The sequence below is a fragment of the Adiantum capillus-veneris genome, chromosome 28, assembly GCF_014529385.1.
Source record: "Adiantum capillus-veneris isolate H3 chromosome 28, ASM1452938v2, whole genome shotgun sequence".
In the NCBI taxonomy this organism is placed as follows: domain Eukaryota; kingdom Viridiplantae; phylum Streptophyta; class Polypodiopsida; order Polypodiales; family Pteridaceae; genus Adiantum; species Adiantum capillus-veneris.
In genome coordinates, this window is record NC_140958.1 from 18004019 (window position 1) to 18250057 (window position 246039).

General features: G+C 42.8%; 6 protein-coding genes across 11 annotated transcripts; 4 read left to right on the forward strand and 2 right to left on the reverse strand.

Moving 5' to 3' along the window:
- The first annotated feature begins 28784 nt into the window (after positions 1-28784).
- LOC147420126 (uncharacterized) lies at positions 28785-31153 on the forward strand. Its single transcript, XM_086504415.1, has 3 exons — positions 28785-28925; positions 29512-30572; positions 30686-31153. Exons 2-3 carry the CDS (start codon positions 29647-29649, stop codon positions 30804-30806), a joined length of 1047 nt encoding a protein of 348 aa, XP_086360541.1. The 5' UTR covers positions 28785-28925; positions 29512-29646; the 3' UTR covers positions 30807-31153.
- A 19955-nt stretch (positions 31154-51108) lies between these two features.
- Positions 51109-51585, forward strand: LOC147420127 (uncharacterized). The gene has a single exon (XM_086504489.1). It carries the CDS (start codon positions 51109-51111, stop codon positions 51583-51585), a length of 477 nt encoding a protein of 158 aa, XP_086360615.1.
- A 40513-nt stretch (positions 51586-92098) lies between these two features.
- On the forward strand, positions 92099-165103 carry LOC147420128 (5'-3' exonuclease family protein). 4 transcript variants are annotated; one of them, XM_086504388.1, is made up of 17 exons: positions 92099-92311; positions 92383-92499; positions 108935-108993; positions 109095-109154; positions 109250-109303; positions 109474-109522; positions 109605-109652; positions 109734-109799; positions 142114-142164; positions 142313-142432; positions 142545-142629; positions 163622-163703; positions 163823-163937; positions 164029-164085; positions 164167-164213; positions 164305-164374; positions 164444-165103. In XM_086504388.1, exons 1-17 carry the CDS (start codon positions 92300-92302, stop codon positions 164516-164518), a joined length of 1167 nt encoding a protein of 388 aa, XP_086360514.1. In that variant the 5' UTR covers positions 92099-92299; the 3' UTR covers positions 164519-165103. The 4 variants fall into 4 exon arrangements, with proteins under 4 accessions (XP_086360514.1, XP_086360515.1, XP_086360516.1 ...); XM_086504389.1 differs by having other exon boundaries at positions 92102-92311; positions 164447-165103; XM_086504390.1 differs by lacking the exon at positions 92099-92311 and adding an exon at positions 93204-93495.
- Positions 159319-160035, reverse strand: LOC147420129 (uncharacterized). Its single transcript, XM_086504748.1, has one exon. The coding sequence runs from the start codon at positions 160033-160035 to the stop codon at positions 159319-159321; it is 717 nt and encodes a 238-aa protein (XP_086360874.1).
- Positions 165104-181461: 16358 nt separating the features above from the next.
- LOC147420130 (plant/protein (DUF1995)) lies at positions 181462-182654 on the forward strand. The gene has a single exon (XM_086504210.1). The coding sequence runs from the start codon at positions 181489-181491 to the stop codon at positions 182488-182490; it is 1002 nt and encodes a 333-aa protein (XP_086360336.1). The 5' UTR covers positions 181462-181488; the 3' UTR covers positions 182491-182654.
- A 1231-nt stretch (positions 182655-183885) lies between these two features.
- On the reverse strand, positions 183886-214450 carry LOC147420131 (putative transcription factor PosF21). Of its 3 annotated transcripts, none has more exons than XM_086503940.1 (4): positions 213022-214450; positions 212750-212882; positions 212552-212636; positions 183886-184895 (listed from the first exon to the last, which is right to left on the reverse strand). In XM_086503940.1, the coding sequence occupies exons 1-4, from the start codon at positions 213885-213887 to the stop codon at positions 184804-184806; spliced, it is 1176 nt and encodes a 391-aa protein (XP_086360066.1). In that variant the 5' UTR covers positions 213888-214450; the 3' UTR covers positions 183886-184803. The 3 variants fall into 3 exon arrangements, with proteins under 3 accessions (XP_086360066.1, XP_086360065.1, XP_086360068.1); XM_086503939.1 differs by lacking the exon at positions 183886-184895 and adding an exon at positions 185094-185790 and having other exon boundaries at positions 213022-214449; XM_086503942.1 differs by lacking the exon at positions 183886-184895 and adding an exon at positions 211637-212315.
- Between the last annotated feature and the right edge of the window lie 31589 nt (positions 214451-246039).

A 246039-nucleotide genomic window follows, 5' to 3' on the forward strand; every position in this document is an offset into this window, starting at 1 on the left:
CCTGTGCTAATCAAGCTCTTTGTAATTGCGGGAACATGTCTCACATTCTTCAGCGTAAAAGAAGAGCCATTCTAAAACTTCAATTGAACATCTCCAACACCTAAGATCTTACATGTTTGCCCATTGCCTAGCCGAACATGATCTTTAGTGGTTACATCAGAGGTAAACCACTCCTTGTTTGGAGACACATGAAGTGATCCCCCCGAGTCTATAATCTAGTCACTCAGTGCATTTCCATCAGATGCTGTAAGAAGAGCTGAGTCCATTGTATTCTTCAAGAAGTAGATGTCTCCTAACACTAGACTGTCGTCCTCTGCAACAGTGTTTGTCACATTTATTTCTTGAATCTTCAATGAGAACTTGTTCTTCTCACCATGGTCTTCAGCTTTCTCTTTGCCTTTTTCTGCTTTCCATTCTCTGCAGTCTCTTTTCATGTGACCCTTCTTGCCACAATGGTAGTAATAGCCGTTTTTCGGCTTTCCATAATTGCCATAGTAAGCTACCTCACCCTATCAAATCACTCAAACACTGTGGCTATGCCTACCATTTCACTGCACATAGGCGTGTGTGAGTTAGGGGACTTTTCCCATATCTTCTTAAAAACCCTTAATTAGCTAGTCACTGGGCTAGTTGAGCCAATATATATATATATATATATATATATATATATATATATATATATATATATATATATATATATATATATATATATATATATATATATATATAAGTATATTATGGCCCATTTGTGTGTAAATATTTCATTGTATATAGGGCCTAAATAAAAGGATTTTTCATAATATTTTGGTATTTATTTAAATATTTCTACCTATAGTGTGTTATTTATGCTATGTACATTGACTTACCATTACCATATTTTTTCTTACCATTTTGCATACTCTTTATTCCATATAAAAATAATTTCATACAAGCTTCTCTTATTTTTGGTGTAACTCCATCCCAACAAAAATCCAAAAAAACTAGTTTTATTTATGTGTATATTTTTTCACTATTGTGATTTTTCCTTCCTACATCTATTCTCTTTTACTCTCATAAATTAGAACACCAAAAATATTCATCTTTTTATGATAGACTTATAATGAGAGAGATTTATTTTGACCCCTTTATATTTTTTCCACCTATATTATTTATATTTGACATGTACATATTTTTTTAGACCCCTCAATATTTGATTTTCTTAGTTGTACTATTCACTTATATCATGATCTCAACAATATCTTCAATTATAGACCTACCAAATAAGGTCAAGGGTATGTGGCATGCATGCATGCACCATGGGGAGCTCACTCTTGGAGGTATTCAAAAGAGTCATCCAAAGAAGGACCTCACAAGGACCTTGTGCAGTGGAAAAAACAGTCGGTTTTGCTGATTTTTTAAAGATCACATGCTCCCCAAATTTGAAAAGGTGATACAATCAAAAGTTGTAGCTCGTGAGTTGAACTTTCACCTCAAAGTTTTTCATATTTTTTTGAGCCACGAGCTGTGAGCTATGATTTTATTCGTGGACCCCAGTTTGCGCATGCTATGCAGCCACACTCCCTCTTCCACTTTATCATTTTCCTCTTTCACACACACTCCTTCCTCTCCTTCCCACTCCCAAACCTGCAACTCCCATGTCCTAATTCACCCTCTTCACCATTGCCACATCTCTCACACCTCCATAGCCTTCATCCTCCATTTCTACACCCTATGTGTCCCCCTTTCTCTCTACATATATGTCCATATTACCATACTCTATTCATCTTTGTAAAGAACTTCAAAAACACAGCAAAAATCCAAGGTTAACCTCTGCAAATGAAGGCTTTATCATGAATTTTCCAAGGTTTGAAGATAACATAGCTTCATCGACACGCGCTACTTCGCCATGCTGACCGCTTCTTCTACCGGTGCTGTAAAGAGGTGAATGTCAACTTCTCCAAAGCTTCAACCTCTCTTTACAAGCTCATCCCTTCTCTAACTTTTCTCATCATATATCTCACCATTTGGTGAATGATTTTGTAAATATTTTTTAGTGATAATTACTAACTACTAACCACTAACCTTATTGTAAAATGCACCCTCTACTAGAGTAGGCACTCCCAAATTATTCACTCAATCCTCTCTCCTTTCATCCTCAATAATTATCTTCCCTTGAGCCCACATCCATGTGACTCAAAGGACAAGAGAGACCCACCCTCATGAAAGAAAATAAAAATATGCATAATCTTTTATTCCTCCAAATAAACTTGATTAGGCATAATCCTAATCAGGGCTTCTAAAACCTATAAATAGAGCCCTTCTCTCCCTTATAAATTATCACATGATCACACTACACCACACCATTCTCAACACATAACACACCACTCTTCAAGCCTAGTTGTGTAGAGTGTGTGCATCGTGAGTGCTCTATTCCATCACTACACATAGGTGCATGGAGAAGCTTGAAGTTAGTTATGCCATGTAGAGAAGTGGAGTGTATGCCATACTCTTCACCACACTTGTAGCCTACTCTTGTGCATAAACAAGATTTATAGTTTTGGGTGCAATTGTATACTGCAACTACGACTCTTCTCTCCAAATTGACTTGATAAGTTGGCTCATCAGGTGGTTGAAGGTATATTGTCCTTGAAGTTTGTTGTGCCATTTCATGCTTGGTGGTTTGAGGGCTTGTTGAAGTGTTTGCCTAAAAGGTAAATTGTAAGAGGGTGCTTGGTGAGAGGGCTCCCGTGACCCTAAGACAATTTGTGTATTGGCAACAAGGTCAAGTTTTGTGTTGTCTCTCTATCAATCTTTGTGTGCATCTAGTCTTTAAGGCTAAGACTGAGTTGCTCAAGGTTATTTGTGCTCTTTTCCTCTCTTTGGCGTGGTGAATGTTTGTGTTTGGTGTGTGTGGCTATCTTGCATTCCCCTCTCTTTGTGCGTTTGAGTACAAGGAGATATCAGGTTGTCGTGCTGTGACACGTACATAGTGGGAACGCATCCTACAAGAGTTATCTTGTAATTATTTAGATACATAATTATCTTCCCTATAATGTAAATATGCATAATTAAGTATAATAATAAGCCTTCTATCTCATCCTATTATTTTTCTCAAGGGTAACCTATTCTTACTTTACCATCAGAAAATACTATGGGAAAAGCATCAATAGCTCCGTCTCTTTAACTTGGGGCAAAAAGAATTGATTCTTTATTTCTACTATCTCATTATCATCTCACACCCTAGCTAGATCCTATATCTAGGGTAATCTCCAATATATATATATTCTATGTATTTTTCATATTTTTCTTATATTTCTTTTTAAATAGCTATTAGGAGGTAATCAAATCCTAGTGGGACATTAAGTGGCATGATTTCAAAGATACACTTATTTTAATGCATTATTGCAAGCATGATTACAAAACTTTGTCAAGGAGCAATTTCATGCTTTCATATGGCATGAGGTGTCCTTTGGAATTAAATGAAAGTCTAGGCTAAGGGGACCACAGGAAGACTTTTGCTGCCAGAAATGGACCCTATTTTGATGAATTTTTTACACAACTTTCCAATCCGAATTTGAAAATGATTTTAAAATGAAAATCGTAGCTAATGAGCTGAAGTTTCTGCCCATAGTTTTACTTTTTTATTTGGAGCCACGGTTGAGGAGATATGATCAAAATACTGGACCCCAATCTGCCCACATCATGCAGGGACAGCTCGTTTCCAACTTTTCCAATTCCTATTCACACTGGCTCCTCTCTCTTTTTGTGTAAACCCTTGGGGGTTCCCTTCACCTATAAAACGAGACCTCTTATTCCTTGAAAAGGGACTTAAGCATTCAAGCCATTCATGAGAGAAATTCTTGAGAGAGTGAGTAGTAATGCCTTCAATTGTACTTAGCCATTAACATAAGCCTAAGCCTACACTTTCTCCTAGTAGAAGACTAGCCATTCTTGCAACAAGCTAACCTTGGAAGATCAACTCTAATCAAAGAAGGTCTTGCACTTGATGTATCAATCAAAGTGGAATTATCCACTACTCTTCTCTCTCCATCAATAATGGTGCCGAAGGGTTTGTCAAGTAAGATGTGTTCTACATTGATGTTTTTTTGATTTCTTGTTGTTTTCATTTTCATCTCTAATCCAAAATATATATATATATATATATATGTATCTAATCTCATCTCCTTAACCAAACCTATCTCTCTCACTCTTAGTAATTCATCCTCTCTACAAATTTTAGGTTCTCTTTGCTACAGGTACATCTCTCCCCGCAGTATCCTTATTGCCTACGGGCAAGAATAGGGCTTGGGAGGGAAAATTCTCATCTCTTCACTTCTCTCATATCTACATTTCTCACATACTATCCTAGATGAATAACCCACATGATGATCATTTCTATCGCTTTCACTCTGTACAATCTATTAGAATTAACGTATGGCTTAGCCGTAAAATACACTTTCAACAACGTATAGTGTTTTTCTTTGGCCTAGAAAGGCTCAATGAAATACTTCTATCACCGGACCCCATTATACTACCTCTCATAGACTATAACTTTTCTTTTGACGTAAGCGTAGTTATCTTGCTATGAACCAAGAGGTTTTGTACACACAATCAATCCCAATCACTAGACAAAATATATATATTATGGTAAGCACAAAACTACAATTCCAAAGAACAATTCGTAGCCTATTTGGTTAGCCAAGATTGAATGCCATTAACTCATCTATTAACCCTTTCATACTACCCATGATACGATATGACCATAGCCTTGATGTTTTCATCTTTGTGTTCTTTTGACATTCTCTTTTGTGTTCTTTCTATGTGTGTGTGAGTGCAAGAGAGAAAGAGTGGGGCTTCTTTGATTGCACTGCTTTCCAAATCCTAGTCTTCATGGCATCTATGGTTTAACTCCTTCGTATAGTTTTTGTTGAGTTCTCTCACAAACTCTCACAGCCATAAGCCCGGTGCTTTCCCGGCAAGACCGCAAATTTCTCGACATATTTTTGGTGAACCCGACGCGAACAAGCCAGGGTGAGAGTACATAAAGATGGTTAGCAAAGTGGAGCAGCTATATGCTGAAATGAAAGAGCTTGAAGACAGATGCAAATGGCTTGAAGAAGAAGACCAGATTCAAAAAGCGATTGAAAGCGCTATGCAATCCGTATATAATGAGCTTAATATATTCGAAGGCTATGATCCAGAAGGATATCTTGAGTGCTATGTGACAAAGATGAGGCTTCAAGCAATTCCAGAAGCTCGGATGATTGCAGCATTTGTTGAACTTGTGAGTGATGATTTCAAGCACCAAGTTCAAGACTATGCAAGTGTATATGCAAGCAATTGGGGTGAGTTTTCTACAGTTATAACACAGGTATGCTTGGAACATCAAGACCAAGAGATGGAGCAGAGTGGAAGTGGATGTGACCAGCTAGAGTTGGTGTCTCCTGTAAGCCATGCAAGTGTCAACACATCCATACAGGCTAATTTAGAAGCAGTAATAGATGCATATCTTTTGCAAGATGCAAATTTATTGTATGTAGATTAAGCAGACATAGTGGAAGCTATTTATGCACGTTTGGGTGTTGTAACCTTTGTATCTCAAGATAATGACTCTCATGATGCTATCCAAGCGCTTGAAATGGCTCAAAGAGACTTAGAGGATGATGCAAACTCGTCGACTATGATAGATGATTTGGACGCTCCTTTTGATTCGTTTGAAGATGCACATGAGTGTATATACAAGGATGAGGATGCTATGGTTTTGACAGAGGATGTGAAGGGAAAACAGGTGGAAGACGGCTATATTAGTGATGTGCTACAATCTACTTTTGAGCAGATCCAGGAACTTTTACCAAGTTTAGAAGAGACGGATGCCTATGCTGAAGACATATACCAGGATGAAGAAGTCATTATCAATGCTTTCCTATGCGAGTTTGATGCATGTGGAACTACCCAAATGGATATGCCTAGCTGCAAAAGTGCTAATTTAGAGGGGGTGACTGAAAATATCTTCCTTTGTGAGTATAGCTCTACTAGTAGCATTGCGGATTGTGAAGTACCTCAGCTAGACGAGGTGGAAGAAGAGGAGTGCATTGACAGGGTAATATGTATGTCTTGTATATATGGGGTAGCAGATGTGATGCAAATGACTCATGAAATTGTGCCTTATTTAGAGCTAGATGCAGCAAGCTTTCACAATTCCATGGTAGAGGAAGGAATGACAGATGTAGATTCTCTGCATGAGGATTGGGGTTCTGCGGATGAAGCTATGAATCTTCAAGATTCACAAATCAAAGATAGAGAAGTGTTTGGTTATGCTATACAGGTTGAAGTGACATCAGAGGATAGAGTAGAAGAGCAAGAAACCTCTTGGGATATGGTCTGTGATTGGGGTGATATTTCTTAACTGTGTGAAGATGCAAATAAAGATGCTTGCCATAAAGTGCCTACTATACAGGGTTGCCTGCAGGTATGCAAACAATATCTGAGGCATAAAAGGGATTTAGGTCTTGTGTCACAGGGTATAAATTGCAAGCAGGTTTGTGAGCATCTATCTGCTATGGATAGGAAGGGTATACATGGTGATTCCTTGAAGCAAGAAGAGGATGCTAGCTCTATGCTGACACCAGAGTCATGTAATGAAGAAGGGTTCTCCCTAGATGAGTGGAGACATGATTCAGTTGAAGATAATTTAGCGATGAGTCAAAAAGGAAGAAGGGGTGAAGATATTGTGTCAGAGACTAACTCCAAGGAGGTTTTTGAGCAGTCGGTTACAAGTGACCGGGAGCATACCTACCAGGATGATTTGGAAAGGGAATTAGACACCATATTTGAGAAGTATGCAAAGTTTTATGCTATAAAGCTGGAGAGGTATTTGGTAAAAGGTGAGAGAATTGATGAGAGGTTTACCATGCACATTTCTGAGGTTTCTCTCGATGTTGAGAAAGGCTATCTAGAGGATTCTTTTGAGAATGAAGATGCAGATTCAGAATTCTATGCGAAAGAGGTACATATGGATTTACAGGTTGGTCAGAAGGTTGAAGTGCAGTTTCAAAAATCTTTCAAGTATATTACAGGAAGCCTGGAAGTGTTTTTTGAAGAGGAGGATGAGGAACTTATGTCTCTACGTCATGAAGATTTTGCGCATAATGGAGATTTGTTACAGATGTTTTGGAGACAGATGTATATAACAATTCCTTCTGATCCAAGAGCAATTAAAAGATGCGGAGAATCTCAATGCTTAGTACAATACAAGTTTTTGAGTTACCCATATGATCCTGGAGGAGGTCATGGGATGACAGGGGATACAATTGCTTTCACAAGTTACCATGAGGTTGGCACATGCCGGAGGATGTGCAGGTTTAGAGGGGGTGGATGTCGTGCTGTGACACGTACATAGTGGGAACGCATCCTACAAGAGTTATCTTGTAATTTTCTAGATACATAATTATCTTTTGTATAATGTACATATCCATATTTAAGTATAATAATAAGCCTTCTATCTCATCCTATTATTTTTCTCAAGGGTAACCTATTCTTACTTTACCATCAGAAAATACTATGGGAAAAGCATCAATAGCTCCGCCTCTTTAACTTGGGACAAAAAGCATTGATTCTTTATTTCTACTATCTCATTATCATCTCACACCCTAGCTAGATCCTATATCTAGGGTAAACTCCAATATATATATATATATATTCTATGTATTTTTCATATTTTTCTTATATTTCTTTTTAAATAGCTACTAGGAGGGAATCAAATCCTAGTGGGACACTAGGTGGCATGATTTCAAAGATACACTTATTTTAATGCATTATTGCAAGCATGATTACAAAACTTTGTCAAGGAGCAATGTCATGCTTTCATATGGCATGAGGTGTCCTTTGGAATTAAATAAAATTCTAGGCTAAGGGGACCACGGGAAGACTTTTGCTGCCAGAAATGGACCCTATTTTGATGATTTTTTTTACACAACGTTCCAATCTGAATTTGAAAATGATTTTAAAATGAAAATCGTAGCTAATGAGCTGAAGTTTCTGCCCATAGTTTTACTTTTTTATTTGGAGCCACGATTGAGGAGATATGATCAAAATACTGGACCCCAATCTGCCCACATCATGCAGGGACAGCTCGTTTCCAACTTTTCCAATTCCTATTCACACTGGCTCCTCTCTTCTTGTGTAAACCCTTGGGGGTTCCCTTCACCTATAAAACGAGACCTCTTATTCCTTGAAAAGGGACTTAAGCATTCAAGCCATTCATGAGAGAAATTCTTGAGAGAGTGAGTAGTAATGCCTAATTGTACTTAGCCATTAACATAAGCCTAAGCCTACACTTTCTCCTAGTAGAAGACTAGCCATTCTTGCAACAAGCTAACCTTGGAAGATCAACTCTAATCAAAGAAGGTCTTGCACTTGATGTATCAATCAAAGTGGAATTATCCACTACTCTTCTCTCTCCATCAATAATGGTGCCGAAGGGTTTGTCAAGTAAGATGTGTTCTACATTGATGTTTTTTTGATTTCTTGTTGTTTTCATTTTCATCTCTAATCCAATATATATATATATATATATATATATATATATATATATATATATATATATATATATATATGTATCTAATCTCATCTCCTTAACCAAACCTATCTCTCTCACTCTTAGTAATTCATCCTCTCTACAAATTTTAGGTTCTCTTTGCTACAGGTACATCTCTCCCCGCAGTATCCTTATAGCCTACGGGCAAGAATAGGGCTTGGGAGGGAAAATTCTCATCTCTTCACTTCTCTCATATCTACATTTCTCACATACTATCTTAGATGAATAACCCACATGATGATCATTTCTATCGCTTTCACTCTGTACAATCTATTAGAATTAACGTATGGCTTAGCCATAAAATACACTTTCAACAACGTATAGTGTTTTTCTTTGGCCTAGAAAGGCTCAATGAAATACTTCTATCACCGGACCCCATTATACTACCTCTCATAGACTATAACTTTTCTTTTGACGTAAGCGTAGTTATCTTGCTATGAACCAAGAGGTTTTGTACACACAATTAATCCCAATCACTAGACAAAATATATATATTATGGTAAGCACAAAACTATAATTCCAAAGAACAATTCGTAGCCTATTTGGTTAGCCAAGATTGAATGCAATTAACTCATCTATTAACCCTTTCATACTACCCATGATACGATATGACCATAGCCTTGATGTTTTCATCTTTGTGTTCTTTTGACATTCTCTTTTGTGTTCTTTCTATGTGTGTGTGAGTGCAAAAGAGAAAGAGTGGGGCTTCTTTGATTGCACTGCTTTCCAAATCCTAGTCTTCATGGCATCTATGGTTTAACTCCTTCGTATAGTTTTTTTTGAGTTCTCTCACAAACTCTCACAGCCATAAGCCTGGTGCTTTCCCGGCAAGACCGCAAATTTCTCGACAACGTGTGTCCTAGTTCGCATCTACGACTAGGTGGTGTCCCTTTTCTTGTTTGGTTTCTGGCTGTGGGTTGTTGTTGTCTCTGATTGTGCTTGCCCCAGCCCCAATTGAGCAGCACGGGAGCCTCGAAGTGTGTTTAGAGGCCGCTCTTCTTGTTGCCCGCCCCGAACCGCCTCAAATTGGTGCCCCCATTGAGGAACGGCTTGTGTATTTTTTTGAAGGCTCAACCTTTAGCATAATCAAGTAGCTTGCATGAATCACGAGAATTTGTATGATCCCTTCATTCCCATTGCAAGGCAAAAGGTACACAGAATTGTTAGTACTAAGTTGCAATTTCAACGTGTAATTCGTAGAATTTTAGGTCCTCTTAGGTTGGCAAAGATAAACACATCAGTAAATCCTTTTATTTTGCCTCTCATTAGGTACGACCTTAGTTTGGACGTCTATATTTTTGTTTTGTTTTAAGAATTAGGTCATACATAGACCATGGATAATGGCCCAAGAATAGAGGTTTTCCCCTTTCATTTCACTCCACACATTAGAATAAACATTGCAATTAGTAGAAAAATCCATTTTCAACAACGTATGGTGTTCATGTTTGGTGCCCAAAGAGTAGGAGAAATTCTCGCATCACCAAACAGTGTTATCCTGCCTCTTATTGATTATCATAGGTCATTTGATGTGAATATTTTTATTTTGTTGTAGAATAGATTGCAATTTAGAAAACATTATTGTGTAAATTTTTTAAGAAAGAAAAACAAAAACGGTTTGTCACTTTGAAACCGATTCAATGGAGGCCCAACGCCAAATGTCCGGATATGCTCTTTTCTTTGGAGAGCCTGGAGAGGATGCAGAATTATTTTTAGCAAATTTCAAGATGTCTTGTCGTATCAAGAGGATAGTAACTGATCAAGAACGTGTAGAGATGTTTGAGGTGGTCCTTAAGAAAGATGCTAGCACTTGGTTTGACTCTTTGCCTGAGGAAGTTAAAGGGAATTACACAGAAGTTGTGAATCATTTCAAGAGATACTTCTTTGATCCCCAAAACACTCAAAAGCTATGGCAAGACATTGTTTCTCATAAGCAAAAAGACTTAGATGACTACTACGTGTACAAGCAAGAGTTTCTACGTCTTTGGGCTGTATGGGTGAGAAATGTTGCTAACCCTGGTGATGGTGCAGATTTCCTAAAGAAGGAGAGGTTCATAGCCGGACTCTTTCCTGACCTTAAGATAAAAGTTGAGGCGGGTGCACCTGCTACCTTTGATGCAGCTGAAACTAGGGCTGTTGAGAAATATAGGAAACTCAAGTGCCTAAGGGGAGAGGTTCCAATAGAAGGTCTTAGACCCAAAGGTAAGTCACAAGCATCAACATCTAGGGAGCTTCCTGAGGTAACGGCGGAAGTGATTGAGAAGTTAAATGAATCTTTAAGCAGCCTGTCAATTCACCTTGCACAAGCTGTAGGTCCAAAAGGACAAGCAAGGAAGTCTGAAGAGCGAGATCCATGACCTAGCAGAGTCTTACAATGTTGGAATTGCGGAGAGTCTGGACATGGGATGTATAATTGTCCTTGGCCCCGTGGGGAGCCAGGGAGACCTAACTTGAATTACCCAGTGATGAATGCAGGAGAAGGAACTAGTCAGCAACCACGGCTTCTACAAAGGCCAAATGGAGCAAGACCACCTCCACAAGGAGTGGAAGGAGTTCCACCTTTGCCAGACCCAAATGTGCATGTAGTAGAGGTGACAAACTCAAATGAGGTCGACATGGAAGCAAATGGCATTAAGCATGGCCGAGGAAAAGGTAAAGAGAAAGAAGGTGTCACATCACAAAGTGACCATGGACGAGAAAAGAAGGCAAAGGAGACCAAGGAAGCTAAGAGGACTCGACGTCGTATCAATCTCCAAGACTTCCCTCTTGGACATGGTATGGCTCCATACAACCTATTGGAAGACATGAGAGGTAAGGGTCCTGACATCTCATGGCCTCAGTTTCTTGCATTATGCCCACAAGTTAGAAGGGATTTAACAAAGGCAGTTAGCACTAGGAGAAAGGTAAAAGAGAGTGTGCATGTTGTAAAAATTTCACATGATGAAATGAATGAGGATATTATACCTGTGCTAGATTGTTACATCAAAGGAAGATTGGTTAGGAAAGGTCTAGTGGATGGGGGTGCACAAATTTGCATCATGACAGAGGGACTCATGCAAAAACTAGGCATGCACATCCATGAGACACCTGAAATTAAAGTCAAGATGGCAAACAATAGCAAAGCTAGGTGTGTAGGCATTTGTAAAAATGTCTCTGTGGAGGCCTTTGGCATTAAGAAGGCAGTGGATTTCTATGTCATGTCTACCAAAGGAAATGGTTACCCATTTATCCTAGGGAGACCATGGCTAATGAAAATGTGAGCTTTGCAGGATTGGGAGAGTGGAAAGCTAATTTGCAGGAATGACAACCATAAGAAGGTTGTCTTTGACATGAAGGAGCAAAGCCAAGAGGAGCTCCATGAAGAATCATCTCAAAGTGAGACGGAGGAAGGCTGGACCGATAGCACTTCAGAAGGAGAAAGTAGCGGCAGCATTACTAAAGAGGAGTCTTCCATCGAAGTCATGGGGGTAAGGTTTAATCCAAACAACCAAGAGACCTCTTACCCAGGTTTGGAAGAGGTAGGTTCCCAAGAAAACCAAAAAGTGGAAGATGAAAGAATGCTAGAAGGTATGTTATCTACAACACTTACAAAGGATGAAAGAGAGGAGCTCAAAGGTGTGTTAAGGAAATTTCCTAGGCTTTTCGCTAAAGACTACACCGATGTGCGTGGAGTAGAGGCTGTTCAACACAAAATTGAGTTGAAGCCAGAGGCCACACCTAAGGCTCAAAAGCTACAAAGGCTAGGAGTCATCAAGGAGCAGGCTTTACTCAAGGAGGTAAGAAAGCTTCTAGCAGCAGGTTTCATTTATCCAGTGGAGAATTCAGAGTGGGTCTCTCCCGTTGTTGTCACTCCTAAGAAAAACGGCAAGTGGAGGGTGTGTGTGGATTACCGCCCACTTAATGAGGCAACAAAAAGAGATCACTTTCCCCTCCCATTTCAGGATGAGATACTAAATGAGGTAGCTGGTCATGAGAAGTACACTGTGTGTGATGGCTACTCGGGTTACTTTCAAATAGGTATCGCATTGGAAGATCAATTGAAAACAACCTTCATCACTCCTTGGGGTTGTTATGCTTTTAGAGTCGTGCCATTTGGCCTGACAAATGCTCCTACAACTTTCCAACGCTTCATGAACATGGTGTTTCAAACATTCTTTGGAAAGTCCATTGGGGTTTTTATTGATGATTTTTGCATTTATAGCTCAAAATCATTGCATCTACAAAGGGTAGAAGAAGGTTTAAAGAAGCTCTATGACATGGGAGGTCAACTCAACCCCGAAAGTGCCACATAGGTGAGGATGAAGTGATATTGCTTAGTCGCAAGGTTTCCTATAAAGGCATTGAGGTGGATCCTTCAAAGGCAAAGGCTCTTATTGAGCTCCCATCACCCAAGAATCTCAAAGAGGTCATTTCATTCATTCAAAAGGTGAAGTATATGTCACGCTTTATTCACTTAGCTTTGGAGTTGCTTCATCCTTTGCAAAAGTTGACACAACAAGTAGAATTTGCATGGTCTGATGAGCTTGAAGAGTACTTTTGTAACATTAAAGTCATCCTATCAGAACTACCAACACTCATGCCTCCTTGTTGGGAGTACACATTCTTTGTTAGCTCTAGTGTTGGGAAAGAAACAATTGGAGCGGTTTTGCTACAACAAGATCCCCATAGTACCCGGATGCGACCCATCTACTTTGCTAGTAGGGTCATGAATGCTTTGGAGAGAGGCTACACGGAGGCAGAACGCATTAAGCTTTCTCTCATGTTTGCGGTGAGAAAGTTTAGATCCTACTTGCTACCAAAACCTTTTGTAATTCTCACTACAGAAAATTTGTTTCCTTGGGTGTCATCTCAAATGAATCTTAGCACTAGGATCTCAAAGTGGATTATGGAATTGCAAAAGTTCCAATACTCTTTCAAGGTAGAAGATAGTGTGCGTGCACAATTGGTAGGGATCCTTACTTATAGGGCACATGAGAAGGAGATTAAGGTGCCTGAAATAAAGACCCTACCATTGCCACCACCGAAAAATATTCCTAATGCTTTTACCTTGTTCTTTGATGGAGCTTTTCGACGAGTCACAGGAAAAGCAGGGGGAGGGCTAGTGTTGCTCAACCCAAGTGGGGAGGTGGTCATGAAAGAGAAGGTCAATCTACCAGGTTCAACTAGAAACAATGAAGCAGAATACGACACACTACTTCATGGTTTGAAGATGTGCATTGGCCAAGGGATACAACGTCTCATGGTAAAGGGAGATGCACTTCTCATTGTTAAACAGATTTTAGGCATTTGGGCATGCAAGAATGAAAGCTTACGGACAAAAGTTCATGACATTCGTAGGATGTTTAATCACTGTGAAGAAGTGCAACTATATCATATTCCTAGGAAACAAAATGAAGATGCCAATTTACTTGCACAACAAGAAGTTACATGTGTTGAGAAAGAAGTGCAGGTCATCATGGTGGCAGCAATTGTCAAGCAACCGAGATACTAGGGATTGGAGTCATTGACTCCCATTATTAGCTACATTTTGGAGGGTGAGTTTCCGCAAGACTTCACGAAGGCTCAGAAGAGGAGACTCATGAAAAAGGCAAGCGCGTATCTCTTCCTAGAAGGATCCCTCTATCAAAGAGGGAAGGATCAAGTGTGCAGAAGAGTACCAACTATCAAGGAGATTCCAGCCATTCTAAAAGGTTTGCATGAAGAGGCATGTGGTGGTCATTTTGCCCAAGAGTTAATTGTGAAGAAGATTTTGCTTGCGGGGTATGTTTGGCCAAGTCTGCATGTGGATGTCCAACATTGGTGTAAAAGTTGTCACAATTGTCAGGTAAATGGGAATAGAAGATTGGTGTATGGTCCAAGGCAAATCGTGCTTGCAAATGGACCCTTTGAAAAGTGGGGAATTGATGCTATGGGTCCTCTCCCTAGGACAAAAAATGATAAACTCTACATTCTAGTGGCGGTAGACTATATGACTAGGTGGGTGGAAGCACAAAGTGTGGCAAAGGTAACTGAGAGGACAGTGAGCAAATTTGTCTACACTCACATTTGTTGTAGATTTGGCACACCTTTGGAGATTGTTTCTGATAATGGTCCAAGGTTTAGAAAGGGCTTGCTCACAGAGGTCTGTGAAGAACTTCACATTCTACATCGTCATAGTACACCCTACTATCCCCAATCCAATGGTCTGGTAGAAAAAGCTAATGGTGTCATTGCAGGCATCATTAGAAAGATGGTGAGAAACAAAACAAAGTTGTGGGATGACTTCTTGGATGGTGCCTTCTGGGCGTATCGAACCACATATAGGGAAGCCATGGAGTTTACACCATTTCACTTGGTCTATGGTCAAGAGGCTTTACAACCAATTGAGCTCAACATCCCAACAATATGACTTCATGGCAAAGCAGCACAAGATGATCAAGAAGCATGTATGGATCGACTTCTTACCTTAGTTGAACTTGAGTGGAAAAGAGAAGCAGCATACGAGTGCTACAAGAGGAAAGCTACGCAGGCGAAGGAGAAGCTTGACAAGAAACTAAAGGACAAAGACATCAATGAAGGAGATCTTGTGCTAACGTATGACAATTGACTCGACAATCGTTTTGATGCCAAATTTGAAACTAGATGGCAAGGGCCATACATAGTTAAGAAGGCTTTCAATTCAAGTTACTATCAACTTATGGACTTGAATGGGAAAGAGCACTCTAGGAAGGTAAACGGGTATCGCTTGAAGCCTTATTTGAGTCGCCTTCTACCAAAGGATCTACCAAAGATCTGTCAAAGGGCAGCTGTCTCATATAAGTATTGTTACATGAAGCATGAGTGTAACTCCAGCCAAAATTTTGAGGGGCCAAACAATGAAGATCTCGTTAAGGACTCTGAAGCACTCTCTTTGGAAAAGATGCTCTATGACGGTACATGAATATACCATCATCCTAGGGAGGGCTAATGATAGCCGTTTTTCGGCTTTCCATAATTGCCATAGTAAGCTACCTCACCCTATCAAATCACTCAAACACTTTGGCTATGCCTACCATTTCACTGTACATAGGCGTGTGTGAGTTAAGGGACTTTTCCCATATCTTCTTAAAAACCCTTAATTAGCTAGTCACTGAGCTAGTTGAGCCAATATATATATATATATATATATATATATATATATATATATATATAAGTATATTATGGCCCATTTGTGTGTAAATATTTCATTGTATATAGAGCCTAAATAAAAGGATTTTTCATAATATTTTGGTATTTATTTAAATATTTCTACCTATGGTGTGTTATTTATGCTATGTACATTGACTTACCATTACCATATTTTTTCTTGCCATTTTGCATACTCTTTATTCCATATAAAAATAATTTCATGCAAGCTTCTCTTATTTTTGGTGTAACTCCATCCCAACAAAAATCCAAAAAAACTAGTTTTATTTATGTGTATATTTTTTCACTATTGTGATTTTTCCTTCCTACATCTATTCTCTTTTACTCACATAAATTAGAACACCAAAAATATTCATCTTTTTATGATAGACTTATAATGAGAGAGATTTATTTTGACCCCTTTATATTTTTTCCACCTATATTATTTATATTTGACATGTACATATTTTTTTAGACCCCTCAATATTTGATTTTCTTAGTTGTACTATTCACTTATATCATGATCTCAACAATATCTTCAATTATAGACCTACCAAATAAGGTCAAGGGTATGTGGCATGCATGCATGCACCATGGGGAGCTCACTCTTGGAGGTATTCAAAAGAGTCATCCAAAGAAGGACCTCACAAGGACCTTGTGCAATGGAAAAAACAGTCGGTTTTGCTGATTTTTGAAAGATCACATGCTCCCCAAATTTGAAAAGGTGATACAAACAAAAGTTGTAGCTCGTGAGTTGAACTTTCACCTCAAAGTTTTTCATATTTTTTTGAGCTACGAGCTGTGAGCTATGATTTTATTGGTGGACCCCAGTTTGCGCATGCTATGCAGCCACACTCCCTCTTCCACTTTATCATTTTCCTCTTTCACACACACTCTTTCCTCTCCTTCCCACTCCCAAACCTGCAACTCCTATGTCCTAATTCACCCTCTTCACCATTGCCACATCTCTCACACCTCCATAGCCTTCATCCTCCATTTCTACACCCTATGTGTCCCCCTTTCTCTCTACATATATGTCCATATTACCATACTCTATTCATGTTTGTAAAGAACTTCAAAAAATCAGCAAAAATCCAAGGTTAACCTCTGCAAATAAAGGCTTTATCATGAATTTTCCAAGGTTTGAAGATAACATAGCTTCATCGACACGCGCTACTTCGCCATGCTGGCCGCTTCTTCTACCGGTGCTGTAAAGAGGTGAATGTCAACCTCTCTTTACAAGCTCATCCCTTCTCTAACTTTTCTCATCATATATCTCACCATTTGGTGAATGATTTTGTAAATATTTTTTAGTGATAATTACTAACTACTAACCACTAACCTTATTGTAAAATGCACCCTCTACTAGAGTAGGCACTCCCAAATTATTCACTCAATCCTCTCTCCTTTCATCCTCAATAATTCTCTTCCCTTGAGCCCACATCCATGTGACTCAAAGGACAAGAGAGACCCACCCTCATGAAAGAAAATAAAAATATGCATAATCTTTTATTCCATCAAATAAACTTGATTAGGCATAATCCTAATCATGGCTTCTAAAACCTATAAATAGAGCCCTTCTCTCCCTTGTAAATTATCACATGATCACACTACACCACACCATTCTCAACACATAACACACCACTCTTCAAGCCTAGTTGTGTAGAGTGTGTGCATCGTGAGTGCTCTATTCCATCACTACACATAGGTGCATGGAGAAGCTTGAAGTTAGTTATGCCATGTAGAGAAGTGGAGTGTATGCCATACTCTTCTCCACACTTGTAGCCTACTCTTGTGCATAAACAATATTTATAGTTTTGGGTACAATTGTATACTGCAACTACGACTCTTCTCTCCAAATTGACTTGATAAGTTGGCTCATCAGGTGGTTGAAGGTATATTGTCCTTGAAGTTTGTTGTGCCATTTCATGCTTGGTGGTTTGAGGGCTTGTTGAAGTGTTTGCCTAAAAGGTAAATTGTGAGAGGGTGCTCGGTGAAAGGGCTCCCGTGACCCTAAGACAATTTGTGTATTGGCAACAAGGTCAAGTTTTGTGTTGTCTCTCTATCAAGCTTTGTGTGCATCTAGTCTTTAAGGCTAAGACTGAGTTGCTGAAGTTGATTTGTGCTCTTTACCTCTCTCTGGCGTGGTGAATGTTTGTGTTTGGTGTGTGTGGCTATCTTGCATTCCCCTCTCTTTGTGCGTTTGAGTACAAGGAGATATCACGTGCGTCCTAGTTCGCATCTATAACTAGGTGGTGCCCCTTTTCTTGTTTGGTTTCTGGCTGTGGGTTGTTGTTGTCTCTGATTGTGCTTGCCCCAGCCCCAATTGAGCAGCACGGGAGCCTCGAAGGGTGTTTAGAGGCCGCTCTTCTTGTTGCCCTCCCCGGACCGCCTCAGTAGCATTCTATGTCACTCTTGCCTTTAGCACTGCGGGACTTGCTAGGAGACTGATTCCTCTTTCCATCTTTGTACTTTTCTTTGGTCCTTCCCCTGACAACTAAGGTTGTTCCTTTGCCTTTGTCCATTGTCTTTCTATTGGTTTCTTCAGTAAGCAGACTTCCTTCTACACCTGCTATGTTCAAACCATCTGGAGGTGCAGAATTACTCAATGCTGTGTGAAAAGTGTCCCAACTTTCCGGCAATGTGATCAACAGGAACATAGCTCTAACAGGTTCATCAAACTTGACACCTTGAGCTAACAATTGGCTGTAGATGGTATTGAATTCATTGAGATGATTGGACATAGGGGTCCCTTCTTTCATCTTCAAGTCAACAAGCTTCTTAAGCCAGTATACCTGTGAAGCTGCACTCTGCTTCTCATAAAGATCACTCAGCTTCGTCCATGCTTGATAAGCCGACATCTCGTCTGCTACATTGAAGTAAACGCTTTCTGCCAAAGTCAGCAAAATGGTAGATAGTGCCAATTCATCCATTTCGCTCCATTCATCTTCGTCCGTATCTTCTGGTTTTATCCCCTTGAGCTTTATAGGTTTTATATGCTTCTTTTGTACCAACACGTGCGAAATCTGCTTCTTCCACAATGGGAAATTGGTTCCATCCAGCTTCTTGATATTGTAAAGAGAAGTGTCCTGTGATCGAGCCATAGCTACGCTTCACAGTAGTTTACTTTCCTGGGAAAAATTCGGCAGAGTTTCCCCTTTAAATTGACCTCTGAGCCAATATCAACCTGTCAAATGAACCAAGGAAGCTTCAGATTCTGCATAAATTTCGGCAGAGTCTCCTTTGTAAAATGGCTCTGGCGTACTCAAAACAAACCAAAAAACAGCTCAAAAAACCACTGTCTCTCTAACACTGTGAGCTGTGGGTAAACCTGTCCTGCACCTGTACTGTCTCTCACTGTCCTGTCAACTGTCCTGTAAGCATAGACTGCGACAATGCCTCAACGGTAGTAAAGCAAAGATGCAATCCCAACTGTCTAACTCACAGTCAATACATCCTAGCTGCCTATCTAAGGGTGCTCAAGGTATCGCTCCAAGACCTGTATCACCGAAAGGATCTCAACATTCGAGAATCCCCCAGCTCAATAAAACCTCACTCGACCCTCAACAAAGGCTGCAGTAAATCTTACAGTACATAGACTTCCCACAAAGTCATACATCCACAAATTTCCCACTGTATGCTGTAACCGCTGTGGCGGTTGTTTGCTGCGTGACTCATAGCCAGCAAACCCTCAACAGACATACATCATCTCTGACAATACATCCCATGTGGAAGTACCTGCAATGTCAGGATGAAATCTGGAATATCAAGCAGCAAACACAAGCTACCTGATGAACTGGTGGATGTCGCCTACAGTCTGTGTGTAGGTGCACCCGTGTCGTATGTGACACACCTCCAAGAACTGTAAGCCGTCCTTCGTTGTGTAGATAGCCACAAATCAGCACTCTGGAAGTGCAGATATCCTCAGCACTTGCAGTCGTAGGCCGAAACCCCAAGTTTGCAGAGTCGGATCTGCACCCGTAGAGACCACGTAATCGAAAATGGCCTGCACAGAACTTTGTCAAAGCCGAACGGTGGCCAAGATGACCTCAAAATGAAATTCTGAGAACACCGAGCCCTTCGGGCGCACCCACTGGATTTGGGGCCGTGTCTTTGCCTATCGAATTTCACTCCAATCTGAGTTGGTGACTCTAGCCTCCTGCATTGCTGCCCCGAGCCTCGATCTGAGCTCTGATACCAGTTGAAGGAGTACGAGCGGAAGTGTGACGCGAGAGAGTGCGAGAAGAAGAGCACGACGATATGGTGAACTCGCTCTACTGTAATGTGTAGAGCATAGTGAGTTCTTATTAGGTTTTTACAAAAGAATATGTGTACATACCTGGCGGCCCGCCCACTTACCTGGGCGACCACATTGGGCTTTATACCCCAACACATTTCCCACAGGAACAAGGATCCACGTACGCAAAACATTAATTAGATAGCTACAGGACTATTCCAAAACCAGAGAACAATATGAAGTATGTACCAAGAAGTTCTATTCGTCCGTATTAGAAGTATTATCCCTCATGCATATTCATCAAGTCGAAACCAACCCATAAGAAGCAGAACGAGTGAGTGGGTATACGATACCTACTTGATTTGTACAAAAAAACTTATGACAGATTAAAGAAACATCTTGATGTAAGACCAAAGTAAACGAGCAATGCCAAGAACTGCGTAGGTGATGTTGCACCTACCTGTACTATAGAAGGCCATTGTGAACTCAAAGTTTCGCAAACTGGAGAGAATATGTCTGATAGAGGACGGGATGGAGTCTTCCTCACCCTGTACAAAGAGGTTATCATCTTGTTCAAGAGGATTTCAGCTTTCATGCATCTTGGAGCAGGCCCGAGTTTGAGAGAGAGAGAGAGAGAGAGAGAGAGAGAGATCTCATACCGCGTCTTAATGCGTATAAGAGTAGAAGCAAGGAAGCCGATCTCTGTGTATTGAACAGGCTTGGGGGAGAGAGAGAGAGAGAGAGAGAGAGAGAGAGAGAGAGAGAAGAGAGACATGACAGCTCCCATAGGTCGATAGGAGTTTTCTCACGATGCAAATGAGGAGCAGCAAAAACTGTACGTAGGTGTATTTGTGCATGCCCATTTGAGAGTTATCAAAGCGCATGTGTTAGGTGAGAGATACGTGGAGATATTCATATGCATGCCCACTAGATGAGTTATCAAAGAGCATGTTAGGTGAGAGCATATGAGCAGGCATATGGTGAAAAAATGACCCGGTACACGTCAAGGTGCAAATCGATCCCCTGCCAAGGTGCAAAAAATGGCCTTCTATGCTACTCATGAGAGGAAGATGAGATAGAACGCGCTTAAGCCATGTGGCCGATAGAGAGATCCTAGCAAAAGAGAGATAGGGAGATTGAACATACTTTGACTTAGCTACATTATTGTGAAGCAGCATGCTTTCTGTAATCTTCTTATAGTACAAGTAAATAGTAAGCAAATGGTGTGCTATATTATCGTCGAAGCAATATGCTTTCTGAAATCTTCTTAAAGTATGAGTAAATAGTAAGCACATGGTGTGCTTATCGGCTCTTACATGCCCGGTGTTGAATTTTTAAGGGTAGCTCCTTATTGTGGGAGTTGGTGACCGTCCAAGTAAATATGTGTGTGTGTGTGTGTGTGTGTGTGTGTGTGTGTGTGTGTGTGTGTGTGTGTGTGTGTGTGTGTGTGTGTGTGTGTGTGTGTGTTCATACCTCACACAAGCCATTTCGGGCTACTTGGTGGATTCCAAATGGTGGCTAAGTTATATTGAAGAAAGGAGGCGGGTATGTGAGCAGAAAAGTAGAATCCTATTCTACATTCAGCATTTGCCTCTAATCGACATCATGTATCCATTCTCTACCAACTGATCTAACCAACTAGACCCCTTTTGCTGTGTTTGTTGGCTGACTAGCCCTTATAGGGAGGCTTCCCACACATGGAGCAATTTAAGCCCAAGGCCTCAAGGCTAAGCTTCTGAGACCAAACACAACACAACCTTGAATTCCGCAAAGTGTTCTTCTACTTTTGGAGCTAAAATTCCCAAAATGAAATGTATATAAACCTCCTCCATGGAGAAGACACTTTGGTCCTAAGCATTGTAAGCAGAGGAGACTAGACATTGCTCCCAAAAGGGTAAGACCTTCTCCTCAACCCACACTAATTATACGCCATGGGGAAAGGTACCCTCACCATCTTTGATGCCCAAGGTTTTCACACTTGGAAAACCAAGATACATGGAGCCACCCATAAATATGTTAATATAGCACATGAGTTCAACATAAAGGATTTTTAAATAATAGATTTTACATTTACTTATTATACAAAAGGGTATAAACAAAGGAGCTTTACATAGATTGAATAGTAAAAGCTATGTTTTATTCATGGAAAACCTACAAGTAGAGTTTTTTTAATAATACTGGAACACATGTGCTATGGCTCAGGTTTACGTATGCCCCCCCCCCCCCCAAAAGCTCATGAAGAAGCAGCTATGGTCATTGTGAGACCATTAGGGTAGGAAGAAAGAATGCATACTAGGAAATGCATGGCTCAATTTACACTCAATTTATAGCAAAGGATGAGCAAGCATTGGGCATTCTTCTCACCTCTCTAGGAGACAATTATGTCCACTATATAGACAACTGTACTACTTCCTATGATGCCTAGACTACACTAGAGGCTCAAAGGGCATTTTGGAGCTATTGTCTGACACTCCAAAATCTCTCCAAAGATGCAGTTCTATGGATTAACCATGGAACCATGGGAGGATCTTCCTTCTCTTGTAAATTGACTAAAGATCATTTGCACCCAACTAGCATGCATACAATATATAGTGGACAATGAAGACTAAGTAGTTGTCCTACTTACAGTAGTATGTGATGTAGACTACAATCAGTTCCTCCCCTTTCAGTGGTTAGTATGTCAATCAATGTGAAAAGTACTACCCAGAGTTTAAAGCACCTCCTTGTCAACTTCCCATCTTGTTTTTTAAATAGAGAAAAGGTTTCGAAGTAGGGTGTTCTTGGTATCAATGTTTTAACATGTGTCTACACAGACCTAAGGAGTTAGGATGCTAAACCCTTTCCTAATAAAATGAAAACTACAAAGGGTTTTTGAAACTAGCAATCTCTCTCTCTCTCTCTCTCTCTCTCTCTCTCTCTCTCTCTCTCGTATTTGATTCGATGGTTTCAAGGGGACAAGGTTTTTGGGGAAGTGCTCAAAGCAGAAGTGGGAAAGGGGAAGAATAGAGGAGGTTTGTAGTTCTCTCTTTCTTGCAAGAGAATTTTGGGGGCATACTCAATTGCAAAGAGGGAAAACAATAAGTTTTCTCAATCTCCTATTGAAATAGATGTAAAGGGGAGAAGAGATGTTGTCTACTCGATCTCATAAAAGAAGCACAAGAAGAGTGTTGAGAGGGGAAACAATTATTTTTCTCTCTCAATCTCCTATTGAAATAGATCTAAAGGGGAGAAGAGCTAGTGTCTACTTGATCTTAGCAAAAAAGCACGAGAAGATTGTTGTGTAGGGTTAAAGGAGGGAGAAGAAGTCAAAGTTGAGGGCGATGTGCAGTCGATGCTTGGCAGGTAGCCATTTTCATCAGGGAAATAGATTTCTAAGTATTGGGTCCAAAAGTCAAATCGAAGAAGCACAAGAAGAGTGTTGTGTAGGGTTAAAGGAGGGAGAAGAAGTGAAACTTGAGGGCGATGTGCAGTTGATGCTTGGTAGGCATTTGTTTCCATCAAGGAAATGGATTTCTGTTTGAGAATCGAAGTGCATAATATCAATGATGGTGTATGCAATCATATTTTATTGGGTTTTTGCAGTCTAAAGTTGAAGCTATTGCCGATTCCATACGCAAACTTTGATTCATCTTTGCATAACTTCAAAATATTCAAGACTCTATCATCTTTCGTAATTATGCTCTAATTGTGAGATTATCCTATTGGTAGTACTAAAACTATTCCTCTTTGCACCTTGCTCTCTCGGTTCTTAGTCTATAATCTATTCTTTGTCCACAATCAGAGACATAGTACATACATGATCTCCCCTGGAAAGTAATGCACTCCAAGAGCATGGATAGGACATCAGCCTGCCATGGGGGAGGTCACAGATTCAATACCATGGTCCAGAGTGTGTAGGTCAACACCATTGACCTTTTTCAAGTTGTTCACATGCCTCGAGATTCTTGTACTTTACCATCCTCGTAGATCCGACCACCCAAGGTTCATTAAAGGTCACATGGCATATAGTGCCCGTGCACATTTTTGTTAAGTAAAATCTGAATAAAGGTATCTTTTAGAAGAGAGAAATTTATCATGGAGTAAACTTCTAGAGTTGCAAACCTTATCACTTGGTTTACTTAACCTCCGTCTCTCCCTCCCTTCCTCTCTCTCTCTCTCTCTTCCCAAATAAAAATCCTTTTGTTTTCACCTTTTTTGAATTAAGAAAACCCTTATAAAAGCAATAAGGAGAGAAATAAGTGTGAGAGCTTCTTGAGCAAGGCTTGCACACCCTTCAAAATAGGGAGGCTCAAGGAAGGATCTGACACAAGGCTCAAGCCAGTAAGGATAGCTTACAGTCAGGGGGGTGAGTCGGAGTCAGCACTTGCTTGAGGCCTGGGGGACCGCCCCGAGTGGGGGCACGCACCTATTCCTCCCTTTTCCAACATACTATAATACCTTCCCTTAAGTTTTTGACCAACCCTCCCTGCTCTCCTTGGAGAGTGATGGTCCAAGTTCGAGGTCAAGCTCTTTGTGGGGAGAATGCTTGGTGGCAGCAACAGTTTTCCCTTGTGGAAACAAAGCGTGTCTATTGTCGTGCTTGGCTCCCCTAAAGCCTGTTGCAACTTTAGATGGAAGGGGTGTTGTGATGCTATCATGTGTGTGTGATCTTGGACAACTCTTTCGAGCTCTACTCACATCCTTGGACTAGGCGGATGGTCTCTTGTGTGGGCACAATGCACAATGTGAGAGTGGGTGTCACCACTGGGTGTCGTGTGGTGACACCTACACTTGTAGTCTTGGGTATGGCTTCCATGTTAAAAGTCGTACGCTTTGCACATTTGGTATTTCTCGTGTGTCCCTCTTCATGGTAGTGTCTCTACATGAGGTTGTCGAGTAGAGCAAAGTAGGGGATTGGCATGAGTGAATGTTGCATGTTCTTTCATGGAGTCATGGAATACCTATCTTTTTTGTGGTTATAAGTACACATTGTCAAGTACACAAATAAATATAAACATAATAGCTAATATTTATAACCAATCATTTTACCAAAATATTTTTGCAAAACTGTTCCATAAAAATATCAATGACTCTTGCAAGCAAGGGACCAACTGTCTATGCCTGGAAAGAGCCTTATTTGAGTCCTTGTGTCACATGGGGTGGACATGAAGATAAAGAGGGGCTTTTGAGCTGAAAATATCACAAGGTGGGTAAGATCCTTTGCACAGTCTCACCTTTTGTATGTTTGCGAAGTGGCAGTAATGGGCAAGGGGGTTAAATTCATTGTCCCAAAGAGCAAAGGACATCTCAAATCTTGAGCAATATTTTGCCACCTCACACATGCCGAGTGGTTAGGTATGTGTGACACAACTCTTAATAGTTCTCATACCCAAAGGACTCCTTTAATAGGGTGGGTTGGTTACTAATGAACCATTGCCACATCCTTTCTTTTGACCACTTTGCTAGTTTTAGATTGATGAGGGTGCAACCTAAAAACCTTGCAGCTACCCTTTTTTTTTGGGGGGTGGGGGAGAGAGAGAGAGAGAGAGAGAGAGAGAAAGAGAAATTGATGTGCTAAGAGAGTGAACTGTGCCTGAGTGGAGCTTCCCTAAGGAACTCTATGGCCTTCTTTGGTGGCCAACAGAAGGCCTTAATCAAATATGAACTCTTAAAACCAATTTTGGATTATTAAAGCTTATCAAGTATGTGGGCTAAGTTTTGAAAAAAAAAATCTCTCTCTCTCTCTCTCAAACACAAAAGAAGAAAACCTCTCTAAAAATGCAGTCCCCATGTAGAACTCTCGGTTCTCTCTCTCTCTCTCTCTCTCTCTCTCTCTCTCTCTCTCTCTCTCTCTCTCTCTCTCTCTCTCGTTACGGGATCGTGTCTCCTTTTCTCTGTTGAATACCACATGCCTTCAAGGTGAAAACATAGGTGAGTGCATGAGGGACAATCCTTTGGTTGCATTTACTGAGGCGGCAAGGGTGGAGGGAATATGTGAAGAAAATCTTGAGGTTATTTTAAAAGATTCATTAGGAGACACTAGTATGCCGCGTCTTTTTTTCTCTCTCTCTTCGTGTAGGCCTTTTCTCTCTCTCGTTGAACACGCTGAGTTCAGAGCACTCAAGCCGGATTAAGGTGCTTCCGCCGCGCTTTTGGGGGGGGGGGGGGGGGGGGGGGGGAGGGGGTCCCTCCCCCTTTTATAATAGTATAGATACGTTGTTAGTGCCACATGACAAGTTAATGACGGCAAACTTTCTATCTCTCTAGTCTCTAGGTAATTCTTGACATTGTCTTATGTAGGTCATTTAGACATATTGTACACTTGCTTAAGTTGGCCGAATGGCACCTTGTGTTGTTAGTCATGTATTCTAACCACTTTATCCATGGGGCAATGCATGCAAATAGCTTTTTTAGCCTTGATATCTGAGAGCAAACTTAATTCAACAATCAGCCTGTTTGTTGAATCAGGATTCATGCAAACATTACAAGAAAAACAAGTGAAGGGTCACGACGGCTTTCAAAAATAGTAAGAAAGTGATAAAATTGTTTAAAGTGTTATCAGTTTTTGAGAAAGGATTGCATCAGCTTAGTCTTGAGCCGATTGAAAATTGAGACTAGCTAGCTACAAACCATGGTAAACGAAAGAAAAACGGATGAAATATGTGAGAAAGTCGTCCAAACATTTTGCAAATCTCAAAATTTTTGCTAATATTTCCGGTTTTTTCTTTGTGAGGAAGAAACTTGATGAGCACGCTTAATAAAAGAGACTTTCTTTAATGTTAACACTAATTGGAATCAAGCTATAAAATGCAAGAAATGTAAAGCCATGTGAAGTTGTGAAATAAAAAGAACTAATAACTATATGTGTGTGTGTAGAATTTATTAGAATATGGAAGGTGAAGCTTCACTTTAGCATTTTTAAACAATAGAATGCAAAAAAAAACATATATGTGTGTGTGTGTATAATTTACTAAAATTATGTAAGGTGAAACTTCATTTTAGCATAGTAAAACAATGGAATGCAAGAAAATTAAATACAGGATGTGAAATGAAAGGTAAGTCTCCATCATGCACTCAAAACTATGAAGTCCCCCCTAACCGAGCCCAACACTAAGGGTTTCTTTTAGAAAGCCAAAAATTGCTTGCTAAAACAAGCCATAGCAATGAAACCTCAAAGGTACTGCATCTCTCAGTGTTAGTGTTGGTAGCCTCAAGTGGGTTCAAAGAAATGAAAACCAAAGACACAAGTTAGGTTTTGGAGAGTGGGCTTTTCAACTATCTCCAAGGTTTACTACAATATGGGTTGTTGGCTCTTTATAAAAGCTAAGTACATGTAGTCATTAAGTCCCATGGCAAAGCAACTGTGTGTTGGTTCTTCATGCTCCTAAACTTCTATTACTACCTAGGTTACTTTTTTCGTGCATTTTATCTATTTTGGGATATTTTGACAGTTTTTAAATGGTGAATATGTGACAAAAATTACACTAAAATGTTGAAAATTTCATATAATCTAGCTAATTTGAAGGGCGAGGGTGCTTGTGAGAAATCAGCACTGAGTACTATAGTAGACCACTAGCCTATATAGTATAAAGATCATACCACAAGTGATGTTAAAGTTTGGTCTAGGTCTTGGTTGGTGTACACACCCAACCCATCAAAATCCCTTGTGATTGCCCTTGCCACTTGCAAATTCTCATCACAAGCGGACATATGTTAGTAAATAAATACCATGTGATGGGCCCTATGATGAAGTACTCGGCACAAAAAAAACGAGCGCTTGAGGTATGTGGTTCCTTGTTCAAGTTTATATTTTTGGTTCTACTTCACTTTTACTCGACAGATTATTAGATAGGATTGTGTTTGACCTTTGGGTCAAGAAAACCTACTGGAGCGCATGGTTAGAGCACTTGCCTCTCCAAGTAAATGTTTCAATTTGGAGGGGTGGGGGGAAAGCAATGGTAGTGCCTTTTTACTAAGCCCTTGAATGTCCTTGAGATTCCTGCACGTACCTGGCCACCATCAATTTCACTATTGAGGGCCATAAAAGAGCCCATGCCGTTTGATCTTGTGCCTACAAACAAGCGGCCACTTTGGTCCAATTATAAAGAGGAGGACAAGGTTCTTTCTGTCTTTTTTTGTGCATTGTTTGTTGTCCATCCACTAGAAGAGGACATCCACACCCAATCAGGCATATCACACAAGCTTCCATCAGTTAGGATAGAGTCTCTCGTGGTGAACCTTGACAACACTATCAAACACATTACCACATGAGCTATCTATGGGCCGATGATTGGGTTTGGAATGGCAGATGCCAAAAAAATCTCTTTCATTTATAACTCATTATGTGCAAAGATCAACCTTTTTGATAGGCAAGGGCTAAAGGTGGATATGAGAAGTGATGAGAGTGGCCCTTGTCACAGTGCTACTAGAACTAACTCCACTCAAAAGGTTAGCCTTTGAGAGTTATGACTTTGATGGAAAGGTCCCTCACATTTATGGAAAGAGTGAGAGTCCCCCACTCAAAAGGAGGACCATTCACACTCATCCCCACACCATTTGATGGTGGCAAACGAACAAAATACCAAAGAGTAAATGATGCCTTAAGCAAAGCGTTAAACCAATCAACGGCGCCCGGCGGAGCTCGCAAAGCCTCTGGCTATGGCGATTCACGTGACTCTCTGCTCATTCATTGCGGCAACTCAGCTTCTTCTTCCCTTTCGACCGCTTTCACCTATTTCTGTCTGCCTTGGCTACGACATCTCCTCGTGACTTGTAGGCTGTATGTCCTCCTTTTTCCAAAGAAGGCTAGCTTGGCAAGGTCGCCATTGAATCTGGCCGTTTTCGCTTGCTTGAATCAGTAAACTTTCCTGCAAGGGTGCTCCTTGAAAGCTTGCAAGCAAGAGACTGCAGTTCCCACCGCTCTCCATCGTAAGCCTTCAATGGACAGAAAGCATGGACAGGAGATTTGTGGCAAGATGCGTTTGAAGAGTTGAGGTATTTGGCCACTCTGAGCTTTTTGCGGCTGTCGTTTAACACTTATGTTGTAACTGCAAGTGCAAAGCATCTTTGCTTGGGAAGCCAGAAGGAGAACACTGTTTCCTCTTGTCCTTTTTGTGTTATGGAATTTCTTGTGATATAATCACCATGGGTGCTACAGAAATATAACCACCATTGCGGGCTTCTAAAAATACCGCTGCTTAGATTTCACTGATTTGGTGAGCAATTGGTTGAGTACGAGACTGTATTCTCACATAGTGTAAGCATATTGGAAAGAAAGCTGCAATTTTGTTGAGCTGGGATATGTTGTTTGCTGAAACTGATCACCTTAAACTCATAACTGATGGTGACCAGGAATGCCTTTCTCAAGGTCATGACTCACTTGTCAACCATCTCGGTGTAATTTTTGCATCATACTTATTTTCGGACTTATCTTGATTCTTAACCATCGCGTGACAATTAAGTTGTGACTGTCTATGGGGTTATTAGCCTTTTTGAGCTTATGTTCTTTCCCTGAGTTTTTTTATGAATGAGTTGGATGATGCAAGTTAATGGGTCGCTTATTAAATCTTTTTATCTGCAGGGACGGTTGCCAACATGAATGTGAAGTTGTGGATGCTGAGACAGGAAAGGGAACATCAGAGACTCTCCATACTGGAATAAAGGGATCAAGAGTTGAATCATGTGAGCATTGGATCGATTGCTACGTTTTTGTTTTATGTCTGAGACCAGAAATAGTCAGCTGCCTTTTTCTTTCAAAGAACTAGAAAATCTTGTCAAGTTAACAGTTATGGAGGCATCTGATGCGAAGCCCTCGTTCCTTTGTTTCCTACCAGAATTTCAAAGTACACCTGCCAACATTCTGTATCATAATGGGACTACTGAGGGTACTGCCATTGAGCACTTTTCTGGGAAGGCTGTTTCAGTGTCGTTTGGAAAGAAGAGTCCAAATGGAACAGTTGATTTAAAAAACAGGTTGTCGGAAGCTTCTTTCAAAGCAGAGTCTTGTGTAAGTAATGGTTTTGCTGACTATAAGGCAGCCTCGGCTGGTCCTGTTCGGCCAATGGGAGTTGTAGCAAATGGAGCACAACATGAACTGCATGATACGACAACTGGAACAGATTTTCATAATCGAGACAATAGGGAGTCAGGGAATGATCAAATTGCAGAATGCATGGGCAATCATGCTGCTGCCAATGATTTGTCTGGAGAGATCGACATTTTGGCCTTTAAGATTACAGAGTTTTTTAATGCATTCCAAGAAGGCCAAGAGCATAATCTCTTGAAGTTTACACAGACATTAGACTTGCTCTCGTCTGAGAGTTTAATAAAACCTGAAGGTGGCCAACGGGATGCCAAAACAAATCCTGCATTAATTAATCAGCACATAAAGTCTGATAATGTGGTGACTCAGGTCGATGCAGACCCTATTGATGGCAGGATAAGTTCTAGTGCTGGTCGGTCAGGGAAATGGAATGGTTCCTTTGGGGCTGAGTCTTTTTCAGGAACTCTTTCTGGACCTCTTACTTTCTCAGGACCAATGAGCTTTTCTGGAAACTCAGGTCATGGGCCGTCCTACTCTGGAAGCGTCTCGCACCGGTCGGACAGCAGTACAGCGAGCACACATTCATTTGCTTTTCCTGTGTGAGTTACTGGTTTTGTTAATACTTTCAATGTTTGCTGTGCTACAATTGGGTGTAGTTGCTGTAGCTTCTACTGTTTTTGTGTAGTAATGCTGAATTTTCTGTTTCTGGCAGTTTACCCTTTGAATTCAATAGCAGCCCAGTCAAAATTGCACAACCAGATAAAAGGTTTGTGCAGAGACCATGGAAGCGACGCCTGCGACATCTCTTCTGCTGTGCGGATCCTTCCAAGTAAGGTCAGAAGTATTAAATTGCTCAGTACGTTGCTCTTGTACCTGATGTTAGCAGATCCAATTTGCACATTTCCAGCTTCCAATCCTTTGAATTTTTACACAAAGAGTTGGAGGTCTTTTGAGAAAGTGTCCCATGTGAAGGTTTGACGGTATGTCATTCAGCTGGACATTATTAATATGGAATCCATGTGAAGTTGCACTCATGAGGTATGGGACATTTTATCGAAGGGACTGAATTTGGAAGTAGGATTTGCTCCTTGAAGGCTTTGTTGATAGCCGTAGTGCTAAGATCTTGGGCGACGCATTTATTGTGTATAGTAAAAGAGTGTTACCATTTTTTCCTTTTGCCTCTTGTGCTATGCTTGGTGGTGGCACCCCCTGGCTTTTTTTAATCATATATCTGCAGGTTGTTTTTTCACAACACCTTGTTTCTGCAGATAGTGATTTTCAAGGGTGAACATGCAGGATGGTAGACATGATGTGGTTTTACACTTACCGCAGTTGAACGACCGACATGTGCGGGTGCACAAATGATTCACTTCTAGTGGTTTTAACTAGCTTGTTGTTAATCAAGTCCCCACACACACACACACACACACACAGAGAGAGAGAGAGAGAGAGAGAGAGAGAGAGAGAGAGAGAGGGACAGAGACTGTGTTGGAGTCTAAACTTCGTTTTGCACGCACAAAATATTTGCACAACACATTTGCCGAGTTAGATTTGCTGCCTGCTGCTTCAAAGAAGTAATAAGCAAGTTATGCAGTGGGATTTGGTATACCATAATCTGGATCTAATCCCAGTTTGATGGCTAGAATCATTTTACCTTGTTCATGCACGCACGTAGGTGTGTGTGTCTGTGTGTGTCTTGAGAGAGAGAGAGAGAGAGAGAGAACATTCTAAAGAGTTTAGTGTGTGAATGATCCTGTATGCACAGAAATGAATGCTTTGTTGGCCTAAATACCGTGTGATAATTTTGAGGTGGCTTGTATGAGAGGGGTGGCCTTTTGTCCAATCTGATGTACCTATCAGTGCAAGCAGTTTCACTAAAGTTCTCTTGTTGAGCTGTTGGGAAGTAGCTGCTTTATTATGGATGAGAGTGCAAGTTCTCATGTTTTTGTGAAGATATCTTTACACGAGAACTTGCATTCGTTTTAATATCAGTCTGTGAGATGGAAGTATGTGTCATTTTTGCCTGATTATGTTTTCCATTAAGAAAGAAGTGCATTTTTTGGATATGAGAACCATGCCAAAACTATAGATAATATCAAAACATCATGGTTAGTTTCGAAATCAGCTTGGTTGATGCAGACATTGGTTTTGTTGCCTTAGCTCCTTTAAGTGTGGCTTGTTTTGATAATTTAACAATAGTGTTAAGTGTTAAATTCAAAAGAATCTACAGGTCCAGTCCTCCATTACCATTTCCCATCGAGGTTTTTGGAAAGAATACTTGTCTGTTGTAAAAAGCTCTTGTTCACATTAGTGGCTTCACCTCAATAACTTGCTGTTTTTGTCAAACATGTATTGTTGCATCCACATTGAGAGATTGCTGTAAGAAAATGGTAATAAATTTACATTTCTGTGATATTTAATTAAGGATAGGTTTTATCTTCAAGCTCAGTGAAGGATTGGCACAAATGACAAGCTTACTAAAAAGACAACCCATCTCTCTCTCTCTCTCTCTCTCTCTCTCTCTCTCTCTCTCTCTCTCTCTCTCTCTCTCCCTCTTTCTATGTTTACCCAACCCCTTGGCTCTTTTGTGGTTTCTCCTTGCATGTGTGCCAACACAGTTCTTGCCCTGTGAGAGCATGAGCTCTCACCCTCCATATCTACTCTCACATCCGTAGCACTGTCAATTGCTCCTTTCCTGCCCCTATTGCCTTGATGTTGTTGCTCCATTGCATTGCATCAGATGTCCTCCCACACAGATTAGCTAGGTTAAAAAAAGATGGACATCATTTCTAGTTATATGACATGATTGTACACATTCTAATGCTTCGTGTGGGAGGAACAATCTTACAAATGCTTGGCTCCGACTTCAAGTCTTGCACCAATGGTTGGCATCCCTATTCAAACTTGGCCAATGACATGTCAACAAAGCCTTACTACAGGTGATTTCTTGGCAAAGTGACCACCACAAACACCCTCATGACAATGCTCAAGGGTATTATGAAATTTTGAATAGTGAGTTCTCTGTGAATGACAAAGTTGGCACCTTTATGATAGAGATGGAGTGGAGTAGATAAAAAGCGGCTCTTTTGACCAATAAAATGATCACCTTTCTTCCTTGGTGAGACTTTGGGTGTTTAAATTGTTGCGAGGATGTGAATAATCTCTTGGACCTTCTCTTAACCTTAAAAGCTAGGGTCCTTCAGCTTAATTATATTAACCACTATGGAACTACCCAATTGTTAGCCATTGAATTGACCTTAAAAGTTCGGATCCTTAGTTTAATTATAATAACCTTATGAAACTACCCAATTGTTAGGCAATCCGCTACCTTATTATCACATCAAGCAATGTGATAACTTCCCAACTATGTCAATTTTTTTCAATGAGAGCCCTAACATGTCTTGAACATGTTACCATCCCCAGTTCTCGCAAACCCTCTTAATGGAAGAAATTTTTTTAATGTACTAATGCCTTCCTTTGAGTATGTATCTCACTTTATTGTATGTTGCACATTTATGAGGCTCCCATTATGATTTGATGTATACACCAACTTACCATCTTTAACACTATAAAGAGAGGCCATTGCCATGAGCCCAAGCATCCAATGTTGTGATATCTACATGCCTCTTGTAAACCCTATTAGCGTGAGTTGTCTAAGTTGCCATTTAAGCTCTAGCTCAAGAGCATATGGGAGAACATGCCATCACATTGTATCAAGTTGGTAATCCATAATTCTTATTCTCCCCATTGTACAGTTTACATTGTTTCTCTACTTTTATTTACTACAAGATCCTATTTTACTATTGATTTATCTTGCAGTTTCTACAACTATGTACATTATGGATATGACACCCATTGTTGCCATACATAATATCACACCCATGGAGAAGTTTAATGGCAGAAAATCTAATTTGGTACACTTTAAAGTGTTTGGATGCATTGCTTATGTTCATGGGCAAAATGAGTTTCGAACTATGTCGGACCTAAAAGCGTGTGTTAATTGGTTACTCCCTTGAGCAAAAAGGGTACATATGATACAACCCTATCATGCATCAAAGAGAGGTGAGCAAGGATTTTGTTTTTGATGTGTTAAAGAGTTGATATGTTGATGTAGAAGATTATTTTGGAGCTGATGTAAAGGAGAATGTGGTTGTAGAAAATGCAAGTGGACAAGGCCACGTGGTTCAAGTCATGATAACAATCCATGGAGTGGCAAGTTGCGTGAGAGAATAAGTCTTGCAAATTCAATGAATGTATTAAGAAAGGGAAATAAAAGATTGAGGATGCCCCAAGGATGCCCAATTTGTGTGCAGGCCATGATGACGATAGGGCATTTGGCAATGATCCTTCACCACAAAGATTTGGGAGATTAAGGAATGTTATGTAGAGATTGAATTATGACATTTATGTGGCTCGCAATTGTGCATATTTGGCGAAGATTGTGCAAGGTGTAGAGCCTACTTGTTTTCAAGACATTTTTGGAGATCCAAAGTTAGATCAAGCTATGGATAACAAGATGGCTTTGCTTGATGCTAACGAGACATGGATTTTCAATTGCCAAAAGGATAGAATGTGATTGGATGTAAATGTGTTTACAAGGTGAAACACGATGCAAATGGCTCAGTGAGTAGATACAAGGCTAGATTGGTAGCAAACATTTATGCACAGACTTTCGGCATTGATTGTGAAGAGATCTTGGGCCCTGTGGCCTAGATGGCTAATGTCCCTACCATGCAATGGCTGTAACGAAAGATTGGGTTTTGCATCAAATGATGTGAAGAATGCGTTGCAAGAAGAGGCTTATATTTATAAACCATAGAGATGTGAGGATGTGAGATGTCCCAAGGATTTATGTAAGCTTTATATGAGAGGATTGCGGCCTATTTTATTACTACTAGTTTCTGTATGGTTGATGTGGATCACTCCTTGTATATGAGGGAGAAAGCAGTAGGTAATGTGAACATATGCATCTATGTGGTTGATTTGATTACAGGTGGCAATCAAGAGTCTAAAGTTAAGCATTTCAAGAACCTCTTAAAGCAAGAGTTTGACATGAAGGGTTTGGGAGAATTGCGTTATTTTTTGGCCATTGAGATTATACACACCAAAGAGGACATATGTTTGTCACAAAGGCTATATGCATTGGATATGTTTTCAAAGTATGGTATGGTTGATTGTAAGCCTATTATTATACCCTTATATCAAAATTTGAAGATACAAGCTAATGTATGTGATGTGCTTGTGAATGCCACCATGTATAGGAAGATTGTTGGTAGCTTAACCTACATGAAAATCTTTTGATCGGATTTGAGTTACACTATTGGGCTTGAGAGCCAGTTTATGTAGCTTGCCAAGATGCCACACTTGTCTTTAGTGAGGTATACATTGTTCTATGTGAGTGCTACATTGGATTATGTCCTTTTATATGGGGTTAGTATGAAAGTGCAACATTACACAAATGTGGAATGGACTTCTAGTCTATCCCATCTTGACGATCTACCAATAGATAGTGGTACTATAGCTAGGCTTCACAGATTGTCTGCCTACAGAGAGTGATGCAGTCCAATTATCTTGCCAACTCACTCACTAGTGGTTTCACATTGACCATTGCACATGGTCTATCTACAGAGAGTGATGGCCACTTATCTTTTGAGTTCATTAGCAGTTTCACATTGACCAGAGTCCACAAATCTCTTATTGTGTTGTATTTCCTGCTTATGTTTTGTAGATCTTATCATCATTTTGCGTGGTGAAGAACCAACAACAACAGCTTTTAGCCTCCATCTTCATTGTGTGCTTCTCTTGGTTGTGGGCATATGTGCTTGCAAGAGCTCAACCTCTCTCTCCTTCTCTTTCTCTTTACATTTTTTTTGGTCTATTAAGCAATGGATAAATTTGAGACTACATAAGTTATGCTCAATTGCATGGTGGACAACAATTAATTTCATAATAAACTCACAACTTTCATGATGCTTCCTCGATGTGCGACTAGTTATTTTCACCATTTGAACCACTTGTGTAGGGTTTGTATGTTCTCTTTTGCAACATTTATGACACACCACTCTACGATAAACTTTACATGAAGTGGAGCAAGCTCAAGGGTCTTAGAAGACCTCCATCCTTTGAAAATGTCAATATGTTGAATTATTTTCATTGTTGGCACTAATGTCTTTGTATCTTTTTGTAGGCTTTGCTCCCAATGACAAAGACAAGAGCGCCCTCTTCACTCCATCACATTGTGAGAACCCCCATTGTACATTGTCCTTATTTCCAACCAATTTGTCCCTACCTTTGTCTAACATGAATCTAGAAACGCCTTGAGGTTCATGTCCACATTTCTCCATGACTACCTTAAGATATGTGCGTCCTTGTCCTCCTCCTTTGTCTCACATATTGCAATCACCTACAGAGCTTACATGCTACACAAACATTGTTACATGAATAAAAACTTGACTCCACATGAAGGTTTAACACAATGTGATGGAGGTGCACACACCTTAGGTTGTACATGAAGCAAGACATTGTTGCTTATCCGCCTATCCTATGATTGTGATCGAAGTCCATCCACGCACTTGGAAGGCCTTGTGTCCCTGCTCATTCGATGGGATGCACCAAGTTTACCCTTGAGGGCCACTCCTGTTGTAGACATTTTCAATAAGTAACACTTGTCTTTACCACCACCTTGGCCCGGGAGTTTGCTTCCATGGACAAAAAGAAACATGCAATGCCATTGTAGATGCAAAATGTTGTTGTAGCTTACCAATCAATTCATGGTCTCATCCAATAGCAACACATAGTACATCATGGCACTACATATGGCAGAGCATGTCACAATGTTTTGACAATAATGACCTATAATCTCTGACTTATCCTCACTTGCAGGATATTCTTTCTCACTTACCTATCCAAATTCCATGGAAACAAATGTATTGAAGCGTTCTCAGTGATGTTGAAAGGAAAAGTTATCCAATGGCATTGTAAATTTCCTAAAAAATAGCTTAGTTTGACCATCCATTGTACAACCATATTTGATAGGGATGATAGCTTTCAAAGATGTTCATTGAATTGTTATCCATTCCTTCCATATGTTCTTCCTTTCCAAAGGTTGCTAGTAGTTCAAAACACACAGTCCCATTGTATTTTAGTGAAAGTTCATTTACTTGCACGGGATATTTACACGTACCCAATAGCTTCTCAAGTTGAGTAGCACCTAGACCATCTCTGTTCCATTGGACGACAGATTCGGACACTACATTCTCATTTTCCTCACTTTGACTATCCAACTACACCACCTCTAGTATGTCCTCATGACTATGGGTTTCCTTGTTGATGCACACAAGAGTTGATTTGTTACCACTAAGTTTTTTGGAGTTAAAGAGCTAGTTATCCGCCTCAGCCTTCCCCTCACTATTAGAGGCACAAACATAATCATAAATGTAGAACCACATGAGAGATTAAAAGGGAAACATAAGTCAAGTAATGCTCATGACCCTCATGGTCACAAAATGGAGAAATAATAATCTCAAAAGGACTTCCTTCATCTTCAATGATAGCCTTTTAGTCTGAGAAATTTGTAAGATGGAGGAAGAAAACTAAGAAGATTGTTTGCAATCTATTGAATCTCACCATTTCACAGAAACACTTGAGCTCTATAGAATCTCCACCTATTCTCTCCAAATCAAAGTTGCAGTGCCTATGTAGCTCATTATTAAAGGTAGCTTAAGAAAAAATAGAGCATGAATAGATTAGGGGAATCACAACGTGGAATCCAAGAGAGGAATGTTGCATACCAATTTGTTTTTTGTGCAAAATCTTAGATTTAAAGTGTACCTTGAAGGGTTTTTGGATATTTGCATCAAGTAGTACTAATATTCATCCCTCTAGTGTTTGTTCTCTATGTCTCTCACCTTCAATCATTCCACTCTATCATGTCCCCTCTCTCCACTCTCTCGTTCGCATATAGGCTTTCCTTCTTCACCATTGGAGATATACGTGGACGGCTTAAGAAATTGGGCACGCAGACGGTGGGAGATCGTCAAGGCATCAAGTCTAATATGCTTCAATGGACAAGCAAGGAATCACACTGTTGGATAAGTGATATATTTAACCTTACACTTTAGCATGGCATGCCTCATGACTGTACAATTTAGATCAAGCATTTACATAAAGGGGGAGATGTAAACAATGTAAACAACTACCAAACTATAATGGTTGGTTCTCTTATGGAAAAGTTGTTTGATCTTTTACGGGAAATGAAGATATGTGAATGGGCTTAAAAGAATGGCAAGCATGCATATGGACAAGCTGGTTTTTGAAAGCATCATAGCAACATTGATTAGCTTGTCATTTCTCAAGTTCTCATGGAGGAAAGCCAATTGAAAGGTAAAGAAGTGTATTTTTGCTTTTTGGACTTCAAGAAAGATTTTGATATGGTTCCTTGGGAGAATGTTTGGAATCGCATGGAGTTCCAAGTCAATGTATGCTTGAAATTTCTCTTATTTACAAAATTGTGATGTGTCAATTGTACATGAGAGAGGTATTTTTTAAAAAAATCACAAGTACTATTAGTGTCAACAAGCAAGGTTGCCTACTGACACCAACTCTACTTAGGCTACTCAATGATGAGTTTGGAACTCATGGTATTTGAGTTTATGTGACAAGAAGCAGTGAAGAGGTTATGATTAGGAATATAATGATCATGATTTTTTTTTGTACAAATGATTTAGTGTGGTTTTGCCCATAGTTTAAAGGATGAACAAGTGACAAAAGCTTAGAATTGTCTTTGAAAACTTTTGCTTGCATAGTGGGCTAATTGTGAATGGCTCCAAAACAAATTTTATAATTGTGAAAACTCTTAACAAGGAGAAGCCATGCATTGTGTACAATAATGAGCCCCTTGAAGTGGTAGAGAGCTTCAAGTACTTGGCCTTAAGGTTTTGGCAAACCATAAATGGAATTCTTGTGCTACACGACACTTGGAAGCCACGAAGAGAGCCTACTATGCATTTGTGAACATGTGCAATCTAGGAGAGATTAAATGTTGGGTTCTCATGAAATTCCTTTCAACATCTTGGTGACACCAGTGCTTCTTTATGAGGTTGAAGTATGGGGTGGTAGCCTACTTGGAGAGAGTTTGAGAAAAGTCCAATATTGTTGTCTCCTCACAAAATTTCTCTAAGTCGAGAACCAAACACTATATATGATTCTACTTCCTGAGAAAGAATCACTTCCTATTGAGGTTATGGACACGGAGAGACTCATGGAGTACATGATTAAGATGGAGAAACATCCTTCACGTTGACTTCCAAGAATTCCATGGGCAGCAATGTAAAAATTTTAAATGACGCACAAAAGCAAAATCTCAAGTTCAAGATGGATGCAAGACATCAAGAATTAGTTTGAAAGATGGGATGCATTGCACTTGCTTCATAATGCCTCCACATAGTCCAAGTGAATATGGATTTTTTGAAACACCAATATATCATGGCTTGGAAGAAATTTGGTGGTCACACTTCATACATTACAACACATATGTTGCCCTATCTCCTTGCATGCCATCTACACCGTTGCCTCCATCTGGGCCAATTTTATCCTCTACGGCCAATTATTGCTTATCTTGGGACTCTTGTTGTGTTGCTCAAATTGGTCATCATGGATATCGTTGATGGCTCTTCAAGGGTGGTGCCACTATTAGTGTTTGTATGTTCATGTGTAGCTTATTTGGTTCCCTTGTCAAGCACTCTTGTGTTTATCTTATTTTTCTCTTAGAGGAGACAGCTCTCTGGAGATTATGGATTGGGGGTGGAGACCACCTTTGATTTTTTGCTTCACTTGGAATTGTGAAAAGTCGTGGCTGTGAGGAGTTTTGACACACAATAACCCTTTCCATGCCCTAGCCTCAATTGGAAGAGATCCCAACTAAAGGAGTAGGAGCATATAGGTGTTTGTGTCTTAACTTAGAGAAAGTTTGTAAGAAAGCACTTTTGGAAATTCTCAAACTCTTTCCAAGTAGAAGTTGAGATGTTCCTGCCGCACACATCAACTTCGTAAAGAAGGGCCCGGTGTCACCAATGTGTCGAAAAGCTACTTCTTGAGAACCCAACATTTGACATTCCCCGCATTATACATGTTCTTAAATGCATAGTTTGCTCTCTTCCCAACTTTGAAACAATGGATAGCACATTCATGCCACGTGATTGGCAAGAACCTCAAGACCAAGGTACTTACAGCTGTCAACCACGTCAAGTGTTAGTTTTGGTTTTGAGTTTCGATTTGCATTGTGTTTTAAATTTGGATTTTGTTCACTTTGCATTTTAAGTGTATGTTTTATATTTACATTTTAGATTTGTATTTGAGGTTTCAGATTCTCAATTTAGGTTTGCATTGTATTTTCTATTTACGATTTGCAATGTAGGTTCAGGTTTTGAGTTAAAATTGCATTGTAAGCTTGTGCTTGGATTTGAGGTCTACGGTTCAAACTTAGGTTTGTGTTGTACATTGATTGTGTCATTTTAGTTTAGGGTTTGAGTTTAGGCTTGCAATGTAGATTTGGGATTTATGTTTTACGTTTTACATTCATGTTTGCATTTGAGTCTAAGTATATGTTTAGGGCTTAAAATTTGTGTTTTTGTTTGAATGTGATTCCAAACAATAAATCTAGGTCTACGTGCATAGGCATTATTAGTAGCAATGCTACGATGTGGGCCATTCCAATTGAAATGTCTATCTCTCAGCTAGGGCATCATGTCCTTATAATCATTGCAAATGGGATGTGCATCAAACTTGACACATTTCAATGCAACATGTGCACAAAAATGGAAAATTTGATCCATCTATTTAAATTTGAGTTGTTTTTTATGATAATTTGTCTATATGTGTAGATGACAACAATATGATACGCCTTACTCAATTATTGTGTGTTTTGTGTATTGTACTACCTATTTTCAATTCATTAGGAATCTGATGGTGGATATCAAGCAGAAATTCTGCAACCCACGGGGTACGTTAACAAGCAATAAATCCAATCACAGAATATGGCACTGTAGAAGGCAAAGACAGTCCTAGCAGGTAGGAACTATCCCTTAGAAGACAGACCAACAGGAGGCAATCACACTGGGAGTAATTACCGCAGGTAGTTACTACAGTAACTCCGGGGAGCTATAAATAGGAGCCGCTACATTGTAATCAGGCTTCTTAGCTGCTTGTAGTTCGGCTTTAGATTTCTAAGCACTTTCGAATTTACGAGCTCTCACTTCTAATCTCACCCTGTAAACATTGCTTATGTAATCATCTGAGTTTAAACCCATTATACACTGTACTGGTTGTCCTTGAGCTATTAATCTAAATCTGCAAATACTCTTTCCAGTCTTTCGGTTATGTCTCTCGTCTCAGTATAGCATTCCAGTTCAGTTATCTATTTCAGTCCATTTAGTACTCTATTCCAATTTCACTAACTGAACTGATGACATAACCAGTAGCTCTAAATTCTAACACCGGAATCAGCTGTCTGAAGAGATCAGCTCCAATTCCATTTTGGCGATCACGGTGGTTAGAGTTGTTCGCTCTTCAACCACTCTCATCTCTCAGTTAGAATTTTCAGCTACATTGATGGCACCCAAAGCTAGTCGTGGTCGTAAACCGTCAACCCCCGTCGACCCTATTCTTGAGGAATCAGAAAGAGAGTCTGATCCTAAGAAGGACCCGGTGACTGAGACTGAGGCTCAAGAGGATCACAGTCATGCTGATGAGGCCAAGTACTCTCAACACTCCAATCATTCCCATAGGAGAAGGGCTGAGCGGGAAGAACGCAAAAGCAGGAGTTCCCAGTCCACATACAGAGACGTTGGGGCCAAGGGCAGCAAGGGTAGTCGTCACAGTTCCAACAGAAAAGCTAGAGAAGAGACCGAAACTGAGACTAAAGAAGAAATTGATTGGGATGCTGATACAGACCACTACAAGAAGTCTTCACGATGAAGCCAGGCTCCCAAGGTCAGAAGAAGCAGAGACGATGCCTACTGGCATGATTATACTTCTTCATTGAAAATCTCTTTTCCAGTGTTCAAAGGAGGGAAGAAAGATGATCCAGATGTTTATATCCAAGCTTTTGTATAGTATGCTGAGTTGAAGAATATTGATGAAGATGACTAGGGAGAATATTTTCCTCAAACACTGAAAGATGCAGCAAGGAAATGGTACTACCATTACCCAGCTTGCCAACTCAGATCATATAACAAATTGCTCAAGGCTTTTAAACTGGAATATTCAGACACAGGGGTGATGAGGACATCCTTGCGAACTAGATAAGATAAAGCAAGGGAAATTATCAATTAGAAGTTATGTTGAGAAAATCAAGGAGTTAACTAGGCAGTTGCAGGAGCCACCATCAGAAAAGAGGTTACGAGCATGGTTTTTAAATGGGTTCCGCAGTAAGAAGCTCAAAGAACAGGAGGTGCCTGCACCAACAAAGAAATTTAATGATTTGGTGCAGCAAGCTCTGAAACTTGAACAACAGGCTAAGAAGGAGACAAGTCACAAGAAGAGGAGGTCCACCAGTAGCAGTTCTTCCACTGAGAATTCTGATTCCAGTGAGACCTCCAGTAGCTCTGAAACCAGCTCAGATGAAAAGAGCAAGGACAAGGCCAAGAAGGGGTCTTGGTCCAGAAAGATTGATGAAATGGCCCGACAGATTATTTGTTGAAATCAGCCAAACCAGACAAACAGTTAGGAGAATGAAAACCTGGTGCTCAAGGTGCAAATCTAAAGATCATGTTTTCAATGAATGTCCACATTGTACCTATTGTGCAGTATATGGTCATTTATGGAACAATTGTGGCATTCGCATTCATCACTTCAAGAAGGGAAAGGACTTGTCTGTAGTGGCATTTACCAATGTTGAACCGGCCAAAGTAGAGACAATCAGTGTACCTCAAGAGGAGAAATCAGGTACCAGTGGTACTGGTACTGGGCGCGACAGATACCAGGGAGGTACCGGTCGGCCAGGGTCGTGGTAACTTTTAAAATCAAACCCTTAACTGTTATACTTGTGGCAAGTATGGGCATTTTGTGCTCAGTGTCCAGAAGCACCTAGCACTGCAGCTACTGAGGTGAAAGCCCCAGAGCTAGTTCCAGTAAGGTTAGTTACATGCAGTAAAGGGATAGTCATTGAGAAAATGCCAGATGAGTCGGCAAAACCAATCAGTTCTGAAAGTAGAAAATGGGCTTAGTAGAGAGAGGTATGGAAGGCAAAGGGCAAAGAGAAGGTAGTCAATGAATGGCAGGAGCAGAGACAACTGGCGGCTAAGATCACAAAAGATCTAGCCAAGAAGCTACCAGAGCAGCCAGAAAGTTCTGATGCCCGGGTCATTTAGAAGATACCAGCCCAGTCTTCTGAGCAAACAAAACCAGATCAGTCAGGGCGGTCTGGGATTCTTGAGACTATGTTGGCTACAGTTCAGGGACTGGTAAGGAACTAGGGAATGTTAAATCAGATATAATTGCAAGAGGAAATAATGAAGGAGGCACAGTAGGTACCAGAATAGAGGGAGTGGCACTGTGTAGATAGTCCCGACTCTTCAAGGGGTAGATCTAGGGGTCTGTCAACATAGAATACCTTTGAAACTGGATGCTAGACCAGTGCGACTGCAACAGTATAGAATGAATCCAAATTACGCTAAGAAGGTCAATGAAGAGATCGATAACCTTTTGAAGGCTGGATTTATCACTGAAGTCGCCAGTAGTGATTGGTTATTTCCTATTGTGGTAGTGCCCAAGAAAAATGGAAAGCTCAGAGTTTGTGTGGATTATCGAAAGCTGAATGCTCATACCATCAAGGAACCTTTTCCATTATTACCTTTTATGGACATGCTTCTTGATGAAATTGCAGGCCACGAGATGTATAGCATATGGATGGCTATAGTGGTTATAATCAGCTACAAATTGCTCCTGAAGACCAGAGTTAAACTAATTTTATTACTAAATGGGGAGCATTCATGTATCTGGTTATGTCGTTTGGTCTTTGCAACGCGCCAACGACCTTCCAAAGATGTATGCTGGGAATTTCTCCACCGATATCTCGCCATATCTATGGACGACTTCAATGTCTATTCAATTGAGGAGAAGCATTTGCTCTTTCTAGAAATGGTTTTCCAACGTTGTAAGGAAAAGAGGATCTATCTAAACCCATTCAAATCTATTTTCTTGGTCTAGAAAGGAAAACTATTGGGACATATAGTGTCCAAGAATGGCATAGAGATGGCCAACAACAAGATCCAGTGTGTCCAGCAAGCTAAGGCACCACGCACATCATCAGAGTTAAGTTCATTTTTGGGATATATCAATTTTTATAGAAGATTTGTTCATATGTTTGCTTCCAAGGCATTACCTTTGTATGAGCTCACAAAGAAGAACAGCAAGTTCATTTGGACTGCTGAATGTGAGGAGAGTTTTCAAGTTTTGAAGAATGTCATTATCAGTAAGCCAGTCCTTCAACAACCAAATTAGGATGTTATTTTTCATGTGCATGTCGATGCTCCACGATTGGCAATGGGAGCAATATTGGCTCAACCAAAAGGGAGAACTGATTATCCAGTGTATTTTGCTAGTCGGAGATTCAGTCAGCAGACTGAACAAGGATATACCACTACAGAGAGAGAAGCATTAGGAATGGTTTTTAGTGCTACTAAGTTTCGACACTATTTGTTGGGCAAGCTATTTCATTTTTATGTGGATCATCATGCATAATTATTTTTATTAACAAAATCATTATTCAAGGGAGATTGATCAGATGGATGATGTTCCTAATGAAGTTTGAATTCCGTATATTTCACAAGCCCGGCAAATCCCATTGTGGTGTTGATTTTGTAAAGAATGAGGATGCAAGATAGCTACACAAGACAAGCACAAAGCACACAGAGATGGAAAGCTTCTTCTTCTTCTTCACAGAAAAGAGAGTACAAAATGACTAAATGCTAAAGCTGAAAAGTAGCACATATGTACATGCGGTCACTAAGTGTGAACTCGCTAGAAGCGTACTAGGCTGGCACTATAAGTGTAGTCCAGCTGTAGAATCACTGGCAGAGATCCTCCGTGTCGGTCACCTAACGCGCCAGTGAGTAAATGCCGTAAGCGGCCAAGACCCGTAGTGGATGCAAGCTCAAGGTGTAGAGCTCGACATCTCAACACTCCCCCTCGAGCTCTGCATGTCGCAGAGTCCAAGTATAGTCCGAAAACGTCAAAGCTTCTCAGCTCCGAGGGCCTTGGTAAAGATATCCGCTATCTGCTCCTCTGTGCTGACGTAGACCAAGTCGATGTCGCCCGCCAACACTCGCTCTCGAACGTAGTGGTAATGGACTTCTATGTGTTTGGTCCTAGCATGGAACATTGGGTTCCTAGCCAACTGCATGCTGCTGAGGTTGTCACAATGAATGACAATCTGCTGGTCCACCTGCACTCCCAAGTCCTCAAGTAATGTGCGTAGCCAAGCTACCTCGCACGCCGCAACTGCTGCACCTCTGTACTCAGCCTCTGTGCTCGATAAAGCAACCGTAGGCTGCTTTTTGCTGCTCCAAGTAACAGCAGCACTCCCAAAAGAGAACATGAAGCCACTCGTAGATCTCCTATCAACAATGCTACCTGCCCAATCTGTATCTGTATACCCATACAATGCTAATGGTGCATCTGCTGCATAGAACAATGCGTAGTCAAGAGTCCCTTGCACATACCTAAGTGTGCGTCGTACTCCATCCAAATGTGGCTTCCTCGGAAGCTGCATGAATTGACTCTCCAAGCCTACTGTGTAGCTCAAGTCTGGCCTTGTGATAGTCAAGTAGATTAGACTACCCACCATCTTCCTGTACATATTGACATCCTCAACAACATCACCCTTCTCTGCACTCAGCTTTGCATTCACATCCAAGGGAATGGAAATCGGCTTACAATCAGCCATACCATACTTTGACAACATGTCCAAAGCATATTGTCTCTGTGACAGTCATACACCCTCTGGAGTCCTGATCACCTCAATGCCAAGAAAGTAGCGCAACTCGCCCAAATCTTTCATTTCAAACTCCTGTTTGAGAAGACCCTTCACATGGTCAATCTCCATAGCATTGTCACCAACAATAATAAGGTCATCTACATATATGGTAATGACCACAATCCCCACATCACTCTCACGTACATAGAGTGAATGATCAGCATGAGCTCTCCTAAAACCAATACTGACAAGATACTTGGCAATCCTGTCATACCATGCTCTAGAGCCCTGCTTCAAACCATACAAAGCTTTGAGAAGTCTGCATACATAATCTGGGTAACCTGGATCGACATAACCAGGTGGCTGATCCATATACACTTCCTCTTGCAACTCACCATTCAAGAAGGCATTCTTTACATCCATTTGATGCATAATCCATCCTCTAGATGCAGCCACTGCTATGACAGCTCTCACAGTCGTCATCTTTGCCACTGGAGCAAAGGTCTCCTCATAGTCTATGCCATACGTCTGTGCATAACCCTTTGCGACCAGCCTTGCCTTGTGACGCTCAATGTTACCATCAACCTTATGCTTGGTTTTATACACCCATTTACAGCCAATAGCTTTCTTGCCACTTGGCAATGGCACCAACTCCCATGTGTCATTTGCTTCCAATGCAGCCATCTCTTCATTCATTGCATCATCCCAATGCACATTTCCAACTGCATCCTCAAAACATGTGGGCTCCACATCCTGTATCACCTTAGCCATGTAGGCTTGGTGATGCGCTAGATACCCATCATAAGTCAATTTCTGAACTGGATTTCTGACTCTATTAGATCTGCGCGGTCCTTGGTCACTCCTTTGCCCTCTAGCATCTTCTTGTACTTTCCTTACACCAGGTGTCCTGACAGCCGGAATTCCAAATTCCTCATCAAGACTTTGTTCAGAACCATTTGAATCCATGTCTACATGTGAAAAACCTAATGATGCATCAACCATATAGGGAGGTTCATCAACCTTTTCCTTTCCTTTTCGTGATACATTCCCTGTACTTGTTGGTGGAGTAACCTGCGTACGTAGTCTACCATTCCATGGTTTCTCAACAGAGCCACGAGAAGAGGACTCTTGTGGTCCACTCAAAACCTGTGACTGTGGCCTCACATTTTGTACAACCACATCATCTTTTACATCAGCCCCAATAGTGCCATGTGCATTACTGTACCAGCTGCTCATCTCATCAAAGACTACATCTCTGCTCACTCGTAATTCTCGTGTAGTAGGATTGTAGCACCTGTACCCCTTTTGTTCAAGGGAATATCCCACAAGAATACATTTCTCTGCTTTAGGATCCAATTTCCTACGCAACTCATCTGGTACATGCACGTAAGCTATGCAGCCAAACACTTTCAAGTGTGCCAAATCAGGCTTTGTACCTGTAAACTTTTCCTCAGGTGTTACATCATGCACCGCAGCTGTAGGTGTCCTGTTCATAACGTACACAGCTGTATTTACAGCTTCAGCCCAGAAATGATGAGGCATGTTCTTCTCATTCATCAATGCACGTGCAACCTCTGCAATGTGCCTGTTTTTCCTTTCTGCGACCCCATTCTGCTGTGGAGTATATCTGCATGTAAACTGCCTGTGTATACCATGCATTCGCAGAAAATCTGAAAAATCATTGGAGAAGTACTCTCCCCCTCCATCTGACCTCAATGTCTTGATTTGCATATCTGTCTCCTTCTCAATCATGACTTTGAAGTCTTGAAAGTGACCAAACACTTCACTTTTGTTACGCATGAAGTAGACCCATACTTTCCTTGTATGGTCATCAATGAAAGAGACATAATACCTGCAACCATGTATACTTGCAGTATCGGTTGGACACCAAACATCTGTGTGCACCACCTCAAGTGGCCTTTTACATACATTGCGCTCATGTGGAAATGAGGCCTTTGACTGTTTTCCAAACTGGCATGCTGCACACACTTTATGCATACCATCCACACTTTATGCATACCATCCACCTTGAATTTGGGCAAACCTTTTACAATCTGTTTTGTTTGCATGCTGCGCAATCTCTGCTCATTGACATGGCCAATGCGTTTGTGCCAAATGTCAACATCAGCCACAACACCTGTGCCCTGTGCAAATAATGCAGCTTTTACCTCAGGCATGTCTACATTCAGCGTAAACATTCTGCCCACACATTTGCCCTCTGTGATCAGCTTACAGCCATTCTGGAAATCTTCTACATAACAGCCATTTGAATTGAAGCGAACCTGCAAACCCTGCTCAACCATTTGTCCAACAGAAACAAGATTCTTTGTAATGTTTGGGACATGAAGTACATCTGCTAAGTACTTTGATTTCCCACTCTTCGTATTTAGAGGTATGTCCCCTACATGAGCAATGGGGTGAGCTGTGTCATCTCCTGTCTGCACATAGCCTGACACATCTGGTTTGCGCATATCTCTAAACCACTCTCCACGAGACGTCATGTGATTAGAGGCACCTGAATCCACATACCAAACATCATCTTGGGTGGAATTCTCTGCAGTCATTGTATTCATTACATGCTGCATAACAAACATGCGCTCGTTTTTGCTGTCATCTGCATCTCTGCTAGTAGATGCATAGTTGCCCTGTTCTCTCTTTCTACTTGCTTTTCCCTTTGGACAGTCACGTGACATGTGACCTCTTTCACCACAAGTCCAACATTCTCTACTATCTGGAGTATGTTGCTGCCTGCTTGATCCTGCACCACGACCTCTTTGACTCCCCCTGCCTTGAGACTGGTTTCCCCTGCCACCTGTATTGTTTTGATTTGATTGACCTTCCAGAAATTGGCCCCTGCAACCCCTTGGGCCTCGACCACGACCTCTACCTCTACCTCTGTTGAAGTTAGAATAGAAGGCATGTTCAGAATTATTTCTGCCATGAGAAGAAGATGTGTCAAGGTTCTTCTCCTCAAGAATAAGCATAGAAATCAAATCTTGGAACACGGGGATGTCGTCTCTTGTATTCATGGAAGACCTAAAATGTACATACTCATCTCCTAGACCATCCAAGCATGCACGGACAATGTCATCGTCTTCTACTGAGACTTTAATAGATCCAAGAGCCTCAATGATACTCTTGATCTTCAAGGCATAATCATTGATTGAGAGGTTGTTCCTCTTAACCTGATTTAGCTCCGACTTTAGTTGAAGCTTCCTGGCCTTGGTGTTCACCTCGAACACTCTGCCTAAGTTTCTCCATGCAATGGCGGGGGTTTCAGCATCCTGTAGATAGCCCATCATGCCATCTGTGATGCTCATAGACAGCCAATACATCACTTTGCTATGGCCTTGTTGCCAGTCCCTCAAAGCTTTCCTTTGTTCTGCTGTAGCATTTGCCTCGGGAATCTCTGGTTCCTTTTCATTGTCTCCTTCTACATAGTCCCAATAACCTTTTCCTTTTAGGAAATTTGTTATTCTGAACTTCCATGCAGGGTAGTTATTTTTCTCAAGCTTCTCAGTAACAATCTGACTGAAACCGTCAGACATCTTGAAGCACTAAGACAAAATAGCTGCAATCTGCAAAAACCTGCAAATCTGATGAACCTGCTATCGTGGTTCCTGTAACGCTTTCTACACTCAACGAATGTCCGCAATCAAGCGTACATACAACCACTGTACTTGTACAGTAAATCTCTGTATACTGCACTTTGGAGACCTGTTCAGAAACTTGTGCGAAAAACCCCTAAAAAAATTTCATCTGGTCGTGGATTGCGAACGAAGGGATTGTGATGCTCTTGCTCTGTTAGCCTCTCTTGCCTGCACCAGGCTCTGATACCATGTAAAGAATGAGGATGCAAGATAGCTACACAAGACAAGCACAAAGCACACAGAGATGGAAAGCTTCTTCTTCTTCTTCACAGAAAAGAGAGTACAAAATGACTAAATGCTAAAGCTGAAAAGTAGCACATATGTACATGCGGTCACTAAGTGTGAACTTGCTAGAAGCGTACTAGGCTGGCACTATAAGTGTAGTCCAGCTGTAAAATCACTGGCAGAGATCCTCCGTGTCGGTCACCTAACGCGCCAGTGAGTAAATGCTGTAAGCGGCCAAGACCCGTAGTGGATGCCAGCTCAAGGTGTAGAGCTGGACATCTCAACAGATTTCCTGTCTAGGAGTACTGATGGCTACTCCAAAGTATCCTTGAGAGATGAGCCAGTGGGGACGCAAAGTTGTTTCAGGTAACAGCTGAGGAAAACACCGATCCAGAATGGTATGATGTATATCAACTCCTTTCTAAAGGAGGATTTCCAAAAAACTGGACTCAGAATCAGAAGAAGGCCCTGATTATTAAGAGTTTGAAGTTCACTATCATCGGAGGATTTCTCTATAGACCGGGAGTAGATGGGGTTCTTCAAAGGTGTGTGCCAATGGAAGGGAAAATGCAAGTTATTTCTGAGGCACATGATGGGAATTCTAGAGGACATTTCTCCACTGACATTACTTACAAGAAGATTTTGCAAGTTGGATTGTGGTGGCAAACTTTAATATCTGATGTTAGAAGCTTTTGCAAAACATGTGATATATGCCAGAGGATGGGCAGACCAACAGCATTTGATATGACTCCTCTTACTCCAATTTAACCATTGGGAGTATTTATGAAATGGGGTCTGGATTTCATGGGTCCATTCAAGAAGATCACTCCAAGGAAGAACCGGTATATATTGATGGCCACTTGTTATGTCACCAAACGGGTGGTGGCCAAGGCTCTTCTAGATAACACCGTGAAGTCCACTGCTCTATTCCTATTTGAAAATATTATCTGTCGATATGGATGTCCTGTGGAGATTGTGTATGATCAAGTGACTCACTTTATTAATGATACTATGGATATTTTGATGGAAATGTTCTCACTAAAGCACTAGAAATCAATGTCATATTATCCTAGGTGCAATGGGCAAGCAGAGAGCATTAATAAAACCATCAAGACCATTCTCACCAAGATTGTGCAGAAGGAGCCACACCAGTGGGATATTAAGCTCAAGACTGCTCTATGGGCCTACAAGACAGCTTATAAAGTCACTACTGAACTAACACCGTTCAAAATGGTATATGGTATTGAAGTTGTAGTGCCTATGGAATTTGTGATTCCCAGTCTCAAGATGGCGGTAGAGTATGGATTGGATTTCAATCACGATCTAAAAAATAGACTGGAGGAATTAGCACATTTGGATGAGTTAAGACAACGTGCTATGCTGGAACGGGAAATTGATCAGCAAAGAAGAAAACACTGGCATGACAGACGCATCAAAGTTAGGGAGTTCCAAAAGGGCGACTTGGTTCTGCTTTATCAATCCAAACAAGGCCCTAAGAAACCGAATTTGAAGATAGCTTGGGCCGGTCTGTATGAGGTTGATTGGGTGTTTTCTAATGGCACAGCAAAGTTGACGGATTTATCCGGATTATTGTTGCTACGTGTTTATAATGGGGCCAAGATCAAGTTATATTACTCTAATGAGAAAGAGACTTCCAAAGAAGAAGTTATTGGCATTCTAGGAATTGATGGCCAGGAAAATTCAGAATCAGCTATTCTAAATCTTTTCATATACAACCAGCACCAGAGCCACTCAAGGTGTTAGAAAAGTCTCCGCACGACAAAATAGTGCTAGTGGTAGAAACAGTACCGTATCCGAGTCAGTATCAATTTTTATGGGGAAAAGGGCCAGTAGGACTGCATGTGATAATCATTAAAAGGAACATGGGGAGTATTAGCCAATGCATGTATGCCACGTCATTGACAATGCACAAAACTCTAGGAACGGTAAGTAGTGGAGCTTTTATGGCGGAACGCGTATAACAGTAAGGCAAGTAGGCATTCTTCCTCACACATCTCCAGCACGATACCTACTGTTGCATGGATACGCCGCGACGGACGTCAGCACAGCGAGAACTCACCTAACAAGTAATGTCAGCTAAGGACGAAGCTCGACCCGCAAGCGCATAGAAGCAAGCATAAGGTGTCAACCTACACTCGACCGACTCCTAACTAATTCCTACAGAGGTCCCTACCAATTGTCTAAGTCACAGCCTTCAAGAGTGCAAAAGAGGATACTTCCTACAACGCTTGCTAGAGCCAAACACCCATCAAACACTTTCGAAACACCATAGAACTTGAAGGAGACCTTACTAATACCTATAGGCCGCTCTCCCTAAGGTCTATGAACCAAAATCACGACCCAAAATACCCGGTGCAGAAACACATAGGATGTCTGGCCGAAATCTACAGGTCTTCGTTTCCAAAATCTGAAGTGCTTAATGTGTAGCTCTACTCAATGTGAACGCGTGGATATGCTGCAATGCGAAATCAGATAATGTATGCTCACCCAAACAACAGATGAAGCTCGTAGAAGGAGCTCCCAAAGCCGGACCGTACGCGCGCAATGTTGGTATCGGCTCGTAGCTCTAGTCGGGGGCAACACGCTGTACTTCTCCGCACTCGATTCCGACCACCGTAGCACACGTAGCGTCAAGACGAAGCTCACACTCTCTCTCACGTACACAGTACGCTCACTCACAGACTTAAAACTTGTTTAAAAGGACAAAAGGTTTTTCATTAAGGTCAAAAAGTGGTATATATACCTTACAACTTCTCAAACCCTAAAGTTCCAAAATCAACCATCTACTCAATCTAACTATCAAAACTGGGATACAATCTGGAAACTTCTGTAAGTCCCAATATTTACAAGGTGAAAAATCGGGTTTTCCTCAATGAATGAATAATTACAAAAATAATAGTCCGCCGAGTAGTTAGATGCCGTGGGGTGTGTCCAGCTTCTAACATCCCCCCCCTCCTTGTTCATGTCATCCCCGACATGGCCTTGATCCTTTGCTTCATCTTATGGTCTCCCGCATCTTTAGCAGTGATTCGTACCTTGCATGTAGATTCAACATTGTTGGGCCAAAGATATCTGTATGCATGGTGAAGAACCCCGTGTAGAATGCTTCTTCAAAAGCCTGGAGGTGATAGGATCCTGCTATGATTTTCTCTGGCATGGGTGTGTCCACAGGATCTGCCACATTGTCAAGGTTGATGCCCTCATTGGCAGCTGGCTCTGAGCTTTCTGCTTCTGCTTGTTGCCGGCCTTTCAACTCCTCAATTTTCTTGAGGAGTGTCTGCTTTTCCGCTTCGACTTCTCCGCCCATAGTCACGAGGAGGTCATTGAGTTCAGCGTTTACTTTTTCAGCCTCCTTGAGCTTTATCTTTATGCTCTCCAATTCTTCTTGTAGGGCTTTTTGGCTGTCCTCCATTCTTGTTTGCATTGCGATAGAACCTTCAGCCATCATTAACCTCTGCTTCTTCTCGAGAGTCAGCTCCTTCTCGAGTTCTTGCATCTATTCTTCATATATTTGACTCTCGGAAATGATTTGAGTCGAGCTCGTAGCTCTAACTCTAGCAGGTGATGCTCGCAGCCTCTGGATGGTTTGATCTTTGACTTTTAATTGGTCCTTAAGCTCAAGGACTTCATCCAGGCTTGCTTCTTGTTCTATCTCTGCCTTTTCCTTGGCATTCTTCATGGCCTCTACTTATTTAGTTTCTTCTGCTAGTTGGAGTGTCAGATTATCCTGTTCTTTTTCAGCATCTCGCAATGACTTGCTGAGTTGCTGACACTCTTCTTCAACTGCTTGTAATCTTTTTGCTGCTGCCTCATTTGCTTCTTCCTTTGCTTGGCAGTTTTGTAGAGCCGTTGCCAAGCTGGCCTGGAGGTCAGCTTCTCTCTCTTTTTGTCCTTGGCTTTGTGCCTGCAGAGTATCCCTTTCCATCTTGGTCTTTTCTTCGGTGGCCTTTAGAGTTATCAATTCTTCGTCCGATGCCATAGATTGTGCTCTTATTCCAGCTAGCATTGTCATCACCACGTCCCAATCATTAGAGGGCGGGTGCAGGTCTACCGTGTCGGTAGCAATTTCCTTTAGCTCAACTAGCCGGATGCCTAGCATCTGTTCTTTATGCCATGTCCTCGCCAAGTCGAATGCGACTGTGGCGGCTTCTTCCCTTGTATAGCCTGCAGCTAGCAGGTCCAAAAATGCATAATATGCCTCATCTAGTCCTTTTTGCTCAGACGCAAGCTTGGCCTCTTCTTTGGGCTCAGGTTCTTGCCTTTGCTCTTGCTCCTCAGCCTGGTGTTCTTCTTGATTGTCCTCAGCCTCCTTATCTTCTGGTGGAGGGCTGCTAGGAGGTGGTGATGGTGGTGGTGATGGCTGTGGGCTGGGTTTAGGGCTATCTGGTAAAGCTGTAGGTTTGCCCTTTAAGTCTCTGTCTGCTTTCGTTTTTCTTTCCCTTTCTTGGTTTTCTTGTTCATCTAGCAATGTCTGCCTTATCTGCTCCACTTCTTCCTCGGTGAAAGGGACATGGGGAATGTTTTCCGCTGCAGCATCAAGAATCTTGAAATTCTTGATATAGTCTTCAAAGCGTTCCCTCTGCACTCTTCTGGATGATCCGGACATAGACTCGAGAGATGGCTTCCATAGTTCGTTTAAATCACCCTTGAGGGCTCTTTCTACTCGGAAACTCTCCATCAGCCTCTCGAGTCTAGCCGCTTTTTGTGATCTTGTCTCTTTGGCCGGCACTTGAGCAGATTCCTTTTTTCCTTTCTTCTGCTCAGGTTGCTCCTCTGCAACTGGATCTAGCCGTCTCTTCAACCTCATAGCCACCCTTGGTGCTCGTTGTGGCTCGTCTTCTTTGTCTTCCTTTACCCTTAGCCAATCATTCTGAAATGGGGGGTCAGGCCACCTTCCCTTGGCGTGTAGTGCTACATAAATTACCTTGGTTATCATTTCTCCTGGCACTATGTAGATTGGCTTTTTGTTGCCCATTTTTACCAAGCTGTCATGTATGTATGTTGCATAGTTGATTATCTTTGGGGTGCCTTTTGTCATTGCCCAAGTAAACGTTGTGGCAATTGCACCTGGCGGCATCCTGTACTTCTGTGGCCTCTTCGTACACATGTGGAAGTACTGGTTGTACAATTGGCTCATGATCGCCATCGTTGGGTTGGCGATGTCTTCAAAGGTGTAATTGGCCTTTTTCTCTTTGTACACCTTGACTTCATCCCTTCTTTTTGTCACACTGTCTCCCTGATTGGAGAGATCTAGTGCATGGGCTACAACCCGCTCCGTGATAATGATCTCTGTATCGGGTCTGCCGTGCAAATCTGTCACCTTGGACACTCCATCCTCTTTGATGCTTGTTACAAACTCCCATACTCTTTTGACGTCCACCCCTGCTGGTATTGCTTCGAAATAGTTATGGAGGTCAATTTTCTCCAAGTAGCCGGCCATTTTGCTTCGAACAAATTCATTGAGCTCTCTTGGCAGCATTGGCAGCTCTATTACATTGCCTTCATTGTCTTTGAACACTCCCTGGTAGATCTTTAGGTCGTTTGACTCTAACAGATCTTCCTGTATCCAGGTGCTGGTGGGCTTTAGTGTTCCCTCTGGAATGACAAAAGGTTCCACCTCGTCCAGATAATCTTTGATTGTCATTCTTTTCTTCTTTGCCGGTGACTTCGAGGCTGCCATAGATCCTGTTGCACTCAGTAATCCAAAGTTAGCGTTTTTTTCATATTAGCTGCGAAACTGAGTTTTACTTATCCAAATGACTTGAAAATTGAAATTATAGCTTAAAAGGAACTTGTGAAGCTGTGCATGTGCTCACAGTGCAAATCTGGCCAAAAATTTCCATCTAGACATCCTACGCGTAGGATGTCTGAATTGGTTCATACTTGTCAAGCAGGTAGTGTAAGGCTCATGGAACATGGTTATAAGCTTGGATTTGAATTTGGATGTCAAAAAGTGGATTTTTGGACTGATTTAGGCTTTAGGTCACAATTTGGGTAGATTGTCCATCATGGGTAGCAATTGATGTCCAAATGGGTTGAAACTTGGTATATGGGCTCAATGCATCATGGTATTGGCTCTTATGATGTCATTTCTTGCATAGAAGGCTAAATATGTGCTGAAGACATCCTACGCGTAAGATGTCTTTTTCTTCAGAATTGCATGAAACTTGTTTTGTGGGTTGTCCTTGGCCTATGGAACATGGCCATGTTCTTGGATTTGAATTTGGATAAGATTTGATGTCTGTAGGGCTCTGTTAGGTGTTTTTGGGCTCAAAAAGTGTATCTTGAAGGTGTTGGGGATCAAAAGTGATTAGAATGGCTTCAAACTTGACATATGGGCTCTTGCTGATGAGGTAATTAAATCTGGAATGACAAAACTTCCCTTCCATGCCAAAAAGGTCCATTAGACATCCTATGCGTAGGATGTCTAATTCATCATTTTTACTCCCTGACCACACAGGTGGTTTGTTGATGTGTATGTGAATGTGTTTTGCAAGTTTCATGAGATTTGGACAAGATTTGGTAGGTCCATGGCCCATTATTGCCTCTATGCCCTAACTTTGCGTTTTTCCATGCATATGAGGTCAAATCTGGTCCAAATGTGATGAAACTTGGTGTAGGGCTGGTAAATATCATTCAGAACATGTGCATGACAAAAATTGTTGGGTTTTGTGCCAAAAAGTGCCTTTGAGACATCCTACGCGTAGGATGTCTCCTGATGATTTTTTCAGTGTTAGTGCTCCCAGTGCTTGCCCTTTGCCCCCCTAAGTCCCTTTTGAGCCTAATTTCAACAAAAAAGTCAAATGGATAGAGTATAACTCCCTGTGTGGACTTCAGAGCCTCTGAGCCGTTTTCTAATTTTTGGAGTGCTTTTTGGTGATGAAATTTCTCGATGTTGGTCTCCATAGCTTCCCAATCCCTTGGGGATCCTTGCCGTATGGTTTTTGTCGACTTTGGCTTCACTGGAGCTCCATTTGGCAATTTGTCGCTCTAGAAGCACCCGTGGTTGCGTTACATACCTTTGATGATTTGTGGTGGTCTACCACCATAGGACTTGGTTGTTGATGGTCTAGGAAAGCCGCTTGTGAAGTTTGGTGGCAAACGGACTTGCAGTTTGGCCGCAAGTGCCTTTTGACGCTTTGTGTGTCTAATGCCGTTTCTGAGGTTTAGTGCCACTTCGGGTCACTTTTTGGTCATGCGGGTCATATGGACTTGTCGAGCATGTCGAGATGCTCCTACCCATAAATTTTGGTAGCATTTGGTCGTCGTTTCGCCGATTTCCCATTTGGTGGCCTCTTGCGGGTTTCTGGGAATTAAGGTTTTTCCCGATGGTTTCCCACTGCCTTTGGCTATCCAGGACTGGTCTCTTAGACTAGGGTAAGTTGCCGATGAAGTCTTGTTGCTTTCGGGTTAGCCGTTAGGCCGCCGTCTCTACTTGTAGGTCTCTATCGCTCGCTTTGTGTGTGACCTCTACGCTAGTTTTCGCGACATAATGACAAACATGCGCGAAAAGCTCAAGGGGGTGAGCCTACCTCTCATGTCTGGAGCTGGTCGATTAGACGTGCGCGTCGTAGAAGCTGTTGGAAGGTCGATCCGCTCTAGGTGGCAGAAGCTCTCTCCACAAGGTCAATAGTGAGAATGAGCTAAAAATGGGGTGGAAATTTCTTATAATGGAGGTCCCCGAACCATTTTTCATGAAATTTGACATGTGCTCCTATCTTTCTGCGAGATGCAGTTTAGGCTCAAAAATTTCTTGATTTGGACTCCATTTGCCCTGTTTACCATAAATTTGTCATTTCGGTCAAAACCTGGCCAAAACACGCTTTCCGCTCCAGTCTCATAATTGCACCCCCACTGTACCATAGGTTGTCCTTTAGTCACTGGTCATCCCCATATTTTTTGTTTTTCATTACGACTGTTTTTCACCTGCTTTTTGTATTTTTGAAGTTTTTCTGTCGAAAATTAGCAAAATTAAAAGGAAAATAGCAAATCAAACCCAAAAAATTCCCAAAAATCATAATAGATCACAAACATCACCGCAACACATTATATACACTCACATACAATTTTTATGGTCGGATTTCTCCGTTTTACCAATATTTTGCCTGAAAAATGGTTATTTCTACTTATATACACACACCTAGGGGCTTCATTTGGCGTTTGGTCCCCTATACATGTAGCTTCATGCTGTATAAGGGCATATATACTTAGGTTACTCCAGAAAATTTTGCAATCAAACGTCAACCCTTAAAATAGTCGAAAATCATGCCCTTTTTTGCTATTTCTGTTATTGGTTCCGCATTGAGAATGCCTCCCTCCCTCCTAGTCGGAGTCCTCCCGGATGACAAGGTTTCGCCTCGGATTATGTGCCGTGCATAGGTTGAAAAAGTTGTGCTATTGCCTGGCCGATTAATGTGACCCTATTTTATGCATACTCAGTCAATGCATGGAAAAATTAATGTTGTGCAAGAGAAGGGAATAAGCAAGATGCTTATTGGCATTCATCGTCGAGGCTTCCTGCTTTCTTTGCAAGTAGCAGTTGTAACTCTACTGCTCTCTGTTTAATTGTCTTTTTGGCAAGAGGCAATTGCTTTGCCAAAACGGTTGGAGTCGTAGCTGTTTCTGAGGATAGAATTGGCTGGGATGTGATAGCTATGGGCCTTATGGCCTTGGCTTTCCATTGGTAGTTTGGTGCTGCCGACTTTTGTAGATGGTTTGGCACTTTCTTGTTTGCCACTGGTTTGTCTGTCATCGGCATCCACATATATCGGTTCTCCTTGTTGACCTGCAGATGTCTGTTTTCCATTGTTGCTTGTACCGTAGGGATTTCCTTTGGCTTTTGCTTTGGTATCCAAATGTGAGTGACATTTGGGTTATGGCTAAGCATTTTCTTTGGGATCCATATCTGTTTTATGACCTTGGTTTTGGGTTGCACCGTCTGCTTTGTTGGAATCCGGTTGTTACATTGTTTTTTTTCCGCCATTGCATTTCCATCCTTCCGCATCCATACTCGTTTACCTTGTTTGGGTAGCCTAGATTTTTGCATTGTGGCCAGTGAATTCAGCTGTCTGTGATTAGCATGGTTGGCTTTTACCTCGTTGTTGGTCTCAGGTTTCATGGTGGTCTTTGATGGTATTTGTTCTTTTGTCTCTGTTGCCAGTGATTGCATGGCTTGCAGTTGATCATGATGGTATTTCTGAGCAAAAGCTATCACCTGTTGTTCATGTTCATGCTGAATTTTGACCGCCTTTGCTTTGCAGTCTATCTGGACATTGTACACTTTTTGCCAAGGTTGCCCTAACATCATTGGGTGTTGTGTGCTTTCATCTGTCACCACATAGAATTTGTGTGGGTAAATATATTGATGTAGTTGTACATGCAATATAGTCCATCCTAATGTTTTCAATGGGTGTGATGTGCTACTTTCCAGCACTTGGGGGGTAGGATGAAGTTGATTTGTGACTTTGAGCTGTTGGTATAATCCGTAAGAGATCAAATTTGCTTGAGCACCCGAATCAAGCAAGGCTGTTGATTCAACTTGATTGTTTCCCACTTTGACTATAATTATTGGCTCTACTGTTTCCTCCTCCAAGTTCATCAGTCGAATGGCATTGATTCTCAATGGTGGTTTACTTTGTTGTTGTTGTCGCATAAGCCATCTTTTTGCAATGCGTTCTTGTGCTTCGGCTTGAGCTTCCTCCCGTACTCTCTCTTTTTCCTTCATTCTTTGCTTTCCTTGATGAATTTGTTGGAGCATCTCCTGTGTGAGGGGTAGAAGATATCTCCTCAGTCGACACCCACTAATCCAGTTTGGCATTTCTTCACCTGCTAATGTAGCAAGCTTGACAGCTCCACTTTGTGATAGATCATGAATCACAAATGGTCCCATCCCTTGCTTTTTAAGTTTCTTGTCATGTTGCTTCAAGGTATAAACAAGTACGTAATCACCTGTTTTGAACTCTTTGGTACGCACATGTTTGTCAAAAAATTCCTTTTGTCTTCTCTTTTTAGCATAGATTGAAGCGACAACTCGTAAGCGGAGTTCATCTAGCTTTTCAAGATCATTAATTCTTGAAGAGAGTTCATGCCCTGTCCATTCCAAGCTTGTTGCTACTTGTAGAGTTGGGATTAAAAATTCTATAGGTAGTATAGCATTTAGCCCAAACACCATGTTGTATGGTGTTGTTCCTATTGATGTTTTGTAAGCTACCCTGTATGCCCATAGTGTTGAGTGTAGCTGTTGATCCCAATCGGTTCTTGATGCTGACACTATTTTAGTGAGAACCGTGCATAGTGTTTTATTTGTGGCCTCAGCTTGCCCATTGGCTTGTGGATGGTATGGTGTTGATTTCCTATGTATGACCATGAATTCCTCTAGTAGATATTCAATGACTTCATTGAGGAAGTGTGTTCCACGGTCACTGACAATTTCTATTGGTAACCCGTAACGTACAAAAATATTCTCATACAAAAATTGAGCCGTGGTGCGTGCATCAGCTTTTTGTGTTGCTTTGGGTTCTACCCATTTTGTGAGATAGTCCGTAGCCACACTGATATATTGGGTATGGGTGCGATATGCAGGGGGTGATATAGGTCCTACAAAATCAATACCCCATTTTGCAAATGCCCTTGCCCCCATCATTGGCCTTAATGGCATCTCATCTCTTTTTATTGGTATCTTGGTGCGTTGACACGCATCACAACACTTTACAAACTCATCGGCATCCATGTGCAATGTAGGCCACCAAATTCCTGCGGTTAAGACAATTTTTGTCGTCTTATCGCCCGAAAAATGGCCTCCACTTACTCCGCTATGTGCATGTTCTAGAATCAGCAGGTATTCGCTTTCACTTGCACAGATTCTAAGTTGATTGTCCTTTCCCCGCTTATAGAGTTGATTTCCAATTAACTGAAAGTTACGAGCTTCCAGCTCTATAGCTGTTTCCCGTGCTCTTGTAATGTTCTCAAGGAACGTTCTAGTGGTTAGGAAGTCAATGATATATTGACTCCATGCAGGTGCTATGTTCACCCGAAATAAAGTTGCGTGATCCACTGGTCGTTTGGCACTACATACTGTACAATTGGTGACATAAGAATGTGTATCCACAGACACAGTTGGCCAATAAACCCCTAACTGTTTCAGTCTCTGGTGTGTTTTTACTGTCGAACAATGAAATGCACAACCCTGGACATGTGCCTCGTCAAGGTAGCACTCGAATTCTTTCGGATTTATACATAATCGTAGGATTAGGTCAAATTCAAGATGATACAGCCGTCCTGCTATCAACTGGAAGTTTTTTGTTTGTCGAATTGTTTGCTGTTTGGATTTGCATCCTGTATTATCAAACTCACTTCCGAAGGAGAGAATGCTAACTATTTCCTAAGACCATTTGGGTGCCATTTCAATGTTGAAAAGATAAGCATCTGATATGTCATCATCTACCCCTTGAGGAGATTCCCCGTTGTGTATTCTTGAAAGATGATCAGCTCGCAGATGGGTTTTACCCTTTTTGACCACCACTATGAAGTCAAATTCTAGCAATATAATAAACCAGCGTACGATTCTCCCTGTATTGCAAGGTTTATTTACTAGGTACAAAAGAGCTTGATGATCTGTGAAGAACACAAATTTGTTTGCAAGCAAATAATGCCGAAATTTCTTCACCGCATAAATCATTCCTAACCCTTCCCTCTCGGTGGTTGTGTAGTTCTTTTCTGCACAGTTTAATTGTCGGCTCGCAAAGCAAACCGGAAAGTCCATTGTTTTGTCTCTAGGTTGAGCTAGAATACTTCCTATGGCATATGCTGAAGCATCAATGTGCACATGGAATATCTTTTTCCAATCTGGTGCCTTTAATACAGGTGCCGATATAAGGTTTTCCTTCAGCCTTTGGAATGAAGTTTCACACTCCTTGGTCCATTCGAAATTGACTAGCAAACGATACAGAGGTTGTGCGATAACCGCATACATGTATATGAATCTTCGATAATATCCGCAGTGCCCCATGAAGGATTGCACTTGTTTCGCATTAGTAGGCCTGGGCAGGTCTACAATGACTTTGACTTTGTCTAGGTCTGTGGTTATGCCGTTTCTTGAGACAATGTGTCCTAAGATTCATCCTTGCTTAACCATAAATACACACTTTTCCGGGTTTAGACAGATTCGATATGTTCTGCACTTTTCAAAGACCTTTTGCAAATGGTCATCAATATGTTCCTCTCGCAGAAGAGAGTGTACACACAGGTCATCCATGTAAATTTCTAAGAATATTCTTAGGTATTCCTTGAAAGCGTGAGTCATTAATCTCTGGAAAGTGGTTGGTGCATTTGTTAAGCCAAATAGCATAACTCGATATGCATAAATCTCCCATTCTGTGGCAAACGTTGTTTTGTGTTGATCCTCCCTTGCTATTGCCAGTTGGTTGTATCCTGAAAACCCATCCAGAAAGGAATAAGCCCGTTTCCCGGCCACTCGCTCAAGGACATGTTCTGTAATTGGCAAGGGATAATTATCCCTTATGGTTGCTGCATTCACCTTTTTGAGGTTTACACACACCCGCAGTTTTCCATTCTTCTTGGGAACTACCACAATGGGTGACACCCAATCTGTATGTTCAATCTCATAGATGAACTCCGCTTCCATCAGTTTATCAATCTCTTCTTTGATTCGTTTGGCAAATGTGTCATTATATGTATAAAGACGTTGTTTGCTAGGTTTTGCATCTGATTTCAAAGGAATTGTATGTTGGCATATCAATGGATCAACTCCTTTGAGGTCTTTATAGGACCAAGCGAACACATCTTTATACTTCGTGAGAAGTTGTGTTAGTTGTGCTTCCTCCTCACGCTCTAAATCGTTAGCTATATAGACCGGCTGAGGCTTTTCACCTGGTTCTGCGAGGTCTATTCTTTTTGCATTTTCAGGCCCATCGTAAGATTCTTGGTTGGTTCTCTCCCTGATTGGTGGTGTCATGATGATCTTTCTATCTTGGATAGTAAATTTCTGATAGTGTGCTGGTACGTTCATGTTGCCCTTTTCTGACTCCCCTTTACCATCACTATCTTCTTTAGTAGTCCATATCTCTCTCAAAGACCGTTTCAGTTCTTGGTATTTCTGTTTATGCTCCAGTTTGGTCCACTCTTGGTCTTTTGTTGGTTCTTTTTTTTATTTTTCAGATTTTTGAGATTTTGTTTCGGTTTTAGCTTTTCTTACCTGTTTTATTTCTTCTCGCGTTCGTTCTTTTTGATTTTCTAAGAATTTCCCTGATATTTGATCTTTCACACAATCCTCTGCTTTTACAAGCATCAAATAGTGAGTTTTACCTTTTACCTTGGGCATCAGGTTCTCTCTCGCTTTCCTTCCTGCTCTTTTCCTCCTATAGCGTTCTTGGCGTCTAGGGAGTTGATTAGCAAAATCATAAAACTTGATATTCTCGGCTTCATTCCCACGCTCACTTGAGGTGTCTGAACACTCATTATCTGCCTCATCATTTACTTCCAATTGTTCAGAGGAGTTGTAAAACTCTTCTTGTTCTGGAGGTTCTATCGTCTCTTTCTCAGGCACAACGCTTACCATGTAATAGGGTAGCACATCGTAGCCATCCTTATCGCAAAATTTTGTTGTTGGACTGTCGGTAATGGTACAGACATCTAATGTTGCCAGTATGTGTTCCCATTCTAGAGGTTCCAAGGCATCTTCAGGGAAAGGTTTCGGAATATACTCTTTGTCCTCAATTGCTCTTTCTAAGACGCATTCCTCTTTTCTTAAGCTTCCACAATGTGAAGCTCCGCACATCCATAGCTCTTTTGGTTGCCCTAACCATGCTGGTAGTTCCGATCCTGCTATTGTAGCCGAATCAAACTCTTTCTTTGGTGTTTGGTTTACATCTTTGTAACTATGGTCTTTTATGTGTATTTTAGTTGTCGTCTCGCCATGTCTGAGGTATATGTGGTCATAACCCCAATCTTGGACCATCTTCAGTTGTCACATGAATGGTTGTCCCAAGATTATCTCATAATTGTTCTTTTTGTCGAAATCGACTATTGCAAATGTATGCTCATACTCGATCCCGCACGAAGTGACAATTACTTTTTCTAAGAGTCCGAGAGGCTTCTCCATGAACCCATATGCCAATTGCAGCTTCATTCTGGTAGCCCTCAGAGCTGGTTCTCCCCATTTTTTCCAGATTTCCTTGGTGGCGATAGCAACTCCCGCTCCACTGTCAAGAATAGCTTTGGAATTCTACCGGTAGCGTCGTGTTTTCGTCTTCTCCCTCGCAATATTCTCCAACCTTATTCAATGGTACAGGTCTAGTGTTCAGGTTAGGTCTGTCCAAACTCCCTGATTCCTTCTTGTAGCTTCAAGGTGGGGTCTTTCACTCCAAATTTTTCTAGGCATTTTCCTACTGTGGTCCACATGTTTGGCCTTAATCTTAGGAGTTCTGCTAACGTGATTGTGCATGCCACCGGGGTGGATAACAGCTCAATCAATCCTTGTGAATCCATCACCTTGTTAGAAGGAAGTCTTTGAGACAGGAGTGCTCTCACTTCCGACTTAGCTTCATATTCTCCCAGGTAAGAGGGTAAAGTTCTCAAAGAGTCTGGTTGGCTGTGCCCTGAACTAATAGATCCTTGGTCTCCCCCTTGTGAGTGTATCTCAAAGTTCATTTCTGATGTTGCCTCAAATACTTCAATAGGAGGTAAGATCACGTTCTTTTCTTTTTTCGTGTTATTCATGTGGTTACTCATCCTATCAGCCTCGTTGGTCTCTCGGATTTGCTTCCACAGATCATCTAGACCGTTACCGTCCTTTCCCATTTCTGCCAATATTTTAGGATGGACCCCGTCACTTGCCCCATCGGTGGTATTTGGCACTATGATAGGATCTCCTCTGGATTCATAATCATTAGTGAGTCTTTCCTTTGTTTCTTCATGTTTCTCTAACGTTGGTTGGATAGGGGTTGGAGCTGGTGCGTCATGACAATTTGCCAGTTTACCCAACGGGTCTTCCATCAATGATTGAGCCGTCTCGATCATATTTTTACACATATCCAACCTTTGTTTTTCTATTTCTGCATATGGATAAGTCATCCACCTTTGCTCTTGGGTTTGGTTCTTTTTAAGTCGAGCTTCATAAGCTTTTAGAAGCGCATCCAGCTGCTCGTTTATCTTGTCTGCCAGTACAGATCCTCCTGATCCTTCACTTTTGGGCTATGCTATTTCCTTGGGTGCTATGGCTGCTATGGTGTGTGAGCTTAAGCTAGCTAGATCTTCTAACCGCTCCAATCTGTTCTTTGTATGTTTCAACTCATCGGATAGGGTTGTTTGCTCTCGTTCTTTCCTGGCTTTCCTACGCGCCTTTCTCGATTTCCAAGTGCCTCTCTGATTTTTTGTTTCTGAACTTTGTGCATCCGTTTTTGGTTCTTCTATTATGGGTTCGTTCGTCCTTCTTTGGGCTTGGGCTCATGTTACCGCCTGAATAGGTATGATTGTTTCATTTTCCGATCCTCCACTGGAAGGTACTGTTTCCAACAGGTTCAAGGTGGTTTTTGCTCCTTTGCTCGGGTTTTTAGGGCAATCAGGAATCAAATGAGTAATTCCACATTCTGGGCAATACGCATTGACTCTAATGATTTCATCATGAGGACAATCTCTCAGCCAATGGTCTCCGCCACACTTGTAACAGGGTCCCTTGGGTTGTTGAGGTGCTCCTTGAGCCCCTCGTTGTTGGTAAGCCTGTCTCTGTCCGCCCATGCTTCCATTGGCTATGAACAACAATGTTCGTTCATCTAAGCTATATCTTCCTTCTCCTGCGGCCTGTGCAATAGTTGGAGGTCCTTGATTCCCTATCATGCTCCATGGTTCTGGTGTCGAGGGTTCTTTCGGTGGATAATAGACAGGGTTTTCCGCATATCCGTTGGGATCTTCATAATATGCATGCATAGGCACCAAAGCCTTTTCTTCTGATTCAGTTACCGTTGGTGTGTATCTTATACCAACTGGTCGTAAACCTGGTAGGGGTGGTTGTTGCCCCAACACCGATTGTGGTCTTTCTACACCTACAGGTCCTGGTAAGTTGCCTGCTTGATATCTAGGCATAGGTGGAACTTGAGGGGAAGCTACGGGAGCTTGGGGAGCGTAAGGTCTCTCCCTTACATATCCCTTGTTATAGTAACATTCCTCGGTCCCATGGTTTGTCCATTTTTGTTCAATAGCACACCACTTGGGCTGTTTAGCCTGGGGTTTGGTGTACAAGTTGATCTTTTTTAGCACTTCATCTACGAGCTGATCCTGGTTTACCGCTATTTCTCCTTTCAGTGTTGTCTTGGAAGACTTGCTCCCACTTTGCTGTGAAGATGAATCGTCATCAAGGTCCTTGAACTCCCCTTCTTTGTAGACCGCACAATTGTCCACAAGGTACATAGCCTCCTTGATCAACTCATTCAACGTCGTGCTCCTCTTCATATGTAAGTCTTGCTGGAGATCTGCATTCCTTAGTCCTTGAATGAATATTAGCATAAGTCTGAACTGAGTTAGCAGTTCTTCAACAGGACAGAACTTAACATATCTTTTTAGTCTTAGGGCTGCCTTCCGTACAGATTCTCCATCTTTTTGTTTGAATTTATGGATTTGTGAGACGGTATTATGAGCTATTCCCCTTTGAGAGAATTCCTCAATAAACTCGTCAAACACTTGCTCTATCGACTCAAAGTCTCTACGCTCCACAGAGTCAAACCAAGTTGCAGCATCATCCTCTAGGGTTAGTCCAAACCCTGCAAATTGGGTAGGAAAATCTAACACCTCTTCGGCTCAAATTACACGCACAAAGGCTGCTACATGATCTCTTGGGTCTCTGTTTCCTGTGTATTTCTTGTTTACCCCTTTTTGCACTTGAGAAGGTCTAATTTTGCGATGGTCTACGAACCTCATCATTGGATCACCCTGTCCAAATCTATACACCTCCTCAGGCCTTTTGTAATAGGCTGGTTCCTCTCCCAACGGTGCTTCTAAGCCATAATTTCTAACAGTTCTCGCTGGAGGTTGTTCTTCTCTTCGAACTCGTTCGATGGGTGGTCCTCCAAGATTGGTAGACCCTTGTGTCTTTGGCTTACTCTCTGCTTGATACCTTGAATAGTGTGGTGGTTCTTGCAAATCCCTGAGCCCTCGTGCGGCTTGATAACCATCTCAGTTTCGGTCTGGTTCCATTGTTGCACTCTATCGAAGCCATGCCTGCAATGATGGCTGGTTTGCTGGTTGGTCTTGGTTGTTGAATGCTTGCTGTCTGGTGGAATGTGAGGTAGTGTCATACTCATCTGAAAATGGATTTGTTGACTTGCTTGGGGTGTGGGCGGCTCTTGGAATTTCCTCAGGGGCATATGCTGATGCTCCTGGACCTGTTGCTCTTTCTACTTCCTCTGGGAGAATACGTTGGTATTCTCGCCCGTATCTATCAACAAAAACTATGCCCTTCCCCGTAGCAGTTTCATAAGAGAATAAGTAAAGAACCTTGTCTTTGCTTAGTTCGTTTACGTATGGTTCTTTGCTGCGAAAATAAGAGACAATACCCTCGCTCTCGTGTTTGTAGATTCCCACATTCTCGTTATAAGTTGGAATCCTGATTGTTTTCTTATCGTACATAAAAATAGCTCCATGCCGATCAATGTTTGGTGGCGGCTCTTGAGTTTCTGAAACCGTTTTCCCTTTAGCCACGTTATCTCCATATCTATTGTAATCTTCGGGGTTGCTAACTATTAAATAGTGGTTCCCCTTTTCGTCTCGGAATCTATCTCCATCATCATACACGCGGATTATCTCCAATCTTTGTGCTGGCCTTTCTTCGATACAAATGCACTTGCGGCCTCGATAGTCAGAATAGATTAGGGCTCCTCTTGAGTTTGTTCCCTCTAAGAAGATCACCGTAAGCCTGGAATCATTCAAAGGATTTTGGGAGGTGCTTCCTCCTCGCATAGGTCCATCATAGGTGAAACCTCCTGGCTCTTGACTACCCATCATGAAGAAAGATTTGTCTGATGAAGTGTCAGTATCACTACCTTCCTCAATAATCGGTGCTAGCGGATCTAGCCTTGCCTGAGTTACACTCTCTTCGGTGGACACTAAGCTACCTTGGTCACCTGTCACCTTCTGGTCTCTAACAATGTATCTTCCTGATCTTAAATTCATCAAAATTATCAATGCAATTTAACACAAATTCAACCACTCACCTGGCAGCGGGTTAGTTTCTGCACAACTTCTTGCTTTGTTGTTGAATATAGGTACCTGTACACAAGAGTTTTAATTTCGGCAATTGAATCAAATCATTTATCTGCTAGAGGTTATCTTAGTAATGATTGGTATAACTGGAGAGCTAATCTCAACCACTACTGTATTTTATACACTGTTGATGTTCTGGATTAGGTTGCTAATCTGAAACAGTACTTCCTTCTCATGTTGGCCAATTTACGCGAAAAAGTCTGAATTCAGTCTTTGCTTTGTCAAATGGGCAACCAAGGTCCAAATTCACTTCTGAAAGAAGTTCTGGAACCCTTAAGTCAAATGGAACCTCACTGTCTAGGCCAGGTCAAATTTTCTCTACAGTCTGCCCCAATAGACATCCTACGCGTAGGATGTCTATTGTTGTATTTTGCCTGTATTTTTGCACTGTTGTTTTCCCTTGTTGTGCTGAGCTTACAGCTGCTTTTACTTTTTGATTTGGACTTCTATAAGCTGGTCAATGAGTCAGGAATCTGTTCCGACGGCCTGTTGATGGTATTGATCAGTCTAATCAACTCCAAATTGGACCAAAATTGACTAGCATGCTTGCCTTAGGCTATATAACACCTTACAATGCTCTAAGTCAAATTCTGGCTTCATTTTCTTGCATTAGACATCCTACGCGTAGGATGTCTTTTTCATCAGAATGGCTTTAAACTCAAGGCTTAAGCTCCCCTTGAATTGCTAATCACCTTGGTATACTCAGATTTCAGTTTGGAGTCCCAAATCACTCAGAAGACATCCTACGCGTAGGATGTCTTTTTGGCATGTTTGACCCCAGATTTGTTCCACAGCTTCCCCTTGATGTCAGTATCCCAGTGGTATGCTTAGATTTTGATTTGGATGTCAAAAGTCCCAAACTTCAACTGTTTTTTCTTTTTGAGTCAAAAGTGCTAAAGTCCACTTTGAACCCAATTTTCTTACCCAAATGAGGTGAAGCCCCTTTTAGTCACTCAATATATCATGCAAGACACACTCATGCAGCCATCTTATGGTTTTGGTCTCAAGTTAATGTTTTGGCACTATTTGGGTAGGATGTCTTGAAATTTCAGTCTATCTGGCCTTATCCTATCAAGATATGGCCAAATTTCCACTTTTCAGTTGAAATTAGGGTAAATCCTACCTTCTGAACACACTGGTCAACTCAAAATCCCAAAATTCCTCTCAGATTGGCCTGTAGACATCCTACGTGTAGGATGTCTCCTGGCTTAAAATTAAAGTTTTTTTCTGACAGGAATGCACCTGATGCTCTGAAGACCTATCAGAAACACTCACAGTAACTTTTGGACTTCAATTAGGCTTTCAAACACACTTTTGCGTCTTTTTGCGTCTTTTACAAACTTGTAATGATTCTACCAAGCAAGTGTACATGCATGAAATGCTCTAGATCTGAATCATGATGTCCTACTTACTCTACTCCTACCTATCATGAAGAAATGGTGATAATGGTGTTTTTGATTGCTCTTTGGCCTCTCCGGACTCTCAAGCTCTCCTCTCACCGCTTCTATCACCCAACTCCTACTCTAGAACTCGACTATTACCTACAACGACCTAAGTCTACCACCTCTACCTAAGTCAAAGGATCAAGGCCAGACACATGCTTCCTATACTCCCTCTAAGACCTAGAGAGTCCTCCACCCTCTGATCCTATCTAAATGTAAGGCGAGACTCTTGGCAAGCCAAAAATCCCGATCCTCAAGGATTAGTCTCGGTCACCTACCTAAGGTTTTCGTCCCTGGCAACGACGCCAATGTTGGACGGATACACCGCGACGGACGTCAGCACAACGAGAACTCACCTAACAAGTAATGTCAGCTAAGGACGAAGCTCGACCCGCAGGCACGTGGAAGCAAGCATAAGGTGTCAACCTACACTCGACCGACTCCTAACTAATTCCTACAGAGGTCCCTACCAATTGTCTAAGTCACAGCCTTCAAGAGTGCAAAAGAGGATACTTCCTACAACGCTTGCTAGAGCCAAACACCCATCAAACACTTTCGAAACACCATAGAACTTGAAGGAGACCTTACTAATACCTATAGGCCGCTCTCCCTAAGGTCTATGAACCAAAATCACGACCCAAAACACCCAGTGCAGAAACACGTAGGATGTCTGGTCGAAATCTGCAGGTCTTCGTTTCCGAAATCTGAAGTGCCTAATGTGTAGCTCTACTCAATGTGAACGCGTGGATATGTTGCAATGCGAAATCAGATAACGTATGCTCACCCAAACAACAGATGAAGCTCGTAGAAGGAGCTCCCAAAGCCGGACCGTACGCGCGCAATGTTGGTATCGGCTCGTAGCTCTAGTCGGGGGCAACACGCTGCACTTCTCCGCACTCGATTCCGACCACCGTAGCACACGTAGCGTCAAGACGAAGCTCACACTCTCTCTCACGTACACAGTACGCTCACTCATAGACTTAAAACTTGTTTAAAATGACAAAAGGTTTTTCATTAAGGTCAAAAATTGGTATATATACCTTACAACTTCTCAAACCCTAAAGTTCCAAAATCAACCATCTACTCAATCTAACTATCAAAACTGGTATACAATCTGGAAACTTCTGTAAGTCCCAATATTTACAAGGTGAAAATTCGGGTTTTCCTCAATGAATGAATAATTACAAAAATAATAGTCCGCCGAGTAGTTAGATGTCGTGGGGTGTGTCCAGCTTCTAACACCTACCTATTGTTACACACTCGCCATCGCCAAGCTCTGAGGTTTCTTCACTCTACAACCACAAACCTCCTCATCCCAAGAATCTGTTGATCACTATCTGTCCTTACCCAACACACCCGGCTACGGCTTTGACTATCCAAGTAAGTCTTCTTCCTCTCCTGACTTGCCGTCCTCACAGTGCATGGGTAGAAGAAAAATGTTGGAGAAGATGCAGGATACCATAGATGAAACTTCGGCACTCGTTGCCTCTATTAAAGCTTCTCTACCACTTATTCCCCATAGCAAGATACAAAGGTATGTGTTCAATGAGCAGACCGAAGCACTACTACGACTATGGGACTTGCATGTAGTGGTGCAAGCTACCAGAATAGACTTTGACACGGCTATAATCAAGCAGGTTCTTGATTCCTTCAATGCCAAGGATGGCAATGCTGTTGTCAATGGTATGAAAGTCACAGCAACTCCTGACAGTATTGCTTATGCTTTCAAAATGCCCAATGAGCCGAAGCCAACCATAGAAACTGCAGAACAGATAAGTTTGACTCTCAAAGAAGATGAAGCAGCCAAGAAAAAACACAAGGCTAGTGCACAAGGGATTCAAGTAGCAGGTCCGGACGTCCCTACAGCTTACAGGTTTGTTGTTGAAGCTGTTAGCCTGAAAAACAACCCCACGTATGTGTCAAAAAAGTTGTTTGCTATGCTGCTTGCAAAAACATTAGATGCTACAGCCAAGATCAACTTATGTCAGATCTTATCTCATAATGTGCTCCAGCAGACTGCCAAGTTGAAATCTCAGAACATTTTCACAGCTTGGTATGGCAATTTCTTTACTGGGAAACTTCTCCAGATGCTCATTATCAGGTACGGATGGCTTGGAGTCAGAAGCCCATCCTAGAGACTAACAATGTTGAGCTATCTTCAGATGAAGAAGCTCCGATCAATTAGTTGGCCCTAACTTGACAAAAGAGGAAGGCTACAACAGTGGAAACCAGTGGTTCAAAGAAACGGAGGCCTACGTTGGCCAAAAGCACTGCTTTGATAAAGCAACTAGAGAGTCGGGCTAAATCTTCCCTATTCGGAAAATTTTAGTAGGCCAAACTTCAGTAGAACAAACTCCAACACATACCAGTGCTGAGAAGGACCAACAAGAAGAGCAGATTGCAACAGACAGTAGCACTGGAAAGGGCCAGGCAGAAACGTCAAGTGTCGAACAAGCGGTACGCAAAGGCAAGGGAAAGGGTTCAGTTACCTGACAGTCCAACCAACAGAATTCCTTTTAGTGAATTGGCTTTATCCATAGCCAAGAAGGATAGACTGCAACAGATACAACAAAATCCTCTCAAAGGCCGAATCATTTTGCAAACATCTAATTTGGCCCACTTACCATACATGGCTTCTGTTATGATTTATGAGCCGGTCCAATCTGACCGGGCCACAGTAGCTAATGGCTGCTCAATGCTTATCCAATCATCATGGAGCACCATTGTCAATGCTTTAGGACAATTGATGGACGCATCAACCTCCAATGAGCAGGTGGCTAAGCTAAAAGAAGAATTGGGAATCAGCCAGCAGCAGGTTCAAAAACTTCGGGGCAGTCACTTATCAAAAGACCCCTATATCACGTGCGTTCAAGAGGTAATTAATAATACCCCAATATACATACTATACTTACATTGTGAGCCTATTTAAAAAACCCCACCCCCCTCTGTATGTATACATTTTTATACATTTTGGTCTTTTAATAATCCTCTCCGGTTAACTCACGTGATAGCATACACATTCTAAACCGGGACTTCAGCAGGATGTAGTTGCACAAAGACTCAAGCATACTATTGTTGGAAATCAGTCAGTAAGGACAATTAATGAGCTGCAGACAAAGTTATTGAGGGTTAAAATAGAAAATCGACAATTGAGGGAAGATAAGGCAGCAACCTTAAGAGATGCTGATAGATTTCAAAATTTGTTAAGAATGAAGCGAGTAGACTTCAAAGAACTGATGACAGCCCATAGTGCAGTAAAAGCATTTCTTACAAAAAGATATGTTTATAGTAATCTTGCTAATATTCTAAATCCAGAGGGCAACGTCACTCTAAATATGGACAATCTAAAGGCACTTATGGAGACCATGCAGAGTGATCTTCAAGACAAGCTCTCTGAATACAATACGGCATTAGCAAATCAAGCCATCATGGATTATATTGAAAAGCAAAATAATCCTGATGAGAATTTTGAGAAGGATGAGGAAGGGGAGGACAATCTGGCCGACAAACCTGATGATGAATATGACTTTCCTCCTTCTCCACCTTCAGGTTCTGGGGCTAGTGGATCAGCTGGGCTGCTACAGGGGGCAGTCAGCCTGACAAAGGCCAGCCAGACCAGCACAAAGAACAACAATCGGAGGACCAGCGATCCGATGATCAGCAGTCAGGCAGTGGACAGAAGGGCAACACTGAAGATACTCTAGTATACCAGTCATAGCACATTGCTAACAACAAAGGAAAAGCCAAAGTTGTGACTGAGTCACTAACGGGTGATGAGCAACACTCATTACAGCTTATCACACTGAACAAGAGATTAAGACATCAACAAGCTTCTATTACTAGAATGTATTTGGAGGATGATACTCTGATCTTTGATCTGGAACGCTTTGAAAGGTTGTATGTTGGAGCGAGAGAAATGATTCAGCACTGGAAATCAGCTGCCTTCCATGATCAAGAAGTGTGCCAATTACCTGTGCATCCCAGCATAATCCAACTATTGGAAAGGGTACCTAAGTAGGATAGTCAATCCACACTAGCAGCGATAGTCCACTGTAGACCGACACTCTCTAGCTCTTGAACTAGAACCACTGCTTGGAAATAGGCCTACATACAGGTGTATGAAGGAAGTAAGAACTCAATTGAAAGAAGTTTTACTTCAGATGCAAATTTCTAGAGGAGTTTTGGACCAGAGGGTGCAGGCTATCAGTGAAGACCAATCTTTTAGCAGCAAAGAACCTCCAACTCAAATGATAATAGGAGAACAGGCAACTGCTCTCCGAAGACTCCTTCAGCTTGTCTGGGTTATTAGGAAGATGACGCAGCAGGAGAACCAAGCTGTTCTCAATTTTCTGGAGTTTGTGTTTGACTCTCCAGTTCTCCTGTATGCATTGCCTACTAAAGAAGTTGAACTACCCAGATTTTTCCCAACTTTGTATCCTCAGTATCCAGAACCAGTGGATAGGCTCACCTACTTCAGTATCACTAATGACCTCCAGGATTGGTATGAGCGAGCCACTGTGGAATGGAAAACCTAGCAAACACTGTCAATGACGCTCTCAAACTGGATATGTCATGAAATTGCAAGGGAAAATGCAGAGGGTCAAACACTGTATGGGACAGTGGAAGATCCAGCTTCGTGGGTTGACAAAGATCACAAATCAGTTGCTTCAACTGACTGTGGAGTCTTCCAAGATCCCTGAAAAGGATATCACTGCTAAACCAGAAATGGGTCCCCAATACTGAGAAATGGCTGAGATTCTTTGAAGCTAGAATCAAGACAAATGAGCCTCTTCCATAGGGATGGATCCACACAGCCTTGCATTGTCATAAATTGGCCGGAACCCGTTTGACAAAGGGAAAACACACTCTGTATGATTCCAACACCAAAACCTACAATCCTCTCACGCCTTATAAATTTGAGATGACCATTGAAAGGCGGGATCAGCTTGAGTAGGAGGCCATTTACAGACTTATCTAGAAGGACAATGCGGGCACTGGGACTTCTGAGGCACCAACACAAAAGAAGGGCAAGAGGAAGAGGGTTCAGTGGAAGGACACTGGGTAGTTCCATCTCAGAATCAGATGATGGATTTTCCCAGTGAGGCAATGGAATTTCTTTGGCTGGAGACCCTTGGAATTACAATTATATGGGTGTCAAGCACTCAACAAGCATGAAGTATGGTATAAAGCTACCAATACCAAAAGGAGTATACCATGAGGAACATCAGCCAAATCAACAACCAAAAGGGTTTAGGGTGTTTAGGGTTTCGACCAACCAGAACACCAGATGGTTTCCTCAACACCAAACCAGAATCAGGCGGTGGATTTTTTTTTGAAAATTTCGGAGTTATACCAAAATTCAAGAAAGGAGGGAAGGATGTAGACCTAGCAGGCGGGAATTGTCCCTTAGAAGACAGGCCAACGGGAGGCAATCACACTGGCAGTAATTATTGTAGGCAGTTACTGCAATAACTCCGGGGAGCTATAAATAGGACCCGCTACATTGTAATCAGTCTTCGTAGCTACTTGTTGTTCAGCTTTAGCTTTCTAAGCACTTTCGGGTTTACAAGTTCTCACTTCTAGTCTCACCCTGTAAACATTGCTTCTGTAATCATCTGAGTTTAAACCCATTATACATTGTATTGGTTGTCCTTGAGCTATTAATCTGAATTTGCAAATACTCTTTCCAATCTTTCAGTTATGTCTCTCGTCTCAGTATAGCATTCCAGTTCAGCTATCTATTTCAGTCCATTCAGGTACTCTATTCCAATTTCACTAACTGAACTGACGACATAACCAGTACCTCTAAATTCTAACACCGGACGACATAACCAGTACCTCTAAATTCTAACACTGGAATCAGCTGTCTGAAGAGATCAACTCCAATTCCAGGCACATATGCATAAATTGCTTTCAAGCTCAGAGGCTCAGAGGAGGGTGACAACAACGAGGAGCACCCCCTCAATCAACATATATTCGAGCCAAAGATTGATGATATGATTAACACAAACATGGACTCAGCGAGGCTTGCCTATGATGACAAGAAATGTGAGACCAACAAACAGTTGTATGAGGGAGCTACAATGTCTAGATTGAAGAGGCTCTTGGTCCTTCTCAATATGCAAGCAAAGTTTTGATGGAGTGAGAGTAACATCACAAACTTTCAAATGAATCTTTAAGCTGAGTTAACACCAATTATGCAATGACCATTTGTGGAAGCTATGTTATTTCTTTTTTGTGCATAGGTTGCTTAAGGAGCACATATTGTTAGTAAGTAATGCAATGTCAGGCTCTATTAATGATGCAAGAAAGGTTCTATGACCATTGAGAATGGATTATAATTCCATTTGTGCTTACCCTAATGATTGAATTCTGTTTAGAGGGGAGTATACAAACATGGAGATATTTATGGTGTGAAGCACATAGATATACAAGAGATATTCAAGGACAAAAAGTGCCACAAAAAAATGTTTTAGCACCTTCTGCTTGTATGAAGGTAATTGAGAACATCTTCCAGAGAACTATGAGCTACAAGAGGGTTCATGGGAAAGGAGTTGTTTATGATGTCCACTTGAGAGTGGTTGCAGCAAAAGGAGAGGTATGATGAGTCCTTTCCTGAGGGATGAATAGGTTCTCAATGTGTTTTGATTTTCCCTACTGGACAAGATTCAAAATCAACCACCTGTTGGATCTAATGCATGTACTCAAGAATGTGGGAAGCTTATTGTGGAACCATCTCATTCAAAATAAGGATACGCTTGGTGCTAGATATTGACCATATGGAGTGTTATTGGCTGCAAACAACTACCGATGGGTCAAAAAATATACCCAAAGTTCCTTGGATTTTGACTACCATCTAAGAACGCAAGGTGAAAGAGATTATATGGTCTATGCAAATACCCACAAGTGTAATGCACTCACTTAAAATAACGTTCATGAAGGAAGGAAAGCTCTCTAGTCTAAGCTCACACAATTGGCATAAGATGTGTAGACTAAAACCCAACCACCCATTCATAGGTCTTGCCATCAAAGAAAAATAGTAGTGGGTAAACACAAAAATAAACATTTATCACTATTAGACTTACCATTGGTGGCCTTTACCTCGATCACTTTGCATAACTAACCTTGATTATAACAACTAGTAACATCACAAACATGGAGAAAATTGGATGAAGAACCTGCAAACTTGCATGTCTTAATTGCAAAAAATTAAAAGTACACCTTGGAGATTTAAGGATCAAAAGGAATGCACTTAATGTCAATCCATAGCTTGAGAAAATAGTATTGGTAGGGAGGATTATCATCACAGAAAATAAGCATCTACTAGGTATAGAAACTCATCCCTAGCTTTATCCTTGAAAGAAGAAAACGATGAAAAAGAAAATTCAAAAATTTAGGAAATTTTTTGAGAGCTCATCAGGGCAAGGGTCCTGACGTGAGATGAATTTTTTATGGACACATGGCCTCGTGGGCAAACAATTTACGGCTTGACCATTCCATGTGAATGACATGTAGAGTCAAGGGGTCTTGGATAGAAGGCTATACAAGTAGTGGTTGGGAGGAGATTTGCATGTCAAAGTCTGGAGGCCTCACATTGGTATTCAAAGCCTAGATGTGGTTGCTTTTTATGGTATGTCTTGCATTTCATGCAAGGAAAGTGAGGCCGAGGAGCTTGGGGGAGAAGAAGATTGAGAGGGGTAGCCATGGGCAACAACTTTATAGACAAGAGGATGCTGTCAATACTGTCCTGAAAACATGCGAGATGTAGCTTGGCAAGCTCGTGAGGAGAAGACAATCAAAGTTTTTCCTACCGCAACTCTCTAAGTGGAAGGCTGTCTTGCTCGTTCTTGTCGTTGGTCTCTACATACGCCATTGAAAAAGTTCCCTTTTCTCATTAACTAAATTTTGAGAACCTAAGCCTAAAATGCCTCGAATATTCAAGGGATCCCTCCCATGCTTGGGAATTCAGCCCCCCATTCGATGCAATCCAAGGAGAGATTCTGCAAGTGTTGAAGTTTACAGGCATCAAGACATTGATCAAGAAAGCCAATCAGGACCCTGCAAAAAGTACCCAAAAAAAAAAACTCCAATTTTGCATCAAATTCAAATTCATGAGTTCAAGTTGAAATTTTGAGTTCAATGTTGAATTCTCGAGTTCAATAGAGGCCGCACAAACATCTAGGTGAGGGCTCAATATTATCATATGTGTGGATAATCAATTGGATTGTGTTCGACTGAATCGAATTTTGCTACACACTTTTGGTGGTATCTCCAAATCAGCTTCTACTAAGAAGGACTCAATTGTGACTGCTACATTCACCAAAAATTCTTGTTGGTTGCGGATATCCTAGCTACTAAATCCACACAAGAAGGCTTCTACAACGCTTTTGCATCTAGATGCATACTCTATCAAGGGAAATTTGGCAATAACCCACACACACATATTATTTTGAAATTGGAGGGTATAAATGAGTTTGACAAAGTGCATCAGTTTATTCGTGGGTTAGGTCTTGAGTATCAAGCCAAAGTGAAAACCCATCACCCAAAGCTGTTAATTGAAGCTATTTGCCATGCACAAATACGTGATAATATTGTGCATAAGAAATGTGCAAAAAATAAGAATAAGGCACCTGCATTTACATCTGCAAAAGAGAATAAAACATTTACATCATTAAATGCACCGATTGAGTCCTCAAAGAAAGACAAGGAGCCTGGAGGACCTAACTGAAATGAAGACTTCAAGGGAGCCAAGAACGAGAAGCTCTACTTCAATTGTCTTGGAAAACATGAAAAGAAAGATTATCTACAAGGGAAATCCCAAGAAGGCAAAGACAAGGAGAAGAGGAAAGGCAAGGCCTTAAATATGGTGCATTGTTGCTTGACTACTGCTTTGTGGCAGCCTTCGTTTGGACCTCATGAGCTATGGCACTATTCAGGGCACACATGTCCGTATCTTGATTGATGATGGCGCCACGCACAATTTCTTGAATTATAAGTTGGTTTAAATGCTTCAATTACCACAGACACCAAGCTCACACTGCTTTGTAGTGTCTCTTATGAATGGACTTGATAAAGAGGTGTGGGATAGGTTAAGAATCTTCCTATGGACATTCAAGGACACCTCATGCAAGTAGATTTCCAAGTAATTAACATGAGTCGTGTCGACGTGGTCCTCAGTAGAGCGTGGTTACATAGTTTAGCTCCTTCTTTAGCCAGAAGTTGTGAACATAATTCTCTACAATGCTTTGCCAATGGAAGACATGTGATGTTGCCAAGAGAAAAGGATGTGCCTCAATTTTTGTTGATTTGTTCTACGGAACTTTTGCAGTAGTATGACGATGAAGAAATAAAGAAGTCTTTTTGTGTTAGATGGTGCCTCATGTTTTGTTGGGTTTTTCTTTCAGTATCTTATTCTTTTTCTATGGCTACTCATGATCACACTAAGAATTATGTCTCTGAGCACATAACACAACACCTGCAACAACTGCTATACAAATATAAGGATGTATTTTCTCAAGATTTGCCTCTAGGGTTACCACAAGAACATTCAGTGCATCATTGCATTGATCTGGTCCCTAGTAGCAAACCTATAAGCCAACCGCCTTATAGGCTTAGTCATACCAAAGACATGGAAGTAGAGCGGCAATTTGTTGACTACTTAAGCCATGTTTTCATTCGACTTAGCTCCTTGCCATGCGCAAACCAATTTTATTGATTAAAAAAAAGGACGGATCTATGCATATGTGTGTAGACTTATGTGCCTTGAATGATGTAACCATTAAAAACAAGTATCCTTTCCCAAGGGTGGATGAACTATTTGATCAGCTTAATGAAGCAAAGTGTTTTTCTACGATAGATTTATGCTCCAGTTACTATCAAGTATGGATAAGTTTAATTGATATACCAAAAAGTACCTTTTGTACACGATTTGGCCATTACAAGTTTTTAGTCATGCCTCTTGAATTGACTAACTCGCCAGCCACATTTATGATGACAGTGGATGACATGGTACGATCGTATGCAAAAAACTTTGTCATTGTTTTCCTCGATGACAATTGAGTTTATAAAGCATCTAAAGAAGAGCACCTCACAGATCTCAACTTGGTGTTTGATTTATTATCTGAGCATAAATTTTACGCTAAGCTTACCAAGTGTGAATGCTTGAAGTTTGAAATTAACTACTTCGGGCATGCAATTTCTGTTACCATATACATGTGGTAGTGATGTGTGTGAACACACTAGGACCGCCGGGGCATTTTTTCCCTCTTTAGGAGGTTTTTTCCCCGTGCATTGTATATACACCCATCACTCTAGGGCTATCTATCTTTCCATTGCACGCTAAGTAACACACTCTCTATTGTGTGCCTTGAGCTTCCTTCGTCTTCTCCAAGCTGTGTGTGTTTCTCTGCAACCCTCATTCCAACAATTGGTATCAGAGCATGTCACGTCCTCCCGGGCTTAGTCGCCAGCTGCTCCAGCACACACCTGCTCACCTTCTCCGATTTCAGTGAGCTTTGGCGAGCGTTCGCAGGTTGACAAAACTTTTGGGCCAACTCGAAGAGCTTGGTCTGCTCAGAATTTTGATTTGGGCTCATTTCGGCCTCCGTTTCCACTACAGGCAGTATTGCAAAAGCTATTTCGTCATTTTGTGCAGTATTTCTGTCAGTGCCGTTTTCTGCATTACAAGTGCCTTATAGTCTTCTACGGTTTGTGCTATATAGCACAGGTTGTTCCCGCTCCATTTCTCCTATTTTCGAGCAGTTTTCACATCAGGTGCAGCATTTACCATGACCGACAACAACAACACAGATGTGTTCAAGATGTTTGCTGCTGAGGACAGGTTGGATGGGGACAACTACCCTATGTGGGCTTATATGATGCAACATGTTCTTGTGTCAAAGGGTGTCTGGAACATTGTGCAGGGCATTGATGTACGTCCTGGCTCTGAGGATGTAGGCGATGTTGAGGATGTTGCAGGTCTTGCTGCAAGGATTGCAGCTGTTAGAGTTGTTTTGCCTACAATAGAACAAGCTTGTTGGGATGTTAAGGATGCGCAAGCTCATGCATTGATTGCGTTGTCTGTGAAGCGCACCATTGTTCCTCACATCCGTTCAGCAAAATCTGCAAAACAGGCTTGGGATATTTTAGCAGGTCTTTATGCAAGCCGCAATGAGGCTAAAATTGCTTTGCTGCATAAAGAGCTGGAGTCAAAGATTATGCATGAGAAAGATGATATGGACACTTTCCTTGCTAGTGTCAAGGATATCAATGAGCAGCTTATTTCTGTAGGTGAAGTCATTTCAGACAGTTCCCTTGTGCAAACTGTTCTTGATGCCTTACCAGATTCCTACCAGACTTTTGCTAGTACTTGGAGATTGATGACCCAAGGAAATCCTGAAGTTGTCAAGTTTGATGCATTATGCACATTGCTGTTGCAAGAGTCACTTTCTAGAAAAAACAGGACTAGGCAGCGTGCAGTTGAACAAGATTTTATTGCTTCTCAAAGAAAGGGTGGTAACAGTAATGCAGCCACTTCTTATGGTTCTGCTGCGAGTGGCAAAAATTCTGTTCCTAATGCTTCTGCTGGCAGTACTTCGTCTGGCAATTCTGGTGATAAGGGCAAAAAGAAGATGCGTTGCCATTATTGTAAAGCCAATGATCACTTGATCAAGTCGTGTCCTAAGTTGAAGGCCAAAGAGGCTAAGAAGAAAGAGGCTGGTTCCACTTCAAATGCTGGTTCCACTACAAATGCAGCCATTGTTGAGTCTTCTCTGAAAGGAGACTGTGTTGCTGATGTTGATGCAGAATGGCCTGTTAGCGCAGAATGCACTTACAATCATGTTGTCCATGATGCATGCTTGTCAGTTGCTGTAGATTCACATGTGTGGTATTTCGACAATGATGCTACAGAGCACATTACCTCACATCGTGAATTGTTTACCTCTCTTGAGTCTGTCCCTCATGGGAATTCAGTCACTTGTGCCAATAACGCCTCTTATCCAGTTGGGGAGTTGGAAAGATTGTGCTCACTGTTGCTAATGGCAGTTCCTTCACACTTGTTGATGCACTTTATGTACCTTGGATCAAGAAGAATCTCTTGTTTGTATCCGCACTTGCTAGACTTGGACTTGTAGTCAAATTTGTGGATGACAGATGTACAGTTCATGATCTCAGTTTTGGTGATGAAATTGTTGCATCTGGGCTTTTGTGCCGTGGGTTGTATAAGCTCACTTTGTATGACAAGTGTGGACAAAATTTTGCAAATGCTGTTGCAGATTCAAGGGCTATTTCAGATGCAAAACTTTGGCATGCACGTTTTGGTCATTTGAATTTTGCCAGTTTGCTGCGTTTGCAGAAATCTGATATGGTTGCTTCTTTGCCACCTCTTGAAGCACCTGTCAAACATGTTTGTGAAGGCTGTATTTTGGGTAAGATGTAGCGTTCTAAATTTCCAAAGGATGGTTCAGTTCGGGCCACATGCAGGTTGCAGCTTGTGCATAGTGATGTTTGTGGGCCCATGCAAACTCCGTCCTTGGGCAATTACCTGTACTTCGTGACTTTCATTGATGATTACTCAAGGCATGCATGGGTATTTCCGCTTAAAGCGAAGTCCGAAGTCTTTATGTGCTTCAAACAATTTCTAGCTATGGCTGAAAATGTCTCGAAATGTACTATGGGCACCCTGCGTTCAGATCGAGGGGGGGAGTATATGTCTCATGAATTTAATGCATTTCTGGCTAGTCGTGGGATAAAACACCAATGTACAGTGCCTTATACGCCTCAGCAAAATGGTGTTGCTGAGAGGAAAAACAGGTCACTGACGGAAATGGCACGATGTATGGTCAAAAGTCAAGCTTTGCTGCATTCTTTTTGGCTCGAGGCCATCATGTGTGCCACTTATGTACTTAACAGGTGTCCTACGAAAGCTTTGCAGTCTATTACTCCATATGAAGCATGGCATGATAGAAAGCCTTCTATTGAGCACATGCGTGTTTTTGGTTGTTTGGCATATGCTTTGGTGCCACAAGTGCAGCCTAGAAAATTGGATGATAAGGCTGTCAAATGTATTTTTGTTGGTTATAGTGCTGAAAGCAAAGGTTACAGGTTGTATCATCCGCAAACAAAACGTATTCTGGTTTCTCGGGATGTAGTGTTTGTGGAAGATTCTGTTCAGCCCTTGCTGTCATGTACTAGAGACAGTAATGTAAGCTCATAGGACATTTATGACACTTTGTTGCCTCTTTTCAGTGGTGGAAATACGAATGTAAGTTCCAATGAGGCAAATGTACAGCCTATGGGGGTTTCTGAAAATGTTCTAGATCAGCCTATTACTGATGTAGATGTACATGATGTACTTGATGAGGAAAGGGCTGAAAATGAGCAAGCTAGAGGTATGCCAAAATGGCTGGAACATATCTTGCATGACAGTAAATTGGATGCACCTTTGTCAAGTCGTACTCGTTCAGGCTCTCGCCATGCATCTTATGCATCAGATTGTTATGCTTTGGCTGTGTCTAGCTTACATGATGTTGAGGAGCCTTTGACTTTTGATGAAGCACAAAATTCAGAAAATTGGATGGCTGCCATGCAATCAGAATATGATGCACTTATAGAAAATGACACATGGACTTTATGTGATTTGCCTCCTGGCAAAAAGGCCATTGGTACGAAATGGGTTTACAAGTTGAAACGCAAGCTGGATGGTGAGATCGATCGCCATAAGGCTCGACTTGTTGCAAAGGGTTATGCACAGCAAAAAAGCATAGATTATGAAGAGACTTTTGCTCCCACTTGTCGTATGACTATTGTGCGTTTTCTATGTGCATTGGCAGCTCATTTTGGTTGGGATGTACATCAATCAGACATTGTTACTGCTTTCTTGAATGGTGACATATTTGAGGAAGTTTATGTAACGCAGCCTCGCGGTTTTATCATAAAAGAACAAGAGGACAAAGTGTGCAAATGTAACAAGGCTTTGTATGGGTTGAAGCAATCTCCTCGTGCTTGGTATGAGAAAGCTGACACTCATTTGGTCAAACAAGGCTTTCGTAACAGTCCAACAGAAAGCACATTGTATGTAAAGCGTGAGGGTGATGTATTTCTCATCGTGGTTCTTTATGTTGATGATTTGTTGATCACTGGACCAAATGAGAGACATATTGCTGAATTTAAGGCTGATTTGAATGCTACTTTCAAGATGAAAGATTTGGGGCTGTTGCATCATTACTTGGGTATACAATTTAAGCAGTGTGATGGTGGTATTGCCTTGTGTCAGAAAAGTTACATAGAGACATTGCTATGTAAGTTTGGACTTGAGGATTGCAAACCTATTGCCACTCCCATGGAAACAGGTTTGAAGTTGAGTCTACATGATGTTGGCGATCCTGCTGATGTCACTCTTTACCAAACTGCTGTTGGCTGCCTCATTTATGTATGCAACACGAGGCCAGATATTCAGTTTGCAGTCTCATAGGTCAGCAAATTTATGCATAGCCCAGGGTCTAAGCATTGGCAAGCTGTCATCAAGAGGATTTTCCGCTACCTTAGTGGCACTTTACATCTTGGCTTGTTTTATCCCAAGGGGGGATCATTGCCGCCAGACTTACATGCTTTTTCGGACTCAGATTGGGCTGGTTGTTTTGACGCGCGAGTGTCCAAAAGTGGTTTTTGTTTCATGCTTGGCAGTTCATGTATATCATGGTTGAGCAAGAAGCAACCTACTGTGGCCACTTCGAGTTGTGAGGCTGAGTACACGACAGTCTTCACAGTTACGGTTGAGTGTGTATTGCTCAGACGCCTTATGGCTGATTTGGGTGTTGGACAGGACACTGCCAACACTATCTACACTGACAGTCAAAGCGCATTGGCAGTTGCGAGGAACCCAGTTTTTCATGCTCGCACAAAGCACATTGAGGTGCATTACCACTATGTCAGGGAGAGGCTCTCAGCAGGAGAGATCAGCTTGGCTTATGTGCCAACACAGGACAACCTTGCAGATCTTTTCACAAAGGCATTGTCTCGTGAGAAGCTTGAAGCTTTCCACAAAGCTTTGGGTTTACTCCCCTTTGTGGATTGATCCTGTCCTCAGGGGATGGTACTTCCCTTTACTCATGTGCCAGTTCTCGTTCACCGCATCACTCCAGGGGGGATTTGTTACCATATACACACACATCACTACCACATGTATACGGTCCTAGTGTGTGAACACACTAGGACCGCCGGAGCATTTTTTCCCACTTTAGGAGGTTTTTTCCCCCGTGCATTGTATATACGCCCATCACTCTAGGGCTATCTATCTTTCCATTGCACACTAAGTAACACACTCTCTATTGTGTGCCTTGAGCTTCCTTCGTCTTCTCCAAGTTGTGTGTGTTTCTCTGCAACCCTAATTCCAACAATTTCTTCTGCTTGTCTTCAAGACAAATCCCGCAAAAGTCAAAGTGATCTTACGATGGCCCTGTCTAACAAAGCTAGAGGGCCTCTAGATTTTTCTAGGTATGGTAAGCTATTGTCGTAAATTCATTAAAGACTACGCTAAGCTTGCAGTACCCATGACACACCAATTAAAAAATCAAGGAAGACCTTCAATTAAGGAGACGACCAACAACATAGCTTTGATACGCTTAAAGTAGCATTATTCATAGTACCCAATTTAGCTATTTTCAATCCTCTCAAACCGTTTGTACTTGGGCAGATGCCAACAACAAAGCTATAGGCGCAATACTCTTACCAGAAGGGAGGCATGTTACCTTTGAAAGTAAGAAACTAGATTCCGCTCGTTAGAATAATTATGCTTATCAGTGCAAAAACTTTACATGCTCTCAAGAAATGGAGACACTAGTAAGGTGCTCACTTTGAGATTGTTTTTTATTACGAAAGCATCAAATGGTTTACTCAACAAAAATATTTGAAGGGATGTAAGGCCAGGTGGGTGAAAATCCTTCACGAGTATGACTGTAAACTAAGATATCGTAAAGGCTAGTACAATGTGGTAATTGATACCTTAAGTCACATGCTTGAGATACATGTGTTTGCATTCACAAAAATTCAGTGTGACTTTTTGCAATATCTTTGAGGAAGTGTGAACATGATCAATCTTACTCCAAGGTGTGGAGTCATGGTACAAAACGAGATCTCGCTAACACTCAAGCCACTGTTCATGATGACTCTACAAAATGTTCGACTTTAACTAGCGATGAACTAAATCAATGGAAACATTTCCCCATCGATAAGGGTTACTTACTCGGAACTCCACAAGGGGAGAGTATGTGTACAGACAGACAATGACATCAAGCACCGAATTCTTTTATGAATATCCTGATAGTCCTAGTGTTGGTCATCCCGGCTACAAAAGACCTATGCACTCGTATGTCAGCAATTCTACTGGCCACAAATCTATAGATACATACAAGGTTATGTAATTCGCTACCAAAAGTACCTGGTTAATAAGGCAAAAAGATTAAAAGCCGGAAGATTGCTTCATCCCCTAGAGATTCCAGATGGAAAATGGGAAAGTATCTCTAGGGATTTTATAGGGGGACTACCAACCACCATATGTGGACATGATTCCATTTGGGTTGGTCTTACCAAAATGTGTAGGTTTATTCCTACAAAGACTATAATAAAAACCCCAAAATTAGCATGGCTATTTGTGGAGAACCTTTACAAGGTGTATGGTTTACCCACCAACATCGTAAGTGATAAGTTTAATAGCCACTTTTCACAAATTGTATTCCAATTCGGATACAAATAAAATTTAAGTACAATTGATAGCCCTAAGAGTGATGGTCAAATCGAATGTATAAATCAAGTTATAGAAGATATGTTATGAGCCTATGTAAGTAAGAAACAATCAGATTGGGAAGACTAACTCCCAATCTTAGAGTTTGCTTATAATAGTGCTAAACAAATTTCTACAAGGTTCAATCCCTTTATGTTAATGTATGGCTATGAACATCGTTCACCCATCTTGGTAGCTAATGAAAAGATCTCGTAGGGGCTTCCTTCAGAATCATACGTCTGTGTTACGAACTGCTCGTTTGCTTAAAATAGTGCTAAACATGTTTCTACAAGGTTCAATCCCTTTATGTTAATGTAAGGCTGTCAACCTCGTTCACCCATCTTGGAAGCTTATGAAAAGATCAAGCAAGTCAAGGACCTCCTTCAAAATCATGTGTCCGTGTTACGAACTATTTTTTTGAATGTTAAACAAGCCCATGATTGATATAAAAAGTATGCTAATCAGAAATGACGATTGGTTTCTTTTAATAAAGGTGACCAAGTTTTTCTACATGTTCCATAAGTTCTCAAAACTCTCAAGATCAAACGAGTTCCCAAGCTATTGCCTCGATAATGTGGTCTCATGTTACACATTAGTCGTTTGAGGAAACAATCGAGCATAGATGACAATGTTATTGATCCGAACATGTTGATTGATTTTATTAAACCACCAAGTTTGCCTCATGAGATAATGTATTTTGGATTCTCACGTTTTACATGCTAGGCGTCATGTATGCCACCAAGTTTTGGTAAAGTGGAAAGATAAGCCTTAAGAGGGCTCCACTTGGGAAAACATTAGGGTAATTAGACAACGATTTACCACTTTTCTTTTTTTGAGGACAAAAACAGTTCTTCAATGGGGGAGTAGCGTCACGGCAAGGGTCTCGACGTGAGATGAAGGTCTCACAAACACATGGCCACATGGGCAAAGGATCTAAGGCTAGACCTTGCCATGTGGATGATATGCAGAGTCAATGGGGCTTGGATAGAAGGCTATACAAGTAGGAGATTAGCATATCAATTCAGGAAGGCCTCATGAAAAAATTTTGCCCTTGGTTTACTCCCTTGAGAGCTCACTTTTTGATGCACAATCGTACAAGGAAGTCCATCCAACCCGGCCTCAATAAGCAAACAAAACTTGGCCAAAGAGTGAAAGCCATACCCACTTCATAAATGGCCTTCAAAACATCAATAAAAAAACGATTGGCAAAACCCTCAAAAGTCAGCCTAAAAAACATGCAAAAATTGATTGAATACATCAGATAACCCACATTGATACATTCAACCAAAGTGTGCAATTGTTGAGGGGAATATGCTTGCAATGACTAAACAAGGAAGCTCTAGAATGTTTTTGATAGATACACTAGGAGGGCATCTCCTCAAATGAAGTCACGTTTGTTGATGTGCTCTTAATGCATGCAGTCACTCGTGTCTATTGAATGATGGCCAAGTGTACTTTGATAACATGGGCAAAGGACAAGAGATTGCACCAAAGTGTATATGCTTTTTGGGCAAGCAAGGCAATTTGGCAAAGCCATGGGAGCGATTATGATGATGCCATCCTTTGATCATCTTCTAGTTTGGTTTATCTTTAGCTGCTTGTTGAATGGGGCAATGTAAAACTCTAGGCTATTTTAGACAATTGTGGAACATGCTTCTCTCTAAATTCGGTAACATATGTGTGTATTTTGAAAAAGTCAATATGGACTAAAAATTTCAAGTCAAGGTTATTATTTAGGGGTTGTGAGAGGAGATATTATGCTTGACAAGGCTTTGGTTGACACGTATGTCAAGATTCTTAGTCGAAAGCTGGTGAGAAAGAATGTGGTACACTTTCGAATGTTGAATTATTAGTCAAAGCTGGCGAGAAAAAAGTCATGCTTGACATTTCTTTAGCCAACAAATATGCCAAGATGCAATCTCTTAGGATGTACGATTGTAGGATATGCCCAATAGGGCACGCGAAGGAAGCTCTTGGAGAATTTCAATGAATGCAGAGGGAGGGGTCCTTTTTAGATGTAGTCCCTTGGAGTGCAGTTTTAGGAGGCTATGCCCAACAAGGCACGCCACATTAGCTTTGTAGTAGTGAAAGGGAATTTCTACAAGTGTCACTTTTCTCAATGTGCTCAATGCATGTACATACTCAAGTGTGGTGCTTTCTTTATAGTGCAAAGTGTCTTCAAGAAGCTGTAATACCCAATGTTCTTGATGTTGAGATGTCGTCACTTAGATTGCATTCATTGCATAAAACTTGAACTATTCTCAACACATGTAGATTACGAATACTATGTTAATGCATGACCAAAAGCATCAATCGTTAAATTTTCAACCTTGTATGCTTGATATAATTAGAAGTAAGTCTACAAAATTGCCAAGATACAAAGCACATTGCTAGACAAATGTTAAGAGCACACAAGGTCAAATGTAGTTGGATACATGGGTGCTAGAGGGGCAGTTGGAGAGAGAAGAAGCAAGTCAAAGAGGACATCTTCTTGGGTGGGGGTGAAGAAACCATACCAAAGGATTTAGGATTGTGAGGACCAGTAACTGAGCATGTCGTTCTTCACCCAACTGTACACCTAGGCCTATCTTTACGAGACCCCTGAACTGTGTTCATGCCTAGCTAGTCGTGCTCCCTTGTCCTAGCCTTGTCCTATCATTACTCCCCCCTTGCAGGAGAGTTATATCCTCAAAAACATCGATGCAATAACTTTTCTCGAGAACATCAATGTTTCCCTTATCTAAACCAGCCTTAGGTCAACCGATTCATGTGGTAATTACCAAAGTTGGTACTCATGTGCATAACTATTTTCTCATAGCAATAACAGAACTGAAACATTGCAATCCATATCTTTTTAAGAGACTATTCCTTGATTCAAAAGGAACCTCTAACTAGTTCTCATACTGGTAGTTGAGCCTACCTCAAGTGAGATGCCCAAACCGAGCTAATTGATTACTCCTAGTTCATAACTAAGTGCATAGCCTATCTCAAGTGAGACTCTCTAACTGGGCAAACTTTTTACTCCTCTTCTCAAGAAATTCCTTCTTAAAACTAGAATGCTTCTTACTAATGTAAATAGGTAAGGGCATGATGACTTGCTTGTGACACTCAACAAAAGGTTGGTGCCCTGTGTCTAAGTCCATGGGTACATTTACCCTTTACATGCGTAGTAAATTCCTCAACTAGTGTTGTTGATTGTAGAAGACGAAGAGCCTTCTGTGGAGTATTTGTGCTTAATATAGCAAGATCCCTGAAATTCTTAACTCCACAATCTGATGGATTTTGTAGTGTGCCCAATCATGGATGCACCAAAATTGCACCTACATCAATTTGCTTAAACTGTGTGCTTGTACGGCTGCACATTGCTGCTAACGTCATACTTCACACTCATAGTGTCTTGATATAATGAAGCCGGATCTGGATTTTTACATCTCCCAAGGCATTACACTCTCACTGTTGCACATTGCCTCTAGTTTGAATAGAAAAAGGTGATCTAAAATGGGACTAAGCTATCATCAAATGACACACACGTAGGGTTCCGAAACATTAATGCACGTAAAAAAAAAACTAGCAACACAATTGTACTTGCTTGTAGCCCTACAAGAAGCGTAATATTTTTTTAAAAGCAAAATCAATGCTAAACAATGAATTGAAAACACATGTACTACACACTCTTAGTGACATCTACTGCATACTTTTATTAAAAATTAATGATCATACATTGCTCCAAAGAGAGACATCAAAAACTTAGCTTCAAAAGAGATGGCAGAACTAGTAGTACTTGTTTACTTGAGCACCCCAAAGAAGCCTTTGCTTGAGGCAAGAAAGTGTGTCTGAACACAAGCCTTGAAAAAAATGTAGCAAATTTGATGACCTTCAATGAAAAATCTTGAAATGGATCTCAGTCAAGAATCGGTCGCAGAAGCATGTTTTGAATGCTCGTGCATGTGAGGAAAAAATCTCTTCAAAAGCTTCCAACATAAAGTTGATGAAATTTGGAGAATATGGAAGCGAGATTGTATCTCAAATTTGATAAACTTTGATGGAAGGCAAGTTGCTCCGATTGGTAAATTTGTATAAATATAGAAATGAAATGTTGAAATTCCATATAGAAGTGAGATCGCATCTAAAATTTGATCAACTTCAATGGAAGGTAAGTTCATCCCATTGACAATTTGTCCAAAATTTGAAGAAAATAATTGTTGAAGTTCAATACTTATCGTGTTGATGAGGCCTCATGACTCGATTGCCAACTTTCTTTGCCAAAGGAATTGTTTTTGCTAGTGGGAGGGGCCCCTTGATGGGGTTGTGGCCACTTGGTACTCAATAACCCAAGGGAGTGCCCAACAATACGAACAAAGCAAAGTTATGGCGTGGCTTGTTGCGTAGACACTAAGGGGTGAGGAAGGTGAGCTAACGCAGAGAAGGTTGGCACCCCATTGCCCCCACCACAAAGGCAAAAAGACTTAGCAAGGCATTGCGCAATGATTTGGGATCAACCGTCGTCTATTTTACGTAGGCCTTGCACCTTCCTTTGTGCAAGCTAGCGGTGGAACACGTTAAGCCCACCACACGTTGAGAGAGAGAGAGAGAGAGAGAGAGAGAGAGAGAGAGAGAGAGAGAGAGAGAGAGAGAGAGAGAGAGAGAGAGAGAGAGAGAGCATATGTCCATGCAAGCCTCATGCAGAACCTCCATGACTCTCCTCTTCCCTAGAACCTCGAGTGCTTTGATGCCTATGTGAGGACTAGGAACTGAGCATGCTATTCTTCAATGAACCATACTCCTCCTAAAGGTAGACCTAGCCTACCTTTAAGAGACCTTTGAACTATGCTCATGCTTAGCTCGCCGTGGCAAGGCTGTGGCCTTTGGGTCCTACCCTTGTCCTAACAGGGACATAGAGAGAGAGAGAGAGAGAGAGAGAGAGAGAGAGAGAGAGAGAGAGAGAGAGAGAGAGAGAGAGAGAGAGAGAGATGGGATTGATAGCCATTGCGTTAGGACAACATGGTGGGGGGCTACTCACTTGCCAATTGTTGGGAGGAGCACTTGCAAGCAAGAAATGGAAATTAGGCATGTAGGGAGGAAAAGCTTCTCTCTCTCTCTCTACTCTCGAGGTCACACAACTCTACTTTTCATCATTCAAATTTAAGCTCCTGTAATTTCAATCATGATATCTATTCAATAATTGGAAGGGTATAACCCATCAAAAGGTTTTAGAACAGATTGAAATTGATATATTTCATTAGCCAAAAAGGCAGACCTAAGTCTAAATAGACCACCACACAATAAAATACAATCGTACAAATATGTTCAAAAAATTAAACTAACCCAATTCCAGTCTTTCTTATGGTTGTTTTAAGAGGGACATGGATTAAAGTTGAAACTCCACGATCCCAACCTACCATATAAACTATCAAGTTAGCAAGGTAGCACACTTTGATGAAAAGAAAGCACAAATCTCTCTTTCTCTCTCGTATATATGTGGTCCCTTGGGATTCTTCCCATGACGTTTAACCTCTACTCTCTCTTCTCTCTCTCCTCTCCCTACACAACTCTCTCATTTTTGGCATCTCTCTTTCCCTCCTCTAAATCATCTCCTTCCAAAGCAAGAGATTTATATGTTAGACACCATCAGCATCCCAGCATCTAGGACCTAGTCAAAAGCATCAATCTACAAAGCTATCAGTATGTCCTAACGATTTCAAGAAATTCTGAATAAAAGCGAATCTTCAGGAGATGCCGGCAAAAGTGTCGAGAAAAAAATGAAGGCGGAGAGCAGCGCGCATTTTGAAAATCCAAATAGAAACACATTGTTTAGTTGCTCTACTCGAGTCTCAATGCAATGCACTCTAGTTGCCCACTTCACTGTCCGTTGGTACTTTTAAGAATTTGCGTCCACCCAACAGACAACCCGAATTGGCGGGAAGGGTCTCTCTGCTCCTCCAACTACGCCTGCGACTGAAGCATCATGGGAATCAAGGTAGAGCTCTGTCACTCGCAGCTTGTGAACGTATTTCCCTACCCACTATTTTGATGTTGCTGCGTATGTAGGGTTTGACGAAGCTTTTGTCGGACAACGCCCCTAGCTGCATGAGTGAGCAGAAATTTGAGAGCTACTTTGGCCGAAAAATTGCTATTGATGCTAGCATGAGCATCTATCAATTCCTGGTACGTACCCCCTTTCTTCCAGCACACACACACACACACACACACACACAGAGAGAGAGAGAGAGAGAGAGAGAGAGAGAGAGAGAGAGAGAGAGAGAGAGAGAGAGAGAGAGAGAGAGAGAGAGAGAGAGAGAGAGATGTCAATATTTTATCCAAGAGATGCTTGCCACATGTCAAATTCCACGTAGTTTTTGCCTACAAAAACTACTTCAAATCTCTGCATAAACTTCAAAGTTTGTTCTCATTTTTGTATGTTTCATGCTGTTGATTCTCTTTTCACTGCAAGTTCTTTGTAGAAACAAAATCAAAATTTGATTTCTTAGAGAAGTCTACTGCCGTCTCCTTTCTTCTTTTGACAATTTTTTGTACCATCACGAGGAATTCAATAATCACTAGATCTACTTAGGCTTTTAGGGCTGGTTCCATCGGTTTTGCTTCTCCTTCTACATAATTTTTGTTGTTTTGGTTTTTATCATTCTATCACCTATGCATGTAAATGTCGGCTTGTTGTACATAGTAATGCTCTAGGGTTTCTCCTAAATAATTTCTTTCAAGTACCTAGGACAAATCACCAGGGAAGTACCTAAGCTGCAAGCATTCTATGGGGCAGTCACTTTTGTGCTCATCCAGTCATAGTTATTGGTGCAATGTCAAGCTTGTTTCCCATACACATTCTCTCTCATTGTGGATGTTTTTGTGATCAGGTGTCTCGTGTGTATGCATTTTTGCTCTGCGCTTTTGACATGCTATGGTACTTGATTCAAAAGCTTTGACATGGAGGATGTGAAGGCTTGAGATAGGCCCTCTTGCTGGCGAGAGAGGCTTTCAGAGGCCGAGCAGATCAGATCAGAATTCATTGGGGTGGAAGGATCACTGTATAGGGCAGCCATGCTGGATAGGTTGGCTGAGCTGGTGGTTTCAACAGAGTGAGGCTGAGTCAGTTGCTACTATTTGCATCATTGGTGGCAGAGCAATGTAAGGGTTGAAATATCCAAGGTACTTGACTTTTCAATACTTGGACCTCGCCTCGTAGGGTTAGTGCGGGTGTGTGAAGAGTTTCCCAGTATCTACCAGGAGCACACGGGTTTTTTTTGTAGGTAGTCGTACCTGTACTGCCTGTTGAGCATGTATTTGTCTGCCTGATAGGCTGGCCAGAGTCTTAAGTGTGTTTTTGTAGGCATGTGTCATAGATAAATGATTTGCATAAATGTGCGACTTGGCATATTTATGACGACATGTGCACATCTAACCCTATGTGTATGTGGACAAGCTGTAACTCCTACTTCTAGGGTTTAGGACAGCCTAGGAAGTGTTCTGGCACCTTTGTGAGCCTCTTCCTAGGACGTGCATGTCCAAGCACTTTAGTTAGTTGCATACCCTCTGATTGCAAAGGATCACCGCAGGTGTCTGCTAGGTGTAGGCACTTGGGAGTGGTTGCATTTAGTACTTCAGTATTTGGCCTAGGTAGTTATAAACATGTGAAGCAACCCTTATTCAATGAATAAGTCATTAATAAGTGACATTTATCATTATTAGTCGTGGGGTATCATTCTGGGCTCTGCTCGACCTAGCCCAAGCTGCACTATATAAGTGACCCCTTGGGTCACACCCCTTGAGCATTCAGTATAGTACCACCCCATGGGCAGCCAGTGCCCAACACCTCAGCAACACTCTAGCATTTTCTACCTTCTCTAGCCTCCTGGTGTTTCCCATCCCCAGCAGCTTTCCTTACCAGCGTTTTTCCATCTACATTTGCTAGATCCATCAGCATCCCAACGGATACACTAGTGTTAGTAACTTAAGCTTCAGACATTAGATCTCAGCCCTAGCATTTCTACATCACAGATCAGCCTCTCAGTTTTCAGCCATAGCCATGTCGAGTTTGCAGATCCAAGCCAGGTCAGCCCTAACGTTTTCAGATTTCAGCCCTTAGCCTCTTAGATCCAAGCATCCATTGCATGATATCTTCAACAACTCAGCATCTAGATACATTGTATCAACATTTGTGCAATCTAAAGCAAATACCTTTCTAGCAATAGAGTGGGGAGCCCTTGGAGGGGGTTTGGGACCTCATCTGGTGTTAGTCTTCTTTCTCTGTCTATCACTCACAGAACCTTCACTCGCAGTATCATTCTCTCCTCTGTGTGTGTGTGTGTGTCTCTCTCTAATGTACATCTCTCATTAAGTAAAAGGAACCTTGTGTACGTACGGAGAGCACTTATCCTGAGCTATCACCTTCAACACTTCCGTTGCACCTAACATTGGTATCAGAGCTCTTTGGTAGTGCTTTGGTAATTCACTTAAGGAAAGAACCTAGAAGAAGAAGAAGAAGAGAATTTTTAACGTCGTGGGAAACTATCCCAAGAGACCTCAAAGATCTATCCGACAAGAGTTGAACTCAAGACTTGTTATTCAAGAGAACCACAATTTTCTTTTTTGCTTGGTCATGATTGGCACGTAACCCAAGAAAAACTTTGGCATTTCGATATCTCTAATGTGTGCTTTGAAGAGTGACATGCATGCAACCTAGGAAAGGTCTTGTCGAGCCTTCCCATAGATCATCACTTCCACTTATTGAGAGCGGACCTTGCACATTGCGGTAGGCCAATTAACGTGAGGTGGGAAAAAGCAACCTTGTGCAAGTGCAAGTGCAAGGTTGCCAAGGGGTGCACCCGTTGGAAGGAGTTGAGCGTGGGTAAAAGAAAAGCCTTGTTAAGCGGTGCAGATTCCAAGCAGTACCAAGGATCTAGTACCACAATACCCAAGTACCTTGGTACCCCAATTTTCAATGCATGGTCATCACTCGAAGTGGAATGCATACTCTGTGTGAAGGTGACCAGTTTGAAGTTGGAGAAGAAGTCTACACAAGGATTGTTGCTTCCGAGACCTCCTCCATCCTTATCCTCGCCACGGATTGCACCAACCTCTACGGAGGCTTTGATGAAGTCAATGGTGGAGATGATGCTACAACAGGAGGCTTAGTGGCTTGTAGTAGAAAGGGAAAGAATGGCTCTAGGGAGGGAACATGAAGCTCAACGTATAGTTGTTGAAGAAAAGAGGGTCGCTATAGAGCTAGAGCATGAGGCCCAGAGAGACCTACACATGCAGGACTTGGTCTACCAGTTCCCCTCTTCGAAGGGTGATCCATCCCAGGCAAACATTGAGTCATTGCGTAGGCTGGGAAGAGACGACAACGACTCCAAGAATCCAATCATTGAGAAGTTGACTTTCAGTATGTATGATGGTAAGATAGATGCCATTGTGATTTTTTCTTGGTTGCATCATTTAACCCTTCCTTTGCTAGTAAAAAGGAAAGAAGCAACGGTAAAGTTTTGACAGTTGCAATGTATTTGTCGGGTGATGCCATTAATTGGTATCAAGCTTGGGAAGAGGCATAAATGGCCGAGCATCTTGAGCGGGCCAAAGGTGGCGTTCCACTGTCTTACAATTGGGCCAACTTCCAAGCTAAGCTCAAGGACCGCTTTATACTACCACAATACTTTGATTGGTTCAAAGAAGATTGGCGAGATCTCAAGCAAAATGGGACTTCTGTTATGTCTTTTTAGATCGTATTTTGCAGATTGGTGTTCAATTGCGTAAGTTAGATAAGGATTGTAATAAGACTTTCCGCTTTGGTTTGGATGAGTATATTAAATATGATATGAAGGTCCTACGCCCTACTGACTACAATGACGTCGTCAAGATCGCACTACAGCAAGAAATGAAGCACAACAAAGGTAAGCTTAAGGAGACGAACAAGTCACCTTCCAATACCTCGCAGAATCAGCATAATGGTAAGAACAATGGTAACTCTTCTTCTTCTCAATCTTCCACTATACCTAAAACACAAAACTCTTCACCTAACAATGATAATAAAGGAAAGGCTATAACTTAGGAAACCTCTATGTTGACTCTTATGGAAAAGCTGCTAAAGGAATAGTTGGAGGTTGGTTGAGTCTCGAAGAAAGAACCGCTTATGGAAAAGAAGGATGATGTTTTCAGTCACATTCAATGTCACACTATCATGAAAAGAGATTGTCCTAAGGAATCTCCTAAGAAAGAACCCACTTGTGAGCAAAGTAGTGTGCCCCAAGTTTTTAATGATCTTGACAAGTCTCTCGTTAAGTGTTATGGTCATGCGAATTGTTAGCTGTCACGTGCGCATTGCCCTTGAGCCACCTGGACAAGCTATGGCTACAAGTCAGCATCAATCTTAGTTAGTATAGCTTAGGATCTAGCTTGGCTCTTTGTGAGCCTCTAGAAGGACGTGCATGATCCGGCAGGTCATAGTTGCATATCCTCACTTGCATAGTATAGTCACTTAAGAGGCATATGGACAGTCACTTAAGCATATAGGCATATGAACAGTCACTGACTTTGACATGACATTTATGAAAAGTAGGTAGGGAAAATGGCTAAAAAACCTATAAAAGAGTCACTTGGCCTTTGGTTTTTAGGACATCAGAACTCAATACCTGCATGGACATCCAACGCCCACAACACCTCAGCACCTAGTGTTTCCATTGCCAACACCCCAACATCATCAACATTTTTGCATCATGTTAGCCTAGCGTATTTGCATCAGATCAGCTTAGCATTTTTGCACCAGATTAGCATAGCGTTTTTTGCAGATCAACCTAGTGTTTTGCATCAACATTCAGCCGTAGCATTGTGCGCATTTTGAAGAACCGTTTTTTGTACATATTGTACATACAGTGATGCCATGGAGTGACATAAGAGTCTTTGTGATTTTATTTTGTGGTCTTTTTAGCTTGCTGTCTCAGGTACATGTACGTGCAAGGCAAGTTGCCTATGTATTGTCGACTGATGGGCCACTGTATGTGCTTGTACGGGTGTTGTTTAAGTTAAAACTTGTATATAAGTGATGTGAATTTTAAGCAAGCAAGAGGCTAGTTTATTATGGTCGTTGTGCCTCCATGCTTGCAGATGTAGTTTTTGGCCCTCGACTAGCCTTCTCCGCTTATAATCGTGCTATGGTTGCATGCTGCTCGTGCCAATTTTGCAGATAGTGATGCATAGATTTGAAATTTGGTGTCTTCAAAACTTTTGTTTCAAAAATTGCAGAGAATTTTTGAGGCTTGAAAGCATCTGTAAAACAGACTTCGACACTCCAAGTTGAGAATCTACCGTGACACCACAAATAAATACTTCAAAACAGTTCACAGTTCACAATTGATTCGACACTGGTCCTGCGGAGTTCTGTGCCTAGAGATAGTGGCCCCAAAGACTGGCGCCCCTTTTCGTATTTCTTTTTGTATTAATCTGTGTTCAAAGTACAAGAGTGCAGGCAGGCGCTCACACTCAGACTCTGCGTCCAGATGCTCCGAGTTATGAGGCCCTGCCCGCATATTTAAAGATTACAAGGGATGCGAAAAGCAGAGTCCCAAAAGCTGTCCCAAAAAGCTTCAAGTTAAAAGCACTTGCCAAAAATAAAGCAAAAGGCTTCTCTCTCTCTTTGAACCTCTTGCATAAAATAAAGCAAAAAGGTTCTCTCTCTCTCTCTCTCTCTCTCTCTCTCTCTCTCTCTCTCTCTCTCTCTCTCTCTCCCCTCTTGCGTAGGAAAAGTAGCCATAAAGCAATTTTGTAAATTGCGTAGCCAAAATCAGCCAGCAAAAAGCAAATTGCCTCTGCTGTTGCCACATCAGCATCTCCGCAAATTCCGGGTGTCCGTACGATTGCCACGTGTCAGTCCTGCCGGAATTTCCGCAGCCACGTTAGCTTTTCAGATCATTTCCATTTCCCGAAGTGTGTGTATACACATGGATAGCTAGCCATGTCACCAGTTTGTGACATACCCCCCTCTTGAAAGCATTGTAATCGCCCTTGATTACGTCTGCAAAACAGCCACAAGCCGTAAACTGCCTTAATAGACACTGACTGTTAGTACCGACGTACTAAGAACACACATCTAGCACATGTACCAATCGACAGTCACATCACACGACATCACAGGATATCACTCGACATCACATGACCAATCACATTCAACATTCATTCGGATCTTAGAGCATGATTTATCGGCAATGCAGTTAGCAATTGCATCTAGATCCACTGAGGAACTCTTAGATGCTCGATTTACTAACCCCTATTGCAACCATGTCTATTCGAGATCATTCAGACCAAAATCCTGCAGTCATTTCGTCTATCAGTTCCAAAAGGCATCACCAAAAACTCAAATAACCCAAAAGTCGTCCGAAAGATTGTCTTGTAGACGTCTCTCGGCACAATTCGGATATGATGATATCCACTTTTCAAGTCGATCTTGCTAAAGCACGAGGATCCCTGAAGTCGGTCAAGTATATCATTGATTCTAGGAATCGGAAATCTGTTCTTGATTGTGATTTTGTTGAGAGCTCTATAATTGATGCACATTCTCCAAGATCTGTCTTTCTTCAAAACCAACAACACTGGAGAGCAGTACGGTTAAGTACTAGGTTGGACAAGACCCTTTTCCAAGAGGTCTTTCACTTGGTTCATAATCTCTTCGTTCTGGGCTCGGCTCATGCAGTAAGGTGGCCGGTTCGATGGTGTGCTTCCAGGTATAAGATCAATCTTTAGGACGAGCGGGTGGTAACTCGCATGGCAGGCCCTCTGAGAAGCAATCGGCATGAGAGGAGAAAATCTTGGCGTTCTTTATCAAGTTCAGACATATTTGTCCTATCCACATCACTCAAAAGATCGAGTAAACAAACAGACTGGATTTCATTAATTTAGAAATGGCCAAAGCCGATACAATAGGGACAGACTCGCCCTTAAGTTTTATATCGAGTACAATGGTTCTGTCCTTCTCTGTGGTCAATGTCGCTTTCCTCGCCCGATAGTTGACCATGGCGTTGTTCTTGAATTCCCAAGAGGACATCACAACCTTCCAAAGGCATTATGTAAAAGTCCTCATGCCCCAAATGTTAGGTGCAGCGGAATGAATGTTTGAACTTTGCTCAAGATGAGTGCTCCGAACTGTGCTCAAGGTTCCTTTTTGTTCTTATGGAAGGGAGAGCCTTCTGTTCTTAATGAGAGTGCAATGATCACGAACAAAGTGAGTGGACACTGTGCGTGCAAGTGTATGAGACTGAGAGATAGAGAGAGAAGAGAGATACGACACCAGAGACGTAAAACCCTCCTCCGAAGGCACCACTCGTCGGCGAGAGCGGTCTACTATTGATTGCACAAACTGTTACAATGGGGATGCATGTGACTGATGCAAGTCTAGGCTATGTCGACGACGACGATGACGAGGCCGACACTAGGGCTGAAAGCTGAAGGTCTTTATCTGCTGTCCAAAAACGCTATGGGCTGAAATCTGATGTTGCCGAAAACGCTATGGAAAACGCTGAATTTTTTGGTCTTTATGGCTGAAAATCTGCATCTACTGTAGGGCTGAAAACTGATGTTCTTTGGGCTGAATCTGCTGGTCTTTTAGGGCTGAATCTGCAGGTCTTTAGGGCTGAATTTGCTGTTGCTTCCTTGCTGAAAAACGCCAGCCAGAAGTGAGGGCGATCTGGGTTGAAAAACGCTAGGGCTGCAATCTGGAAACGCTAGGTGTTGGGACTTCTTGCGGTGAAGATTTGCTGCAACCGCTATGTATCTGTGATGCTAGGCGATGAAGAAGATAAAAAACGCTAGGAGGCTGTGGAGGTGGAATCGCCTAGGTTGATGGGTTCTTCTTGTTTGGAGGGGGAACCACCAAGGGGGTCTTGCTTGAGAAGTTGCTTGTTGAGCTTGGGCTCCTACTGCCTCTTCTGCCATTTAGTGCTAGTCTAGGTTTGCTTATCTACAAACTTACTCAATTTGCCCTACCTACTTTCCAACAAAAGTCACTTAAAAATAATAAGTGAAAAATGTCAAAAATAGGGCAAATAGGTTAAATGCACTGGAAAATTCCCATGAAGGATTTTGATGGGAATGCTTATGATCATGCTGTGTGCAACCAGAGGATATGCATCTACACTATTGGGCATGCACGGTCTACGAATAGACTCACAAAAGTGCCAGATCACTTCTAATCTAGATTGATTGGATTGATTGAACCTTGGTCATGCTGTAGCTTGTCCACGGACACATAGGGTTGGATGTGTCACGTGACATCCCCTCCTTTCAAAGTGAGGTACTGATACTGAACTGTATGGCGTCGAGGGAGATTGCCAACAACATCCGGAATCCTGGAAGTGACTCTTTCCCGGCCCACTCTGATGTGTGGGTCGTGCTGTACTTGAACTTCATAAAGGTCTGCGACGCTTGCTTCTCTGGGCCGCGCCGAAAGCGACACAAAGTCTTCTCAGGATCCTTCAATGCTTCAACTTCGTCGCGAATCATGCTTCTTTCTTCTTCAAGAATCTCCATGGCTGAAAATTCTTGAAACCACTTCCAACACAAAACCATGAACATACCCATTCCATGTAAAGCGAGTGGAAAAAATCTTGTCTTCCTCAAAGATTGTGCATGCAATGTAGATGAACATAGAGACGGAGTGACAAACCGTTTATCAAACACATGCAAACAATGAGATCGAATCTTTTCTTTCTGATCTAAATCAATCAATTGTGGCAAGTCACAACGGAAATTCCCATGCTTGGAGCTCATACTTTTAGCCTACAAATGTGTCATGCCAACGAAGAGACATGGAATGTGACTTCCTTGAATGCATACTTTTCAGCTTTTCATGAACAATCGGCATACATTCGCGCTCATTCATGAGTGAAACGTGCTCAACGTACAATATGTCATGCCTAGGAAAAGGGATCACATAAAGACACTGACTAAAATACAGGAAACGATCATGAACGAAACACTCGAACAATGCGTGCTGATGAATCATTCGAACACATAGTACTTCCTGCAAGGGTTCTTTGGACCTAGGCTCGAGAGCCAAGATTGGTTCTTCCTGAGGGGGTTCTTTGGACCTAGGCTTGAGAGCCAAGATCGATCCTTCGTGATTGATCGAATCTGCAACGAGGTTAGCTTCGCTAGAAAAAGCATCAACTAACTCATCATCCTTGTGAACAATCACGTCATCTTTATGCAAATCATCATGCTTGTGAGAAATCACATCTTGATCATGCAAATCATTATGCTTGTCATTGTCATCCAAATCATCATGCTCATCATTATCATTCAAATCATCATGCTTATCATCATACAAATCATTGTCATTCAAATCATCATGCAAATCATATGTATCATGCTGTGGAGAAGAAGAGACGGAGAGAGTCTCCTTTTCCCGAATCTCTTGCATCTGTGCCTGCACAATAGAAAAGAGTCGCCACAACTCTTTCATGTTTTTGTCGCCCTTCTCTTGTCTTGCTTTGTTCTAGCGGTCATATTCTGCTTGTCTTTCGTTGTTCTCGCGATCCAATTTGGCTTGACTTTCTTTGGCTTCCAAGCATGCTTGCTCGCGCTTACGCGCTATGGCTGTCATTCTTTCTTGGTGTTCGCGCTCCATTTCTGCTTTTCTTTCTTCTCTTCTTGCTTCGCGTTCTAACTTCCTTTTCATAAACATATGGTCCAAAGCCTCCATAGGAGTTAGTGCAATCCTTGGTGTAGATGGGGAAGGGGGAGGGTCGGAAAAACCTCCTGGTGGGGAAAATTCTTCTTCGCCTCTCTCACGCTCATCACCTCTCAGCGAAGTATCCATTCTGCTTCGAGTGATGACCATCCACTGAAGCCTTGGGTTCTTGTGGTCTTGGGTTCTCAAGTTCACGAGGAACTTGGGTTCTTGAGGTTCTTGCGGGTCTCGAGGTTCTTCTTTCGCTTGCAATCTGTGTTAGAGAAGGATCTTCTCTTCACCCGAGTTCTGCTCTTTGCCGCGGGCGCACCCCTTGGCGGCCTTGTGCTCACACCAAGGTTGCTTTTTCTCACCTCACGTCGATTGGCCGGCCGCTAAGTGCACGGTCCGCTCTCAAAGAGTGAAAAGAGGCACAAGGGGAGGTTGGACAAGCCCTTCTTTCTTGGGATTCCCGTCACTCTTCAAAAACACGATTAGGAGTTGACACGCCCAAGCGAACTTTGGTTCGTACGACGGCAACAAGCAAAAAAAATTCTTGTGATTCTTGTGGTTCTTTCCTCGAGTGATACAGAACACTGCCAAAGCTCTGATACCAATGTAAGGTGCAGCGGAATGAATGTTTGAACTTTGCTCAAGATGAGTGCTCCGAACTGTGCTCAAGGTTCCTTTTTGTTCTTATGGAAGGGAGAGCCTTCCATTCTTAATGAGAGAGTGCAATGATCACGAACAAAGTGAGTGGACACTGTGCGTGCAAGTGTATGAGACTGAGAGATAGAGAGAGAAGAGAGATACGACACCAGAGACGTCGTAAAACCCTCCTCCGAAGGCCCCACTCATCGGCGAGAGTGGTCTACTAATGATTGCACAAATTGTTACAATGGGGATGCATGTGACTGATGCAAGTCTAGGCTATGTCGACGACGACGATGACGAGGCCGACACTAGGGCTGAAGGCTGAAGGTCTTTATTTGCTGTCCAAGAACGCTATGGGCTCAAATCTGATGTTGCCGAAAACGCTATGGAAAACGCTGATTTTTTTGGTCTTTATGGCTGAAAATCTGCATCTACTGTAGGGCTGAAAACTGATGTTCTTTGGGCTGAATTTGCTGGTCTTTTAGGGCTGAATCTGCAGGTCTTTAGGTCTGAATTTGCTGTTGCTTCCTTGTTGAAAAACGCCAGCTAGAAGTGAGGGCGATCTGGGTTGAAAAACGCTAGGGCTGCAATCTGGAAACGCTAGGTGCTGGGACTCCTTGCGGTGAAGATCTACTGCAACCGCTATGTATCTGTGATGCTAGGCAATGAGGAAGATCAAAACCGCTAGGAGGCTGTGGAGGTGGAATCGCCTAGGTTGATGGGTTCTTCTTGCTTGGAGGGGGAACACCAAGGTGGTCTTGCTTGAGAAGTTGCCTGTTGAGCTTGGGCTCCTGCTGCCTCTTCTGCCATTTAGTGCTAGTCTAGGTTTGCTTATATACAGACTTACTCAATTTGCCCTACCTACTTTCCAACAAAAGTCACTTAAAAATAATAAGTGAAAAATGTCAAAAATAGGGAAAATAGGCTAAATGCATTGGAAAATTCCCGTGACGGATTTTGGGAATGCTTATGATCATGCTGTGTGCAACCAGAGGATATGCATCTACACTAAGTGATTGGGCATGCACGGTCTACGAATAGACTCACAAAAGTGCCAGATCACTTCTAATCTAGATTGACTGGACTGACTGAACCTTGGTCATGTTGTAGCTTGTCCACGGACACATAGGGTTGGATGTGTCACGTGACACCAAATACCCCTGACAATGCATATGTCCTTGTCGGGTGCCACTAGAACTGCCTTTGCAAGTGGTCCTATCCGATCGGGAGTGATCTCGAGCCGCGCCGCCAATTCTGTTGAAATGAAGTTGGCCTTGGCTCCTCCGTCAAAGAAGATCAGGGCTTCTTGGTCTTTCACTTTGCCCTAAGCTCGGCAAAGTTCTGTACTCTCGTCCATCGTGCTGGGGTCAGTACCCACGCAATCTGGAACCAGTCCTGTTTTCATCTTGCCTTTTCTTCCACGGTCCTTAGCTGCTCTCTAACTCTCATGCCTTTTGTCATCCTTGGCGTTTCTATTCTTTCTGTGCCTTTTTAGGGCACTTCGCGGAGATATGCCCAGTTTCCCCGCATCCAAAGCACTTCCCCTCCTTTATGTAGCGAGCCCGCTCTTGAGGAGTAAGTTTGGGTTGTGCATCCTTTTCTTTCTGTTCTGGGTTGCTCTTTCTCTTTCTACTTTCATTTTTCGAAGTCTGTTCGGCTCTTTGCGTCATGATCTCATCTGTGGGGTAGGTCAGACTGCCAGAGTGAATGGCTAAACCTCATTTCGCATGACTCATCAACTCCTGAATGGAAGCTGACTTTTGTTCTAAGCAGTGATCTCGGATCTCTGTAGGAAGACCCAAGGTAAACCGCTTAATGTGTTCCTTGAACGAGATCTTCTTAAATGAAGAGGCGGGTAGAAAAGAGCTCTAGAATCTCTCGCAATAAGCGTCCACTGTGTCCTTCTTGGTCATTCGAAGATGGTTCCAAGCAATTCGTATGTTGCGTTCATACTCTCGAGTCAGCCAAGAAGAAATAAAAAGCCTTTTGAATTTCAACCATTTAATTGGCGTTGTCTTGTCTAATAGAAGCGTGGACCACCAAGTTCGAGCATTCCCCTTAAAGTAAGAGGCAGCTCTCCGAATCTTAGAGTGCTCTGTTTTTCAGATCATTTCCATTTCCCAGGGTGTGTGTATACACATGGGCAGCTAGCCACGTCACCAGTTTGTGACAGCATCCCTTTGGAGTTGTGGCTTGGAAGATACAATTTGTTTCCTATAGAGTATGTCACGTGCACATCTAACCCTATGTGTATGTGGACAAGCTACTTCATGACAAGGGTTCAGTTAGCTTAGGAAGTGTTCTGGCACCTTTATGAGTCTGTTCGCAGACCGTGCATGTCCAAACACTTAAGAGTAGTTGCATTTCCTCTGGTTGCACACAGCATGATCATCAGATTACAGTCAGTACCCATTAGGAGCATTTTATAGTGCATAGAACCCATTTTCCCTATTTTAGTCATTTTTCACTTATTATTGTTAAGTGACTTTGTTGGGAAACTAGGTAGGGCAAATTGGCGAAGGATATATATAAGAAAACTAGCGCTAGCACTTTCTGGCAGAAGAGGCAGCAGGGAACCCAGTTCTGTAGTGCGCCTTCTCAGCAAGACTGGCAAAAGGACTTAGCGTTTTTCAACCATCAAGACAAGCCTAGCGTTTTCAGCAATTACAGATCAGCCGCAACGTTTTGCAGATTGTAGATCAGCCTGGCGTTAGCAGTTTGCAGCAGATTCCCTAGCGTTTTTGCAACAGACAACAGATCAGCCTAGCGTTTTTGCAACTTGCAGATCACCTAGCGTTTTGCAGATTCCCAATGATAGAACATCCATTTGCATTAGCGTTTTCAGTTTTCAGTAGTCAGACTCCGCACCGCAGCCCCCAAACCTCGTAGATCTCACCTTCCCGCAGCAAATCCTCGCGGCACGGTCAGATCAACTAGAGTTTGCAGATTCAGCCCGCTATTCGCAGATTTCAGCATCATGAAGCAACGACTTAAACAAGTAGAAAAGAAGTGTCTCGACTTGTCTATTAGGATGTATGGTCCATTTCCAGTCATTAAAAAGATAAGTGATATATGTATGAAATTGCGGTTACCTAATTTGTGGTCAATGCACACCATTTTCGATGTTTCTTGGTCGGAGTTGTTTCAGGGAAATCCTCCAAAGGAGATTCTTGAAGAAGATGAACCTAAGATTGTAGACAAAGTTGAAGTCATGGAGTCGTAGTTGATTTTACTACATCGCTTTTGGCACAGCTCAAAGGAGCAAACACAACAGTACTTTTTGAAGTTCAAGGATTGCGGAACCCACTAAGTAGTGTGAATCAAGGAGGATTTCTCATAGATCACCCGGAGTTGTTGGCGGACTACACGAAAGCCATGCAGCTCATCACTAGTACCTCACCTCACAAGGGGATGTCGTTGCACATCTAACCCTATGTGCGTGTGGACAAGTTGTAACTCCTACTTCTAGGGCTTATGACAACCTAGGAAGCCTTTGTGAGCTTGTTCGCAACACGTGCATGTCCAAGCACTTTAGTTAGTTGCATACCCTTTGATTGCATAGGATCACAGGCACTGGGGAGTGGTCGCATCATTTAGTACTTCAGTATTTGGCTTAGGTAGTTATAATCATGTGAAGCAACAGGGACATTTGTCATTAGTATCATTCTAGGCTTTGCTCAACCTACCTCAATCTGCACTATATAAGTTAAGGCAAGTAGGTCTCTCCAATCGGCTATATGGAGTGATAGTTTATATGTTTGTAGGTTTATATTATGAAATTCCTATGTTTCTCTATTTTTAAAGGTTTTTTTAACCTATGTTGTGTATTTTTACGTACCTTAAATTTCAATCCATGCAAGACTGTGTACTTTATGTGCCGAATACGTACCTTTTACATATGGTTCCACCTTGCATGGACCTCCCCTCGAAAGGCAATGTGTAACAAAAGCTGTTACCATTAGTTGCCCAATAACACGAGGGTGGGGCTGCCTAAAAAACGCAAGGTCTGCTCTTCCCTCTAGGGTTGACGAGAGGTTGAGCTTACTTCCTTTCTAGGGATTCCCCAAGGTATTGTGAGGGGTTGGCCAAGATGGCCTCAGAAGATGGTCAAAGTGGGTACCCCCCTTGCCCTTGTATGGGGCCTTTGACAAGCTGCTTGACCCCACTACCAGCCCCACGACATGGAAAATAGGGGAGAATATATGCAAAAAAGGAAAGAAGGCGCAACAAGACTTTGCAAAAAATACTTCATGATTGCTAGAGAGTAGACACACACAAGAGCCACCCCATGGGCTCGACGTGGCCACACACGACCATCAGAGAGAATCATCTGAACCACCCCACGGGCTTGACATGGCCACACATGACCATGAGAGGAAATCATCTGCCTCACGCAGCTAGTAGGCACAACACCACAAAACAATCCTCACTCCCTATCACTCATCTCGTGGAGATATCGATACCATGTGCATGAATCCAAAGAGATGCCAAACTTCAGCATTTGGTAGGCTCCTTCATCATAGGTTTGACTACATCCTTCCATTGTTGTGTTAGTTTGGCAAGCCTCCATGATTTGTTCTTAGGAAATACGAAGTCTTTTACTCATCAAATCAACCCTAATGCTCTAATGTGCTTGCCCTTCCCTAATGACAAATCTATCACACTGTAGTGTTGCTTGACACTCGTTTCAAGTTTCAACTCGTCATCCCTTCTTAGTGCTTTGACTTGCATCAGTATTATGTGGTTCCCTTTGAGTCCTCTAACCCATACCAAACGCATCGCCATAGCGTGTGAATCAATCCAACTTTCTCCAACCCTATGACACTCATTATCATAAGTTTTACTCGTGTCTTTAGGTGGCAAGTGCTTGGCTCTGTATCTCCCTTAGTATCAATCCACAGGAGTGTGACATAAAAACGTGTTTCGTAGCTTTGAAACTCCTAAACCCCGAAATGTGCAAAATGCGAAACTTGTTTCAGGTCTTAGGTTCGACAACTTTGAAACCCCAAAACCCTTGAAACGTTTTGGCGAAACTTGTTGAAACAATTGACACTTTGAGGTTTAAACCTTTGTAACAAGAGCTTGTATTCACCTATTTCTGGGCAATATTTAGTGACATAATGATACTTATATACTAGTTGTAGACATAAACAAAAGAATAGATTTGGGTTGTTTCTCATGCAAGAAAATTTATTTGCTTTTTCACTTTTTTAATTTTCCAACACAATGGACACTTATTCTCTCCATCTCTACCTTCCTTTCTCTCTCTCTCATTGCATGTATGTATGTGTACCTATACTTAAACATGCACACACTTTTCAAATGTAGATCTTTCTTGGTTAATTTACAAATTGGAAACCTCAAAGTGAGGAAAACTCATCAAAAAGATCAGATACAAAGGGCAGAACACAGAAGTGTTCCGTATAGTGAAGGCTCTAAAAGCAAACATAGAAGAGCTGTAGGATATCCAAGGATATGTCCCCAACATCAAGGGCAAAAATTAAGGATTGCCTAAGTGAAGTCTTGAACGAAGGAAAGGGATCCGAATAATGCTGATGGAACATTTGAAAATTGCGTTGACGCCACAGAGACCATAGAAACCAAAATCTAACCCATGTAAAGAAGACCGCAAGATGGGAAAATGCTGAAGGCCCATAACCGTTTGTGGAAAACTGCCAAGGGAAAGCGGAGGCGCATACATGCTAATATGCGGTCAAGGAAGGTCCTGCTGAAACAACAATCCCAAAGCAGGTGTCTGACAGTCTCATCATAGGTTGAAAAACACCCCCCCCCCCCCCCCCCCCCCCCACTACGTGTGTGTGTGTGTCAACCTCAAACATGCACACACACCCACCCCTACTATGTATGTGCTTATGAATCTAGATGTGAGTGTGCCTTCTGTACACACACATACATGTATACAGGTATTTGTATAGGCAACATATATATAAATAAAGATAGAAAATATATACACCCAACGGACCATAGGAAAGAGTAGGAAGAACTTGTAGAAGCATGAATTTAGAGCACTTGCCGATGAATGCATCTCAAGAGAAGGGTTTCCTATTCTACAACTTATTTTAATAAAGCCAACATTTCACATCATCTCCTCAATTGTAGATATGCTGCAAAAGAAGCTACTCACATGCAAACTGTCATCAAGTTGACATAGGGACCACATTGCAGGAAGCTAGGCGTATCCTGTATGGGATAAGGCTTTGGAGTTTCATGGGAATCTATGAAGTCGCTGTCGCATTTATGTGTGTTTCTTTATGACAGATTGTGGTGGGCCGTGTAGGGACTGAGATGCTTACAAATGAGGCTGGTGAAGTAACAAGGTAGTGACAAAGTCTTTGTTGAAGTTTAGTCGCCAGTTTATTCATTGTGTTAGTGTGCTGCTCCTGTTGTCTTCTTTTAAGGTGGTCTTTGCTCTCTACAGTCACTTGCAGGGCATGTTTACCCGGACCATTCGTTTGCTTGAAGCTGGCATTAAACCAGTGTAGGTGTTGTTTTAATCTCTTGAATCCCATGTACGCTATTTTGTGGCAATGGGGTGTCTCTTTTACATAATTGTGTCAATCTATTTTGATCCAGGTATGTCTTTGACGGGAAGCCTCCTGAATTGAAGAAAGCAGAGCTTTCAAAGCGGTAATTGGTTATCATTTGATTTCCACTAATGAGGCATGAACTTGGGATTCTTTGTTTTAGGCAAGCTTTAATTTCTATTAAGAGAAGATGTGCATGCAATGATCTATTAAGACTCAAATGCTATTTCAAGAGATGGAGTTGATTCTGAGGTTTATTCTAAATCTTGACAGATTTTCAAGGCGCGAAGATGCTACTGCTGGTTTGGCTGAAGCAGTAGAGGTGGGCATTTACTCTTTGTTTTGGACAAACCATCCCTGTATCTTCCGGAGTGTTCCTATGTTTTTTGTGTTGCTTCAAGCAGACTGGGGACAAGGCGGAGATAGAGAAGTACAGCAAGCGAACTGTCAAGGTAATAATTAATCTATCCTATGAATGTGGCTTTTTTAATGAATAGTTTCAGAACCATCTGATAAGTGAATCATGTCTTTAGGTCACAAAGCAGCACAATGAAGATTGCCGCAAGCTGCTCCGCTTGATGGGAGTACCTGTAATTGAGGTCATCCTTTGCCCTTTCCACGAAGTGCTGGTTTGAATGTGGAGAGAAGTACAACTTATGATCTGCGAAAAGCGTGACAAAGTACTAAAATTACTAAAAGTTAAGAGAGATTATAGAGGCATAAATGGATGTACTAAAGTGGGACTCGAGCCACTGAGGCATGCATTTCTTCTTTAAATTCTGTTGAACACTACTGTTTTTCAGATAAAAGAGAGTTAAAAGGGGGGGATTCTGGGTGCTAGTCTAAGTGTGTGTCTGTACTTGTAGAGGGGATATTATGCAGAGCTTGACAAAGATTTCTACTGCGCATGAGAGGGTTAATTTTTGACGTATTCCATTTTGATTTACACTTATTGCTGATAAAAATATAAAGCATTTTAGGACAGTCTAAGTCAGAATTCAGATCTAAAGATCTACATGCCTCAACAGCAATGCAGTACACATTTTGAAAATTAAATGTTGTTGAGAGCTAGCAAAGATTCACAAAAAAGAGCCCTTATCCTCCAATTCACCTCCGAGGAGTCTCGAACATCCTTCATTGGAAAGAGGGTCATCTTGAGAGCGCTCGAGGGCCCCCCTATCTACCTTGACGACGACCTCACCAAGATGCAACAGGACCACCGCCGAGCATGCATGCCTAGAGTCAAGAAAGCTCGCAAAGAAGGGAAGAAGGCGGTATACCGAGATAGTAGGGTCATCATTGATGGCAAGACCATCGCATAGGGACTCGCCGCCTATGGGACACATGAAGTGATCCACCTCGTCGTTTGGAACTGCAACGGGTATCTATGGACACACCCAGAGAGACTTGAGGAGGTGATGAGAGGACGGGACATCATTCTTTTGACAGAGACACATGAGAGTCCAGAGCGGAGTCTACCAAAGATTCAAGGCTTTCAGTGGGACTCCTCACATCGAGAGAGCACTCGCCAGCACACCACACGAGGGTCAAGAGGGGTGGCTATACTCATCAAACAGGGATTCCGGAGAAGGATACAGATGTTGCACGAGCCCATGGGCCCGTCACCTCTGGATCCGTTTTGAGCTATCACAGGCCAGGACTATCTACATCGCCCTCTGCTACTTCGCCCCCTTAGGCTCTAGATTTGCTACCACAGAGACAGTAGGGGAGAGAGAGGAGAGACCATCCCCATACACATACTTCTCAGATGAGATTATGCAGTACTCTACACTAGGGGAAGTCTTCCTTATGGGAGACTTCAACGCGAGGACAGGTAGGAATCGGTGTGAGACATACGACATAAGGACCTGGTGGCACTATTCTCCATATAGGAGGAGGCCACCATGAGAGAGTCAACAGACACAGCTCGCCCTGCAGAGTACGGCCATCATTTGCTCAGATTAGGCTCCCAGCACTGCCTCGTTATTTATAACAGGATGGCACAATGGCCTACTTCAGGAGGACTAACATGCATACCACGTGGAGTTGTAGCCTGGATTACATCATGGGACCAGAGAGGCCACCCACCTATTTAGCTCTTTCACCATCCCACCCATACCGGTTGGAGCCGACCACACCTATGTGGCACTCTCCTTCACTGGCGACACCACACCCCACACACCACGATCCATTTCACACATGAGCTAGTCCCCATATACTCAGCAGAGGTCGAGAAGGGACTTCTCTTGCTCCACCCCTCTAACCACTACCTATGCTTGCCTTTCACATCACATTTGTTCTTCAGACATCAGCCATCAGCTCTTTCCCACACACCACCCATACATGCCACACTCCCCCCCAGGGACCATGCCACAGAACCGTTGGTACGATGATGAGTGCATTGATCTCTACCGCCAGCTGCGTGCAGAACGTACTCTTGGAGAGACCATTGATTGAGAGACCATTGATTGAGAGACCAGATGCCAGATGAAGATACTCACACGCCGAAAGCGGCGAGCTTTCGAGGAGGCACATGAGCTAGAGCTATATCACCTGTTCATGAGCATGGACATTGCCACACGTGGCGCACCCTTCAGAAGCCACGACCGACTACCCGCATTGAGGATCCACAGGTATGGCACGACTACACAGAGAAACTCTATGAGGTGCCGAACCAACCTTCGATTCCACAACCTCCCGGGACTCGACCCATCCTTCTTCACAACGGAGATGGTCAAGAAGGCCATCCACCGACTACATCACCGCCGATCATCAGACCATACAGGTTTACTGAGTGAGTGTAAGGATTCTAGGTACTAAAGTCTAATCCTTAATTAAGTACTTAAACTCATGATTAAGACTTAAGAAACTTGAACTGAACTCAGAAACAAGACTTAGAAGACTCTGTGTTTGATTGATCGAATGTGTGATACAAGGGCTCCTTATATTGAAACAACAAATCTTCTAGTGAAAAACTGAGAGAGAAGTAAGAGAGCTCGCTGCTGTTGTTGCGCTACCCACTCGCCATCGCAACCTCCCCCTGCCCCTCCCCCCCCTGCCCTCGCGCGCCTCCGTTGCCCATTCCCCCCCTGCCCTTGCCGCCCGCACCTGTTGCGCGTACGCCAGCGCATTGCCCAGCCTGCCCGCAGCCCTATGCCCGCCCTGCCCACCTGCTCGCCAGCTCTCCCCCACTCCTGCCTGCCGCCCCGTTTTCTGCCTCAGCCCCCCAGCCCCGCCTCCCAATCCTTCCTCACGACGGCCATCCTCGGTCCTGCAAAAGCTTCGTTTTTCGACTACGTTTCTCCGCCCCTCCCCTACAGCAGCAGACACAAATGGAGGCTCCAGCTTCGCCACAGAGGGACTCTGATGAAGCCCCCTCGCCCGACCCCACTGAGCCCACCATTCGACTTGCTCTCTCGCCTACAGAGCAAGCGAGCCTTGCCGCAGAGGTAGAGAGATTGCAGGCGACTTCGGTCATCTGCAAGGTTCTCGGCACTCGACCTAGCAGAGGAGGGCTGCGAGACCTTCTCCAGGCCCGCCTTCTCTCAGAGGTGGGCAAGATCTTGGATGTCCAGATTCTCGGACGGGGGTACTACCAGATTGAGTTCGAGACTTCCGAGATGGCTTCCAAGGTCATTGCTATGAGTCCATTGGCCATCCGAGCATCACGCGCCCACTTTCGACAGTGGCGACATGGTTTTGACCCGACTTCGGATGTGCTAGTAGAGGAGGCAGACATCCCCATCTCAGTCTGCTTTCCGGGTTTACGGAGGGAGTACCTTCCACTTCTCTCCAGGATTGGCTCCGCCATCGGGACAGTCCTGGAGACACCTCGTACGGCAGCATCAGTAGCTGCCAAGGCGGCTGGCATCCCTTCAGTTCGAGTTTTGGTCAGAGATACCCACACGCTCCCGAAGGTCATCCTTTTGCCTCGGGTGAGTGGGGGTTGGTTTCGACAGAGTGTGGAGTACTCGGGTCTCTCGAACCAGTGCTTCATTTGCAGACAGATGGGCCACCTAGCGAAGGCCTGTCCACGGAGGAGACCACGACCCGCACCCCAGCCTTAGCCCCAACCTGCCAAGGCTGGGCCGCAGCCACAGCCAGCGACACAGAGCACAGATTCAACGCCACCCTCCGAGCCTGGGGCTCCAGCGGAGGAGGGGTGGCAGCAGGCCCGTGGCCGTCGACGCCAGGGGCCACAGCGTCAGCCTGGCACTCAGAGTGGCCCCCAGGTGCCTACTCAGCAGCAGTGGGTTCCCACGGGGAACCGCTTTGGGCCTCTTGAGCAGGAGGAGCCTCCTTCGCCAGCCTCCACCTCCGCTTCACCCTCGCCAGCCGCTCCGCCTTCCGATCTCCCCTCCTCCTCCTCATGCCCTCCCCCGCCCTCTGCTACCGCTCACCCCCCACCTCGCCCCCCCCATGTCTCTGCCGCCCCACCTCGCTTCTCCTCTCCCCCGCCCCCCCCAGCCCCTTCTCCCCCTCCTCCTGCTTCAGTACCTCAGTCGGCTCAGGAGACTGGACCCTCGCCGACGGCTAGGAGATCTCTTGGCAGCGCCTTTGCCACGAGTCGCCTAGCGAGAGAGGGTCAGCCCTTCATGCGGCCCCCTCTGCAGATTCAGACATCTTCTCTTGCAGCTATCCCGCGTGGTTTGACGAGCATTGACCTCCGACGCCACTGGGATTTCTTCGATTACGGGTTTACTCGTTTTCTTGGCGACTCCGCAGCAGACCACGAGGCAGCCTGCTTAAGAGTCCACGCTTTGTTCCTCGCCGCTAGGGGGACAGAGGCCTTGGACTCAGCAGTTGGTTTCTCCTTCCCCCTCTGTGGCAGGACTGAGACAGAGTGGTCCCTCGACTCAGTGGTGGGATGGTTGCATACACAGGTTCTCGAGTTCTCTCACCACATGGGAGAACTTGGCGTTACAGATTTGTTGCAGACGTTGTGGCCACTGGCCAAGTTTGCGGTGACACCCCCAAACTCAGCAGGATGTAGACACATTGTGGTGTACTTTTTTGCTGATACGCAGTGTTTGCCTTGCTATGTATTCATTCATGAGGACTCCTGGACAGAGGAGGTTGCTTTATGCACGGCTCGCTCTGCTTGGGCTTGGACCAGGCACTCACTGCAGTCTCGCCTATCTAGAGGACGCTCGGATGCGGATTACTCCCCATCCAAGCCTGCTTCGAAGATAGCTCGTCTTGCTGCTGCGGCAGCATCTGTTCTCTCTCGCTCCCCATGAGGATCGTCTCGTGGAACGTGCAGGGACTAGGTGGGCCCCAGTTTCAGCGACAGCGGGGCCGATTGCGTCAGGAGCTTCAGCGTTGCCTTGTGGGAGGAGAGATTGATCTCCTTATGCTTCAGGAGCACCATTTGTCTGAGAGCCGCATTCGGCGATGTGGTCAGATTTTGCGTGGACGCTATGATACCTTTTGGTCAGCTGCTTTTGGACCTGGAGGCATCCAGGGTGGGGTATGTATGACTATTGCGGACTCACTTCAGCAGGCCATTACGGGCAGAGGGATTATTGTACCAGGCAGGGCTCAGTGGATTACTATACAGGTTCAGGGTAGCCTTGTGGGTTTCCTGAACATCTATGCGCCCAATGTGGCGAGTGCTCGTGCAGAGTTTTGGTCACAGATTGTTGAGTCTTTGCCACAGGTTGACCAGTGGTGTGTAGGAGGGGACTTCAACATGTTGGAGGACCCTTCTGACAGGATCGGAGGCAGCCATGCTACTGTGCATGGAGTCGAGTTAGCAGCTTGGGAGAGGTTTTGTATGACGCTGAGGGTCTCGGATACATGGCAGCATTCTGGCTTTGTGAGGCCTCCAGAGAGTCTTGCCTTCTCTAGATCGGACCGCAGAGTGGGAGGAGTGAATCTATCGCGCATAGATCGCTTCTACACTAGTGACCACTTCAGTGACTTGGGGGGATCAGTGGGCATCCCGGCAGGGACATCCTTCTCGGACCATGCACCAGTGATTCTCACAGTGGCAGATAGGCAGAGGAGTGGGAGCACGATGCTTCGCATCCCAGAGCGGGTCTTGTTGGACTCAGCACTCAGAGAGAGGGTCGAGGCTCTATGGACAGAGGGCATGGACAGCCAGGCTCCACTTGCAGACAGAGTGGCCTCAGGCCTAGCTCAGCTTAGCCACTTCTTTCTCCAGGAGTCTCTGGCTCGACGGGCTGCAGCGAGAGAGGAGGAGCAGCGTCTCAGACGAGGCATTGCTTCACTACAGAGGATGCAGGAGCAGCATCCAGACAGTCCATGGTTGGAGGAGCAGTTACAGCAGGCTCGACAGGAGCTTGCTTGCACAGAGGAGAGGCGCCATGAGTTTGCCTTTCATCGACAGGCATCTCAGTGGACTCAGGTGGGTGACAGGGTGACAGGTGGTTTTTTTGAGACAGTGGGACCTCGGCACTCGCATGCCAAGGTCAATCAGTTGAGGAGACCCGATGGGTCAGTTGTTTGTGAGCCTGAGGATATGCGTGCACTCGCTACTGACTTTTACCGTGAGCTACTGTCGGCTGAGCCCGAGTCAGAGAGACGGGATGTATGCAGGGAGCAGGTTTGGGCACAGATGCCCTGTCTTGTGACTCAGGAGATGCGGCAGAGGCTTGAGTTACCTCTTCAGCTTGAGGAGCTGCACACGGCTCTTAGGGCCCTCCCTCGTGGTAGCTGTCCAGGTGAGGATGGGCTGACTCCCAGCTTCTTCTTGGAGTACTGGGACCTGCTTGGCCCAGATCTTTGTAGTGCCTTTCAGTACATTCTGCACACAGGAGTGATGCCGGATAGCATGAGTGAGGGCCTGATTTACCTCATTCCAAAGGAGGGTGGCTCCTTGGATGAGATTCGACAGTGGCGCCCCATCACCATTCTCAACTCAGCCTACAAAATTCTTGCCAAGGCTCTGAGTTTGAGGATTCAGCCACTTTTGGAGAGCCTTATACATGGGACTCAGACAGGTTTTGTCAAGGAACGCAGTATCCTTGACAACATCTTCACTTTTTGGGAGGCTTCTGCCCTTGCACGGCTCCGTGGGGAGGACCTTGTGATTCTTCTTCTCGATTTTGAGAAGGCATACGACAGAGTCGACTGGGACTTTCTAGAGGGCACGCTACGCAGGATGGGCTTCTCAGAGGCTTGGATCAGAGGGGTGTCAGCTTTGTACAGACAGGCTCACAGTCAGGTGCTTTTGGCAGGAGGTAGAGGTGAGCGCTCCATGCTCACACGATCGGTCAGACAGGGTTGTTCTCTTGCCCCCTTTCTCTTTCTGTTCTATGCGGAGGCGATGAGCAGATTTTTGGTGTCACAGCAGGTTGGTTTGAGGGGCTTAGCACTCCCTCTACGGGGAGATGAGCTTCTGGACGCTGAGTTTGCCGACGACTCAGCCTTGTACTTAGAGGGCCAGGAGGCCAATTTACACAGATGTGGGCAGGCTTTGGAGACCTTCTGCTGTGCATCGGGCGCACTGATCAACTGGAGAAAGACAGTGGCTTTCTCGGTTGGTAGTGCTCCTGTGCCAGATTGGATGCCAGGAGAGGGTTTCAGGTGGATTCCTCCAGGGACTGCAGTTCGGTACTTGGGTTGTCAGGTTGGTTTGGATTTGTCCCCCGAGCAGCAGATTGCTCCTCTTCTCCTGTCCATCAGGAGAAAGCTATTACATTGGAGCTCAGCCCGACTTTCGCTGGCTGGTAGAGTAGTAGTTGCCAACCAGGTGTTGTTGGCGACTATGTGGTACATCACTTCTTGCTGGATCTTCTCGAGTTCTTGCATCAGCCAGGTACAGAGGCTGATCAGGAACTTCCTTTGGTCAGGTCGCGACACTCAGATTGCCCGAGCCAAGGTGGCTTGGTCGGTCATCACACTTCCTTGTTCTCAGGGAGGGCTTGGGATCATTGATCCAGCATAGCAGAGCAGAGCCCTTCTTGGGAAGTTCGTCGTCAGAGGACTTCTTCCAGGCGAGGAGCCCTGGAAGGAGTTCTTGTTGCAGAGGCTTCGTGCCAGGGTGCCTCAGTCAGGAGGCCCTTGGCAACCTTCGACCAGATGGATCTTTACAGAGTTGCGTCGAGTTGGTTTGAGCAGGAGACTGGAGGACCGATTCGCTGTGAGTCTGCTTCGTTCTTGGGAGCTATTACGGCGTGGCCTAGAGCAGAGACAGCCGACGTGCACGGAGGAGCGCCTACGGCAGCCCCTCGTCTGGAACCCCATGGTTAGCACTCAGCGAGGCCACTTGGTTGGGAGTAGGCCTCATGTTTCTTGGGGTCCCATGGCAGCAGGTCCAGCGCGCTCTCTAGGTGACTGGCTAGAGTTCACAGGTTTGTCAGAGGAGGTGCAGGTTGTCCAGCTACAGGGCATGAGAGGGGTTCAGAGCATGTGTCAGGACATCTCAGAGTCAGTTCCAGCTGACTGGCTCACGCCTCTCGAGCCAGTGGCACCCCGGTGGATGGGAGCCTTCACACGACTGGAGGTTCTCATTTCAGTCAGGGCTTGCTCAGAGACTGTCCCAGCCCTGTTCTTCGAGCTTCAGGGTGGGGGACGACTACAGAGAGTTGCAGTAGAGGACCGCAGGTAGCAGAGTGTTGTTTCCAGAGGATCCGAGTTGTGGGCATCTGTGGGAGGACTTGCGTCATAGACCCTGACCCAACAGCTCTTGAGACAGGACACTGGAGGCTATGGGCTTGGGAGTGCTGTCCACTGGCACGAGTTCAGTGGGATCCTGGTGAGTGGCTATGGAGGGACCCATTCTCTTCTGCAGACCGCCCAGGAGTCCCTTTCTTTCAGTACACTGTTCGGCTTGGACGTCATATACTTGCAGCACAGAGTGAGGCCCGTCCCGCTGCAACACGTCATTGGCAGGAGGAGGGTCTCACAGTTGAGTTCTTGGCAGCTTTTTGGCAGAGGCTGTGGGACTCCAGACAGCCGAGGCGCGTCACCTTGTTCCAGTGGTTGGTTGCACACAGAGCCACAGCAGTAGGGAGCTGGCTTGTACATAGTGGTCTCTCGGCCGCATGTACAGCCTGTGACCAGTTGGTGGAGAGTCAGCGTCACTGTCTTTGGGACTGTCCCTCGGCCCAGCAGGTGTGGCTACAAGTTCTTCGGCTGATGCCTGCCCTCTCCACGGCTCGACAGTACAGTTGGGGGGCAGCGGCTTGGTCCACCCTCACGGGCCCGGCACTTCAGTTTGAGCTATTTTCCACCAGCAGGATGATAGTGATACAGGGGGGTCGACCTACACTCCAGCCTGCTACAGACCTTACTCCACAGGAGTGGAGCAGTGAGAGAGCGGAGTGTTGGGAGCTCATCAGTGGCCTAGCTCTCTGGTTCATCTGGCGGGCCCATTGTTTCCGCATCTTTGAGGCTCGCCTTGTACCACCAGCAGAGACTGTTCGTGACTTTTGGCTAGAGCTGATCCATACTCTCAGAGGACAGCTTGAGGGACTACAGGGCAGCTCCGACCGCATGCGGGAGCGCCGCGAGGCTTTCCTTCGACTCTGGCGCCCTGGGCCATTCTACTCCATGGTCCAGGGGGTGCTCAGATGGCACTACTGTCCACCTGTGTGGCTTTTCCCTCCTCCCATCTCTTGATTTAGCCCCATTGTACATATGCTGTTTTTTCATTGGGAGAGTCTCCCCACCATGCTTGTTGTAGCCCTCTCTTGCAGAGGTGGATGTAGCCCTATGGGCAGTTTTCATTAACTAATAGAAGGATCTTTTTCTTTTTAAAAAAAAAAAAGGGCTCCTTATATAGGAGACGAAGAGACATAAATGAAAAGACACGTTTCCTGGTGAAGAGACATGACTTTAGATGCAAAGACACATCCTTTCGGCGAAGAGCTGCAACCATTGGGCGAAGAGTCGCACTCGAAGAGCGAAGGGGTGTGACCAGTCGTCGAAGGAGTGTGCCTTTTAGCGAAGAGACGTCTTTTGGGCGAAGGGGTGTGACCATCCAAGCGTAGGGGTCCTCCTTGGCATAGCACTTCGCGTATCTGCAACTAGGAGTAGATGTAATGTTGTTAACATAGTCACAATCGTGACATTCCCACCCATTTAAAGTGAGAGCCAGTGTCAAAGAAATGACTTCTGATGTTGATAGAACTTTGGAAAAGCATTGAATTTTCGAAAATCTTCAATCTTTGAGTTATCGGAAACCTTTGTCTTGAACCTTTGCTTCTTGCGAAACCTTTTGCTTTGATTGCTAAATCCCATGTCATTGCATGATTCAAAGACTTTTTAGAGGAATTTGGCATAATCAGGTTGATTGCAACAAGAGATTGATCTTCAAAATTCTTCATGCGATGTAAGACTTCTGGTTCAAAATTTTCCAGTAAATGCGAAATATTTGGGGAAGAGGAAATTTTCTCAAGGTACTCTTTAGATGGGGTAACTTTAACTTTAGTAATCACTGGAGAGGATTTTGGCTTGAGACTGTAATCATCTTCCATTAATGAATCCCAAAATTCTTCAGAGTCATCTTCAGAAACTGCCATTTCATGACTTGCAATTGGCATATCATCATCCGGCAAAGAATCAAAGAAAGCATAGTCATCTTCAGACTCAGAATTTGCAACTATATTCTTATCTTTGTCTGGTAACGAAGTATCACTTGGAAAAACTTCTTGCTTGAAATCATCTTTGTCTTCAGCAATCGATTTAGGAGAAGTTAATGAATTAAAAAATTCATCAATAATAATATCTGCGTCTGTATCAGAAATCATATTCTCTTCATAATCCACTGTATCATGCTGTTTGACTAGTACACGTGAGGCTTGAATTACTCGTTCCGCATGATAAAGCCCGTGTAAAATCAGTTCATGTCCATCTTTGAACAAATTGATAGTATGTCCTCTAAAGCTAATTGCTGGATCATATTGGAATAACCAATGCTGACCAAGAATCATGTCGTAATAAGATAGAGGCATGACTTCGAAATCCAATTTATCTGCATAATTTTGAATACCAAATTGCAACTGTCGAACTGTCTCATCACAAGTTAAAATTGATCCATCTGCTAATTCCACATCATATAAGTGAGATGTCTTCTGAGTTGGCAAGCCAAGTTGTTGAACTATTTGAGTGTTGACGAAATTATTCGAACATCCATTGTCCACCAAAATGTTGATGGAACGATCGTTGATAGTTCCAAAAAGGTTCAGAACTTGCTTTGAAAGAGGCTCCAAAACTAAAGAATTGCACTGAGCATGCTTCATAAAAATAGTCGTATCCTCTGAGACACGAATCGTATTGACCACAAATTTTCCTTTATCCTTAGCAGAATCTGGTTGTTCAGAAGTCGATGATGTTTTCGCGTTAGAATTTCTTTTTTAGATTAGACGGATTTGGTCTCTTTGGACATTGATACCATCTATGGTCACCACCGCAAATTGTTCATAATGAGATTGTCAATCTTGAGAATAGAACCTTGAAGTTGAATAAGGTGCTGTTGCTTGGTGTCAGAACTGAAACTAATGTTGCTGACCTTTGGCTATAGCTGTCTCTGCGATCGTGCTGTGAAAAGCGAGGGCTGTTTGAAGATCTGTCACCAGGGAGAAAATTCCGTGTAGGGCGTCGATTATTGCCAAGACGCTCCACATAGGCAATTGTAGCATCCAAGGTGGTAGGGTTGTAATTGTGCACATCGTCCTTCAGGTTGGGTTCGAGTCCGTCGATAAAACTGTGAAGTTTATCAGAGGGACTAAGGGTCTCTATCTCCAGAGTTAGCCTTTGGAACTCTGTGATGTACGCGGCCAAGGAACCTGTCTGGCTTCGGCGGCGAAGAGAGGATTGGGCATGAAAATCCGCATTGGCAGGTTCGAACGCCTTGCGAATAGCACGCTGGAATTTATCTCAAGAAGGTGTGTGTTTACCATCAACAACCCGTCGTTGCCACCAAAGAAATGCCGTGTCTTTGAGCAGAGAACTAGCAAGTGCAACTTTTTTACTCTCGACCAAATTTGTGTTCGATAAGTAAACCTCCAATTTGAACAGCCATTGGTCTAGCACGCGCTTGTCGTGGTGACTATTATACGGTTCCGGCAGTTTAACATTAAGCTTCTTCTTTTGTGCAGCATTAAAATTTTCATAAAGTAATTGAAGTTCGCGATTATCTACCTCCTCAGTTGGATTTAATTCGTTTGGTTCGTCCACTGAAGCTTCGGAAGAAGGTGTTGAAGATGCTGCATTAGTAGTCCGAGAAGCAGTAGGACGACTTCGAGAAGTGTTTTGCGTCTGTATCTCATCCAAGTGAGTGTGAAGTGATGCAAGGCTTGTGGAAAGTGTGGCCATCTGCTCCTTGATAAGAGTAAGGACATAGTCAGATTGACCACCTCCGTCGTGAGAATTTGGCATGGTTACGTCTCAAAGGGAACTCTTGAACATGTGCAGAACCAGGTTCTGGGAACAGGTTTTGGGACGGGTGCTCCGAGAACAGAAATTATGTTTAGAATGGGTTTGGATACCAACTTTGGGGTCGGGTAATAATCTGGAATTATGATCTTTGTTCTAGAGAATCTTGAATCACGAACACTTCACGTGTAGGGAAAATTCACCTGCAAACTTTCATCGAGGAATCCCGTGTACTGGTTCGCATCTGCCATGTGTGCGAGATGTCTTGCGTAGAGAAGGTACACAGAGAGCAGAGCAAGGGAGACGCAACAAGGTAAGTTTTTAACTTTTATTTTTTTACGTAAGTTGAATGTGGTCAAAAGATCACTTAAAAGCTGTGTTCACATGGGTCTTTTAAAAAAATTGCCACATCACCCACTTTGGCCGCCACCCAATTTGGGGCGGGCGGACAGTTAAAAAAAATTAAGTTTATAATAACTTTCAGCCAGCGTAACAAATTTCAGTAGCGTAACTTTCAGCCAGCGTAAGTGAAACGGCGGCCCAACGCAAATTCAGCCCAGCGTTTCAGAAATTTCAGCCAGCGTTGGGAAAGAGGGGTGACTCTTGGTGAAGGGGTGCGGGCAAAGAGAAGGTGTGGTGAAACTCTTGGAAGTGAAGGGGCACTTCCGCTCGAACCTCCTCATGAAGGGTCATTATCACTGGTATGCCCGCACACACACATTTGTACTGCCGTCCGTTATATATAGAATTGGAACAGAATAAATTTAAGTTACCTCATACGCGTAGTAGAAGTACACCATCTTTCCTTTGCGGCCATACAACACACTAGGTGAGTGTTGCGGGTAGGGTCGACAACCGCGTGGCTAGGTAGACGCCAAGTCCAAAGACCCGGAATTTTTTTTGCTCTGATACCACTGTAAGGATTCTAGGTACTAATTCTTAATTAAGTACTTAAACTCATGATTAAGACTTAAGAAACTTGAACTGAACTCAGAAACAAGACTTAGAAGACTCTGTGTTTGATTGATTGAATGTGTGATACAAGGGCTCCTTATATAGGAGACGAAGAGACATAAATGAAAAGACACATCTCTTGGTGAAGAGACACGACTTTAGACGTAACGACACATCCTTTCGGCGAAGAGTTGCAACCATTGGGCGAAAGTCGCACCCGTAGAGCGAAGGGGGTGTGACCACTCGTCGAAGGAGTGTGGCTTTTGGCGAAGAGACGTCTTTTGGGCGAAGGGGTGTGACCATCCAAGCATAGGGGTCCTCCTTGGCATGGCACTTCGCGTATCTGTAACTAGGAGTAGATGTAATGTTGTTAACATAGTCACAATTGTGACAGTGAGCACCTCATTTATGTAGCCTCGTTGATTGCACATGCATTCAATCGGGCTATAGGGGAGGGCTTCCCAAAGGAGTGGACCAAGCACACCATTGTGCCGATCCACAAGACTGGAGACACTTTGGACCCGGGAATTATAGGACTATCTTGACCGGCCATACAATGGCCAAGCTATAGCAGTTCTTGAGGTTGAGCTTAGTTCTTACGGGGAGGCTGAGGGCCTACAGGCTCCCGGCCAGGCAGGGTTCAGGCGGACCTTCTCTACTATCGACCACATCTTTGTTCTGTGCTGCCTCATTGATGGGGCAAAGGTGCGGAAGAAGAGGCTCCTTTGTGGATTTCGGCAAAGCGTTTGACACCGTCCCATGGGAGAGGCTCTTCCGACAACTCCAGGGTTTGGGGATACCTTCGGAGATTATATGGGCCATCTACGCTCTCTATGAGAGAGTGACTCGGAGAGTTTGCTGCCCAAGCGGTATGTCAAAGTCTATTGCTAGCAATTAAGCAAGGATGCCCTGTCTCCCCAACCCTCTTCGGACTCTACATCGAAGAGATCTCCGACTACATCCTATGAGTAGGAGGGGCATGAGCGGACCTAGCAGGTACCACCGTCCACATTATGCTATATGCTAATGACATTTTATTGATTGAGGAAAACCAAGATCATGATCTTTCACGTCTCGAGCAGTTCGACGAGTAGCCACATTCACTGTAAGCAGGAGGACCAGTAGAGGTGGTCACCTCTTACATCTACCTAGGAGTCACATTCACCAACAGACAGGGGTCCATCTCCATGGCACAGGCCGCCACTAATAGACTCACAAGAGGATATGTAGCACTGGCCATGCTAGACAGAAGATGCCATGAGGCACACTTTCAGAGCCCCACACGAAGGGGTGGCTACTCGACACATTAGTCACACGAGCCTTGATGTATGCAGCAGCAGTGTGGGCACCCGGATTGACAGATAGCCAATGGGCATGAATTGAGAGACCACAGATCTATATGATCTCTCGTCTTTTTCGAGGCAAGCACTTTTCACAGTCTTTACGGATCATTAGAGTTTACGCTACTTCTTGTCACAGAAGCAGCTTTCGGAAAAGCCTGTGCGATGGGCTAACATTTTGTCACAGTTTCACTTCCAGATTGTCCATGTTCAGGGACAGAAGAACTTAGTGGTAGATGCATTGTCTCGGAAGCCCTTGGTCTTGGCTATTTTTGCGATACATCACCGAAGCTTCGAGGATATGGTTGACCAGTATGCCACAGATCTTGACTTTGTTGATATTTTTACTAGGATACAAAATGGGGAGAGTTTCAGGCTATCCCATACGTGACGGCTATTTGATGCAAAAAACGATGTTGTGTGTTTCACAGCCTTTGAGGAAAAAGGTTTTGACAGAGTGCCATCGTCCACCTCTTACTGGCCACCATGGCATAGATACCACCTTGAAGGGTATTGAGCGTTATTTCTATTGACCGAGGCTCAAAAAGGATGTGGATGACTTTGTTTGCAATCGTGTAGTATGCCAAAAGGTCAAATTTGAATGGCATAAGGCACCAAGACTTCTACAACCTTTACCCAATCCCTCCCGCCCATGGGAAAGCATTGCTATGGACTTCATCTTTGATCTCCCCAAGACTCTCGCATGATGGCATTTGGACAATCATTGATAGATTTAGCAAACAAGCTCACTTTATTCCAGTACAGAAGACGGTCAAGCCTGATCATTTGGCAAGACTTGTTCATTGCACAAATTTTTCGGTTACATGGCATGCCTAAGATGATAGTTTCGAACAGAGACCCCCAATTCACGAGTTTGTTTTGGAGGGCAATTTGGGAGAACATTGACACACGGTTGCAATTCTCATCATCATTCCACCTACAGACAGATGGGCAATTTGACATAGCCAATTCAATGGTTTTGGATTTATTGAAGCCTTACATCTTTGATCAGAAGACTCAATGGGAAAAGTGCTCGCCTTTGGTGGAATTTGCCTTCAATAACACGGTTCACTCTTCGACGAGGAAGGCGCCATTTGAGGTAATCGAAGGTGCTAAGAAGGTCTCTCCATTTCTAAGCACCAAGGACAAGATTTTTGAAGTAGCTCAGTACACGAGGGAGTTGGACACCACTTCTGCCAAGGTTCGCGAGGCTCTGGAAAAGTCTCAAGCCTGGCACAAGAAGGGAGCAGATAAACATAGATGCGACTTGAAATTGAAGGAAGATGATTGGGTGCTCTTACGTTTTGAGAAGGCACACCTAAAGAAACGCAAGGGAAAGTAGCAGCTTTTTCCAAAGCTCAGCATGAGATACTATGGCCCTTTCCAGATCCAAGAAAAGCTAAATGATGTATCCTTCCTACTCAACTTGGAAGATTTACAATGCTTTTCATGTGAGTCTCTTGAAACCTTTTAAGGGTGAGGTGTCAATTGACAGGGAGCCTGATGAGCAACCTGAAGTGGAAGAGAGCGAGGAGATACTCGTCCCGGAATAGATACTGGCCCATAAAGAAAGGAAAGTGAAGGGTAAATTGATTCGGCATTTCTCTATCCGGCATTGGATGCAAAGTGGATGGAGGAGGAGGACCTAGCAGATACTCCTCAAATTTTGGAACTTTACCTTTGGTTTTCGGCTTAGCTGTGTCTATTCCGAAAGATCCTCAGATCAACAAGGTTGAATCTGGTGTAAACGGGATTGCACGAGAGCGGAGTTACTCCGCTCCTTTGTCACAGATTACCTAGACGGAATAAAGTCATTGATTTTCCTTTGGATTTCAGGGATACTATTGTGCAGACAGTTTTCTTGCTGTATGACCATGAATAAGGAAATTGAAAATGGGAATTCCCGAACTTGATTTTGATTGATGTGTACTCTCTCATGTGATTTTTTTTGAGCGCAAGATTGAAAGACGAAATGACTGCAGCATTTCAGTCTTGAGAATCTATAGACATGATCGCAATAAGAATTAGCTAATCTGACATCAGTGAGGTTTAGTGTGGGTCTAGATGTGATTGCTAAATACGTTGACAGGAATCGTGGTCTTAGATTTGGAATGAATTTTTATGTGATTGATTTGGATATGATTTGAATACTCACTGATCGAGTCGTCTTTGTGCAAGTGCTAGATTTGTGTTGTCTAGTGCGTCGCTACTTAGAGTCAGTGTTTACTTAACTGGTTTATGGCCTCTGTCTGTTTTTGCAGGCGTAATCGAAGGTGATTACAGTTCTTTCAAGAGGGAGGTATGTCACAAAATGATGACGTGGTGAAAGGAAAGCGCAGAGTGGATCTCCTGGTTACACAGACTGCCTACAGACACGCGTCGGACGAAACACCCAACCATAGCCACCATCCGGCAGCTCCCTCGTGTTGGGGTCAGCATCCGAGGACGTAGGCGTGCACTTGTAAGATCGAGCGTCCCATACCACCCAGCCTCACCTCCTCGAGGTGACCTCGCGCACTCCTAGCCTCATGGGCTAACCACTAGCACTCTGCCAGTGGGGGTCGATAACTGCAAATGAGGCCTTGGCCTCTCTTTTATAATAATGGCTGGCCACACTGGCCGGGTTCACACTACGTCCGCCTGGACACTGGACACCCATCTCGATGGCATCTAGGCTAGATCCCCTCTCCTGTGAGCAGGACATAACATACTTCCCCCCTTAAGAACCATTGATGTCCTCATCAATGAAGTGGGGATACTCAGCTTTTAAATCTCTAAGTGATTCCTAAGTAGCAAACCTTTCAGATTGACCCTTTCATCTAATTAAGTACTAGTCATAAGCTTTTTGGCGCGAATGACGCGTGCAATGATCTAGAACAGCCTCTGGTTCTCGAGGAATATACTCACTTTTGCATATCTTGCCATACATTTTTCTCAATAGGCACAACAACGTCGGCTTTGCCTAATTTTTCTTTAAGGCGGTTGACATGAATGATGAAACAGTGGATGAACACTAACATCCGAAGGAAAAGCCAGTTTATAGGCAACTTGGCCAATTTTCTTTGTGACCAAGAATGGACCACAATATCTAGGTGAAAGCTTATAATGCTTTCTGGTTCGCATAGTCTTGAAATCCTTGGGTACCTTCAGATAGACCCATTGTCCCACGTCTAGAGTCCTAGGAGATCTCTTTTGATTAGCATAAGTAGTGACTCGATCACGAGCCATTCTTATACTATCCTTATCCAATTTGAGCATTTCTTGCATGTCATACAAGAAATCACGAGCTTGGCGATCCTTGACTTTCTCTAAGCCAATAGCAATTAGGGATCTAGGCTTGAATCCATACATTAGCATGAACAGGCTAAATTCAGTAGCAGAATGCTTGCTACTATTGTAGGCAAACTCTAATTATGGAAGATATCGTTCCCAATCAGACTGCTTGTGAGAGACATAAGTTCTTAACATGTCCTCTAACATCTGATTCATCCTCTCAATTTGTCCGTCGGACTCAAGATGGTTAGAAGACGACATACTCAACTTCGTCTGAGCAAACACATCTCGCCAAAATCGCCCAGTGAGCTTAGTATCTCGCTCACTTAAGATATCCTCTGGCAGACCGTATAGCTTGTAAAGCTAATCGACAAATAAAACCACCAATTCATGGCTTTTTATTGTTGACTTCGTTGGTATAAATTTCTCCATTTTTGTAAGTCTATCGACCACAACCCAAATGGCATCATTGCCCCGACTAATATTTGGCAAACCAACGATAAAGTCCGTGGAAATACTTTGCCACTTGGCCTCTGGGATTTCCAATGGATGTAGCGGGCCAGCTTTCCTAAGGCGTTGTGTCTTATTGACTTGACATTGAGCGCATCTCTTCACATAGCTTTCTATGTAAGAGCGCATCCTTGGCCAATAGAAATATCTCTTGACCAAAGCTAAAGTTCTCTGGATGCTTGGGTGCACAACGCCAAGAATATCGTGGCATTCGATGTAGCGTGCAGCGGAAGTGAATGTTGAACTTTGCTCAAGATGAGTGCTACGAACTGTGCTCAAGGGTTCCTTTTACTTACGAAAGGGAGAGCCTTCCGTTCCTTTAATGAGAGTGCAAATGATCACAAAACAAGTGGAAGAACACTGTGAATGAAGGTATTGAGACTGAGAGATAGAGAGAGAAGAATACGACACTAGAAAAGTTGTCAAACCCTCCAAGGCCCCTCTCTCGATGGCGAGAGAAGTCTATGCTATTGATTGCACAAATATGATACAAGGTGCTGCTGCAAGTTCTTGACGCTATGATGCAATGAGGTTCTAGGTCGGAGTGGACGGCAACGACGAGGTTGACGGCTGGCTGAAAACGCTGATTTCAGGGCTGAAAAACGCTGTTTCTTTTGCTTGAAAAACGCTGGTTTGTCTATTGAAAACGCTGGATTGGACCGCTGAAAAACGCTGATTTCACCTGCTAAAAATGTTGGTTTTGCTGAGGCTGAAAACATTGTCTACTGCAAGCTGAGGAACGTTGTGATGGGCTGCTCCAAAACGCTGGAATGGATGCTGAAAAACACTAGGTTTGTCTGCTGGAAAACGCCGGTGTTTGCTGAGGTTCTTGCTTGAGAAGGAAGGTTAGAGAGCTTGCTGCAAGTGATTCCCTGTGCTCTCCTTTCTTCTTTTGCCTCTACTGAGTGACTGCCAGTTTCCTTATATATTAACTTAGCAAAATTGCCCTACCTAGTTTCCCAACAAAGTCACTTAATATAATAAGTGAAAAATGGCTAAAATAGGGAAAGTAGGTTCTGCGCACTGTAAAATGCTCCTAATGGATTCTGATGATCATGTTGATGATCATACTGTGTGCAACCAGAGGAAATGCCACTACTGCAAGTGTCTGGACATGCATGGTCTGCGAACAGACTCACAAAGGTGCCAGAACACTTCCTAAGCTAACTGAACCCTTTTCATGAAGTAGCTTGTCCACATGCACATAGGGTTAGAATGTGCACGTGACATCCCCTCCTTTTCAAAGTAAGGTACTGGTACCGAACTGTATGGCATCGAGGGAGATTGCCAACAGCGTCTGGAATCTTGGGAAGGACTCTTCAACGGCCCATTCTGATGCATGGGTTATGCGACACTTGAACTTCATAAAGGTTTGCAACGCTTGCTTCTTTGGCCCGTGCCGAAAGTGACACAAAGTCATCTGTGGCTGCGTCAGAGCTCCAACTTCGGCTATAGTCGTGGATCTACCTTCTTCAAGAATCTCCGAGGAGGAAAATTCTTGAAACCACTTTCAACACAAAAACATGAACATACCCATTCTATGTAGAGTGATTGGAAAAATTCTAGTCTTCTTTAAAGACCATGCATGCAATGTAGATGAACAAAGAGACGGAGTGCCAAACCGTGCATCAAACACACACACAAATTGGAATGGAAACTTGTCTTTCTGATCTAAATCTATCAATTGTGGCAAATCACAATGGAAATGCCGATGCTTGATGCTCAATCCTTCTTGTGCTCTCTCGGATACTGTCTCATGCCAAGGAAGAGATCTGGAATGTGAATTCCTTGAATGCAAACATTTCATCTTTTCATGAGTAATCCACATACATCCGTGCTCATTCATAAGTGAATCATGTTCATTGTACAATATGTCATGCCTATGAAAAGGGATCACAGAAAGACGGTGACTAAAATACAGAAAACCGTCACGAATGAGACACTCGAACAATGCGTACTGACTAATCATGCGCATATACAATTCTTCCTGTGGGGGTTCCTTAGATCTTGACTCGAGAGCCAAGATCGGTTCTTCGTGATTGATCGAATCTGCAATGAGGTTAGCTTCACTAGAAAAAGCATCAACTAAACCATCATCCTTGTGAACAATCACATCTTTATCCTGCAAATCATTATCATTGTGAATAATCACATCTTTATCATGCATAATATATGTATCGTGCTTTGGAGAAGACAAGACTGAGAGAGTCTCCTTCTCCTGATTCTTTTCAAGCTTCGCCTGCACATTAGAAATGAGAGATGAAGAATGAACAACTTCCTCCCCACGAATGACAATGGGAGAGTTACTTTTGGCATTGAAAGTGAAAGTATTGGCTGCCCAATCAATGAGAGGGTTATGCTCACGAAACCATCGAATGCCTAAAAGCATATCACATCCTGAAAGAGGAGATACTACAAATTTTCTACGGAAGGACACTTGTTGAACTGTGAATAACACATCAAGGCACTCTCGTGTAATGAGAGAGTGCATACCGGGAGCGAAGCTCGACACCTCGAAAGAAGATGTCTTGCTAACCTCCAAGCGGGCTCTTTCGACAAGAGAGTCACTTATCACATCATGCATACTGCGTGGATCAAACAATATGACAAAACGTTGACCCTTCACATGACCAACACTTGATGAGAGACTCATCAATGGGAGGATCATGAGAAACTTGGGTCACACGTGTTCTCATTTATGGCATTAACAGAGGATGTGGGTTCTTTAGGTTCGCTAGATTCAATCTTAGGACATGTTCTTTTTATGTGACCCTTGATTGACAATGATAACATCGACCTTCCTTAGAATAAATGCTTTGTTCTTCTGACGTGATGTATCCTCCTAAAAGTCTTGTGATGCTTTTTCATATGGAGTGAGCTTAGGTTTAGCAATTGTGCTAGCTTTACCCTTAGATTCATTTTGTGAGGTCTTTTTTGAGAGACTAGAGGAAGATTGGCTAGAAGAGTTACCATTCTTACCGTTCTGCGGGTTTTGAGAAGTCTGAGAGGTACTTTGAGACGACTTGTTCTCCTTAGGCTTTCCCTTGTTGTGCTTCATCTCCTGTGCGAGAGCAATCGCTACCGCCTTGTTGAGATCTACGGGATCGAAGACTTCCACATCAAACTTGATATAGTCGTCCGACCCGAAAATGAAAGCCTCTTTGCGCTTCACATCCGATTTGCATAATTGGGTGCCAAGCTACAAAACACGATTAGAAAAAGACATGACTGGGTTACCATTCTGCTTGAGATTGCGCCAATCTTCCTTTAATCGCGCTAGGTACTGAGGTGGCAAGAACCGTGTCTTGAGCTTGTCTTGGAAGTCGGGCCCAATTAAAAGAAAGGGGCACGCCTACCTCGGCTTCTTCTAGGTGCGCGGCCAATTGCTTCTCTTGCTATGCTTGATACCAATTAATGGTATCACCGGCAAGATACATGGTTGCCGTCAAAATTTTGCTATTCCTTGTCTTCTTAGTTGTCGCAAAATAAGCATTAAATTGATGCAAACAAGAATGAATAGCATTAGCATCCATCTTACCGTCATACTTATTAAATGTCAACTTCTCGGTGACGGGGTTGTTGGAGTCCGAATCTCGGCTTGCGCCACTTGATGAACCGTCAACATCTTTGATCGGCTCGGGTTTTGAGGCGAGTACCTATAGGACCAACTCTTGCATGCATTGGTCTCTCTGCGCCTCACGCTCTAACTCCAAGGCCACTTGTCTTTCTTCGCGTTCGTGATCCAATTCTGCCTTTCTTTCTTTGGCCGCCAAGCGCTCTTGCTTGCACTCACGCTCTAAGGCTACCGTTCTTTCTTCGGCCGCCAAGCGTGCTTGCTCACGCTCCAAGGCTGCCGTTCTTTCTTCACGCTCACGCTCCAAGGCGACGCGTTGTGCTTCTTGTCGTATCATCATGTCCATCATCATCTTGACCAAAGCCTCCATAGGATTTGGTGCAATCCTTGGGGTAGATGGGGAAGGGGGATGGTCGGAAAAACCTCCTGGTGGGGAAATTCTTTTTCGCCACCTCCATGCGAAATATCTATTCCGCTTTGCGTGATGACCATACATTGAAGTCTTGGGTTCTTAAGTTCACGAGGAACTTGGGTTCTTGAGTTCTTGAGGTTCTTCTTTAGCTTGCAATCTGTGTTAGAGAAGGATCTTCTCTTACCCAAGCTCTTCTCTTTCCCCTGGTCGCACCCCTTGGCGGCCTTGCACTCACACCAAGGTTGCTTTTTCCCACCTCACGTCGATTGGCCGGCCGCTAAGTGCATGGTCCGCTCTCAATGAGTGACAAGAGAAACAAGGGGATGCTGGACAAGCCCTTCTTTCTTGGGTTTCCTGTCACTCGTCAAAAACACGATTAGGAATTGACACGCCTAAGTGTACTTGAGTTACGTGCGACCGCAACAAGCAAAAAAAATATCCTTATGGTTCTTTCCTTGAGTGATACAGAACACTGCCAAAGCTCTGATACCAATGTAGCGTGCAACGGAAGTGAATGCTGAACTTTGCTCAAGATGAGTGCTCCGAACTGTGCTCAAGGGTTCCTTTTACTTACGGAAGGGAGAGCCTTCCGTTCCTTTAATGAGAGAGTGCAAATGATCACAAAACAAAGTGGAAGAACACTGCGAATGAAGGTACTGAGACCGAGAGATAGAGAGAGAAGAATACGACACGAGAAAAGTTGTCAAACCCTTCTCCAAGGGTCCGATGGCGAGAGAAGTCTATGCTATTGATTGCACAAATTTGATACAAGGTGCTGATGCAAGTTCTTGACGCTATGATGCAATGAGGTTCTAGGTCGGAGACGACGGCGACGACGAGGGCGGTGACAACGAGGTCGACGGCTGGCTGAAAACGCTGATTTCAGGGCTGAAAAATGCTGTTTCTTCTGCTGAAAAAACGCTGGATTGGACTGCTGAAAAACGCTGATTTCACCTGCTAAAAACGCTGGTTTTGGTGAGGCTGAAAACGGTGTCTACTGTAGGCTGAGGAACGTTGTGATGGGCTGCTCCAAAACGCTGGAATGGATGCTGAAAAACACTGGGTTTATCTGTTGGAAAACGCCAGTGTTTGCTGAGGTTCTTAATTGAGAAGGAAGCTTGCTGCAAGTGATTCCTTGTGCTCTCCTTTCTTCTTTTGCCTGTACTAAGTGACTGTCAGTTTCCTTATATATTAACTTAGCAAAATTGCCCTACCCAGTTTCCTAACAAAGTCACTTAATATAATAAGTGAAAAATGGCTAAAATAGGGAAAATAGGTTCTGCGCACTGTAAAATGCTCCTGATGGATTTTGATGGTAATGCTGATGATCATGCTGTGTGCAACCAGAGGAAATGCCACTACTGCAAGTGTCTGGACATGCACGGTCTGCGAACAAACTCACAAAGGTGCCAGAACACTTCCTAAGCTAACTGAACCCTTGTCATGAAGTGGCTTGTCCACATGCACATAGGGTTAGATGTGCATGTGACATTCAAACAAAATTCTTTGTCGAACCTCTTCGATTTCCAACACACAAACTTTTTCATTTTTGAACAATAGTCCACCTCCAATGGAATATTGTTGTTATCTCGTCTCTCCAGCATGACTCACTTGGGTCTCCGGACCGCCCAAGCCTGTACACGAGTCATGCCCCGCTTCGACCTCGTTCCATATCTTGCCAAAGTAGCTATCAGAATGACATAGCCCTCGGAGAGAGACAAATAGAAATCCGTCGAGATTTCAGCCACAGACAAGGCATTAACCTGAGGAATCCGGCTGAGTGTATTGGCAACTTGATTGTTGGATCCTTTTCTGTAACGGATCTCAAAGTCAGACTCTTGCATAAGCTCAACCCATCTGTCACGAGGACGTGGCAACTGCTAACCTTAGTTGTTGGTTTCTTTCCAATGATTTTTGTTTAATTTTTGAGACCCTCTTTTTGAAGTTGCAAATGGTCGGACATTGTATGGCCAATGTGAACGGTAGTTCCACCCGTAGACGGGAAGTTGGTCGGCACTGGAACTCCTAAAGTAAAAGGATGTTTAGGCTCAGTTCTTAAAGCATGTAGGTCCCCCCGTCGCACTTAGCAAGTTGGTGGATACTAAGAAGTAAACTCAATAAAGGCATAAAGTCAAGGTGGGATCACCAACAGAAAGTATCCAACAGTTGGGCCACATTGCACTTTTGGATGCGGTCCCAATGAGGATAGATGGTCAGATAACCAGTGGGAGCCCAACGGAATCATTTCCTAAAAATTAGGGAACTGCTATTTTGGGCTGTGAAATCTGTTCGCGTCATTAGCTTCAGAATGACAAGGGGAACATTTTATTACTCTGTTGCAAAGTCAACTCATGCACCAATTGAGAGATTTTTAAGCAGGAAGTCCAATGCGGGGAAATTGCATGTATGAGTGCCAAGTGGCACTTTTTGGCCAATTTACCAAGTTTGGGAGAAGAGAACTGGTAACTGACTTTTTGGAGCAGTTTTGGAGGTTGTTAACTCTGATTTTCAGCCATTTCTCTCCATTTTTGAGCTTCCCATGACTTTGCCTAGGTCCAAGGAGCTCATTTTCAGCATTGGAAGGCATTAGATGCGTGTTTACAGGGCTGTTTTGCTGCGTTTTCAGCGATACGCAGGTTTTGGCAGCCATAGAAATCTTCCCCTTTTTGCATCTATTTGTTCACAGATGCATTATAGGTCAAGGGCAATAGAGGGGGCGCTCGATTTATGCTGGGGGGATGATTCATTGAGTACCTGCCAGGTTAAGAGCTATGGAGTGCTTCCTTTCCCTCTATGTACAGTGTGGTGCCAGGAGTGATGCTCTGCACGCTACACTGCTCTCTCTCTCTCTCTCTCCCTTACGTGCAGTTATGTGATGCCCCACAAGAGGGCTCTTCATTTGACTGATGTACAACTGTGTGGTTTCATGCTTTTGTGTTGAGGCAAGAGTCTCCTTGAGCAGGAACAGGGGTAGCTAACTGCTACTCCAAAGCAGGCACCGGTGAGGGTCATAACCTCACCGTACAGGTGCGTTTTCAGCACTGTGTTAAGCTATAAATTGACTGTTTTTCAGCCATACGGACGCCAGAACCATTGGGAATAGTGCCCCATTGGTAGAGGACAGTTATGGGACTGTTTGGGGCTGAAAACAGGGCAAAAACCAGTAAATACAGTGTGCTGAATTTATTGTTTTTGGGCAGGAATCAGAGGGTTTATGCCAGTGGAAGTGAGTTCCAGCAGGAGAATTGGTTTCGTGCAAGTTTTGGGGTTGTTATGCTGCTGAAATTTGGCCAAATCAGGTAGTATCTAGTGTAATACTGGTAAAGGATTCCCAGGACCTTACTTTTCACGGGCCGGTTTCACCATCTGGCCTTCCGGCCTCTGAGATCACCTTGATCACAGGCATAGCGCAAGGAGTGATGATTTGTCCATGCAACAAACGTAGAGCCATACAAGTAGTGCTGCCATTTCCTCAAGGCATGGACTACGACGTAAAGCCCTTTCTCATACGTTGTATAACGCATCTCAGTGTTGGAAAGTTTCTTACTTTCAAATGCAACAGGATGTCCAACTTGGTATAACGCCGCACCAATGGGGTAATCACTAGCATCCGTTTTGACCACCAACGGTTTGCTAGGATCCACAATGTGCAATATTGGCGCAGTAGTCACCAAGTGCTTTAGCGTCCGAAAGCTCTCGTCGAGACGCTCATTCCAAACAATTTGGGGTTTACCTTTACGGTGAGGGCCCGAAGTCTTCGGTCCTTTCACCCCTCCTTTTAAAAGTTGCGTAAGCGGAGCAACAACTTTGGAGTAATCTTTGATAAACTTGCGAAAGAATCTTGTAAGGTCTTAAAAGACATTTACTTGGTGCACATTCTTCAGAATGGGCCAATTTCGCACTTTATCCAACTTTCAAGGTCGACGTGAATTCCTTCGCGAGTAAGAATATGACCCAAATACAGAAGCTCTTTCTTGAAGAATTCACACTTGGAAGCCTTAGCATAAAGCTTCTCAGTTCTTATTACTTCAAGAACAACGCGTTCGCTAAATGCTCAGACAAACTTCAGCTGTTGATCAAGATGTCATCGAGAAATACAACAACGAAGTTGTCTAAAAAGGGTCTCAGCAGATCATTCATCATCTGTTGAAACGTAGCGGGAGCATTGGTCAAACCATAAGGCAAGACCAAAGTGGGGCCAATCTCTCTTGTCACGGAACTACGCAGGGCCGTGTTGACTAAAATGAACTGTGAATTAAGTGCGAAGTAAGTATTTTAAAGTGATTCTTTTTCGTGTGTTCTGCCAGATTCTTGACTTGGGTTGCCCAAGTCTGTTCTACCTCTCACGTCGGGAGTGCAAATCAACTCCATACCTACTCCTTGGTCACCATCAACAACCCCTCATCGAGACGGATCCAAAGGTGCATCAAATCCATGCCGGAGGTGCTTCACTCTGAATAGTTACCGCAACGATATTCTCCATTCAAGTCAATAGAGTTTGAATCCAATACTCAGCCTTGTCACCTCTCTTTGTGTGAGAGAAAGCAAGGTTTCTACAAGTGGTCTAATGCAGTCCTGTCGCGTTCGCGTTGTCAGGAGTTTTTTGGAGCAAGGGATTGCGCATATGTACATACACATGCATGGTGCATCGAATAAAGGATTGCCCAATTTCCATAGCCAGGTGGTTACGTGGGGCCCACATGTGTACAGATAGGACACCATGTACATAGTGCATCGATTTTCACTATTACCAGTATCAATGTGTTTTTTCTACAATGAGGATGAGTTGGTAGCACATAAAACTTCTCGAGGAAGCTATCCGCGGGCCGACGACATGAGGTAAGCAGGTGCGTCAGATGGCATCTAGTGGTGTCAGGAGGGCGAATGGGGTCAATACTTGCACGCGGAGAAGTACGGACACAACGTGGGTGTTTGCTTGTGAGAATTATGCAGAAAGGTCATCATGAGGACCTTTTTTTGGGGCCACTTCACGTGGTTGCGGGATGCATTATTGGGGAAAGCTGAGTGCCAGGTGTGCGGATGATGCAAAAAAGGTGACAACTATGCACTGCGAGGTCAGTTTTTGGCCTGTTCGGGGTCCGTTTGAGGTCATCTAAAAGGCCAAGGAAGCTAAGTGTGGGAACTGAAAAAACAGAGAGAAGACCAGAAAAAACGTGGAGAAGAGAGGAGGAACAGCCGCAGGTGTGTTTTTTGGGTTTTTGGAGCCTGTTTTGGCCGTAAACTGCTCATCCGATGTCGGATTTGAGCACTTTGACATTGTAGACTGGGGTTTTGGGCCGTTCCGGACGCGATGGCGCTGTCCATTTTGCCAAATTCCTCACTCTTTTTCTGCTGTTTTTCTGTGTAATCTTCTCCGGTGAGTGAAGCTTCTTCTCCAATTTGTGATTGTATCTGGTATCTTTTACCCATATTGTGTGAGCTGTTTGCCCCATTGGTGTTGGCCCAAGCTCAATTGTATCTAAACATCAGAAATTCTCCTCTTTTGAGCTGAGTTTTTTTGGGTGTGTGTGTGTGTGTGTCTCTGTGTGGAGTGGGCAAGTGGATAATCTCTCTCCTCTCACTCCATAGGTGTGTTTCCTGTCTCGGCCAGGTGTGTTGTGTAAGCCGAGTGGTGCCCCCTAGTGTGTGTGTGTATCCTTCCAAGAGTGTGTCGGGTCGTTATAGAGGCGCTGTGTGTGTTTTCATCCCGCTCTCAGCGTCTTGTTTTTGAGTGTGTGGAGGAGTGAATGAGAGATTTCTGTCTTCAATTTTTCACTTGGCAAAGTATATGTAAATTCTGAGGTTTCCATGGATTTGTGTGTGAAATGAATTGAGGGAAGAAGGTACGCCTTTCTGCAAGACTATGTTTGCATTGAGGTATTGCATGTGTACATTCCATTTACGCAATCAAAAGCAGATACCACATCGGCAAAAATGTGGCGGGGCCTTGAGAGGGTTGATTGGGACCCCGATGTCTTTCCGGCTAAAATAACACAGCCTTCTTATGTGAGATACATCTCGATGCGAAATAGCCGAAACGTGGATAGGAAGAGAGATGGCCGAGATAGAGATTCTACAAGAGTATTTTGGTTGAAGCGAAAAGCCAAATAGCCGATCAAAAAGTGACGGATGATGCAATTGCAGAAGTTTTAGATGTGGTGCATAATGAGAGGAATATCTTTTAATGGATATGATCGTGAAGGTTACATTGGTTATTATGAAGCAAAGATGCAATTTCGAGGGGTTTTGGAAGACCAAATGATTGTGGCCTCATAACTACTAGTGATTCGAGAGCTCAATGAACAAATTTAAGGGTTTGCAAAAGACTTTGCCAACAATTGGGGTGATATTGCAAAAGCAGTTATTAAAGAAGGGTCGGATTATCAGGAATTAGAGATCAAATAGTATGTTGCTAGAGATGGAGATACCATACAGATGGAAAAAGTTCAAGAGCTATTGCAGATGCCCGATGAAGCAAATTTGAAGCTATTTTAGATGCATGTCTTTTGCAAGATGACAAGTTATTATTGGCTAATGTTGACGACATAGTGGAAATTGTGTTTGCAAAAGCAATCCTTTACGAGAGGATGAAACTATGAAGCGTCAAGATTCAAAAAGTGAAGACAAAGAAGTGGTTGAGAATTCTATACACGTGGAAGTGGCATCAGAGGATGGAATAGAAGGGCAAGAAACCTATTTAGGGTTGATCTCTGATAAGGGTGATATTTCTAGTTTATGTGAAGATGCCAATAAGGATGATTGCCATGGTGTGCCTATTATATAGGATTCTAAGGGTTTAGGTTGTCTACGGGTATGCGAACAATATCCAGGGCATGGATGTGATTTAGGGTCTATGTCACAGGGTAACTGCGAGTAGATTTATGAGTATATATCCAACTCTATGCCGAAGCCAAAGTCATACGATGGGGAAGATGCTTTTGTCTTTGAATTTACCATTGAAGACAATGCTAGTGTTTATTCGAAGGAGGTGCAAGAAGAATTGTAGTTGTTTTCTACCTCTTGGTTGAAGGGTCATGATGTTGATATGGACAGGAAAATAGATGCGATCTTTGAAAAGTATGCAGAGTATTATGAAGCAAAGGTGTGGATATTTGAAAGAAGTGCAACGATTGAAGAAGGGTTTATTGTGCATACGACTAAGGTTTCTTTGTAAGACGAAGCTTTAGAAAGGTTTCGGCTATCAACTACAGGGGTCTCTCTCTCTCTCTCTCTCTCTCTCTCTCTCTCTCTCTCTCAGAGTGAGGTGCTTTTGGGGGACATCACTCACAATCAATCACAGATTGAATTTCGGCGCCTAGTGCGGCGGAAGTAGAGGGCATTTTTGGCTCGACTAGAGCAGGATCTATACCAGCTATTCTTGAGTTAGGACTCGCGTGAGGCATGACGGCTCTTTCCTAAGCAATCTCCCCCCCCCGCCCCTTGCCATTACCTCTACAGAGACTTGGGGTCAGTACACATCATCTTTGTACACAGTTTCTGGACAGCCGCCCCTTCTCGATCCACCCGATCCATGCCCACACACATGTGCTTTTTTCATTGTTGAGATGGTGAAGAAGGCCTTTGACAGGATGATGACTGGGAGAGCATATGATCATGATCGCTTAGTGGTTGAGCATTTCATGCATGCCAAAGATCTACTAGCAGAGCTTCTGCAGCTATGTTTAACCGTGCCATGTGTGAGGGCTTGCTTGATACTTAGAGCCTATCTACGATTGTACCTATCTTCAAGTTAGGAGACCCTATGGAGCCTGGGAATTATTGCACTATCATGATTGCACGCACATTGGCACGGTTGTACGCATCCATTCTTAAGCAGCAGTTGAGTAGATGGGCAAAGGGGGAGGGAATGCGTGCAGTTGGGCAAGCAAGGTTCAAGAGAGGTTTTTCTAGTCTTGACCATATCTTGACACTCAGGGCCATCATCGAGGAGGGCAGATCCCATGGGAGACGGATCTATTGTAGCTTTGTAGACTTCCGCAAAGCATTTGACACAGTACCCAGAGCTCGATTGATGTGCATAGGTTTGCCCATGAAAGTGGTTTGTCTGTCAACCTTGGTAAAACCAAGGTCATGGTATTCAATACCACCCCACAATGGATCAGGAGGTCAGCGTCCGCATTCACATACGGCCAGGAGACAATGGAGTATACAGATGCTTACACTTACCTTGGAGTGGTTTTTAGTGGACCAGCATTTTTATTGAGGAGAGCAACAAAGACTAGATTGACCAGAGCCCATTCGGCATTGGTGGGTAGATTGGAGAGGATGTGTTCACAGGTTCAGTTTCAAGAGCCTCGGACGAAGCTTTGGCTCTTTGACACTTTGGTGGCTTTTGCATTGCTCTATGGAGCTGAGATATGGGGGCCTTCATTGGATCATCACGGGAGGACAGGTCGCACTGATGGATGGGGGGACATGGAGAAGCCTCTCTCGCGGCTCATTAGAGCCAAGGCTTCAGTACCACGTGCCATTATCCGAGCAGAGCTAGTTGCCTCCCCACTAGTGGTTTAGGCGCTCACCAAATCTGTCTCCTTCATACATTGCATGTGGGAACTTCCCAGAGACAGATACGCCCGCCTTGCACTTGAGTCCTCTCAATAGTTAGCCATGCAGGGAGATACAACATGTTGGTATGGGGAGATGACATCATGGTTTGAGGCGCATGGGTTCAACATAGACAGATCGCCTCCCTTCCAGTACTCACTGGATGCACCCTCTCCGATTGTTACACAATCCGAGATCACCAGGCTCATCCGCCAGGACCTGACTCAGCTAGACACCAGGAGGACATGGATACAGCTAGCACAGGAGTTGGGCAAGAAGATGGCTTTCTACAGAGAGCATCTTCTCCAGCTTACGGAGGACGGTTTTGTGACGAGGCCCAAATACATGGACACCCACTTATCTCATGGGATACGGTGTGCTATTGGTCAGATACGCACACCTTCACACCAGCTGCGGATCGAGACTGGGAGATACAGCGGAGTAACAGTAGAGGCCAGGACATGCCCCCTGTGTGACATGGAGCCTGAGACAGAGTTGCACTACACATGCCACTGCCCCGTCTACTACGAGATACGAGGCCGCTTCCACTGCTTCTTCAGAGAGGGCTTTGGACCGCTCTCCAAAGTCATGAGGTACGAGGATCAGAGATGCTTGGGTTTGTTTCTGCTCGAGCTGCGTAGGCACAGAGAGAGCGATGGAGGCTACATCAGAGGATTCGGATCACTTTGGCCCGACATGCACGACGCCCGGTCAGACTGCTGACCATGGAGGAGATTGATGAGATCCGCCAGCAACCGATGCCGGATCTCTTGTGACTTGTGATTTAGCTATTCTAGCTAGCTTCTTAGTTCACCCTACCAGTTTAGGTTTCCATAGTATTTTTATTTTGTCATTTTGGTACTCTGACTTTGTATCAGATCCACCACATTGTAACACTCTGGTCTCATAGGTCACTTTGGCCTTTTGAAGACGTTAATATAACATTTCATTTCATTTTCATTTCTCAATTCTATGAGATAGGTGATTCAAAACGACAGGAAGAAGATGCCATTGATCTTTTATAGATTTTGGATGAAGTTCTAGAAGATTTCGTGCTAATCAAAGATGTTGATCGAGTTCCACATGATTCAAGGATACCCGTTGTGGGGCAAGAAACTAGAGAGGATGAAGCTATTCTATCGATGATAAGAGTTGAAGGAGCCATGGATTTCAAAACGAAGAGCTTTATGGTTTTATGAGCATAGAAAGATGTGGGTTTATTTGATGATGCTCTACGATCTGGGAGGGTTTGAAGCGTGCAAAGAGTTTCAAAGAGGTTTTGAAGGATGCTGTGAATTTCAAAGAGGTTCCAAGGTTTTTTAGGGTTCAGAGGGTTATCAGGTTTCTCAGAGTTCCAAGGGTTCCATGGGATATGGTTCATGCAGTTCAGTGTTGATTAGAGGCTTGTGCTCAGTGCAGACAAAGGTTCTAAGTTACCCGTATGATCTTGGAGGAGGTTATGGAATGGTATTAGTGACTGGTTGTGTTGATTTGGATTTAATTAAAGCACAGTGTTTTAAGGGATTTGCAGTGGACAGCTCTTTCTCAGTGTGTATATTGTGCCGTTTTTCTCTCAAACTCACGTAATCAGAGGCTCGACAGGCTAAACTAACACATCCTCCTCGTGTGAGATACGTCTCGGCGTGGCGACAGTATATGGAAGGACAGAATTTTTAGTTCCTTTTGAAGTTTAAACAGTCATTGTGCTGAATTGTGAAAAAGCTCTTTTGCCAATTTTCTGGATGCTCCCTTGTGTTAGGTTTGTATGTTGTACTTCGCACTTCCTCAAAGTGTCCTTTGTATATAAGAAGTTTTAAGGTCAATGGCAGTGTGGAAATTTGAAAGGTGTCTTCTAGTCTGCAGCTAGAACCCTGAAAGGCTTAATTATATTCATATTGAAAGGCTTTGAATGCCACGAAATCTTCGAATGTTGATTTCAGGCACCTGGTGAAGCGGAGGCCGAGTGTGCAGCATTATGCAAGTCTGGAAAGGTTGCTGCTTATATTTATGCTGGTTTTTAATTTATGATAAGTCCTTTCAGTCTGTTCCTGTTGGAGGTCAAGTGGAATGGCATTCAATTAAGTGCACTTCCATGCCTTTGTACTCCTGCCATCTCATCAACCATTTCGTTATGACTAGGTGTACGCAGTTGCCTCAGAAGACATGGACTCACTCACTTTTGGAGCACCAAAATTTCTCAGGCACTTAATGGAACCCACATCTCGCAAGCTACCTGTTGTTGAGTTTGATGTCTCAAAGGTAACGTTGTCAATCAAATCCTGACAGAACTGTAATGTTAGCGTTCTAGATAGCTTTACACGAGTTGGTGCTATTTTTGTCATTGTTTATGGTGTTTTGCAATGTTCTACAGGTACTACAAGGCCTAGACCTGACTATGGAACAATTTATTGACCTCTGCATTCTCTGTGGGTGTGATTATTGTGAAACAATTAAGGGTAAGCTCTGCACATGTTTATTAGCTTCTTGATAACCTGTTTTAACATCTGAGAATGTATGTATGCATATGTGCTTGTATCTGTATTTGTATATGAGCACATGCACATACGTTCCGGTGCTCCTCTTTGATGGTCCTTAACGTGTCCCGGATCCAACTGATCTTGAGCTTTGTTGCATCATTTTCTGCTTTCCATTCTTCAGCCTTGAGGTTTTTGATTGTTTTGAATAGACTGCTGAGGGCATTATTCTTTTCCTTTTTCACCTTGGACGAGTTCCTTATGTAATTTCTCCATGCTACGCAGGTTTTGAAACATTTGCTATGCCTTCTTTGTACTTAGGAAAGCACTCTCCCCTCTGACGAGAATGAAATCATCCCTGTATCTCGTAATATAATGGGCACTGGCATTCCTCTGTCTCTGGCCTAAGTCACTTACATGGATTATCAGCTGCTCCAGAGGTATACAGATTTAGAATAACATAGAGGGGCTTCGGGCTTCTGGCCAGCATGATGGATTATAGTGATCAAAGATGCCTTGGGCTATTATTGTTGTTGTTATGTAGGCACAAACATGCTTTATTACAGTTCCTACGAGATTCTTCACAGAGGAGGGAATTTTGCGCTTCGTGCAAGTGGACAAGATCAAATGCCACAAAAAACTGTTCAAGTTGGAGATGGGAAAGAGAGGGCACAAATGGCCTCTTAACAACTTTGGCATTTCCTCTCTAACCGTTCTTCAATTAAAATCAACAAGAAATACTTCAAACATATCAAACAAATAGAGAATTTAGGCCGTGGGAAGCTTGGCGACAACCAACAAAATTACACAATGTGAGAAATCAATCAAAAGAGCAAGCAAAGAAGATTACCAATACACAATTGGACGCAATTAATCCTAATATGAAATTTTGTGCCCACTTTGTGCAAGTGGACAAGATCAAATGCTACAAAAAACTGTTCAAGTTGAAGATGGGAAAGAAGGCTCTGAAGGCTTACTCGTAAGAATTCAAGGACCTTATCCACAAGGCCAAGGCTTTGGAAGACCCAAAAGTCACTCCAAGAATTCGGAGTGCTGCCGGCGTACCAAAATGTGGTATTGGGCAATCTCGTTGCATCGCTTGAAGACACCTACAAGTTTGCGAACAACCATGACAATACTTTCTAGGCGTCGAGAGAGACCTCTAACTGCGGAACCTCCATGTCAAGGTTCAAAGGCTTCACTATATCAATAGCTTCAAATCAGCTAGTGGACGTCAAGGCTCAAACGCTTCACTATATCAATAGCTTCAAATTAGCTAGTGGCACCTCTGCGGAAAAATATCAAGAAAAATGGCAAAGACAAGACTTTTCATGTTGAGGTTCAGAAGAAGATCAATGTTTTGATTGCCATCATACTGGCCACTTCCACGACAACAAGGATGGTCCAAAACAAAAGAAAGATCCAACTATCTCCGTTGCGGCAAAGACTTAGATAAATACCATTGATGAACCAAGTACTTTGTCTTTCTCTAATTCCAAATTTTTTTCATGTTAATGTGCACAAATGCCAAGGTTGTCAAGTCGATAAGATCATGTGACGTGTTTGGCCAACACGATCTCCTCCGTGTGGAAGGGTAGATCAATGGCTCTACTCATAATTTTCTCTCTTTTTGTGTGGTACAAGATTTTCAGCTCAAGACCCCTTTTGTAGACTGTCTACTCTGTCTGATATGCGGAAAGTTGAGTTTTGGATTGATGGACTGAGATCTTGCCACAAGTTGACCTCCTCATTCAACATTGTCATGATGTCTTGGACTTCCCAATTATGAGTTTCCAGCATGTAGACATTATTCAAGGCATGTCGTGGTTCTATAGCAAGAAAATTCGGTGTCTATAGATTGTGCATCTCATACTATATTTTGTTGAGCTTGATGGCGTGTATCATGTGGTTGAGCGTTCTCCATCCTTTGGAAACACCGAATCTGATGTAAACCTTATTTCAGCAAAAGAGTGTGATACATGGTGTCTAGCGCATCTTTGATGTTGTCTTGGCCTTTTTAGATATGCCCCATACTTTCCTCAGGCAATTTTCCTCTTCACAGCAGCAGGTTGGAGGTGCCTATCTTTCAGAGGTTTTGGTGGATACCCTCTCCTTCCTTTCTCCTCTCTAGTAGTTGCTAGCACTTTTCCCCACTTTTTCTTTTGATGTGTTTATAATCTTGTCAGTTTTTATAGGTTTGGTCTATCGCCTTGTAATTGCCTGTGGAAGTTCTTGTACCATTTTTTACTTGCCCTTGGGGTGGGTACCACTTTGGGTGCTCCAAAGGGGGGTCAAGTAATGTTTTTGAGAGAGAGAGAGAGAGAGAGAGAGAGAGAGAGAGAGAGAGAGAGAGGCTGCACCTCTTGCACTTCTTGAGGGAGCGGTTGCACCTATTGCACTTACCCAGTTCCAGAGCTTTTCTCTGTTGCCACGCAACCACTTGCCTCAGTCGCTCCAACGGGCCTATTGTTTTATCAACGCTCGCTTCTACCCTTCATCACATCTCACCTCCGCAATGCTCACACATGCGCATGTGCTCAACACACTTTTTTTTTTTGGTTTGTAAATCATGATTTAATTTACAAGTAGGAAACCTCAAAGGGAGGAAAACTCACAATAAAGAAGTACAAAAGACGGAGCTCCAAAAGCTAGAAACAATCAAAGAAAATCCTGTAAGCTTCAAGAGAGATATCTCTCACATCGTAAGCATAATGTAGAACTTGTCCATGCGAGAACTTGAAGTAAGGGAAATGATAAATTTCTAATGCATGAAACATCCGAGAGTACGTTGGTGCCATATGGTCCACAAAACCCAAAATCTGACCTAGCTGAAGAAGATCTCATATGGAGACTGTGGCGGTTGAAAAACTCCAAAAATCCAAAACCGTCTGTAAAAGATTCCGGATGAGAAACGAAGGTGCAGAGTAGAGAACACTTGCTTGATGAAAGCCCGGAAGCAGCGGCAACCTAGAGCAAGTGCGTAACAGACTCGTCAGCCCTATGACACAAGACGCAACGAGTAGAGGCAATGCGTCGTACATGCAACAAAGTACCAACCGGTAGAGCACCCACCATGCATCGCCACAAAAAAATGCGTTCCTTGAGTGGTAAGTGATTCTTCCAAATGCGAAAGAGTGTTCTTTGCCACCACACATGAGATTTGGAGAGTGACCACAATTGATTTCCATGAGCCACAATCCATGCATCAGACTGTAGCAAAGCATAAACAGACCCAGTGGATATACAATCCATCCTAATACGTGCGAGATGCCAATCAAAGGGCCGAGAGTCCCCAAATAGGGGAGGCATTGGAGCAAGTAACTGCTGAATTTGTTGCCACAAATGCCGAGAATGGGATCCCAACTCATAGCGAAGAGCAGCAACCGGAAAAGAAAGAACCTGTCTCGCATTATCCACCACTTGATCGACCCGACAAATCTCTATTTACAAAAGAAAGCTAGCTTGTCGAGGAAAGCGTTGAACCAAAGTGAGACAGAATGCTTTGCTCCAATAGATGCTCTCCAACCGAAGGGAGTTGTAACAGACTTGGACACTCCAAGTCAAGAATCTACCGCGACAACACAAATAAATACTTCAAAACACTTCACAGTTTACAATTGATTCGACATTGGCCCAGCGGAGTTTCGTGCCTAGAGATATTGGCCCCAAAGAGTGGCGCCCCTTTTGGTATTTCTTTTTGTATTAATCTGAGCTCAAAGTACAAAAGTGCAGGCAAGCGCTCACACTCAGACTCTGCGTCCAGATGCTCTGAGTTGTGAGAGGCCTGCTCACGTATTTAAAGAGTACAAGGGATGCCAAAAGCAGAGCCCCAAAAGCTTTTGAAAACTTAAAAGCTTTCATAATTAAAGCATAAGGAATCTCTCTCTCTCAAGCTCTTACGCTTTAATAAAATAAAGCAGCCTTCACAAAGCAAGAGTCTCTCTCTCTCTCTCTCTCTCTCTCTCTCTCTCTCTCTCTCTCTCATGCTGTTTTGCATAGCAAAAAGCAAGGCCCAAAACTGCCGTTGACCAGCCCGCAGAACGTGCCGTAAATCGCGGACATCCGTACAGGGCTTGCCACGTCATGCTGCCACGTCTGCCTCAACCTGCAGTTTTCGAGAGTAGACAACAGTCAGCAGGCGGGTGTCCATACAGGTCAACAGCCAGCCAATCTGCAGCCAGCACAGGAAGTATGTGTGTATTGGGCAGCCACGTCACCAGTTTGTGACAGGAGTTTCCTTGAGGAAATTGACGGCTGTGCCAGGATGAATGCGTGGTAACAACCTTCCAATCCGCAACAAGAGACGAAGTGAAGGGACATCCCGAAATATGGCCATCTGGCTGCCCAAAATGACATCCCAATATGAAGGATGCCAATGACCAAAAGATTGCGAGACAATGCCTCCACTTAAATGCGAAACCATAAGCGTTCAAGGCTGTCGTTGATCCACCAGCATTGGCAGAAGCATAGCTTTTCGAGCCAAGACATGCCGATGTAAATCCAGAATATTAGTCCCTCCCATTCGCTTAGGCGTGCATAACTTATCCATAGATAACAAGCACAATCCTTTCTTGTGGGAGGATGTACGCTAGAAATAGATACATAAGAGACCCAAGGTGCCGTTGGGGCCAGCATAAAAGTGGCAAATAGAACTGCACATAAGCCATCATTATGCATTGGACAATTCTGAGTCGCACATGATGTGCTTAACACACACACACACAGCGACATGCACCCTATGCACACACTCTCTCTCTCTCTCTATCTATCTCTCTCACAGACACACACACACACACACACACACACACACACACACACACACACACACACACACACACACACACACACGTGTGTGTGTGTGCGAAGGTGGAGAGCAGGTTTGCCTTAAGGATTCTCTCCACTTTCTTGAGTGGTATGGCATCGTCTTTGTTCATCTTTCATGATCTATAGTAGAAGATTGGTGACCGGATGAAAGTTCTCTCGCATAGAGGTGTTATTGGTTGACTTGTGGGATGTTCCTACACGTGAGTTGAAATTCGGGAATTGCTTAGAGTGTCATTAGCCGCGGTGGATCAGGGTTGAGCGGAGGACATCATTTTGTTGGATAAGGGTACTTTCATTGCCGGTTTTGATCATAAGTGCTTGCCTCCACATTGGTCTCCTGCTCTCCTCTCACAAATTGATTGATACCATGGTGTGAGGATTTTACATAAGGTGCTTTTGAGATTAGATGTCTGGTCTCAAAATATCCAATAAAAGTTGCTTTTCAAGAGCTACCTGCACAGTTTTGGTTGCTTAATATGTTGAGGCAGATGGGAGCTATCTTTGGCATACCCTTCGTGTGTTTAGTGCAGATCGAGACATTTGTGCCATTTATTAAGGGGGCTATCACCCCTTCCAAAGAGTTTCCAAATACTATTACTTTTGAATGGAAAGGGGTGTTGCACTTGCAGAGGATTGTGGTTACGGGCACACCAAACTAGTGTGTTAGGTGTCATGTGATGGATCATTTGGTGAGACTACCCTAAAGGGTGACACTAGGGACATATTGGGCGTAAGAGGGGATGACCCTCTCAGCCACAATAGACCCAACAGAGTTTCACATCAGGAAGATCCTTCACAATAGCTCGATAGTGATTAGAGGGGGTCAACAGCAAGACAGTGATCAACAAGAATAAAGATAGAGATAGGAAGGGTTAGGGGCAGCCTGTCCTTGTTTATAGACGATGGGTAGTGAGACAAAGGATTGATGAGGCAGGGTAGTCCCTAGATAGACATGATGTGAGATTACCAGACCAATATTGAGAGGGTGATCCGGAGCTATTGGACAGGCAAGTAGAGCACGAGAATCAATTGCTAGAGGCATTTTGGGATTAGTTTGAGGTGCCCAATGGAGGCTAATTCAACAATCCATCGATTCTTTAGCAATCTAGTCACATGTGCCTCTCACAGTAGGGGCTATTGAGAGACAACAAGATATTGAGTCTCCTTGTTTAGCTGAGGAGTTTGATTGCTCACTAGGCTTTGCTTCATTATCAGACATTCCATGCTACATGAGATTGCTAGTCTATTTCTATGCTCGTGGTTCGTGATATGCAAAACAACTCAAGTTAGATAAAAAATATCCGAGGGTCAATCTCAAGGATCATTTAGTTTTCTCGTTCCATCTTGATATTTTGGTGTAGTACATTTAGCGATTACACCTAGATCGTGCTGGTCTTTAGAGGGGTGTCTTGATGTAGTAAAGTTACATACCTAGGCAATCTTACCCAATTACGAATATTCAAGAGTTGGCACATCACGATGCAACACAGATGCTTACATATGCAAAGACATAACAAACGCCGCCGCTGAGCAATCCTTGTAGACAGACGATCTTAGGCATGAAGGTACTCAACGACTACCTCTTCACTCCCCCCCGCAAAAACCTAAAAATGTCCGGGCCATGAGGTTAGAGGACTACTACAACCAAACACTCCCCAGACCGCAACGTGTGTCTTTGAGAGGTTTTTCTAACATACAATTAAACGCTCCCCAGATTACCAGCCTGCATTGTTTAGAGGTTCCACGTCAACATTGAATATTCCTCTCAAGGAAGCCTGAGCCGAAGATATTCAGAAGATAGCATCAAAGAGCAAGCATTCTCAAATTGGCATCAAAACAACTTTAGACAGATCATTTGTGTTTCAAACAATAGTTCAAACAGTTTTGTCAAACAAAGTTCAAAGAGTGTCAAACTTAAAAAGCATTCTTGGTGTATCTTGGTCAATCGAGCTCGAAAATTCGACGGTCATTCCATCTTGGGACCTGCACCAAAGTTATGGTTAGATTCCTTCCATAAGAGTGAAGTCGACCACAACATGGTCCATAAGCTCTCAAAGAGTCAAAACTAGCTTGGACAAACAATATTCTTGTAGCGGTGATGGTAGTCCAATGATATAGGGATCACACTCGGCCTCCAAGGTTATCAGTTTGTAGAGAGAAACCTGATGACAAATGTCTAGAAATTTCAAGTTGTAATTTGCTAGGTACCCCAAGATACCCCCCTCTGCTAGAAGTTGCACTTTGAAGGAAGATGCCATGTAACTTCGGGCAAAGATTTTCCTGAAAGCTTGTGAAGTCCTTGGAGTGTGCGGCTTGGTAGCTATAGACATCCACCACTATATGCCACTGTCTTTGAGAAAAGTGGTGGCTCGAAAGATCTTTGATTCTTTTGAGTAGCTCCCCATGGCATAGATGTTGTCACACGAGGCATAGAGTGGTAGAGCTCCACTCCCAGACTGCAACGGCCCCAAACGATGGCGCCCCTTTTGGTATTTCCTTATAATGTTGCAACAGGGTGCAACTTTGTGGCTCTGCTCTTCTTCTCCACGCGGTAGAATCCTAGAGAGAGAGCCCACAACACGTGTTTAAAAGCCCTTGGCCATCAAAAAGTAGTTTACTTGGAAAGCATCGTCTAAAAGCGATTGGTCCAAAAGCAACTGCCCAATAGGTTGTCCGTACAACGTTGCCACGTCATCAACTGTTAGTGCAAAACAACGAGGTGTCCATACAGCTTGCCACATCATTAGTTTTTACGCAAGTTGTTCAGTGTGTGTGACCTACTTTATTTAAATGATTTTAGGCCCTCCAGGCAAAGATTCCGCAAGTTATTGTGGGTTAGGATTTTCAATCCTATCCCATCTTTAAATTTGGGCCACTGTGCAAGAATTTTAAGTTGGGAAATCCTTCTGTTGTTGCGCCTTCTGCTAGGGTTTAGGCCCCTAGGCGGATATGTGCAAGGTGGCTAGGGTTCGGCTTGGGGAGTCCTAAGCGTCTAGGTCTTCAGTGGCATGATACGTCAGCAGCTTGTGACATCCCCCCTACTTGAAAGAAGAGTAATCGTTCGCAATTATATCTGCAAAACATATCAAGTTAGATAAAAAATATCCGAGGGTCATCTCGAGGGTCATTCAAAGCTCTTGATATTCTAGTGTAGTAAAATTAGTAAGCACACCCAGATCGTGCTGATCTTTAGAGGAGTATGTGGATGCAGTAAAATTATATACCCAGTCAATCTTACCCAATTAGGAATAATCAGGAGCTGGCACATCACGATGCAACACAAATGCTTACATATGCATGTTACAAGACATAACAAACAACACCGCTGAGCACTCCTCCTAGACAAATGATCTTAGGCATGAAGGTACTCAACGACTATCTCCTCACTACCTCCGCAAATAACCTAAAAAATTCCATGCCATGAGCTTAGAGGACTGATACAACCAAACGCTCCCTAGATTGTAACTTGCGTCGCTTGGAGGCTCCAAGCAGCCTGCGTCTTTCAGAGGTTTCACATCAACACGAATACTCCTCTCAAGTAAGCCCGAGTCGAAGATATTTAGAAGACGGAATCAAAGACCAAGTATTCTCAAATCCGTACCAATACAAGTTTAAACAGATCATTTGTGTTTCAATCAATATTTCAAAGAGTTTTGTCAAACAAAGTTCAAAGAGTGTCAAACTTAAAAAGCATTCTCAGTGTATCTCGGTCGATCGAGCTCGAAAATTCGATTGGCTTTCTGTCGTGGAACTTGCACCAAAGTTAGGGTTAAGTTCCTTTCATAAGAGTGTAGCCGACCGTAGCATGGTCCATAAGCTCTTGAATAGTCGAAACTGGCTTGGATAGACACTATTCGTGAGCTGTGATGGAAGTTTAATGATATGGCAATCACACTTGGCGTCCAAGGTTATCAACTTGCAGAGAGACACCTGATGATGGAAGTCTACGAATTTCAAGTTGTAATATGTTAAGGTTTCCATGGCAAGCATTTTCAAGATACCCCACTCTGCCAGAAGCTGCACTTCGAAGATAGGTGTCATGTAACTTTGGGCAAAAAAATTCTTGAAAGCTTGCCATGTCCTTGGAGTGTGTGGCTTGGTAGCTATAGACATTTACCACTGCATGGGACTGTCTCTGAGATCAATAGCCTGGAGCACTCAATATTCAGCATTTAGCCATTGTATCGGCATTTGTACAAGTTATGTAAGCAAGTACTTGCTCTGGCAAAAGAGCAAGGGGCCCTTGAGGGTGGTTGGGACCCCACATGTGGTGTCGTCTCTCTCTTTTCTCTCTTTGCCTGTTGCTAAATTGGCTTTCTCTTACAGAAAAATAATTCTAAATGAATTATTGGATTTCAAAGTGAGAGAGTTTTCTCGCTTGGAACACAAGGAAAAATAATTGTAAATGAATTATTGGAATTTTAAGTGAGGGTTTTTCTTATTGGAGACATCCGAGTACAAATATTTCTAGTGCGTCATTAAGAGTGATGACGGGAGCACTGTGAAAGGGAATATCTGTGAGGCCACCAAGAATAGGTACTTCTGATGCATCACATCGGATGGCTGACAGGGAGCATCGGGAAGAAGTATTCGACCATCTGGGAACGGACATTCTGATGCGTCATAGGATGGGTGACATAGAGCATTGTGAAGGAGATTGTACCGTAAGTTCGGTAGGAAAGGACTAGGTAATGGGTATTCTTGATGCGTCACAAGGTGAGTGACGGGTGCATCGGAAAGGGGATATCCATAGTCGGGAGGAAATTCCGAACTATGTTAGAATTGTGCACAAGGATGAGCAAGCACTTGAATGAAGATGGGTTCAGAGGAAACTTTGAGGATGCTTTCTGAGAAAGTGGGTTGCTTCTCGGGAAAGCAGATGCTTTTCCGTGAGGAAGTTTATGTATGCATTGCAATTGTGCATGTGATTGCATCCAGGGACGCCTGGGAAAGTGCTGTGAAAGCATTGTTTTTAACTTATAAGGTTTTATTGAGTTTTTGGGCAGGTTCATATCATTTTTAAAATACCTGGCCGCCCACTCAATAAGTGGTATTGAGTGGGCAGCCACTAGACAAATAAGGCATTAGATCAGCCAGCGTTTTTCTCTTCCTCTTTTTCTAACAGAGCCAAAAAAATAAAATAAAAAAAATCGAAAACTATTCTTGATTTCGCTTTTCTGGCATCCCCTCGCCTCTTCTATTCCTGCCGGCTGCCAGAAGCAATAAAAGCAGACTCTCTCTCTCACTCAGAGGTCTCAGAAACGCCAACACTAGGAACAAGGGGAGGTGCTACAGATGTCAGCCACGAAGATGAACGTCGGCGGTGAACCTCATGGTTGCCTCGAGTGTAGCGGATGTTGCCAGGACTATGTAGGCGAGTTCCATGGCGAAGAAGTGCCTACGAAGAAAGTTCCCATCGTGACACGTTGCTGTTTTTCTCCGCTTTCAGCCCATAAATGTCGTAGACGGGGCTGATTTACAAGAAGGAACCCGAGAACACACCTCTTCTATTTGTAGGATTAGAAGAGAAGGATTTTTGCACAGAGATCTCTTCCGGGAAGTTGCTTTCTCGTAAACCGAGTTGCGTTCCGAGTGTGGAGACATCGAAGGTAACGATTTTCTGTTTTTGTTTACTGATTGTTTGTTTGCAGGTGAATTTTCTCTTCGTGAGGGAGTAGGAGTAGAGGAAGGCATGAGCCTCTGTAGAAGAAAAGCGCTCTGAGGAATTAGAGCCAGATCAGCCCAAGGGTTCCGTACCCAGGTTTGGGAAGTAGATCCACGGATCAGAGAGAGGTAGTCTCTCGAGTTGTGATCCGGAAGTTGAGGTTCCCAAGAAAGCAGAGTTGTTCTGCGAGAAGAGGACTCTGGAAAATCGAGTAGGACAAGAATTGCAGGGATGCTATGCCCTTAGTCTGGAAGGTGAGATCCAGAGGCGAGAACCTTGGTTCTCGAGGATTTGGAATAGATGTTCCTTGGAATAGGGTTTTGCCCTAGGAATAGGAAGTTGAGACTTCCAAGAACTTTCAAGTCTTATTCTAGAACGAACGTGGTAATATGTTCGGTTCAAGTGCTTGTATAGACTTCTCCTCAGTAATAAAGATACTATTAGGGGGGGGGGGGGGGGGGGGGCAGCCCATCTTCTGGTCCCCATTACTATGTTGATCTTCTCACTCTCTATCTCTCTCTCGATCTATTTCTCTCTATATACTCTGGCTTCAGTATTAAGTAATAAATTCTATTTATCCGAGTACATTTTATATGTTATGCGCTCTTGTTTGTGACAGTGGTATCATAGCACGGTCTCCTCTCTTTCTTTGTGAAGGAGGACGACTCTGGGAAGATACGGGAAGAAGCCATGACAAGCTAAGAGAGAAGAAAGCAGGCGGAACCCTAAGTCCTGCAGGAAGAGCTCGCAGAGTTGGAATTTTTTTTTCTCTCTGTAGGAAGTCGACCAGACATGGGATTCTCTAAGAAGCCGGTAAGAGCATGTTGCTCAAGAACCCAGAGAATCAGAGGAGGAGAACATTCAAGATTATCCAGAAATCGGAAGTGAATCAAGCTCTACTATCTCTATATAGAAAAGACTTAAAGAATTCTCTTTATCATCTACAATATCATCTCATCTCTCTTACGGTATACCTATGAATACTAAGTCTAGAACTTTATCCAAGAAGCATCGACAATCTTGGAAGGATCTAAAGGCGGTCTTTTAACGACCTGAGAACACTCTAGTCACTTTTGACGGAAGCGGCGATATGCCGAAGGCTATCGCTTTGATTCGACAGTTTGAATTGCCTTTGCAAAACGGCAATCTTTGAGAAGCGTCTAAGGTGAGGTATGTGACCAAACACCTCAAGGGGATTGCAAGTACTTGGTGGTATACCAAAGCTTTGAATGGAACTTACGACAAAGGCTCGGATTTAATTCAAGCTGAATTTTCTACAAATTTTTTTCCTCTACGCTTTGAAGAAGGCATTAGAGAAGATTGGGATCGGTTTGCCCAATAGGAATATGAGCGAGTCAAAGCAAGTAGTGGTCCACTCTTGCCAAGGTAGCTATACTCTTGACCCTCTCTAAGGAAGGAAAGCTAAACGTCAACGAAGGACTTCTGCTCGAATTTCGTAGATTCATCCGCAAGATACTTTGCAGGGGATAGTGGAGTCGGCAATACACGCTAAAAGTGTACACACCGTCGTACATAGAATCCAATTCCCGTAGTGGGATGGGAACCATTGAATACAGAAACAACGAATTTTTGTTACCTCTCCTCAAAGGATATTTTGTTATCCGGAGAAAGGTTTGGAGTAAGGGAATTCAATCTAACTCCTGAGATTTTGAACAAAAGACCCTCGAACTTTAAGTGAGAGGGCAGGTCTTTGATCAAAGATAAATCTTTAAGGAAACATAAACCGCGTATTGCTTTTATGCACAAGATATGCATCGTCTAACCAAGCCAATCACTCTCGAGTATTTATGAGAGTAGGATCAAGTTAGAACATTGTTCTATAAGATGAATTGATTTGTTCATCATCCGGAAGGTCAATAATTGATCTGATATTCCGCAGCTCTCCAACAAAGTACTTGCTATTGCAGGTAGGACATTACGAAAGAACCATTCGGAGATTTCAAGCAGAGTAAAAGCTTTTGCTAAGCTAGAAGCCTAAAACAATTAATGGAAGCTATGGTACTGCTTTTCACACAAGTGAATGAACTCTCTTTACAAGGGGAAGGAGCAAGCAACGACTACGGCCTGTGCTCGAGGAGTCCAAGGATTTAAACCCTACTTTATTTGATGAGCGGGTTTTGCTCTAAGATTGAGCCAAGGGATTGTCAGGTTGAGCGTCTTCGCTCTAAGGATCTTATGAAGGGAAGGTAATTTCCTAGGTTCATTGAAACTCTAACACAACTTTAGCATTATGTACACCTTTGGGTACATGGATAACACATGCAGACCTATGCTAAGGAATTGGACAAGAGTTTGTTATACTCTCTTGAGCGTTTTTTTTTTGTGCGCAAGGGTATTCCGTCACGAGAATCTCTATTTGAGATGTGTTCGGTAGAAGAGTTTCTCTACGGAGAAGAGGTTTCCTGATTGTCTTTGATCATTGAGTACGTGATGTGCTTTTACCATTACAGCAACAACTTTTGGTTGTGGTATATGTTTCTCCATGAGCAGGTTAAGTAGCATTTATACGTTGTTGGAATCAATTGAACTATTATCTTCGTGACAGTATGATTCACCAACCGTTTTAAAATGGTACGAATTACCTTAACCGTATGTGGGAGAACATTCCTGAGAATCACAGATGGTTCGGTCTATTGTGAACCGGGTTTGAACATACCTTCAGAAAATGATACGGCTAGAATCTTATCTGCTTGAGATTTTGCAAGTCGTCATTGATGCTTGCAAGGTGAAATCAATTTTGATGATTTTGTAAGAAAGAGATGCTAATGGGCGTCAAGAAAACACATCTAGTGGTAATAACTCGCAAGAGGAAAAAATTGGAAAGAAGGTACGCCGTGCACAAGGAATCTTCGGATTGGAACCGTCTGTCTATGTTGAGCGACAGCTTGGAACTAGAACCTTCTCTAATGAGATTGCAGACTCTGTTTGTGAAAGAAAGACATCAAGATTAATGCTCTATGATTTGGGCATTCCCTATGTGGGAAGACACAAGAGGTTTAATATCCTCAGGACTAATAGCGCAAGATTACACGCAAAAACAAATACCTAGATTGATTTCTAAGAGGATTATTCTTCTCAAGGTTGCAAAGGAGGAATGGAGTTAACAGATGCTCAGATGAGGAAACTTTTGATCTATTGGAAAGACATGAATGACGGGTTGCCTACGTCACTCGTAAGATTGATGATTGGTACAGGACATCCTCGAGGTACTAGAGGAAGAACATGAACCAGTAAGGTAAGTATTGGATTTTTGTTTAATTTAATTCTTAAGTTCTCTTTTGAGAAAGGCACCATTGAGCAAGATTTGGAATCTTTCCGGTTTCTCCCCGGCAGTTCAATTGGACCTCTATAGTTGAGGACAACTGTTTATAAGTGAGAGGAAGGTTGCTAAATTGGCTTTATCTTACAAAAAAATAATTCTAAATGAATTATTGGATTTAAAAGTGAGAGGGTTTTCTCGCTTGGAACACAAGGAAAAATAATTATAAATGAATTATTGGAATTTTAAGTGAGAGGGTTTTTCTTATTGGAGACTTGTGAGTAGAGATATTTCTAGTGCGTCATTCAAAGTGGTGACGGGAGCACAGTACTATGAAAGGGAATATCTGTGAGGCCACCAGGAACGGGTACTTCTGATGCATCACATCGGATGGTTGACAGGGAGCATCGGGGAGAAGTATTCGACCATCTGGGAACGGACATTTCTAATGTGTCATAGGATGGGTGACATAGAGCATGGCGAAGGAGATTGTATCGTAAGTTTGGTAAGAAAGGACTAGGTAATGGGTATTCCTGATGCGTCACAAGGTGGGTGACGGGTGCATCGGAAAGGGGATATTCATAGTCGGGGAAGTTCTGAACTGTGTTAGAATTGTGCACAAGGATGAGCAAGCACTTGAATGAAGATCGGTTCAGAGGAAACTTTGAGGATGCTTTCTGAGAAAGTGGGTTGCTTTTCGAGAAAGCAGATGCTTTTATGTATGCATTGCAATTGTGCACGTGATTGCATCCAGGGACGCCTAGGTAAGTGCTGTGAAAGCATTGTTTTTAACTTATAAGGTTTTATTGAGTTTTTGGGCAGGTTCAGATCATTTTTAAAATACCCGGCCGCCCATTTAATAAGTGGGTAGCCACCAGGCAAATAAGGTATCAGATCAGCCAACGTTTTTCTCTTCCTCTTTTTTTGATAGAGCCAAAATAAAAATAAAAAATGACAACGATTTCTTGATTTCGCTTTTTTGGCATCCCCTTCCCTCCTCTATTCCTGCCGGCTGCCAGAAGCAATAAAAGCAAACTCTTTCTCTCACTCAGAGGTCTCAGAAACGCCAGCGCTAGGAACAAGGGGAGGTGTTGCAAATTTCAGCCACGAAGACGAACGTCGTTGGTGAACCTCATGGCTGCCTCGAGTGTACCGGATGTTGCCAGGACTATGTAGGCGAGTTCCCTGGCGAAGAAGTGCCTACGGAGAAAGTTTCCGTTGCGACATGTTGCTGTTTTTCAGCCCATAAACGTCGTAGACGGGGCTGATTTACAAGAAGGAACCAGAGAACACACCTCTTCTGTGTGTAGGATTGGAAGAGAAGGATTTTTGCACAGAGATCTCTTCCAGGAAGTTTCTTTCTCGTGAACCGAGTTGCATTCCGAGTGTGGAGACATCGAAGGTAACGATTTCTTGTTTTTGTTTACTGATTGTTTGTTTGCAGGTGACTTTTCTCTCTGTGAGGGAGTAAGAGCAGAGGAAGGCATGAGCCTCTGCAGAAGAAAGTGCTCTGAGGAATTAGAGCCAAATCAGCCCAAGGGTTTCGTACCTGGGTATGGGAAGTAGATCCACGGATCGGAGAGAGGTAGTCTCTTGAGTTGTGATTTGGAAGTTGAGATTCCCAAGAAAGGACTCCGTGTCCGAGAAAGCAAAGTTGTTCTGTGGGAAGAGGACTCTGGAAAACCGAGTAGGACAAGAATTGTAGGGATGCTATGCCCTTAGTTTGGAAGGTGAGATCCAGAGGCAAGAACCTTGGTTCTCGAGGATTTGGAATAAGGAACGGAAGTTCCTTGGAATAGGGTTTTGCCCTAGGAATAGGAAGTCGAGACTTCCAAGAACCATCAATTCTTATTCTAGAACGAACGTGGTAATATGTTCGGTTCAAGTGCTTGTATAGACTTCTCCTCAGTAATAAAGATACTATTACGGGGGGGGGGGGACCAGCCCATCTTCTGGTCCCCAATATTGTGTCGATCTTCTCACTCTCTCTCTCCTCTCTATCTATTTCTCTCTATATATACTCTGGCTTCAATATTAAGTAATAAATTCTATCTATCCGAGTACATTTTATATTGTTATGCGCCCCGTTTGTTATGCTTGTGTGAGGTACTAGATTTGAGTTGAAATCCTTAAACTCTTTCGATGCACGTGACTCGGGGACTTCAGAGTTGATGTAGGTAAGTTGAGTGATGATGCTCTTAAGTCTGTTAACTAGGCTATATGTCCTCCCCTACACCCATAGTAAGTTTGTAAAGTTGTCGTTTAAGACGAACTTTGCTCGTTTTAGCTCTATCCAAGCTTCACGTGCACTTTTGCACTCATCAATGAAATGAGCGTAGTTTGGTGAAATGATGTGATGATGATGCCTAGTGTTGCTCATCTTTTTCTACATTTACTACGACCATTGCCCTAGTGTGTGTGGCTTCTTGATTGGCTGGTGGTGGTTTGACTACTACCCATATGGTCTTCTTCATCAAATATCCCCTGAGCTTGGTTTGCCAGGTATGAAAACCCTCTAGCAATGCGCTTCTCCGCCATTGTGTCTTGAGGATAGTCTGATCTCAGAGACTCTCCAAGATAGTGTCTTTATCCTCTTACACATGCACAATTACCTCTCGAGGTGTTGATCAAGATGTGTGTTGTAATGTAGTGTGTTGTGCATGGATGTAATTCTTTTTAATACGGAGAGAGAGAGAGAGAGAGAGAGAGAGAGAGAGAGAGAGAGAGAGAGAGAGAGAGAGAGAGAGAGAGAGAGAGATTGTATTATCGTCCACGGAGGTCAAATATGACCCATGGGACCAAACAAAATTTTACAATTGCATGCTTATACGTGAAGACATGAGATACATATCAATTAAGGACTGAGGGTCCATCAAGAGAAAAAAGAAAGAGGGAACAAAATCTAGGGGGGAGCAGTTGAGGGGAGAGCCTCTTTTGGAGTTCGAAACTCTTGAATGATAGTTTTACCGCCTCGATAGACTGCCCATTTGGCTTGCTTGCGAGCTTCAGACATCTTCTTGAGCTCGTCCTTTTTTATTTTGAGTTGATTTGTGGTCAGCTCCTCAGTAATCCAAAGCTTTGTTCCTTTGAGGAGATGGGATTGACGTAGAAGCTTCACTCGCTCCTCTTTATCCTTTAAAGTAAGGACACAATGCTCAGGGCACACATGTCGGTGTGTATCATTGATCCAAGCGACCGTCTCTGGTTTGATGTTGATTGGTTCAAGGATGTCGTTGAGTTTCGTAATTGCTTCTTCAAGACTATCCTCAACTGTGCACCACGGCGGAGGGAGTCCACCGATGTGTACCTTGAGGGCATTCTCTTCTCGAAGTCTTCGTTCGCAGAGCTCCTTTGTTACACAAGCCTGTACTTCGGTGATGGTTGTTGAATGTGCTTGGTTAACCTTTGCCTCAACCTCCTTTACCTTGTCGGTGGCGAGGTCAACCATAGAATCGAAGCGTTCTTCTAGCTTGCGGAGGCGAGATTTGAGCTCGAGGTTCTCTTCCAAGACTCGATCAAGAGCTGTTTGAAGCTTAGTGATTCGATCGAGTTTGCTAGGGGCTGCTACCACAGCTGCAAAACTCGGTCGTATTCTGGAAGGGGTCTTTGGGGTCGTCATCCCTATGCTCGAGATTCGAGAAGGTCAGCAAATTTGAGGAGAGCTCAATGCAAGAACCCCTGCTAGGTTGTGGAAGCAAAACTCCAAAGAAAATGACGTTAGATATCTTTGCAAACGGCTCTGACGGCCTGTCATGGGCATCTACTGACTCCAGAGGTGGAGACCTTCTGTTGAAGGCAGCGCAGCAACTTGCATGCCTACAGAGGCCGCCGGAATCAGAGCTACGACCAGCATGCCTCACTGTCGGGAGCCTGTTGGAGATGGAGCGACGCTGTAGGCTTGTGTAGGGCAAGGCAAGGCTGATTCAGACGCCCTCCCACAGGGCTACCCCTCGCCCACAGAGAGAGAGAGAGAGAGAGAGAGAGAGAGAGAGAGAGAGAGAGAGAGAGAGAGAGAGAGAAAGAAAGATCTATTAACGTCCTTTAGGAGGCCGAACTCGACCTATAGGACAAAACAAATACATCCATCTTCCATGGGGTCTAGTTCATCAGGTAAGGGGAAAAAAAAACCAAAATTCACAGTAGCTCAGAGCTCCATGGTCATGAGCTTACTGTTATACAGTGCGTCAAGGCTTTTATGACTCATAAAAGCTTAGTTTTACATAAAGGGTGATAATCCATGAATTTACATCAAAATATATATATAAGGAGAGATAATCTCTACTTTGGGGGTGTGGGATTCTTGAATTCTCTAATGAGTGCTTTTCCAGCTCTATATACTGCCCATTTGCCTTCTTTCCTTGCTTCACGTACTTCTGCTAATTCACTGGCTCGATCCTTAAGCTGCAAAGGGGTGAGTTCATTTGAAATCCACACCTTAGTGCCTTGTAGTGATTTTGTTTGCTTCATCACAGCTATCTTCTCCTCCATAGTATCATAATGTACTGCTGCTTGCTTCCCTTTGACCTCCACGTAGATTGGATCTCCAAGGTCCACAAAAGGCACTGCTTTTCCTAACTGGTGCTTCCATATGGTTGTTTCTGTCATGTATTCGTCCTCTTCTATGACAACTTGGGTCCCATCATCCGGCATACCACCAATCCTGATAACTTTTTTATTTGCCTGCACTTGGTCTCTTTCTTGCATTTCTGAGATAACTTTTGATACTAAAGTGTGGGTTACCTGTGTAGGTGCTGAATTCATGTTTGCCTCATTGTTCTCTTCCTTGTGTGTATGTTCTTGCTGTTCTTTGAGTTGTAGTTGTGCTTCTAACCGCAAGATTTTCTCATCTTTCGTAGCTATGTCTGCTTTCATTAGGGTAAGCTGGGTTTGTACCTTTTTGAGAAGAGAGAGAGAGAGAGAGAGAGAGAGAGAGAGAAAGAAAGAAAGAAAGAAAGCTTTATTTACGTCTTCTAAAGGCCGAAGTCGGCCTATGAGACAAATCAATGTACATCTAGTGGTAGTCCGGGTGTCCGGAAAAGAAAATACTGAAAATAAAATGCTGAAATGAAAGCTAATCTAGAACCGGGATGTGCAGTGTGGTGGTATGATGGTAATGTGTGGTGGTATGGGTATATATGGCTCTGGCACCGCAGATACTGACCATATGAATATATGGATGTGGATGTAGCTCTGTCACAACAGAAAATGACTACCTCGTGCTGAGTGAAAGTAAAAGTGTGAGGGCATACCTGTATCAGAGCTGGCTAGTAGTGTGTAATGGGTGATGGGTATAAAAAGTGGTACATGGGGGGGAGGGGCTGAAAAACCCGATGTAAGTGGGTGCTCCAATGTGTGGTGGAGCGAGCCCTCTCCAGTTGCTGCTCATGAAGTGTACGGATCCTCAGTATATCCTGTTGGTATAGATGGGACCGTCGGTATCCTGACTCCCGGGGTCGACGTCGTGCTCGTTGTGCCTCTGCCTGCTCGAGTGTCAGCCCAGTCGTCGTCGGCGGTGTGGGATCCCCTGAAGTCATTCTCTGGAAAAACTGAGTGATCGTCTGTTGAACACCTCCAGTGTCATGTGGTCGTGGTCGTGTAGACTCCTCACGTATGTGGAGTGCTCCTGTGATGAAATGGCCCACATGAGTCTGGTCTCTCCTCCTCATGCATGTCTGGAGAGTGCCCTCAATCCCAAATCTCTGTCTAAGCTCTGAGTAAGCTGGGCATCGTAGCATGAAGTGCTCCTCCGTCTCCACCTCTGTCTGACACACTGAGAGAGAGAGAGAGAGAGAGAGAGAGAGAGAGAGAGAGAGAGAGAGAGAGAGAATTTCTTTTTTATGTGAAGTATCTCTTCACCTAGGTTGAACTCACCCTTCACAAAAGAGAGCACTTCCTTTGATCTTTCTTTGATTTGCTTTTGATGTTGTGTGGAAACTACTTCTTATGACAAAGAGTACCAAGACACTAGTGTGAAAGCATTCTTGCTTGATTCAGCACTTGGTGGGCTCACAAGAATGTGCCCTCTCTAGTGGAGCAGCCGGGAAGTCACCCTTGAGGCCGGTGCCAAAAGGAGGCACTTGATGCCTTTGGCGGGAATGGGCTCTTGAAGTTGATAGCACTGGTGCTCAAAGTTAGCACTTGCGGTTTTGTATGAAGAAGATGGTGGAGCCTTGCACAACCTTGGAGGGCTTGCGAACCTGCGCGGGATGGTTTGCTTTGGACCCGAATGAGGATGCAATGCAGCTGAGGGCGGGGCTTGGAGTCCCGGTTGAAGTGGCAAGTAAAATGTTGCATGCGTGGGAAGTGGTCCTTGCAGATCCGCCTCTAGCCGTTAATCAAAATGGAGAGCTGCCTTCATTTCCATTGTCAAACTACCGATTTGAACCCGCCTAACTCAAATGAACTACCCAAACTTGGGTGAACTAGGCCAACAAGCCCACGTGCAGGCTTGTGAAGTAATGCCCCAAAAATAACCTCTTTGAAATGAACTCGGCAGTGATGAAACCACATACACAAGCTCCTTCGCTAATCAAGATGATTAGTGGCCCTAATCAAGTCAGATTTGTGGAGATAAGGGCTCGTTGCAAAGGGCTATTGGACTACGGATCTGCGACACAGGATGGTAATTTTATTAGGAAGAAATTATGCAAAAACTTGCCCCAAAAGTGAACCTAATTATACAAATAGAGGACCCTACTATCTTCTTAATCAATGTTCATTAATCATGGACAGTAGTGGCTCATTAGGGTTGTCAAGAATGCGTTCTCACCTAATCAATTAGACATTGATCAGTAGAAGATTAACTAGCTAGTATGCTTAAACTAGGAGGATTTAATTGGCGAGATTAAGAGATGCTAATCTTATTGTAGCTGTGATACTGGTCACAAATGAAAAGACACGTCTCATTGTGGAGAGAAATGATTGTAGACGTAAAGACACATCCGTTGGACGGAGGAGTGTGGCTTTTAGCCAAGAGGCATGCCTCTAGAGTGAAGAGTCGTGACCATCCAAGTGTAGGGGTCCTCCTTTGCATGTCACTTCTCGTATCTGCAAATAGGACTAGATGTAATAATGTAACATAGTCACAATTGTGACAGGTGCTCTTTCGCTTCTGTGCTATCTGAGTAATCCGTTATGTCCATTTTTGACTGACTTGATGGTGGTACCTAGCTGATTCTGATCTTCTCACTGATGATATTTGGCAGGAATTGGTGCACAGACAGCCTTGAAGTTGGTTCGCCAGCATGGTTCTCTGGACTCGGTAATCGAAAACTTAAGCAAAGACAGGTCTACAATGCTACCTGATCTACACCATTAAAGTGTGATTAGAGCCCTGTTACTCAAAGGCTCTTAAGGACCATTTTTGGAATGTATATTCAAAATATGCATTTTGTTCTCTATGACAGGTACCAAGTTCCAGAGTCTTGGCCCTACAAAGAAGCCCGACAACTATTCCATGAACCACTAGTAACTTCTGACCAGGATCAAATAGAACTGAAATGGTCACCTCCTGACGAGGAGGTTAGTTCCAGAGCGTTGGCATTTGAAATTACAGTTTTGTTACTGTGATATAGATTCCCATTTTGGCTCTCATGCAAGTGCTGAAATGCAGGGATTACGGAAGTTCTTAGTAGAAGAGAACGGGTTTAATAATGACAGAATAATGAAGGTATTTTCTCACCAAAATGACATTTGCATTTCAATTAACAAATACCTAAGAAAAGCAAGTTAACTGCTGCTTAACTGGCAGGCCATTGAGAAAATCAAAGCTGCCAAAAACAAATCATCCCAGGGAAGGTACGACTACTAATTTATGAGTGTCTTGCAGACTGGTTTGGTCTTTTCTGCTGTTGATTTTGTGACTTATGATGCATTTTATTATTTCCAGGCTTGACTCTTTTTTCAAGCCAACTGCTGCTGCTGAATCAAAAGCAACCTCTGCGCCACCTAAACGCAAGGTGATTAATAGAAGTTTCCGTTAGCGTTTTCTCGAATTTTTACCTTGGCCTAACAAAATCATGCTCCAGCAGGATGCTCCTGATACCAAAACTGTGAAGCCTGGTGCAAAAAAGACCAAAACCGCTACTAAGGGGAAAAAGTGATAACATTCAAAATATTATTTGGCCCAGAAAAAAAAGCAACAACGGGGAGACCAACCATGAAAGAAATAGATTTAACATGCAACAGTCACTGGAGGAAGTGAGATGAGCCAACCCCTGCAAGGCAGAGAGAAATACGGTGTTGCACCAGCCTACTGTGCAGGTAAAATTAGTATACCAGATTGTTTTCCTTGGAGGAAATTCTACACTTTCTAGTTTGTATGTTTAAGGTTGAGAAGCTTGCAATTGTGTCCCAATATATCCCATCTGTACATGAAGGAGTGCGCTTTCTGCACAGTTTTACACGAGAGTTTGGCCTGAAAGTAGTTGAAAGACTTGTCAAAGGGTTGCAAAGGTTCCTCTTTGAGCAAAAACAGACAAAAAATGAAAGAGCATGGCTATGCGTTTGAGGTTTGGAATTCATGCTTCCAGAGTTTTTGGCAATCAGAGTTAGGAAATTGTCAGTCTTATGCAGAATTTCTTCCTTTATCCAATTTCAGTAGTCATCAGTGCTTGTGTCAGAATTCCACCATGTTTTCTAAAAAAAGATGCCTCCTTATAAGCATATTGTACTTTCTTTTCTTAGCATGGTGACAATTTGTTGCTGCTGTTAATTCTAGTGACCATAGTAAGAAACAGATATATTTGTGTCTCAAGTGCATGAAATGGGATTATTTTCATGGGTGTTGCCATTGTATATTAGGCAAAGAGGTATTTTCTAACATACCTAAAACATCATTATGTAATATTTTACTTATTATTTAAACATTATCATGTATTTTTATACAATTTCTAGTAAAACATATTTAAGTTAAGAAAAACCATTTACCTAATGTAGACCTAAAACAGAAACAGGTATAATAAGCTTGTTTTATCTAACTGCATTTTCCATAACTCAGAATGGCCGGAACATGATTGACCAATGATGACTTTTAATTGAATCTCAATTTTGGAGTTAGATACTTTTCAATTTGGAAGGGCTTTGTGATCTCTTGCCTAGTGTTCTTTGCATTGAGTCACACAGAAGGATTCTAAAAGGTTGCTTGGCTAATAGGATTAAATATGCTCTGAAATGACAGTCTTTACATTTCATGTCGGAGCATCTACCACCTCGCCACAGCAACTTTTCAAAATGAAGCACCATCTACTGCATGTCTTAGGGGTAGTAGATGGGGCGGTTCACGCTATTCTATTAACTCTGGAAAATTTGTAGATTTGGGTTTAGTGGGAAATTTTGAGGGATCTCTTGCCCCCCCCCCCCCCCCCCCCCCCGCCCCCCCCATCAACCCCAAAACTTAACAATACACGCATGCATGCATGCAGTGGGAAATGACAATGATGAGCTTGTTCTTTAGTAGCACAAATCAAGGGAATGGTAGAGTACATGGAGCTATGCTCACAAGTTTGACCTCAACCATTGCAACTCTGTGAAACTTTGTCTAACATGGCTCAACATACATCTTCTAGGGAGTTCTCTTCCTACAGAAGCTTATGCTTCATCAAAAAGTGGTGGAAATAAAGAAATTTTGAGACTTGAGGTAAGGGGAGAATGATACACTCTTTGTTTTAAATCCGTTCCTGCATTAGGGGGTGCTCATTAAAAAATTGGGCATCTGATAAATTGTTTTGTGAGTCAAATTAAAATTTTGTGGAGGTTGCATATATAGATTCCCTAATTTAAGATCTTTTTAATGATCTATAACATCATAGAGATCTTGTGGTTTAGTTCATCCTTCAATTTATTTAGCACGTTTCAGAATTATGCCAATGAGCATCGTCTTTGACATGCTTTTGCCCTTTTGGCTTTGAATTGATTAAGCACTCATGTTGCTGTTACATTCATAGATTGCCCAAGGATATTGCCTATGGTTGTGCTCTTTGCAAATGACATGTTAACCTAATAAGCAAGCGCATAAATGTATGTCTAGACTCGTGCATTCTTTTATCTATGTAAAAGTTGAGATTCCAAGCTTTGTAGATGGCATGCTAAACTACAAAACAAGCTCATGAATGCATGTCTCAACTTGTGCATTCTTTTATCTATGTAAAAGCTATGTTAACTTTATGAATGGTGTGTTGGGCCTTTGTCGTCAATAAAAAGACAATATTTGTTGCTGCTGCTTCTATCCTTGCATGGATATATGCAAGATGATTATGTTTGGTAGACTACATCATGGGAATCATAATGTTGTGGTTGTTTTGATGTGCAAATGATTTACTTTTGGACACTTTGGTAAAAGTGTATCGAGGTGTGTTTAGGTAGGAACCAACGATCTCAACTTGCTCGTCTCTCTTGAAACATGCAATATGGTTTGCATTGAGTAGATGCCTCTAGGAGATGGTCTATGTATGTGCACATTTTGTGAAAAATAACATAGTGGGCATGAATGGAGTGTAAATTCAGCCCATCTTTCGGGTGCTTGCTTGAATTGGTCTAATTTTTGGATTCCTTGAAAAGAAAATAAATTCATTTTCATTTTTAGTGAATTTCCTAGGCTAATAATAAATTGGACGTGTCAACAATTAAATTTGGCCATATTCTTTCCAAGTAATTGATTACAAAAGTTATAACTGGATTGGATAATCAAGTGTGCATGGAGAAAATCCTCATATTAAAGGCTAGCACTCTAGAAAAACATCATCTCGGATTGAAAGTGAAGATGCATTTCTTCGTAAGGCTTTCACAATAGCCAAAAGTGGTAATCACACCGCAAAAAAGTTATTGATCCCATCCAAAACTTGCCCTATAAGACAATGAAGAGGGAGGAGAGCTTAGGTGAGAGTTATTGATGCACGTAACCACAAAAATAATTGTACAAACTATTATCGCTTTATTGAGCAAGCATAAACACACAAAATCACAATCACATTGAGATAAAGATAATGTCAAAAAAACTTGATGCTAGTTTATTTGTTTATTACGAATTCGACTAGAGACCTCTCATGTCATATCTTTGTATAAAATAGGCTCTCAAGGGGCTTTATATAGGTGTAAGATTCCCTAGGGTTTGTACCTGTCCTCCTTGGGTCTATTTACACGTGCTCTCCTTAGCAAGCCACGTTTTCCATTAAAAATGAATCTAATCCCCCCCCCCCCCCCAAACCAAAAAAAAAAAAACCAAATCTATGGCAAACATAAAGCATTTCATGGAGATGGATGAGCATTGGACTTTGAATATATAATGTGCATCATTTGTCATATTAGGAAAATATGATATGCTACTTAAAAAGCCATCCAAGGTAGCACGGCTTAGAAGAGCGGTCGTCAAAGAAACTTCTAGACTTTATTAGTAAATGTAGCCTATAAGTGATGATGAAAAAATGGGATTTTTTTAATCTTTGTAAATGTTGAAGAGGGCTCTTACCAAGTATATTCTGCCCAATGGTAGTGTCTACCTCTTTTACAAGTGACTAGAAAGTAAAATAGTGTGCACAGGGAGTGGGGAGTAATGGGTGGTTGAAAAGTACATAACCTAATAAAATTACATCGAATTGCATTGACAGTAGTGCAATCGTCATAGAAGACACAATATCACACTTTCATGATGTCAAACTTTCTTGGAGGGGAGAACATGAAATGGGTCTCACCCCATGCTTATTTTGTGCAGGCACAACTGTTTACCTCAACATGAGAATTGATGTTTGTGTGGATTTCACTCTTCATAATTTGGTGTATAGGATAAACAACAAAAATTTTGTTACTTTTGTGAGTGCAACACTCGGGTGACTTATGCATTAACCAGTTCTACAATTTCACTATTAAGTAGACCAAAAGGAAAAATCAACTTTGAAAGTTTTGCCCTCTTGAGGCCATTCTTAAGGGATGGTCAAAATACCCTTTAGAAAATTATAAGACCGTTTAATTCAATTCTTAGCAATTCAGGGTACAATTTTGAGGTTTCCAGAGAGCACAAATGATGCAAGAGTTGTTTTTATTGTTGTCTTCCATTGTCTTGCATTTTCATCCTGCTTATACATAGTTGTGGAGTGAAAGCATTTTGGACAAGGAAACTTTGTAGTTCTCAAATCTTTTGGGAAGAAATTCCCTAAAAAAACGAGGCTTTGCATAGCATTTTCTTAAATATCAAGTTGATGCACTTGAAAGAAAGCCAATTTTTTGCTTTTACAAATCATTCAAATCCTTTCTTAGGATTTGGAATTATAATTATATTCTTAATCCTTCTCAAATACTGTTAAAAAGATTTATACTCCTCAAAACACAAGAAACTCAACAAAATAAGAATTCCATAATACGATGTACGGCTGCTATTTAAGAATAGCACAAAAGACAAGACAACATGGGAGTGGGGGAAATGGGAACGGGTGGCAAGACCCATGAACCAACATGGCATCGAGATTCTAGACCCATTGGCACGCTCAAAAGCCATGTGTGCAAAATTACTAGCCTCCTTAACGTACCAAAGGCTTGGGATATGATTGACAAAGTAGACCTCTACTTGTAAGGAGGCCCTTGGAAACAGGCTAAAGTGCAGGACAAAATTCTAGCTCCAAGCCAGGCTTTTTTGGAGCTTGGAGGCTGCACAAGGGAGTTAGTAAGAAAGTGCAAGAAAGTAGCATCATCATTGGAATGGAGGGAGACCTTCAGATACTTCATGTGCTCATCTTACATTGGTCCCCTTGGCTCTCCAAGTTAGGATGAGGATCCCTGAATATCTTTTAGAGGGAAGTCTCCAGAAAGATAAATAACAAAGGGATCTCCAAGCTAACAGCTTTGGGATGATAGCAATTGCTACTGAAAGGATGTAGACTAGTTGGCGGTACAACATGGGTTGAATCTAAACAAAAGGATTTTGATCACTATAGCTTCAAAAGTTCTATGCAATAGGCCAATGGTTGCTGCTGTTGGGTCAAAACTCGATCAAAAATTTGGCATTGATCCAAAGACAAAAAATTTGCACTTGCCAAAACAACGACATCTTACGGAAAACTAATGTATAAAGCAGATTGATTTACTCAGCCCATCAAATTGTGGAAGGTAAATAGGTCTAAAGGGAAATGGGAAAAGAGCATAATGAACATTTGGGAGGCAAAAATTACCAAGCGCAATGAAAATATTTACTCGGAAGGTATTGTAGGGGGCTCTTCCAGCTGGAAACAAGATTCTTGCTAGAGAGCTAGTCACAAATTCTTGCTTTGGATGCAAAAATAATTGGGAGGATTCTTGCACCTATTTAAAGACGCTATTCTTCATGGGATCCTACCACCAAAATCTGTATATGGTTGCAGAGGACTTGGAAGGTGCTCTTCTTTAGAAATAACTTGGTCCTGGGAGGGAGAAGCTTTCAAAATAAATAAATTCTTGTATGCACACAATTAATTACGAGATGTTTCTACCTAAAGAAAACCTAAAAAGCAAGGAACCTTCAGCTATTTGCGAGAAACTTTGTCGTAGCCCAATTCAAGAGGATATTGTGTGTGAAAGCACAAAGCTGAAGAATGGAAACATGGACTAAGTTGTATCAATGGCTCAGGCTAGTGAATTGTACACCTCTTTTTGTAGAAATGTTGTCCCCTCAAAGCACATGTATTGTTTGAGGTTCATTGTACAATCTGTGTTGAGTTAAATCACAATTGGGAGCATGTCTTTTTTTATATAAAAGATGAATGCACAAACATCGAAGAAGCCATTGAAATATAAAAGGATTTTAGATGACAATGCATTGAATACCAACCATCCCCAATCACTTGTGAACTTTTCCTTCCTTTTTTGACAAATTTAGTCAGCTTATAGTTCAAGCTTATGCAAAGTAAATAACTTGAGGATAAATGTAGATAAGTAAACAATTTTTGTGGATCATTAGATTTGAACTACATTGAATAATCTAATGCTTTGAACATAAATTACATCAAACGAGTACTTCATGCGTCCATCCTATCCATGTCATCAAGTAAATGACATCTTAGTTTCTACATAACCAAGATTCCCCAATTGATTCTCTGCATAGCCATAAATTGACTTTGATGACTTGCTTCTACAGGTATATTTTGTTTCATAGGTGCTTTTGGATATAACTTTCCTAGGTTTAGAGGTGCAAGGATAATTTATAGGTTATTCACAGTTTCAAAGCTTTGTAGCATGTTTATCTACTGTGGGATGTGTATGAGCATTGATTATTTTATGGTCTACACGTATTTCTATGCGTGAGCACTTTTGACTGCAATTGAGCTCTTTTGATGGCAGTTTATCCCCGCAAAGATTGGTTTATGCATACATCTCTATTGACGCTTATTTATGCACAAGTCCTTATCTTAGTAATGATTACTCCACTTATGTATTAGGAGACTTTGTGGCCTTTTTTGCCCATAAGAAAAGGTAGAGAGAGAAAATGCTTTTCATTTTTGAAAATGTGAACAAGAAATTTAAAAACCCAAAATTGTGGGGGGGAAATCCACTTTTTTACTGGGTGCACAAAATGCTACTTTTCGGGGCCTACATGTAGTGTCATTTGCAAATCTCTCAAGAATGTGTCCCTGTCCCAAAATTTATCCCTCTCACTGCACCATTTTTCTCTATTGGTCCAGATTTCAAGTTCCCCCCTACTCATTCTATTCTTTCTCTACACGTTTCTCTGCACCATATCCAACCCATCATCTTTCCCATATCCAAACTTTGATCATGAATCCTGTTAAGAGCAGCATCTATCATGTCCATGTTAAGTTAGAAGATGAATATTCCCCTCTCCAAAAAAGAAATAGGTTTTGTGAATTTCCTCCTTTTTCCATTGAAGAAACGAGATCAAAGGGAAAGAAGCACATTGGCTTATGGACGTATGGTAGATTGTATCCCATAGACTCGAGCACCAAATGCACCCCACCACTTTTCAAATTCTCTTCATTGATGAGATTTGTAGGAGATGGTATGAAAGGACTATGAGGATATACACAAAACCTTGCCACAAAGAGGGACATTCTTGAGTTGGAAAACCATTTGCTACTATAGTTCAAGGATTGTTTTAATCATAGGCTTCAAGAATGCAAGGAAAAGGTTGTTAACCTGCAATCATTGCTAAATACGGTCAAAAAAAAGAGGACAGAGCTTGGGCTTAGACAACGACAAATGAAGTTGAAGAATATTGAGAGTCTCAAGGGAGGAGATGGAGGCTGCAAAACAGAAGAATTAAAGCAGTAAGGTAAAATTGATTTATTTTTCACATTGGTGTATTTGTCTTGCAATTTGGTATCTTTGGATGCTATAATCTTTGTGTTTACCTCACATCCTTAGTTTAGCCAGGCTGTTAACTAGGAAACATGGGAGGTGCATCACAATCATTTTGTGAAGTGATTCCACCTATTCTTTCTGGCAACATATTGGATGAAAGTAGATCTAAGAAGGCTAGGAACAAATGCATCAACGGTTTTTTGCAGACTTCTACCTTGGAAAAGGATGAAGTTCAAGGCTCTATGGACAAAGCTGGAATCAGTAGGTCGGGTTACCAAAAGTTTTTCAAAATCATGAATAAAAAGCTGAAGCAGTTAAGAGTGAAAGGCTGCTTGCTACCAAAGCCATCAGTTGCTCAACAAGCAAGGCTCAAAATTCATTCTACGATCATGGACATGCTTGGAGAGCCTTCCATATCAATGACATATATCTTGATAAGAAGAAAGATCTCAATTTTAACTCTTTCAAGAATGTGTTCTTTGACTTGAGAACTTTGCCGAGGGCAATAATAAAATTCTATGATCTTCAACATATTAAGGTGATGGGCAAGTCATTTTTGTGATCAAATTAGATGAAAGGTAAATTGTGAAGAATAGAATGTGTGAGAGAGTATCAATAACCCTCATGAATAGAGCTCTTAATACCATAAAGGGAAAAAAAAAACCTAAAAATATTATTGTGCAGTCAAAGAACAACATTTGGTAGTTGGGTGCTTTTGAGGTTGATAGTGAGGAATTTAATGTGTTAGATTGGGTATTCCATCACACTAGTATCCCTGCAATAATCAAAGCCCAAGAGGCAGGGGAGGAGTTAGATGTTGAGGGTTTTGGTAGGTACACATTACAATGGCACATGTGGAGAGACCTAAAGACACTAAAGTGTATGTCCAATGTGTCAAAGGGTGCCAATGCGAAAGAACATGTATCTACTGCATGGGTGTAGGAAAGGAACGGAATCTTACTAATTGGAACAAAACCCTAGATAGACACTCTAAAGATCCAAGCTTTTAAGCTATTTTAAATATTTCCCTTTGTCCATCTGTGCACATTGCATGCACTATGTATAATCGTTGATAAGATTGTGCACCTTTACATAGGATTTTCATGGAAATTATAACGTTTATCAACCAGAGAAACTTCCATAATAAGTATTGAAAGGGTATTGTTTGATATTGGACTTCATGGGGGGAATGTGGTGATTGAGTCAGAAGTCACTTGGTAAAAATAATGTTCCTAGGAAAGCTTCTATTGGTGGGGTAAAGTTCAAGTCTTTCTTAGGATTCCATGGAAGGCTCTACAGAATGTTGTAAAGGACCATGGAGTTGATGGCACAACAAGAAACAAGAAGGAAAAATTGTGAGAAACCTTGAATGGAGTCTTCTCTTACTGTGATAACAGTCATTGGGGAAAGAATGACCTCTCCAGCTTCAAGAAAGAGTTGAATAGATTCAAGAAAGCTATGACAAATGCTTCGATCTCATAGCACTTCACACACTACATGGTAATAATTTTGAATTCTTATTCTGTTGATTTTCTTCAATACATGTATAAGTGGCTAAAGAAATTCTCTCATTTTTGCAGTATATTATCTACAATCAAACTTCTTAGTTTGTAAAGAAATATTGAAGCTTGTCAATCTAGTTTACTCAAGGTATAGAGAAATCTCACTACCCAAGTTCAAACACACTAGACATGGTGGAGGAGCTTAAAAAGTGAATAGTGTGCTTGAAGTATTTCAATGGTTTTACAGACAATTGTGGCACATAACAAGATCACAAGAAGCCAAAAAAATATTAAACAATTTTGATATTGCTACAGCTATACAGAGGAGTATACAAAAAAGGAAAGATACATATAGTAGGTCATTTGAAAGTGAAAGGTTTTTACAATGGCTTTCCACTATAGAGAGTGGCAAGGCAGCAAATGGCAAGGATCAGTAGTGTCTGCTTGAGCCAACATCAAGCTTTTCATTTTCACCCTCCACTTCAAGTACTCCTACTTCTTGTAACCCTGCAACTGCTTGCTCATGTCACCAAAAGATGTAAGGACATAACTAGACATAGTGCCATAGTATACACTTCTTAATCCCATAAATCTTGGAGCAAATCCAAAAACTATAATGGCTTCTTGCTTTTCAAGAAGTATGATTTTTTCCACTCCATGTTGTGTTGGATGTGAACTTACCACCCTTGACAGAGCCAGTTTGCAAGTATGGGGAGAGTGGGTAATTGAGAAACCTTCCTATGGTAGATAGCTATTCTCTTCTTATTGACCTTCCCAATGTAACGATGAACCTTCTTCCAATGTCAACTTGGAGTAATGTCAACTTCTTGGAGCCTGTGCTCTTTGTCAAAGTACTTGCTTTAAAAATATCGTAATTTGTGCAAAATCAAATTTTGCCTAGATATTTGTTCATTACTATGTATAAAAGAGGTTGCACCGAAACAACATTTTCTACTTATTTTTCTTGGGATTCCCTTTGAGCAACTACTTCTTCCTCTCCACCTCATTTCTTCTACCGTTTTGGATACTCCATAATTCTTGACACTATATTCAATTCTATATGCCTTAGAAGCTCAATTTGAAGAAGATTTTTGACATTCACACTGACTACTATTCAATTTCCTCTTCAAAGGATGTGTCCCCCTTGCGCAAAAATAGAGTAGTCGACGAAAGCATGTCTGACTACTCTATTTTTGCGCAAGGGGGACATAGTTCCTCAAAAGAAAGATGTTTCCTCCTTGTGCAAAATATGTATAGATGGAGGCTTATCCAACTACGCATATTTCGCATAGGGAGGACACTTGTTAAAATAAAAATTTGTCAAAAAATATGTGCCAAAGGTTTGTGAGAAAAATGAATATGTGTCTTCCTTGCACAATTTTTTTCATAACAAAACATGTGTCCTCCTTGCGTGAGAACAAAGTAGTCGGGAAATCTTTTGACCACTGTATTTTTGTGCAAGGGAGACACTAATTATTTTGAAGCTTATACTCAAATATAGTGTTGTGCTATATTTTCTCTTAATTTGTAGGTGTGAGCTCTAGTTATGTCAAGGACTAAAAAAATTGCAAGGAAGGTCCATAGAGAAGATATCAAACCAGGAGATGTCAAAGGAGCACTTGATGAGCTAGATAAAGGTGATAGCTCAAAGGAAGATAAAGGTGCTCCATCCTCAAAGAAACCAACCAAAAAGGGAGTTGAGGGTCCCCACCTGCAAAGAAAATGATATTTCCTCAGAAGGTGAGATGTTTGAGGGAGATTAGGAGAGCAAAAATGGCCCTTACATTACAATTCTTAGGTTACCTTTTCACATGCTCTCTTGGCAAGTAACAAAGCAGTTTAAAATTGATATGAGATGGACAAGAGGTGCCTTGGACTATATACAAGAGGCTGCAAAAAACTTTTTAGTTGAGCTCTTTCAAGATGCATACATATGTGCATCCCAGTCTCATAGAGTCACCCTTATGGACAAAGATATGATTATCTTGAGGAGATTAAGGTATAGATTTGGTAAAATTCTTGAACCAGTACCTCTACAAGATAAGAAAACCTTCAACATCCTCAACATACCTCCATCGAAAAAGACAAAAGAGCTTGAAGTGGTGATTAAGGAGACCATAGAGAAGGAGGAAGATGTTGTGGAAGAAGGGGAGAAGATGATAGTTGATAGGGAGGAGCTAGAAACAAAAGAAGCTTAGGGAGATTGAAGCTCAACTCCCTTCATTGTATAAAAATGTCAATCCCGATGGCTTCAGGGTGGATGCCTTCTTAGAAAATGACCTTCTTCAAAGAAATATTATATTTCCCTAGATGTTGAGTCTGTTGACATCTGTTAAAGACTGGAAAAAAGAGATAATGACTTTAATGTCGCGGCATCTTTGAGGTTTTCTTTCACACCCAACTCCTTGCATTTGAGGAATTTTATTGACAATTAATAACTGTTCTTTGTTTTTTTTTTTTAACTATTGATGCATGATTATAAGTTAGATGTCCAACTTAAAGTGGAGGTGGTTGATCCAACCATTTCTCACTTTTTTAAGGACCATTTTTAGACAAGCCCTTCTAATGGAGGATTCATGAAAATTTTGACCTTCATACGACATAAAAAATGCCTTAAGAAGGGCATATGTATAGGGAATTCTATTGCATTGTACAAGCAGCCAAAAAAATAACTATTTCATTTGATATCTTGATTCCATGTCTTTGTCAATTGACCCATCCTATTGGCATGGACGTTATGTGTGGCACATCAAGGACAACGTTGATCCATATTATCACTACATGCATTGTTGTAAGTAGTCTCAGAGATCATCCATCAACCATATGATGGGAGACTAGGGATTTGTTGGAATTAGGGTTGCGGGAAAATACACACGGCTTGGAGAAGACGAGGGAAGCTCAAGGCACACAACAGAGAGTGTATTACTTAGTGTGCAATGGAAAGATAGATAGCCCTAGAGTGATGGGCGTATATACAATGCACGGGGGGGAAACCTCCTAAAGAGGAAAAACATGCCCCGACGGTCCTAGTGTGTTCACACACATCACTACCACATGTATATGGTAACAAATCCCCCTGTGGGAGTGATGCGATGAACGAGGGTTGGCACAAAGAGTAAAGGGAAGTGCCATGCCCTCAGAACAAGATTAGTCCACAAAGGGGAGCAAGCCCAAAGCTTTGTGGAAAGCTTCGAATTTCTCATGAGACAATGCCTTTGTGAAAGATCTGCAAGGTTGTCCTGTGTTGGCACATAAGCCAAGCTGATCTCTCATGTTGAGAGCCTCTCCCTGACATAGCGGTAATGCACCTCAATGTGCTTTATGCGAGCATGAAAAACGAGGTTCCTCGCAACTGCCAATGCACTCTAACAGTAAGTGTAGATGATGTTGGCAATGTCTTGTCCAACACCCAAATCAGCCATAAGGCGTCTAAGCCATACACACTCAATCGTAGGTGTGAAGACTGCCTTGTACTCAGCCTCACAACTCGAAGTGGCCACAGTAGGTAGCTTCTTGCTCAACCATGAAATACGTGAACTGCCAAGCATAAAACAAAAACCACTTGTGGACACTTGTGTGTCATAACAACCAGCCCAATCTGAGTCCGAAAAAGCATGTAAATCTGTCGGCAATGATCCCCCCTTGGGATAAAACAAGCCAAGATGTAAAGTCCACTCAAGTAGCAAAAAATCCTCTTGACTGACAGCCAATGATTAGACCCTGGGCTATGCATAAATCTGTTGATCTATGAAACTGCAAACTGAATATCCGGCCTCCTGTTGCATACATAAATGAGGCAGCCAACATTAGTTTGGTAAAGAGTGACATCAGTAGGATCACCAGCATCATGTAGACTCAACTTCAAACCTGTTTCCATGGGAGTGGCAATAGGTTTGCAATACTCAAGTCCAAACTTACATAGCAATGTCTCTATGTAACTTTTCTGACACAAGGCAATACCACCATCACACTGCTTAAATTGTATACCCAAGTAATTATGCAACAGCCCCAAATCTTTCATCTTGAAAGTAGCATTCAAATCAGTCTTAAATTCAGCAATATGTGCCTCATTGGAACCACTGATCAGCAAATCATCCAATGAAGAACAACAATGAGAAGTACATCGCCTTCACGCTTTGAACTGTTACGAAAGCCTCGTTTGACCAAATGAGTGTCAGATTTCTCATACCAAGTACGAGGAGATTGCTTCAATCCATAAAAAGCCTTTTTACATCTGCACACTTTGTCCTCTTGTCCTTTCTTGCAAAATCACGTGGCTGCGTTACATTACTTCCTCAAAAATGTCACCATTCAAGAAAGTAGTAACAATATCGGATTGATGTACATCCCAACCAAAATGAGCTGCCAATGCACATAGAAAACGAACAGTAGTCATACGACAAGTGGGATCAAAAGTTTCTTCATAATCTATGCCTTTCTGCTGTGCATAGCCTTTTGCAACAAGTCAAGCCTTATGGCGATCAACCTCACCATCCGGCTTGCGTTTCAACTTGTAAACCCACTTTGTACCAATGGAATTTTTACCATGAGGCAAATCACATAAAGTCCATGTGTCATTTTCTATAAGTGCATCATATTTTGATTGCATGGCAGTCATCCAATTTTTTAAATTATGTGCTCCATCAAAAGATAGAGGTTCCTCTATATCGCATAAGCTAGACACACCCAAAGCATAACAATCTGATGCATAAGAGGCATGGTGAGAACCTGAACGAGTACGACTAGACAAAGGTGCATCCAATTTACTGTCACTCAAAGTGTGCACCAGCCATTTTGGCATACCTCTAGCCTGCTCATATCAGCCCTTTCCTCATCAAGTACATCATGTACATCTGCATCAGAAATAGGCTAATCTGTAACATTTTCAAAAACCTCCATAGGCTCTACATTTGCCTCATTAAAATTTACATTCAAACTTCCACCACTGAATGAGGCAATAAACTATCATAAATGTCATGTGAGCTTACATTACTATCTCTAGTACATGACAGCAAAGGCTGAACAGAATCTTCCACAAACACAACATAACATGAGACCAAATACGCTTTGTTTGTGGATGGTACAACTTATAACCTTTGCTTTCAGCACTATAACCAACAAAATTACATTTGACAACCTTATCATCCAATTTTTTGCGCTACGCTTGTGGCACTAAACCATAAACCAAATAGCCAAAAACACGCATGTGCTCAATAGATGGCTTTCTATCATGACATGCTTCATATGGAGTCATAGACTGCAACGCTTTCTAGGACAGCTATTGAGTACATAAGTGGCACACATGACAGGCCTCGAGCCAAAACGAATGTGGTAAAGCTTGACTCTTGACCATACATCGTGTCATTTCTGTAAGAGACGTGTTTTACCTCGCAGCAAAACCATTTTGCTGAGGTGTATACGGCACTGTACATTGGTTTTTTATCCCACGACTAGCCAAAAATGCATTAAATTCATGAGACATATATTCCCCCCCTCGCTCGGAACGGAGCGTGCCCATAGTACATTTCGAGACATTTTCAGCCATAGCAAGAAATTGCTTGAAGCACGTAAACACTTCGGACTTAGCTTTCAACGATATACCCATGCATGCTGGAGTAATCATCAATGAAAATCACTAAGTACAAGTAATTTTCCAAGGACGGAGTTTGCATAGGCCCACAAACATCACTATAAGATGCAATCTGCATGTAGCACGAACTGACCCGTCCTTTGCAAACTTAGCAGACTTCATTTTACCTAAAATACATCCTTCACAAACATGTTTGACAGGTGCTTCAAGAGGCGGCAAAGAAGCAACCATATCAGATTTCTGCAAACGCAGAAAACTCGAAAAATTCAGATGACCAAAACATGCATGCCACAGTTTTGCATCTGAAACAGCCCTTGAATCTTCAACTGCATTTGCAAAATTTTGTCCACACTTGTCATACAAAGTGAGCTTATACAGCCCACGACACAAAAGGCCAGATGCAAGAATTTCATCACCAAAACTAAGATCATGAATTGTACATCTGTCATCCAAAAATTTGACGGCGAGACCAAGTCTAGCAAGTGCAGATACAGACAAAGGTTCTTTTTTATCTCAGGTACATACAATGCATCAACAAATATGAAATAATTGCCATCTGCAGCAGTAAGCACAATCTTTCCAACTCCTTGAACAGGATAAGAGGCATTGTTGGCACAAGTCACCGTATTCCCATGAGGGACAGACTCAATAGAGGTAAACAAATCACGATGTGAGGTAATGTTCTTTGTAGCACCATTGTCAAAATACCACACATGTGAATCTGCAGCAACTAACATACATGCATCATGGACAATAGGATCATAAGTGCACTCTGCACTAAATGCCCATTCTGCATCAACATCAGCATGACAATCTCCTTTGACAGAAGAATCTACAATCGTTGCACTTGTATTGGACCCTGTCATGGATCCAGCCTCTTTTACCTTCAATTTCGGACACTGCTTGATCAAGTGATCATTAGCTTTACAATAATGGCAACGCATCTTCTTTTTGCCCTTATCACCAGAATTGCCAGACAAAGTGCTGCCAACAGAAGCATTAGGAACAGATGTTTTGCCACTCACACCAGAACCATAAGAAGTGGTTACATTGATGTTCCCACCTTTTCTTTGAGTTGCAATAAAAGCATGTTCAACTGCACGCTGCCTAATCCTGTTTTTTCTGGGAAAGTGACTCTTGCAACACCAATGTGCATAATGCATCAAACTTGACAACCTCAAGATTTCCTTGGGCCATAAGTCTCCAAGTACTAGCAAAAGTCTGGTAAGAATCTGGCAAACCATTAAGAACAGTCTGCACAAGTGAACTGTCAGAAATGACTTCTCCTGCAGAAATTAGTTGTTGATTAACATCCTTGAAACCAGCAAGGAAAGTGTCCATTTCATCTCCTCATGCATAATCTTCAATTCAAGATCTTTACACAGCAAAGCAATTTTAGCCATTGCAGCTTGCATAAAGACATGCTAGAATAAACCAAGCCTGTTTTGCAGATTTTGCTAAACGGATATGAGGAGTGATAGTGCGCTTCACAAACAATGCAATCAATGCATGAGCCTGCGCATCTCTTACATCCCAACGAGCCTACTCAGCCTAGGCAAAACAGCTTTGATAGTAGCAACCCTGGCAACAAAACCTGGAGCATCCTCAACATCGCCTTCATCCACAGTACTAGGACGTACATCAATGCACTGCACAATGCTCCAAACTCCCTTTGACATAAGTACATGTTGCATCATGGAAGCCCACATAGGGTAATTGTCCCCATCCAATCTTTCCTCAGTAGCAAACATCTTGAACACATCTGTGTTGTTGTCAGCCATGGAAAATGCATGCACCTGATGTGAAAACTGTCCGAAATGAGGAGAAAGCGAGTGAGACCAACACGTGCTATATAGCACAACCCGCAGTAGACTGTATGGAACCTTTATGCAATAATTGACACTGACAGAAATTCTGCACAAAATGACAAAATTGCTTGTGCAGACCTGGCTCTGGTGAAAATGGAGGTCGAAATGAGCCCGAATTAGAAATCGGAGAAAGTGAGCAGGCGTGTGCTGTCGTGACTAAGCTCGGGAGGACGTAACCTGCTCTGATACCAATTGTTGGAATTAGGGTTGCGAAAAAACACACACAGCTTGGAGAAGACGAAGGAAGCTCAAGGCACACAATAAAGAGTGTATTACTCAGTGTGCAATGGAAAGATAGATAGCCCTAGAGTGATGGGCGTATATACAATGCACGGGGAAAAACCCTCCTAAAGAGGAGGAAAATGTTCCGACGGTCCTAGTGTGTTCACACACATCACTTCCACATGTATATGGTAACAGGATCAACCCTCCATCATCCGGCAAACCGTCCTCCCTCCATCATCCGGCAAACCATCCTTTGATGCTCTTGTTGCCTAGTGTAAGGGGAATGTCCAGATTAAGTTTTGGGGGGTGGGTCGGTAGGAACAATAACTAGAGGGTTGGCCGACTAAAATAGCAAGCATCTCCATTCAAAAGATAACATTGGTTGTACTAGTGTGGTCGGCGGCCTTCGGTCGCCTCTCTCTCTCTCTCTCTCTCTCTCTCTCTCCCCGTGTGAGCATTGTCCTCACTGTAGCCGGATAAAGGAAATTGCGACAAGTGGCACTGGAAAACCGGTCTCCTTAATATATAGTATAGATAGCTCCATTGAGACTCGTTACATAGCTCCATTGAGACCGCTATATATAGCTCCATCCAAAAAAAACCATGCAATGGCTGTTCTACAGGGGTCCGTTCTCAATCCCCTACTGCCCGTAGCCTCCACCATTCTGCAGCAGCAACGACATGCTGACAAGCTCTGCTTTTCATCATCCGCTCGACCTTTCTCCCCTCTGCCCACCCTGCGACCCCCCCTCTATGTGCCTCCTCTCTGCAGATATCAGCAAGCACCAGCCTCAGGAGCGTCAGAGGCGCCCCCCTCTACCAGAGAAGAAACCCTCTCGCAGGCAAGAAACTCCATCTCTGCTTTTGTAGAAAAGGCCCTCCGCGATGCAGGTCCTTCCACAGTGAAGCAAAGAAAGCTCTATCGGCAGGTTCGCCTACGGGTGGAGCTGCCTCTGCTCAATGAATCCGATGCGACAAGTGCGTCCCTCTTCTCTGATCTTCTTTCAACTTTAACAGTGGGGAAGAGAGGGACCCCTGTGTCCTTTTCTGTGTTTTCCAGCGCTGGTGTCGTGGAGCAGCTGAAGAAAGAGCCTTGTTTCAATGCTGGTTTGCAGGAAGGTGGAAACCCTAGATTTAGGTGCTACGACTTTGCAGCAGAGAATGTCGCACTTGACCATGCCCAAGTTATGGTGATTTTGGCTCCTAAGCTTTCTGATATCAGTTACATAGCGAACATAGCAAAAGCCAGAGACCCTTTTCCCATCTTGCTGTTAAATCCTGATTGGTCAACAGAGGAGGAGGACGCAGACGCTTCCCATGCTTCCCTTTTGCAGTCATTCGAGGTCATATACTCTTACCTTCCGCTTACGATACAAGGGTTTCTCAGCAAAACAGAAGGAGCTGTTCTAAAGAGTGTCAAAAGTGGAGCGCCTGCCGGCAGACCCTGGCTTGTTTTTGCCAAGGAAGGGGAGTCGATGAAGTGTGTCGCCAGTCTCAAAAAGCGTCCCACAGCTATAGATCTTGAAAATGCTCTTTACAATGCCATGGCTGCAAATTCGCCGGTCACAAAGTCGATCCAATTCCTGAGGGGCCTTGTGGGCAAAAGCTAATTGTTGGTGAAGAAGCCTTGTTGACACAAGGCTTCCACATGTAACATACGTATGTAGTCTGTAGCTGCGCACAATGAAGTTGGTGTTCTTGGTATGGATGTGTCATCCGGTCCTTTGTTTCTATGTAAGAGTTCTGTGTTAAGTAAGGTTGCCCCCTTTTCTTCGTTTTGAGACTACCATGTGATGCTCAGTATATGGTTGGTTGAAAAAATTGGAACCTACTTGTTAATAATTGAAGCATCATGGATTACATTCTACTGACAAATTGTGGTGAGCCCTCCTACTATGATGAGGCATGCTACGGGATGACAAGTTTAAGTGGGAGAACGCTATGAAGGTAGTTGGTGTCTTTTCTACTCATCAAGGTTTAAGCTTACTACTTGATTGCAGACCACTCTAATATGTATCAGAGCACAACTCTGTAATAACACGAGCCATAGTTGGAATGATACTCGTATGGTTAGCTGAACCATACCCATGCGGAAAACGGTCTTTATATACCTTAATGAAAATTGGTATCATACTTCACCAAAATTGCAAGAAAAGTTCTAGCAATGAGGACGATACAGTTATTAATGATGATTGAAATTCATAGTAGTTTCAAGGCTAAAGAAATACAACCATATTTCTATGGTGCTATGAGTACTTAACACAATTGCAAGAAAAGTTCGAGCAATGAGGTTGATACAATCATTAATGATGATTGAAATTCATAGTAATTTCAAGGCTAAAGAAATACAACCATTTCTATAATGCTATGAGCACTTAACACGAACAGTGCATGTGTATTTCCAACTAAAATCAAGATCATGTATGTTTCAAGGGTTGTAACGTACTTTAATTACCATACCCGTATGGATTTGACGCGTGGGAACATTCGTATGGGAAAACCTACCACAGTAACAATGAAGGTGCCATACTATTATTTTATTTTTGTGCTGGCATTCATGGCACGATTTGCATCTCTTGATCATTCAACAATCTAAAGATGCACCGCACCTGTGCTTGGGTGTTAGCAAAGAAAATCAGCCATTGTATGCGCATGTAGTAAGCTACTTGTAAAACATATGCAAGCAAAAGAAAGCAGCTAGAATCAAGCATATGGAACCTTCTAGACATGATTTACATTAAAGATTTGCCACAACTTTTTGCAAGCTAGGTGTAAAGAGAGGTGGTACTTGTATGTGTGCTCTCTTGAGAGTGCATGTGCTTGGCATATTCAAGCCCTAGTGCAATGTAGAATGAAGTGAAACCTAATTTTTCACATTATCTATGAAATATAACACCAAGGTTGTGAAGCTCTTTTATAAAATTGGAGCTCAATGGAACATGGGATAGCTTTATGCAATGGCACGTCTCAAGTTTGTCTAGCAAGAAAGCTAATGAATCCCACATCAAAAGAAGAGCATATGTACCGACATATAATATGGAAGCAAGACAATTGTATTGGTTTTCTATGCTAAGGGGACAATCAAAAGTCCCTTTGCTCCACACACAGAGTGGTGCTGATGATCATCACTTCTTGCTTGCTTCTCAAACTTTTGCAGCAGCTAGAAAACCTTTACATGGTAAAAATGCAATGTTATGACTCACTCGCTTTGCTCACATCTTGGTTACAATACAGACAAAGCTGCCATGTGTGGAGTCAGCTAAGGTGAAGAACCCTTAGAGCCACTAGGTAAGGTGATTTAAGGTTGTATAACAATTGGCGTTTAAAAAGGAGCACCACATCTGAAACACAAACAGTTTGGTTGCTGAGAAAGGAGTTGCCTGGGCCTGGGTTGTCATGCAGGGCTGGAGAGGCCCCAACGCCATCTTGACATGTTCACACAAATAATCGATTAAATATCATTGAAAAAGCTCGCCAAGCAACTTCAGGATGCTGGATCAAGTCCTGGCATAACTTTGAACTCAAGTGAAAGGTTTGTTTTCAAAATTTCCCTTGATAGTCTCTCAAATATCTCCAGAACTTTTTTATGTTTTGTCTCTCTTCAAAGTTGTGCCTCAATTGAAGACTATAAAACTGTGACTTTAGATGGTATTGTTGGCTCGTGAGATGAAGCAGCTCTTTATTTGTAGACATAAATGCCTCTATTCGTGAACTCCTTGGTGAAAATTTGTCTACCACACTTAAAGATTGACCACTACTGTCAAAAAGAATAAACTACGCAAATATCGCAGCAATGAAGCACTGCCTTCAAAGTAAACCAGCACGTGTGGCATTTCCAAAAGGCCCCAACACACCACATCAGACTAGATCCCTACTAACATATTCCACACACCACGATGTATCTCAACAAATGACACTTGTATTCACTCCGGCAAGCCAAAACTCCTGAATTCTGATGAACAAATTGATTCACTCTGAATGATGGAGAGAAAAATCGGCATTCCGCAGCTCAAAGCTGAAAAGAAGCCAGCCACATTCTTGGAATATCAACAATTTCCCAATCAAAATGGAACAAACCAAACATAAAAACATTAGTCTCCTGACCCCTATATCGTCACTTAGTGTTCCCATAGAGTCATTCAGACACAGACCAAAAAATTGGCATTCCACGGCTAAGATTTGAAAACAAAGACCAATACAGAAGTCATCAACATTGACACACTTCTAACATCCTCTTATAAATCAGTGCCATGGTCTAAATTTTGCTATGCTCAGTATAAAGATAAACCACCGGCACACAGAAGGAATACCTGCCTTTCTTGGAGGCATTTCTGGCTCTGCAGCGCTATCGCACAGAAACAAAAAAGGTGACCCATAACTTAGTTTTTGTCCAGAACAGCCAATCCAGCTGGAATGGGCCAAGCCAACAAAACACGACAGGCAAAAAACGACGCTAACATTTTGTCCTACATAGCCGATCACTGCAGATGGCATTGTGGCAAATCTTAAAGAGGTTCACGTTGTAATGAATGAGACCAATCAATCAAATTACCTACATAGCCTCACAATAATATAAGCAGAGGCTATAGAGGGGAGACACCGGCTTGTACACAATTACGTGTGTCAATGATCATTACTTCTGACACAAGCAACTTCGCAGCTTCAACGTACTTCACTGCCACGCTATAAAATACTTTGATGCTTTGCGATTTGCTGTTGTTTAAGAGCTGAATGTAGCTGCTGCATTTGCTGCCCAGTCAGGATGGAGTCCACAGTTGGCTGTGACCGGTAGAAGGGTTTGCTAGATAAGAGCGGATGGTCATCGCGGCTCCTTACCTGTCCAGTTTTCCCAACTTCGCCCGTTGCTATTTTCAGCCTCTGCACTTCCTCCTTGAGAGCAATATTCAGTGCTGTAGAACATCAAAAACCCCTTTCAACTCAAACAAAACTCTTAATACGTTGGACCTTTCTGAAGACTAAATTTTCACTTAACATACTTCGCAAGCTTTTTGAATACAGTCTAGACGAAAGATTTTTTCGCACGTGGGCATAGTGGGATGAGGATGAATGCTGAATGCTGAATGCTAAAGGTGTCGACGTGTCACAATATTAATTAGACACCTATGTTCTATGTCAAAAGACGGTGGTCGTCCACAAAGAGGGGTCCGCCTACAGCCACTGCCATTCAATGTGCATGCAAGAGTGCTCGTGAAGACTTGCAAGTTGCTACTCAACAAACCATGCAAAAAGTGAGGAGGAACTAACTTAAGGATGCACTGAAGGAAGTTGAAAGCATGTCTGTTTGACAACTTACAAGGAAGAGGAGAAACGAAGATTGTGTATGCCGAGAAGAGAGATTTTCTCTCTCCCCCCCTCTCCCTCACTTGGTTATTGTTATTGCTGGGTACTTGCAAGAAATCTAGTTTCAGGGTTTCTCTCCATTTGTAATATTTTGCAATGCATTTATAGAAGGTTAGGCCTAACTAGAGCTTGCCAGTATTATAGATAAGTGATATCCATAATTTATGAAGTCGTGGGGTTTGGCCCAGATCCCTGCTCGACCCAGCATGTCCAGCCTATGCAGGAGACCCCTTGGTTAACCACTCATCATAAGGCAATACCATCAGTACAGCATGCAGCAACTCTCTAGCATTTTGCAAGCAACACCACCACTAGCGTTTTTGGCATTCATCAGCCCTGGCGATTCCAGATCAGCTCTGGCGTTTCTGCATTCATCAGCAACCCGTCAAGAGATCAGCCCTAGCGACAGCATTCCCAACCTCACCTTTCAGATCAGCACCAGCGGTTTTTAGTTTTCAGACTTCATCATCATCCTCATCTGCACCCTCTGCATCGGCATTAGCATATCAGCCCATTGTTAGAGTTCAGATTCCTGTCCAGTGGTGGCTAGACATACGTTTGTCGGCCATGTACTCCACGGTGTTGTCCACCTGGTAAACTAGCATGAGGCGGGACTCCGTTCCTAGGGTTTCTCGGGGTCAAAGTCTCGAAGCTATTGCATTTCTGCTACTAAAGTGTGTCACGGGCAACACTGGGAACTACCTATATATGCACACACCCCCCCCCCCCTTTTGTACTTTTGGCATGTTGTTTAATGAAGAGATCCTGTGTTTTGGGCACATACCCTCTCTCTAGCATTTGGTGTGCATGGCTCTCTCTCTCTCTCTCTCTCTCTCTCTCTCTCTCTCTCTCTCTCTCTCTCTCTCTCTCTCTCTCTCTCATGTTTATTCACAGCGATCTCTCATTTTCTGTCTAGCGCTACCTCTCCACAGCATGTAGACACCCTACACATGTTGTTTTTACGCTAGGAGCTTGTGTACAAGGAGATCTATCGCGATAGATCCGAGATCCATTGGCTACCCGGTCCCAAGAGGAGGTTTGCTCGCTGCACCTACACCCTACACGTGTTGTTTGTACGCTAGGAGCTTGTGTACAAGGAGATCTATCGCGAAAGATCCGAGATCCATTGGCTGCCCGGTCCCAAGAGGAGGTTTGCTCGCTGTAAGGTGCAACGGAATGAATGTTGAACTTTGCTCAAGATGAGTGCTCCGAACTGTGCTCAAGGTTCCTTTTACTTACGGAAGGGAGAGCCTTCCGTTCCTTTAGTGAGAGAGTAAAATGGACACAAACAAAGTGAATGGACACTGTGTGTGAAGGTGTTGAGACTGAGAGAGAGAGAGAGAAGAGAATACGACACCAGAATGTTGTCAAAACCCTCCTCCGAAGGCCCCACTCTCTACAGCGAGAGCGGTCTACTTATGATTGCACAAATCTCTACAATGCTTGGACTAGCCGACGATGTTGATGACGATGAGGACGACGACGAGACGGGCTGAAATCTGAAAATGCTAAGGGCTAAAATCTGCAAATCATTATCTGCTGAATTCTGACACTATGTCAGCGATGACGACGATGCAACGACGACACGCCGAAAACGCAGATGCTTAAATCTGCGTTTTCCGGGCTGAAACTGTAAACCTTGCGGAATCTGACCGTGCGACGAGGATCTGCTACGGGAAGGTGAGATCTGCGAGGTTCGGGGGTTCTACTGCAGGTACTGAATGCTGAAAACTGAAGACGCTGATGCTTGTGGGGGTTCCATCGCGAAAATCTGCAAAAATGCTGAAGTGCCTTGCAGATGCAAAAACGGTAGGGCTGAGAATGATCTTCTGGGGTGGAAATCTGCTAACTGCTGTAGAAACTGCTAATGATGGGGCTTCTACTTCTTGCTATCGCTAGGAATCTGCAAGATCCAAAAACGCTGGCTGATTTGGTCAAAAAACGCTAGGCTTATGCTGTGGAGCAAAAATGCTAGGCCTCTAGGGGGTTCTCCTCAGAAATTGTCTGTTGAGCAAGGTGCTCCTGCTGCCTCTTTTGCCAATTAGTGCTAGTCTAGGTTTGCTTATATACAAACTTACTCAATTTGCCTTAACTACTTTCCAACAAAAGTCACTTAAAAATAATAAGTGAAAAATGTCCAAAATAGGGAAAATAGGCTAAATGCACTAGAAAATTCCCCTGAAGGATTCTGATAGAAATGCTTATGATCATGTTGTGTGCAACCAAAGGATATGCATCTACACTAAGTGTCTGGGCATGCACGGTCTGCGAACAAACTCACAAAAGTGCCATATCACTTCTAAATCTAGACTGACTGGACTGACTGAACCCTTGTCGTACTGTAGCTTGTTCACGGACACATAAGGTTGGATGTGTCACGTGACATCCTCTCCTTTTCAAAGTGAGGTACTCGTACCGAACTGTATGGCGTCGAGGGAGATCGCCAATAGCATCCGGAGTCCTGGAAGGGACTCTTTGCCGGCCCACTCTGATGTGTGGGTCGTGCGGTACTTAAACTTCATAAAGATCTGCAACGCTTGCTTCTTTGGGTTGCACCGAGAGCGACACAAAATCTTCTGAGGCTCCTTCGATGCTTCAACTTCATCTAGAGTCATGCTTCTTTCTTCTTCAAGAACCTCCATGGTTGAAATTCCTGAAACCGTTTCCAACACAAAACCATGAACATACCTATTCCATGTAAAGGGATTGGAAAAAATCATGTCGTCCTAATAGACTGTGCATGCAATGTAGATGAACAAAGAGACGGAGTGCCAAACCGTTCACCACACACACGCAAACAATGAGATCCAATCTTTCTCTTCTGATCTAAAGCAATCAACAGTGGCAATTCACAACGAGAATGCCAATGCTTGGTGCTCATACTTTCATGTGCTCTTTCTACAATTGTATCGTGCCAAGGGAGAGACATGGAATGTGACTTCTTTGAATGCATACTTTTCAGCTTTTCATGAACAATCCGCATACATTCGTGCTCATTCATGAGTGAAACCTGCTCAACGTACAATATGTCATGCCTAGGAAAAGTGATCACATAAAGACAGTGACTAAAATACAGCAAACGATCACGAATGAAACATTCGAACAATGCAGGCGTATGAATCATGCGAACACATAATACTTCCTGTGAGGGTTCGTTGGACCTAGGCTCGAGAGCCAAGATCGGTTCTTCCTGAGGGGGTTCTTTGGACCTAGGCTCGAGAGCCAAGATCGGGTCTTCCTGTTTGATCGAATCTTCCTGTGGAAGTTTTGTAGACCTCGACTCGAGAGCCAAGATCGGTTCTTCGTGATTGATCGTCTCTGCAAGGAGGTTAGCTTCACTAGAAAAAGTATAAACGAACCCATCATCCTTGTGAACAATCACATCATCTTCATGCAAATCATCATGCTTGTGAGAAATCACATCTTGATCATGCAAATCATCATGCTTGTCAGTGTTATCCAAATCATCATGCTCATCATTATCATTCAAATCATCATGCGTATCATCAGCAAATCATGTGTGTCATGCTTGGGAGAAGAAGAGACTTAGAGAGTCTCCGTCTCCTGAATCTCTTGCATCTGTGCTTGCACTTGAGAAAAGAGTAGCAAGAACTCTTGCATGTGTCGATCGCTCTGTTCTTGTCTTGCTTTGGCTGCCTTTCTTTCTGCTTTGCTTTCTGCGTGTCTGCGATCCATTTCTGCTTTTCTTTCTGCATGTATTGCTTCGCGTTCTAACTTCCTTTCCATAAACATCTAGTCCAACTCCTCCATAGGAGTTAGTGAAATCCTTGACGTAGATGGGGAAGGGGGAGGGTCGGAAAAACCTCGTGGTGGGGAAAATTCTTCTTCGCCTCTCTCATGCTCATCACCTCTAAGCGAAGTATCCATTCCGCTTCGAGTGATGACCATTCTGAAGTCGTGGGTTCTTGTGGGTTCTTGTGGGTTCTTGTGGTCTTGGGTTCTTAAGTTCACGAGGAACTTGGGTTCTTACGGAGTCTTGGTTCTTGGGGTTCTTGAGTTCTTGAGGTTCTTGCGAGTCTTGAGATTCTTAGGTTCTTTTTTTGCTTGCAATCTGTGTTCGAGAAGGATCTTCTCTCTTCACCCGAGTTCTGCTCTTTTCCACAAGCGCACCCCTTAGCAACCTTGCGCTTACACCAAGGTTGCTTTTCCCACCTCACGTCAATTGGCCGGCCGCTAAGTGCGCGGTCCGCTCTCAATGAGTGAAAAGAGGCACAAGGGGAGGCTGGACAAGCCTTTCTTTCTTTGGTTTCCACTCACTCTTCAAAAACAAGATTAGGAATCGACACGCCCAAGCGAACTTGGGTTCGTGCGACCTCAACAAGCAAAAAAAAATCAGTGGTTCTTGTGGTTCTTTGCTTGAGTGATACAGGCACTACCAAAGCTATGATATCAATGTAAGGTGCAGCGGAATGAATGAACTTTGCTCAAGATGAGTGCTCCGAACTATACTCAAGGTTCCTATTACTTTACGGAAGGGAGAGCCTTCCATTTCTTTAGTGAGAGAGTGCAATGTGAATGGACACTGTGCGTGAAGGTGCTGAGACTGAGAGATAGAGAGAGAGAAGAGAATACGACACCAGAATGTTGTCAAAACCCTCCTCCGAAGGCCCCACTCTCTATGGCGAGAGCGGTCTACTTATGATTGCACAAATCTCTACAATGCTTGGACTAGGCGACGATGTCGACGACGATGAGGACCACGACGAGACGGGCTGAAATCTGAAAATGCTAAGGGCTAAAATCTGTAAATCTTTATCTGCTGAATTCTGACACTATGTCAGTGATGACGATGATGACGAGGATGCAACGACGACACGCTGAAAACGCAGATGCTTAAATCTGCGTTTTCCGGGCTGAAACTGTAAACCTTGCGGAATCTGACCGTGCGGCGAGGATTTGTTGCGGGCAGGTGAGATCTACGAGGTTCGGGGGTTCTACTGCGGGTACTGAATGCTGAAAACTGAAAACGATGATGCTTGTGGGGGTTCCGTCACGAAGATCTGCAAAAACGCTGAAGTGCCTTGCAGATGCAAAAACACTAGGGCTGAAAATGATCTTCTGCGGTGGAAATCTGCTAACTGCTATAGAAACTGCTAACGCTGGGGCTATCGCTAGGAATTTGCAAGATCCAAAAACGCTGGTTGAATTGGTCAAAAAACGCTAGGCTTATGCTATGGAGCAAGAACGCTAGGCCTCTTGGGGGTTCTGCTGAGAAGTTGCCTGTTGAGCAAGGTGCTCTTGCTGCCTCTTCTGCCAATTAGTGCTAGTCTAGCTTTGCTTATATACAAACTTACTCAATTTGCCCTAACTACTTTCCAACAAAAGTCACTTAAAAATAATAAGTGAAAAATGTCAAAAATAGGGAAAATAAGCTAACAATGCACTGGAAAATTCCCCTGAAGGATTCTGATGGGAATGCTTATGATCATGCTGTGTGCAACCAGAGGATATGCATCTACACTAAGTGTCTGGGCATGCACGATCTGTGAGCAGACTCACAAAAGTGCCATATCACTTCTAAATCTAGACTGACTGGACTGACCGATCCCTTGTCGTGCTGTAGCTTGTTCCCGGACACACAGGGTTGGATGTGTCACGTGACATCCTCTCCTTTTCAAAGTGAGGTACTGGTACCGAACTGTATGGCGTCGAGGGAGATCGCTAATAGCATCCGGAGTCCTTGAAGGGACTCTTTGCCGGCCCACTCTGATGTGTGGGTCATGCGGTACTTGAACTTCATAAAGGTCTGCAACGCTTGCTTCTTTGGGTTGCGCCAAAAGCAACACAGTCTTCTGAGGCTCCTTCGATGCTTCAACTTCATCTAGAGTCATGCTTCTTTTTTCTTCAAGAATCTTCATGGCTGAAAATTCCTAAAACTATTTCCAACACAAAACCATGAACATACCCATTCCATGTAAAGTGATTGGAAAAAATATTGGCGTCCTAATAGACTGTGCATGCAATGTAGATGAACAAAGAGACGGAGTGCCAAACCATTCACCACACACACGCAAATAATGAGATCCAATCTTTCTGTTGTGATCTAAAGCAATCAACAGTGGCCATTCACAACCGGAATACCCATGCCTGGTGCTCATACTTTCATGTGCTCTTTCTACAACTGTGTCGTGCCAAGGGAGAGACATGGAATGTGACTTCTTTGAATGCATACTTTTCAGCTTTTCATGAACAATCCGTATACATTCGTGCTAATTCAACGTACAATATGTCATGCCTAGGAAAAGGGATCACATAAAGACGGTGACTAAAATACGGCAAACGATCACGAATGAAACATTCGAACAATGCGGGTGTATGAATCATGCGAACACATAATACTTCCTGTGAGGATTCGTTAGGCCTAGGCTTGAGAGCCAAGATCGGTTCTTCTTGAGGGGGTTCTTTGGACCTAGGCTCGAGAGCCAAGATCGGGTCTTCCTGTTTGATCGAATCTTCCTGTGAAAGTTCTGTTGACCTCGACTCAAGAGCCAAGATCGGTTCTTCGTGATCGATCGTCTCTGCAACGAGGTTAGCTTCACTAGAAAAAGTATCAACTAACCCATCATCCTTGTGAACAATCACATCATCTTCATGCAATCATCATGCTTGTGAGAAATCACATCTTGATCATGCAAATCATCATGCTTGTCAGTGTCATCCAAATCATCATGCTCATCATTATCATTCAAATCATCATGCGTGTATCATCATGCAAATCATGTGTCATGCTTGGGAGAAGAAGAAACTAAGAGAGTCTCCGTCTCCTGAATCTCTTGCATCTGTACCTGCACTTGAGAAAAGAGTCGCAAGAACTCTTGCATCTGTCGGTCGCTCTGTTCTAGTCTTGCTTTGGCTGCCTTTCTTTCTGCTTCTCTATCTGCTTTGCTTTCTGCGTGTGTGCGATTCATTTTGCTTTTCTTTCTGCGTGTCTGCGATCCATTTCTGCTTTTCTTTCTGCGTGTCTTGCTTCGCGTTCTAACTTTCTTTCCATAAACATATGGTCCAACTCCTCCATAGGAGTTAGTGCAATCCTTGACATAGATGGGGAAGGGGGAGGGTCGGAAAAACCTCGTAGTGGGGAAAATTCTTCTTCGCCTCTCTCATGCTCATCACCTCCAAGCGAAGTATCCATTCCGCTTTGAGTGATGACCATTCTGAAATCGTGGGTTCTTGTGGGTTCTTGTGGGTTCTTGTGGTCTTGGGTTCTTAAGTTCACGAGGAACTTGGGTTCTTACGGAGTTTTGGTTCTTAATGTTCTTCTGTTCTTGAGGTTCTTATGGGTCTTGAGGTCCTTGGGTTCTTTTTTTGCTTGCAATCTATGTTCGAGAAGGATCTTCTCTTCACCCGAGTTCTACTCTTTTCCGCGGGCGCACCCCTTGCCGGCCTTGCGCTCACACCAAGGTTGCTTTTTCCCACCTCACGTCGATTGATCGGCCGCCAAGTGCAAGGTTCGATCTCAATGAGTGAAAAGAGGCACAAGGGGAGGCTGGACAAGCCCTTCTTTCTTTGGTTTCCACTCACTCTTCAAAAACAAGATTAGGAATCGACACGCCCAAGCGAACTTGGGTTTGTACGACCTCAACAAGCAAAAAAAAAATCAGTGGTTCTTGTGGTTCTTTCCTTGAGTGATACAGAACATTGCCAAAGCTCTGATACCAATGTAAGATACAGCGGAATGAATGTTTGAACCTTGCTCAAGATGAGTGCTCCGAATTGTGCTCAAGGTTCCTTTTACTTTACGAAAGGGAGAGCCTTCCGTTTCTTTAGTGAGAGAGTGCAATGGACACTGTGCGTGAAGGTGAAGAGACTAAGAGATAGAGAGAGAAGAGAATACGACACCAGAATGTTGTCAAAACCCTCCTCCGAAGGCCCCACTTTCTATGGCAAGAGCGGTCTACTTATGATTGCACAAATCTCTACAATGCTTGGACTAGCCGACGATGTCGACCACGGTGAGGAGGACGACAAGACGGGCTGAAATTTGAAAATGCTAAGGGCTAAAATCTGCAAATCTTTATCTGCTGAATTCTGACACTATGTCAGTGATGACGACGATGAGGACGATGCAACAACGATGCGCTGAAAACGCAGATGCTTAAATCTGCGTTTTCCGGGCTGAAACTGTAAACCTTGCGGAATCTGACCGTGCGGCGAGGATCTGCTACGGGAAGGTGAGATCTGCGAGGTTCCGGGGTTCTACTGCGGGTACTGAATGCTGAAAACTGAAAACCCTGATGCTTGTGGGGGTTCTGTCGCGAAGATCTGCAAAAACGCTGAAGTGCCTTGCAGATGCAAAAACGCTATGGCTGAAAATGATCTTCTGCGGTGGAAATCTGCTAATTGCTGTAGAAACTGCTAGCACTGGGGCTTCTGCTTCTTGCTATCACTAGGAATCTGCAAGATCCAAAAACGCTGGCTGATTTGGTCCAAAAACGCTAGGCTTATGTTGTGGAGCAAAAACGCTAGGCCTCTTGGGGGTTCTGCTGAAAAGTTGCATGTTGAGCAAGGTGCTCCTGCTGCCTCTTCTGCCAATTAGTGCTAGTCTAGGTTTGCTTATATACAAACTTACTCAATTTGCTCTACCTACTTTCCAACAAAAGTCACTTAAAAATAATAAGTGAAAAATGTCAAAAATAAGGAAAATAGGCTAAATGCACTAGGAAATTCCCCTGAAGGATTCTGATGGGAATGCTTATGATCATGTTGTGTGCAACCAGAGGATATGCATCTACACTAAGTGTATGGGCATGCACGGTCTGCGAACAGACTCACAAAAGTGCCATATCACTTCTAAATCTAGACTGACTGGACTGACTGAACCCTCGTCGTGTTGTAGCTTGTCCACGGACACATAGGGTTGGATGTGTCATGTGACACTCGCGGTTGCAAACAAGTTCATCGCCCAATTTACCCTTTTACGTTGCACCTTTGACATGGTATCAGAGCCACGACATGCTCTCGAATTGGATCCATGATTTGTGCAAGTTTTTGATGCACAATTTTCGCAACAAAAAGAGGCGTTTTGCTGTTTTTTCTGCGTTTCACTCATTTGGGGCTGATTTCGACCGTACTGGGCAAATTTGATAATTTTATTCCTTCTACCTCGACCTAGCATCATCACATGCCCAAGTTCTACCGTGGAGAGAAGTGATGATTCTGACATGGATTCGGTCCGTGATGACGAAGTGCAAGATGAGGGTGCAACTAGCGGTGGTGGTGAACAACCCGTCAACGAGGAGTGGGGAGATTGGTCCCAGTTCTACTCAGCGTAGGTGATCAACCTATCAAGACACCTACCCTCCCTACTTTTCCCTTGGATAGGCAATTGAATGGCAAGAACTATGTCATTTGGAAAGCTACCATGATGGCGGTCATTGACTCTTACAAGCTTGGAGGCTTTGTTTCAAGCAACTTTCAAAGGCAAAGGACCATGTGGAAGAAGTCATGGGAGCGTGTCAATGCTCGAATTCGGTCTTCTATTATCCTCAACAGTACACCATCAGTCATCAGTCACATCCAATTGATGAAAGATGCGAAATTGATTTGGGATCAACTTTCTTCACTACATATCAAGTTTCTCCAATGAAGCGGATAGCCCTCAAGGTGCAGTTAAAGACCCTCGATGCGAAGAATTCTTCCATGCGGGAACACATCAACAAGATGCAGGAGAGATGATTCATATGGGAAAGCTTATCAGTTCGCAGGACATGGCCATCCAGCTTTTGGCCCAATTACCTCCTCGGTATACCAATTTCTATTCTTCGTTGATTACAAGTGGCCGGCTGAATACTATTTCTTGGAACGAGATTGTTCCAATGGTGTAGGACCAAGGGAAGCATTTCAATACAGGGAAGAAGTCAGGATCCAAAGCCCCACAGAACCTCACAGCCCCCTTCTTCTGATGCACAGGGTAATACCACAGAGGATGGTAAAGAAAGATCTCTTCTGAAGGCATGGATGGGGCAACATTAACAACCAACGGGCACTTGTATTGTTTGATCCAGGTAGTACGGATGACTTATCTCTACAAAGCTTGTTGACAGTTGAAGACGTCAATTTACAACCCAACCTTGGTGTCTCTATCCAAGCATTGTCTGCTTTTAAAGGACAAAACTCCAGCTTTACTCCTATTACAGAGAAGCTGAATTTAAAGAGAGAACCTGTAACAAATTGCTGACGTGTCAAAGCCACTAAAGAACACAGCCAACCTGCAGATCCCGGCCAAGAAGCCAAAACCCTAAGAAGCATCAACAAGAAGAAGAAGAAGTTTTACAGGCTTACAAAGTCTTGACGAGTGGCCTATTTTTAAAGAAGAGTTCCCACCAACTTACGGGACCCCGTCCGATGCGACCCAAGTGACACAAAGGCATTAAAAATAAAGCAGAACACACTCAAAAGACTTTGCACATCAAAATATGATGACGTGGCATATGTACGGACGTAAATTCACGGCGGATTTTTAGGGAAATCTCGAAATTTTAGGAAAGTGATTTTTTGGGGCCAACTTTTCATATTTGATGCTTTTAGGCTTTGGGCCTTTAAATATGAGCCTTGGGGGCCCTCTCTGGCACTCTTTAGCGCGCAGATTGCAGAGGAGGTGCTTCCCGATTGTTGTACTTTGCGAATCAGCAGTAATATAAAGAAATACTGAAAGGGGCGCCAAGGTTTGGGGCCAATACTCTCTGGGGTGGAATTCCGCCACTCCGTGTCCCGTGTCGTCTCTCTCTCTCTCTCTCAGTTCAGTTGTTATTGAAGTGCTAAAAGTCTATTCAGTCTGTTCTTTTCTATTGGCACATGGTGTCCGTCTTGTGACACTGGTATCAGAGCATCAGGCGCGTGCTTTTCTGAAAGCATACCGGTGCTACAAAAGAGCAGACAGAGCTATTGATGGAATTTTATTTGAGAGATCTTCGCCCTCCATACCTATTAGCGACTCCCACCCTTACTTCATCGCGCATCGGGCGCGCTCCCGTCTTCACCGCTCATGACTTACAGGGCATAAGCCAATTAAGATCACTTGCAAGAGAAGGATCCAGATTTGTTTCAAGTCACTGTTTTTCTCAGAAGCAGTGTCATGCAGATGTTGATGTCTACAACTACCAAGCAACATACTCCAAGTACTTGGCAAGCTTTCAAGGAAATAAAAAATTTGCCCAAAGTTATATGGTTTCTGACATCTTCCTTCGGAGTGCAACTTCTAGAAGAGTGGGGTATCCTGAAATGCTTGCCATGGAAACCCTCGCAGATTATATCTTGAAATTTCTAGACATCTCTCAGTGGATGTCTCTTCACGAGTAGAAGACCTTGGAGGTTTAGTGCGATTGCTATCTTGGGACTACCATTGCCGTCAAAGAAACACTGTTTGTCCAAGAGCTGACGGACCATGCTGTGCTCGGCTACGACCTCATGGAAGGAACCTAACCCTAATTTTTGGTGCAGGTTTCAAGATGGAAAGTCAGTCAACTTTTCGAGCTCGATTGATGTCGAGATTGCTTTTTACTTGTTTGGTGATCCTGTTTGAAATTTGTTTGAAATAGATGGTATCTGTTTTAAACTTGTTTTGGTGCCGATTTGAATTGTTTGACTCTGGTTTGATACTGGTTTCAATGATTGATGATTTTACTCCAAGGTGGAGAAGTGAGAAATACTGTTTTGGTATTGTTTGAACCTCGGAACGACGCAAGCCGATGCATGGGGAGCGTTTCGTTGTATGTTTGAAAACCTCCAAACGACGCAGGCCGATGCCTGCGGAGCGTTTGGTTGTATGCTTGTAAAATAAATGTTGTTGTGACTCTCGGCCCTGACCTGGATGGTTATGCGGGAGGAGTATTAAGAAGTCTGAGCAATGGTTACTCTCAGCACCTCCAAACGACGCAGGGTGCGGTCTGGGGGGCATTTGGTTGTAAAAGGCCTCTATATCTCCCGGCCCGGACCTTTTTAGGTTATGCGGGAGGAGTGATGAGAGAGTCGTTGAATATCTCCCGGTCCGGACGTTGTTAGGTTATGCGGGAAGAGTGTTCATCAGCGGCTTTATGTTTCTATGTCTTGTAACATGCATATGTAAGCATTTGTGTTGCATTGTGATGTGCCAATTACTGAATATTCCTAATTGGATGAGATTGCCTTGGTATGTAATTTTAGTGCATCAAGACACTCGTGGAAGATCAGTACGGTCTGGGTGTGATGGCTAATTTTACTACGTCGGAATATCAAGAGTTTCAATTTGGACGAAAGGAGAAGCTAACTCCTTGATCAAAAGAGCAGAAAGGAGAAGCTAGCTTCTTGATCAAAACAGCCGAAAGGAGAAGCTGACTCCTTAATAAAAAGAGCAAATTGATTGTCCCTCGAAATGTCCCTCGGAAATTTTGAGCTAACTTGAGTTGTTTTGCAGATATGCTGTAATCGTGGACGATTACTCTCTTTCAAGAAGGGGAGATGTAACAAATTGCTGACGTATCAAAGCCACTAAAGAACAGAGCCAACCTACAAATCTCGGCCGAGAAGCCAAAACCCTAAGAAGAAGCAGCAAGAAGAAGAAGAAGAAGTTTTACAGACTTACAAAATCTTGACAATGGCCTATTTTTAAAGAAGAGTTCCCACCAACTTACGAGACCCCATCCGATGGGACCCAAGTGACATAAAGGCATTAAAAATAAAGCAGAACACACTCAAAAGACTTTGCACATCAAAATATGATGAAGTGGCTCCTGTACGGACGTTCCGGAATTCGCGACGGATTTTTAGGAAAATCCCGAAATTTTCGGAAAGTGATTTTTTGGGGCCAACTTTTCATATTTGATGCTTTTAGGCTTTGGGCCTTTAAATATGAGCCTTGGGGGCCCTCTCTGGCACTCCTTAGCGCGCAGATTGCAGAGGAGGTGCTCCCCGGCTGTTGTACTTTGCGATTCAGCAGAAATATAAAGAAATACCGAAAGGGGCGCCAAGGTTTGGGGCCAATACTCTCTGGGGTGGAATTCCGCCACTCTCTCTCTCTCTCTCTCTCTCTCTCTCTCTCTCTCTCTCTCAGTCAGTTCAGTTGTTGATTAAGTGCTAAAAGTCTCTTCAATCTGTTCTTTTCTATTGGCACGTGATGCCCGTCTTGTGACACAACCACAAAGATTAAGAATCTTTCTTATTAGCTTCACTTGAGGGATGTGATGAAATCTTGGGAATGCTTTGACAACTATTTATCATGAGGAACTAGAATCTCTTAGAGAGATGTACCCTCAAGATCCAGATATTGCTACAATTTGGGTCCATCTTCAAGATGGACATTCAAGGCCACCTTATTCTTTTAAAGAAACATTGTATCATCAACAAGCTATATGCATAGCTCAACCCTTATGACAAAAGGTGATAGCAGAAGCACATGATTCCCTATCACAAACTATAACCGGCCCGTACAATGTAGAGGGCGGTACTATTTCAATTACCTGTTAACTTTACACAGAGCACTGAGAAGGGAAGAGAACACAGTTGCGTCCAGCGAATAGAATGTCACTGCGCACACGAGACCGACACCCTGTAGGCCCCAAAGACTCACGCCCCTTTCGGTATTTCTTTATTCAAATTAAGGTAGACGATCCGACCACTTAGCACAAGCTTTCACAAAGCTGTCCAAACCTGGCGAGGGTTGAAAACGCAGGTTTCGACCGGATTTCGACAACATAACGGCGCAAAAACCCCTGTAGGTCAAAAACACCTGTCTAGGACGGATTCCCTCGATATCTGAAAGCTTTCTGGTGAGCTGTCACAGAAATTCAGCGGGCTGTAATTCTCTGTTTTTCACTGCCGGGAGCCCAAAAGCCTGTACACGCAAGGCTCCCGATGTTCCCTTGCAGTTTAGGTGCGAAACCCTAAACCTGCAGAAAAACACAGCAGGCTGTAATTCCCTGTTTCGGATCGTTTTTAGCGGAGCGAACACGCCTACACGTGTCCCAAGGGCTCCCGCACGCAATGGGACAGTTCCCCTGTGAATTGGATGAGTTTTCACGCGAGAAAACTCTCCAAACTCGCAATCTTTCGTGATGGAACTGTCCGTACCTGTGGGGGATTAGCAATTAGCTAATCCGGTTCCTGTTCAGAAGGCTCTTGCCTTGGCAAACGCGCATAAACCCCCAGAACTGTACATAGGTCAAATGAGAAGCCCACTAGTGGGGCATAACATATTGTACGTAGGGGAGAAAGAGAGCAGTATGTAGCGTGCGGGGCATCACTCCCGTCACCATACTGTGCATAGAGGGCAAGGTAAGCATTCCATAGCTTCTGTACCTGCTACAATCCACCTGAGGCTGAAAATGGCGCCCCCTTTGTTGATATGCAGCTCGTTTTTGCCTCCCAGAGTGGCAGAATCGCTCACAGGCTGACACGTCACCCAGTTTCCGAGTTTGGGTTTTCCCTGCTAAAAATATCTCAACCGGTGCGTCAGTTGACTTGGCAGCAGAGCAATAAAATGTTCCCCTTGTCATTCCAGAGCTAATGACGCGAACACATTTTCCGGTCAAAAATAGCAGTTCCCTAAATTTTAGGAGATGCTTCCATGGCGTCCCTATCGGTCTCCTGACCATCATTGAAGACTACCATTTGACCAACATCTACAATGTGGGTTAATTTACTGGCCCCTTTCAACTTATAAAGTTGATGTGACTTGACGAGTGGCCCAAATTCCAGTTTGGCGCACACGAGCTTCCATACTCATCAGAATTCAGTGCTAACTGGCTCGGGCAGTCCCTGTCTGACCGACCTAGATCCCCGATGTGAGAAACCCATTTGGCTGCAGCCGTTTCACACTGGCCATGCAATGTCCACTTGCACCTTTTCAAGGGTTCCGAGGAAAACAAGTAAAAATAAAAATAAATAAAAATATCTAGTACTTATTTACGGAAGGCAGCAGGAAAAATACACCTCCTGGTGACACAAACTGCTGACATGTCAAGCCACTGAAGAACAGAACCAACCTGCAGATCCCGAACGAGGAGCCTAAACCCTAAAAGAAGCAATTGAAAAAGTTTTACAAATTTGCGAAGTCTTGTCAAGTGGCCTATTTCTAAAGAGGAGTTTCTGCCAACTTATGGAACCCCATCCAATGGGGCCAAGTGACCTAAAGAGATCAAATAAAACGGAACCTCTACACACACACACAGAGTGATGACGTGGCAACTATACGGACGCTCGCATTTTGTGCTTACTTGCTAACGTGGAAGCCTGTACGGAATTCCACGTTTCACGCTGACTATGCTGACGTGGCAACCTATACAAATTTTCGTGATTTACACTGGGTAGTTTCAACGCCAGCTTTTGAGGCCAGATGCTTTTGAGTTTAATGCTTTTCATGGAACTGCTTTTCATAGCCAAGGGCCTTTAAATATGTGCAGAGGGCTTAGTCTCTGGCACTCTTCCGAGTGAAGGTGCAAAGCACAAGTATCGGCATTGTACTGAGTTCAAGCAATATAAAGAAATGCCGAATGGGACGCCAAGGTTTGGGGCCAGTGCTCTCTTGGGGTGGAACTCCGCCACTCCCCGTCTCGTGTGTTTTGCATCTCTTTCAGTTCAATTGTTATTTGAAGTGCTTAAAGTTGTTCAGTCTGTTCTTTTCCGTTGGCACGTGGTGCTCGTCCCCGTGACAGTGGTATCAGAGCTTCAAGCGTGTGCTTTTTTGAAAGCATACCGGTCTATCAAAGAGGAGACAAAGCAAACCGGCGCCTCCAAAGTTTACTAGAAAGTTTATTAGCCCGAAGTTATTAGCCACTCCCACCCTTACTTCATCGCGCATCGTGCGCGCTCCCGTCTTCATAGCTCTGTCTTACAAGGCATAAGCCATAATGATCACTAGCAAGAGAAGGATCAAAGATTTTTTCAAGCCACTGTTTTTCTCAGAGGAAGTGCCATGCAGTGGTGGAAGTCTATAGCTACCAAGCAGCACACTCCAAGGACTTGGCAAGCTTTCAAGAAAATTTTTGCCCGAAGTTACATGCCTTCTGACATCTTCCTTTGCAGTGGAGCTTCTGGCAGAGTGACTTGCAAGAGAAGGATCAAAGATTTTTTCAAGCGATTGTTTTTCTCATACGCAGTGCCATGCACTGGTGGAAGTCTATAGCTACCAAGCCGCACACTCCAAGGACTTGGCAAGCTTTCAAGAAAATTTTTGCCCAAAGTTACATGCCTTCTGACATAGTGCAGCTTTTGGCAGAGTGGGGTATCCTAGACTGCTTGCCACAAAAACCCTAGCAGATTACGACTTGAAATTGAATTGATAACCTTGTAAATCCAATGTGATTGGTTTATCTTGGCGCTACCATCACCACCACAGAAAGACTATTTGTCGAGGCTTGTTTCGACTATTCAAGAGTTTATGGACCATGTTGCAATCAGTTTCAACCTTATAGAAGAAACCTAACCCTAATCTTGGTGCAAGTTTCAAGATGAAAAGCCATTTGTCTTTTCGAGCTCGACTGATGTCAAGATTGCTTTTTAAGTTTGAATTTTATTGGCTCTATGTGCCACGTGAACATGCTTCATCCACTTCCAAAACCAATTCTATACATATCCCTCGATAAGAGTGTCTAGAATCCAAGGAGGATTAGACTTTAGTACCGGCAATTCTGTGAACCTATTTGCAAGACCTGCTTTTCCGGACGAGTCCATAGATTGGTTTTCCAGTTTTGCAACCCTCTTGCATAAATGGATTGTATAAGAAATGGATTGTATAAGCATTTTGATAGATGTTGTTTGTCACGTGACACATCCAACCCTACGTGTCCGTGGACAAGCTACAGCATGACCAGGATCCAGTTCAGTTCAGTCAAGTCAGTCTAGAGTATAGGAAGTGATCTAGCACTTTTGAATTCCAAAAAACACATCAAGGCACTCCTCCATGAGGAGAGCGTCCATACCGGGAACAAAGCCAGAGACCTCGATAGGAGATCTCGGACTAACTTCGAGGCGGGCTCTCTCAACAAGAGAGGGACTGATCACATCATGCATACTACCTGGGTCAAACAATATGACAAAACGTTGTCCCGACGTACGACCATAACATTTAATGAGAGAATCATCAACGGGAGGGTCAGGAGAAACATGGGACACACTCGTGTTATCATTCATTGCATTGACAGAGGAAGTGGGTTCTGTGGATTCTTTAGATTCATTCGATTCAAGCTTAGGACATGTTCTTTTTATGTGACCCTTAATGTGACAATGAAAACAACGACCTTCCTTAGAATAAGTGCTTTGCTCTTCCGACGTGGTGTATCCTCCTACAATTCCTTGTGCTACCTTTTTATCTAGAGTAAGCTTAGGTTTAGCAATTGTGTTAGCCTTACCCTTAGATTCATTGGAAGAATTCTTTGATGAGATACTCTTGGAAGATTGGTTAGAAGAGTTATCATTCTTACCATTCTTACCGTTCTTACCGTTTCTGAGGGTTCTGAGAAGTCTGCGAGGTACTTGTGGAAGTCTTGTTCTCCTTAGGCTTTTCCCCTTGTTGCGCTTCATCTCGTGGGCGAGAGCAATTGCTACCGCTTTGTTGAGATCGATTATATCGAGTATCTCGACATCATACTTGATATACTCGTCCAATCCGTAAAGAAATGCCTCCTTGCGCTTCGCATCCGATTTGCGTAATTGAGTGCCGAGCTACATAACACGATTAGAGAAAGACATAACCGGCATACCGTTTTGCTTGAGAGCTCGCCAATCGTCCTTCAATCGTGCAAGGTACTGAGGTGGCATAAACCGCGCCTTGAGCTTGTCTTGGAAATCAGCCCAACTAAAAGAGGGGCGTGAAATCGTCGGCTGCCTCTAGGTGCACGGCTAGCTATGCCTCTTGCCATGCCTGGTACCAATTAATGGCATCACCGGCAAGGTACATAGCTGCCGTCAAAACTTTGCTATTGCCTATTTTCTCAATTGTCGCAAAATAAGCATTAAATTGATACAACCAAAAATGAATTACAGTAGCATCCATCTTACCGTCATACTTACTGAAAGTCAACTTCTCTGTGAGACTGGATGGTTGGAATCCGCATCGTGGCTTGCGTCACTTGACGAACTCCCACGATCTTTGGGTGGTTCGGTCTTCGAGGCTAGGACTTGGACAAGCAATTCTTAAGTGCGTAGCTCTCGTCGAGCTTCACGCTCCGCCCCCAAGGCCACTCTTTGAGTTGCACGCTCCGCCTCAAGGAATGCGATTCGTGCTGCGTCTTTCGCCTTTCTTTGTTGTTTTCTTTCTTTGCGTTCGTTGCGCTCGCGTTCTAAAGCAAGGCGATTGACTTCTTGTTGAGCGGCAAGTCTTGTGTTTCTTTCGTCGCGCTCACCATCCTTAGCTACTTGCTCACGGTCCTTAGCTTCTTGTTGTTCTGCTTTGCTTGCGAGTTGTGCCAATGCAACTCGATTCGTTTCTTGTTGTTGTGCCATCATGTCCAACATCGACTTGACCATCATGTCGAGGAAAAATCTTCGCCGCCTCTCTCATGCTCATCACCTGTATGCGAAGTATCCATTCCGCTTCGGGCGACGACCATGCACTATGATCTTTGGTTCTTAAGTTCACGAGGCACTTGGGTTCTTGAGGGTCTTGGGTTCTTGGGTTCTTGAGGTTCTTGAGGTTTTCTTTCGCTTGCAAATCGCGTTTGAGAAGGATCTTCTCTTCACCCGAATTCTACTCTTTTCTGCGGGCGCACCTCTTGGCGGCCTTGCGCTCACACCAAGGTTGCTTTTTCCCACCTCACGTCGATTGGCCGGCCGCGAAGTGCACGGTCCGCTCTCAATGAGTGAAAAGAGACACAAGGGGAGGGTCTTGGGTTCTTGGGTTCTTGAGGATCTTGAGGTTCTTGAGGTTTTCTTTCGCTTGCAAATCGCGTTTGAGAAGGATCTTCTCTTCACCCGAGTTCTACTCTTTTCCGCGGGCGCACCCCTTGGCGGCCTTGCGCTCACACCAAGGTTGCTTTTTCCCACCTCACGTCGATTGGCCGGCCGCGAAGTGCACGGTCCGCTCTCAATGAGTGAAAAGAGACACAAGGGGAGGGTCTTGGATTCTTGGGTTCTTGAGGATCTTGAGGTTCTTGAGGTTTTCTTTCGCTTGCAAATCGCGTTTGAGAAGGATCTTCTCTTCACCCAAGTTCTACTCTTTTCCGCGGGCGCACCCCTTGGCGGCCTTGCGCTCACACCAAGGTTGCTTTTTCCCACCTCACGTCGATTGGCCGGCCGCAAAGTGCACGGTCCGCTCTCAAGGAGTGAAAAGAGACACAAGGGGAGGCTGGACAAGCCCTTCTTTCTTGGGATTCCTGTCACTCTTCAACAAAACACGATTAGGAATCGACACGTCCAAGCGAACTTGGGTTCGTGCGACTGCAACAAGCAAAAAAAATTCTTGTGATTCTTGTGGTTCTTTCCTTGAGTGATACAGAACACTGTCAAAGCTCTGATACCAATGTAAGGTGCACCGGAATGAATGTTGTATTTTCTCAAGGTTAGTGATCTATATTTGCTCAAGGTTCCTTTTAGTTCTTAGGGAAGGAGAGAGCCTTCCGTCTTTATGGAGAGTGCTATGATCACGAACAAAGTGAGTGGATATTGTTCGTGCAAGTGAATGAGACTGAGAGAAGGAAAGAAAAGAGATACGACACCCGAGAGATTGTAAAACCCTCCTCCGAAGGCCCCACTCTCATCGGCAAGAGTGGTCTACTTTGATTGCACAAAGGTGTACAATGCGTATGCAATGGACTGATGCAACTTGGACTATGCCGATGACGACGACTTAGGCTGAAATCTGTGATCTTCTATTGGCTGAATTTCGTGGACTGTTTCGGGGCTGAAATTGACTGTTTTACTGCTGTCTTAAGGGCTGAAAATGGTGGAGTTGTCGGGGGACGGGGGGGGGGGGGGGGGGGGGGGGGGGGGGGGGGGGGTCATGTTGATGGCAAAACGCTAAGGATTTGTACCTGTGAGGCTGCGTTTTTAGGCTGTTTGCACCTGCTGAAAACGCTGGTATTTGCAGTTTCCTCAATGCTGAAAAACGCTGCAAAAAACGCTGAAAAATGCTGGTTGGCTAGCGTTAGTGAAAACGATAATGGCTGGGTTGTGTTGGTCGTGGGAAAAACGCCATGCAAGAGGCTCTATGCGATGGCTTGCTGTAGGGGAAAAACGCCAAGGAGATGGAGTGGATGGCGAGGCTAAGTGCTGGAAAATGCCCGCGAAGATGGAGGTCCAAAAACGCTGGGGGTGCTGGGGGGAGGGGGTACTGCTGAGAAGTTGCATGTTGAGCAGGAAGCTCCTGCTGCCTCTTCTGCCAGAAAGTGCTAACTTGGGTTTGCTTATATATTAACTTAGCAAAATTGCCATACCTACTTTTGTTGGAAAGTCACTTAAAAATAATAAGTGAAGATAACCAAAAATAGGAAAATAGGCTAAATGCAATGAAAAATTCCCCTGACTGAATCTATTGGATTCTGAAGGGAATACTGATGATCTTGTTGTGTGCAACCGGAGGATATGCATCTATGCTAAGTGACTGGGCATGCACGGTCTACGAATAGACTCGCAAAAGTGCCAGATCACTGCTAATCTAGACTTGATTGGACTGACTAAACCCTGCTGTGGTGTAGCTTGTCCACGGACACATAGGGTTTGGATGTGTCACGTGACAGCATTAAACCTATTTTCCCTATTTTTGACATTTTTCACTTATTTATTAAGTGACTTTTGTTGGGAACTAGGTAGGGCAATTTTGCTAATGAAATATATAAGCAAACCAGAGTTAGCACTTTCTGGCATAGGAGGCAGCAGGAGCACCGCTCAACATGCACCTTCTCAGCAGGACCCCCGACTGCATGACCTAGCGTTTTTGCAACTCAGCATCAAGCTAGCGTTTTTGCAAGGACAGATCAGCCTTGGCGATTTTGCATTGCAGAGGAGCTTCGGCATTGGTGGACACAACAGAACCACTTCACGACAGCAGATCAGCCCTAGCGTTAGTGGATTTTCCCTAGCAGCAGAACTCAACCCCTAGCGTTTTTGCATCAGCATCACACTTCAGCGTTTTGCAGATTCACCGTGACGGAACATCGTTTTCAGTTTTCAGCATTCAGTACCCGCAGTAGAACCCCGGAACCTAGCAGATCTCACCTTCCCGCTGCAGATCCTCGCCGCACGGTCAGATTCCGCGAAGTTTACAGATTCAGCCCGGAAAATGCAAATTTCAACATCTGCGTTTTCAGCGTGTCGTTGTCGTATCGTCGCCATCGACATCATCACCGACATAGAGTCAGAATTCAACAGATAGAAGATTGCAGATTTCAACCATTAGCAGTTTTAGATTTAAGTCCGTCTCATTGTCGTCGACATCGTCGGCAAGTCCAAGCATTGTAGAGATTTGTGCAATCATAGTAGACCGCTCTCGCCATAGAGAGTGGGGCCCTTGGAGGAGGGTTTTACGTCTCTGGTGTCGTATTCTCTTCTCTATCTTTCAATCTCATGTACCTTCATTCACAGTTGTTCATCCACTTTGTTTGTGTCCATTGCACTCTCTCACTAAAGGAACGGAAGGCTCTCTCTTCCGTAAGTAAAAGGAACCCTTGAGCACAGTTCGGAGCACTCATCTTGAGCAAAGTTCAACATTCATTTCCGCTACACCTTACATTGGTATCAGAGCTTTGACACTGTTCTGTATCACTCAAGGAAAGAACCACAAGAACCACATAATTTTTTTTGCTTGTTGAGGTCGCACGTAACCCAAGACCTCTTGGGCGTGTCGATTCCTAATCGTGTTTTTGAAGAGTGACACGAAACCCAAGAAAGAAGGGCTTGTCCAACCTCCCCTTGTGCCTCTTTTCACTCATTGAGAGCGGGCCGTGCACTTAGCGGCCGGCCAATCGACGTGAGGTGGGAAAAAGAAACCTTGGTGTGAGCGCAAGGCTGCCAAGGGGTGCGCCCGCGGAAAAGAGCAGAACTCGGGTGAAGAGAAGATCCTTCTCTGACACAAATTGCAAGCGAAAGAAGAACCCAAGAACCTCAAGAACCTCAAGACCCGCAAGAACCCCGAGAACCAAGACCCCCAAGAACCCAAGTTTCTCGTGAACTTAAGAACCCAAGACCACAAGAATCCAAGACTTCGGTCGATGGTTATCACTCGAAGCGGAATGGATACTTCGCTTGGAGGTGATGAGCATGAGAGAGGTGAAGAAGAATTTTCCTCACCAGGAGGTTTTTCCGACCCTCCCCCTTCCCCATCTACGACAAGGATTGCACTAACTCCTATGGAGGTTTTTGACAAGATAGTGTTGGACATGAAGTTAGAACACGAAGCACGAAAAGCAGAAAGAAAGGCAGAACACAAAGAAAGGATGGAAGCCATAGAGCGTGAGCACGAGCAAGAACGCTTGATAGCCGAAGAAAGAAAAGCAGAATTTGATCGCGAGAACAAAGTAAGAAAAGCCATGAACGACCGACACATGAAAGAGATGTTGCGACTCTTTTCTCAAGTGCAAGCACAGATGCAAGAGATTCGGGAAAAGGAAACTCTCTCAGTCTCTTCTTCTCCAAAGCATGACACACATGAAGATTTGCATGATGATAATCATGATGATTTGAATGATAATGATGAGCATGATGATTTGGATGACACTGACAAGCATGATGATTTGCATGATGATCAAGATGTGATTTCTCACAAGCATGATGATTTGTATGATCAAGACGTGATTGTTCACCAGGATGATGGTTTAGTTGATACTTTGTGTAGTGAAGCTAACCTCATTGCAGATTCGATCGATCATGAATAACCGATCTTGGCTCTCGAGTCGAGGTCCAAAGTATCCCCACAGGAAGTATTATGTGTGTGAGTGATTCATCAGCACGCATTGTCCAAGTGTTTCATTCGTGATCGTTTCCTGTATTTTAGTCAGCGTCCTTATGTGATCCCTTTTCCTAGGCATGACATATTGTACGTTGAGCACGTTTCACTCATGAATGAGCACGAATGTATGCGGATTATTCATGAAAAGCTGAAAAGTATGTATTCAAGGAAGTCACATTCCATGTCTCTTCCTTAGCACGACATAGTCGTAGAAAGAGCACAAGAAAGTATGCGCACCAAGCATGGGTATTTCCGTTGTGAATTGCCAGAGTTGATTGATTTAGATCAGAATAGAAAGATTTGATCTCATTGTTTGCGTATGTGTGGTGAACGGTTTGGCACTCCATCTATTTGTTCATCTACATTGCATGCACAGTCTTTTAGGAAGACGAGATTTTTTCCAGTCACTTTACATGGAATAGGTATGTTCATGTTTTTGTGTTGGAAGTGGTTTCAGGAATTTTCAGCCATGGAGATTCTTGAAGAAGGAAGAAGCATGACCCTAGACGAAGTTGAAGCATCGAAGGAGCCACAGAAGACTTTGTGTCCCTTTCAGCGCGGCCCAAAGAAGCAAGCTTTGCAGACCTTTATGAAGTTCAAGTACCGCACGACCTACACATCAGAGTGGGCCGGCGAAGAGTCCTTTCCAGGATTCCGGGTACCAATGGCAATCTCCCTCGACGTCATACAGTTTGGTACCGTACCTTACTTTGAACAGGAGGGGATGTCACGTGACACATCCAACCCTGTCCGTGGACAAGCTACAGCATGACCAGGGTTCAGGTCAGTCAAGTCAGTCTAGAATAGAAAGTGATTTGGCACTTTTGTGAGTGTTCGTAGACCGTGCATGACCAGTCACTTAGATTAGATGCATATCCTCCGATTGCACACAGCATGATCATCACCATTCCCATCAAAATCCATCGGGAGAATTTTCCAATGCATTTAGCCTATTTTCTCTATTTTTGAAATTTTTCACTTATTTATTAAGTGACTTGTTGGAAACTAGGTAGGGCAATTTTGCTAATGAAATATATAAGCAAACCAAAGTTAGCACTTTCTGGCAGAAGAGTCAACAGGAGCACCGCTCAACAGGCACTTTCTCAGCAGGATCCCCGACTACATGACTTAGCCTTTTTGCAAGGATAGATGAGCCTTGGTGATTTTGCATTGCAGAGAAGCTTCGGCATTGGTAGACACAACAGAACCACTTCACGACAGCAGATCAGTCATAACGTTAGTGGATTTTCCCCAGCAATAGAACTCAACCCCTAGCATTTTTGCATCAACATCACGCTTCAGGGTTTTGCAAATCCACCGCGACGAAACATCGAGGAACACCAACGTTTTCAGTTTTCAGCATTCAGTACCCGCAGTAGAACCCCCGAACCTAGCAGATCTCACCTTCCCGCAGTAGATCCTCGCCACACGGTCAGATTCCGCGAAGCTTACAGATTCAGCCCGAAAAACGCAGATTTCAGCATCTGCGTTTTCAGCGTGTCGTCGTCGTATCGTCGCCATCGACATCGTCACTGACATAGAGTCAGAATTCAACAGATAGAAGATTGCAGATTTCAGCCATTAGCAATTTCAGATTTCAACCCGTCTCATCGTCGTCGACATCGTCGGCAAGTCTAAGCATTGTAGAGATTTGTGCAATCATAGTAGACCGCTCTCGCCATAGAGAGTGGGGCCCTTGGAGGAGGGTTTTACAACGTCTCTGGTGTCGTATTCTCTTCTCTATCTTTCAGTCTCATGTACCTTCATTCAAAGTGTTCATCCACTTTGTTTGTGTCCATTGCACTCTCTCACTTAAGGAACGGAAGGCTCTCCCTTCCGTAAGTAAAAGGAACCCTTGAGCACAGTTCAAAGCACTCATCTTGAGCAAAGTTCAACATTCATTTCCGCTACACCTTACATTGTTACACTACGGTGGACATATGGCATGACGTGCATGTAGTTTTAGGTTAGACGAAACCAACAAGGCATTCCCGGTGTCAATCGGATTTCCGAATGGACAGATGTGCGATGGTTTCACCGAGAGACTTTGCCTTGACAAGCTATTAATAAATCATTTCAAATTATTTAATTTTACAACCTTGTCTTCCAAATTTGCCCTACCTAAGTCTTAAAAAGTTTATAACCAGTATTCTACCCTATAAAGGGTGCAAGGGAGCTAGCGTTTTGGATCAGATGAGCCAGCGCCACATCTAGCCCCAGTGTTTTGCATGCCCTTGCGTTTCTGCTAACAAATCGCAAATCAGCCCAACGCTTCCAAATAGCAGCAGATCAGCCCAACGTTTTCAATTTTAAGCCCTTCCACTCGTTGGACGCGCCAGGATCTACTACCGCTAGCCTCTCTACTGCAACTTGGTACTTCCGTTGTCACGGGATAAGCACCACGAGCCAACAGAAAAGACCAGCCTAAATAGACTTTTAGCACTTCAATAACAATTGAACTGAAAGAGATGCACGACACACGAGACGAGTGGCAAAATTCCACCCCAAGAGAGCACTGGCCCTTTCGGTATTTCTTTATATTGCTTGAACTCAGTACAACGCCGGTACTCCATACTCTGCATCTCCACACGGGAGCGTGCCAGAGACTGAGCCCATGGCACATATTTAAAGGCCTTTGGCCTATGAAAAGCAATTACACGAAAAGCTTCAAACTCAAAGGCATCTTCTCCAAAAACATCTTCCCCAAAAGCTGCCAACACAAAATAGGGAATTCCGTACAACTGCCACGTCAGCACTTGCAAGCGCAATTCGCGAAAATCCGTACATTCTACCACATCATCAGCGTAAATCATGGGCGTCGTACAACTGCCACGCCATCACATTTTTTGCAAGATTACATATAGACCTTGGGATTAGCATATGTAAGGGTGAACCCGTACTGTAATCTTCAACGTCGTACAACTGCCACGCCATCACATTTTTTGCAAGATTACATATAGACCTTGGGATTAGCATATGTAAGGGTGAACCCGTACTGTAATCTTCAAGTGATTGTTGTGACAACAAAGAAATACCTAGGTGGCAGCATCAAGGGCACAAATTGGGCACTCCTGCATCTTTGTCATGCTGACAGGATTTTTTTTGTGAAAATTACTGCCTCTCTTAAGATCTGATTTTCAGCTTGTGTTGGCTGGTAGTTGCCTACTGTAGCATTCTACTGCAACAAAGCATGAGGATGTTCTGTTCAAAAGAAATGTGTCAAGATGATTGTGAAACCTTACTGCTTGAGGGAACACAAACGTATGACTTGGTACAGACATTCAATAAAAACTAAGAATAGATAAACCAGGCTGGGGGTGGACAAGTCATGACACAAAAGCACCGAGGAGCAAAGCTTGACAAAAGCAGCCCAAGCGCAAGATAGACCTGATAATTTACTTCACTTCTTCGGCGCTTAAATTATAAGAAAGACCTACCACTGCTTAGATGTGTTTGCTGTTCCAAGCTTTGCAACTGAAACTTCAGCTCATTGTTTTCAGCTGTCAAAACTGTCGTGTCATTCTGTTGGGTAATAAACAGCAAAAAGAACGACCAAAGTTTGAGATTTTCTCACCCTCCAGAACCAAAGGCATGAATCAAAAAAATGAAAAGTAGAGAAAAATCTTTAGCAACACCTGCATCATTGTGAGTTGCGCCGACAGAGTGGTGGCCTCTGTCTGAAGGGCCTGAACCTTACGCTCTAGCTCTGCAATGTATCGCATTTTGCGCTCCTTGGAGCGAGCAGCTGATTGTCTGTTTGCCAGTATTCTGTTCAAAAAACACAAATCAGAATAAGAATCCATACAAGATAAGATTAGATACTTGCTGAAACCAGCCCAACAGAAAAAGTCAAGACATTGACACAAAGAGAAACATGGAAAGCTGTTATTTGCAAGCAAAAAAACACCTTTTGGCCCGCTTTGGATCTATAAGAGCAAGTTCAGCAAGCTTGTTTGCTGACACTGTCTTTGATGATTCGCCTGAAGATGTACTTGCATCCTTCGGAAATGGCATCGAAGATCCATCCATAGAATAGCTGTGAGAATGCCTGTGCCTTGGTCGTTCTGGCAATGGCTCTTCTGTATATTCATTAAACCCTGCCAGCATTTGGTCAACTGAAAAACTTCGAGCATGGTGTGGAGCTGGAGGCGCATTGTTGCCCATGTTGCTACCAACCTTTGTCGCATTGGGAAAATGTGCTGATGTGGAAGACAAGTTCATTTTGTCCAGATCTAACATAGAAAAATAATCGTCTCCCAGCTCATCTGCTTCGGCAGAAGCTTCAAGACATCCAGGCTCATAATCAAAAACGATGTCATCTGGCAAGCGGAATGCAATCTCGGACTGGGCTCGGCGGTGACCTCTAGGATGATAGGGAACATCTGATACCTCATTCAAATCAGAGCTGCGCGTTCGTGAGATCCCGGAAAAGCCTATAGGTGGTGATTTTTCATCTTTGATTGAATCAACAGGGGGTCGCCCACTTGATGAAGACGACGATGACTCATCTTTCTTCACAGTGAACGCATTTGCAGGGGAAGGGTAGCCTACATACTTTGGATGGGGTATATGTGCAGGAGGAAGGTGGGTGGAAAAAGCACCACGGTTCAGCTTTGAGCTGCCCTTTAAACTCGAACTGGAAGTGTGTCCATGGCTGTGATTGACACCAGGATTCGGGGTAGGGTTACCATTCTGTGAAGAGCCTTTCGATACGGCAAAATCTGACTGTAGGCGTTCGAGAAAAGCTTCATAGCTCTCACCCATGCCCTCCATGCTTACAAAAGATATTTGCCGAAGCTAAGCGGTCTTCACATGTGAGGAAGATCAAGCAGAACACAGGCAAACAGAGATGCGGGCCTAGAAGAGAAGGGGTAATTCTGTTCTTGCGCTCACATACACAGCCAAGAAATCACGAAACAGAATACAAAGTCATGCACCACACACATGTACACAGAAACAGGGAGGAAAGAAGGCAAACCCAGAGCTTGCCGAAATGAGCTATGGCGGGGAGAGGCCACTCATGTGTAGAAGCTCCCGCTGCCTGCTGTCTTCAAGGTTCTTGGGTTGCATTGCAGATCAAAGAACACCTTGTCTTTCGTAGAGTGCCTTGTTACCCTCTGCAGATTGATGTGAGCTGCCGCTCTCTGCTTTTCCTCCGCTCGTCTGGCAAAACGTCACACAGCAGACACGACAGATCATTCAATGAGGACCCAAAAACCTCCCCCCTCGTCATGCACATTATACCATCCATGCCCACCATCAACGCTCATCCTCTCCAAGCCCTCCACATTACATTACAATATTAGTGTGTTTTTGAACCCCTCGCGGAACGTGTTGCACAGTTGCAACTTGCATATCGAGCACATTTAAGTCAAAACTTAAGAAGGTGTCTCTTGTAGCTTGTAATGTGGACCATTATTGGCTCCTTTCACAAAGGAGACCCCTAATGAGTCACGACTATCTCAATGAGAAAGGAGAAGGATAGAACCGCTATGAAGAGAGAGGCAAGATGTGTTGTGTGAAACTCGTGTTCATGTTACCTCAATATGAGATCTATGCAAAGAGTCAAGCATGGAAGGGACACTAGACAACTATGAAGTGACTTGATAGAGTAGAGGATATGCCCAGTTAATAATGACAAAGAACTCATTAATAATATTAAGACCAAGGTAGCATTAAAAACACAACATGAGCAAATAAAAGGCTAAAGTGTGAAGCTTAACAAGCAGTTACAACTTACTTTGATATTACTATTATGCAAATGGAGAGTGCGACCTTCATAACTAGACCATGCAAGCCCCTTGCATGAAAAGAGAGATGGACATGCACACTAAAGCTCTACCCAGCCAACCCCCTATAAACCCATGCCTTGCCCCCAGCATGGAGGACCCATTTCTATGTGTGCACCTCTTAAGCTAGATGCCTTCTATCCTCCAAGGATAGATATTAGCCCTTGGGCTCATAGCCTCTAGGTTCCTAAACCCTACTAGCTATCGTAGGCAAGCCTTTAGGACTCATATTTTGATGAGTTTTTAATCACACTCTCAAGCATTTAAAGTTGTGGGAGCCTGAAAATTCTTACAAAGAGTGGGAAAGGGAGCTGGATGGAAGGTAGGTATTGCTTTGTTAGAAATCTCTTACAAGAAGCCTAGATTCTTCTCGTTGGACTATCTAGTACAAGAGAGATCGGTCGTAGAAGAGATAGCAATTGCAAGAAAGAGCTTCATAAGAAGAGATCCACTATGAGCATGCCTATGATTTTGTCCACAAACTAGAGGTAGAAAGAGGGCACAGTTTTCATGTTGGATATACCTATGAGAAAAAAGGGGTTTTTTGCTGCTTTTTCTTTAATTATCCCCCTTTGTGTTCCTATGTGGCAATGATTTGGACCTTTGAGATTTAATTAAGGTTGATCCTCATCTTATTCCCCCCTTCAAACCATGTTCCCCCACTTCCGAGTTAATGTGGTGATTTTAAGGTGTTATCATGTTCTTTTTTATCCCAAAATGGAAATTCAAAATCCTTAAAGGAATTAATTTTTGCCATTTTATAGGCCTTCTGCATTTCCAAAGACCAACATTTTCAAACTTACATTTTACCCACTTAAAAACATGCATAATCCAAAATAGAGTTCAAATCTTGAAAGTCATTTAGGACTTATTTAATGTACAGTTTGATGACACCGAAGGCAGTACGAGCTTGTTAGTAAGCTAAGAGATTTAGCATGTAACCCAGCATCTTTTGTTAAATTTGAAATTAGTCCATAAGATCATCGTGCTAACTTGCTAAAGTACTTTTGGTATCAAGAGTGATCAACTCGCCAGAGTACTTTTGGTATCAAGAGCCATAGTACTTTTTTAGGGAGATGCAACCTTCAAGCGAGCTCATTGAGCTCGATATCATCAAAACTTTGATTCAAGCTCATTCAATTTTGACTACTAGTAGTATGGTGTAGGCAATTTTGACCTTTTTCTGGAAGTTTGTTGACATCATCAAAATCTGCAAAACGGGCACTTTATAGTTTGTTGTGTATTTTGCTATATAACACAAGTTAGCTTTTGTGCAATCTTTCCTCTACACAAGCAACTTTTGCATCATATGCAGGCATCGGCCATGGCAAACAACAACAAGGATGTTTTCCACACGTTGTCTCTTGAGGATGGGGATAACTACCCACTTCGGGCACAAATGATGCAACACCTCCTTGTTGCAAAGAGCGTTTTGAGCATTATGTGGGTTTATGATGCAAGACAAGGTTTTGCGGATGATGGTGTAGGTTTCAGCAATTCCACTACTAGAGTCATTTTGCTTACTATGGAACAAGCACATTGGGATGCTAAAGATGCACAAGCTCGTGCATTTTATTGCGCTTTCTATTAAGCGTTTCTCTACTCCATGCATTCGCTCAGCATGAACATCAAAACATGTAGGGGTACACTTGCTTCTTTGTATGCACGAAATAATATGGCAAAATTTGCTTTCTTGCATAAGGAGTTAGAGTCAAAGGTTATGCACAAGGATAATAATATGGATGTATTTCTTATGGAGATTAGATATCAATGAGTAGTTAGTTCCATTAGTGAGGTCATTTCTGAAAGTCCTCTTGTGTAGACAGTTCATGATGCTTTTTTGTATTCTTATCAAACTTTTGCCTCCACCTTCAAAGTTCCGACAACAAATAAACCTAATGATGTGAATGTGAGGATAATGGTCCTAGGAAATGGGGCAATGAGCCCATGTGGCATAATGGCAAGAGGACTTAATAGAAGGGCTATCTAGGTAATGGATGTGTGGAGACTCTTATGCCATAATCCACATTCCTCATTGGTATCAAACCTATGATACAGAAGGAGGAGAAGGTCTCTCTCAACGTTCCTACGTATAACCCTTACTAGAATCATTGTGGTCTCGAACATTGTTGAATAATTTGTTTATCAAATTCTACATTGATTTTGAGTTTTTTGGACAAATTGAGAGATGGTCAAAACACAATTTTGGCCTTTCATAGTTTTGGCAAAGAAATCGATGTTGTCACAGTTGCACGTAAGGGCATGTGATTGCCACAGTGCTTACAAGTGTGAGCTACCAAGTGGTGGAATTATTCTGCATCATGAAGATCTTTAATGTTGCATGCAACTACATGTTCATGGAAAGGTTCCAATATCCATATCGATGTTGAACTTCTTTGAGCATAGTTTGGGTAACAAATTTATGTTTTGTTCTTTTCTTACTTGGAGGATGCAATTTTTCATGTTTTGCAGCTTTTGGTACCTAAGCCACGATGCTAATAGTTGTTTTCAACTCATGTTTGCGCATGTATATGCATGCCATTTACATGCAAGCTATGGTATGCATCACAAGTTTCTTGCATAAAAGGCATGCATGCATACCGGTCAAAGAAGACAAGCATATAAGGCATGTGATCACCCTTATATGTTGGCATGAAAGACATGCGTAAACTCTTTGGCTACAAACCGAGTACTTCTCTTTTATTACTATGGCATGGCTAATACAATCTCTATCAAGTCTCTTGATGTTATGATTTATTCTTGTTAACATTCTTCATTTTACTATAAATTTGTTTCATTTTATGTTAAAGACAAAATCTTATTATTATGAGTTGGAAACCCCAACGTTTTGAGATTGTGACCTTTTGGTATGCCAATCTACGATCCTCTATATCCATGCAAAGTGCATTCTAATTGTTAGAGATTGCCTAACTACTTCCTAGCTTCACCAAAATTTTCAAGGGAACCAGTTTACATGCAAGGCATTGGTTGCGAACAAAGTAGGTGACCAAATCACCAAGGGTTCTAAACATCAACTAGAACTCTATAATTGTTGCAAATCATTACAAATGGCATCCACAACTACAACTACATGTGACTACATCAATCAAAAAGGTGCATGCAAGGCGTGAAAACCTGGTGGACATACAACTCTATATGAAAAGGCTTTTTCTACACTTTTGCAACTATATATGACACTCTACCAAGGACATCATCTGCTAGATTAAAGTAAGATGGTGGAAGTTTTGTTAAGTACTCTAAGGACACAACTTTGATGTGGAGATAGAGTTTCGAGGGAATTCGCATATTATATTTGTCATTTGTGGGACATGGTTTTATAATGGAAATGGCAGAATATTTATTTATTGCAACTGATAGGTGGCGAAAGCATAAGCGGTCAATGGAAAATGCAAACAGATAGCGCGCTTATTGATATTGTATTACTAAAGAGCTCTTTATAAGCTATGGTCACTTTATGTCTGAGCGGACAATTTGTAATCATTTTGAGCATCAAAGAAATCTATAAGTAAATTTGCGCAATAGGAAAATGCTCACTCTTGTATGGGGGAGATTGCACACAGTGCCCTATGTTCATCTTCTCTCCACTCCTCTCTTCTCTCTTTATGCTTGTGCACTCCACTCTAAGAGATGCACTTGCACGTATATTTTCTCTCTCTCTCTCTCTCTCTCTCTCTCTCTCTCTCTCTCTCTCTCTCTCTCTCTCTCTCACACACACACACACACACACACACACACACACACACAGCGTGCATTGTTCTCGATTGTATATATGTGCGATTTGCCAAGTATGCAGATCTGTTGATTTATCATTTGTAGCATGTTATTTTATATATCTGCAGGCACGTTGCGCTTTCGTTTGTAGCATTTGTATCAGAGTAGCCCAGACAACGCTTCTAGTAACGTAAAATCTACAAAAATCTAGAATCAAATCCATGAGCACTACAAAGAAGATAGTGTGTCTCGTTCCTTTTAGAAGTTATATCATATGATTTGATTGGTTGTAGTTAGGTTAAATTCTTGTTAAATTTTCACTATAAGATTATTTGTAGTGAGCGTCCTCCACATGTCGTAAAGTCCATGTAGCTAATAGGAAGAGATGCATGCCCAAAGTATAAGTGAATCCTTTGATTTGTGTCTTTGAAGAATCATACATGGCTCCTTGGAGTAGGCATAGATAACATGCAAGCATTGATAATGCCCACATGGTGCACGCCATCTTAAGAAGAAGAAGGAGAAGGCACAGATTTTTCAGTGGTGTCTAAAGAAAAGGAGAAAGACGAGTAGAAGAATCATAAGAGAGGTTTAATACTGTAGGAATAATCCCAAGCGTTGGAGAATTTCTTTGTGTGCCTTGAAGATAAGAAGAAGAAGAAGACAAAGATGATATAGCATATTCATAAGAAGAGAAGACATCATACAAACAAATCCAATAGATCAAAGATCTATCGCATGAGTCTTGACTCCAGTGAACAATCGTCAAAGACTTGGAAACAAGCTTAAGTCGCAATGCCAAGGGTAGGACTAAGCGGGCATGGCCCGAGCAAAGTGTCGGACATAGATGCAATACAGGGGTCTATCTATAGCTAAGAGCCAGAGGGCCATAGGGTCAGTGGCCTATATATAGTGCAGTTGGGTGGTTATTCTCATGTTTGTCTCCCCTCTACTCTTACATTGGTATCAAAGCTCAGGGGTGAAGGGCAATCATGGAGGAGGAGGGACAATAGGACGTGGAAGTTGGCTCGATGCTTTGCTCTTTGTTTCTCTTTCTAATGCTCTCCCTCTCATCTCAAGTCGCCATGGTGTGGGCATGGTCCCTTGGGTCGGGCTAGATGGGCCGACAGAGCCGTGGGAGCGACCTCCTGCAAACACAGAGGTGTTGTTTTTTACCTGCATAAAGTGCATGAAACCCTTCTTGATGGGATCGTCATGGCCTTGGGAGGCTTTTACGTGTCAGTAGTGCCATTGTTTGGGGTTCGTAGCACCACCTTCAGCAAGAAAATCCTGGCGCAGTTGTGGCTTCCCTCTGTTGAACGCCATGGCTTGTAGCAATTTCACACTTCTTGAAACTTTTTGGGGTGCCCAAGGGGCCCATCCCATGGGAACTAGCTGCATGGTGTAGAGCGGAGATGGCAAGCGGTTTGCAAGGGCTCGTTGCCCCAAATATGCAACGAATTCAGGTACAATAGTAGGCACACATTGGCAGACACCACATGCGGATGGCCGGTGCGAGCTGAGGACAAGCCTCGAGATGGGTTGTGGTTTAGGCAAGGCCCTCAACAAAAAGCATACATTTATGGTCATAGCATTGCGAGATTGGGAATCGTCACTTACTGACTTTATACGCAAAGTACAAAGCATGGCTTGAAGCTCAATCCAAAGTACAAAGTTTTTTTTCCCGAGTCGATCAACATGGTCAAGACAAACGAAGGGCAAGGCTTAACAAGAATTTGCCATGGGCAACAACCAGGACTAGATTTGCAACATTGGGGACTTCCACAAGATGGGAAGTAAGTATCAGACTAGAGTTAAAATTTTCCAATTGATTTAATTTTTCAGGTTGAATGGGCACAGATATCTAACACCGATAGTAGCATCCAAAGTTGGGCTACTGAGATGTATCATGCAAAGGCAAGGACTCGATGGTTGTTGTTTGAGTTCAGAAAGTTGGTAGGGGTTTCTCTCTCTTTTCATCCGTAGTTTTGGGTGTGGAGTTTTGCTAGGACAAGGTTGTTAGGTAAAGACGATATTGCGGATTGGTTTGAGGATCATGGAAGCTCGAACGCCCCGACCATGCAATTGACACAAAAAGTTGATACAGTTAATTTATGAGGTAGGCATTCAATCTTGTTTTTGTTTGCCAAATTCTTCTAGCATGCATTGTGGCTATGGTATGCAACGGACATGTGTGCTACACTAGATGTTCTTCTATGGCAATTTAAACACTCCAAGCACAAGCAAGGCTTGTAGTAAAGAACTGCGACGACAGCGGACGATCCTAAGAATCCATGCAAGGCATGTGATTATCTTTTATTAAGAAGCAAGGCTCCAACAAGGATAACCCATACAAAGGTTTCAAAGAATCTCCTCAACCTTGAATATGGCAAGGTTGTCTGGCAATAAAAGCAAGTCAGACATGGGTGAATTGTAAAGGCTCCAACAAGGATAACCCATACAAAGGTTTCAATGACTTGTAAGGCAAAGGGTCCAACAAGGATAACCCATACAAAGGTTTCAGTGACGCTCCTCAACCTTGAATACGGCAAGGTTGCCTGGCAGTAAAAGCAAGTTAGCCATGGCTGATGACGTGTAAGGCAAAGGCAATCAGCAAGGCTGATCCTTAATTCCAATTCCTAGAAGTCGGTAGGCAAAATTGATTATGATCAACCCTGTCTCGGCAAGCCAAGTTTGAAAGGAAATTACAAATGGGTACTTACAAAGCAACATTGGGCAACTCAGGTATATTTTGTTCGTGCAATTACTCTTGATATTTTTTGTGTTTCCAGTCTAGTAACATACTCGACAAGGCCGACAAGCAGCAACAATTGACAAGTAATGCTATGAAATCGAGCACCAAAGGTGGAAATTCAAGCAATTCATTAAACAAGTTACAGCTTACAAATCTCAACTAATCTTGCAAAAGTTTTTACGATGTCAACTTGACAAGAAAATGTTGCTTCGATCAAGTAGGGATTGGAAATAAGATGAAAATAGCTAAGCTTCCTGAGCTATCTATTTCAAAATTGGCCAATCTAAGGATTCAATAAGATGTACGCCTCGACAAGGCCAATTTTTCAACAAGGTCGATTCTCTTTTGCTTTGACAATTGTGTGTCAAAAGGAACACATGTGAGCTATGAGCACTCAAGTTGCGTTCTGCCTCACCTTTTCAATGAACTTATGTAAATCACGTCTTTAGTTCAGGGCATATTGCATGTAAGTTTCCAAAGTTTGGAATATTCTATTAGCATACGAACTTGAAGAAACTTTGCAACATGTCTGCCTGAAGTTTTTCTTGGAGGTCGGTATAAACCAAGCCGCAAGGGCTATACATATCACAACCGACAGCCCTAAATTTCTCAGTATACATGGCTATGAGCCAGATTCATCAACATAGATGGCTACAAGATAACTTCAAGCACAAGGATGACAAACGCAGACTGAAATTTGCTCTCAAATGAGCATCTCCTTTTGAATTTCAGGATCACAGGCCATGGAGGGGCGACAAGGTTAGCCACTTTCAAGTTCTTCTTGTTTTTTGTCTTTAACCTCTAAATTGGACAATATTTTTTGGTTGTGCAAAGCAAGTTCTTTGATAGTCTTCATGGGAAGCAAGGATTCTGTTATGTGCCAAAGTTATATCCATTGACTCAGGATCAAGGATAATGACAAACATATTTGGCAAATTGGCAATAACAAGATATAAGCTCACAATAATGTTTGGCAACAACGAAGTGTGATGTATCCATGCATTACAAATCATGCACAACACGTATGGCATGGCTCAAACTGTTGAGACAGTTGTGAAAGCCAAGGGCTTATCACTCTATTTTCCGATATGCATGCATTCATGTCAGTATGGTGGAATTCTTTCCACTGACTCATTGTTTACGCTTTTGCTATAACACCATCTACTCTATTCACAAAGAATTGAGTTTGATAGATTGGCTTGTGATCGTTGTATGTGTGTACAATAGAGATTGGCTCTATGCACAAGGTGCAACCAATATAGATGATTCTTTCTGTGGGTAGCAAGTAGGCATGCCCTAGCTATCCAGCACCTAGTTCATGTGATGCCATGAATAACCTAAGAGCACCTCAGAGTAGGGGATCTCTTGTTTGAACACCCAAGAAATTTTATTATTTTCTTTGGGGTATTAATCATCTTTGTCTTCTGTTCATGGAGAGATACAATTATTTCACGAGATAGTTGTGAATAAGATTCCAACTTGAGAAGATCTTTTGCTTAGTTCTAGCAGTGATTATGTCTCTAGGAGTGGTATTTTCAACAGGGTTATGACCAAGATAATATACAATCACTCTATAGGTGTTGATGATCGCGATTTGATCTCTTCACAGTTGTACTTTCAAGGAAAGAAGTCCACAATCTGCCAAGGGACGCTGGACAAGTTTAACTTCCCAAGCTGATTCCAATCACTATTGGACATGGTAGACCGTGTTGGTCACCTTGACTGCAAGTTTGAGCAGTTTTAATACAAAGTCTAACCAAGGGGTTTGACATTCCAAATTTTAACCAAAGGGGTTTGGATTGCAAAGGAAACACCCAAGGTTACACATGCAGTAATACTTGATTTTCACTAATCTTTCGATTAGTGTTACTAGGCCCTTTCAAGTGGGAGATTTGGTTATGTGCATTTGAATATGGGTAAGTGAACATTGTATTCAACCTCTAAGCACACATCTGATTTGATTTTATTTCATTTTTTAATATGCTTTGATTAAGCTTCAACGCTTTCATCCATTTTGCTCTTTCGAGACATGATAGGGTCATGTAGGAGCAAAGAAATTTGGGTCGTAGTGTCCCGGATACATTTTTGCATTATACAGTTATGGACCTACATGGTAGTATTTTGTTTGATCCAAGTTGTTAGACACAAGGTGTGCAACACGGTCTAGGAACTCATGGAGCTCGGTTTAGCTAGTGTGGAGCAAGGTTTATGAGGCTCCCTCTCACTCATGTCATTGAGTGTTTGCAATTACCTCCACACACAAGTACTTGCTAGATGTCATTTTTCTCGATGTCCTTTTTTGAGACATACTCCACATGTGGAGAATATGAGTCTTTGGGACTGACACTAGCGCCTATTTCCTAATGATGTGTGTCACGATAGAGTCCCTAGGTGCTAGTCACATCCGTTTATCATACCATTTTGAGACATAGTATCATGAACAATTTCAGTGGCCAAAAATTGTCGGGTAAGTATAGAATTTTTGAGGTTACAGGCACTGTAAACAACATTGACGGATGGTTGTTTACACATATAGCAAGCATATGTTCTATTAATGAAAATGTTTCATTGCTGGTACCTAGATGTGCTTAATTTACACAGTCTATTATGGTCCAACAGTTTAGCAAGGCTTTCAAGTACTTATAGTGGGCAATAATGATTTTCATTTTGTAGAGCTATTTATCCATTGTTTTTCTACCTGTAGAATAGCATTTTCCAAAACGTATTGGCAATTAAAGTCATAAAAATGAAAGTTCGAGTATGTTTTTGCTAAATGCATGCACACTAGGTGTTATCGGCCCTAGTGTTTAGCAAAGGTTTACTTGGAGCGGTATGCAAATTCATGAACTTGATAGCTTACAAAGAATTTTGCACCATGGGTGCAGTATCTCTATGAGTTTTCCTATGGATCTACCAACCACCATAGGAGTTGATGGCTTAGTATGGGTGTTTGTAGATAAGTTGACTGGACTCTGCGAAATTTGTTCAGTTCCTTATTCAATCTCTAAAGTTAACCAAGTTGGTTGTGAGTCACTACGACCCCCTTAACCAATCATTTTTGGAGGACTGTCTGTATGTAGCTGGGGAGAAACAACTCACTACAGTACTGCCACTTGTTTAGAGATGGATGGGCAACCAGTAAGTATTAATCTCGTACTGAAGAATATGCTAAGAGCATACGTTAGCAAGAAGCAACCTAGTTGGAAATACTACCTTTCTAGTTTGGAGCTTGTTTATCATAATGCAAAGCATGTTGCGACTAGGTTTAGTCCCTTCATGTTTATGTCATGTTTTCAACCTTGATCACCATTATGGTGGGGTTTCCTACTGATAGAAATGAGAGGCAGTCGAGGACTTTGTATAGGCTGACGAGTTATGTCAGTATGTCACTTTCATGGAAAGTTGAGAAGAGGTATTCTTGAATGTTCCAGTATCTCCATACATTTGAGAAGAGTTATTCTTGAGAAGAGGTATTATGGTCATTCATCTAGACACCTCTTAGTTGTGGTAACTCATTTACAATACTCAAGTGAGTTATAGATAGAGTCTACACACTATGTTAGATTTAAGCCGGCTACACCACAATGGTTGCAAAGGGACGACAATGTGGAAAAATCAAGATGTTTTTCTTGGTTTCATTGAACCTCCTATTGAATCGTGTATTGGTCAAAGGAACAGTTGGACCTCTGAGAGGTGCCGCCGTGGAAAACATTAGTATTCTTGAGAATATATTACCACTTTTGTTTTCGAGGATGAAAACACTTCTCCAAGGGGGGAGTAATGTCATGCCAAGGGTAGGACTAGGTGTCTGTCTCCCCTCTGGTCTTACATAAGTTGAATGGCCATCATTCTCATGCAAGATCTAGTATGTTGTATCAATCTCATCCCTTTTTGGCCGAGTCCGCATAACAATAATACCACACCATCTCGTCCAGCCAGTGGTCTACCCTGATAGATGCCTGTCGTTCGTGAGCAGCACAACATAATGTAGATTAGGTGATGACTCTCTGGCATCAATTTTTACCCGCTAGATGCTCTCAATCCACCAATAATCTGAGGGTGATGAAAAGCACTCCAGTTGGTCCAAGTCCCAATATTTTGCATGCATATGTGTGTATACACACACACATGCACGCAATGGCACTCCCTCATTGCTTGTCGTCTTGTCTACGTGTCCTATATATATATATATATATATATATATATATATATATATATATATATATATATATATATATATATAGGGGGAGAGAGAGAGAGAGAGAGAGAGAGAGAGAGAGAGAGAGAGCTACCTGTTGGCACACATAGAGAGCTCAAGGGTGGCAAAGAGCTAGACAACATCTAGTTGTGCATGTAACACTTGAGCGCGGGAAAGTTGGACATCATCCCTGCCCACACAGAGCCCATGCTTGGGAGCCCCATGGACCGTCCAGTACATGCGAACATGGCGGATATAAACTGTTGATATTTTGACCAGTTGGGCTGCAAACTTCAATGCACATGTGGGCGCATGCCTACCACCACCAACTATCTCTACAAGACCACATGCGTACCAGTGCCAACTATTCCCGCACCACACCTATTTGCAATCAACGCTATCAATAATAGCAGTAAAATCTTCCACTTCCAATACTTGGAATCAAACCTGGATGCGCTTCTCGAGACATTGAAAGGATGTTCTGCATTGACCATGTTGCCTTAAGGATGTTGATAACAACACGAAAAACCTCACAATCAACACCGTCAAAAGCAACGACAGGCATGACAAAAGCGATGACAAGCATGATGCAAACAACCACAACACATTGGCGTCCCATAGTAGGTGGACTACAGATCCTTGACACACCTAAAACTCTCAAAAGCACAAGTTGTGAGCCCATGCATGCACCAATCACCCGTCATGGAGCCGTCAAAAGTTGCAACTGGCCTCTCTAGTACATAGGCACCTACTTCTTATTTTATTCCATTTTTTCTCATTTTTAGCATTAAGGGGGTGACAATGTTGGAATTAAGGCTACGGAAACACGCTTAGCTTGGAGAAGACAAAGGAAGCTCAAGGCACACAATGAGAGTATATTACTTAGTGTGTCATGGAAAGATAGATAGCCCTAGAATGAATGGGCGTATATACAGTGCACTCGGGAAAAAACTTCCTAGCGAGAGAAAAATTGCCTCGACGGTCCTAAGTGTGTTCACACACATAACTACCACATGTATATGGTAACAAATCCCCCCCTGGAGTGATGCGATGAACGAGAGCTAGCACAAGAGTAAAGGGAAGTGCCATGCCCTGAGGACATGATCAGTCCACAAAGGGGATTGAGCCCAAAGCTTTGCGGAAAGCTTCAAACTTCTCATGAGACAATGCCTTTGTGAAAAGATCTGCAAGGTTGTCCTGTGGTGTTGGCACATAAGCCAAGCTGATCTCTCCTGCTGAGAGCCTCTCCCTGACATAGTGGTAATGCATCTTAATGTGCTTTGTGCGAGCATGAAAAATTGGGTTCCTTGCAACTGCCACTGCGCTCTAACTGTTAGTGTAGATAGTGTTGGCAGTGTCCTCTTCAACACCCAAATCAGCCATAAGGCGTCTGAGCCATACACACTCAACCATAGTTGTGAAGACTGCCATGTACTCAGCCTCACAACTAGAAGTGGCCACAGTAGGTTGCTTCTTGCTCAACCATGATATACATAAACTGCCAAGCATGAAACAAAAACCACTTGTGGATGCTCGCGTGTCAAAACAACCAGCCCAATCCGAGTCCAAAAAAGCATGTAAGTCTGGCGGAAATGATCCCCCTTTGGGATAAAACAAGCCAAGATGTAAAATGCCACTAAGGTAGCGAAAAATCCTCTTGACAGGCTGCCAATGCTTAGACCGAGGGCTATGCATAAATCTACTAACCGGTGAGACTGCAAACTGAATATCTAGCCTTGTGTTGCATACATAAATGAGGCATCCAACAATAGTTTGGTAAAGAGTGACATCAGCAGGATTGCCAGCATCATGTAGACTCAACTTCAAACATGTTTCCATAGGAGTGGCAATTGGTTTGCAATCCTCAAGTCTCAAATCTTGTTACCGTATACATGTGGTAGTGATGTGTGTGAACACACTAGGACCACCGAGGCATTTTTTCCCTCTTTAGGAGGTTTTTCCCCCCGAGCATTGTATATACGCCCATCATTTTAGGGCTATCTATCTTTCCATTTCACACTAAGTAATACACTCTCTATTGTGTGCCTTGAGCTTCCTTCGTCTTCTCCAAGCTGTGTATGTTTCTCTGCAACCCTAATTCCAACAATTGGTATTAGAGCACGTTACGTCCTCCCGGGCTTAATCGTCCCAGCTGCTCCAGCACAAGCTTGCTCACTTTCTCCGATTACAGTGAGGTTTAGGGAGCATTTGCAGGTCGAACAATATTTTGGGAAAGGTCGTAGAGCTTAGTCTGCTCAGATTTATGATTCGGGCTCATTTCGGCCTCCGTTTCCACTACAGGCAGGTCTGCACATGCAATTTCGTCATTTTGTGCAGAATTTTTATCAGTGCCGTTTTCTGCGTATAACAGGTGCCTTTACAGTCTTCTACGGTTTGTGCTATATAGCACGTGTTGTTCCCGTTCTGTTTCTCCTATTTGTCAAGCAGTTTTCACATCAGGTGCAACATTTACCATGGCTGACAACAACACAGATGTCTTCGAGATGTTTACTGCTGAGGACATGTTGGATGGGAACAATTACCCTATGTGGGCTTATATGATGTAGCACGTTCTTGTGTCAAAGGGAGTCTAGAATATTGTGCAGGGCATTGATGTACGTCCTGGTTCTGAGGATGTAGGCGATGTTGAGGATGTTGCAGGTCTTGCTGCAAGGATTGCTGCTATTAGAGTTGTTTTGCCTATGGCAGAACAAGCTCGTTGGGATGTTAAGGATGTGCAGGCTCATGCATTGATTGCATTGTCTGTGAAGCGCACCATTGTTCCTCACATCCGTTCAGCAAAATCTGCAAAACAAGCTTGGGATATTTTGGCTACTCTTTATGCAACTCGTAATGAGGCTAAAATTGCTTTGCTGCGTAAAGAGCTAGAGTCGAAGATTATGCATGAGGAAGATGATATGGACACTTTTCTTGCTGGTGTCAAGGATATCAATGAGCAACTTATTTCTGCTGGTGAAGTCATTTCAGATAGTTCCCTTGTGCAGACTGTTCTTAATGCCTTACCAGATTCTTACCAGACTTTTGCTAGTACTTGGAGACTTATGACCCAAGGAAATCCAGAAGTTGTCAATTTTGATGCATTATGCACATTGCTGTTGCAAGAGTCACTTTCGAGAAAAAAACAGGACTAGCCAGCGTGCAGTTGGACAGGCTTTTATTGCTTCTCAAAGAAAGGTTGGTAACAGCAATGCAGCCACTTCTTATGGTTCTGCTGCGAGTGGCAAAACTTCTGTTCCTAATGCTTCCTAGCAACACTTCGTCTGGCAATTCTAGTGATAAGGGCAAAAAGAAGATGCATTGCCATTATTGTAAAGCTAATGATTACTTGATCAAGTCGTGTCCTAAGTTGAAGGCCAAAGAGGCTAAGAAGAAAGAGGGTGGTTCCACTGCAAATGTTGGTTCCACTACAAATGTAGCCATTGTTGAGTCTTCTGTGAAAGTAGACTGTGATGCTGATATCGATGCAGAATGGGCTTTTAGCACAGAGTGCACTTACAATCGTGTTGTCCATGATGCATGCTCGTTAGTTGCTGTAGATTCACATGTGTGGTATTTCGACAGTGGTGCTACAAAGCACATTACCTCACATCGTGAATTGTTCACCTCTCTCGAGTCTGTCCCTCATGGGATTCTGTCACTTGTGCCAACAATGCCTCTTATCCACTTCAGGGAGTTGGAAAGATTGTGCTTACTGCTGCTAATGGCAGTTCTTTCACACTTGTTGATGCACTTTATGTACTTGGGATCAAGAAGAATCTTTTGTCTCTATCTGCATTTGCTAGACTTGGACTTGTAGTCAAATTTGTGGATGACAGATGCATAGTTCATGATCTCAATTTTGGTGATGAAATCGTTGCATATGGGCTTTTGTGCCATGGGCTGTATAAGCTCACTTTGTATGAAAAGTGTGGACAAAATTTTGCAAATGCAGTTGCAGATTCAAGGGCTATTTCAGATGCAAAACTTTGGCATGCACGTTTTGGTCATCTGAATTTTTCCAGTTTACTGCGTTTGCAGAAGTCTGATATGGTTGCTTCTTTGCCGCCTCTTCAAGCACCTGTCAAACATGTTTGTGAAGGTTGTATTTTGGGTAAGATGCAGGGTTCTAAGTTTACAAAGGATGGTTCAGTTCGGGCCACATGCAGATTGCAGCTTGTGCATAGTGATGTTTGTGGGCCCATGCAAACTCCGTCCTTGGGCAATTACCTTTACTTCGTGACATTCATTGATGATTACTCCATGCATGCATGGGTATTTCCACTTAAAGCGAAGTCCAAAGTTTTTATGTGCTTCAAAAAATTTCTGGCTATGGCTGAAAATGTCTCGAAATGTACTATGGGCACCCTCCGTTCCGATGGAGGGGGGGAGTATATGTCTCATGAATTCAATGCATTTCTGATTAGTCATGGGATAAAACACCAATGTACAGTGTCTTATACACCTCAGCAAAATGGTGTTGCTGAGAGGAAAAACAGGTCACTTTTTCATATTGCTCACATTGCTGGGTGGCAAGCATAATCAAGTAGCTGATGCACTCTCAAGACGGCCGAGAGTGAATGCAGTTTTCATAGCAACTCACAATGATCTATCTTCTATGATAGATGAGTATGCTATTGATCCCGATTTTAGAGATGTGATTTCAGCCCTTGCGTTAGGAAAGAAAGAGGAACCATTTACTTTACAAGATGATTATCTTCTCTATGGCAATAGACTATGCATTACTAACTCACTACGTGAGAAAGTAATGTATGAATCTCATGATCCTTCTTATGCGGGGCAGAGAGGAATTCAGTCTACCCTAAAGGGAATTGGAACATATTTCTATTGGCCTACCATGAAAGCAAACATACAAGCGTATGTTTCTAAATGTATAGTATGCCAAAAGACAAAGTTTGATAGAGGGAAGCAACCTAGATTGCTTCAAACTTTGCCAATCCCTAATTCAAAATGGGAGAGCATATCCATGGATTTTATCTTTGGATTGCCTAAGTCTATCCATTGTATACGGGAATATGGACGATAGTAGACAGGTTCAGTAAACAAGCTCATTTTATACCTGTCAAAAAGACTATCAAAGCCCATCAAATGGCAACCCTCTTTATTTCACAAATCTTCAAGTACCATGACTTGCCAATGTCTATAGTGTCGAATAGAGATCCTAGAATGACCATTAATTTTTGGAAGGGTCTCTTTAAGAATTTAGGAACAAGGCTAAATCTCTCTTCGGCCTATCACTCGCAAACGGATGGCCAAAGTGAAATGGCTAACCTAACAATTCTCGATCTACTAAAAGCCTATGTAACGGAAGTAGATCAAAGATCCCAATGGGAGAAGTACTTACCCTTAGTGGAATATGCCTACAACAACATTGTACATACTTCCACGGGAAAAGCACCTTTTGAGGTAATTGAGGGAAGATCAAAAAGTCCCTTGCTACTTAAGGTACACGGGAAGATCGTCGCTGCAGATGAGTATAGCCGAGACCTACAAGAATCTTTCCAAAAAATTAAGGAAGCTATCTCTATCTCACGGTAAAGGCAAAAGGCTGCTGTGCTGACAAGCACAAAAGAGCCCAAGCCTTTAAAGAAATTGATTGGGTCTTATTAAAATTTCCCAAGGCTCGATTAAGGCACACAACGGGCAAGAATCCTACGGGACACCAAAAGTACTATGCTAAGTTAGCAAAAAGGTACTATGGTCCCTTCCAAATTCTTAGGCCAATCAATGAGATGGCCTATCAACTCAAGTTGCCCAACCATTGGCTCATACAAAATGCTTTCCATGTGAGACTACTCAAGCCTTACAAAGGAGATCCACCTCATGAACCAACTATTGAAGACCCACTGGAGATTGAGGACCAACAAGAGGTGATGTAGCCCGAGTCCATCCTCCGACATGAAGACAAGGTACTAAGAGGCGGTAAGACTATCCGATGATATCTTATTAAGTTTAAGAATTATCCTTTTGAAGATGCTAGATGGATGCAAGGCATACAATTAAAGGATAACCTAAACCTTCCCAATGCTTCCCAAGAGTAAGCAAATGTACAAATGTAAAAAAATGAACAAATTTTTTGTCTTATAAGACTCTCTTTTTCTTTATTGTGCACAAAAATGAAGTAGTATGCATACTTAGATCAAGTTTGCGGAGACGACGTCTCCTGAACACCAAGTAGAGCTTGTCACTCTACAATGGAAGATTGATAGGACTAATGTGCAGACATGCTTGCGGCAACTTAGGCTCTCAAGCGCCAAACAGACTAGTCATCCATTCGGGAACAATGTCGTAGGGTAACATAGGGATCCTCTACCCGCTAGGAAAAGGACTAATGAATATGCTTTATCTTCTCTACCACATAGTCAAGGATGACTATGATTTCAAGAGAGAGGTACTGTCATAATAGCTAATATCTAATTCTCCTAAATGATTTTCTCATGTTAAACTGATCATTTAATATGGGGAAATACCAAGGGAGAAAAAGCTAGAATATTGGTTAAGCTGGCAGACCAGCCACAATAGGGATCCAATGGAGGGAAAATAGGGATCCAAAGGGGGGGCCATCTGCGAAAGAGCAATGTGCAACAATGGGCTTAAAAGACCCTAAGGTTCAGCCCATTAAGACTTCCAAAATGCTAAGGTTCCAAAATTCAAAGGTTGTGTCCAAAGGTCAAACACTAGGGGAATTGGATGCTTTGTGTGTGTCCCAAAAAGTCTTCATGCATCCCTACATAAGAGGGGCCGAGCCTTAGAAGTAGGAGATGAGAGAGAAACACACACACACACACACACACACACACTCACAAGCTTCCTTTACACAAGGGGAAAGAGGGACACATGTCAGCTCCCTAGCCCAGATGCCCACAAGGTGTACTCAAATCCTATTGGATGGCTATGGAGGTGGACCAATGAGAATTAGGCTAGAGTAAATCTAGTTTAATTAATTTAAAAACACTTAATAAAGAACCAATAAGAATTAAGCTCTCTAGAAGACTATTGGACAATCACTCAAGGGGTCCAATGAACATTCAATCAGCAGCCCAATGGCTTGCCTGATTCCTTTTGGCTAGGAGGCAATGAGAGTTTAGTTGCATTTATTAATTATTTAAAGCTCTCACAAAAGGGGAAAGGGGGACACATGTCAGAAGGCTATCACTTCTGCTCTTGAAATTCCATTGGCTAGGCCTGGGGAGGTCCAATAGGATTGCAGGATGAGCAAATAGCAAGAGGGGTCGACCAAGAGATAGAGGGGATTGATTTTCTCAAGGCATTATGCATACACACTCACACTAGTCCATGTGTGGAGTAAGAATACTCTCTCTCCCCTTCTCAAGCGTTAATGGAAATCTTATCACCTACTCCAAGCTTGTGAGAAGGGAGGCCTACACCAACAACTCTTGGCTTTGTGATGCAAATCCAACCAAGAGCCAAGCTTCAATGCATGCTCGTCTCCTCTACCATGCTAATTACTAAGCTAAGGTATGCTAATATGAGTGATTATGTGAGGAGATGTACGTATTTCTCGTAAGACTACTCCTCCTTGCTCTCAATCTACTCTCATACCCCGCTAGCTCTCACCATCTTCGAAGGTGTGTGAGGTCTTGTGTCCGAGACCATGAGGGAATTGATGTTGTGTTTAATAAGTGTTTTGCTTAGTGCTTGAAGTTTCCATCTTCATTGCACTAGCTAGTATTGAAGGAGCACAACTAATTGTATTGTAAAATTGTTACCATATACATGTGGTAGTGATGTGTGTGAACACACTAGGACCGCCGGGGCATTTTTTTCCCTCTTAGGAGGTTTTTTCCCCCGAGCATTGTATATACGCTCATCACTCTAGGTCTATCCATCTTTCCATTGCACACTAAGTAATACACTCTCTATTGTGTGCCTTGAGCTTCCTTCGTCTTCTCCAAGCTATGTGCGTTTCTCCGCAACCCTATTTCCAACAATTGGTATCAGAGCAGGTTGCATCCTCCCGGGCTTAGTCGCCAGCTGCTCTAGCACACGCTTGCTCACTTTCTCCGATTACAGTGAGGTTTGGCGAGCGTTCGCGGGTCGAAAAATACTATGGGTTCATTTCGGCCTCCGTTTCCACTATAGGCAGTACTACACAGGCTATTTCGTCATTTTGTGCACAATTTTTGTCAGTGTCATTTTCTGCATAACGGGTGCCTCATACTCTTCTACGGTTTGTGCTATATAGCACATGTTGTTCCTGCTCCATTTCTCCTATTTTCGGGCAGTTTTCACATCGGGTGCAACATTTACCATGGATGACAACAACAACACAGATGTGTTCAAGATGTTTGCTGCTGAGAATAGGTTGGATGGGGACAATTACCCTATGTGGGCTTATATGATGCAACACGTTCTTGTGTCAAAGGGCGTTTGGAATATTGTGCAGGGCATTGATGTACGTCCTGGTTTTGAGGATGTAGGCGATGTTGAGGATGTTGCAGGTCTTGCTGCAAGGATTGCTACTGTTAGAGTTGTTTTGCCTACAACAGAACAAGCTCGTTGGGATGTTAAGGATGGCACATTGATTGCGTTGTCTGTGAAGCGCACCATTGTTCCTCACATCTGTTCAACACAATCTGCAAAACAGGTTTGGGATATTTTGGCCGGTCTTTATGCAAGTCGCAATGAGGCTAAAATTGCTTTGTTGCGTAAAGAGCTGGAGTCTAAGATTATGCATGAGGAAGATGATACGGACACTTTCCTTGCTAGTGTCAAGGATATCAATGAGCAACTCATTTCTGCAGCTGAAGTCATTTCAAACAGTTCCCTTGTGCAGACTATTCTTGATGCCTTACCACATTCCTACCAGACTTTTGCTAGTACTTGGAGACTAATGACCCAAGGAAATCCTAAAGTTGTCAAGTTTGATGCATTATGCACATTGCTATTACAAGAGTCACTTTCCAAAAAAAACGAGACTAGGCAACGTGCAGTTGAATAGGCTTTTATTGCTTCTCAAAGAAAGGGTGGTAACAGCAATGCGGCCACTTCTTATGGTTCTGCTGCGAGTGGCAAAACTTCTGTTCCTAATGCTTCTGCTGGCAGCAATTCGTCTGGAAACTTTGGTGATAAGGGCAAAAAGAAGATGCGTTGCCATTATTGTAAAGCTAATGATCACTTGATCAAGTCGTGTCCTAAGTTGAAGTCCAAAGAGACTAAGAAGAAAGAGGGTGGTTCCACTGCAAATGCTGGTTCCACTACAAATGCAACCATTGTTGAGTCTTCTGTGAAAGGAGACTATGTTGCTGATGTTGATGCAGAATGGGCTTTTAGCGCAGAGTGCACTTACAATCCTGTTGTCCATGATGCATGCTTGTCAGTTGCTGCAGATTCACATGTGTGGTATTTCGACAGGGTGCTACAAAGCACATTACCTTACATCGTGAATTGTTAACCTCTCTCGAGTCTGTCCCTCATGGGAATTCAGTCACTTGTGCCAACAATGCCTCTTATTCGGTTCATGGAGTTGGAAAGATTGTGCTCACTGCTGCAAATGGCAGTTCCTTCACACTTGTTGATGCACTTTATGTACCTGGGATCAAGAAGAATCTCTTGTCTGTATCCGCACTTGCTAGACTTGGACTTGTAGACAAACTTGTGGATGACAGATGTACAGTTCATGATCTCAGTTTTTGGTGATGAAATTGCTGCATCTGACCTTTTGTGTCGTGGGCTGTATAAGCTCACTTTGTATGACAAGTGTGGACAAAATTTTACAAATGCTGTTACAGATTCAAGGGCTATTTCAGATACAAAACTTTGGCATGCACGTTTTGGTTATCTGAATTTTGCCGGTTTGCTGCGTTTGCAGAAATCTGATATGGTTGCTTCTTTGCCGCCTCTTGAAGCACCTGTCAAACATGTTTGCGAAGGTTGTATTTTGGGTAAGATGCAGCGTTCTAAGTTTCTAAAGGATGGTTCATTTCGGGCCACATGCAGGTTGCAGCTTGTGCATAGTGATGTTTGTGGGCCCATGCAAACTCCGTCCTTGGGCAATAACTTGTATTTCGTGACTTTCATTGATGATTACTCCAGGCATGCATTGGTATTTTCGCTTAAAGCGAAGTCTAAAGTTTTTATATGCTTCAAACAATTTCTGGCTATGGCTGAAAATGTCTCGAAATGGGCACCCTCCGTTCCGATTGAGGGGGGGAGTATATGTCTCATGAATTTAATGCATTTCTGGCTAGTCGTGGGATAAAACACCAATGTACAGTGCCTTATACACCTCAGCAAAATGGTGTTGCTGAGAGAAAAAACAGGTCATTTATGAAAATGGCACGATGTATGGTCAAAAGCCAAGCTTTGCCGCATTCTTTTTGGCTTGAGGCCATCATGTGTGCCACTTATGTACTAAACAGGTGTCCTACGAAAGCTTTGCAGTCTATTACTCCATATGAAGCATGGCATGATAGAAAGCCTTCTATTGAGCACATGCGTGTTTTTGGTTGTTTGGCATATGCTTTGGTGCCACAAGTGCAGCGCATAAAATTGGATGATAAGGCTGTCAAATGTATTTTTGTTGGTTATAGTGCTGAAAGCAAAGGTTACAGGTTGTATCATCCGCAAACAAAACGTATTCTGGTTTCACGAGATGTAGTGTTTGTGGAAGATTCTGTTCAACCCTTGTTGCCATGTACTAGAGACAATAATGTAAGCTCACAGGACATTTATGACACTTTGTTGCCTCTTTTCAGTGGTGGAAATACAAATGTAATTTCCAATGAGGCAAATGTACAGCCTATGGGGGTTTCTAAAAATGTTACATATCAGCCTATTACTGATGCAAATGTACATGATGTACTTGATGAGGAAAGGGCTGAAAATGAGCAGGCTAGAGGCATGCCAAAATGGCTGGTGCACACTTTGTGTGACAGTAAATTGGATGCACCTTTGTCTAGTCGTACTCGTTGAGGCTCTCGCCATGCATCTTATGCATCAGATTGTTATGCTTTGGCTGTGTCTAGCTTTCATGATGTTGAGGAGCCTCTGTCTATTGATGAAGCACAAAATTCAGAAATTTGGATGGCTGCCATGCAATCAGAATATGATGCACTTATAAAAAATGACACATGGACTTTATGTGATTTGCCTCTTGGAAAAAAGGCCATTGGTACGAAGTGGGTTTAAAAGTTGAAACGCAAGCCAGATGGTGAGATCGATCGCCATAAGGCTCGACTTGTTGCAAAGGGTTATGCACAGAAAAAATGCATAGATTATGAAGAGACTTTTGCTCCCATTTGTCGTATGACTACTGTGCATTTTCTATGTGCATTGGCAACTCATTTTGGTTGGGATGTACATCAATCAGACATTGTTACTGCTTTCTTGAATGGTGACATATTTGAGGAAGTTTATGTAACGCAGCCTCGCGGTTTTGTCATAAAAGGACAAGAGGACAAAGTGTGCAGATGTAAGAAGTCTTTGTATGGGTTGAAGCAATCTTCTCGTTCTTGGTATGAGAAAGTTGACACTCATTTGGTTAAATGAGGCATTCGTAACAGTCCAACAGAAAGCACATTGTACGTAAAGCGTGAGGGTGATGTACTTCTCATTGTGGTTCTTTATGTCGATGATTTGTTTATCACTGGACCAAATGAGAGACATATTGCTGAATTTAAGGCTTATTTGAATGCTACTTTGAAGATGAAAGATTTGGGGCTGTTGCATCATTACTTGGGTATACAGTTTAAGCAGTGTGATGGTGGTATTGCCTTGTGTCAGAAAAGTTACATTGAGACATTGCTATGTAAGTTTGGACTTGAGGATTGCAAACCTATTGCCACTCCCATGGAAACAGGTTTGAAGTTGAGTCTACATGATGCTGGCGATCCTGATGATGTCACTCTTTATCAAACTGCTGTTGGCTACCTCATTTATGTATGCAACACGAGGCCGGATATTTAGTTTGCAGTCTCACAGGTCAACAGATTTATGCATAGCCCAGGGTCTAAGCATTGGCAGGCTGTCAAGAGGATTTTCCTCTACCTTAGTGGCACTTTACATCTTGGCTTGTTTTATCCCAAGGGGAGATCATTGCCGCCAAACTTACATGCTTTTTTGGACTCAGATTGGGTTGGTTGTTTTGACACGCAAGTGTCCACAAGTGGTTTTTGTTTCATGCTTGGCAGTTCATGTATATCATGGTTGAGAAAGCAACAACCTACTGTGGCCACTTTGAGTTGTGAGGCTTAGTACAGGGTAGTCTTCACAACTATGGTTGAGTGTGTATGGCTCAGACGCCTTATGGCTGATTTGGGTGTTGGACAAGACACTGCCAACACTATCTACACTGACAGTCATAGCGCATTGGCAGTTGCGAGGAACCCAGTTTTTCATGCTCGCACAAAGCACATTGAGGTGCATTACCACTTTGTCAGGGAGAGGCTATGAGCAGGAGAGATCGGCTTGGCTTATGTGCCAACACAGGACAACCTTGCATATCTTTTCACAAAGGCATTGTCTCCTGAGAAGCTTGAAGCTTTCTGCAAAGCTTTGGGCTTACTCCCCTTTGTGGACTGATCATGTCCTCGGGGCATGGCACTTCCCTTTACTCATGGGCAGCTCTCGTTCACCGCATCACTCCAGGGGGGATTTGTTACCATATACATGTGGTAGTGATGTGTGTGAACATGCTAGGACCACCGGGGCATTTTTTCCCTCTTTAGGAGGTTTTTTCCCCCGAGCATTGTATATACACCCATCACTCTAGGGCTATCCATCTTTCCATTGCACACTAAGTAATACACTCTCTATTGTGTGCCTTGAGCTTCCTTCGTCTTCTCCAAGCTGTGTGCGTTTCTCTGCAACCCTAATTCCAACAAAAATGTCTCTCTTGATGGGAGAAACCATAATACAAAGCCTTTTGGAGGGGGGACCGGCTCCATGCAAATCCGGTCCTCAACTGTTGTCAATAGCTTAATTTCTCTCTCTTTTGAAGTATTGTTCATGCTATCTAACTAGGTGTTATGCTTTTTGTTTCTCTCTCCACCCAAGCACTCTTGTTATTCTCATTAGGAATCTATTCTAATGAAATGCTCACTATGTTCATGCTATTTTCTGCTACACACAAGTTACTAAGCCATTAAATGTTACAACAGACATGACTAGCCATAGTCTCAAAAAGGGCTCTGTTGGATCTAATTTCAGAGCCTAGGCTGCAAAAACAAGCCAAAAATGGCTCCACAATGACATACAATGGCATTATCCGCAATACAACCTACATCCAAAACGTGAAGTTGTCATTGCAAGACCACAAGACATACGCTCAAATAGGTGCCAATGAGTATGCAAGCAAAAACACAAAACCAACTCCCTACAGAGAGTAAAACACCCTCAACAGAGCACAAGCACTCTCTAGTGCTAGTCACGCATAAACCATATGCATCCAAAACTCCCACCAGAACTGTAATGGCTATCACTGCCAACAATGTTTGTAGATCTGCTTTGTCTAGATGTAGCAAACCAACTCCAAAAGCACTCTAAAATACCACAATATGCATACACGGTCTACATATCTATCTACAACTTCTCAAATACCCTACAACTAGTCAAAAAATATATTTCAAACCATTCATAATTTGCAAAATGCATCAATTAATGGATGTAGGGTGAATAGATTTGTACAAGGGTGAAGACATCGTGTTTCACGGTTGTACATACAAGCTTTAGTAGCCACTTACGACAGCATTGGCCTTTAAGTGGGAGATTTTTGGGTAAAGGCCTTATGGATGGCACCCATGTGACCCTATCCCATTAACCCCTTTTGTATACTAATGGTTCTTTTTCTATATACAAAAGCAATAAAGGACACATGCATACCAACTCCTTCTTACTATGTGTTTCCCCCAAAGATTTGGCCTCCGTTCCTCTTCTTCTCCTCCTTCTCATACACTCGAGCATGGGCCCTCGAGCCCCACACAAACTTCTTGTGAGCCAATGCCTTTGTGAGTAGATCTAATAGGTTGTCCTATGTCAACACATAAGTCAAGCTAATCTCTCTTGCTCAGAGACTCTCCCTAACATAGTGATAATGCACCTCAATGTGCTTTGTGCAAGCATGACCAATTGGTTCCTCACAAGTTCCAATGCCTTTGTGAATAGATCAATAGGTTGTCCTATGTCGGCACACAAGTCAAGCTAATCCCTTCTGCTGAGAGCCTCTCTCTCACATAGTGATAATGCACCTCAATGTGCATTGTGCAAGCATGAAAAATTGGGTTCCTTGCAAGTGCCAATGCGCTCTATATTTTTCCTTTCTACAATGCCATTTTGTTAAGGTATATATGGCTTTGCACATTGGCTTTTTATCCCATGACTCGCCAAAATACATTGAGCTCTTTAGACATATACTCCCCTCATATCAAAACAAAGGGTGACCCCACTACAACAAGATCAATTTTCAGCCATAAGTACCTTTGAGGGGAGTATCAATGCCAATAGGAAATACTGTGATCCAAAGTAACTTTGTTGTACCTTAGAACCCACGTGCTTTCCTTCCGATGAGATTCCTTGGTTTTTTTGGAGAGCTTGTCTATCACTCCAACTGCAAAGCAAATATCTTGTCTATTGCTACACAAGGAACTTAAGCTTTGTTAAGTTTCGTATAATTCTTAACATCCTTTAAGGGTGAAGAGTTTTCCATGGAGATTTTAGCATTGGTCTCCATGGGAGTGATCATAGGCTTGTAGTCTAGCATCCCAAATGCCTTCAGATTTCTATTGCATACTTTTGTTGAGAAATGAAGACACCATTTAAATTTTCCATACCTCAATTCCCAAGCAATAGTGTAGAAGCCCCAAGTCTGTCATCTCAAATTCTGAGCTTAGACTCTTGCCAGTTTCACCAATGTATTCTTTATGATCACCTATGAGGATCAAGTCATCTGCATACAAAATAACAATGGTATACATTTCATTCTTCCTTAGAAAAGTCATGCTTCCATGAGAAACACTTCCTCTAAAACCAAGATTTAAATAAAAAAACTATCTACACTTTCATACCATGCTCTTGGCACATTCTTTGGGCCATACATTGCCTTTTTCAACTTGAAAATATTATTTTCTTAATGGGGAACTCAATCCCTAATAATTGAGTTACATATACTCCTCCTTAAGAGATGGCCATTTAGAAAAGCTAATTTTACATCCACTTAGAAAAATGGTCAAGTTGTAGCAACAGCCAATGCACGTGTCATGTGAATAGTGGTCATGTGAGCTGTTGGAGCAAAGGTTTCACTAATGTCGAAGCCTTCAACTTGTGAAAAGTCTTTCTTTTCTAATGAGTTATTAGCCTTGTACTTGGCTTTCCAAATCCACTTTGTGCCAATTGTCAAGAGAGAGAAGGAGAGAGCTTGAGCACTTGTAAGCACGCGTGCACACACACACACACACACACAGACGCATGCACGCATGTGCGCATGCACGCGCACACACACACACACACACAGATGGAGTCAAAAGGTTGTACTTATTCTTCTTCACTAACTCAAGATAAGAGGTCTACAAAACATAAGGGAAATTACAATGTAAAAAGGAACTAGTACAATGGTCTATTTGTAAGCTGCTAATGAGTGAGGTGAGTAGATAAGTGTGCCATCACTTTGGTAGGTAAGCCCACTCGGTGTAGTACAAAGTAGCATCATTGGTGAAGATATACGTATCCACCAAGGTGTGCCAGTGATGATGACTGTTAGTGGTAGTCATCCAGGAGTCATACATGTTGAGCTTGACATCTCAACCTCCCCCTCAAGCTTAACACCATATCTCATATGCCAAGCATCGCTCAAAATTGTCATAGATTCTCCGCCCCAAGGGCCTTCATGAAGATAGTTGCAACCTGCTCATCTGTTGCCGCATACTCAAGGTCGATGTCGCCTACCAAGACCCTCTCTTTGATGAAGAGATAGTGCACCTCAATGTGCTTTTTCCTAGCATGAAACATTGGGTTTTGTGAAAATTGTATGCTACTGAGGTTGTCACAATAGACTGCATAAACTATCTCATTAATCCAAATGTATAGCATAATTCTAGACGTGAGATGGTCAAGTAGATTAAGCTGCCCACAATCTTCTTGTACATGGTAGCATTCTCAAGCACTTGACCTGCATCATTCCCCAACTTCAAATTTTGATCTAAGAGCATTGCAATTGACTTACAATCATCCATACCATACTTTTTTAACATATCCAAAGCATATTGTCTCAGTGACAGCCATACACCCTCTTTTGTGTGAATATTTCAATGTCCAAGAAATACCACAAGTCTCCCAAGTCTTTCATCTCAAACTCTTGCAAAAATAGAGCTTGTAAACCCTCTACTCCAGCCACATTATAGCCTCCAACAATCAAATCATCCACATAAATGCATATCACCACAATTCTTGCCTCATTCTTTTGCACATATATACATGATCCTCTTCCTTCATGAATCTCATTGTCGGCATTCATCCATGTCCAACTCTTTTGGGTGGCAGCATCAGATGTGTCAAAGTCCAATGAAATGAGGAATGCAACAATCCTCTCAACCAAGCTCTAAATGCTTGCTTCAGCCCATACAATGCTTTCTTTAACCTGCATACAAGGTCACTTAGCCTCATATTTGCATAACCTTGTGGCTGCTCCATATACACAACTTCCTCCAAGTCTCCATTCAAAAATGTATTATCTACATCCATTTGATTCAACACCCATTTTAATGAGGCAGCCACTGCAATAAACACATGAATGGTAGTCATGTTGGCTACGAGGTTGAATGTCTCCTCATAATCAATCCCATAAGTCTGTGCATAACCTTTGGCTACAAACCTAGCTTTGTACCTTCTCACACTGCCATCAGCATTATGCATTATTTTATAAACCCACTTACACCCAATTGCCTTTTTACCTTTTTGGTAATGGCACCAATTTTCATGTTCCATTCCCATCAAGTGTAGCCATCTCTTTAGCCATAGCTTGTGGCCATTTTTCTTCTTTGATAGCATCCTCAAAACATGTGGATTTCTACCTCCTTTGTAATATTTTCCATATATGCACAATGACAAGCCACATAACTATCATAAGTCAATATTTGCACACATAATTTCTTACTCTTTTTGACCTGTGTGGTCTAGGATCACTTCCAAGTGCCTTGTTAGTTGCTTGTATCCTTCTTGCACCCGGAGTCTTCACAGAGGGAATGCCAAAATCCTCATCCAAACTTTTCTCAGAACCACTACTATTGCCATCATCATAACCAACACTCAAATTTGGCAACTTAGGGGCATCATCAACGTTTTCCTTCCCTTTCCTTGATACATTTGAAGAGTCAGCAGAACTCACTCTTTCACATAACCTACCACTATATGGATTCTCATCATGATCTACACTAGATGACCCTTGTGACCCACTCAAAACTTGTGATTGTGCACTTGTATCTTTTGCAGCCACATTTTCTCTTACATCAATCCCCAAATATCTTATATCAGCAAACCAACTTGTCATTTCATAAAAAACAACATCCTTGCTCACCCTCACTTTACTTGTGATAGGATTGTAACACTTGTACCCTTTCTGCTCAAGGGAATAGCCAATGAGCACACATTTTTCTGCTTTTAGATCAATCTTACTTCTTAGCTCATCTAGAACATGCCAGATAAGCAATACATCCAAACACTTTAAAATCTAACACATCCAGTTTTCCACCATTAAACTTCTCTTTAGGTGTCATATCATGTACGATAGCAGTAGGGGTCCTGTTCATAATATACACTCCTATAGCAACGGCCTCAACCCAATAACAATGAGGCATGTTCTTCTCATTCATCAACATTCTAGCAACCTCTGGAATGTGCATGTTCTTCTGCTTAGCAACACCATTTTGTTTGCGGAGTATACCTGCATGAAAACTTCCTTTGAATTCCATGCATTTTTAGAAAACCAATGAATTCATTGGAGAAATATTCTCCCCCTCCATTTGACCTCGGGTACTTTACATGTTTCCCAATCTATTTTTCAACCATAACTTTGAAATTCTAAAAATGCATAAGCACCTCACTTTTTTGCTTCATGAAATAGATCCATACCTTCCTCCTATGGTCTTCAATGAAACCCACATAGTATTTACATCCACCCAATGATGCAGTCTTTGTCGGACCCCATACATCTATATGCACTAAATCCAATGGATTCCTGCTTACATGCTTATCATGAGGAAAGGATGCTTTTGCATGCTTTCCAAATTGACAAGCTTCACAAACTTTCTGCATTTCAGCAACTCTAAATGAAGGTAAACATGTAACCATCTCTTTAGTCTACATCATTTTTAGCCTCTGCAAATTTACCTGACCAATACGGTTGTGCCAAATCTCAATGTCTAGAACAACACTTGCACCTCGTGCAATCACGAAAGCATTCACCTTGGGCACATTTATATCCACCAAAGTAAACATTATGTCCACTTTCTTCCCTTGTGCAACCAGCCTTCCATTCTTCTTATGCTCTTCGACAAAGAGACCATTGGAGTTAAACCTGACCTGCAAACACTGCTCAACTATTTGCCCAACACAAACTAAGTTCTTTGTAATGTTGGGTACATGTGGTACATCAACCAGGTACTTCACTTTACCATCTTTTATAGTCAATGGAACATTTCTTGTATGCATAATGGGATGTGCAGTACCAAAACTTTGTAAAGTTTCCATTCCTTGAACCACTCACCATGACTAGTCATGTGATTCGATGCACCAAAATCCACATACCATACATTATCACTGGATTTTGCCACATTTGCAGACATAGTGTTTAGCATGTGCTACACCACAAATAGCCTCTCAAGCTCATCTACATTTTTTGATAGTGGTTGCATAATTGTTTTGATGCCTCCTATCTAGACAATCATGCTCAAATCGACCATGTCTTCCACAAGCCCAGCATACTACATTTTCATGTTGACCTGCATTATTGCAGTGCACACATTTCCATTAGACTCCCCTTGCCTTGAAAATTTCCTCGACCACCTATGTTTTAACCTTCGTCCATCCATGACCTGTATCATGTCCTCTTCCTCAATTGTTAAGAAGGACCTGATCAAAATTGTTTCCACCTTGCGTAGAGGAGTCTTTCTCAAGTTCCTTCTCTTCCACTAGCAGTAAGGACACCAAAATCTATGAATCAGGGAATGTTTCCTCGAAGATGGATGCCAATTTTGAACTGTTTGTATTCTGAACCCAAATCTCATTAACAAACTTCTACTTTGTCATCATCATCGATGGTAACAACAATCAATGCAAGTGACTCACATATGTTCTTTATCATCAGTGAATAGTCATTTTTGATGGACAAGTCTTTCTTCTGCACAGTCTTCAACTACTGCTTCCTTGCCTTTGTCTTGGTGGTCACATCTAATGATAGTAAAGTGTCCCAAGCCTCTTTAGGGGTATGGGCATCTTGTATATGCCTAATCATAGCTCTCAATCCTAATCTTTAAACGTCTTTATTTGTGCAACACTTGTACCTTCCTCTGGTAGTGGTGGTGTTATCTCATGGTCTCCATCAATGTAGTCCCAATAACCTTTGCTTATAAGGAAATTGGTCATTTTGAACTTCCAAGCGCATGGAAGTTGTTCTTGTTCAAAAAATTTGGTTAAGCCCATCATTGTTGGACGACATGTTTCCAACCCTTCACCAAGTCTTTGATCAGCCTGCTAAAAATAGTCAATAACCACCAATAACCATAATCTACATACATACACCTATTTCACTGTGCTAAATAGTATTTGTGCACACTGCAACTGAATGAAAGATTTATGCACCACCAATATGCAGATTTGCCAAATCCTGAACCTTGGCATTTCACAGGTGAACGCACTTTAACTTCAAAATGGGGGTCGAAACAAAAGGAATCACCTAAAAAAAGAATCACTTCAATTGGAGATCATTAATGATGGCTCTCCATAACTAGCTACCTGTTCAACCCTCATTCCCACGATGGAACTACTGCATTTTTGTATCCAGATGTGTATTTTTTCAGCCATACTCTAGACCTTGATTCCTCTCACATTGAGCATGCAAATCAGCCCTACATCTACCCCTTGGTGGCCATCACCAAGGACCCCTCATTGAGACAAATCCAAAGGTGCATCAAATCAGCCTTGGAGGTGCTTCATTTTGAAGAGCTACCGTGGTGACATTCACGCTTTGAGTTAGTAGAGTTTGCATTGCATATGGCATGTGTGTACATTCCATCCACGCAATCAAAAGCAAAATCCACATTGGCAACGGTGTGGGGGGCCCTTGCGAGGGTTGGTTGGGACCCCATTGAGTGTCATTCTCCTTTTCCCTCCCTCCCTCTCTCTCTCTCTCTCTCTCACACTCTCTCTCTCTCTCTCATTGTCTATCTAAAAGGAACCATCATTCGTGGTAAGTAGCATACATTC

What these genes read in the sequence shown, in the direction of transcription:
- LOC147420126 (XM_086504415.1), top strand. Translation starts at nt 29,647, where the DNA reads ATGTCTGAGACCAGAAATAGTCAGCTGCCTTTTTCTTTCAAAGAACTA. An exon ending in CATTCATTTGCTTTTCCTGT is followed by an intron (nt 30,573 to 30,685) that starts GTGAGTTACTGG and finishes TGTTTCTGGCAG; the next exon opens with TTTACCCTTTGAATTCAATA.
- LOC147420127 (XM_086504489.1), top strand. Translation starts at nt 51,109, where the DNA reads ATGGCGGTAGAGTATGGATTGGATTTCAATCACGATCTAAAAAATAGA.
- LOC147420128 (XM_086504388.1), top strand. An exon ending in GTTTGGCTGAAGCAGTAGAG is followed by an intron (nt 109,523 to 109,604) that starts GTGGGCATTTAC and finishes TGCTTCAAGCAG; the next exon opens with ACTGGGGACAAGGCGGAGAT. An exon ending in CTGCGCCACCTAAACGCAAG is followed by an intron (nt 164,375 to 164,443) that starts GTGATTAATAGA and finishes ATCATGCTCCAG; the next exon opens with CAGGATGCTCCTGATACCAA.
- LOC147420129 (XM_086504748.1), bottom strand. Translation starts at nt 160,035, where the DNA reads ATGACGACCCCAAAGACCCCTTCCAGAATACGACCGAGTTTTGCAGCT.
- LOC147420130 (XM_086504210.1), top strand. Translation starts at nt 181,489, where the DNA reads ATGGCTGTTCTACAGGGGTCCGTTCTCAATCCCCTACTGCCCGTAGCC.
- LOC147420131 (XM_086503939.1), bottom strand. Translation starts at nt 213,887, where the DNA reads ATGGAGGGCATGGGTGAGAGCTATGAAGCTTTTCTCGAACGCCTACAG. An exon ending in GATCCAAAGCGGGCCAAAAG is followed by an intron (nt 212,883 to 213,021) that starts GTGTTTTTTTGC and finishes TTTTTTGAACAG; the next exon opens with AATACTGGCAAACAGACAAT. An exon ending in CGCAACTCACAATGATGCAG is followed by an intron (nt 212,637 to 212,749) that starts GTGTTGCTAAAG and finishes ATTACCCAACAG; the next exon opens with AATGACACGACAGTTTTGAC.